The 207,165-nt window shown below is 41.6% G+C and overlaps 6 protein-coding genes across 10 annotated transcripts; 2 read left to right on the top strand and 4 right to left on the bottom strand.

The window, feature by feature from the left end:
- The first annotated feature begins 1,720 nt into the window (after nucleotides 1–1,720).
- Nucleotides 1,721–7,301, top strand: LOC102787082 (ribonucleoside-diphosphate reductase large subunit). Its single transcript, XM_006795347.3, has 4 exons — nucleotides 1,721–1,922; nucleotides 3,986–5,967; nucleotides 6,736–6,924; nucleotides 7,013–7,301. Exons 1-4 carry the CDS (start codon nucleotides 1,904–1,906, stop codon nucleotides 7,202–7,204), a joined length of 2,382 nt encoding a protein of 793 aa, XP_006795410.2. The 5' UTR covers nucleotides 1,721–1,903; the 3' UTR covers nucleotides 7,205–7,301.
- A 247-nt stretch (nucleotides 7,302–7,548) lies between these two features.
- Nucleotides 7,549–90,614, bottom strand: sipa1l3 (signal-induced proliferation-associated 1 like 3). The gene is made up of 24 exons (XM_087851009.1): nucleotides 90,470–90,614; nucleotides 44,048–44,130; nucleotides 34,815–35,478; nucleotides 32,777–33,758; nucleotides 29,586–29,716; nucleotides 26,945–27,133; nucleotides 26,252–26,426; nucleotides 25,756–25,859; nucleotides 23,984–24,141; nucleotides 23,302–23,887; nucleotides 22,325–22,423; nucleotides 22,058–22,233; nucleotides 18,846–19,094; nucleotides 16,605–16,781; nucleotides 15,842–15,966; nucleotides 14,770–14,879; nucleotides 14,245–14,684; nucleotides 13,086–13,313; nucleotides 12,326–12,488; nucleotides 12,063–12,246; nucleotides 11,815–11,964; nucleotides 11,029–11,155; nucleotides 10,574–10,655; nucleotides 7,549–10,323 (listed from the first exon to the last, which is right to left on the bottom strand). The coding sequence occupies exons 3-24, from the start codon at nucleotides 35,274–35,276 to the stop codon at nucleotides 10,138–10,140; spliced, it is 5,283 nt and encodes a 1,760-aa protein (XP_087707135.1). The 5' UTR covers nucleotides 35,277–35,478; nucleotides 44,048–44,130; nucleotides 90,470–90,614; the 3' UTR covers nucleotides 7,549–10,137.
- An 8,127-nt stretch (nucleotides 90,615–98,741) lies between these two features.
- Nucleotides 98,742–143,323, top strand: map3k10 (mitogen-activated protein kinase kinase kinase 10). The gene is made up of 11 exons (XM_006795349.3): nucleotides 98,742–101,516; nucleotides 128,773–128,953; nucleotides 130,140–130,288; nucleotides 134,038–134,213; nucleotides 134,601–134,847; nucleotides 136,445–136,567; nucleotides 136,640–136,778; nucleotides 137,348–137,460; nucleotides 137,544–137,842; nucleotides 139,074–139,599; nucleotides 140,979–143,323. Exons 1-11 carry the CDS (start codon nucleotides 100,520–100,522, stop codon nucleotides 141,371–141,373), a joined length of 3,345 nt encoding a protein of 1,114 aa, XP_006795412.2. The 5' UTR covers nucleotides 98,742–100,519; the 3' UTR covers nucleotides 141,374–143,323.
- A 3,740-nt stretch (nucleotides 143,324–147,063) lies between these two features.
- On the bottom strand, nucleotides 147,064–183,807 carry ttc9b (tetratricopeptide repeat domain 9B). The gene is made up of 3 exons (XM_006795350.3): nucleotides 182,977–183,807; nucleotides 153,541–153,723; nucleotides 147,064–151,644 (listed from the first exon to the last, which is right to left on the bottom strand). Exons 1-3 carry the CDS (start codon nucleotides 183,437–183,439, stop codon nucleotides 151,550–151,552), a joined length of 741 nt encoding a protein of 246 aa, XP_006795413.1. The 5' UTR covers nucleotides 183,440–183,807; the 3' UTR covers nucleotides 147,064–151,549.
- Nucleotides 183,808–187,528: 3,721 nt separating this feature from the next.
- Nucleotides 187,529–193,704, bottom strand: c14h19orf47 (chromosome 14 C19orf47 homolog). Of its 2 annotated transcripts, none has more exons than XM_087851007.1 (8): nucleotides 193,631–193,704; nucleotides 192,568–192,655; nucleotides 192,356–192,470; nucleotides 192,066–192,147; nucleotides 190,070–190,195; nucleotides 189,798–189,947; nucleotides 188,158–188,231; nucleotides 187,529–188,077 (listed from the first exon to the last, which is right to left on the bottom strand). In XM_087851007.1, the coding sequence occupies exons 1-8, from the start codon at nucleotides 193,647–193,649 to the stop codon at nucleotides 187,550–187,552; spliced, it is 1,182 nt and encodes a 393-aa protein (XP_087707133.1). In that variant the 5' UTR covers nucleotides 193,650–193,704; the 3' UTR covers nucleotides 187,529–187,549. The 2 variants fall into 2 exon arrangements, with proteins under 2 accessions (XP_087707133.1, XP_087707134.1); XM_087851008.1 differs by having other exon boundaries at nucleotides 189,873–189,947.
- A 4,364-nt stretch (nucleotides 193,705–198,068) lies between these two features.
- Nucleotides 198,069–206,584, bottom strand: fosb (FosB proto-oncogene, AP-1 transcription factor subunit). 4 transcript variants are annotated; one of them, XM_006795354.3, is made up of 5 exons: nucleotides 206,572–206,584; nucleotides 205,183–205,340; nucleotides 202,649–203,032; nucleotides 202,172–202,279; nucleotides 198,069–201,756 (listed from the first exon to the last, which is right to left on the bottom strand). In XM_006795354.3, the coding sequence occupies exons 2-5, from the start codon at nucleotides 205,306–205,308 to the stop codon at nucleotides 201,157–201,159; spliced, it is 1,218 nt and encodes a 405-aa protein (XP_006795417.1). In that variant the 5' UTR covers nucleotides 205,309–205,340; nucleotides 206,572–206,584; the 3' UTR covers nucleotides 198,069–201,156. The 4 variants fall into 4 exon arrangements, with proteins under 4 accessions (XP_006795417.1, XP_035765675.1, XP_006795415.1 ...); XM_035909782.2 differs by lacking the exon at nucleotides 206,572–206,584 and adding an exon at nucleotides 205,700–205,968 and having other exon boundaries at nucleotides 205,183–205,370; XM_006795352.3 differs by lacking the exon at nucleotides 206,572–206,584 and adding an exon at nucleotides 205,700–205,968 and having other exon boundaries at nucleotides 202,679–203,032; nucleotides 205,183–205,370.
- Between the last annotated feature and the right edge of the window lie 581 nt (nucleotides 206,585–207,165).

Here is a 207,165-nt window from a genome sequence, read left to right as displayed (position 1 = left end):
TTTCTACTGATACAGACATTCCCCGTGGCCATTACCCTGCACGAAAGTAAATAAGTAATAGATTTCTGTCATTTTACACACTCACTACTTACAGTTTAAGCCTAAAGAGTCAGATTTCTTTCATTTGCTACAGCAGCATTTCTTTAACATGTAACGTGTAAAACTGAGACATACAGTTAGGATTGCAGTTCTTTTTCTTATATTAAAATATCTCAGGGATTAAATGTATCACTAAGCTTCAGCTTCCTGTTTTTAGCTGACAGGAGTGGCACCCTCCTTTTGTTGGAGGGTGGCACATTCATCTGCTAGTGTAGACAGACCTACACTCATCTGCTGCTGTAGTTCGTCTTGCACATGCAGAGATGCTCTTCTGCATACCTTGGTTGCAGCAACTGGTTATTTGAGTTACTGTTGCCTTCCTATCATCTCAAAAGAGTTTGGTCATTCTCTTTTTGCCTCACCTTTCTTCCTCATTCTGATGATCAATTTGAATTTCAGCAGGTTGTATTGATCACGACTACATGCCTAAATGCAGTGAGTTGGTGGCATGTGATTGACTAATTAGATATTTGCAATAAGCCGTTGAATAGAATTGAATACAATGCCTTTATTGTCACAATACAGACGTACAATGAGATACAGAGCATCTCCTACTCAGTGCAAACATGTATATAGTGCTGCACAGTTATTGCAACACTATATACATGTGGAAAAAATATATAAAATGTGCAAATATACAATCTGATAAAAATAAATAAATCAGTCAATATGTAAATAAATAGTGTTGTGTATATACAGTTTGGGTTATTGCACAGTGATGGTTTATTTAGGGAAATCCTTGGAATGGGGGGTGAACTGTGTTTATCAGTGCATGTGTGAGTTCAGGGTGGTTATGGCTTTTGGGAAAAAACTGTTCTTGAGTCTGTGGGTCTTTGTGCTATTGCACCTGTAGCGCTTCCCCGAGGAAGCAGGTTGAACAAGTTAAAACCAGGGTGGGAACTGTGTTTGAAGATGTTTGTTGCTCTCTTGAGGCAGTGGGAGGAATAAATGTCCATCAGAGAGGGGAGAAGGCAGCCGATGATCTTCTGTGCTGCCTTGACTACCCTCTGAAGCCTCACTCTATCTGCCTTAGTGCAGGTGTAGGTGTGCCCAATAAAGTGGCTGTTGAGTGTATATTTTTCTACTGCTTCTGCAGCACATTAAACTTCAGTGCTTTGCTGTGACAAAGCAAACATGTTTTATTTATTACTGTTTCTCCGGATTGTTAAGTCTTCTGACTCTTTAAGGATTTAAGTTTAAATCAAACCTTTTAAACTGATGCATCAGAAACGTGTAATTCACAAATATAATACTTTGACATGCAGTTATTATTTATGCATTGGTTCTTTGTAAATTACCACTATAATATGTGTGCTTACGATCCAAAATCCTGCCTCTGAAAACAAAACAGACATATATACAAACTGAAAACGTACAATAAACCCCAAACACACAGTTTTTTCTGTACTAACTCGGGAATTTTTAACCTTTTCAGACAAATACACCTCATGTACACATACATGTGACATTTTCCTGTTAACAGGATAGTTTACTTTGACTGTAAAAGTTTCTTTTTTGTGTGTTTTGACCCACTGTTATGACACACTTCTCTGTCCCGCCAGATTTGAAGTCCCGCGATGTTGATTGGCCGAGATGCCTGTCCATCTCTTCACTTCCGTGGTGACGCATTCCGTACAAATAGGAGGTGAGCGGGTTTTCTGGGAGTCTTTCGCGCGGTTCTACAGCGAGCAGTCCGCGAGTTAGTGCCCAGCGGCTCGCTGTGATCCCGCTAACAGCTTCGACCTGTACCCGGAGAGCTGCTCACACCCCCGCCCCTGAGACAGAGACGCCTGAGCCCGCCAACATGCATGTGATCAAAAGAGGTGAGCGCTGCGACGTTGTAGCAGGCCTCGGTTAGCTTCGTGTGGAGTTACCGGTGATTCTGCCTGCTGTAGGGTTACATCATTTAGCGACAGGCACGTTAACCTGGACTCGTGAGGAGCTGGTTAGTGCTGCACCGTCCCCCTGACGTGGAGGTTAAACGTGTTTAAGTGGTGATGGGGGGTCGGTTGTAGTTTGACAATATGGACTTAGTCTTTGTCTTAAAAGAGGCGCCAAAAGTTTTTATAGCCTCGCAGTGTAACGTCATAAAGACGATCTATAAACCCTTACAACACCTCCTCTTTGAAGGTAGTTTTGACAGTGTGTTCAGAGTTTGATCTGAACTGTAATGTTCAAACCTTACAGTGTGAGAGAGGAAATCCCAATGAGCAGGTCTTGGCGATGATTGGGAGAAAGAACAATCATCAAGAAGAGAAATCGGTTCTTTTCCTGTTAGGAGGGTTCAAGGAGCAGCCATCGACTGGTTGGAGGATGAGGGGAGAAGGAAAAGGAGCAGAGGGAGGAAAAAATAACAACTAAACAAGAGAAGAGTGTAGACAAAGATTAATGACAAAACACAAAGACAAAAGATTAATAGAGATGAAATGCATCGTAGGAAGAAACTTTACTTTTGGGTTGAGCTTCATCTAAAGATATGATTGTCATCTTCATGCCGTTTTGAGCCTCAGTGTAGCCCCTTGTTATCTGAAACAAGCAGGTTTAGTTTGCTGCCTTTTAAATAAACTGTCCTGTGATTGGATGCCCCTCATAAAGGTTTCAACTGCAGGGGGGGTGCTGCACCTAATATTCAGAATCAGAATACTTTATTAATGCCTAAGAAAATGATGTGGGTTACAGTTGCTTCAAGACAGTAACGGACAAGACTATTTAAATAAAACAATATGTTACAGAGTTTACAAATTTAAGAAATACAGCTAATATATACAAGTGGCTCAATTATACATATCAAGAACATTACAGGGGTGGCATATATATGATTGACATTTGACTCTAACCTGTGAACGCTGTCATTTGTTATTGTACTGTAGAGCATGTGCAAAAAGGGTGTAACTATTGCAGTGTTTACAGTGTATTAGATGGAGGAGTTGTACAGGGAGTAGGGCTGTGCGATATGACGAACTATATCGGATGATGATATGAAAACATCTATAGTTTTACATTATACGCTATTATTGCTCTTATTTGTTTCGCAGTGACGCAGAATACACTGTTTATAGCTATTTTTTTCTCTTCTACCACCTATGCAAGAATCACTTGAGAGAGTTTTCAGATGAGAAGCAAAAAAGAGCCATCAGGTGCTCAAAATAAACCTTAGACTTAAACGTTAGAACAGGTTTTCCCTGCAGCACGCCATGTAATAAAGACTCACAAAGAAAGTGGCGGCTGTTACTGTCTGTCTATGCGTGCGATATAACCAAATTCTCATATCCCGATATAAGACACCTACCGTCCGATAATGATATAAATCACAAAAATTTAACATTTCCTGTAAATTCTGTGAATCTCGACTTGCGTAAAGTGTAAAGGGTCAAAACACTCGACTCCAGATACACGACAGCCAGCCGAAAACACTTGACACAGGTTGAGTTGCCTGAGATTCACAGAATTTACAGAAAATACACTATTTTGTGATTATATATTGTTACTGGGATGAGAAGCGTCTTATATTGGGATATGAGTTTTTGGTCATATCTCACAGCCCTGTCAGGGAGATGGCCACGGGCAAGAATCATTTCCTGTGTGGTTCAGTGGTGCTTTTTGGTAATCTCAGTCTCTCACTGAACATGCTCCTGTGACTTGCCAGCACGTCATGGAGTGGGTGGGAGGTATTAGGGATGTAGGTACCTCAGGTACTTTGAGATCACACAAGAGAAGAACGGAAACCTGAGCTCTAAGTATGTTAACGTCATTTTTCACCTTTAAAAACAAACTTGAACCTAAAAATATACGAGCCGTGGTTAATGTTTTAAACTGGATTAAAATCTGTTGCATTCATAAAATCAGTCGCCCTTTTTTTAGAAAAACGCATTTCTCTATTTTTCAGATGGACGCCAAGAGCGCGTCATGTTCGACAAAATCACATCTCGCATCCAGAAGCTTTGCTACGGACTCAACATGGAGTTTGTGGACCCAGCCCAGATCACGATGAAGGTCATCCAGGGTTTGTACAGTGGCGTCACCACTGTGGAGCTCGACACGCTGGCGGCGGAGATCGCTGCCACTCTCACAACCAAGTACCCCGACTACGCCATCCTCGCCGCACGCATCGCCGTCTCTAACCTGCACAAAGAGACGAAGAAGGTGTTCAGCGAAGTCATGGAGGACCTGTACAACTACATCAACCCCCTGAACAAACGCCACTCGTCCATGATTTCGAAAGACACACTCGACATTGTTCTTGCAAACAAAGACCGCCTTAACTCGGCCATAATCTATGACAGAGATTTCTCCTACAACTTCTTTGGCTTCAAGACTCTGGAGCGCTCCTACCTGCTAAAGATCAATGGCAAAGTAGCTGAGCGTCCGCAGCACATGCTCATGAGGGTGGCTGTGGGAATCCATGGGACAGATATCAAAAAAGCCATCGAGACCTACAACCTGCTGTCAGAGAAGTGGTTCACCCACGCCTCCCCGACCCTCTTCAATGCTGGAACCAACAGGCCGCAGCTGTCCAGCTGCTTCCTGCTCGCCATGAAGGATGACAGCATCGAGGGGATCTACGACACGCTGAAGCATTGCGCCCTCATCTCCAAATCAGCCGGAGGGATTGGCGTGGCAGTCAGCTGCATTAGATCCACGGGGAGCTACATCGCCGGCACCAACGGCTGTTCCAACGGGCTCGTCCCAATGTTGAGGGTTTACAACAACACAGCGCGTTATGTTGATCAGGGGGGCAACAAAAGACCCGGCGCCTTCGCCATGTACCTGGAGCCCTGGCACTTCGATGTGTTCGACTTTCTGGAGCTGAAGAAGAACACGGGAAAGGAGGAGCAGCGAGCCAGGGACTTGTTCTACGCCCTGTGGATCCCTGACCTCTTCATGAAGCGGGTGGAGAACAACACAGACTGGTCCCTGATGTGTCCGGCCGACTGCCCCGGGCTGGATGAGTGCTGGGGGGAGGAGTTTGAAGAACTCTACACCAGATATGAGAGGGAGGGGAGGGTGAAGCGTGTGGTGAAGGCTCAGCAGCTATGGTATGCAATCATCGAGTCGCAGACAGAAACCGGGACGCCGTACATGGTCTACAAAGATGCCTGCAACAGGAAGAGCAACCAGCAGAATCTGGGCACCATCAAGTGCAGCAACCTTTGCACGGAAATCGTCGAGTACACTAGCAAGGACGAGGTGGCGGTTTGCAATCTGGCCTCTGTCGCTCTCAACATGTACGTCACCCCTGAGCGGACTTATGACTTTAAAAAATTGGCATCCGTGACCAAAGTAATTGTCAGGAACTTGAACAAGGTTATCGACATCAACTACTACCCGGTGGAAGAAGCCAGGAGGTCGAACATGCGCCACAGGCCGATAGGAATCGGGGTCCAGGGATTGGCTGATGCCTTCATCCTTATGCGTTATCCCTTTGAAAGCCCCGAGGCTCAACTGCTCAACATCCAGATCTTTGAGACAATGTATTATGCCGCTTTGGAAGCGAGCTGCGAGCTGGCCGCCGAGCTCGGCACCTATGAGACGTACGAAGGCTCGCCGGTGAGTAAGGGCATTCTCCAGTACGACATGTGGGAGAAGACGCCAACGGACCTGTGGGACTGGAAGCTGCTGAAGGAGAAGATCGCCAAACATGGCGTGAGGAACAGCCTGCTGCTGTCCCCGATGCCCACGGCCTCCACCGCCCAGATCCTGGGCAACAACGAGTCCATCGAGGCCTACACAAGCAACATCTACACCCGCCGGGTGCTCTCGGGGGAGTTTCAGATCGTCAACCCCCACCTGCTCAAAGACCTGACAGAGAGGGGCATGTGGAATGAGGAGATGAAGAACCAGCTGATCGCTAACAATGGCTCCATCCAGGTAATCATCAGCAGGAAGGAAAACCATTAAAGATGACAGACATCTCTAGGTTCCAGCTTCTTAGGTGTGAACTTCATTCTGTAGACTAAAATACTGATTCCCAAACATTTCCTTTACAGGAAATGATAAAATGCCACTTAACTGCTTTTAAATATATACATTTAAAGCTTCAAGACTCTTGAAAAAAAGCATAATGAAATTAGGCAATACTGCATCTCTTGGCTGTTTTTCATCCTCTTTGATCTTGAATAATTAGTCTTCTAGTTCATCAATTAAAAAATGAATTTCGATTAGGTGCCACAAAGTAAATCAATAAACAGTCAAATATTTAGAGGATCCAAAGCAATCTGTGAAAACACGAAGAAGGAAATCCGTCATCTCAGTCTAACATTCTGAAATGGTCCAATTATTTTAACTATTTCGTTTCCACAGCAAATTGTTTAAAGCTCGGTTCTTCCTGTTAAAGGGGAGTTTTTCCTCCCCACTGTCACGCAGTGCTTGCTAGGTCATCTGTTGGTGTTTTCTCTCATTTGTTGCCGTGACATGAGTGTTGTTGTGATTTGGTGCTACTTAAATAAAATTGAATGGAAAATAGTTTTAAGCATCACATTGGCCCAAAGTTCTGGTCTATGTGTCCCAAATACCATCAGCTGAGAAGTTTAAGATGTTTTAAGCTCAGGTGTTTTTTTTTTTTCTTGTTTTTACTCCTTTGTGTTTGGACCTGAAACTTTAGTTTTAATTATTTATATTTTTTGTAAATTTTGACAGAACATCAGTGAGATCCCAGATGATCTGAAGCAGCTCTACAAAACCGTATGGGAGATCTCACAGAAAACTGTAGTCAAGATGGCCGCCGACCGTGGGGCCTACATCGACCAGAGCCAGTCCCTGAACATCCACATAGCAGAGCCGAACTACGGCAAGCTGACCAGCATGCACTTCTACGGCTGGAAGCAGGTGAGTGTCGAGCTGCACGAGGAGGAGTGAAACCTCACTGTGAAGACATGTTGGGGTTTAAAATAACTCCGTCTTCCTCCCACCGCAGGGTCTGAAGACTGGGATGTACTACCTGAGGACCAAGCCTGCCGCCAACCCCATCCAGTTCACCCTGAACAAGGAGAAGCTGAAGGAGGCACAGCCGGCCACGTCCTCGGAGCAGGAGATCAAAGAGCGCAACACGGCGGCCATGGTGTGCTCTCTGGAGAACAAGGACGAGTGCCTGATGTGTGGCTCGTAAACGTTTCCGGCCTGCTGAAGCCCTGGATCTTCTTCCTTGACTTAAAGCTTCTTCCACTACAGTTCAGAGTTATAAAATAAACTTCCTGTAAAATACATTTGAGACTTTTCTAACAAAACTTAGTTTTGAATAAAGACAGCAAATTATTTTTTTTTCAAATGTACTGTTAATGCAGCAAAAATCTGCTTCAAGTTTAAGTGAAAAACATTTTCTTTACATACACAGAATTAATTTACTAACTTCTCATAACTCCTCCTCACAACCCTGCAGTCGTTTTCTAAAATCTGAAACTAAAAGGTTATTTTTGAACCGCAAGTCAAAAACTCAAAGACCAGAAACCAGCAAATGTTTTGACTTATTTTTAATATATTTTTTTTTATAAAACAATGAAAACATAATTTACACTTTTAAAATGTACACGTTATTACAACCCAAAGAAAACCAAACCCTTGCTTCAGTTATTCCTGCTGAATGCAGGAAACATCGATGGAAAGAGGAACAATGAGGCTTGAGGAGAAAGGAAAGGAAGGAGGAATTGGAGAAAACACAGTACCCTCTCATCTTCACTATTGTCTGCAACAGTGGCCAACATGTCAAAAATAAATTATAAAAATATTAACAACAACAAAAAGGAAATAACTAGTCGCACAATATTACCAGTAATAATGCATTATTGGATTTGTTCAATAGGGGTCCTTGTGTATGCTTTAAATAGCTTAAAATTATACATAACAAGATTTATATATATGTAAAAAACAAACAAACAAAAAACAACCTTGCCCCTTTTACATCAGCAAACTAAAGATTAAGACTTGAAGACACTAAAATCACAGCTACACCTGCAGAGCTGTGTGGATGGAGGACAGGAACAGGAACCCGACTGAAGCTGCTTAAAGACAAAAAATGACAAAGGAAAAACTGGGATGACAACAACCCAGAGAAGGAGGCGGTGGGTTTAAAGCGGGTGCTGCAGAGAGAGAGGTGGGGGGTGGGGTGAAGAAGGCGTTAGTTATCCTCCGGGGTCAGTGACAAAAAAAGGTTTTTTTTTGGCTCTTCCAGCAATTTGAAACATCCTGCTGCCCAAAAACATTTAAAGGGACAACGGTGCAGACAGCAGGGTTACGTCTGTCATCATCAACCCCCCCTCCCCCCAACGGTCGAGTGTCGTTAACAGCATCCTGAGGAACCTGAGTGGAAACTTTAAACAGATCCAGTTAAAGAGTAACCTCCTGTTTTATCAGAGAGATGAGAGTGCAGTACAGTTTTAGAGGGGCGGAGGGGCGAGAGGGTTGGGGTGTGCTGTCTATTCACTGCCAGCATTCCAAAATATGTTTCTGTATGAAAAATACAGTACACAGTATCATTGAGAGCACTGTCGCAGTATAAAACAAGAAAAGTCCTCTTAAACAAGCACATCTGTCCTGATGTGACAGACTTTCAGGTACAGTACATGTTTCCTGTGAGCGCGCTCAGCCAGAGACGGAGCTTCACTGGATCACAAATACATGAAGACTTGAGAACACTTTGAGAAAATACACTTATTTACTTTCTTGGTGAGGCTGTTGCACATGCTTTATGCACTCCAGTTCAGTTTGTGACGTCTTAAAACACAAAAACAACAACCGGGTCGCTCTGCTGCCTGACACACGAAATTATAAACAACACAAGGTTTGTTAAAGGACGTCGGTTAGAGGTTACAGCGACGTGATGGAAGCAATTTGATTTCACAAAAGCAAAAATAACATGATGTGTGTGAGCCATCGAATCACCTCATAACTACCAGCTCTTCTGAGAGCTGCCAGGAGCGAGAAGTTGGCTGATTTTTAAACATTTTTCCAATTTTACAGTAATCCAGCTACAGCAGTTGGTACGTCCAATAAAAAAAGGTAAAAAAGAAAGTTTATTCGCCATATTTTATTCCCCAAAACGTAAACAATAATATGGTCAAAACTGGGCTCATGTGGGGCTACGCCAACCACATTACTTCAGAATAAGCTCTTCACCAGAAAGCAGGTAAGTGTAACTCTCAAAATTCTGCAACTAAAACCAAACAAAGGACCCGCTTAAGGTTAAAGCAACCATCAGTTCATTCAGGTCTGAGATGATCGGGCACTGCTGAGGACGCTGCTCTGTGTGGGAGATATGACGCCGCCGCGCTGGCGAGCTCTGCGACCGTTTGTTCTCGGCACACTGATGGCTTGATTCACATCCGTGGGCCGCCGCGGGTCACCCGTGTAAACGGAGGGCAGGAAAACGAGGCCCACAGGGTTCAGATTACAGTAAACAGGTTTGTTCATCACTCCGCTGTCCACACACACACGAGGAATAAAATACATCCCCAGCACAAACAATGCTGTGCTGCAATGCTTCTCACTTTTGTACCATCAGTCTCACACACACACAAACACACACACACACACCTTTAGTACGTCTCTTATACAATATCAGTACATTGTCGATAATATTGATATATGAGAATTGTACCACACAGGCATCTATCTACAGTACCACGTCTGTAGAGCTTCCTCTCTTCTAGTGCATTCTGGGAGATGCAGTCTTATTTATTTATTTATTTTGGCTGATTGGCTGCAGGAACAGTATTAGGCCTCTCCAGGTGATGTAGTGTTCTCTAAAACAGTCAGGATCTCCACTCCTGCTCGCTTCTCCGGCATAGTAGCAGATGTATTTACACCATGTGACAAATATCCAGACATCAGTTAGAAAAATAAACAGGCTCAGAGCAGGGAGCGTGTAGAAAGTGAGGTTCTCTACTGGAAGGGTTTAAAAAAATCCAGATCTTCTTTTTCTCTCTGGTTTAAGGCAGCCCAGTGGAAGCTGAGTGTGACATCTGCCGCCCCTGTGAGTGCAAGGAATCATGGGAACTGAAAGCCCCTCCCTCTGGCCTGAACCTCACTCTCTTCCTTGGCTGTCGGTCACTCCCTCTGTGAATCGGCTAAGGAGTGAGCCTCGTGGTCGCTGCCCGGCTTGTTGAGATTGGTCAGAAGCACGCTGAACTTGCGCAGCTGCTCGCTGGCGGTCTGGCTCTCCACCTGCAGCCGCTGGTTGTTCTCTCTCAGGTTGGCCATCTCAGCGAGTAAGACGACCTTATCTTGCTTCTCCTGTAATAGAGAGGAGGAGAAATAAAGGCAATGTTCAGTTATCAAAGGCCAAATAACATCTGCATGGAGCCACAAATACATGTGAGCCTCATAATGAAGGTGATGCAGCTTTTAAACATAAATCAACATCAACAACACATGTAAATAAAGTCTTTAAGAAGACATGACTCCACAGTCACTTATTATCGATTATTTGGTACTTTAACCTGAGAGGGTTCCTGCTTTAGAGAGATAAACAAAAGGCTCTCACTTTCTCCAGGTCATTGTTCAGCTGCTTCAGCATCACTTCCAGGTGGTAGAGCCGACCGGACAGATCGTTGGGCACCTCATCGCTGTAACACACACAAACACACCTGGCATTCGTTACCGTGGATCCAGTGATTACACACACAAAACGCTGTGATGTCCACGCCGCAGGTAAACAGACTGGTTTTATTATGAGGATCCGAAAGCTCTTCATCTTCAGTAAAACCCTTTTTTTTTTTTTTTTTAAATAAAAGTGTGCTGCTCACGGGAAGGACAAACAGCCTCCCTGGTGCCACAGAGTTAACAAACTTTTAATTCTGGTGAAAACGCTCAAAAGGAGATGCTGATAAACTACCACCAGGTGGCAGTAGTGACTTATGAAAACCTGAATATTTACAGCACTCTCTGCTTCTTTATAACATGTTCTTCTGGATCTCTGTAACAGAGGGGCTGACCTACCTGCTGAGTGTGGGCGTGGTCCGTGGCGTCTGAGGAGTCTGAAACTGGACTGGACTAGCGGCCGGTCTCGTGTCTGGACCTCCGAGCTGCGGGTCCGTTAGCGAGAACAGGGAACCCGCTCTTTGTGCTGCAAAATAAACACATGATCATGCTTTTAAAAAGCCTTTTCCACATAAAGCATGTCCCCAAAAAGAAAAGGAGTTCTCTAAAAACCTTTCCTAGGGAAAAGGTTTTTAAAGGTAAAAAGCAACCAAATCCCAGCAGCCACATAAAACGATCCTCTGGGTGCAAAAAAATATATATATATACGAGTCTAAGCACCGAGGCACCACTGAATGATTAAGAGTCCAAAATTTTTTCCAGGTCCAATAAAACAATCGGTGTGGCTGCTCTGCCAGATGTTACAATAAAGTTAAACATCTGTGAAAAAACAGGGTTTATGGGGTTTAGTGGAGTGAAGTTAGCAGTAGCTTAGCGAGTGATAAGGAAGTTTTTTTGTTGTTGTTTTTTTAAAGCACTACTTCAGCTTTGCATGTAAAGAAAAGCAGAAAACATAACAGTTAACATAGAAAGCTGTGCTGCTACAAACACATCAGCACTGAGAGGACGTAGACTGCTCAGGGTTCCTAACAGCCAGACGAATGTTCAAAGATCTGACATGACTCCATCCTCAACACGAGTGAGGTCGGGGTCGATATTTCTGGGAGACTCTTGTAGAGATGGTGGTTACCTCATCACTCACAAACCAGGTTATGTTACATTTAATACCGAAATATCCATCCTCACCTTCGTACGCCTTAGCAGCGTTGACCAGGCTGGACCACTCGAGTCCGCTGGCTGTGTCAGGGAGGGGCATCATGCCGGGGTCGAGCCTCCTCAGAGGGGGGAGCTTGTCTCTCACTTCGGTCAGAGAGAGCTCGGATGCAGAGAGCGGCACTGTGGGGCGGCAGAGTCGTGATTAATGATCTGAACACAATCACAGCAGGTTTGCTTTAGTCGCTGCAAGCCACTGGGAGGAGAATCGAGGCACTCACCCTTCTTGCTCTGCATGTGGTTGGAGTGGTTGGAGGAGCCGGCGTGTTTGCGTGTGGGCAGCGTGCAGGTGAACAGCACGTCGCTGGGAGCTGTCTGGTTCTCAGAGCTGGCGAATCCGGCGTCCCTGCGCCCGCTGCACAGCGACTCGTCGGAAAAGGTGCGTTGCAGGGTGCGTCTGGGAGACTGCAGGGAGAAAGGTCAGAGGTCAGAACTGTGTGCTCATGAGAGGAAAACGGATATCATCCACCAGCACGATGCTCACAGGGTCTCTCTGCGGCGTCTCCCCCGGGTTGTCCATGATGATCAGTTTCTTCAGATCGTCCTCGATGCTGCTCTTGTACGTCCGTCGTGGCGAGCGCAGGTCCCTCAGTGACGCTCGCAGGCGAGGTTGTCCAAACACGTTCTTTGAATTTGTGTCCACCTGCCTGGAGACACAAGATATGAGAACAAAACATACAGTCTTCCTTTATTGAAGACTGCTTCCTGCCTCTTTCCACGGTAAGAAACTATGTTCCACTTTATTCTACCTACAGTATCCTCCAGTGTTTGTTGGTCTACTGCCACTCACAGGAGAGTCAGAACTCTTTGGATGGTTTCGAGTAAAAACAAACACATGTTGAAGGATTTCACTTTGTTTAGCGATCACGCGCTCCCCGGGTGGATTGATATACGGACTTGGAAAGCTGTTCCGATAACTTTGTTTTGTGGATGTGATTTTAAGTAACAAAGTGAAAACAAGGCAGATGTTACAAAGGACAAGACCACTGTGCGGGCCCAAGTTTGACTCCACGGATAAAGACACAAAAAGTCAAATGCCTTCTATTTCATTGATCAGCGCTTTAAAAATACGAAATTTTAAAACATAATTTGCACTGTTAATCACACATTTATATCCACCATCCTTTTGAGTACGAGGTCATTTATATGATTATTTTGGTATAAATGGAGGTGCCTAAAAATAATTTCTATCCCGGAAGAAGAACCAAGCATCAGAGCAGATCCACTGAGGCTGTCGCTCTTACTTCTTGCTGTTGCTGCTGTCGGAGCTCGATGCTGTAGTCGAGTTTGAAGGAGAGGCGTTGGAGTCTTCTGCATGCCAACCGCTTGGTGTGCTCTTGCCATATGATGACTTGGGGGCGGAGCTGGACAGAGGGGTGGAGCTTAGCTGAGCTGAAGTGGGTGTTGCGGTAGAAGCTCGGACAGGCCGTGGTTTCTCCACTGGAGTTTTGTAACCCTGCGGTGTGTAGGCCCTGAGGTTACAGAAAATAAAAGAAACAATATACAACTGCTTCACCAGGACAGAAAGACCCCAGAAGAGAAATACATCTGAATCTTCTATTAACACTGAGGATGATCGCCATCTATTAGATCCAATAAAGTGACAGAACATGGATGTCATGTTGTTTTCCGCGCTTCTTTAATATTTTAGTGGAAAAGTTTTTCCGAGGACAGGAAACATGTTTGTTGTTTGAATGAGGACAAACATTTAAAAATCATTTGTATTTTGACTGCATCAATTGAACTGAAACACATCCTGTGCTCAGACAGGGGTGATATTTTTTTATGAAATAGTAAAATGTGTCAGTTTAAATATCAGATGTTTTCTACGCTCTAATGTGAATACAGTATGGGTTTATGAGATTTGCAAATCATTGAATTCTTTTTTTTTATCCACATGTTCTGGCTTTTTAGGACTTGGGGTTACGTGTCTCGATCATCATGTGACACATCGCATGCACAGAGTACAGAATAAGAGCTGCTGGGACTCAGAGTTTCAGCACAGATTGCTTTAATCCAGCACAGAGTGACCGAAGCGGGTGGAGGTTTGTGTGCTGAATCCCTGCGTGGATTTATATCGCTGCCCTGACAGTTATAAAACCACGAGAGCAAGAGATCACATGATGATCTTTATGTTTGACAAGGATTAGACGGCCATAATCCTACTTTTTCTCTACATTTAGTTTAGTATTGAACATTTTCAGTCATGTGATGATGCTACATAAACTAAAGACTGATAAAAACACTCTAAAGTGATTAATAAGCACATGAATCTGAGCCTAAAATTGTAACATTCACTCTATTCACTGTCCATGGGGCCTGGCATTCTTACAGGACAACGTTGCTACGAGTTTCATAATAGGATCAGCAGGCGATGCATCTCATCAGGAGTTTGTCACTTACCTTGGCTTGAAAGCATCCATTTTATCAGCGCTGGAGCCAGGAGGAGGGAACGTCCTCGTCCTGTACCCTTTGTTCTGATTGGCCGCAGCTGGTATAATGGGCGAAGACTCTCGTCTCTTAGCCTCCCCCCCGCTCCTTCCCACCGACAGCTCCGGGATGCCACTGTAGGTCGCAGAGCTGTGCATGGCCTTGTGGGACTGGCTGTTGGACATGTTACTGTGGCGACCGTTTCCGTAGTGGGTCGAGGCGTCGATGCCGCTATCGTTGGACCCGCCCTTGTTAAGGAGGTCGGGGTCAGGATCGGCCGGCTCACCGAGGCAACCCACGCCTCCTCGCTCTCCAGGTGCGCCTCCGTCGAACCAGCGCTCGTCGCTGTGGCTGCTCGAGGCGTTACTGGACAGGGTGTTGCTGCTGGAGTGGCTGGAGTACTGAGTCTCACCCTGCGGAGGACACAGAGTCAGAGGAGCTCAGCGAAAAGGCGAAAGGTGGAAAGAAGAAAGATGCAGTGTTGATGTTGAGTCTGACCTTCGAGTGTCTGTTTGGAGAGTCTTTCCCCGGGACATCCTGTCTGGGCATTCTCCTCTGCCCCCCTCCACCACCTGGTCCTCGAGACGCTGGGACATGCCAGAGAGGCTCTGCATCCAAACACACACATAGACAGACACTCTCAGGATTATAACAAATCACACTGAACGTCCACGGCTGTCAAAGAGGATTAAATACTTATAGCACATTTAAACACTGACCTCCCCCCACACACCAAAACCACACTCAGCAGCCTCTAGTCTGCTGAGCAACAACTGCACTCTTTAAAGCAGCATGAAAACAACACATAAGAAGAGTACATATCTATAGAATAAATGGAAGTGAGAAATTCTGTAAAAACTGTAAAAAACGACATCACATACAAAAAGGAAATGGGATGCTGAATTACGCACAGAAATACCACCGGAAATATGCAGTGAAGCACATTCAGCAACAAGTTCAAATTCATGGAACTGAATAAATAAATTATAACTGAAAGTTATAATGTACACAAGCTAGGACTCATTTGCACATACTCTGGATTTGTCCAAATTCAGACACATAATAATGTCTCTGATTCCCTCAAGAAGATATTTCACCAAAATCTTGCAAAAGAGTCCAAGATCGCATTGCTCAGCATCTAAGGGGTCAGCTAATAGATATCTTGTACGACTACTATTGACAGCAGGAGTTAAAAGCACTATCAGCATATCAACCACATATGATTGGATGTTTGGGAAATCTGATAGAATAACATACTACTTAGGGCTTCAGAAAGGCTTATTTATCAGCAGATAGAGACCTATTTTTTAGGACATTTAAACAATAATGAGAGACTTTTACAAATCTCTGTTTAGACGTCATTTTATTTTCAGTTTCAGTGTTCAGCTGTACTCGGTCACGACGGCTGTGACGACAGCAATGAAAATATGTAGGGTGATGTTTAACTTTTTAAAAACCAAACCAATAAAAAAATCATTTTTTGCTCCTTATGAGATTTTACATTATATGTTAAATAAGAGTAGACACATACAAGTGAGTTCAACATTTACTTCTGAAGGTGGTGCTGTACCTGTTTTGCTGCGCTCCATGGTACTCTCCTGACTGGTAAAGCCTGACGAAGATTCTCCACTGGAGAGGAGGTCCACACCGAGGTGAGGATCATACGGCAGCAGGGGGCGCTGTCCTGTTCCAAATCTATATGAACCACGGGAGAAACATTAGTGAACACATTCGCAGGGATTTTCCTGGTCCCTGGAGCTGCATATGTTTAACGTGATGAGTCTGTTCTACCTTACTAAACAGAAGTCTGTGAATCCTCCTGCTGTTTCTGACCAAAATTGCATTTTGTGTTGCTCTGCTCTTTTAATCAGTCCTGATGTTATTATTGGTGGAAGGTCAAAATCCTTTTTAAATAAAATAAGATGTACAGCTATTCAGACACCATGACCGAAAGGACACACTCTGGAATAAAACTCCCCAGCTGTAAAAGTATAACGTTTCTGACTAACAGAGAACATTTTCAGCTTCTGCTTTGCATCCCTGTGGCGGTTGAATAAAACAAGTTTTTCTGGTTGGGTGAGATGTTATCAACCTCCACAGTGTGAGGAAGAGCCACCCACACAACAGATCCTTCCTCTGGGAGACTGTGTGTTCATACACGTCTAACTGCAGACCTGGTCGTGCCGCGCTATTCAGCCTGCGATTTGAACCAGTATATTCCACCTTCAGCACACAAAGCATTTACGAGTAAAACCAGACATGTTTGATCAAGATCAAACGAGTGACAGTGGAGAGCTTGCAGAGTAAAACACCACACACCCACACCCACACACCTGTCGGGTGAAGGTTTGTAGCGCACAAAGGGGCCCGGTGAGATTCCAGGTGGTCCCATCGTGGTGAGACTGACCAGGCCGGAGGGAGGAGAGGAGAAGCTGGCTGAGGGGTTTCTGTAGGGCCTGTCGCCTCCTGCAGGAGACAGGCTGTAGTGGTTCTCTGGGTAACTGACCGGCCTGAAATACACAAAGGACGGTGGGTAATCGAGAGAAACAAGCGTACTACAGAGAGGTTATTGATACATAACATAAATAAGAGAGATTTAAAATAACTGAGGACTAGTGTGTCTGTGTGTCACTCAAAAGAGCAAAACAGACTAAAAACACAATGAAAACAGCTTAAAATGTGTTGTTTTAGACAAACACCTGGAACCAACTCAAGTTTAAAAAACTACTATTGACAGTTTTGGGGGAAAAAAAACTTTTTTAAGTGGAATAAAACCACACAAAGACTTTATTGTTTTCACTTTTTAGGTGAAACAAAATGCCAGGGTGTCATTTACTATCAATACAAGTTTATGACCGTCTGGCAGGCTTAGACGGTGCAGTAATCACACGAGTTAGCCTGAGGGCTTTTGTTATTCACACATATCTGCCTCGGAAAACCCTGATGTGAAATGTTATATAGAAGGATTTTCAGGAGCCGTGCACAGGAGTTCCATCATATTTATGCTTTTTGTATGAAGAAAACATCCTGATGACAGAACTAAGCAGGTATTTTTGGAGCAGTCACAGTTCATGTTCGGTTTATCCATGATGTCATCCAGCTGACATCATTTTTCCTCAAACATTCATTCAGTGATTTAACATCAAATCTTTCATCAGACTACATAAACAAACTAAGACAAGGAGCTGCAGAACAACTGTTTAGTTAAAATGCAATAAAACATTTCATCTACAGCCACCTGTACAGCTGCAGCAGTTTTCTCCTCATCTCTATAATTAACTGTGTAAGATGATGACAGCTCCGTGATGTAAAACTGAAAATGTGACGGGGATTGAGGAGTTTGGACGAGGATACTATCTACTACAGGAAAGCTTTGTGAAGATGGCTCACTGCAATACATATTACACTTTTACACCCATCATTAAGTCTTAATGAACAAATATCCACATAGTATGCTGAAGAATGGTGACTGGATTCACTAACTTCATACAATACGCAGTTAAAGCTGAAGTAGGTGACAAGATTTTGTCATCACTGGACAAAGACATCCATAACAACCTTTTCGCATTTTTTACTTGAAGGAAATTTGACTCCTGCACCTCCTCCAAGGTCTGTATGAGGCTTTAGAACAGGGGTGTCAAACTCAAATACACAGTGGGCCAAAATTCAAAACTGGAACAAAGTCTCGGGCTAACATTAATATTTATTGAAAAAAAAAATCTTCCTCCAGATATAAGAATGAATCTTTTCTTATGGACTCAAATAAGTTTTGTTGAAAAACTGAATATGGAACAAGCAAAGCTTAATACTAAACAATATATATATTAGCTGTATAATACCAGTAGGCCAGCTCTAATAGTAATTTGGTATGGCTTCGCGGGCCAAATGTAATTAGGCTGGGCCAGAGTTTGACACCTATGCTTTAGAACATCTAGCCTAGAACAAAGACTTTGGCCACTCACTGAGCTTTTCAGGTGAAGAGTAAAATGAGGACAAAAAAGTCAAAGCAGCTGCTGTTGTCCCTTTTCTACATTTCTACACACTGCAGGCTTTAAACACTTTTTATACTTGCTTTTTTTCATTAAAATCTGAATTTTAATGGAATGATGAATAAAGACTTGGTGCAGGTGGGGCAGCAGCACATGTGTAGAAGTCCTTCACGAGTCTTTTGCATATTCACGTGTTTGGTTTGTATGTGCACACTGCAATGACAGCGTTGACTTCACCTGGAGTTAAGAGCTGGGGACTGCATTTTTCTGCTGATTGGACTTTTATTCATGTTTTACTTTAGAATGAGAAAGTTTGTTTGTTTTTGATATTTTTTCTGCTTGGAAATGCTGGGTTGATACTGGTAGAACAGCACAGTGATGATCATGAGCTCACGCGTGTGTTTGGCCTACTACAGCTACTTACAATGAACATGATGCTTTCCTCCATGTCATACATGTAAAACCTTGGGTTGTATTATATTTTAGTGTCCATCACATTTGTCTTGTCACCAGTAAACACATTGCAGTAAGCTACAGTGTCTCAGTCAGGAATGACTACTTGTGGAGAATAACTGTGAGGCTCACCTCTTGGAGCTGAGGTGCTGAGGCTCTCTGTAGGGAACTGGCATCAGGGGCTTGTGTGAGCGTACTAGTGGAGGAGGTGGGGGGCCGATGGGGGCCCAGCGCTGCATGCTAGTGGGGTGGAGCACTTGAGGAACAGGTGAGTTCTCCCATCGCCAGGTCTGGCGGGGAGAGGGTCGGTATCCTGCTGCTAGAGGCTCAGGTTCTGGTTTCTGCTCCATGGTCTTCATCTCGTACTCCTCGGTGCAGCCCCTACAGAGACAGAGGAGGACGGTTTATAACGGTACAGAGACAGCACATCCACTACAAGAGAATTAAAAGCATGACACTTAAAATACTGCTGTTTCCCTCCAAATCTCCAAGGTTATCTCCTTTACACAGCCTTCATGTGTAGTTTTTGATCCTCAGCACAGGTCAGTAAATGCAGCAGCCCTGAACTGTAGCTGAACCAGAACAGCGGTTTCTGTACCGAGTTCAGTGCGTGGAAACTGCTCAATAAATCTCCCCCAAATGCTCCACATTATTGTCCTCTCATAACTTACTTTGTGGATGCTCAAACACACTGCAGACATGTAACAGAGCTCACTAATGAGCTCCCCTGACGCCAATGGAGGGAGAAAGAGAGTAAAGTAAACCGATTATTGGCACATCAGGACTCCATCTCTCCTACTGCGAGACTGAGGTCAAGTGTGTGTGTGTCTGTGTATGAGAGAGAAATATCCAATCTCATCAAACAGCTCCTGAATCAGAGTCTTGGTAGACACAGCAGATATGTTTAGTAAAGGCACGCAAGGTTGCAGTAACTCTTGGTTGTACAATCACGCATCAAATAATTATGAATCTGTTTTTAAACCAAAGATCACACAGACATCCACTCTCTCAGCTCCCTCTGACTAAATAAATAAAAACGGCATGTAAGTAGCCCAGCACATGTCTTTTACACATCATCATCATTACTCCATTCACAAAGCCTCACTGAGGGAGGGAAGGAGGCATCAAATATGCATACTGGATGGCATTTAACATGAGACTAATGAAGAGAGGAGGAAATGAGCAGGGAAATGCTGTGAGGGTGAGGATTTAAAGTGAGGCAGTGGGATAAAGACCATGAGGACAGAGTGTGTGTAGCATAAACTTTCATTATTAAACAATGCGCATGTGGTGTATTAAGGCAATAATGCTGTTACCTTGTCTGACGCAAGTCTATTAATTTTCAGTTATTTACGTTTAATGGATGAATAAAAGTGTCTGTTATGTTGGATAAATTAGACCCCAATGATAAATTCACCACAGCATCAGAGGGGGGAGTGCATTTTTGTTTTGGGGGTGGTTATAAAGTCTTTGGGGGCACCAAAAGTTCCTGTAAGCAGCAGAACAAAAATAAAGTCAGAACAAAGAAGTCCATTATAGTTTCCCCAAACTGCAGAGCAGAGTCTTTAAATATGTTTTTGCTTAAAATTGGCTTCAACGATGAATCAAATGTTTGTTTTTAGCACACATGTTAGCAGAATATCTGTGAGGCTCCTCAAAGTGCTGCTTGGACAAAACATTTCAAGATGTCATCATGTGCTTTGGGAAACTGTGCAGGGGATACATGTTTCTTTTATACAGCGTGATTATTCATTTAACCTTGAAAATAACCAGCTGACTAATCCACAGTGAAAACACGCTGCAGCCATGTCCATGGTAAAACACAAACACAACACAGACGTCCTCAAAAACACCACCAGCTGATTTCAAATGACATGTGCATTAAACCAAAAGACACACAAGTCGATGCACATGTGGTCGGGATATTTTCATCAACAACGGAATGAGTCAAATCCAATCAGTATCAATACGGTTACATAACAGCAGTGCGGGCTAACACAAACGCAGGAAGAGAGCACAAACCTTAGAGAGAGCAGAGCCTAAATCTGTCGGCATTCAGTGTTCCTCCCATCACGCTGGCTGATGTGACACAGCTGGAGCTCGTGCACGCACGCACGCACTCGTGCACGCACACAGTCAAATACACAGTGCCAGAAGTCACACCTTCTCCCCGTCGTATCTGTCCATCTTGCACGTTCGGAGCCGAGAAAGGACGGCAAAGAAAAAGCCCTTCCAACTTTGGTCTCTCTCTCTCTTTTCTTTCTTTTTCTCTTCCACCCACTGCTCTAACTCTCGGCGGTGTTGAGACACGTCCTCCTCACCCAGCGCTTCTCAGCCTCTCCTGCTCATAACACTCAACCCTGCCTCCCTCTCTCTCTCTTTCACTCTCTCCCTCCCTCTTTTCCTGTCCTTTTCATTCGCACAGGGCGTGCATTTTTAATTAATCACTTCCACTCCTTTATTTATTTATTTATATTTTCTGTGGACCTTTTTTCTCCTGCAGATTCCAGGCTTTAATCTCATGCAATCTGCTTGCCTGGCACACAACAGCAAATGAGTCGGATGGGGAGAGAGAGGAAGAATGAAATACAAGACTCTAATTATCAGTTGCTCCAATGCCACAGTACCATGTGTGTGTTTGTGCATGTGTGTGTGTCAAAGGGATTTAAGTTGGTGTAATTAAACTGCCTCCAGCATTAAAGAAATCTAACCACTGTGCGATCACACAGCCTGACACAATTACTGTATTTAGGAGCTCTTGTTCTCGGTCACAAGTGTGTGCGCACACACACACGGTTATTTTTTCACCTCAGTAACACCACATCAGCGTCTCATAAGGTCTCGTTATTCTGTCTCAATCAAGGCCTCGTGTGTGGATGAAAGGATGGAAAAGGGTGACGGCAGGGAAAAGATATAAATGATGTGGAGGAGAGGAAGTGACACAATAGCAGAGATGAGCAGATATGAAGAAGAAAGGAAGGCAGATTGTAGCTAATTCACGTTAAACAAATGCTTCTTTCTTTTTGTCTGTGTGCCTCATTTCGCCCGCTTCCTTTTCAGCCACGCATCTTTCTTTCTCTGTTTGCTCGCTTCCTCTTTTCACACACTCCCACACAGAATCATCAGAACATTGGAGTCTGGCCACTATCTCTGCCAGGCTTTTGTGTGTTGGAGTAATGAGTGTCCTGCGCTCTCTTCTAGCTCGCTCTTGTCCTTCCACTTCTGCCCACTTACACTGAGCACGCTCCTGTGCTGTAACCCACTGTCCAAACATCTGCATTCATGACAGCTGTTTACAAATGAAGCTTGGCTTCAAAGGAAACCACACGCAGACTGCCACGCACCTGCGAGGCCCGCCTTCTTCGTATGGAGGAATGATGACAACTTTGACTGTGACCGATGTCCTCAGCAGGTCAATCATCTGCTCGTGCGTCAGCGTCACTGCGGCCACCTTGCAGATCTCCACTAACCGGCTACCCTGCCTCAGGCCTGCCTGCCAGGCGAAGCCGTACTCCTCCACCTGGATGAAAAACAAAACAAAAGCAGAGCATTTATGCGCGGCCAAGAATCTTCAGAGTGCCTCAAAATTAGATCTGGTCATCTGACGGTACCTCAGCTACGGTGCCATCCAAGCGAACGTGGAAGCCCAGCTGTCCCAGTCCATTTCTTCTTAGTGTCATATCCACAGTTTCACATCCCACCGTCAACAACTACACAAACAGAAGGAAAAAAAAATCATATCAGATTTATAGTATTAGCTTGTTATATATGGACTAACAAACTAAAGATCATCATAGCAAAGTAACAACCAGGTGATGATGACTTCTTACCCAGCACTGGGTCAACGTTTCAGTCTCAAATCTGCATGTATTTGGTGCTTTTAGTAAGATTAACTCATTTTTAAATATTTAATTTTCTGCTGGATTAACTCAAAGCTTGATCGAGTCCAGGAAATCTCCTCTTCCCAGCGTTTAATTCATCACTTTTTTCAGAGATTACCACAATTTGAAAGGCCTCAGATGAGCCAGTGCAGACAGTGGCACAGCCTCATTGAAAAAAGAAGACAACCACAAAAACATAAAGCTAAAAAACAAAACAAAACACAGAATACATTGTGAATGTTGACACAATGACTTGCCTTTGAATTTAGTTTTTCAGTGGAATGAAAACCAACACCCACTGTGGAAATCCCCTGAGCTTAAAGGAGTGTAGAATGAAGGTGTTGCACTGATTTGGTCTGATAAACTTCAATAACCACATGAAACATTTCTGACTACAGGAAGCTCTAAAGAATAATTTTGTGCAAGCAGTATGTCTTGTTTGCACTAGACATACAGGGGCACAAATGCAAACAGATGAGGAAAGTTTCATGTTATTTTGCTCTAAGAGTTGGTGAGAAAGCAACAAAGCAATAAAAAAAACCCACACACACCAAAGGATGTAAAGAAAACTACAGGCTGGAGAACAAGGAAGTAAACAAGACATGACACAACTGTGTTTTCACTGTAGTCTTTCTACAAGATCTGCTTACAGCACAGCCTGCATGACCCCAAATCCCAAAGATCAAGTCTTTGCTCCAAGGTCTCACCTTTAACCTCTGCACCATCTCCCTGATGTCCTGTGCACCTCCCTCTGGCACTCGAACTGCAATGTGATCTCCTCTGCCGTAGAAGATCTTCAGTGCCAGCCGCTCCGGCGTCCAGCCGATCACGTCTGCACAGAAACAGTTGAACACCACCTCTTTGGTGGAGCAGTCTATGAGGACGATGTATTCAGCCGACACACCCAAGGCACAGGGGAGTTCTGCTCCCCCGCCTCCGCTAAAGTCCTGGGCCTGGACTCTCCAGGCGACCGCCCCGGCAGCACCCAGCTCCGCTCCCTCTCTCGCCTTCGTGCGCTCCCGTTTCTTAGATGCGAGGGAGATGAGGTTGTTTAATTTGCCGGCCGAATCCAGCGGCGTGCTGCTGACATAGTTCTCGGCCAGGTCGCGCAGGTACTCCTGCCGTGTTCGCGTCGCCATGGTGTGGAACTTCTCAGACTTATGTGCTGCGTTTTCTGCATTGATGACTTTGGCGAGAAGGAAGTTACGAAACGTCTCTGGGTCCCGGAAGGTGACGCCGCTGGGGATGGGTGGTCCAAAGGGGGGCACATCCTTCATTCGCGTCACGGCAACACTGAGAGGCGGGAACAGAGTATTGGAAGTGAGATCCTAATTAATAATGTGCACCACGTGTATAGAAACATGAGTTTGTGCTGATGTAAACATTTACCTGTAATAGGTGTTTTCAGAGCAGGGGTTGTGAACACGAACAATAACAAAAACGTGCTGGAAGTGTGAACGAATATTTTGCGGGGTGAAGGGCAGTGCTCCAGGCTCTTGAAAGATGATGGTGACAATATCGTTCCCTATGTGCCTCTTTCTCAGGAGCTGAGCAGGAGAGAAGAGATAAAAACGATAAATTAATAAAACGAGCGAGCGTAATTGGCGTTCACACGACTGACTCAGTGAACGACAGAAAGTCCGACAGGGGAAAAGAGAGATTAAGACGCTCGCTGTTAGACACCAAGCAACAGCTCTTTACGTAATTTGTTTTGCGGGTTCTGTGTGGGCTATTTGTGTCTGTGTGTGTGTGCGTTAGCTTGTCTGTCTATCTGCGTTTATGTAGGAGACGCAGCACACAGTGCAGGCTGTGTCTGTGGTGCGGTGCTTGCCAATCTGCTCTTCATCTGCAAAGAGAAGTGTGAAAATACCAATTATGTAATGCAGCCCACTGTTTGGCTCCTGTGCAGTACCACAGGAGCATCCTTCACTCGTACCCAGGCTGCTGTGTGAACATTTGAATTGTACTTGTACAGCATGAAAATCTGGGATATTTGGGGCCTCTTATGTATTAGCATATCATCATTTTCTATTTCAGCGTTTTGAATGTGACCCTTCATATGCATGATTCACATGTTAATTACAGCAAATTTCTTCATTGTTCATTTAACCCAAGAACAGTTGTGCAGGTGAAGTTAGTGTTCTCCTTTATCCTGAATTCAGGAGTCATCACAGCAGCTTATGTTTCAATCTTCTTTTGCTTCTCCAGTCACTGAGGGTTATTTTTGCAGTGAGATGATGCCATCTAGAGGTTCAACTGAGTAAGTAAACCTCCTTGCTGTTGCAGCCCCTAAAGCCTCTGGATGGAGTTATTGTGCTGTTATATTCTGATTAAACACCTGACACCAACACTCAGCTGTTCAAACATTTTAACGATTTCACATTTTCTCATGTTACTAAAAGATGAGGAGATTATCAAAAAGCTTTTTCTATAATAAATAACTGATTGCTGGTATGGATATGGCAACAGTGACGTTTAATTAGCAAGATTAATGTATGACACCTCTTTGGCCTAAACTGCTCTGACATACTGACACATTCAAAAGTGTGCACTAATCCCGAGCACCTGCAGGCTTGTCTGAGCACATGTGCACACTCGAGACAGGCTCTTACGCAAATACTCAGGCAAACTGTAAAAAATACCAACATGCTGAATTTTACACACTCTTGAGCGACACCAGCACATGCTGGAAACGCACAACATCCAGAAGATCATGCAAGAAGAAAAATTTAGTCAATTTAAAAAAAAAAAAAAAAAAGAGAGAGAGCGAGGGAAAGTAAGAGGAAGAAAATATACTAATAACTACACTGCTGAACCCCACCCAACTCTGATCCAGACAAACAATGAGGGCAGAAGAGACAGCCAGAAAGGAAAGAAATAACAAGACACAGAAAACAAAGACTATAAAAACACAAGAGGCTGAATAAAAACAAAAAATTCCAAATGAAGAGGTCGACAAAAGTCACAAGTTTCCACTTCATGAATTCCTGCCGTTGTTTACGAGCCAGAGGAAAAAAAAGCAGAAGAAGCCTCAGCTAACAAACACAGACGTGCTTTCAAAGGTTGTGTGACAACAAAGCATCAAAATCATCGTTTTTTTGTTTCTTTTTTCTTTAGAGACGCACACCAGTGTTGGTGCTTTACTTAGGTGGGGCTGTTACCTGCTGTGGATTGCTGGGCATGTATGGCAGCATGGTGGACACGTGGAACATTATCTCATAGCCCTGGTAGGTGGTGTACAGGGAGTGGGTGCCCGTAGAGTCCGCTGGAGGAAAGATATTTGTTGAAAGTCAGCAGCTGTTGACCACACATTAGTCAAAGTTTCTGATGATGCATTCACTGTGTAACCCCCGGTTTTATGACACATATGCAACATTACTGACTTTATGAGTCTGTTAAATGTAGTGAATTCATGAAAACTAAAGATGCTGCAGGAGTTAGTGTGTAAATATTCTTTATGCCTTTATCGGGACGAGTGTCTTTATGAAGAACATCCTTTAAAACCTAAAATACTCATTTCACAGTTTATTTGCATTTTTCTTTTGAGAATAGGAAACAGTAATGAAATGATACATTAAAACCACTTCTTCAGCAATGAGACCAACATGTAAAAATATGATTTCTAAAAGCAGATGCTATGCTGCAGAGCGTTCTTACTCTTGGTGTCGAGTTGTGCAGCGTATTTGGTGAATCCTTTGAGAAGCACCTGCTCCCCGAGCAGCTCCAGGAAGGCAGAGAAGGCGGGCGATGCCTCCTCGTTGTTGTACATCTCCTCCTCTGTGCTCTGCCCTGCACGGCACAGCAGAACACCCACCTTGTGCTTCTGACTTAACTACAAGGCAGAAGAGACACGATGTTAATATTACTCAAGCAGAATAAGCACGAGCAGCTGAGAGACCACACACACAAACACAGCTGAAACACAGCACTCTGAAGGTTAATGCCAACAAACAAGCTTTTAACCCAAAAGTAACGTATATCTGGACTTGTTTACACACAGCTTTGTTGATCTATAAACCACCTGCACAAACAACCCAACAGGTCGGTTGTTGGCAAAATACCTCCACCCTACACTTCTCCCTCCATTAAATGAAAGGTGAGATAACATGGCCAAACATTACAGCTTGTATGGTTACTCACTCATGCTCAAACGTACCACACCCTGTTTCTTACAGCTTTCCCTGTACAACGCTGCACTTTGCACCAGCACTAAATCAGTTACCCAAGTCTCACACACTACCTGAGAACACCACGTGCCACAGCTTCACCTTATTAGTGTACAATTTTACTCTGCAGTCTTCCAGCCTGCTGGAACAGCTGCTCGGTGCACTCAGTGCACTGTAAACTCACCCCCTGTTCATCCAGTTTAAGGAGCTGCTCTGTGACTTTGGCGGTGCTGAGCGCCAGTCTCAAACAGGACACGTTGAGTTCGGGGACGACCTGTTCCAGGACCTCTTTGAGTGGCAGACCCCGAACGGTGCCATGCTTCCCCGTAGACGCCACTGCATCTTCTAAAATGGAGCCGCGCAGCGTCACCAGCTGTGGGTTCAGAACAACATTAGATAAAAAAAACCAAACTGGAAGCAATTTGAGCTTCCTACATAACAAATATTATTCAAGTGTCATGGTTGAAATGTCAAGAAAATTAATATCCCGCTCCCCAAAGGTGTTACAGTGAATATAACCTCATAATGTGGGAAACAACAGATCAGTGTGATTATAGTAACCAGCCTTGGTAATGATGTGATGATGTGCATTGTTCTTGTTTGTGATAAAACCACTGGATTTATTGCTGTTGTTTTGTTTTATGGTTTTTTTTAACCCATCCATAAATTTAAATAGTTAAGCAGTAAATTTCTTTTTGCATGGTCTTAAAGTTTAATGCTTTCTGCTGTTTAGTGTTTTTCCTTTAAGGGCTCAAGTTTTAGATTTTTGGTTGGACATTTATGAAAAATATTATATAAAAAAATATTTAGATTAAGTAATAATAAGAACAGTATTATTTTATAAATTCTTATTTTTTGGATTTATTTCTTGTTCCTTTTTTTCTTTGTTGACATAAAACTTCTGAAGTGAATTGAACTTTAGTGTATCAGACATATTGGCTTTTGTGGGTTGGGTATTTATGAAATAATAAAGCAGCATTGCCGTAAAAAAGTAACAATAATGTTGATGTTGAACTCTACTGAGAGAGGTCAGAGGTCGCTGTACTACACCTTTGGGAAAAAGGGGTTTGGATGATTCACAGTATGGGAGTCTGAAGCAGGTCGGTCCATCAGATCACATTAATGGCGCCCTGCTGCCCTGAAGCATCTTCCTGTTTGTCAAACACACATGCAGTGACAGGCGTCTGCGTGGAGGCTTTAAGTTCAGCGGTGTTGTGAATCAAGATTCTGCTCAGTATTGTGCTGCTTCCTGATCAGGGGGAACTGACCTGCTTCAAAACAGTTAGACTATAATAACCTCTGGGAGGAGTGGGCTGCTGCTTCTCACTTGCAGACTGATTAAAAATGTATGGCGGTCTCTGGAGCTGGCAGAGGCCGGAGAGACAGCTCAACCTCAGCGACTCGGGTCTGCCGCAAGGAAATGAAGCTCGACCGACCAGCGGCTGAAGTTACACAGATATCGTTTCAACTCGTCAGCCTGTGAGCAAGGCCGAGCGAGTGACTGCGACGTGCTAAGCAGAAATATCAGAGGGGGGGCTGTTTGAATGTGTGACAGAGGGAGAGGAGAAAGAGGAAGTCTCCCCACCTTGCTGTGTCAGCAGTGCTGCACAGAATTAAATGACAGGCTTAGGGGGATGGATATTTGAGAGCGGCTGTGGCTTGAGTGGGAGAGAATAAAGTCCGCAATCAATCTCCTTTTTTCTCTGTGTGGGAACAGTGGGCCTGGACTGTGTCTGTTAGCTTAGCTCTGTGTACTTAGATGGTGGAGAGGCTCCATTGTTATACCAGAGCTACAGTGATGAGGCCAGGCAGCCATGTAATCCTGCTAAAAACAACACAGCACAGCCACAAAGAAGGACACACTCGGGCTAAGACTGCATTAACACAGTGAGGAGAGGCGAGCTTGTTGTTCGAGCGGCCTTTATGATGCTAAACCGGTAAAATATATTGATTGAGATTAAGCCAATTACTTCACAAGACCTCTGACACAAACTGTGCTGTGTTATCATTTTAAATGCCAACCGTGCACAAACAAAATAAAAATTAAAAAAAACCCCACAAGACTGAGCTGAGCAGAAAGTGAGGTCTAAGTGGTGTGAACACTAGCACTAACTATTAATTTCCAGAATTTTCATCCATTTTCCAACAGCTTATCCCACCTGTCATAGGATGAGAGGCAGGATACACCCTGGACACGCTGCAGGGCTAACACAGAGAAAGAACCATTCACACCTTCAGATAATTTAGAATTGGTAGCCCCTCATCGAGATAGTCTCCAGCTATTTCAGTGACAGTAAACTTAATGTCTTTCAGTTTTGGACTGTTAGTCAAACTACAAGAGTCATTCTACTTGACTTCGGTAAACTGAGATGGAAAATTTACATTAATTAGTAGGAAAATAATCATCAGTTGTGTCTCTGAACAAAGATGTCTTTCCAAAATTGTGTCTTGGAAACTGTGGAAGTAAAACCTCTGAAAACAACCAAGAATGGATGCAGAGAATCTGAAAACTAATTCTCTACAATCATCAGCCCATCATTTACCACATCATGAGTGTTTGATCCATCAAAGAGGAGAAGTAGCTGGCTGTGGGAGCAGCCCGTGTTTGGTTTGGCTTTAATGTGCTTGGACTGAGCAGGTGGAATTTTCCACTGACAGAGAGCAGAAGAGGGATGAGCAGAGGGGCGAGGGGACAGAGGGAAGGTTATAATGAGGGCACGTGTCACAGGTAGGCCTGGAGAAACTGAAAGCAGTTGAGTAATTAACAGACTGTGACTGGAAACCCCGTGATCAGCATATAAACACATAAACACACACGCGCATACCTCGCTCGTCCTGACGATGAGTCGGTACTGGTACTGGTCTTTCAGGTCTTTGGTGTCTTCCAGTTTCTCTCTGCGGATGCTCAAGGCCACAGGGCCCAGCTTATCGTCTGTCCCAAAGTAGTTTGAGTGCTCTGGAGGAGGTCAGAGACAACCAAGGTTAAAGTCTGAGAAGCAGAGAAAGTTCTGTGTCTGAACATGTGCCTGTGTTGTGTCTACACCTCAGTGTGCCAGCAGACAGGCGATCAGATGAGTTTTCCAATAATAAAAGACGAAGCAGCAGCCAAAAAAATGCTATCAGTGATGAGTCGAGCATCAGAAATGTAATCTTCATCTACTTCCAAATCGTTTCCAGATTCTCTCTAACTGCTTAATGCTTGAATGAGAGTAAACTGACCAGCTTTATGTTTTGGAGTGTTTTTGGAGCCAAAACAATCAGATAACAACCACCTTTTTGTTTGCTCTGGAAAACTGATGAATTTATTAAAATCACAAAGGTAATCTTGCTTAAGAAAGGACTCTATGAACTGTACGCATTCATTTATTTTTAATTATTTTACCTCGAAGGCAAACTCTAAAGATCAACAATCTGTTTTATGAGAGACTCCTGGGTGCAGATAGTGATCTTTAACCTGCATTATGGCAGAAGAAACCGAAACTCTGAGAGAAAACCCACGCACACACAGTGAGAACAAACTCCAAACGCTAATATGAGGCACAGCACAGTCTACAGACCCACCATGCTGCTTCCCTATTTAAAAATAAATAACACGTTTTAATTACAGCAGCTGCACAGAGAAAAATTATCTAGGCAACATACCTCACAATGATTTAAATCAGTAATATCAACACGACTACATGTATAATGAGCTGTTCGAAGCACAAAGCAGCAGAAGTGGCTACAGAAATGTGTTGAAGTTCACATCATGACTGAGAAGGAGAGTAAGCAGCACATATAACACACTGGTTCTCAAATTATTCTGTCATGTCCCACTTCACAGGATGAAAAAGTTCACAAGCACTGAACTGATACATAGGAAATGAGATGAATGGGAAAGAACTTGACTTACAGAGACTGTCTGGATGTTTGTAATTCATGTGTACTTAGCAGGCCTGACATATGAGGTCAAGGACAGGACTAAGACAACAGCATGTTATCTGGTAATCAATCAATCGATTGATCAATTGCTAACCTGTAGAGAACAATGGGAAATCTTGTTTTTTGTCACGTTGGAACAGCATGACCTTTAGAATGAGACCATTAAAAGGAGAAATATGTCCTCAGCCTTGTAACTCGAGGAAGTGAATAAAATGTAATGTCCACAGCAGTCAATTAGCATTTTATGGCTTGTTACCATTGTCGGCACAACACGTTCATCTATTAAAGGGGCCAAGACAGAGTTATCGCCACACTTTACTAGCATCTTGCCGATATTCCTCTAAAGCTCATAAGCTGAGCCGTGCTAATGCCAGTGCTGCAGGCATTATGGAAAGAAACACAAATTCTCCAGAACTGTGAGGAGGAATCCAGTTTGACAAGTACTCCTCCTCCATCCCACCGCTGGAGTGAACGGGGATGATGGGCACGTTAGGAGACTCGGGCCTGATCAGCTTCTACGCCACGTCCTGTGGTGCAAATGTCAGCTTTTTGATGAGGCTTTCTGACGTGCACACGCACACAATCTCTGCAGCGTTTTGGGGGACAGCTAAGCTGGAAACGAGTCAGCAGATGAACATATTTTTGGAATGATAACCTTTATCTGTGTGGCTGCAGGCCTGCCGCTGTCTCTCTCTCGCTCACACACACACACGTGCGGCTAACAGCATCTGTCACTAATTAGGCTTCAGCCAGATGATGCACGCCAGAGGGAAGTTTCATCAACAGTGTCAGAAGAGGTGATGCTGACAAGAAATGCCCAATGACAAGCTCACACAAACCGCCTCCTCTGAAAATTGGTGTGACATCTGACCTTTAACAACAGATCTAAAACAACTGTTGTTAAGTGTTCCTCCCGACCTGCAGAAAGGCAGGTGGCGTATCATCAGGTCAAAGTTTGTAAGCAGAACAGGCAGGTGCACATGTAAGAAAAACTGTGGGAGGTTGGCCAGCTCAGCGCTGGGGCCCAGCTGGATATAAAGAGCTGCAGGATGAGATGTGAGAAACTCTGAATGGACAAACAAGATCATCACAATCTAACTCCAACGGATGACAGCAAGAGGCACAAATTGGATTATAATGGAAGATCATTACGTCAGCATTGTTGAGCTCTCAGTAGTGATTAACACCAGTGGGTGGACATCATCCGACAAGATGAAGAAATTTGACTACTTTTAAAGACTTATTAGTCACTTAGAAAAGAGGAAAAAAAAAGCAGAGCAAGTGTTTCTTGTTTCAGAAACTACATCTGGACACATATAAGCAGTAATCAAAAACGAACATTGATTTATAAAACAAGAATGAAAAACATTGGGTTTCAATGTGGAAAACATATGTCTGTAAATCTGTTCCACTGTTTAAAAAAAATCTGTCAGCATCTAGCATCTAGTTTTATATTGCTCACTTTCAGGGTACTTAGATTTTAAAACATAAATAAATATTTTAAGTTTGTTTTTTATTATTTTATTTATGTTTAGTTATCATTTCATTATGTTTGTTCTGTTATTCCTCAACATTCGTCCGTAAAGTACCTTGAACTGCACTACACTGCAGTGTGAAAGGTTTTCACTGACTCACAAAACATAAGCATTTTTTTTCTGAAACTGTAAAGATAATTTATACAATTTCATTACTGAGACTGAATGTTTATGAAGTATAACTGTTTGTGTCTTTCAATCAGATTAATGGCTCTCATGAGTGAGAAGTGATTTCCGTTGTCTCGGTTACTAGAAACCCATCCAAGATAGAACATCCTAACATGTCGCATCTTGTTCTTGTTTCATGTTCTTTGTAAGTCAATTTTCATTGCTGTGTTTGCCGGAGGTTGCATTGTAGTAAGCGTACAATGCTAAATGTGTCAGAAACTGAGCCCTACCCATTTCCTATTAACTCAAGAGACTCTTGGAAATGAAAACTTCTGGTGATTATGACATGAACACAGCTGGCAGTTACATCAAAGAGTATTTATAGTATTGACAGTGGAAGTGATGGCTCTGCAGCAGAGTGAGTGTATTAACTGTGTATGACTCAGTGCTACCTTTTCCATGGAAGTAGTCTCTGTAGTACCTAGCTCCCAGGTCTACATGCTCTATGCTGTACAGTTTCAGTCTTTCCAGTCTTGTAGCCTGCTCTTCAGTGGCCACCTCCACCACTGACACGCTGGCGTTACTCTTCCTCAGCCATCCCCTCCCCCCGTCCCCTCCTCCTCCATCTCCTCCTCGTTCTAATGACGAGCTGAGGAAGCTGATGTTGCGCTCTCCGTGGCCTCCGGTTTCATTGAGGAAGTGTGGGCAGGAGAGAAGAAGTGGACTGGAGCTCTGGGCTCCAGCGCAATCTAGAGGGTCCACGCCCAGTGAGGGTGTGGTGGAGCCCTGGTCGAGGCTCAGAGTCAAATCCTCGATGCTGGAGTAAATGGGGTCGTTTACACTCGCTGAGGATCTGGAGACCGAGAGAGATACTGAGGCTGCTGATGCTCCCGTGGCCGTGTTTCTCCTCTGCGTGACAAAGCCGCGCTGAGCCGCTGCCTCGTGGAGGTCAAACAGGATGCTCTGAGCGTCAAAGTGGACAAAGCTTTTTGGACACACCCACGATTTATAGGAGGAATTGATGGCAGCTCGTGTTCCCCTGTCCTCAACAGTCTCTCCTTTCCCTCCATCCAGCTCCCCTCTATTGGAGCTCCGAAGTTTCCGAAACAAAGAGGAGGTGCCCAGCGACGACTCTGTCCCTCCACTTTTCTTTCTCACTCTCTCAGTGCCGTCTTTCCTTCCTGTCTCTCTGTCTTCCACACCTGTGGGACCAGGTGAGGGCGCTGAGGGGAGAGGTCCAGGTGGCGAGTCTGGAGCACGCAGCAGCTCGCCCAGTTGTATGGGTGCAGAGCTGCGCTGGTCAGGCCTCTCCTGGCGGAACTGGCTGATCATATCAAAGAAGCTCTGGTCAGGGATGCCTTGGATGTCAATGGAGGAGGTGCTACCGTATTCCCTGAACCGGTTCCCCAATCCGCCATCTCCTCGAGCCTCCACCTTTATGCAAGCAGAGGAGACAATTTCAGTGTGTGATAACAGCTCAGTGGTTAGAACATCAGCCTTTTATCGAGCCAGGAGCAGATTTTAGACAGATCTGAAAGCTGTCAATCAAACCAGTCACACAGAGAGCTCCTCAAATAAAAAAATAAAAAATGTAAAAAAATATATATATATATCAGTGCTTCAATGAAACAAGAATAAAGGCTGAACAATGTCTAGATTTCTTATACTGCGGATTTTATAATTAAGTTACAATTAACAGTTTGGTATATATTATTAAAAAGCCAAGTGAATCCGTAGTACATTTTGGACTGACAGAGAGTAATTTAAAGACCTCACTCTAACGTGTGGTTTGCTTTTTAGTTTCTGTCAGTTTACTTAAATCCTGGCAACCTGCCAGAACCTACACAGACATATTCTTAAGATGTCTTTATCAGATGTCGGATTTCTTCTGCAAGTGGGCTGAAGGTAAGGGAACAGCCAAAAACATCTGCAACATTCTCATTAGGTTAGCATGTCAACCCATACTAACTACAGCTGAAAATAAATAAACCTGCACAATAACAACATCATGAATTCACAGAGCAAGTGACATGAAAATGTAAAACTTCACTTCATTAATCACATTAAAGTAAAGCAGGACAGGATTTTAAAACCGCAGATGTGTGATTTCAGCATAGCTTGAAAAGTTAATACCATTAAATCTGCCTGTCAAAGCTTGATAAACTATTTGTTTAAATGTTAATGGAAGATCATCTATAACCGCAGACATGTGCCACAGCATCTGTGATAACAGAAAGGAGTTTAGACTAAACACGCAGTAACAACATTAAGTTTTTAAAGTTTTCTTGGACAGTGTAAATATGTCCACAGAGCAGATTGCAGAGCTGTATCACCTGCATTCAGTCGCTGGTGTTTGTGGATGCCAGTCATTGTGAAGTTGGTTTGTTAGAGTCATTTAACTCAATCTGGACTACTGCTAAAAGGAAAACAATTAATCCAGTTAGGACCTACACGTGTAAAAGAGACACTAGAGGGAGATTTCACACTCACCTCATTTTCATCTTGTTCGCTCAGCGTCACTTCACTGTTGGAGCGCTTTCTCAAAGGTGGGAACACTCTGAGGCTGAAAGGAGAACTTCTCTCACCGCCAAACTCTCCTACATCCTTGGACCTCCGCCGGGGCAACCTGGCGACTCCTCCCCGCACCAGCCTGAAGTCAGACAAAACTGATAAAACTGAACCGTCATCGCCGTAGTGATTGCCGCCAATCTGCCCATTCTCAAGCAGCGACTCCCGGGACTGAGCACGGCGTGGAGGCCATTCTGCGATCCGTGCACGGACACCCATTTTGGGCACAGAGATGCGTGGTTGGACGACCGGGTCAGAGGGACTTAGCGCCGGGTGCCCATTAGGGGTGTGACGAAATGGAGTGTGCTGGGGCAACCCTCCTCCGCCTCCATCGAGAAGGTCTGAGGAGGTGCAAGTTACCCCTCTGTCTCTGTAGCTATTCATGACACCCCAAGAGAGCTCAGGGCCGGGGGGCAGGGGGCTGGCATCCCATATTGGGAGGGGTGCTGGGGAAGGTGCTGTTACGACCTCCAGCTCCCAAAAACATTGCTTTTAACAGGGAGGGTGGGAAAGACTTCACTGGTCCATCCAATCTGGAACCAGGCCGTCCTCCTCCTTTTCTTCTTGGATGATGTCTGATGCAGATCTGAGAGGAGAAACAACAACAGGCATACAATCAGGAAAAATATTAAGACAAAGACAAATGTGCCTTAAAAGACACGGAGATTTTTAAATCATAAAGCCTGTGTGACCCATATTTTCTCCACAGAGTCAAAACTCAGAGTCACTAAACTGTAAAACAACGTAGGACTGATAAGCCAGAGTGAGAGAGAAAATAAGGTGAGGGGATATGACAGAGGATTTCTCCCATCCAGGCTAATCTTCAGGAGGCTGACAAGGGATATTATTATCACATATGGCGTGCACACACAGAAAGCCGCACACCCACAGGACACGAAGGCTGCAGCCGCTCTGCTGCAGATTAAAACCTCAGAAACACTAGCTAATTTTATCAGACAAGAAAGTAATACAAATCCAAACAGGGAGAGTGCACAGACAGTTTAAATACACTGAAGCATTTTCCCACTGCATAGATTACAGCAGGGCTCAAAAATGATCTTTGAGGAAGGGGGTGACTGCACACATAAACACAAAAGTCTATGCATTCTTTTCTTATTCTGGGCCATTTGATGATTGTTTTGTATTTTAAGCATGAGTAAATGAAACCCCCCAATTTTTTTATATACCAAAAAACAAAAGCGTGCTATATTTGTGTTCGCTATTATGTGACGGTCACAAAGAAGTTACTCTGTTTCTACTCTTTCCGCAGCGCGACACTAAACAAACAACTTTGTGTGGTTCATAGTTTTTAGAAGAGAGAGAGAGAAAGAGAAAGCAAAAGAACACTTTAGCCAAAAGGGTGAGGTTTGGTAAAGTAGATATCAAAAGTCAAGAAAGTGGGTGGAGGAGACTGGAACACTGCTTGGTGAAACACAACAGTATGTTTTAACATAACACTCACACAGCACCAAGTCTTAAAAATGAACTAGCCTTATAAAGACTTCTGTTTTCGCTCTTCGGAGGTTTTATGGTTACATGTTCATCGAACAGGTACAGGAATACAGTCACGTCCAGCTTACTCTGTCAACCTGAAGACTGGACTATTCTGATCTTCCGTCATTGTGAGTGCAGACAATATACTGAAGTCATGGTTGCGTGTTTTTGGTTTTGATTTCGTTGGTACTTCAGGGTGACCGGCCAGGAATTTATTATTTTTTTCCTTTTTTCATGATGTGGTTATGACTCGACTGCGTGACAGCAAGAAATGATAATGTGCTGGCATGGTGGTCCATATGCAAATGTAAAGAGAGACCCAGTAAGGGATCTTGGCAGTACAGCTCTGCGGTGAAAAATGTTGGGACGCTGCGTAAAAAGTTAATGAAATCAGAATGTCATAATCTTCAAAATCATTTAAAACCTCACATTTAACTGAAAACTGACTTGGAAAATTTACTGAGAATTAAACCAAACCCATAGTCATTTGACTATTGCCCTGGAACCAGGAGGGCAATAGTCAAATGACATGCTTTGGATCTTTCTTTCTAAACAGAGACCCGATAAACCTTCACTGCGGGTGACGAACAGTTAAAAGGTTCACTTTAGTGCTTTGAAGAACATTTACTTACATTTAAGTAACTACAGCATAGCATATAAGTATTGAAGAGACTGATGTGGATTTATGGTGTTGTTTGTGCTCATTTGACCAACTCTCGCTATGCTGTGAGAGGGATTGTGGGAATTCAACCAATGCAGAGGCTACAAACAAAACTTTGCCCTGGGTAGAATACTGATTGGTTGCAAAGAAAGGGAGTGACAGCAGAGTTCAGCATGAAGACAGTGGCTGCAGTGGACAGTTTCAGTCTCATCTCACTACAAGACGTTGACTTCTATCTTCTCTGCAGTATGTACTGTCAGAGCCATGAAAACCAGAAAACCGGCCTGCATTGACACTGGCAGACATATTATCCTTGTGCTGTCAAGACAATCCCACTTTCTTTGTTTTTTTTAGGTGTTTTTTCTGATAACCTGCAGCTATCAGAGCATTTTGTAGCCAAACTACTGCTTACCTGGACAAAGAATGCACATATTTAACAGCTATTTTGGATGAAACAGAAACCACTGGTTACGGAAAAATTTTAAGAGCTGCAGATACCAACAGGGAATTTGGCAAGTGTGAAAATGTGATAAAATGCAGTCTCAGTGGGGGGTTACTTATTATTAATATGATATTCAGCTTAATGTCTGAAATGTAAATGTGCTTAATTCTCTATGCTGCAGACAGACCACTAGAATTTTTCTCTTTCCTTTATCATTCTCAGGTTTCTGTCTAATCTCAGTCTCCATTTAGGTCTCCATTGTGAGGTTAAAGCTCTTATCTATATAAGGCTCCTCACAGTGAATAAGCTCATCATCTGCATATATACATTTATAAAATATGCCCATAAAGTTCCACTGCTCACCATTAAATTTTTTGTACTTCTTTGGAGTTCCATATTACTCTGCTGTTATACTTAACTTTCATAAAATCCTAGGGTTTCATGTCCCCACTTCCATCATATATGCCACTCATCTGTTACCTGTTTCTTGCATCACATTCAACCGTACGTGTCATCACATGGTGCTTTCACCTCACTTTCACCAGTTGCCAAACTCATGGTCATGGTTAATCAGAGAGGAGCAGTACAATTTTACTCGTAAGACAAGCGCTTTAAAAAATGTAATATGATTCAAACAACAGCAGGAACACACACTCAAACACAACGAACCACTGCATAATTACGTCCAGCATTAAAATTTAAGCAGTGACACACTACACTGTTGCGCACAAAGCTGCAATGGAAGCTCCAGAAAGACAGGAGTTAAAACATTTAACTATTTCCAGTGAGAACGAGCAGAAAATGTGCTCTCTCCAGCTACACGTGTCTTTGTGAACTCTACAAATGTCAACTCCTGGGGTGGCTATCGCTTTACAAAGTCCAATTTGCATAACGTTGAGCTTTCCATTGTGTAAAGGCAGCTCACAGTGGTCCCAGTGTCTTTTATGATACACAATGGCTTTTATGAGAGCTAGCTCAAGTCCTTTTTGGCATTAAAACCGCATTACTCATACACAACACACGCACATGGGCAACATCAACAAAACTCATTCACGGCAAACAGAATCTCCCTATCGTCATACAGCCGTGCGGATGTATCATGTCTTTGTTTTTACGGAACCACAGTCACTTCCGGCCCAAAGACGCCTGCTCTGATCATGCTTTCTGACAGAGTCCTTCCTCTTTCAGAGGGCTGTCCTGTGATCCACTGAGGCCCAATCGCAGATTATCCGCCCCAGCTGCCGGAGCGGGAGAATGGCTTCATTATATGTCTGAGGTGCCTGATGAGAGAAGCAATGTAGAGAGTGTGGTCTTCTTTATCAGTGACCTTTGCCAGAACACAGCTCCTTAGTGAGAAACACATCTGATTAAAGCTGTTCTCACACATAAACTCCGGAAAACACCGGGTGAATCAGGTCGGGACATTTTCTGAAGTTGTCCTTTCTCACATTTACAAGGAGATGGTTCAGATCAGCTTCTCATTAACAGGAGCTCCCAGAGTGAGTGAAGCCAACATCATAGTGGCTTAAACCTGCGTTCTTTGTAATGTAGTTAGTTCAAGGTCTGGAGCAGTAAGGACTTCAGCCTTTGAGGTGCCCCTCTGTGAGGTAATGCAGTGCATATGTGATCTACAGCCATGCTACAGGCACTGTGTGGCAATACTTGGTCACAGATGTGCTACTAACATGCTGTTGGTTAGCATGTTTGATGTTTAAATACTGTAAATCTGCGAGAGTACTAACAGCTGCCGATGAGCTGTAAGCAAAAGTAGAGCTGAGGCTGATGGTAATGTTGTTAATTTTCTTAAATGCAAACTCTCAGGACGTCAAATTCTCAACTCAAAGTCCAAGTTTTTCTTAAGTAAATGGTACTGAGACAAAACAAATGCTGTTGCTGTGTGAGGAAGAAACCTCCCCATCACAAAGATTCACTTTCACCTCATGCATAAGTAATTAGCAGTAAGGAGCTAAAATATATTGTATACCTGATGGTGGGAATCTTGAGAACCAGTTGTATTTAAAGAAAGAGAGTATTTTTTAAAGCAAATCAACATATAAAATTGATCATTGACTGCAAACAAACAGGCAAAAAAGGAGACACACATGGGAGGGGAAAAAAAGACTTAATCTCCCTCCTCTTCAGTGAGAGGAGGGCAGACACATCCAGCACAGTCTCTGGCACCGACTTCAGAAGATAAATAGCAGACATTTAATGCTTTTTAATTACTCACATACAGTAATTAGTTAGCTCAGGGATGTACCTCCCCTGTTCTGGCTCTCCCATTCACGCTCTCTCTCGCGCGCGCTCTGCTCACCCACTCCGGCTTGCCCAGCATGATGCAGGCTTGAATCACGCACCGCAAACACACATCGAGGCTGGTAATTACACTGCTTAGATGGTAGTAATGACAGAGCGCGCAGAAGAGTGCAGCTTCCAGCGGAATGAGTGCAATCACTCTGGAGGAGGAGGTGCTGCTCACTGGTATGTCAAAGCAATGCAGGCAGACCTGAGATCAGAGTGAAATGTGACCGATAAGGAGGGATGAACCAGACGTATGCTGGCAACAAGAACAAAGACGAAGGGGCTTCTGATGATATAATAACAGGAGATAACTCGCCAAAACACAAAAACAAACTCTCTGGATATAAAACATCTGCAACACTTACAAACAGTGCAAACAACACTAGAGTGTGAGCTACATCATGGGCTGGTTTGACACACAGATGGTGAAATGTATGACTGGCGGACAGGAGCAGAGTACAACATCTGGCATTCATGCCACCATGACTGCAAGAGAACAGGTCAGGCAAGAAGATGCCAGGTCTCGACTGACCCCAGGTTAGTCATTATTAACCCGATATGATATAGAAGTTAAACAAAACATCTACAGCTGATCTGAGACAGTTTGACAGCCCTCAAATCAAGCACAAAAACATGATACAAACACCTTTGTTAATTACTGGTCCTTCACTATCACATAACCTGCTTTCAGATAAGAAAATAAGGTGCAGTCACATATGGACAAGAGGAATGACTCATCAGTAACTCGTACATATTAAGACAGTGATTGAGGAGATTTCTGCGTAGGAGATTTTTCTCAGAGAACGTAAGCTCTCTGTCACGTATTTATATATCATTTACAAACTTTGTACCCTGGCTGACTAAATGAGGAACTGTCATAGTCTGGGTTTGTTTTTGTCTGTGAATGTGTTTCAGACGGTGTGTTAATGGTGTGTGTTGTTTTGTACACGTTTCGATGATCTGTACATGTGGGTGGAGTTGCACATTGATGTATTGTTGATTGTTGCCACCTTTGCCTGTTAGAGGTTAGGTCCTGGTGGTGTTTTACATGACTATTAGAAACACAGAGGAAAGCCTTGTCAGTTTCTTCTTATTGCCTTGTAATAGCAAATACTTTATATGTGTAAGTATGAGAGCTGAAGTTCTCATTCATAAGCTGACACTTACATGGCTGTGCACCCATTAAATGGATTATTTAGAGTTGAGCATGTTGGTTTTCTTGTTTGAAAAAGTATGAAGTGAAACTAAACTGAATGAATTTTTTGATGTAGGGAAAACAAAAGTGTGTTGATGCTGACCCGAATTTACTGACCTTTACGTCATTAAAAATTCAACTATGATCTTTTTTCTTTAATAATTAATGACTGACAAAAAATTCTAGGGTGTTTGGTGTGAACACGAAGAAGAAGCATGGCCTAAAGGGCAGTCAGAGGATGAATTGAGGGGCTGCACTATAAGATAAACAAGCATTAATTTTGTCATGCAAAGCAACTCTTACAGAGTCCAAGAATAAAAATGGAGCTGGATATAGACATAATACATCCACTTTAAAGGTGGCTTTGGTCAAAAATAACAAGCCAATAGTAAACTCTTCAATAAAAAGAAATCCTCAGTGGATTTCAGAAAGGTCAGTGCCATTAAAAGGGAGTGACTGTGTGTTCAGTGTGTGTTCAGTGGACCGGACGGCGCTCTGCAGTGGAGGAGTCAGGAGGAGGCTACAGGATGTCTGCAGGTGTCTGCCTGCACCTCCCTGATGAGACTGAAGAGGCAACCTTTTTTCCCTCCACAACAACAGATTTGATAACCAAATTTGATGTTGGCATACGTGGCAAATGGAGGCTCTGCTTCTGACAAGGCAGCACTGTCAAAAACCAGCTGTTAAAGATCCACATTTTCCTACAACAGGAAACATCCTCTAAGAAATAATTGCAAATCCAGCCTTGTTGCTCTGATATTATCCCAACAGACTGCACCCCATGACCTATTCCAAATTAGACCTATTCTTTACAGGGAAATCACATTCTTAATGTGAACCAGGAAACACCAAACAACAACAATACTTTCAAGGAAACACTTTAAACAACACTAGCATTGCAGCACACCAGGCTGGAAGGAAGCACACAATGAATACCTCTGACTCCGGTCTCTGTTGGGCTCATAGGTCCATTTGAGTTATCTGTAGGAGACATCTCTATCTAACACTGAACTTTACTAAGCTGCTCTCCACTCACTTTCCTCCCCAGCCTTTTCCTCAAGTCTCTCCTGACCCCACTGTCATTGTCGCCATTGATTTCCATCTACTTTGCTTTTGCTGAAACCCGCTGATGTCGCCAACGTCACTTCCATCTGCCTGTCTGTCCGTCAGGCTGCTGTCCCAGGACACTAAAGCAGCTCGTGAGGCCGAGGAGGAAGAGAAGCAGAAAGACCGGGGGTTGGGGTGAAAAGAGCTAGATTCATTTAGTGCGCACACACACGCACACGTGCACGCGCACACGCACACACACACACACACACACACACACACACACACACACACACACACACACACAGGCACTGACGTAATGAGTCTAATGATTTGCATCGAGTTGGAAGATCACAAATTGCAGTCCACACCGCGATTCATCATTCACTGGTTTATCTGTGGTAGTGGTGAGAAAACGCAGCTGAACAGAAAGCTGAAGGGATTGTTCAAAAATCACAGAAGGGAGGTCAAGATGATTATGAAAGTATTCACATATTGCATCACTTGATGTTTCAATTTCCACTGCCGCAGAAAAATTTCTATAAAACAGCACCGCTCATTTCCGCACAGAACATGTTAGTTCCCCTTTCTCTCAGTAGTCAACTTGCCAGGAGCTGATGATGACAATGATGATGATGATGATGATTCAGTGAACTGTTAAAGGGCATTTCAGGAAAAGTCCCTGCAGGAAAATGGTCATGAACCTCAGATGCTCTTAGCAAAAGCAAAAGCAGCTGACTTAACAGCTGTACTGAAAGATACAAGCACACTGCACCATAGTCTCTGCTTCTACATGTAGTTTCATGCAAAAAAATCTGCCACGTAATCAACATTTCTGAAAAAACACGTCATTTGATTTAGTCAGTTTGGGCTCTAAAACATTTTCTGTTCGCCTTAGGTTGCACACTTGAAGATTAACCGATTAATCAAGAATAAAGACTTAGCTGTAGCCCTGGCACTTATCACTTTTCTGGGAAATGTTAGATTCATTTAATTTATTTAACTAAATGTGTGAAAAATCCAGATTCTTAATCACACTGAAGATAAGATTATATCAGATTTATTCACAGTGAAGTAACACATTCACAGATATTAACAGGATAGCTACAGCGTCCATTAGAGATTGTGAGAATGTCCATCTCCTGTAAGAACAATTATGAGGTGGTTTCATGTGCAACACAGAACCGAGCGCAGGCAAATAGTTGCAGGCACACTCAGCACACACACACACACACACATCCTAACTTATTTACGTTTCTTTCCATCAAAATGTCACTAATAATATTTCTCCATGGTGAATCTACTGCACTTTTCTAACGATTTAATGTTGTCTTATGCTGTGTAAGAAGATCTGATATATGTGTAAATTGCAGCACGATGAAAAGTACATGTCAAGACTCAACTATATATTTTAAGAATAAATTAGCCTGAGCAGTAACAAAATTGAATTTATGTTAGAAAAGGCTTTGTGGGTGAATGCAGACAGCTCGGAGACAAATCAAAATGCTTCCTGAAGCTAACAAAACAAAAGAGCTATAAATCAGATTCACACATTCATGACAACAACCAGAGTGAAACAGAGCAAAGCAGCTGTTACAGAAACCAGAGAGACGGCTATGGGACACTTCAGGGTGTTTTCTGACAGTGGCTGCATGTGTAGCCCCCCTTTATGCAAGCAGAGTACATGTCAAGTGACCTGCTTTCCATTATCAGTACAAAATGCAGATGAGGAAGTGCTTTATCTCCTAGAGAGCAGTGCAGAGCTGACAGCTCCCACCTCCACTGCAGAAAAATATTGAGGTTATCAAGACAATTAACCTCTGATCGAGTCTTTAAATCTCACTTTGCTTATACCCAAGAACTATGTTCAAACTCAACAATGGCTGTACAACCGACACAAACATCCATTGACAGTAAACTGTTTCAGATGGCTCATGAAAGTTTAGCTCAAGAATCAACATTATAAAAAAATAATTACCCATGCAGATACCCATCACCATTCATGCTAATTTTACCTTTTTTGCCCTCAGCTGTGCAGGCGAAGCTTGTGGTGACGTCTGACGTCACTGTGCAGGCAGAGGCGGCCCGGTTTTTCACTCTGTACAGACAAGGCACAAACATCTTATTAAAAAATGATACCAACTTCTGTTTGGTGTTACATAATTGTAAAGTTTCTTTTATAATGCCAAACAGGTGAGCCTAACTTGTGGAATAAAATGTGGCACAATGTTTTCAGCTTTTTGCATGTCATATAATCTGTGTGTGGTATTGATAATGTGTGTATGTGTAGCTGTAATCAGTTCGACGCTCATCAGAGCATTCACACAGACATTGTCTATTGTTTGTGAGGAGTACGAACAAAGAGGCTCAGGGCGGTCTATCTGTATTGTAAACAAGCTGGCAGACTCCACAACCAGTCATATGGTACAATAAAAAAATATTACTTAAAGTGAAACCATTGTTTAATGAACCCATGTTTGTAATTGACTTCTTGGATAGAGGAGGGGAAATTATGTTGGATGATTGTTTTGCAGAAAAGAACAGCGCAGTTTGTGATTTTTTCCCCCACATATAATCAGATTTATACAGCTAAATGGAAAAATGTTCCCAAGTACAGAGCCCTGCATCAGGGATACAACACGGAGGAGTGAGGAAAAAAAAGAAAACTAAGACAATATATCAGCTATATTTGCATGCTAATGAAATACTCGCTTTTATTGGTCATATGCGTCCCATGGAACAGTTTCTTTTTTCTATTTAGTTAAGTTTGCACTTTCAATCTTGAAGGCACTTATTGCTCGGGTTTGTCAAAAGGAAGAGGGGTCAAGTCTCCACTTCTTTTAGTGATTTAATGATTAATTTTGGCTTAAAGCTGAAAAGTATATAATTCAGATTTTTACAGTTATCACTGAACTATAACATTTTGTGATGTATGTCTTAGTCACACAGGCCTGGAGACTGGTCAGTGACATGCTTGCTGAAGGTTGCTGGCTGGAAATATGGTGCTGTTCCCAAACCCTCCTTGTGTCTGCTTTGGTTGATAGTAGACTGCCTCGGTCTCCTGGTGGAAGGCACCAACTTGCCTGCAAACACTCACCACCATCTGCTCCCTCAGCAGTAGTGAAACTGAAAGTGTGTAACATAAACCAGAAGCAAAGATTCTGAAGTAAAAGTGGTGCCTCACCAGTGAAACCAACATGGTTCAAAAGGCACACTTTTAATTTGAAGGTGAACTCTTAAAAGTTTTAAAGCTACTTTATCGTTGAGTGTTTGCAGACAGGTCAGTCTCATTCACTACAGCAATCTGCTAGAGACCAAAGCATAACAATGAGGTTTCAGGTGCAGCACCGACCGATTTCACCTAGTGACTGCCAGCAACCATGATGCAGTCTTCAAAGAAGTTTGTATACACACAAGCAAGCAGGTATGCAAATACATTTAAAAACATCATTTAAAGTAGGCTTTGCAAAATTCTTCCTGGAAAAAGTTCTTGATCTGCACAGAGCCGTAAAGAGAAACAAACACACAACACTGACTTGATTAACTTCACAATCCACCTCCATCCTCAACCTCTGTCTTAAACATAGATGGAAACACAGAAGATAAGTGGAGGCAAAGTGAAGGAGCTTAGTGCTCTGTGATTAGAGGCTAAACAATGAGAAGGAGGGCCCTTGAAGTAGGACATAAAGATAGGGGAGAAGGGGGGCCAGAGAAGCAGCAGACATAATGTCCTGAGGGGCAGGCCCATTACTGTCTGGCAAATACAGTTCTGATCAATAATGATCAATCAGAGTCCACTTATCCTGCCGCACAAAGTGTAATCATACTGTCTTTTGGTAGTGGGGGAGAGCAGGGGTGGAGCAGGGTCAGTGATTGCATGAGCATCTATTTTACTACAACAGTGAGGGTCCTTAAAGCTAGCAGCGTCAGCACAGATTTAAGGCTCAGGCTTCACTCCACTGCACTGAAAATGAAATTAAACTCAAAGTGAAAACTTCCCAACCATGGAAGACTTTGCACCGCAGACCCCTGAAAGTAATTACACCTGCCTGTCAGTGTAAGACACTGTACACACACACACACCCGCGCGTGCACCCTCCCTCTCTCTCTGAAGGACACATTATAGCAGTAAAATCAAGAAAACACTCTCCCTAACATCTATGCAGAAGCATAGAATGAAAACTAGCTCTATGTTTACTGAGTACGCCTACACGTACACAACTATTCACATCAATTTTATTAACAACTGGAAAAACAGCAGATTTATTAACCTTTTAAATTCCCTTTTTAACTTAAAAAATACATCCATGTGAAATAAACAAAGGAGTGAATATTTGGAAAACTTAAAGACAACAAAAGAGCATCATCTTCTTCATCTGACAAAGTTGTACTGTTGTCAGAATGTTTCAGGGAACAGAGTTAACGCTTTATTCGTTTTTCAAAAGTAATCTCACTTTTTACTGCAGTAAATTACATGAAATTTTATGTAAAGTTTGAGGAGAGTTGCAAAACATATGAGCTACACCACATCACATCACAGCAGGGAAACAAATATGATGACATTGCTGCATCAAGACCCAACCACTGTGGGGGCTTTTTAAACTTTCTTTGTTAAAGCAGACTTTCTGCCTCAGGCTCTGTACATGCTCACATGGAAGGGAGCATTTAATGCTTTCTTGTTACACAGTAAATGGACCTATTGAGAGTGGCATAGTACAGTCAGAGACATTATCAGAGGACAAGTAACAGGGACCTACACAAACACAAATTTCGACTGTCACTTATTTCTAACACACTTTAAAAATAGTACATAAAAAAGCCCATTTATGTCTAAAACTTTTCCACAGCTTAATGAAGCAGTCATGGGAATCGCATACGCCCATTCGTAGTGCAGTCCTCTTATAAACCACCTGCATGCCACAAAACACGTTAGTGAAAGGAGATGGCTCTGCTGCATTGTGTGGTCCAGTGGTCCTGATGAATGGCTGTGTCAGAGCAGAGCACGCTGCCGTAGAAGTTCAGAAAATCCAATGAATACCATGGATGAAGACAAATGACCTCGGTGGCCCCCACAAGCACCACATGTTCACACCACTAACCCTTCACATGCAGCAGAGAGCAGAGATGAGCTAAGAGCAGGTGTTCACAGGTCCCTGTTGACCGAGGCTTTAGTTTTGTATATCTGCACGAACAGCAGTGGAGTCACTGTCTGCTTCTGTGATTGCTGCCAGAACAGGCCTGATCCCCCTGTGTGTATGTCTGTGTACATATGTTATGTTTTCAGGACAGTGGGATACAGACTTCAGTGTGAAGCTATAAATAAATAAATTCTGCTTAGGACGTTTCAGAGAAGAACGAGAAATTTTACCTGCAGAAGATGTGCAGCAACCACTGATGGCATTAAAAGAGTGTGTGTGTGTGTGTGTGTGTGTGTGTGTGTGTGTGTGTGTGTGTGTGTGTGTGTGTGTGTGTGTGTGTGTGTGTGTGTGTGTGTGTGTGTGTGTAAGCCTGCACCGTCATTAGTATTATGTCGTGATTAAGATGGGATTAACACTGATGCAATTTTGCTGCGTCAGTGTTCCTTCGGAGTTAAGCCTACTGACGTTTTTACTTGACACTGAAACATCATCAGTGTCTGTGCACATCGCTGCTCTTTTTCCACACCTGTGCATCAGATAATGTACATAAATTTTTCCCCACACTAGCCTCTCACTGCAGAAATTAACAGATTACCTAAAAATACCCAATATATAATAACTTTAATATAAAATAAAATTAATAAGGTGAAAGGTGAAATCAAGTTTTTTGTTAAAGCATAAAGATATTAATTTCTTTTGTATCCTACTGGATTCTTTAATTAATTGATGTGTTTCACATGCATTTTTCCTTATGGCGATAAATATTATTTGAAAATATGTAACTAGATGTAATTCAACATTTCTGGTGGTTTAATGCCACTTTGAGGAAGTTGGAATTGCTTATTTTGTCGGTTAGCAAGCAATTATTTAGCTTAGCTATAGCTAAAAGGAAATACTTTTTAGGCTTTTCCCAGTCAGTGCCATCATCTACATTGCTCATACACTGTAAAATATCTAGATCTAATATCTAGATTCCAGAATATTGTGTGTACGTTTGCATGTTTACATATCAAACAGGAGCCTGAAATGTGTAATGAGCTCACATGTTTCAGGACAGGGAGGCCCCCTACAGAGAGGGTGGACAGCCCCATTCACACTCTAATGCTTGGGAGGGGGAGACATAGCAGCTTCCCTTTTACATCTCTGTTCCCATGCATGACCCCTCTTGTCTTCCTCCGCTTTAATTAATTCACATTAAAATGAAGCCGTGGGTGGAAAAAAAGGCAAAAAAAGAGAGCCAGGTTTGCTTCCTTCTTCTATGTGTCACACAATAATGATGTATGGCTCTGTCCCACTGTCTTAAAAAGATATCACTGCATACGACAAATACATCAGGGTGAGAGCTGGGCTGATCAATCAGCATTTAATCAATACGAATCTGAGACTGATGAGCCTCCCATGCAAATGTACCCATATGTATTTGCAGTGTAAGCGTGCTCAGTTTGCATTATTTGACACAAGCAGGGTATGACTCAGCTCACATCACATCATGGCAATCCATCAATAGATTCAGGCTGTGATCATTTACTCAAAGCATTTTACGTTAAAAACACCCAAACTCTATTAGTCTTTCTTTCCATAATGTTAAATCATGAAATAAACTTAAACACAACCAGGGCAACTCTTATCTGGCATCAATTACCCTAACATCAACAATCAGGCTAAGTGATTACATGCAGGTTTAAAAAAATAAACTCCAAATCAGACATTTCTTAATGTCTAAGAAGTGAATGAAGTCCACAGACTGTGGGCTTAAAGTCTGGGCAACACAGGAGGAAAATAAGCGATGAAGTCATGTGTAATACACAGGGCTCCTTTTTACCAAAACCACTTGGAAATGTTGCTGTAGATGTTTAATCGCTATGCTGGTGCTGGTTGCTATAGGAACGTAAAGGTGCAACAGCGAGAAGATGTACAGTGTAGGCGGTCGGCTGCAGGCAATCAGGACACACAACCCGAGAGCAGAGCAGTAAATAATAAAGGCACAGCACGGTAATGTAGATAACATGTCCATCAGCTGGTTCCACTCTCCAAAGCTGAAGATCTTTAAAGGCACTGGAGTTGATCCTGTTATTTTATTATTTTACTATACTAAGACATGTTTTTTTCCTTCCACTGAGGACTATATAGTCTGTCCATCTCTAACAACAATTTCTACATGAGCACCGAAGCATGACTGCATGGCCGCTAAACTGTTGAAAAAGCTAAGTGGCAGAAAAGTGCACACATCAGCAGACTTCCTGTTACTTGTTTTTGTTCCCATAACATAATTCAGCCTGGCAAATTCCTGGCATTTTATAAGGATGGTCATGAAGGACACAATCTTTGGTGGACTTAAAAGCCATACATCAAACTCTTGAGCTTGGCTTTTATATCTATAGCAGGGGTCTGCTATGATGTTACTGATAGTGAACTTTATTTTATTCATAAGGTTAGTTAGTAGAATTGCCAACCATCCCATAAAAACCGGAATCGTCCCGTATTCAGAGAAAATATTAAGCGTTTCGTATTGAGCTAAAAAGGAACACAGTTTGTCCCGGACTTCAGCTACAATGGAAAAAGACACAAAGCTGGAGTTATTCTGTGTCTTTATGCTGTCAGCTGCCTCTTCTTCTCTCATTCTCTCCCCCTCCCTCTCCTGTTTCTACATCAATCATGAAACTAATCAATGATCAGCTGATCGGCTTTTCTCTCTTGTTTGTTTATCGCCCACTTTGCACCAGAAAGAGGAAACCAGCGGATGTCGTGCTAAACAACAGCAGCACGTTAAAGCTTGATCAGCTGTTGTTAGAATTTATTTAATATTAATTTTTAGTATCAGCTGATGTTTGCTGGAGCCACAGCCGTAAAAGCTGCTGGTCATGATATCGGTTTGGATATGTGGTGAGAGGGAAACATGAAGATGAAACCAGGAGATGTCCTTACTGAATCATCAGGGCTGAACAGGTGATGGAGAAACAGGTTTACCTTTTAGGTGACATGAGTGAGTTGAAATGAAATTATGAACTGTTTCTGAGAGACAAATAACACCAGGATCCTTTTCTAAGTAGCTGACAGCTGGTAACTGCAGGGGCGGATAAGCAAAGTTTTGCCAGGGGGCCAGGTGGGGCATTAACAGGGAAAGGGGGGCACAAAGAAATGTGTTTATTTCTTATTCTCATTTAAAATGTCTAGCTTTTAATAAATAACTATCTGAATCTTACAACCAAAGTTTTTTATCTGACATAAGAGGTATAGAAATCATACATACACCAACAAGACAGTGTACATCACTGTCACAGCAGTGTTTGTTTTTATTCAAAGGCTTTATGGCTTTAATACCTGGTGGGCTGGTCTCTAGTCAAAATGCCCGGGCCGATTTTTTGTCCCAGTCCATCCCTGGGCATGGCACGCAGTCAATTAATCTGAGAAGGTGCATTTAAAAAATTAATGGCCGGGGCAGCGGTGCACATCGCAAATGAGCTTGCACAGACACATTAGTTGTGCCGCTTCTTAATGACGGTATCTTAGCTAACAACCCCAACTACCAGAATCGACTTGTAATTGGCTAAAAATAACTTATCCTACTGGTGAGATGGACGTTGCTAGCTAACAGTTTTTTCAAGCGATGTTGAAATTTCCACATTGCGACACTTCAAATGCTCCAGGAGCTGTCTGCTCAGCGCAGCATTAGCACCAAAAGAAATACACGGATACATCTGTAGACTCGAGATTGATCAAACCAGAAAGCTTTAATGAGCAGCTGGATTTGTCTCGCATTAATTGGCTGAGTTAATGCCAGTTAATGCGACATGGAAATGCAGCTGATTGAACTGAAAACCTCAACTCTGTAGGGGTCAAAGTTTGCAGAACTATGAACGCAGCTGGAATTCATAGCTGTGCGTGTTCATGGAGCTTGCATTTTCACCTGCTGGACATCACTACCTGACAAGTTTAGCTGTCTTCAGAACATTGCAGAGGCCTTATTGACAGTATTTGGCTCTACATATCTGTGTGAGCAGATTTTCTCTCACATGAAGAGTGTCCTCAGGTAGCCATGTGAATGCTGGACACTTGGAGACCTGTGTCTCTGAGTGGGAGACCAGAGATCACATTAACATGTGTATCCCTGTATTAACAAACATGCCATAGGCCCAGTTTATTTTTCTTATCGTTGTTGTGAGGAGACCATAAATAACATTTGCATTTTCTGTTGTACAGTTCATTTGCTGTTATGGAGTTCTTGTTATGGATAAAAAGTGTCTTTTTTTGGTTTCAAAATAGCTGATAACTATTCGCTGATAGCTGCAAACATCTGAGAACAAATATAATTCTAGAAAGTTGTTCTATATAGTGTGTAACTGTTAGTATAGAGTGTTATTAGCTATTAATAGCTGCCCAAGCAAAATTGACTTATTTTATTCATACACAACAGCAGTCGACTTTTGATTTTAAGATGCTACACAGCTTTTATGCGCTTATCGCTCTGTGATGGAAAAATATTGACATGGAAAGTTAAACTGGGGATGTCCCTGTGAACTACTGTGTTATTGTAGTACTTGGTAGGCTATGGGAAAACAGTCAAATAATTGTGCTTAGGAAGGTCGGTAACTAAGTGAAATGACCCTGACGTACCTGTGCTGCAGCCATAATAAGAGCTGGTCAAACCCCTCAAACACTAAGTAAAGATGTTTCGCTTATTTTTTTTAAATGAACTCATTCAGCAGAGGATATACTGGACCATTTTTTATTAAAAATATAATACGTAAATAAAAAATATGGCTGTCCCATAATACATAGTGATAAATCAAGACTTCATAACAAATACACAAAGCCTTGATTATACTTTCTTCTGCCGCTAGGCTCTGCTTTGATCAGAGTGACATAAATTTTGCAGTAAGACAATGAGTACATATAGAGATTTTATATCTATATATATATATATATCTATATCTATCTATCTATCTATCTATCTATCTATCTATCTATATATATCTATATATATATATATATATATATATATATATATATATATATATATATATATATATATATATATATATATATATATATATATATATATATATATATGTATGTATGTATGTATATATATATATATATATATATATATATATATATATATATATATATATATATATATATATATATATACATATACACACACACACACATACATACATACATACATACATACATACATACATATATATATATATATATATATATATATATATATATATATATATATATATATATATATGTATGTATGTATGTATGTATGTGTGTGTGTGTGTATATGTATATATATATATATATATATATATGTATGTATATATATATATATATATATATATATAAATAAATGCAGGCACATTGTGTGCTCTATCTTCTGGAAATTGCTGTTTCAATATGGTAGACATTTACATTCACACCATTAAGGAGCCTAGTGTAAGTGCCACCTGGCTCTCTGCATCGCCTTTCTTTTTTTCTTTATCGATGCTCCTTCACACTTTTCCATGACCTCTTGACATTTTCCATCAAGGTTGAGGTAACATGATCAGGGACAGACGCTAGGGGATAATTTTAAATACTTAACCACAAAAGACAGAACCAAAAACCTCTGTGGGGTAGAGATGGCCTCACATGCTGCTAGTATCAGCCACACTCAGCAAACTAATATGAGATTGTGTTGGTTTACATTTCTACTTTACTTCCAAAGCAACAACAGAAAGTGACCTTTTCTGCCTTCTTTCTTCCTAATCATGTAACTGCAATCTTTAGCCCACTGATCACGGTGTTCCCGCACAGAGAAGAGAGGTTTTAGTTACAGCCACACATTGCAATAATATGACAACTAGTTTTGGTGATTGGGATTTTATTTACCCAAGCATAACAGACATTTCTGTTTAACAGTCAAGACACCTGAGCAAAGAGAAACCCTGTATATGTACTATAATGTTACCTTCACTTTTAGCAATAAAATGAGGATGGCTTCTTAGAGAGACCAGCCTGCATGTTCAGTGCTCATCTCATGAAAAAGGAATTTTTTCACCACACAGACATTTTCTCATCATGCAGTCATTCTTTCAGCTCTTCAAGGCATATCATCTGCGTTGGTGGGAGCATCGATTACCATCTAGATCTTGTCAGCCAGCTACCTTTTTGTATCTGGTGGAGACCTGGGCCCTGTTTTGTCTGACTGTCAAACAAACTGCCTGATGCATCTCTGTGCAGTGACGTGCAGATCAGACACAAGATCACAGATTCTTTCATCCAAACTCAGGCCAGAAGGCAAATTCCTGACAAGACTTACACATGTTTCTCTGCTGTAAAGGGAAGATACAGGCTGAAACTCCACCATGGAACTAAAAATAGCTTCCATTGCGAAACATATTGAAACAGATTAATTTGTGTAAGGATAATATCTATCTTTACCCACTTAGGGTTTTTTTTTCCCTGCATACCCGAACACACACAAACATTCCAATAAAGAGACCACATATCAGGATCTGGTTCTGTTTTTAATTTTAGCCATCGTTCCAGAGCCCCTTTGATCACAGCACATTATGCACAATTCAAACATGGGAAATTCCCACCTGGTAATTTAGATAAAAAAAAGATGCTGAGGAGCACATTAAGCACGTTCATTAGCAAAGATTGGGCTATCTTAGAAAGGATGGCGTATTAAATCAGACACTCCCAATGCAAAAACATACAGAAGACAGACAATAAAGGAGGCCGACTGCAGCCCTTGGCCTTCATGGACGTGCAGTGTGAGACAGCGTGTGTGTGTTGTGGCGCTGCAGCTGTAGCGACAGGTCCTTGGGGTGCCTTACACCTTCACAGCTGTTGCAGCTCCCACAGAGAGGTCTCAGGGGAAAAACTGAGGGTTACTGCAGCTTTTCACTGATTAATTCAAAGGCGCACACAAGGAAAATTCTTTGACTCACACAGACAGAACAGGCTTGAGTGTTCACTGTAGTGTTTATCTTATGTTATATTAAGGTACATCTAAAGTTTAACATTCATTCAGTAAATCAGTGGCATTTTGCTTCAGCAGTTAAATATAACGGTGTAGAGATTAACTGTGTATTTCAACTGCTATTTAAATAAATTATTTATTTTTGTTTCATTATCTCATGATGAGTATTGAATGAGGTTTTAACAGTACTTTGTACTTCCTCCACTGCAGGTTTAACAAAGCCCGGACTTCACTTTATAAATCAGTCACTGTAGACAAATTCACATGTCGCTCAGGAGGTTTGTATGAGGGATGGCTGAGCAGTAGAGGCAGAAATAAAGTGGCTTTAATACAGCCAAAACTGAATATGACTGTCAAAAAACAATTATGCACTACGTTATACCCTTTTTCAACACAACCTTTGGCAGGACATCTTGAGACCTGCTGAAACTCAAGACTGCTGCCTTTATAGTCAGTAGCTCCACCCACTCCAGGAAATTACAATTAACTTACAATAAAGTACTGAACTAATTTTAGCAGTGCTTGGTTTAAGAGAACTGCAATAACTCAATATTGGAAAAAGATATTTACCTCCATTTTAAGAGAATGAACTAACTCTCAAACTGCTTAAAAAGGGTTAACACATCCTCCAAACATCAGGCAAAACTCCCCCTCCCTTGAACCACACTTGGCACATCCCCCCAGAAACCTGACCATAAAAGAAGCCCAAAAGGGGCTTTGATGGACTGGTTTGGCAGTTCCTGGGTCCAAACCGAGGCAGGGCCAAGTGAAATTTGGTGGAGAGGTGAAAAACAGGCAAGTTAATCAAATACAAATCTCCAAACTCCAAAAGCACCCTCTATTAAATCACTGCATTTACATTTCTGCAGTGAGTGATTGAACGTGCAACTACCCAAACTAATGCATGCTGATGAATTACATTACAAGCCACAGATCATCTGAAATAAATAGAATTCTATGTATCTTGAGTTCTGTTTAGTTATCAAAACAACTGAAAAAAGAAGGTACCAGTTTAATTAAACATTTCCGAATAAGACCTGGACCCTGACAAAGACTTCAGTGCTGTAGTTAATAATTTCTGACGGAATACTAAAATAATGATCACGCATTATGGCGTGACCGTTGTCGAGGCACGCCTGACACTGCACACTGTCAGTGACACATGACTTTCTAATTGGGAATAATGTTCATGTTTGTTCACCTGTCAAAAAGACGACAGCTCTGAAGGCAGATCGTGACGGTGTTTCAATTACTGTAAATCCATCTGTCATATTCAATCTGTCTAGCACAATACTGATTAGCATTAGCGTTTCCCCTTCAACAACTTAGGTTAGCAGGAGGAGAAAGACCGTGATGTGCAGCAAATACACATCTGTGATTTGTGCTGCTGTTTCCAAATTTTTGCAGCATCGCTATGTCAGTTCTCTTGACTATTTATGAACCTGTGACACTCCTAAAAATTATCTGCCATCTGATTGGGATTAGGGTGCAATTATTCTACTAACGCCATAATTTTTCTCTCATCCCTTAAACAAACAAAAATGGCTTTAGCTTCATATTTAATATTTATTTGCTACCGGTACTTATTTTCCCATGTGACTCTCACCAAGAAAAACACTATCTCCAGAAAACTGAAATATTCCAGATATCATCATGAGTGGAAGTTTTGGTTGCTGCGTCCGTGGCTCTGCTTGTTTCATAGTGATGCACATTTCAGATGGTGAGTGCGAGACTCCATGCGAATGTCCAATTTAGTGCCACTTTTTTGTAAAACCACAGACTCGTTTATGGAGCAGCTACACAACTATGCACCATCTAAACATCTGCCCTTTATGTCAAGTGGACTTCAAAGAAATACAACAGGAATGACTGCTCATCTACAGCTATTTGCGACTGTGTATAATCCTCCCTTTACCAGGACCTCAACTACAAAAAATTTGAAACAAAAAGTAAAAAAGAAACCAAGCATATGAAAGGTTACCTCTCCGCCTGGTGTATCGACATTACTTTCTTTTAATGGTGGAAAGGTAAATACACTCCTGAGTTTCTCTCTGTGTTAAACCCCCACCTCAGGTTGGCCTGCAGCTGGATATAACACTTATGGCAAAAGAAAACATGATTATTTTTCTCAAACTTGTTCATAAACTTGTCTTAGCTATCTTTCTACAACAGTGCTTTCAAAGAGGAGGCAGGAGCAGGAGAGTGGTGATGCCTCAGTGTGTCTGTGTGTGTTCTGCTGGTTATTTCAAGGTTCTTCCTGTAACCAAATCAGGGCAGTGACAGACTAATGAGGCTAAATGATGACGATGCTTCAGGAAGATAGCCTCCAGCAGGGAGAAGAGAAGATGTGTCAAACTGCTGGGACAGAGTCGTGGTTTTCCTCTGGAAGCTTTGCTTTTATAGAAACACTATATCTGGCAGGAAAGAACTGCTCTCATCGTGTATAAGATTTCCACCAGCAGCAGTCAGCGCAATCAAAAAAAAACCTGATGAGAGTCCTGTATTGATTCTTATCTGATGATTATTGATTGCCAAAGGTAAATTATCTTCTTCAGAGGGCAGTCAGAGTGGCCGGGGCTTGTTCTCGAGTCCCTGAAGTGCACGCAGTCTCACAAACACCATCTCTGAGGTGGATATTGTGGGGCTGATGTAAACAGATGCAAGCCCTCATTCAACAGCCTCCTGACCACAGTGGCCAAGCACTCGAATTAAGGGATCATCACAATATTTCCAGTGACCAGATCAGCAAGGGTCAAGCTCGGGTTAAGCTTCAATCAAAAAATTCCTAAAGCCCACTCCTTCATGCACTTCTCTCAAAAAACAGATTATTTAATCAGTGCAGGCACAAAAATGAGCCAAATCAGGGTTTTAAGGCTAAGAGCTGGATTTGGCAACCCAAGATTTTCTAGAAGAAAAAAAAAATACAGACCAATCCATGTTTCCACAATTTGGCAAAACAAAAAACCCCCCAAAAAACAATGGTGGCTGGTGAATGGCCATGGAAAAAATAAATAAATAAAAATAGACAGACAACCATAAATAGCCAGAAACCTGCTGGAAAGCAGAACAATTTTAATGTTTGCACTAAAGAAGGAAATTGACTCAACGTGAACAAAAGCTCAGCGCTCTGCGGGTAAACACGCCTTGTTTTCAAGATTAAAGAGTACCCTGAGTGCCATCCCTGTCAGTTTTGCTGATTAATGAGAAGTGACACTGGTGTCCTCTTTTCTGCAGCCTGCTCCATATTGACAATAGCAAAAGAGCACAGGGTCAAGGGGTGTGTGTTTGTTTGTGTGTGTGTGTGTGTGTGTGTGTGTGTGTGTGTGTGTGTGTGTGTGTGTGTGTGTGAGAGAGATGGGGTTACAGTGTAGTCAAACAAAGAAGGCCTCTGAGATAAATCCAGCTAGTCTTTCTCTCTCTTTCACTTTTTTTTACACTCAAAAAAGTGTGTAAAGCACCTATAGCACCATTGAAAGAAGAGGCAGTTAGGACATTATTCCACAAAAACTTGGTGAGCTCTCAAAGGAACACATGAGCTCTCAGAAACAAGCCCAACTGATGCAGATCATTTCCCCCCCTCGGTTACCTCTAGTCTCCTCTTACCTAAGGGGAGGGGGTCAGACTTTGTATAAGACTAAAAAAAATGTCACTACACTTGAAAATCAAGACAGTGACAACAATATGATTTACAATAAAGCCGTGCCTCTTGTCTGATCTCTTTGAAAACTTTGACTGCCTCCACCCAGTATTTGTGTAGCTGTATGGCCTAGATAAGCTCAGCTAGTGGAGGGAAAGCATGTCAGGGCTGAAAGATAGCGGTCAGAGATAGAGGTAATAGTGCCTGCCGGTTCCTCTGATGCCTGTGAAATGATGGACTCCTCTGGGATTATCTCTGCAGACAGTTTGTACCACAATTGTGGGTTAGTTCAAGATGAAGTGTGGGAATGGCTTGGTCTATTGTGGGTGTAATACTGTAAGGTCAAATTAATCTCAGAGCAAGAGAAAGCGTTTAAACGCTGCTGGATTTGGAGATTACTGTATGTAACTTTTCATCATTTTATTAGCAATACCTGCGTCTGAGTGTATCAGCCTCACAAATGAAGTCAGTCAAGTATACCAACCTGGATAATACAATCACCGGCTTTAAATTCATCTCACGCCCGGTCAAGTTGCAGCTTCAAGGTGTAGTCACCTCTACTTCAATGACAGATGCAGTCTGCAGTGTCTCTATCACAAGCGCTCACAGAGAATAACAAAGCTTAATAGCACAAACTCCCAAGAAAACAAGAATGCATCAGCTGACTTTAACCTTAAATCACTTTTCCATTTCAGGACAAATTCATGTCAGTCTCACATGTTCCCACAATGTAAACTGAAAGTTCCAGAGAATAGCACAGCGCTTGGTAAATGGCACCAGTGTGTTTTTCCCTGTAGTTAATGGGCCGTGTTAAAGTCAACATTTCATGGTCGTTCTCTTGTCTGACGAAAAGGACAGAAAAAATATGTATGTGAGAACAGGTTCACTGGGAATTCAGCTGTGTTAAAATACAGTAAATGTGAGAACACCAAGTAAGATATAAACAGATAAAAGAAAGACAGTCAAATTTCACACATACAGCTGTGATACAGGAGAACGTGAAAGCATTAGTTTATTTGTAAGCTGTAGGTGAATCTCAGCACTTACAGCCCTAAGAGAGCCCTACCATTCTCTTGTTAAAATCATTACTGTTTTTGTGGTGGAACATATCTTACACTTAAAATGCAGCCTCAAGCAGAACTGATAGATGTCTTTAAGGTTTCTAAAATACATTTTACTAATGACCTCACACAGTAGAATGGTTAAGATCCATGTTAGCACCATCCTGCACCTCTCCTGAGTATGGATGAATTTTAACAACACCTATAGGTTCTCCATTCACCCAAAGAAAGAGGAGAGAGCTCTAACTGGCTGTGAAGCTGAAGCGTGGTCTAGTTTCTTGCGGGGGCGGAGGTAGACTGGGATACTTCAAATTCTCTGGGCTCAAACTTTATATGCGCAAGTTTAGCGAACTTGCTAAACACACTAAAACATATTTTCACAATGAGGAACTTTAAAAGGAGAAGGCAAGACTTGACTACTTTTATAAGACTGAGCCATTGCTTCAAATTGCTTCATTATTTTAATTATATTCAAGTTTTGAGTTGTGAATGGCCTTATGAACAGCTGGGATTAAAACCTTTATTTCTCTGTATATTCCTCATGTGCGTGGGGGCCATAATGGGGTAACTTTCTACAGTCACTGTGGTGTAAAAATAAAAAAAAGATCTCAGGCATATGCAGTCCAATAGAAAAGCTCAAGTCTGCTCTTTAAAAACAGAGTGCACTAAAGTACAGAGAGTGTGAGCTTTTTACAGCACATTTACGTGCTGCACGCATTATACATGGTAGTATATGTACTATCTGACAGCCATAAACAGCCAGAAAGCAGAACAATCTAAAGTTCAGATGTTGGCAGGAAAAGGAAGAAAATGACTAGATATGAATCTTCTGGTGGAAAGAATGAGGTTTATAGACCCTGGTAGGTGACCGCTTGTACACACAGTTGTTGCTATTGCAATGTGAGTACAGCAGTAAGGACTGAGGGTTGACATTTGCTAGCAGAATTAGCTGCTGTCAAGAAAACGTTTCTTTTAAACATCTCTCTCTTGTCCTCACTCAACATCTTTTCGGCTACATTTGGGTGACTGTCAACCCCCGCACCCTGTCCTGACCCAGACGACTTCAATCTGTCACAGGGCTTGCAGACAGAGGCAGCAACAGCAGCAGCAGCATGCTAAAGGAAATTAAAAACACATCTACCACTCCCTTGTTCCTCCCTCTCCTCTAACTCCTTTCTAAAAATTTATAGTTGCCACCCTTGAATACCGGATTGTGAAAACGAACTAGATGTGATTCGTAACCTAAAGAAAACAGAAACATTCTCCGTTAAAATGAAGAACCATTATTTTGCTAAACTTATATATAGCTGTATATATAGCTTGAGTCATGTCTCTTACTCTAGACTGTTTTCACTGTCTGTGGTCAGGCTGGTGAAAAATTGCTAGGATCAGGCACAAAAAGGCGTTCAGAGAAGATGGGGGTAGCAGCAGACTTGGAAATGTTTAACAGGAAAATACATGGAAAATACAAGGAGGAGGAATGTGCAGGGGAACCCCGCAAATATGATCCTCTGTTTTCACACACATTCGGGTACATTTTCAAAGGTTGACTGCAAATTTTCAGACTCTGAAACCTCCAGCCATTATATTAACCTTTTTTTCCCCCTTTTTTTTTTTCTTACAAATTGTTCTGCATTGACTCTGCTGTGAATAGACTTACAGAACTGATAAGGACAAAACCAGCCTTGATATGAGAAGGAGCTGGTGTTACGGTTTTTTAACTCAACACATTTCTTGAAAGTTTTGAATCACTAAGATGTTTGTCTCCCCAATGTGCGGTTGACAAAGTTGCCGGGGATATTATTTAAATTGATTAAGATTAAGTTCTGTTGGCAGACTTCAAATCTTTTCACCCATGTAGCTATTTTTCTATGCATAATCATCAAAGAAATCCAAGAAATGTGTTGTAGCAGGGATCAGGCTGGGACTTGTAGAAGCTATACAGTCCTTCCACATCTATACATTTAAGGGGATAAATTAAAATCAAGGTAGAGGGTACGATTATACGCAGATGACGTTCTCTTGTTTTGTCATTAATCATATTCTACATATATATTTCCTAGTGCACATTAACATGTTTTATTTATTTATTTTAAATCAAAGCACACTTTTACTCACATCAGCAAAAAATGCCATCTGGATTTTTATCAGTTCTTCTGATTGCACCGATCAAGGCACTTGATGATGCATCATCTAGCACAGCGGTCCCCAACCTTTTTTGCGCCACAGACCGGTTTATGCCCGACAATATTTTCACGGACCGGCCTTTAAGGTGTCGCGGATAAATACAACAAAATAAAACTAGTACCGGTACCGAAAAAAAGAAGATTTATTCATAACACACGTGAAAAGACCCAGGAAAACAGAGTTAACGATAAAACCGATAAAAACTCTGAAAACCATACATTTCACACCTGAGCCTCAACTCTCGCGGCCCAGTACCAAACGACTCATGGACCGGTACCGGTCCGAGGCCCGGGGGTTGGGGACCGCTGATCTAGCATGATGCACTATTCCCCATATCACTTATAGCCTTTCCACTAGTACCTACTTAGCTCAGCTTGGCTCAGTTTTTAGGGTTTTCCAATAGATGGTAGTGCTTGGTAACAGGTACTTTTTTAGTATCTGCTCAACCAGGGTTCCAAGTGTGGATCTGAAAATGTAACGTAAACAGACTGCATGCCACTGATTGGCTAGTCAATGGCATCACTCGATGAATCATGAGAGTGACTCCTTCACAAAAATTAAGACCTACATTTTTGAGAATCCGCAACAAGGGAACGTTCCCTGAGTCTGACAAAAAAACTTTACACCAAGCAGCAAGTCCTCCATTGTTATGTTGTGCTTGTGTTGCATACAAATCCCATCACTGGACTTCTGGACGTGTTGCTATAACGACCCCACACACATTAGTTGGTGATACTCAATTGTGATGGAAAACAACCGAAACAGAGTCGAGTCAAATTGAGCACATACTAGTGGAAAAGGGCCATTATTGTGCAACACTTTCACAATATCAAACACATCTTCCTGCTTATTGTTCAGATCCTGTGCCCTTTTACAGCAGGCACAGTTTCTCTCAGAAGGGATATATGGTTTCCAAGTGCCTCTTTAACTTGCTTGGTATCAGGTTAGTATTAGTTAACTCCTCCCATCAAATGATGCCCTTGGGCTGAAGGCACTGAAAGACACACAGCTTTTAAATTAGTTTCTCCTAACCGTCTTTTCATTCTTTAAGCGATTTTCTCATAAAAAGTGATCAGTTTTATTTTCTTACAAATGTCATCTCCTGATATTTACTAACCAAAGACCCTAAAAATTTAAATTGCTTGTCACAAAATCCCAGAGTCACACCTGGCCTTGCATTAAGGCACACCATATGAGGACCACTCCTCTTGTATGTGACCCACTTGGTGAGACTGCTAGTTAATTTTAGACCAAAGTGTTACTTTCAAGTGTTTTGGTACACTCGTGCTGTACTCACAGTGAGTGAGCCAGACGTACACTTGTCTCTGCTGATATAACAGTTGGAGGACTGTTCCATCTATCCGAAACTATAATTACACATTAAGGCCACGTGGATCTGTTATTGGTGTCTTTTTTTGTTCTTGTTTAGATCTTTAGTAAAGCCTTTATGATTTCATTTTCCCTCTTTTAGAAAGTTACTGGTTATTCTACAATCTCAGTAGACTGAAGGTGATCTCACTGCTGTGTTTGTTATACAAAGAGCAGTTTTTTGTTTTTTTTTTGAAATTGCATACTTGCATGTCTATAACTCTTAGGCACACTTTCTTGTAAACATGTTCAAACAGTCCAAACACACCTGGCAAAACAGGAAATACAACTCCATCCATACAGCGTACAAAACAGAGCAAGGGTGAGGGTGAGCAAACTGGGCAGTCGAGTTTCACTATGAAATGAGTCACTGCGCAACTCCACGAACACGGAGTAACACTTCGTTTTGGCATTTATAGAGGCAGCATGCCGGCCTAAATATAACCGCTTGAATGAATACAAAACAGAAACTGGGAGGCTGTTCGTGTAATTCTCAGGTGATTTTTCAAGGTGGTGATAACAATACTTCTGTTTTTGAAATAAGATGCCAAATTACTAGATGAAAAACAAAAATACTGGTAACAAATCAGATTTTAACTCAAGCTGCATAGAGTGAGAAATTTTAAACAACAACCATGGTGCACTCCTTTCAAAGTCTCTGAGTAAGACCTGGCTAATGAGATAAGCTGGTCACAGGGTCACATGTTACTCAATCCACAGATTCTCCTGCATCTAAAAGATGGAAAGGTTTTGGCTTTCCACCAAAGAAAAACCACCAGGATTTTGACTTATAAGAAGTTCTTTGAAAGTGGAGTTTTTAATTTGATCAGACATAAAATCCATTTTTTTTAATCAAATAGCCAAAAAAAGAAGCCAGAAAATCCACATATTTCTGTTTAATCAGGAAGCCAGATTGTATGTTTTAACTGTATACAGACATAATAATGCATACCTTTAAAAGGCCCATCGTGAGCCAGGAATAACCTGGAATCACATTCACACACTTTTACTCTTAGTCCACACCTTTTCTTCTCTATCTTTTCCTCATGTCTTTCTTGTCAGCTTTCTTATCTGTCTTATTCCTGACACATTTTACAAGTCTTCAAACCTCTGTTATACTATTCTTTTTAAAAATCTTTCTCGTTGCCAGATGGACGAAGCAGTGGGCGGAGAAAAAAAGAGAGAGGAGGAGTGATGACAAACACCACAGCACAGTGTCCGGTCCTCGATGAGTGACCTGAGTCCAAGCTGTTTGTCTGACAATGTGTCACAGCAGCAATTCACAATGCAAATGCATCTGACGAAGCTCCTGCTGGAGCCACAAACCAACCACTTAGTTCTGTGGTTTTGCTCCGATGCGTTTGATACACAGACCTGGAGAACAGGTGTTGCACACTCACTGGCAGCTGGAGGAGCTTTAACATGGGAGAGAAAGTTTGTACTTATGCCTAGCCCTTCTTCCACTAAGACTTCATTAGACTGTTTTAGTTTGTTCTCCTGCCAGTGACTACACACTTACAGAGTCAAATGTTAACTGAGGGCTGGCAGCTGTGTTCCCCCACATCACCTTGAACTCAAATTGCTATAATACACATACCAAAACCATACAGCCCTTTTCAGTGCGTTACTGAATAAATGACAGAAAAAAGAGGGAACAATGATTTGTTCCCAGTGAAACTGTCAGTTCCACATTTCTACTTGTAATGTAGGAGGACCGTCAAAGGAGTGATTCACAGAGTGACTGGTTCAAACATGATCATAGTTTCTAATAAGCTACAAACAGCCTGTCTTCAAATTCATACAAAAATCAAATGTGGGATATTTCGCAACTCTCAGACGTGTGGTTTACCAACCATACTCAGCCCAAACTGATGATACAAGCCAACTCTCAGCGCACTGGAGAAGAAAAACATACCCTCAGAGAATTATTTCACCACTCTGGAAAATACTACAGTTGGTTCTCATTGGGAGCTGGACTTGACTCGTAGCTCTACAATTAATACAGTTATATTTAGGAGATAACAAGGATCGGAAATACTGGAAATTCTGTTTAAATGTGATAAAAATCCACCTACCAGCATTTAATGCTCATCTCGTTATGTCTGTGTGTGTAAAGTGAAAAAGAACCTGACTAGTTCCTGGAATCAAGCCATTTGTTGTTCATGGTGTAGGTCTGTGGTAAACACCATTAAAATGATCATTAAGAGGTTAGCAGCAGTGGATGGTTCTTCTCACAGGCTTTTCCTGGAGTGACAATTAATCTATCAAAGACAACAGAGTAACACTGGACAATCCTCTCTGTTTTATTTTGAAAGTTTAGTCACTGCAGACAGCTAGCTCCTCGAGTTTTCTATGGGTAGGTCTATCTTGATACTGTCATTCAGCTGTCTTAAGTCTCCAGTACCCATGGTTGGACAGACTTCTGCTTCAGTTGGACAGACTTCAACTGCTTGAGGACCATTATAACCAGAACCTGCAGCAGGTGGAGAACTCCTGTCACTACACTCATGGAGACTACCGCTGTCAGCTATAGTCCATGACTGTGGAACTCTGCGCACAGGGAGAGAGACGTTTTGGAGAGGCTGCTGTTTATTGTTCTGTACTGAACTGTAATGCCTTCCAATAATTACACAAGAACAACACTGCTCATGTGCAAACACCTCATGGTTACTGCTGTTCGATTATCTCTGCTATTCACTACACAGACAAAACCCTGACACAACTCACTGAGCAATACTAAGATGTTAAGTACTAAGAGGTCAACTACAATGAAATGCTGTGAGTGAGATGGATGTCAGACAGCAAAATGTAATGATATCTAAGGAAAAACAAAGACTTATATCACAGAAAAAGTAGAGTTCAGGCTTTAATCGGTGATTCCCTGGTTCTGGTAGCAGTTATTCGTTTCCACACTGATGACTCTCAGGGAGCCAATATAATATACCAACAGGGATCGTTAACTCGTCAGGAAGCAGGTACCAGTTGAGTGAAGCACAGACAACCGGCGCCAGCATTACTTGGAGCCCAGATGGTTTAAAGCTTGTCTGCACCGTCCCTCCCTCCACTACACTGACCTGCACTGTGCCATCTGTTTAACCAACCATACTGTGCCAGGCCTGGCCAGGCCGTGCCGTGCCTTATAGCCTCAGCCTCCTTAAGGATGGAGATGGCTTTGATTCAATCTGCAGTCCTCTCTCCAACTGTCTTCCTTGATCAAAGCAGCCTATGTCTATGAACTCTGCAAAACCAGAGATGATCCTTTTTAAGAATCTAGCACTGGATGGTATGACCATTTTAAAAAGAATCTGGCAGTTTCACTATACTTCACTATACTATATAAATGCAATAGGAACATGTAATTTATAAGAACAGGGAGTACCAAAGGCTCTATGGTCTGTATGGTACAAGATGGGGCTGTTGTTGTTATACATATCATTTCTGTTATTTGCAAACGTTGTTAACTGCTACTAAAGAAAATTCTGAGCAATGCTTAAAACTACATTTACAGAGTCACTAAAAGAGAAAAAGACATGACTTTCAACATTTTGCCACAGTTGAGACACTTCAACCCTTGTATTAATATCAACAATTACTAGGGCCTTTTGACTGTGAACATAGATATAAATGTGAAAATGCCTGAAAGGACAAGCCAGCATTTTACCTCAAAGGAAACAACGGCCACACCTGCTGTTCGCAGAAACTACCTTTGCCCTTTTATGTTGATCGTGGTTCTTTGGAACCATGCATGCAAATGTCTGGAAAGATTACCCTCTCTCTGCCATCTCTTGTGATTGTGTTTGACCCTAAATTAATGGTGCTGAATGGTGAAGGTGCGCCAGATAATAGACAAAAACTTTACCAATTCTTAAAACTTAGATCTTGTGGTGACCATTAAAAAATAAAGGTAACGTACATATGAACAATCAAACGTTAAGTTGTATTTTGTGTAAAAACAGCATACGGTCATGAATTGGCCTCGATTGCCCAGTTTCTATAAAGACATAAACAGAAACACTACTTTTTATTTAATGTGAATGGTTTAATTAAATACTATATCATTGTTATGAACAGATATACATGTTAGATAATTTAAAGGCTAAGTTTCATCAAGAGTGAACCAGCCGTCTAGGAGGAGATCAACAAACAAACATACAGACATACATGCGCAATGCTCATTATAGTATAATGATTGTTTCCGTATAAGTGAGCCTTTACAGTGGCTCATCTACTGTTAGGAGTGTATAATGTACAAAAGCACTTTAATTTCATAATAATAAAGAAACAAACCTTAACAACACCACATAGCCAAAAGATGAAATAGTCTGCTATTAAGCTCTAACAAACATGTAAACATTAGGCTCAAAGCTGTACAGTCAGCTGCCTGTTACGTCTTGAAAGATAACAATGAGCTGCCCAACATTACATGAAATCTTAGCATTTATGAGACATGCAATAAAAACCTTGTGACAAAAATAAGCTGAATTTATAGCACTTCTTTAAGGAAAAAAAACACTGAACTGTATTGTGGGTGTACAGCAACACAGTAAATCCACCAGCAACAATTTAGTCTTGAGGGTACAAAGATCTCTTATGTGATGGTAACGATTCTTCATGGCTGCCTGAACTTATCACAGTATGCATGAAAGGTTGCATGCAGTAAGTTGTGTGAAAGTAGAGTTCAGCTATGGCTAAGCAGCTTACACTTGACTAAAACTTGCATACAAAAACTGCACAACCTTTTTTAGATCGCATCACTCACTGGGCCTCTGTCCCTCTTTCAGCATCTCTGATCATCTTTTTCAAAAAGGCCAATTTGTTCACCATCCCCACTCTTCCAGACAGCTCTCCCTTTCAGTGCCAGTGCCTTTGTTAATTATAAATCTCACCCTGCCATCTTCTTTTAACAGACACAAGGGGAACTACCCCAAGCAAGAGCATGAGATGAGGCGAGACATTATGAAAAGCAAGAAGGAGAAAGACATGACTGACTGTTCTGAATCAGAAGGTCAGAGAGGGAGAGAGGACAGATATGAGGATACAGAAGATTGTTTGTTTGGGGGGGGAAGGACGACAAAATAAGGACTGAGTTGCCTGGCTGACCTCGATTCTGCCATGACTCCTCTGTGCTACAAGGGCGGGAGGGGTGTGTGTGTGTGTGTGTAGGGAGGAGTCCAGACGTAAACCTACAATGACAAGGCTGCTGTTCTAACAATGCACCCCCTCCGATGAATCAGCCAACCCCCAACTGTTTGTTTCCCCTCTGCTCTTCAGTTTGCATTTGCAGGAAAACAGAAAAGTATTCTAATACTGGCAAACAAAACTCAAACGCAATTTATTGGAATTTAAATTACATTTAATTTACTGGCTTTTGAAAATTCTGAAAATAATATCTGAAAATAATAATCTGGATTAATTTTATGTCTTGTGTTCCAACACATTTCCTTTACAGCAGTGTGCTTTCCTGCCACCAAATCTTAATCTTCAGCTCAAGTCAAGATAATGGAAAGGGAGCCTTTAGTCAACAGACTATCTAGAAGAAAAAAAGGACATAAAATAATTATGTAGCTGAAACTGTGGAAGGATCATAAACGTTACAGCTAGAGCTGTCCCAAACGACAATGATATCTCGGCTCGACGATCATCAAATCATTTTGAGCTTAATATAAATGTGCAATTGCAGAAAAGCTCGTTTATTGTGTCTCCTTAACTTTTTTCCTGCCAGGCATTTCTGTTGGTGAAAAAGTGCTGTGTGTAAAAAACATGATGAAGGGTGGAGGAGAGAAAGGTGACAGAAGGACAGCAGAGCTACAGACTTGTAGTAATAACTTAAAGAGACAGCATATGTAATGATCAAATATCGTTTTAGTTGCTCAGCTGATGTCTGTCCATGTATACTCACTAATTATGGTACATTTATCTCTCTATCAGCAGCAGTTTCTCGCTTACCAGTTACTGAGACAACACTGTTGAGTCTTTTTTTTTGTACCACACATTTCAGAGCTCAGAAAACACTACTTTGGTGATAACACCGACCGGCGATCATCGGATGATCAGACTATGGAGCAGATCACCAAAACAAATTACAGCTGCTTTTATCTGTGAATCACCAGGTCTCTCACCCAGTCCACTTTTGGTAGTGTTTGATAGTGTTATCAGTTGGTCATCAGCTCTTTATTGCTCTCCCTGTTGCTGCTGTTTAGGTCTCATAGTTTGCACAAAACTCCACCCCCATAGACATCAGGGTGGAGGCTGCAGGCCAGCAGGAGCTGGCGGTTGGCTTTTTCCCTCTATTTATTCATTTTTTTTTTTTTCATTTAGATTTAAAGACAATCACACACACACAAACTTTTTAAAGTTCAAAAGTTTGAATAACTGCATTAAATAATCACATTTTAAACATTAGGGTCCAAAATAACCATAATGGAGCAGCCTTACTCATGAGTACTCAGCCACAGTGAAAGCATTGTGCACAATTTCGCTTTGTAAATGATGTGGTGGTCTACATTTCTCAGTGCAACCCATCCATGCATGTGAAAAAACAAGAGAGAATGCTGCACATAAAGAATGCAAGGAACTTGGCCTTATGAGCCTGTTTTATTAAGAGAGGAAGCCCGGCATAGCTGGGAGAGGATGGACAAGACTATAATCAGACCCCTGGGGCAGAGGCTAGCCCAGCACAAACTGTGTGTGAAAAGGGGGGTGCTGGCGTTGAACACTGGGAAGACAAACCAGGAGGCACACTTCAAACAAAATTCTCTATACTACATGGACAGATCCACACTCACATGAATCCACTTATAAGACAAATAAAAACAGCATGCTGATACAAATAAACATAAATTTTCAAGGGAAGATGAAAAGTGTGCAGATACCATTTCTAGGCAGTAAGACAAAGAACAGCCGCAAGCAACAAACTATAAGCTCACTCTGGGAGGAGGATTTAAAGCACTAAGCTCACCGTTTTGGCAGGAGACCCTGAGATGGTGTGCTAAGTGGGTTAAAGCACACCCCTAGTCTCATAATCGCGCCAGCCCGCCCCTCCTCCCCCTCCTTCTCCCCCCTCTGTCTGCCAACACCAGCCAAGGGGAGCAATTTTCAGTCCCACAAAATATTTGGAGGCCGAAGTAAAGAGTTAGATGAAACAGAAAAGACATGCACAAAAATGTGAACATGCAACTTCCTCCAGACACCGCTGGAGACAAATGGAGGGCCATCACCAAGCATTCCCTACCCAGAGGGGGTGCATCTATCTTTCACAAGTGTCTGCTGCTCTTTTTCTCATAACTTCTGCATCACCCTCACTCTATTGCTGTCACCGATCCAGCTCCTTCTATTTCTAAGTTCAGGCATCAATTCAACTCGTTACAAATTAAGCTGTTTTCCTCACTCTAAGGAAGAAACTGGGAGCAATTCTTTTATATTTTATAAGGCATATTAAACAAGTTGACAATAACATGTCGTTGCTGTAAATTTAACAAAAGCTTCTCAGGAATCACTATCCTCCTAACTTCTCCTTACATAAACTCTCTGACCAAGCACAACTAGTGACACTAAACAAGTGTCAGAGAAAAGCCAAAGTATTGTCATTGAGCTTTCCAGTCGTACCCATTCACTCAACCTAAGTTACCAATTAAAATTAAAAGCTTGTAAATATCCTCCATGATGGTAGCTCTTTGCTCTCTGCATGCTATATTAGCTCTCCTGCTAGCTGCACTAACACAGGTCGATTTTAGCTCAGAATACTGAACTGACTTGAATAGATAGGCAAAAAAAAACATGCAAACTGTCAACCTCGAGTCCCTCTCCAGCATTTGTATGCAGACACATGCGCATGCACACACATACGCACACACACACACAATGCCAGTAGCCAGACACTGTGGTAACATGAGCCTACAGTGAAACTGAAGTACTGCATCTCAGCAGGTCCCAGGCCCCACAGAGACCAGGCACTGTTTGCCTGCAGGACTGGTGAGCGCAAACAGAGTACAGTAGGTCCATTGAGACTGAGCTGAAACACAGAGCTGCAGAAAGCACTGTACAAACTGAAGCTGTGAGAAAAGAGAAACAAAGACTGCAGCCAAAAGCAAGAATTTAATCCAGCGCAAACAGCAGCAGAGGTAAATCTCTAAGGTAAATGCATACTCTGTATTTGTTAAGCATTTGTATTAAGTGCTATAAAACAGCTTCCATATCAATGCTTCCTATATTCTCCCCCGCATCTATTCATTTAAATTTTTTAACCACTTCTCCACTTCAGGGTTGTTTCTATGCATTTTCAAAACTCTGGAATAGATGCTGAGGAAATGAACGATATGTTTGTCAGACACAATGACCTAATAACCTAACTATTTTACAGTTGCCTTGCTCTCGGATTCAAAGCTCAGTTGCTACTCAGTCATGGAGGTCAGTCAATTATCTGGGGTGTCTTCTCCTTTTGTCACACAGACTCCAACTCTGCTGTTCTGAACTGAATCTTTAAATCACTGAATCAATCAGAATCAATTAACATCCACACAAACAGAGTTCTCTTTAGGGATGCACCGATACTGATACTGGTATCGGGTATCGGGGCCGATACTGTAAAATGTGTGTGTACTCATACTCGTAAAAGTTAACCGATACCATGAACCGATACTAACTTATTTTATTAATCAGAGGGTGGCTTGTTATTACTGTTGTAGTTTTTTAGATTGGCCACTAGGGGGTCATCCCGCGCTAAACGGGCACAGGGTTAGGCGAGTGAGACTGGCGGCTCCAGATAAAAAAGAGAAACTGGAGGCTGCTGTAGCTAGGCTAAACAAAATGTCTGCAGTGTGGACCGGAAAAGCCAACTTTAACTCGGGTTTTCGAAAAGGGATGAAAAATGTCAAGAGAAAATCCACGGGCAGTTAAAATAACAGAGGCTCTGACTCATTTTATCACTCTGGATGACCAGCCAATGCCAGTCGTGGAAAACATAGGATTGCACCATCTTCTAAGCATACTCGAGCTGTGATATGAAATTCCCAGCCGCCCATACATCAGGGAGATAATGGTGCAAAAACTTTCTGAAGAGGTAAAGAAAAGCAGTGTGTGCATGATATCAGTCCTTGGTTTAACGGCACAGTGGGCTGATGATCCACGGGCAGATGAGGAGTTTGTTCGTCAATGCCAAATACTTTCATTATTTTGTTTGTTTGTTTACAATATGGACACTCTGCAATTATTTAAAAGTTTATTTTATTCTCAAACCTAATTTGTATTTATTTCATTCCAAACAGAAGTGTTTATTTATTATTCTGAAAGCTCGAGACAGTGCCAATAGTTCAGTGATATTTTGTTAAATTACAATGTGGAGACTCTGCAATAATTTAACAGAAGTGCTTATTTTTCACTTGAAATTTTTTTGTGGTCATTTTTATTAAGATTTTATTTTTTATTGGCAGATAATGAAATAAAACCTGTCTTCCAATTCATTGCGTGTGTGTGTGTGTGTGTGTGGTAGAAGTATCGGTTTTTGTACTCTGTATCGGCAAGTACTCAGATCCAAGTATCGGTATCGTATCGTTTTGAAAAAATTGGTATTGTTGCATCCCTAGTTCTCTTATCACTAGTGCACATTTTATGTTCCTGTTACCTAGGTAGCCCTGCTATGAGTTCCCACCCTGTTGTGTCACTCAACTGCGTCCCATTGGTCCTATTGGTCCTGGCTTCACTCACCTCAAAGCTAAGAAACGTTAACGCAGGAGCAGCCAAATCAGTTTCACTAACGATTATTTCACAACACATCGCACTCTGGTATCACATGATAATGATCACATGATGATGACGAGAATGTGAGCTCCCTGTGTAGACACTGTGCAATCAGAGCCTGCAGCAGGTGGAGAACCGGGGCTTTAAGTGGTTGCAACCACTACCCCGAGTTTACCAAAGCTGCAGGGCAGAAACAGCAACCATGATCACTGGTCCAGGACAGTGAAGTTGGACTCCATCCACAGGATGAGACTCACGTGAGGGAGCGCTGTTATTCATTGTCACAAACTGAATGCAGTGTTACTTATTAATTTATTTAAGAAAACATGGGTGTGCCCCCCTTTTGCACACACACATATGCTCTCACTTGTTTTCTGCATCATTAACACCTCAAATACAGTCCAATTCTGCAAGAAACTCTGGATACTCTGAAGATGTTGCTCAAACATGGAGGAAACTGATGGGATAACAAATATTAATTATAAAGTCCTAGGATCCCTTTAATGTTTGTAATCATTTTGGTTATTTCTCTTGTTTTCTTAGTACACTTCTCATTATTATTGTTGAGTTTCTTTGTTTTTGTACCACTTGTTCTTCTTACACTGGACTTAAGTTTGCAGTTGTGTATTAAATATTTACAAGGGCATCCATTCCTGGCAAAGGAGAAGCAGAGAGGCAGGTGGTGAGTACAGTGAACGAAGCCTATTCAGAAGATATTATAAAGAGGGGTTTGTCTTGACTGAAGAGGATTACAGGAGAAGGTGTGGTTCTTCTTAACTCACAGTGGTATTGTGTGCATGTGTGTGGGCTTGTTTTACTATTCATGGGATTCTGAAAAGAGGAAGCCTGCTATACTGGTGTGGACCTAGATCTTTATGGGGGCTAAAAATGCTGGGCCCCATAAGTTTAAATAGCTTTTCACGGTTAAGACTTTAGTTGTGGTGGTAAAGATTAGGGTAAGGGTGAACCCATGTATTAATGTTGCGGCTGGTTGTGTTTTTGACCTACCCAATAGGGTTCAGTGTCAACACAGGAACAGCGCAGATGCTTTGCTTTTAGAATCCAGAGGTCAAAATCTGCACTGCATTAAAACCACTGTGCTAATGCTTAAGGAAATACTGTGATAATTTATGAATGGTTGTTTGTTTCAAGTCAGAGAGGAGGTGAGGAGGAGTTTTACTTGCTGATAGAGGTTTCAGCCTCTCACAGCTATCTCAGGCATCTGGGCTGACAGCAACATCTCTGAAGTGGAATTAGGCCAATAACAACAATCAAACGGAAGGTGTGTCTGCTCCAACCACCCTCAAATGCTTCAAAGCATACGGTACTCACAACACAAGCACTGTACTATCGGATCACCATCATCACTTTCTTTCTCAAACTTGGCTACAGCTGCAGGGAAGGCACTGAGCGCAGCGCCACTGCCATTATTCTCATTCCTTACCCTGCAATCCACAGTCATCATGGTCCCGGCTTGAACTGATGTGGAGCTGTGTCACAACAAGCTAAATTCATGCAGAAGTCATCTCCCTTTCTCTCTGTGTTTGGTTTAAAGCGTGGCGTGAGTCCAGGGTGTGGTCCTACAGCCATGCATGCACTCACACTGAGCTGTACATGTGCTCTCCTAAGGATACAGTGGCCTATTTTTTTTTCGGGGCTAGGAGTTACGGTGTGGAGTGAAAACATTTAACTAATGGCATGAAGTTAAAGATTAAAAATAGGACAAAAGGGAGGGAAGGGTAAAGAGAGTCAAGAAGGAGCATTTGAAGGAATTATTTGACATTTTGGGCAATATTCAAGATCCCAGTTTCAACAACAGCAATCTTCGTTCTTTCTCCATTTATTTTTCAACAATACTTCTCCATCCATCCCTGCTTATCCCTTTCAGGGTTGCGGGGGGGCTGGAGCCTATCCCAGCTGTCTTAGGGCGAGAGGCAGGGTACACCCTGGACAGGTCGCCAGTATGTCACAAGGCTGACAATATTTCTATTAATATAAAATTTTAAAAAAGACAATTATAAAGCAGAAAATGGTCTTCTTACCAACATGTCATAATTTATATTCAAACAACAACTTCATTTCTTTTTATTTTCCAAATATCAGGGGAAAAATTGCTTCTTGTCCCTTCAAAACCAAATAAATAAATTGTCTGTTAGCTCCACATTGTTTATTGTTAATGGCCTTTTGAAGATGAAGCAACCCAAATACAAACAGCCTTGGCTCTTGTTGAACTTCCTTTGATATAGTTTACTCATGGGTCACACTCTTCACTAAATAGGTAAATCTTTTTGCCCAAATGCAATGACACATATTTCTTTAACCTTTATTTCACATGCCTGGTATTTTTTATTAATCATTTTAACCTGAAATGAGATAGATTAATGTCACAATAGTTTGCCATTAACCACTTATTACATATTAATGTGAAGTGTGTGTTCACCATGAAGCGGAGATTTCTGTTGTCTTCATACCTTCATTCATTTAGCTTATAATGGCAACAGGATATAAACTGGTATAAAAACCTGACAGGTTACCGTTTTGTAACTAGCCTTATTTTTATTTCAACACCACTACTCTTCCCGGATTTAACTTTCAACACTGAAATTAAGTCCATTTCCCCAAAAGTCAAACTATTTGTGAATAAATTAGCAGGGTAGGGGGGGAAAACAGCGCCTCGAGGATTAGCACGGGGCTGCCAATATTCAAAACTCAGACACCTGGTGGCTACTGGGTGACCCCTCGTCTGGGGATCCTCAGCCCTTCCCATGAGGGTGGCACGGATGCCCCTCCGGTGGTCCTCCTTGGGCTCTTGCACTCTGGGGCCTGGATCTCCTCCATGCCTGCTTCATGCCCTGGGGGACAGGGCTATGGCTCTCTACATCCTCTTGCAGACCATTACATGGGGAAACCATTTGAATACAAGCGCACCAATCCACACAGGTGTGCACACGGGTGTTCATTGTTCGTAGACTTAAATCACACCTTTCTTGGCTGCTACTTCAAAGCATATTGTGCGCTGTCTGTCCTGCGTGCTGCACAACAACATTCAATATTTAGTATTTACTGCTGTTTACACTTAGCTAGATTAATGCGATGGTGTTGTGTTTAGTATGTTGCTTTGTTTTGTTTTTTTGCTTGTTTTCTATTCTTTTTCTCTCAACAGGTGATCCAGGAGATATTTTTTTTCCCCTTTCTCACTGTCCCTCTCCCCTTCTGTTTTTCTTTTCCTTCCTCTTTCTTTCTCCCTTTCCTATCCCTCACTCATGTCTGTCCCGTCTGTAACAACTGAAAATAAAATAAAATAAAAAATAAAAACAAAGGTCGATCAAATGGACCAACACGGCAATGCCATGATGATCCATTTGGCAAAATAAATCCATTGGGTATCCTTGTTGGTCTTCAGACAACAATTCTGACGGCTAAAGAACCAAATGGGACAGGCAAAACAAAAAAAAACAAAACAAAAACTCAGACGCGGGAACGGCTGAAGAAACGCAGCCATCTGCAGACAAGTGTGCACACGGGGGAAGAGCATCTGGAGTAGTTAATGGGTGCAGGTAAGTCTGTGTTGAGGTGTTTGGGTTGAGATCAGCGACAGTGTGAGAGAAGTCTGAGACACACAAGGACAGAGAGGTGTTGTGAGTGCCTTTAGGGAGCAAATTGGTCAAGCAAGTTTCAGTCAGGTACAGTGAAAACACACAAACAAACAAACACACACACACACACACACACACACACACACACACACACACACAGGTAATGTAGACCGTCTCCTACGTCTACATTGTACTAAACCTTTTGTCTTTGTAATCATACTCATTAGAGAAAGAGGAGATCTCCTCCTTTATCACAATCAGATGTCACTCTATTCTTCTTTGTCTGCCTTTGTTTTAGTCATTACTGTTTCTCAGGTAAAGCCTCTCCTGCCACACTGAACTGAGCAGTTATCTAATCAGAGCTCAGCTGCAGAGGTCACGGGGAAAACACATAGACAAAAGGGAGGATAAATCCAAGGAGTGAAAGAGGAGAAGGAAGCACATGAACTGGGCTTTTTTCTTCTTCCTTGCAACAGACCTCCCTTTCAGCCTCTCCCACAGTCTGTCCCTCATCCCAGGCCTCTGAGTTATCAGCTCACCCGTCTCCTCTCTCACAATGATAACAGCCTCTGCTGGTGTGTGGAGAAACACTAACTTTTGTCACTTCCTTCACCCCTCCACTGCTCTCTGGCCGACTCCTGTGGGACAGTTAACAAGCCTGTCGCTGCTACATGCACTAACGTTTGCTGGAAAAACAACTGCATTGATCACTGCCTTTGGCTACAACAAACAATTAAGCAGAGAGCTGACACTTTTGACATTTTCCCTCCAATGTAAAATAGATTTGACCACATAAATATTTTCCACAGTAGTGCATGATCTAAATGCACTGAATGCCAAGTCTGCAGTGAGAGAAAAAGATTAAAAACAGCCAGGGAGCTACATGTTACAATGAAAGTGTTTTGAGGACTGGCATCAGACTAATTACAATACTGCTAATTTACTCGGGCACTCGAATAAACAGCACTTGAAGGCATACAAGTTTCCACATGTAGTGGCTCAGGAAAACTCTGTTCAGGCTCAGCAAAAAAAGCTAAGACAAAGATGATGTATGCGTGAGGGTAGGGCACAAGCAGGAGCCACACTACTATTTATATTCACCTGAAAAGAGTTTATAAGAGGCTTGTTTAAAGCATGTGACCACAGTTATGCATGATTTATGGTACTGCATTAATTTATGGTACTGCCATAGATTTTATGGTACTGCATTAAATCTATGGCAGGGCTCTATATCCTATGCTGCAACGTAGACCCTGCACTTTTAGGTTGTAATATGCATTGTAAACAAGTATACTGATTAGCATAACGATCATCTTTGTGAATCTCAGTGTAATAGTCTGCTATTGTGTCTAGTTTGCTCATTCTGCCAGTGGAGGCTACATAATTTTGTGTAAATTTAAGAGTCGGGACCAGCTACGTTTCAGTAAAATTAACTGTTGTTCACTGTCCACCATGAACAGGTCAGTTTGACTTATGGTACCAAAGCAACGCACACACATCAGTCTAGATGTCACAAGTACGTGGAGGGGAGTCAAAGAGATTTTTTCCAAAACCTAATTTGAGCATCAACATCATGAGATACATCATTATTTCAATAGCAAAACTGGCGTAGAGAAACAGAAACTAGATTTGTTGCCCTGGATGCTGGATCTGTTTTCTGATTATTCCCTGGAGAGACCTTCAAAAAGCAAATGCTGGGACAACATTCCCAGGGTCATATCACCACGTAGGATCAGTGGCTTATCAAAACAAGTTATTACATATCAATGTCTACTTTTTACCTACATCCTCTAGTCGTAAATATAAAATATTACATGGTTTTATCAAATATGTTACTTACTGTAAAAAAAAAAATCTGCTGGTTTATATTGGAAATAAACTAGATGGAGCTTAATAAGCAGAAATCTAACAAACACATTGGTGTCTAAAAAGATGTAATCCTTTGGAAATGGCAGCCTATCAACATAAGTTGCTTGTTGACTACAAATATATATTTTTAAAGATGCATACACATACACATAATGAATACTCAAGACAACAAATGCACCCGAGAGTTACAGAAATATACTGTATGTTTGCAAGAAATTCCCCCTCACACAGGAGACTAAATATGTCTGCCCTGCTGTAGCAATGACATAAACACATTATCATACCATACACTGTCTGAGCTGTGTAAACCAATGAACTAAATAACCTCCATCACAGCACCAAATCTGATTTTGAAATAAGGAGGGGGAAAAAATGCACATTTTGATACAGTACCATAATAAAGTGGGACAAGAGGCATCCATGGAATGACCGCGCGCTATACTCAATTAGCATTAAAACAATGGCACCACAGTGAGCAGCAACAGCCTGAGACCTGAGCTGTGAAAAAACTGACATGTATGTACAACAGTGTGTATATATATGCATGTTTGTAAATTTATGCAAGTTTCTCGTCACACATGCCACAAAATGCCAGGGGAGTATACCATGTTACTGTTGATGTTTCATGAAATATTTCAAATAAAAAACAAAAAATAAAACAACTTAAACTATCCCCACCTCATCCACCTATTCCTATACATGCGCGAGATCCTGTGGGTGTGGGTGTGTGTGTGATCTGCTGTCTCTGTTTTAAAAGGACATGCTGGTCACTAAAAGAAAAACATCCTGTGCGACAGAGGAATGAGGAAACATTCAAATCTCTCTACATGTTTCCTGATGCTGTTTGGAGAATTTGGAAGCAGCCTTGTTCCTCTCCGGAAACCAGGATGATCCAATCTTAAACTATCCTAACAATGAAAGGGCAGGGAGAGTCTCCAGGATTGCAGCTGCATGCCATAGACAACTCCACGGCCTCTTTCTGAAATGAATGTTTAGACTCACACCCTGTGAACTGGTCATTTATCATGATGACGGATCACAGGGTAAGACCATTTCTCTCCCTGATGCCTAACAGCTGATTCACAGCAACACTCATATTCACCACACACTTGCGTCCTCCTCAGAATACACTCACTTCCTGTCCAGCAGCTCAACTTCCAGCTGGCAGCACAGAAGGAGAAGTAGTAAAAAGGTTGATGAACACCTTCAAAGAAAGTACAGATCGAATTTTCCCACCAGAGGTTCCTGGAGGCTACAAAGAGGCCAAAATGTGGTCATTCACACATCCATGTAACAAAGAAGAACTGACTCATTGTTGGGACATAATTGCCTGGAACACGACAGCCTTTTGATGACTTTGTGATTCAGACAATTTACTGAGATGAAGGGCTTTTATACTTCCTCTTTTGCATTACCATTTTCGATTGCTGATTTCAAACACTCTGTTGTTAGTGTCGAGTTTCAAACTGGAAGACCAAAAAACAGATGGGTGAAAACTGAAGCAAAAATCCAGAGCTGATCTTACGCTAGTCCAGAGTAATGCCACTGTAACAACTTCTGCATCTGTGAGAATGCAGGCGTGGGACTGGGCCACTAACTTATTAAAATAAAATTAAAAGATTGTGACTTATTGAAATGAGATCATCAGGACAGAATAATTACTCTTGCGTTCATTTCACCAAGAAGCTTCTGTTTGGTTACTTGTTATAAATAAAGCACATCCCTTTTATTCATAAAAGGTGCATTAATTTATTTATTTTTTGCTTTGTAAAAGACCAAACTGACACACCATTTTCAGCTTGAGCCAATACGACTAAAACAGAACTTTTAGTAGGCAGGACAGGATGAAGGAAAGGTGAAGTGAAAGTTTGTTTAAAGGCACCCAAACAGGACATGAACAGCATTAGCGTTGCAACGAGAGTCAACGTAAAGTGAAATTCAGTGACTGTACAGTAATGGCAGCAATGATGGTCAGCATCATGACATAGTCTCGCATTTGGTTGATTGACAGCACGGCAAATTGGTTAGAGGGTCATCTAGGCTTGAGCGTGGAATGACCACTAGCAACCAACCAACTGCAGCGACAAGGGGACCCTGGAAAGGATTTTCAGGTGTTTACAGCTGCTTGTGTCTCCAAGGCCCCTCACTCAGCCCGTATTTGGTGGCATCCAATACTTGGCTGTAAATTTCAGCTCTCTGTCACTCGACAGCTGTGTGGTCCTTTCTTAATGTCCGTCTGCACCGTAGACATTATCATTGATATTACTGAAACTTTAAAATGTAACATCTTGTGATAACAGAAGAGGACTATCTGCAGCTATCTTAGCAAAGCTCAAGCTGGTGCCTTTGTGAAATGGGCTTCACAGTCAGGGGGTAAAAGTTCCTTCTGGACAATTCTCCATTGTCACTTCCTCTTCCTTCTTTATTTAAATATATTTGTTTTCCATTTTAATTAAATTTAAAGAAACATTTAAAGCATGAATTTCTATGGGAAAATTAACTGCATGTTTATTAAATTAAGAAATAAAAGAAAAACTTTTCTTAGCAATATTGAACACAGTAGTCATGATTATGATTGTTGCTGTAATCTGCAACCTTACGGAGGGGTATTATCCAAATTGTTTAAACTGTGTGTCACAACAATACAAATCACCAAAGATCTATGCTTTTTCTAGGTTGCCTTAAAAAGTAACAACAACAACAACCACTCGTCCCTAGTGTGTGCAAGTTGGCCACGCATGCATCCAAAAGAGGGTATATCCCCACCCTAAAACAGACAGCAAGTGAACCTATGACCTGACAGGTGTTTGATGGTCAAGCTCGTGTGTATGTCGAGCGCATGGGGTTAATTCACTCTGTCTCACTACATTAATAACAGATGGAGACACAATCAGCTGTTTCTTTATCCCGTCATGCAGGATTTCCTGTTTCCAGCACATTTCTGGCATGCTAAATACAATAGAGCTTTTTGTGGAATCACACACTCGCAGACGCCACCTGTCATCTCCACATGTGATGGCTCAGTTAAGAACAGATAAGAAGCAGGTGTAACAACATACTCGTTGTCTTACCGCTCTAGACATGGCTACCTGGAAATGAAGACATTATAGAGAAAAGTGTCTGCTGTCCCTTTCACCTCCGTGGCATTTCATATTAACGAGCAAGTATTTGAACGCTTTGGAAGTCTCTGGAACAAAGTCTTTTCCCTAGAGATCAATTGAAGGAACTGTGCTTCCAGCATCGTCATCAGCATCACTCACCATCCTCATTCGTGTTTTAAAGAGAGGGCAGAGAGACACTTTACAAAGGAAATGGAGTAACAGCTGAGAGCTCTTAATGTCATAAAGGTGAGGACATTCAGTGCTGTTCAGGGATAAAGCAAGTCTATAGCCAATTGGTGACGCTATTCCTATTTTTCATGCGCTCAGATTTAATGTAAGAATTCAGATAATCCTCAAAAAATTGTATCCAGTTTTCTAACACTCATGAAAATCTTAGTCCTTCTCTGTTTCAAAAAGGACAGATTTAAGTGTTCATATTTAAACTCACTGCCTGTCAGGGCTAAGTACAGACTCTTCTGGAGTAGATATCCATTTATAAATCTGTAGCGTGGCCTTCACTTTAAATTACCGAATGGCTGCATTACACAGTCTTGTGAAAATCACTCTTTATGTACAGCACTTCATCAGGTTGTCTAAATGCCTTTGTAGCCAGTGGATCTGCTTTAACCCTGTCACAAGCTGAGAGTTAAGTCAGTAACACTGTTTAAGTGTTTTGTGGATGGACGATGTGGCTCTCTCTCTCTCTCTTTCATTCTCTCACTCTCCCCTCTGTTACCAACGATGACCACGAAGCGGACGCAGGCCAACCTGTGGCAAGACAGGCCTCCTCAACATCTGGGTTTATCCTCGAGCTAAAACCAACAGGCTATATTTACCCGAGTCAAACACATTCAGAGGAGAAAGATGGAGCCTAGGACATAGCCTGTGCTGCTAAAAAGACCTCTTTTAAAGAAAGAAAGTGGCACATCTTATATATTTACAGCCAGGCCTGTGATTATCTGATTCATTCTCTTCTCTGACAAGAAGACACAGATGGGTAAACAACACCTTAAGAGAATTTGACCACTGAGGGAATGAGAAAAAAAAGAGGAGGCAGTTTTCACAGATCAGCTGCCTACCTAGAAGATGTTTTATCACTGCACAAGAGGCCGTAAAGCAGAGACTCATTTCATGTGCACCTCCCTCTGTAAATCTCTGGCCTCTTGATACCATCATGAATGCTGACTTATGGACAAAACCCTTGAGGGAAAATATATCAAAGAGAGTGGAGGGGGTGGACTGTAATGCTGTCACTCATCTAATGCTATTTGATATTAAACTGTACACCTGAACTCTAACACAGAACAACCATTCAGCATGTGTTTATGCACAGTATCTAAACAACTTTCATTAGGTTTGCAAACAAGAGCTTGTTGCATACACGAAGATGCTGCTGAGTCCAATCTACATGTATATAAAATGAAATAGGTATCCAGATATACACATTCATGTATACAGAGATATATTTTCAGTTAGACAAAAACATGTTCATGCTGACTGCTCATAGAAACTGTGACTTAGCACACTGTAACCACAATATTACATAAAACTACACTACATTACATCATTATCAAATGAAATGCAATTTTCTGTCCTTTCTGTTGCACTCACATTTACTACACCCACACAATACCTCTACATTTCTGTTCTCCTCTCTCTTATTGCCTCTTACTCTTCTACCTTATATGTACACACATCTGTATGTTACAGATTACTGCTCTGCAACTGTATTCTACCTTTAATTAAATCTAACTGTATTTTAATTAACTGCACTTTCATTAATTGTTTTAAATGTTCATACCTGGCATGCTTTGCCTGTGCATCCTTCCACCCCACCACCCACCCCCCATCCACCTGCATCCACAAGGTGCCTGCTACATAAAGACTAAAACAATCTCTGTCCAGACATTTCAGCTTATTTGCATGCAGTGTAAACAAAAATGAAATTGATGGTTGCTTGTTGAAAACACTACAGAGGATAGAGTACTGGCAAAAAGCCTAGAGATTTCTATATATGGATTCACAAAGTAAATACAGGGTGTAAAGGTGCTTTTAGACAAGACGCACTCTGAAACACACTTTTTAATGGCTCGCTCGGTTTGCTGCTGCGCTGAGCAAAAGCGCAACTCAGCTTTTAGACGCTTTACGCCAATACAAATGAGGCATCCAGCCCTCAGCAGCAGCAGCAGGCAGGGAAGGCAAAATGGGAGAAGTGTTGACACCTGTTTCTGAGTTAACCCTGAGCTTTATAGCAGGCCAGACCCCTGTCCAGGTTGAACACTGCCTCTCATCTTATGACAGCTCGATACCACATTAGATTTGTGGTCTAGCTGCACATACTATCCATATGACCCTCACTGCACACTTAACTGCACTTCTTGTGCTTTTTCTCTTTTCTTTCTTCATTGGAGAAAACATGGACTACAACTGAGTAAATATTGGCTTTGTTCAAGTTTTCCTTTGCTTACATTTAAATGTTTCTAGCATTTGTGCTGAGGATATATACACATATATGTGTATTGGCCATTTATTTGTGGGTTGTTTCCCAACAAAGTAAAATATTTTGAATCTATGCAGAAGAAAAGACATTGTATAAAGGAAGTTTTTCTTTAGATTTGTTTGGTATTCTATTACATTATTCATTTTTAAGTAACCAAATAATTTAGCCTTTTATTTTGTTTGCATTGTTCTGTGACACTTAAAACTTTTGACTGATCTGAATTAGGATTTAATTTTATAGCATATACCCATGTTATTTATCTGACATACAACCACATAACGTTTTACAGTACATTCATTGTAATGTTTAACTTCTGCTATAAAATGAATAGTATTTAAATGAAAATTAACTTTAGGAGCAGAAACAAACCTTCAGGCTTGAAAAACACCATGATAAAGTCCAGTAACACTGTTCAAGCGTTTTTACTGAGATGATAAAAATGACCATGACAATGAATGGTAAATGAACTGGTTCTTGTATAATGCTTTTATACTTCAGCACGCAAAGAACTTTTATACAACATGTATTCACATACATGTCTAAGTCCTTTCTATCCAAGAGTCACATACATTCACGCATCAAGAGAAACTCAGAGTTCAGTATCTTGCCCAAGGATACTTTGGCATGCAGACTAGAAGAGCCAGGAATCAGACCACCAACCTTCAGATTAGTAGATGTCCTGAATAAATGGTGAAAGAAATGCACTTTTTTAAATTATGGAAAAAGAGTTGATGTACAAATTGTTTTATCTGGAAGGTTTATTATTTCAACAATAAGAAATCATCACCAAACACACACACACACACACACACAAAACTACACCTTCGATAAAACCACCTGTTGATCACAGTCAATCAATGCCCTCACCGCAAGCTGGGTGGAGGCTGTGATGTCAGGTGTCCTGACGTGCGCAGATCCATTCAGATTAACTGCCAGCACTGGTTTAACCTGTGTCACAGTGTCGGTTTATAAAGGCTATAAAAAGACTATGAGCCAGCAACAAACACAGAAAGAATAGAAGACAGTAGCTAGCCCGAGTTCTAGTTAAAGACCCACTTTAAACACAAACTTATGCACACATGCAGCATCACTGTGGAACCTGACTTAGACCAGATGGCATCCATAGCCTCAAGGTTTGTGCTCCCTCTCTGTGACCTATCAGGATACACCCAGTGATTGTGATGGATGTCATGTACACAGTGAGCACACACAGCTATTCCCTTCTATTAACCTCTATTTAACTAAGACGCCTTGAAGGATTAAAAAGAAACCTGGCAAGAGATTTTGCGTTCTAAAATTACAAACGGCAGGAGGACGGCCAAGGTGTCGCGGCTGGGAAAGAGAACTAGAGAACTACAACCATCGCTGATGCCAAAACGCAGCTTTTACTGGTGTTAAAAAAAAATTTAAAAAAAAATTACGATCTTGGAAAGATTGCTTTGTTCCTCCCACAGATGACCGGCCGTGAGCAAGTTCCTTGAAATCTTTGTCAAGAAAAAAAGGAAAAGGGGAAAATCAACAACTGATGAGTCACCTCTGCCAAGATAGAATGCTGTGATTCAACAAAATGTTTACAGGCGAAATAACTCAGGTGGCCCACATTCACCTCCCTTTGAAGACAGCAGTCTTTGTTCCTGCAGCTGCATGCAATGAAACACCAAAAATATGTAGCAGAAAATATAGGATGTCTTAAAAGATCACAGACTGAAAGCAAGAGTTATCTGCTACAAACTGACTCCTGTAGGCGCTTTGCAACAATCCCACATGGGTCCAGAGTTATGAGGTCAACGCAAATTGACATGATATCATTGCTTTAAGAGAAAAAAAAACATGCTTAGATAGACACAAAAGACCTTACAAGACTTTCCAAGCCCATGTCACACTCAGCGAAACGTATTTTAGATAAAACACGAGGTGCATGCAGGTGAAACACATGAATTCTTACAGCTGTATCAACATATTTTGATAGGAAAGGTGAGTTAGTGCTGTATGCAAAATGCAGCTTATAACCAGCTGTTGTTGTTAAGTTGGCTCGTTGTCAGATTTCTGGTGATGGAGTGCTGCATCTGCTGACAATATTGAGCATATTATGCATGTGGTTGCTCTGTAGCTACATACATATAACGCCGTTAGCCAGAACGACAATGTCTATCTACACCACTGTGTTCAACAAGGCAGCTTCCTCATAAGCATAAGCTTATGAGAATGCTGTTGTTGGAAGACATAATTAATGAATTAATACATGGATATTTCAGAGTATCACTTTTCCCCCCCTATCAAATAACCCCAAAAAACAAATGACTGTAACTTTAAACTACAACAATTTGCAGCTCCAAGACAACAAACCTCAACAGCCTTTTTTCTGAAAAATCTTTTTCCTTATAAAAAAACCCAAACAAAACAACAAACAAAAACAACAACAACACAGCTTTAGCTAAAAGTTGCTAATTCACTTTAGCTTCCTCATCCCCCTCATATTGTAAAGTTATTACTGAGGCATGTTCACGGAACAGAGACATCATTATCAAGTTACTACTCTGGCACATGAAAAAGGTCAGTTCACTCCAGTGGCTGCATCCCCCTGTATACAGGTGCATAAAAGGTCCCTTAAGCAGCTCATCAAGAACATCTTTTGGTGTCACAGTTTTTGCATTTGAAAGTATACACATCTCCCAAACAGACGGAAATACAAATAATTCTAAAATAAGACTGAAGGTCATTAATGCTTGCAATTTTTAACACAACTTCATCCATCTGGAGAAAAATGAAACCAAGTATAAAGAGCTTTAGGTCTGATGAAAGTTCCTTTGGGATCTTTTTTTTTTTACTGTGACCCCACAAACTGTTTTCATCTTTCTGACAAACTCATTAAAAGAGTATTCTTTAATCCTATGTACATTTAGTTCATACACTATAAGAACCAAGGTTTTTGCCCACTCATCTTAATCTTTAAATTCATGTGTTTTCAGTCCCATTACCACAGGTATAACACAGGTATGCAGTCTGTCTTTACACATATTTGAGTCATTCTAAAGAGCTCACTGAATTTAAACATATTGGTACTGTAGTAGGATGGCTCATTGAAACAAGTCAGCTTGTGAAACTTCTTTTCTCCTAAATATTCCATGGCCACCTTTAAGCAGTATTGCAAAGTGGAAGTGATTAGGAACCACAGCAACTCAGCCACAAAGTGGCAACCACAGTTGACAGTTACAGAGTGGGGTCACTGAGTGCTAAGAAGCATAGTGTGTGAAAGTCACCAACTCTCTGCTGACTCAATGAGTTTCACACCTCCTCTGGCATTAAGATCATAACTTCAACGCAAACACTTTGACAGTTGATTTGAATCTTTACAGAGCCTACGATGTAACCTACGTAAGTGGCCAGTGCTGTTGCCAGCATGCTTGCGCATCTGGTCACGTCCCCAGTTTTATACTTGCCACAATAGAAACAAATAACTTTCTGGCTTGTTTTCCCCTCCTGGGTCCCTTCTCTTTATTGTGGGTACTTTTTTTTTCTTCCCAGAGGCAAACATTTATCCCTCAAGTTTTTCCACTTCTTTGTACATCTCCTCAAATCCACTCCCATAGGTTTGCCAATTTCCCTTTAAGAACTTACTGACATGCATGAGTTCTTATATTGAGGCTATGACTGTTATCCTCTCAATGATAAATTCAAAAACTGAGGCTAAAAAGTAGGCAGAAATACATAAGACGAATCAGCTGTAATGAACTGGTAATTTCATGAAATGGGTTTCCATGTAAAGCAGTGGACAAACCCAGGTCCATAAAAATATGCTCAGATGAGTCTGATGTGGAATAGGTTGACTGGCCCACACAGCCCTGACCTCAACTCCGCCGAGTACCGTATTTTTTTAACTATAAGGCACACTTAAAATCCTTTAATTTTCTCAAAAATCATCAGTGCGCCTTATGTATCGATTCTGGTTATGCTTACTGACCTTGAACCAATTTTATGTGGTACATGGCGCTCAAAAATAGAGCTGTTTGATATAACGATATATATTTGATGATGATATAAAAACATCTATCGTTTCATATTACACTATCGTTTGTTTCGTGGTGTCGCAAAATAAACTCTTTACGGCAATATTTTTTCATCATTTTTATGGTAACTGTAGAATTAATTTCTTAAAGTTTTCCCTCTTATATTTAAAACAACCACACTTAATTGCCCCTTGGGGATAAATAAAGCCTCTCTGATTCTGACAATGGACGAACAAGCAACTGCTTTTATGCGTTGTCGTTAGCAACAACGATCACGTGGCTCCGTCTGCTTGTTTATTTTCCACATAAACCTTTCACAATAAAGCTGAAGATCCTGTTGAGATTCTGCAAAATAAAATGAATCACGTGAAATAGTATGCAGAGTGTTTAAGGATGAGCAAAAAAGAGCCGCCAGGTGCTAAAAAATAAACCTGAAAAAAGGCTTTTCCCATCAACACGCCGTGTAATAAATACTGACAAAGAAAATGGTGGCCGTTTCAATTTATGTCTAAAAATGTAACACTGGACTCCAGGTACACGACGCCCAGTTGAAAACACTTCACGCAAGTCGAGTTGCCCAAGTTTCACAGAATTTACAGAAAATGTAAATTTTTGGTGCTATATATCCTTGTAGGGACGATAAATGTCTTATATCGGGATATGAGATTTTGATCATATTGCACAGCCTACTCAAAAATCTGTTAAAAAAATGTTTTAGTAAGCTACGAAGCCGTACTGCTTGATGGATTGTCGGAGCATTATGGCTACTGTAATCAGGAGCCTCACAGGGTCCAAAAAAGTCCGTCCTCTTCAGGTCCCAAAGTCAAACAAGCACTGCGGCATCACTGAGAGTTAAAAACCGTCTAAATTCTTTCATCTTTAATAAAATGATCAGCGTTGCTGCTTTGCCAGGTGTAACAATTAAGTTTAACATCCAGGCATCCATGAAAACAGAATGTATTAAATTTAACGGAGTTAGAAGTTAGAAGCAGGAAGTTAGCTCGCTAGTTTCCACCTAAACATGATATACCATGTTCTGACTGATAGATTTTTGAAACAAATAAAACGTACAGCTCTGCTATCACTTCCAACATGAATGAAGACAGAAAACTAAACAGCAGTGATGTTTGTAGGGTTACTGAAGTTTGGCTAGCTGGTATATAACCATGCGCTACGTGATCGCTAGCGACACAGCTATGTTAGCATAACATAAACACAGTGAAGCTGGAGGATGAATGCTAACTTTTTTTTTTTGCTTGACAGAAGTTAATGTGAGGGTTCCTGAGGGTTGGGGACAAATGCAATCGCATGGCAGGATGCTGTAAACTGACCAAACTTCAGTCAGGAGAACAACTGAGATAATCCATCCACAATATGAGGTTAGTCATTAATATACTGCAACAACATGGGAATAGAGTAGCTGCAAGAGAATTCAACATTAATGAATCAATGGTACGGAAGTGGAGTAAGCAAGAAGAATGAGTTGAGTAAAGTTTGACTTATTGGACTGTTTTGTTCCGCTCAATGCGCCTTATAATCCGGTGCGCTTTATGATTCAAAAAATACGGTACCTTCAGGATGAACTAGAATGGGGGCCTCTGCTCACAGAAGTGTCTAACCTGACAAATTCCCAACAGCATCCTCCAAAATCTTGTAGAAAGATTTAAAAGCTTCTGTACGTATTATGTGTAGGTGGCCCAATACATATCGAGTCCATATATTGTATGTTAGGTATACTTTAATTATACAGTTTCATCAGGTTTGCATTCACCATTCAGTTTCTATTTATCTTATACTGCAAAGAGGGTACATAACCTTTGCTCAGTCGATAATTATAATGCATTTTGGATTCCCAGCTAAAGCAACTGCCTAATATTTTCCTTGACCAAAAATAGCCATTGTGCTTAGTTTGGCTTTTAATATGCAAGCTTTCCAAACACCCATGGAAAGGATGAAAACAACGGAAACACGGATCACTGAATGGCTGACTCCTGCAGCTCGGTGTACATCCACTGATCAAAAACTGTATTTACAATGAGGAAAACCATGTCGTTACTACAGTGAACAGCACAGGCAACATCCAATCCTGATTTCCCCTTAAACTGGACGTGAAATACAGGATTTCCCCCATAGTACAGCAAACAGTGGGCAGTACAGGATAACCGGGTTAAGGCATTTGCACATGATTCTCACATTTTCCTGGTAATCATTATTCCATTAGTTCCAGACGAGAGGCGACCAGAGCAAATGATGCCTTGAATATGTGCAGTGCTGCCATGCTCTGCTGCTCTTGCCCGACAAAATCCATCATCCTCATACTCGACGTGTCGTTTTCTGAGGGCTTTGGGGGGTGTGGGGGTGGAGGGGGTACAGCAGCAACACGGAGGATCTCAATGAAAGGGAGATGACACACACACCGAGGCATTATCATCTCCCATTCTGCGTACACACAATCGACTAAGCACACACACAGAAGCATGCATATCTACAATGCACTTACAAATCCTGCACACAGGTCCTCTGACAGCTGAGCGTCTGCATGCACACACACGCGTAAGCACAATCAATTAAAACGTGTTGCATACCCTTTCATGACAAACCACTTCCATCTACAACTACTGAACTCGTCCCCCCACCCCTCCTCCTTAAATATGCGGTGCAGCCAAAATATTTCCCATGCCGCTCATGCTGGATCCAATATCCAGCCAAGGCAACTTCCGTTTGTAGGAAAAACTACTCGAAATTCAAAGCCCGTCCAGGCTAACTAGCTGGCTCCCAAACAAAGCTCCCATTGTCTGGAACTTGTAGTTTTACCGTTTTTCTCTTGGCCCTCGCAACTGTGATTAACTCAGGTACGAAAAACTACAAATCCGAAGTCTGCAGAGCCCCATGAGCATGCGCAATGGCCCCTTAAGGATCGCGAAGGTTGTGGAATATTTTCTCCTTAATAATTTTTGCGTGCAGCGGCACATTTCAGAGTATGTATGTACTTTGCTGAGAAGCTGGAGGTCAAAGTGGAGCATGGACCCGGTGAAAACGGCTCCTGGCGGAACTGAGACCCGCGGCTGAGCCGTAGTAAAGAGGCTGCTCTCCGCATTGACTGAAGTTGGTCGGCTCGGCTCGGCTGCCTCTCCTCTCAATGTTTGCTTTGGCTCACTAACGTTCACTTCGCTCGCCACTTTTCAGCGCTTTCGAATATCCCCGGCTGCTCACCCAAAACTGCTCAGAGAAAACCAAGAGAGCACACACGGCTTACCTTTCGCTGCTCCAGGGTTTCCGCTCACTTCCAGCTCCGTTAAAATAATCCTCCAGACATTGTGGAAACAGCCGTTGCCCGACGGTCTGCTGCCTGTTCACCAAGCGAGACGTTGCCAAGAATTCTCAACCGAAACCACGGCGAAGCTGCGCCCGCACTCACTGCGCATGCGTAGCTCCGACTGGCGCAAACTACTGATAGTAACACAGGGGGCGGCACGCTGCTGCTCCTGGAGCCGTGGAAACACGTAGTAAATACAAGTGGTAATACTGCAGAGTACAAGTACCTATCAAAGTCCTGCATTCACAGTTTTACTGCAACAACAACAATGCATCAAAATAAAAGCATACTGATTAATTAAATAGTGGGTATTGCAGTTACCTAAAACTTGATAAGACATTTTAAGAACAAAAAATAAATCATAACCATAAATGAACCTAGAGGTTACCCACTTTACTGATGTAAAGTTTTCTATATTTTAAACTTCTTAAATTGTGAGCCAGACAAATATGCCACAAAAGAACAATACACTACACAAAAACACATTTTAACAATACAGATTAGGCTAAAATGAGGAAAACCCTATCTAATAAAGTGGTTAAGCAAAAAACATCACATCACAACTATTTAAAATTAATAAACTAATAAAAATCACTCAGCTATAGTAACTCTGGGGAAGGTGTAGCTTTCACATTTGAAGGATGGGTTTCTGCAATGCATGGCAACTCCCCAACATTGTTATAATCAGAACACCAAGTATTAGTTTAATTTATTGTGCTTTTGTACGATTTATTTATGAATGAAAACTATTCATGCTGTTATTTTGAAGGCAGAGTAGCACAAGTAAATTATTTTATAGTATTGGTTTATACATTAGACCTATTGTTACACATAACGTGGTGCCCTTTTTTCTTTCATTTACAAACTTCCATCTTATCCTAACCCATAATACTTAGTTATAATTTATTTGTTTATAATATGTTGTATGAATAATCTGAGTCTACAAAGTAAAAAATAAAAAACAGAATCTGAACTGGTGGAATAGTATCAAGAAGCAGAATGGAATATCCCCGTATTGTTATGTACTTGAGTAAATGTATTTTGTTTTATTTTGTTTCTTTTAAACTGTGGACAGAGTGTTTTACTGCGCAGCCCAATAAGTTTTTGCTCAGTGTCATGTCAAGTTCACAAATAGGCCAATAGCACACCCTTGTGGTTGCTGATTTGAAATGCTGAGGGATTAACCTGAAATGAATAATAACTAAGTTAAAGATATATAAATATTTGTTTGAAAGAATTTGGATATATTTATTTATTTTTATATTTATACTGTTGATTGATTTTCTTTCTTTTCCAGAGAGATTTTTTTAACAGTAAATCTCACTGTATATTCTACCTTAAAAAATCTTTAAATTTCAACTTCTTAAAATAAAGTTTTGAGATAATAACACAAAAATAACAGACATTAAAAACTACTTTATTTGAGACAGATATGAAGGCATGCCGGCTCGGACGTCGCCCGGTTCAGCAAGATCCGCGTCAGGTGTTGAGGAACCAGGGCACCCTGACGAGAAGTGGGCTACTGGAATAAGAAGGCATCGGTGGGCAAGACATGAAAATAGGGCATTGTTGGAATGCTACTACGCAAGTAACCCTGGTGGAAGGGGTTACATGAATAGGATGATGACCTATGGAATCCTCGATACCCAACATCCACAATGGCGGCGAAACAACTAGTAGCTCAGTATTCCAACATTCGAAAGAAGGGACTGCTCTCACAACTAGAGATTGACGAGGTACAACACAAATGCTATGGCAAGGGGGAGCCAGGACGCCAGGTCAGGAGGGTGATATCATCACCCCCACCCGCGATTGGGTACCAAGCCCCAAGTGCGATAGAAGAAGGATCGTTGAGTGCGAGGGGAACTGACCTGAAAGATAGGATCATGGCCAAGCTTGAAACCTGGACCCCTGTAGCCGGTTACCAAGACTACGTGAAGTACTCTCAGAAGGTCTGCTAGATGACGTTAATGCAGCACTACGGACGATACCTACAGCCACCATTACCGAGACTAACAAGCTGATCTACACTACGACAGCAGTGACCAGTGAGATGCTGGGCTACAAGTTGAACAGCCACAAGGGGCAGTACCCTCCATGGAGAAGGAGGCTAGAAGTTAAGATCAAGGTAGCATGGAGGGAGGTTAGCCAACTATCAGTGCTACAGAAAGGTGCAATGAAGAAGGTGCCTAAGAAGTACAGCAAGCTGTCCATACCCGAGGCCTTGGAAACTGCCAAGCAACGACTCACAGCCTTGGCCAGGTGCTTGAAGAGGTACACTAGAGAGATTGAAGGCAGGAGAATAAACCAGCTGTTCTCCACAGAACCAGCCAAGGTGTCCTCTCAGTGGCAAGGGAAAAATATGAGAACAGCACCACCAAGGCTGGAGATGGAACAATACTGGAAGAGCATATGGGAGAAGGACGCAACCCATAACAGCAATGCTCAGTGGCTAGTGGATCTGAGGCAGACCACAGCAACCTCCATGAACAGGGTCCAGTAACAATCGCAATAGCAGACATCCAAGAAATGGTCTCCAGTATGAAGAGTTGGACAGCACCAGGCCCTGACATGTTCACAGCTACTGGCTAAAGAAGCTGACTGCACTCCACAAGCGCCTGGCAGCACAAATGAACCAGCTGCTAGTTGACGAGAGACAACCAGAATGGCTAACCGAAGGCCGGACAGTCCTGATCCTCAAGGACCCCCAGAAGGGACCGGTCCCCTCCAACTACCAACCAATAACCTGTTGTCAGCCACCTCCTGTACATGGATGACATCAAGCTGTATGCCAAGAGTGAATGAGACATCGATTCACTGATCCACACCACCAGGATATACAGCAACGACATTGGAATGTCATTCGGACTGGTGAAGTGTAGTCGGATGGTAACAAAGAGAGGGAAGGTAGTCAGAACTGAGGGGATTAAACTACCAGAAGGCAACATTGCAGACATAGAGGACAGCTACAAGTACCTGGGGATCCCACAGGCAAATGGGAACCATGAAGAGGTCACTAGAACAGCTGCAACCACCAAGTACCTGCAGAGGGTCAGGCAAGCTCTGAGAAGTCAGATGAACAGTAAGAACAAGATCCGGGCTATCAACACCTACGCCGTGCCCGTGATCAGGTATCCTGCTGGGATGATAAGTTGGCCAAAGGAGGAGATAGAAGCAACTGACATCAAGACAAGGAAGCTCCTGACCATGCATGGAGGGTTTCACTCCAAGTCCAGCACCCTAAGGCTGTACGCTAAGCACAAGGAAGGAGGCCGGGGACTGATGAGTGTCAGCACCACGGTCCAGGATGAGACAACAAACATCCATGAATACATCAGTAAGATGGCCCCAACAGGCCACGTGCTCAGTGAATACCTCAGGCAGCAGAAACCCAAGAATGAGAAGGAAGACGAGGCAGCATCATGGAAGGACAGGCCCCTGCACGGTATGTACCACCAACAGATAGTGGAGGTGGCTGATATCCAGAAATCCTACCAGTGGCTGGACAAAGCCGGACTGAAAGATAGCACGGAGGGACTAATCATGGCAGCACAGGAACAAGCTCTGAGCACAAGATCCATAGAGGCTGGGGTCTATCACACTAGGCAAGACCCCAGGTGCAGGTTGTGTAAAGATGCCCCAGAGACAATCCAGCACATAACAGCAGGGTGTAAGATGCTAGCAGGCAGGGCATACATGGCACGCCATAACCAAGTGGCCGGCATAGTGTACAGGAACATCTGTGCCGAGTATAACCTGGAAGTCCCGAGGTCAAAATGGGAGATGCCCCCAAGGGTGGTGGAGAATGACCGAGCTAATATCCTGTGGGACTTCCAGATACAGACGAACAAAATGGTGGTGGCTAACCAACCGGACATAGTGGTGGTAGACAAACAGAAGAAGACAGCTGTAGTGATAGATGTAGCGGTTCTCGTATATAAGGAACACAAGAAGCTTGAGAAGTACCAAGGGCTCAGAGAAGAGCTCAAAAAAATGTGGAGAGTGAAGGTAACAGTGGTCCCAGTGGTAATCAGAGCCCTAGGTGCGGTGACTCCCAAACTAGGCGAGTGGTTCCAGCAGATCCCAGCAACAACATCAGAGATCTCTGTCCAGAAAAGCGCAGTCCTAGGAACAGCTAAGACATTGTGCAAGACCCTCAAGCTCCCAGGCCTTTGATAGAGGACCTGAGCTTGAAGGATAGACCGCAGGAGCGAGTGGGGAATTATATATATATATATATATATATATATATATATATACATATATATGACATATATAAAGCCCTTTGAGTCGACTGTTGTTGTAATTTGTTGAAATGAATCACCACCTCCTTACCCACCACTAGAGTTGGATGTCTCGAGACCGGTCTCGAGACCAAGACCGGTCTCGGTCTCGACGGACTTTTGTCTTGGTCTCGGTCTTGGTCTCGACGGACTTTTGTCTCGGTCTCGGTCTTGGTCTCGCTGTCTCGGTCTTGCGCTCTCAAATCGACATAGTGTTCGGGAGATTTGGAGTCAACCATCAGCGGAGCGGGGGTGTCTTACTGGGCTTAAGGCCGGGTCATTTTTTCAGAAGCATGGGGTTTTTTGGAGTGTAATTTGTTTGTTAGATGCCTGACTGACAACTGTATAAAACAAAAACAACACACGAAGCACAGAGCGCACCGTCGTAAATTCCCCCTGATTTTGGTATGATCCGAGCTTTGGCACCAGGCGACTGAGCACAGCACCCATGTGAGCGAGGGGGGAGAAGCTGCTGCCTGCGAGTTTGTTGCAGAGGAGAGCTTAAGTTTGACCAGGTACCAACGGAAATCATTCGTACTGAACTAATAATGTAAATATGACGGTGTATCACAAAAGATTGATATCAAACTGATCACTTGGTTGCGTTACTTACTCTTCGAGTGAATCAACAAATGGATAAATAAAAAGCCGAACGACAATGCTGATTTTTTTAGAGTCTTAGCTTACATCTCATATTTTCAGTTGTTACCCTCCACGGCTAAACAAACTCTCTAAATCGGTTTCAGTTGTGTACTGATGAACACAACAATGGACATAAGGAGCTTCTTTCAAAGAAAAAACTCAGGTAGATGTTATTTTATATATTATGCTTTGTATGTTGTTCAGTATATCTATGCAAAACAAGAGGAATTTCAATACACAGCAGTATATTCACAGTTGAAACCAGATATTTACATACATTTTAGGGAGAAAACATAAAACCTTTTTTTTTTACTGTTAAACATCAATTTAGAGTAAACTTTTGTTTTAGATAAATAAATGTTGTAATGTCTTTTGAATTAGTTAAATGTCAGAATAAAAAGAGGGAGCTGTCTATTTTAATCACTTTCATCAAATGTAGGGGTACATATACACTAAGTTTATTGTTAATTAAGATTAATTAAGAAAACTCCAGATGATTCCATTCTGAGCTTAAGAAGCTTCTGATTGGTTAGTAGAGTCCATGTGGGTAAATTGGTGGCACAGCTGTGGATGCATATAAGGCAAAACACAGAGCCTGTTTCTTTGAAATGGGAAAGTTTCTTTGAAAAATCAAGAGATGTCAACCAAAACACCTGGAAAAGAATTCTGGAAAAGAATTGTGGAGCTCCATAAGTGTGGCTCAATTTTGAATACAATTTGGTGCCATTTACAATTAAGAAATACAGACAGTTTCTCTCTTTACTCTTAAAGTTAACAAATATGTTTTTTATATTTATCAATCTAAAAAAAGAAACATTTAGTCTGATTTGATGTTACAATTAAAAAGTGTTTGTGTTTTTATCTGAAGAGTATGTAAATATCTGGTTTCCACTGTATATTTGTGTTTGGCTTGATTGTCAGCACAAAGAGGGAGAGAGACGACGAAAATGACGACAGAACAGAGATGGAACAAGAGCAGGTGAGACACACATGTTAGTCAAATGGTTGTTTGCCAAAAACTCATCAGAACATGTATCTCGTACCTATTGTATCTTTTTAGATAGCGTTTGTTACTTTTAAAATTCTATATTTATTAAGTTATGCAGGCTTGTTTGCTCAACAAGGCTAAATAATTATATAAACTTTTCAGAATCTAAATAGTGTACTTTGGTAGAATTAAAAAATAAGTGTAGTGCAGGTCTAAGATGATTTTTAGTGCTGCTATCATCTAGTTCTGATTCTGGTTCTGTCTTGGTTACTGTTGTAGTCCTGTTTTAATTCTGGATCAGTTCTGGGTCAGAGCCTAATAATCTTTCAGTCATTTCTACCCTCACTTAATTTCCTTTGGCTGCTCAGCTCTCACACAGTGGCTCAGCTACGCTCCAATCCCTCCATATTGTGGCCAATCACATGCGAGGATATAGGATAATATCATTATGTGAAAAACAGAGAGGGTGAGAGACGCAACAGTCAAGTGGAGCATGCGTCTGTCCTCTCAGTGAGTGAGTGAGACAGTAGACAGCGGTGAGGAGGGCTGTGCGAAAGCAAAAACACATAAATATGCCCGAGACCCGTAAACGAAGCAGCATCTGGCTGCAGTTTAAAGACTTTTTTTGTCTCGGTCTTGGTCTTGGTCTCGTCTCGTCTCAACTTGGTCTTGGTCTTGTCTTGGTCTCGATACCCTCTGGTCTTGGTCTTGTCTTGGTCTCGATACCCTCTGGTCTTGGTCTTGTCTTGGTCTCGATACCCTCTGGTCTTGGTCTTGTCTTGGTCTCGGATTAGGCGGTCTTGACTACAAGTCTACCCACCACCTCCTTAATTGAATTGCATTGTTACATGACATGAAGTGTTTGTATTGTAACACTGACTCTGAGCTTTGTAAATCATTGCTAATAATGTCTGTATATCATATGCCATATATTCCATGTGCCTATATTTTGTAAATACAAACAATTGCAGTAAGAAACATAGTTTTAAAAATATCTATATATAGCAAATATTATCACTCCAACCTTCAGATTGGTTTATTGACCTTAAAGGAGAGGTCAAAGGTCAAATGTGACATACCAGACTTTTAGGAGTCATATTTTTGAAGTTATAAAGCTTTTTATCAATTTTTGATGAATAAATCTTTCAGTTGACCTTGAAAACCTTGGTGGATTCAGCTCAAATTTTAATGGATAGTTAACATGACCCAACTCTACACTCTACAAAGTTTTATCAGAATTCGTCCAAAACTTTTTGAGCCATTACCTCGTCAGCGGGGTTGATAATGAAAATATAGGATGTGAATTTTCCAGCAAGTCAAATATATAATGTGAGAAAAAAAACCCTTCTAATAAGATGTAAGAATAAACCACAGCATGCAACCTAAGCACTGATAAAGAGTGGAGTTTGATGCACAGGAGGGCCTTGCTAAAAGGATGGCAAGGACACCACACAAAAGCCTTGAATTCAAAGCGGCAATGAAGGGTGGAGAGTAATAAAAGAAGTGGGGAGAAAGAACTTGAAGAAAGATGGACAAGAGAGTTTGATCCCCTTCTGAAAAAGACACTCCATTCAAGACTTTCTGTTTCACTAACTGCGCACCAGGGGTCAGTATAGCTCAACAATTAATGGGCGTGAACACTATTGTTTAAAAATACATTATTTTATTGCTTTTTGTTTTTGTTTTTTCTTTTTTGCATTGTACTGCTATTCTGGTCTTATTTTTAGATCAAATAAAAAGACCTTCAGCTACTGCTTTCTTAATTTTAATAGGCTAAATAAAATAAGAAATGCTTTATAAGCCGTGATTTTATGGCCTATGAGACAAATACCAGCTGCCACTGGTGCTTAAAAATCACACATTAAAAGCAATGGAGCAGGACAATGGAAATCAGGGGGCTACCAGTTGGGTTAAAAATGCCTCTTTTGTGTCGTGTTATCAACTAGAACCTAAAAACATCCTTCCCTATTTTCAGCTCCAAAATCTTATTATTGCAGTATATTATAATATATAATATTTTACATTATTTGAATTGTAATCTGGTTGTTTTAAGTGGACAGTAGGCCACAGTATATTAAAGGATAATGCCAATAATGTACTGTACAGCCAGCCGTTTCCTGATGATTGTAATAATGTTAATTATTTAGTTATATCAGCCGCCAGAATGATGTAGGTCAGCTGGAGAGCATGCAAATACTACATTACCCAGGGTGCACCTGCACACCAACACAGTCCAGTCCCGTTCCAACAGACTGCGGTGTCTTACACTCTCCGCCCTGCACAGTGAGCTGCATCCTGATCTGCGCACAGGCGATGGGATCGCGGGCGTGGACCTGTTACCTGCTGCAGCCATCCCTATGATTAGAGAATCGGCGACGGGGGAAGCGCTCGCTTCAGCGTACGTGAACGGCACTCCGGCATATTTGAATGCAAAGTCAGCCCACAGACTGACAGCTCGGAGCACGAAATATTTTGTCTGTTTGGTGTGTGTGTGTGGAGGGGGGAGATAGAAAAGCCTTTTTGAATACAGTGGAGCTCCAGACAGCTGGCTGAACGCAGACTCCCTGAGCGCTTTGTCAATCTGACGCCAAATTGTGAGGACCTCGATGGGCCCCTTTACTTGGATGTAAACCGTACGCCCATGCGACGATGTCAGTGGATGTTGCTGGCTTCACTTTCCAGGTTAGGTTACAGTAATTGTTTACGTATTAAAATTAAGCCATTTTAAGGCGGAACACGCGAGAGGCACCTGGATACGCTGCACCATTTTACACACAGGATTTTATTATCGTTATTATTATGATCATTAATATTAGTGGGATACAGATGTGTCTTGATAGAGGAAAAATGGAGACAGTGGATTTGTTCATCTCGTCCTCGGATAGCCTGTAGAGCTGTTATACCGCAATGCCTCCATGCAAACCTCCGCTGACAGCGTTTTCCACCTTATGTGACGGTTTCCGTCTCCGCTGAAGAAGTGGCGGACATTTAAAGCTCACACCTTCCTTACGCCGCTGTAGATTCGGCGATCGTGCGCGCTAACGGGGCAACGGGATAATGATAAACGCTGGCATCTCTTTCCCGTCACCAGTGAGGAAGAATTTCTTGTCCAAACCGACGCTCGTCACCATCACCAATGCAGCCCAGCAGAGGCGATTAAACCAGGCCGCTGCACAGAGACGGAGGCGGGTTTGTTATGCCCAGACTTGGCTGGATGCTGAACATGGTGCCACTTTCTCAGCTCTGTATTGACTACCTGTCGCCCAGCCGTCGGCTCATTTCACTAATTGCCCAGCTGTCTTAAAATGGACGAGGCTTTTCTGATGAAGGCTATTCAGGGACACTGAACCGGCTCTTGAGTGGCCATGCGTGTAGGATTTAGCTTGGACCAGCTTGTCTGGATGTAGGGCGCATATCCGCGGATATTCCCAAACACAGAAGAGAAAACAGCCTATATTCATGGAGATGGCAGGCGGTGGAGGTGCATCTATACGGGGCTGGATGAGAAATAATGAGGACCTCTGCTCAGAGGATTTCACTCAGCTCGTACACCCACAGCAGTTTGCCTAAGAGTCTATACAAGGAACATGTCTGGCAACCATCAGAGGTCATTCGGGCAAATAAATCAAAATTCTAACAAAATTATGAGCTCAGATTGTAAATGCTGGATTTTTACTGGATGGATTTAATTCACAGTTTATTAGCTGATCAGGACCTCTGAAGGCATCTCTCTGATTATGCTCCTTCACAGATAAATACACTCTCCTGAGTCAGCTTCTTTTTCTTCAGTTTTGAAAACAATCAGTTTTTTGGGGGGCAAGTGGCATGGGGTTAGGATCCATTCTGTTTGACCTAATGTACGTTATCCCTGAATAAACTTGCCTTTGGGAATTCATGTTACTTCCACACTTTGTGCCAACAGCACAGCAGCAGCCGGTGACAGGATTTAGGATTTGGCACAGTTTCAGCAGCGATATGTGGTGATGGGGGAGAGCAGTCGCTGCTCTCTGACCCACTGATTCCCCTCACCCCTCCTCCGGTGGTCGAGGGCAGCTCATCTCAGTCAATGGGCCCTGTATGGATTTTGTGCCTGAGTTGTTCGAGGGCAGGCCAACAGTGTCAAACAGCAGTCAGGCTGCCATGAACCCATACGGCAGAGCGAGCAGCACAGCGGCCCCCCTGTCCTGCACCAGCTGTGGGGGCTGTTGCTCACCACCTCCCCCTTGCCTCATTCCCCCTGGGCCCCCTTCCTCTACTACCTCTTCCTCTTCCATGCCTCCAAACATGACCCCTGCGCCACCAATGTTTCCTGCCCCAGTCGTGCAGGTGGAGAATGGTAGCAGCTGGAACTCCTCCACCATCTCCTCCTCTGGCTCCCCAGACTCCCACTCTGGTCATCGAGGTGGGGCAAACAACCCTTACTGGACGGCGGTGTTTGACTATGAGGCCACAGCTGATGAAGAGTTAACCCTGCGGCGTGGGGACCTTCTTGAGGTTCTCTCCAAGGACTCTAAGGTGTCTGGAGACGAGGGCTGGTGGACGGGCAAAATCCAGGACAAGGTGGGTATCTTTCCAAGCAACTATGTCACAAGGGGAGACACTCCCAATTACCAGCAGCTGACTTCAGGAGGACTGGTGGCAGGTGGGGTGGGTGATTGTCCGTTGGAGATTGACTTTTCAGAACTGCTCCTGGAGGAGGTGATAGGAGCTGGTGGATTTGGAAAAGTGTACAAAGGAGTGTGGCGGGGAGAGGAAGTAGCCGTTAAGGCTGCCAGGCAGGACCCAGATGAGGATATCAGTGTCACAGCAGAGAGCGTGCGGCAGGAGGCCAGGCTGTTCTGGATGCTCCGGCACGCCAACATTATCGCGCTCCGTGGAGTCTGCCTGAAGGAGCCCAACTTGTGCTTGGTGATGGAGTATGCTCGAGGGGGGGCTCTAAACCGAGCCTTGGCTGGGAAGAAGGTCCCCCCGAGAGTTTTGGTGAACTGGGCGGTCCAGATTGCAACGGGGATGGACTATCTGCACAACCAGGCGTTCGTACCCATCATCCACAGAGACCTCAAGTCGAGTAATAGTGAGTACTTCAAAGTCTTTTATCTTCTCTGTAATCAAACAAAGACACTAAAACACATTTCAAATGTGTAGTTGTTGGAAAAAAAGTTTTGATGTAATGTACATGTACTGAGACAGAAGAATAGAGCAGAACTCAATGGTGGATAAACACTTTAAATTGTTATGATGTGAGATCAGCAGGAGGAGTTTGCTCAGCTGTTGTGTTATCATGCAGCTCAAGGTGACTGGTTATTTAGATTATGTTGACATTATGATGAGATATTGTTTGCAGTACTGCAACCTTCATGCTGACCTTTGTGTATGCTGGATGTCACTGAACTTGCAACTAAGAGCTCAGTGAGGATACACACAACCTTACATAGTTCTTCTGTTTAGCTCCTCCGTTTAATATACACACACTTGAGTTATAGGTCAAATCTACTTTAATCTAACACAAAGTCACACAGAATTGCTCATTTATTATTATTATTATTATTATTATTATTATTATTATTATTATTCGAGATGTTTGAAACAGGTGTTCCACTTCATTCAGTTGTAAGTAGTGGCAATAGAGGATTTTAAACAAAAAGCTGACTATATTATCATCAATTTGCCTAAGGTTTTGTTTCCTCCCTAAATTTGTATGCACGGCATTTTGGTAGATTCAATTTAGTGAACTAATTACAACTTTACTTTGATAATGACTGACTCAAGGCAAGAATAATGTGATTGATGCAGTCACAATCTATTGATCGCCGTATCAGGGGCATATTATAATACGAACAGCATATGCAGGACTCATCCAGTGTACATCACAGTGTTTTACTAGAGAGGAGAACACATGGCACTTTTTTCTTTTTAAGAGCAAAGATGGGTGAACTAGTCTCTAATCTGAGCAAGCTGTCCATCTCTGCACATGAATATGCAAAAAGTCAAGATTTTTGTTGCTGAAAGCTTTCAGGTTTCTATTTGTTTATATTGACCAGTGGTGTTTGATCATCAGGTCATATAAAGAGCAAAAAAAAAAAGAAAAAGAAAGAAAAGCAAGATGGGATTTTCAGAAATACACTGGTTAATAATTAACTACTGTCTGAAGATGATTATCTGTATGTGCAGGCGATGACCAGAAAGCAGAATTCATGGTCTGAATTAATATATTTTATACATTTTTATTTGGTAGGGATGCTTCCTTTAACATATTTCCAATACAGAGCATGAGTGTTTATAGCTAGTTCTAATTTCTATTCATTGTCTCTGGATGGAGTTTTGCATCTGCAGTACACAACTATAGTTTTACTGTCATCAATTGTATAAAACCACAATTGGAAAAACCTAACAGATTATCTGAGTTCCTAGACTGAAGAACAATAGACGGGAAGGACTTAGCTTAACATGATGGCTGAAATCAGGTGGAAATGGCTAGCTGGTCCAAGCTAAATCAGCCTATCAGGACCTCCAAGTACACACCAAATAATCATAACATTAAAACCATCTACCTAGTAGTGCTGTGCTATACTGCAGATTTCAATATGGATCAGATAATAAGTAAATACAGTTCAGTATTGCTGATATCAATACTGATACTTTTACAGCATAAAGGTAACTTATGTTGGAGATCACAGTGTGTGATATTTGAATCGATCTGCCTTGTATCTACTACCTTGTATTGTGTACATTCACCGTTATACAACGGACCTCAGGGGTGTCCTCAGGTGTCTGGCACTGTGACACTGGCAGCAGATTCTTTGGGTCCTGTGGGTTGCACTGTGGCACCAAAATCGACCTGTAGCATCTTCCAGATTCTCAGTGGGATTGAAATTGTAAGACTCAGTGACAGAGATGGTTCCTGAGCACTTTTGTTTTGTGTATGTAGGCTGATGTTGTGGCAGTGTCTAGGTACATGTGTGCTAATGAGAAGATCAATGTTATTCACTTAAATTGTCTTGCGTTTTGTAGCTGCGGCTCATCATCCTACGAAAGCTTGTTTCAGACTCTAACAGATTGTAAAGATGGCAAAAATTTGCCATCTTTACAATAAAATGTCAGGTTTGAGTTATTTTTCTCAGACATTTAAGTAACTAAGTCATAACTTGACTTATGTAGGGCAAAAATGTTTCTTTTAGTAGATGAAACAAGCTTCCACATTGTTATCATCAGCAGAAACCAGTAATTTACAGTATTTCAGAAGAGAAGAGAAAGAAACACTTTAGACTGGTGAGAAATAAACACTTGCAGCACAGCACACGGTGCTGTGCTGCTGTGTTAAATGGTTGTCCCACATTGAATATTGACATGTTTACAGTCTATATGTCAGATTTGTGGTCACAGCTATTTCAGTCCGGGCTGCCCTGTGTGCAATCCTCCGGGGCAAATGAGCCCTCTCCCAGTCACTGCAGAAATGTGATCATAAAGGTGTCATCACTGGATTCTAGTATTTGATGTGAGGTTTTGGGAATGATGACACTAGCGGAGAAACTTAAATTGATCCCAGCAGGGAGACTTTAGTCCTGGTCTCACTTTACCATGTTTTCCCTGCCATCTTTCGCTACACCTCCTACTGCTCCTCATCCTCTTCCTCCTCCTCTATCCTCCCCTCCTCAAGGAGAGCAGTTTTGCTCTGCAACTCGCTGAGCTATTTTTGGTCCTTTGTGCTACTTGCTCTTTAAAGACGCAGTTGCAGTTGTTGGTGCATCAAAGAAATAATACGCAGCAAGCATCTAAGTGTGTCTGTGTGCAGGTCAGGTATGGAGAGTGTTTATTTATCCCAAGTGACATGAGTTATGGGGGAGGGACAGTACAAATAAGGGTGGAGTATGTAGGATGCTGACTGTAGGCCTTTTAAACAGGAGAGGTATGAGTGGCAAACACACTCGTTGCTCATGTGCTGCTAATCTTCAGTCCCTGTCTCGGTCTTCATGAGTCTCGTACTTTTCTGCCATACGTCCTCAGTTCCCTCTCTGCCGTCTCCCACCTCCTCTCTGGCAGCAATGATGCGGGAGCTGATGCGTATTGGACAGCAGAGCCCTGGCAACAACGCCATAACGCTGCCTTTCCATGGTGACATGGGCACTGCTTCTGTGCTACTGAGTCATACAGCTGCTAGCCGCTGTCAGCTGCTGGGTAAAATGTCAGTCCCTTAATTTAGTCGATTGTGTGTGCGTGTGTGAAAATAGCAGCTGAAGAAATGCAGGAAAATCTCAGGGAGGGAATGTTGGACTCTCTTTTCCCTCCGGAATAATGAATCTTGCCGTAAATGCAGGGTGCTAATCGTTAAGCATGTGATTATATGAGTCATACCCGGACTGGTGGGATGTTTGCATTAGCCTTGTGATGCCCAGAAGGGAAAATCTTGGGAAGAAAGTGAGACAGAGGGGAGAGGTAGCAGGTCAAAAGATTGGGAGGATAAGAGGGTGGAAAAGATCAGGTGGTGAAGAGAAAATAAGCTGGAGTGTGGAGACTGATGGGAAAAAACAAGAGAAGCAGAGCATGGGCGGGGAAGGGGGGGGGGGGGGGAAGATAAACAGTGGTTCATCTCAGTTTAGGGTTACACCTCAGCTCATTGTCCAGGTGCGCTGGTCTCAGGTGTCCTCTTCAAACCGCCGACCACTTGGCAGCGCCGCGGTTACAGTGCAGCACAGGCCCCCGAGCCTCTCCACCACCTCCCGTTTCCATACTCCCAAAGAGAAAAAAGAAATCATCAAGGGAAAACGTGACACTTGTGATAGATCAAATCAGTGTTGGAAGCTTTGCAAGTTTTCTTTTCTTTTTTCTTTTTTTTTTTACAGCAATTTTATTTTTGGCTCAGATGCTTTCTTCTAAATTTATCCTGAGTGTTTGCAGCGGGTGGTTTTAACCTGCTGAGTGTCGTTGTGGGCCCACAGCGAGCGGGTGAGTCTGTATAACCGGGATAATCTGATTACAGTGACCTCCTTAGAGTGATGTCACAGCATGTTTGTGGGTTGGCAGGTCATCGCCCCCGCGGCCATGCCTTACCTGTTTCTCTGATCCTGGATCAGCCTCTAAGTTGCTCAAAGCATAGGGCACCAGTCGCCCTCGCTTGACTCAAATGTAGAATTAAAGGAAGCAGAAAAGATTTAGAGTATCGATATCTGGGCAGGGGTTAGCACTGTCGCTCCACAGCATGAAGGTCCTGGGTTTGAATCCACCATCTGGGCGGGGCCTTTCTGTGTGGAGTCTCTTCTGGTACTCCGGCTTCCTCCCACAGTTTAAGGCAAGCAGGTAGTGGGGTTAGGTTAACTGGTGATATTAAATTGACTACGAATGGTTGTCTGTCTCTCCCGTGCTACGCCTGGCGACCTCACCCTAATGCAGCTGGGACAGGCCTTTGGACAAATGGGGAATACAAACAGTCTCAAGATGACCTGGGAAAAAAAGTTTATGACGACATTATTTCTGACACAGAAAATTAGTCGGGGAAATCGAGGCACATTGATCTAATGCAAAAGAATGACCTGCAATTTTAAGGAAACTTTATGCTGGAATGTAAGAAAGAAAGAGGAGCCACTCTAGAAATGTTTGAAAATGTCCAATTTTTGGAGAGCTGTTTTGTTTTTGGCTTGTATGGGGCAATGGTTGAAGGGATTTTGCCCCCGTCACCCCGCCTGTGTCTCCTTAGTGACCGGGGGAGTCCTACCACAGCTTAATAAGTATGTAACTGGAGTATTAATGTTTGGTATATAAGCACCAATCCAGTTGTTAATCAGCGTAATTTTTTCCCCTTTACTTAAAATAAATGTTAATGGTTGGAGATGGAGTTGAACCACAGTGATACGATATGTACAGAGTGTCAGTGATGTACATAAACCATTACTCATGTAGTGGCAGTGAAACAGAAAGCAGCATTAACCCAGCCTCCACTTACTCAGTTAAACTGTAACTTTCAATGAGTCCTCGTAAGTGGATTGTATTAAAAATGTATATTTTAATAAATTGATTTAAAAAGACTTAAATTAGCTGGGCCTTCAATATCGTTTGATGAGATGCTCAAATGATCTGTTAAATTGTGTTTTACTTTGCTTCAGAGCAACCAGTAGTCCAAAACCTTCACAGTGAGTGCAGCTCCACACGTGTTCAGGGAATCGATTCATAAAGGTTTCAGGACGGACATCATTAGGTGATAACCACAATTATCACAAACATCACATTGGTGTTGTTAGTGGTTAACCGTGAACCACTGGGGTGACATCATATCTGATCTTGGACTACTGATTGCACTGAAGCAAGGTAAAAACACAATTTAACAGATAAATTGACAGATACTTTGAGCTGAGAGTTTTGTAATCAGCAGTTCGTCCAGCTATATTGAAGGTCCAGTTACTTTTCCACCTTTAAACCATCTAATTTCAGTCTATTTTTTTAAATCAATGTCCAAAAGACACATTTTTAATATAGTCCACTTACAAAGACTGCTTGAAAGTTATAGTTAACTGAGTAAGTGGACATGTCAATGCTTCTGTTTCATTCCCGCTCCCACTACACAAGTCTGAGTCATGGCTCATGTACATCACTGACACTCTGTGCATACACAGAAGCAGTGAGTCAGCTGGAGGTAAGACAATACAGGTGAGCAGATCACCTTTCTTTGCACAGCACATATCTGTGCCTGTATCCTGCTCTTACGTACCGTAAATGCTTTGTAGCTTGACTGTGTTACACTGTGGACATTTACAATATTTGTCCTTTGCTTTGAACTCCTGTTTGATAACATTATTAAAAGTCTGTAACATATAGGTAGCTGGTGGTTTTCTGGCCTCAGATGAAGCTCCTGTAATGTTTAACAATGAATGCAAAGGCTAATACTATAGACACACACATACACAATAAAGACAGAGCACGGTTGACAGTACCTGCTGTTATGACTGCAGCAGCTTCAAATGGAAGCTATGTTTACACAGTCAACAATCACGTGAATAGCGGGAGACCCTTGTCCCAAAGCTGGCTTGTCGAGTATTCTGCCTGAACTCTGAATATTAAAATTATAAAGCAACATAACAATAATTCATTCAACAGATTTGTTTTTTTGCCTTTTCTTTTCTTTAATTTGATGTGTTACACTATAGCGGCCATGACATCAATAACAATGCTTGCGCGCAAGTGCTGTAATCGCTACTTAAGATTAGCAAGCTGAGATATGGCATATAGCTGCCGTCATTGAAAAGCCTGTCTGGCTGTGTGTGAGAACCAAAGAGCGAGTCTGTTGAGGAAAGGATTAGAGCGGTGGCCAGTGTGGGCTGCTAATCCCCCAGAGAGACAGAGCAGAGGCCGAGGCTGTGACTAACTGGGCTAGTGCGAGCCAGCGATGCTAGGAACTGGGCACAAAACTGTTATCATGCCACAGCCTTCGAGACTGATGTGTGGAAGTGCACCCACAGCCACTTCGTTAGGTTCAACTGTTCAACTGCACAATAGTAGTATCCGACCGGTCAATCATATGGTGGCAACTCGGTGTATTGAGGCATAGAGAGGTTACAGGAGAATAGCTCGCCGGCATTGAGCTGAGAGGAAAACAACACTAGCCTAAATAATAATTCATTATAACAAAAGTATGCAGAAGATACTCTCTGTGTTGAACCTTGAAGCAGATGGACTACAGGAGCAGAAGACCACACCGGGTGTCACTCTTGTTAGCTAAGAGCTGGAAACTGAGGCTACAATTCACATGGACAGCAGAAGATTGGAAAGACTGTCTTTTCCTAAAGTCTTTATTTTTGCTGTAACATTTGGAGGGCACAGTGACAATTTGGCATAAACTACATTAAAGCATGGATCCATCCTGCCTCATATCAGCGATTCAGGCTGCTGCTGGTGATGTAACGGTGTGGAGCATACTTTCTAGACACGTTATGGGCACCTTTGTATCTACTGCAACAATACTCAGATTACCTGAGTACCAAAATCTCTGAGGACTGTTTCCAGCACCTTGATGAGTCCATGCCGTGAAGCCAAAAGCTTCAGCTTAACTTTCAGTTATTAAGAGATTAGTTGATATTTGCACACTAACTGCCCGGTGAAGCTCGCAGACAGTGTGGACAATTGTTTTTTTAAATTTTTTAAATTTTTTTTTTTTTTTTTTTTATGTGTTTGTTTGACTGTCGGAGTATTGCATTTGGTCTTCTTACTGTATCATTAGGGTGGTTACCACCTATGAAAAGTAAAGTCCATATCAGAGGTTTTCAAACTATCAGGGAGGTTCAGAGTGAGGTAAAGATACTGTGTTAGGTACATGCAAAGCAACGGGGAGTTAGTTTACATGTTTTAACTTCTGTGTATAATTATGATGTTAAATACTGTGTAAATAGATAACATGAGATGTGCTTACCTTTCAAATTAGGTCACACAATAATTTTATGTGTCACATATGAAAATATTAAACCAATAACACCAACAGCAGCTTTCAGTGTATGACTTTATAAAGAAGACAGCTAGTACAGATGATTTGTTTGTATTATTAATATTTTATTAATTGAAATATTTCAATACTGAATTAAAATGCAAACAGCCGGAGGACACCTTCTACCTGATGACTTGTGTTATGATAACATGGCATTAACCAAGTTTTAGATTTTAAAGACCAGTTCCAATTTTACAGCTATAGTTTAGGTCAAGGATAATATTCATGATACAGGTATAATGGCTTCATGACAGCTAATGTAAAAAAAAAAAAAGTCTTTAAAGAGAATCCACTATGTTCCTTTATGAAACAATGAGATCTGTGTATTTGCACCTAATTCCTGTGACTGCTCTAGACAAACAGTTTAAGTCATTTGTTTTCCTGTTTGCTCTCTGTGATGTCATGTAGAACTGTTATCCTTAATGTGGTCATCTTGTTCACACAACTCTGGCAGCGAGCACAGAAGCCCCACCCACTGGCAGCCAATCAGAAAATAGTGAAGAAACATTAAAAAGCTAAACAGGTTTATTATGAACTGGAAATCATTCAAAACTACTCTAATGGAGTCGGAACCATCAGAATATATCCTCTTAAAGTTGGAAAATTAGGTCTGCTATGTCAAGTTTATGACAGATTAAGGATCCTGGGCCTCATCTTAGGGTTTAACAGCAAATCAGAATATTAAGATTTTTTTTTCTTGGAAAATCATGCAACCCTTCGAGCAACAGCTTTGGTAGCCCTGATCGGTGTCAGCTGATCTTAATCTTAGGCTACTCAAAGTTTGGGTTTGACAGCCTACCTGAGAGGCGAAAGTCAGGGCAAAATAAGTCAATAATTTGGTTTGTGTGAGGCAACTATTTAGTCTGAATTTTTGTGTTACGTTTAAGATGTTGGAATAAATTATGCGACTAGATTAGGCTGTGTTTTAAATTCAGCATGTCTCCAAGCTCGGTGCATGTACAGGGAGTATGTAGGCCTGCGTGTGTATGGAGGTCGGGCTGCAGGACAAAAACTCACACTTGTGCTATCACACATGTACACACACACTTATGTACATGCTACAGCACAGCAACAATGACCCCATTCTCACACAGCAGTCCAAGACAGAGCAAGAGCAGAGCTCACAAAGGCAGGAGTCACTGCAGCGGGAACGGGGGGCGAAGGATGGGCGATGCTGGCAGTGAGGGTCGACTGTAGGCTGTGAATAGAGAGATGGATGGAAGCAAGGCAGGATGGGTAGGAGAACAGAGCAGGAATGCAGTGATTGTAGAGAAACCCCTGCAGGCTCGGCAGGGAATGGGAATAGATAGATGGATGGGGGAGGAAGGGACAGGCCAGTTTGAGAGGAGGTCAGACCAGTTTTCTTTCCCTCAGTAAGGGAGATACAGATTAAGGCTTACATCGCTGCTGCACTGAAGGCTGCAGTTCTTTACGATCTGTGTCCATATATATGTAGGCCTCATTATACTGATAGACTTGGAGTCAAATGAGCAAATTGTATAACACATGCAGGTTTGTTAAAAAGTGAAATCATAATAATGGCGCTTACATTTTCCCTAATTTTGCTGTGTAACACAGCAGCCACCTAGCAGCTGAAAATCGGTTGTTCAGCAATGTCTCCGGACTGAAATGCAGACATAAATCAGAGCCTGATCGCTGTGTGCCCCTGACAGCTTTATCTTTAGTTCTCCCAGCTGTGAGAAATTTGGATGTTGCTTTAGATTAGCTGTTTAGTTTTGATAACCATGTTGGCTGTTTTGTACAAACCTGTTTTTATCATCTGCAGAATATTACCCGTCTTAAATTTACTGTTTCTCATTGTCAAATGGAAATAATTAAATATGCTTTTTATAATTCATTATTCCTCTGGCAGAGCAAATCATCTCTGGATTGCTTAGAAATCATCCAGGAGTTAGCAGCTTCTCCCCAGAAAGATCTTCCTCTGAAAGATCTTTTGTGATAACGATTTTGTCCTCCTTACATAGGTCTGTTTCACTCCCTATATTGGTGAACTACTAGATCCAGGTCAGCTGAAGGCAGATGATCAGTGCTTTTAGATCCAGGTCGAGGATAAAAGGAGACTATGCTTTTGAGGTTGTCTCCCCAAGTTGTGGAACTAGGCTTAAAATCAGACACTGTTGCTACCTTTATAAAAGAAACATACCTGTGCAAGTTTGCTTTTAAAAAACTCTAGCAATGAAATGCTCGAATTAAATACAGCTTTTAAGTTGCATAATCTGAAACAGTGTGTTTACTTCATTGTTAATTTTGGCATCAAATTAGTTAAAAACCCTCATATGTTTTGGGGGCTGCTTTGTCCGACGATGTCTCATTGATATCATACCTACAATAGATCATTTTTGCAGCTTTGGTGAGCCTAAACGGCATTACTGCAGGCTTTACTGTTTTGCTTGTAACCTAGCAACCTCTATCAACACGTCACATGAAGAGATGAACACACTACCTAGAGGCATCATTATAAATTCAGTATTTCATTGCCACATCCAGTCCTTTTTACGTACTACTTTACAAACAGCAGGGTGGAAGGAGGATCCACGAATGTGCTCGTTGTTTGTAATCATGGTCCCTCCGTGGATCCTTCCTCTTTTCTGTGTTAACCTTATGGTCATAGTAGTTATATTTTTCTGACAGATTAGTGTGTGTGGTTGTTTCTGGTTTATTTTTAGATCACAAATCATTTTTGTGCTGTTTTGTACTGTAAAATACTACGCAAAATCCTGACATTACCACTTTAAACTCCAACGGCACAGTTGAGTAGTAGGCTAAGGTCATAAGAAAAAAGTAAGGTGGATAACAGGCCTCCAGGTTTTGTTGCTTACTGATCAGTAGAAATAATTAAGTCCCTTCAATCCTGAAGCTCTCTCCATCGTGTGAATGCTTGTCCCAGGCTAACGCCTGTTTTGTCTTCTCTCACTCTCTCTGTTAGGACAAATCCAAAAGAAGCTCTTTCTTCTTTTGGATGGATACGTTTACAAAGTTGTTTGTATATCTTTCATGTCAGCCAATTTAAAGATATCTACCAGTAACTCTGAAGATAAATCTCTAGAATTGTTTGCAAATTGCTGACATACTTCCTCTTTGTTGCAAATAAAATATTATTTAGTGAGGGAAAATTTCAGCCTGGTGACACCAATTAAAGATTTATTGAGCTTTTACAAACACGTGACCCCTAGCTATGTGATGTTAACTTTTTAACATGTAAAAATCGAATTAGGACCTAGTCATGCAGACCTAGAGACCAGTCTGCAACCATTTGGCAACCACCTGTTGCTAAGGAAAAATGTGTATTCCCCGAGCGATTGGCAAAAACCTCCTTATGATTGCTTTAGTTGCTAGCATGTAGCTGTGGTTGTAGTTTAAGTGGAAGTGATGAACTTGTCTACAAACACTGTTCAGCTTCTCTCTAAGCTGCAGTGAAACTTTGAAAAGGGAGACATAAATCAGAAATCGAGACTGTTTGCCAATTGAACAGTTCTCCCTTTTGAAACATGTTGGTTGCAACGCTGAGGCACAAGTTCTACTCTGAACGTAATTAATCTAGTAACTAGCGAATATTTGCAGACAAACAAGAACAACGGGCAACAATGGCAAGTTTTCGGTCTTTATGACTTTTACCCAGTGACCTCCAGGAACCACTACCAAACAGTCAGCAGGTGGTTGTATCACATCCGACGTGACAGACAACTTTCAAGCAATATGAGCATTAGATCATGTGAGAGCGCAATCGGCAACCCGAAATGCGGATGTGGTGTCATTTTTGCTCACAAAAAATGTGAATAAAAAAAGAGGTTTTTGTGTGAGCTTTCTCAGCATCAGGGAGCTGTAAACTTATTTTATACTCTCAGAGGTTTCCTGACAGCTACAGCAGCGATATTGATTTCTCCACTCACAGAAGCCTCAGTGGACTCTCCAGACATGATGTAAAGTGAAGAGGCTGATTTAAGTTGTTCTTCTAACCTCCTTTTCGTTCTCTGATATTGCCTACAAGCTTCTTCAGATAAGTCTCCTCCAGCATTATTGTGTCTTTAAAGTAAATTCTTTAGTTTTTTAGGGAGACCGCTTCATTGAGCATTTAACCACTCATATTTTAAAAAATGCTTATTTGGATACAAATGATTTTATAACCTGCAGTTTATTAACTTGGCAGTTTACCTTTGCTAAAGACTCACTGGAAATTGAGAAACCCAAGAGTTATAGTGCCAACCGTATATTTGTATATATATCACTGTGAAATTTTTAATTGTAAAGATGTTTACTATCATGGTTTTTAAGAGGAACTGCTCTTCTGGTGTGACCTAAATAATGGAAGGCTTTGGTTATATTGTAACTATATTGTAATTTTTCACTTCTAATCACTACATTCTGATGTTTGTCAGTAAATTACGGCTAATTCATAAACTCCAGTTTGTTCATGTAAATGGTGACTCTTCGTCACAAACTTACGGATAATTATGGAGTTCAGCAGGGTTCTGTGCCGGCACCAATTCTACTAGCATTATAGACGCTTCCCTTAGACAGGAATATTAGAAAACATAACATACATTTTCACTGCTATGCAGATGACAACTAGCTTTATCTATCCATGAAGCCAGAGGAGAAATGAGTTAAACTGCAGGAACGTCTTAAAGACATAAAGACCCAGATGACCTCTAATTTCCTGATTCTAAATTTAGCCCTAAAAACCTTGATGTCTAACCAGATACTTGGTATTACCATGGCTTTGAATAACAGTGTGAGGGATCTGGGAGTCATTTGATCAGAATATTGTGAAGTCACAACTTCTTTACATTTTGGTGTTAAAATGTACTGAAATACATACTTAAGACTTAAAAATGTTACTGGTCTTATTTGGGGAAAAAATGTTACAAGTGACAACTAATGATTATAATATTTGTCCTATATAACAGAATCGGTATGGTTATAATTGTAATGAGCATTCCTGTATAAAATATATTGAGGTAATGAATAACTCCATTTGGTTATTTTAGCTGCTGAACTAGCTTGGCTGCTTGAGAGTTAAATTGCTAAATTATTTAAATTGCTGAATTCAGGGTCAGAGGTCAGGTTTCTGAAAATCTTTTTAGTGGGATGTGGTGACGTATGATTTACGAGCTAATACCAAAGGTGTGTCTACTAGGAGGCTGAGGGGTAGCACTGACAGTCGCCAGTATTTTTAATGACTTACATTTACGTCCCACATAACCATTGTACTAACAAAGCACTAACAACAATAAGGTGTTTAGTGATATGTATGTGTTGTGATCGCCCAGAAAAGTACAATTAAACGTAGTTCCCTTCATTAGCAATTTAAATCTGTTAGTCATAAACACAAAGCTGTTTGATTACCAGAACATTTTATTCAAACAGAATGGGAACATCCTGACTTTTAAACAAAATCAGCTTTTATCTAGTGTTATTGTATTTTTCTTACATTTAATTCACACCATCAAGAATTCTGGATATACTGTTACTGGATATTTATCATACATGTTAATAAGTACTCAGTCTAATGGTTAATTATTCTGATGAATGGCTTACAAAGTTTTCAGAATAGTTTGGTGAGAGGTAGGAGATCTGTAGTTGCAGTAGTAAAAGCGTGCCACACTGTGGATTATTGGAAGGACTTTGGACTTGTTCACATCTTGCCGACACTGTGTGAACTCAACCACGCTGCTAAAACACGTTTATATCACTTCGCTGTCAGAAGGACATGGCGCTGAGCCTCAGTCTGTCTCTATGAGTGAGAGACAAAGGGAGAGCTGCAGTGAAACTGCTAAATCGAATCCATCAGTGCCTGCACGATTACAAATGATGCACCCGCTCGTCACGATTGCTTTCTCCACTGATCAATAAAACTCTGATTTCAAGCCGGTTAACAGTTATGACTCCCTCCTTCACTGACACACATTTACACGTCCCCAAGCTGTATGACGGTGTACATAATGCACTGCATAATGTAGGTGAGTAACGGGTTCATTCAAATTCAGAGATTCTGCTGAATTTGAGTTTAAAAATGATAAATAATGCAACTTCTACAAACAAATGTACACAGTGGATTGCTCCACCATACGTTAAAGACACATGGATTTCAGCGGACAAAGTCATAAAGATTTACACTGGCACGTCCTGGGCTGTTTAGTGGTTGTTGAGTTGGCTGTTAGAGAGTCATTGTTGTTTGCCAGCAGCCTGGCACGGAGAGTGGGGAGTCGGGCTAAGCAGAGAAGGCGCTGGGTGTCCCTTCCGAGCTGAAGGTCCTTCACCCACTTTCATAGCAGAGTCATGTGAAGGACACTTCAGTGAGACGGCAGACAACACGCTGCGTGTTTGGAGCGAAGAGCTGAGACTCAGTGCGAGCATGTAATGTTTTATTCAACGTTTACATTCACTACTGGAGAGATTCAATGTTTTTCTGTGTGATACATGTTGGATGATTCCAAAGCAAACCACTGAGTACTCAGGCCCATCCATAACTCATGAAACTAAACATAAATGTAACAGATGATGTGCACAGTCAGCAGCTTTTCAATATTTAAAGGTGATCCATGTGAGACAACTTTAACTTCAGTTTTCCGTTGTCAGCTATCTGTTCGTACACAAAAAAAAGATGTTTAACTTGAGGAATAGTTGATAGGATTTTAACTGCTTTGAATAAAACGCATTTGGATTGGATTGAGGTTAATTTCAGTTAATCATATACTTTACTAATTTTTGTTTAGTTTAACACTAATCACTTCCCAGAGTTGGTCAACTGTCTCGATTCTTTATCTATAACCATTTGTTTACTGTGTCAGCCATTAATTCATTCATTTTTTTTAGTGATTATTCTTTTTATGACCTGCTTATTATGTTGAAGGACCAGTTTCAATTGTTTCTCTATTAAGTTCAGTTAACAGTTAACAATTAACAATTAACAATTTTAATTGTTTATCCATACTGTTAGCTATCAGCTTTAGCTATATCTTTTATGTCATTAGCTAACAATTTGAACCATTTTTAGCAATTCTTTTTCTTTTCTTTTCAACAGTTTTTATATATTGTCAGCTAGCGATTTCCCCTTTTACCTTTAGCTATTATTTTTGCTGTATAATTTAGACTTTCTATTTTAACTGTTGAGCCACTTTATTAAGCTGTTTAGCTGTTCAGTGTTTTTTTTATAGCACTTTTAAGTATAGATCCATATACTTGAATTAGCAGTTTTTAACTGTTTATCTATATTGTTAGCTAGTTAACAATGCTACCTTTAGCTTACGGTTTTCAATTGGCATCCATATCTTAAGCTAACATTTTCTAGGTATTTATTAATACTTTTTGCTTAAAATTTACAGTGTTATTCCTTTTTTCAGTTGATTTATTTTATACTTTAAACAGTTAACGGTTATTATTTTCCAATGTTTCTAACTTCCCGCTAATTTTTTTTAGCTAGCTATAGGGTTGCCAACTTTCCAATTTTAGTTGGGACTTGCCATTATAAAGAGCAAAATTTGCTTGTTCCTTATCACTGTTCCTTTATCATTATTTGCAATGTCACATACAGAACATATTTACACTATGTCCAGCTGGTTGTGCATTATGCTTCTGGCACACCAGAGTGTCCCTTATTTGATAGTTAAAAGTTGGCAACCCTAGCTAGCTATATCCACAATGTTTTGTTTTTGTCTTCTTAGTTTTGATCCTTATTTTCTGCTTATCTGTTACTTTAAGTTAACTGCTATCAAACCTTTTCAGGTCCAGTTAATTCTTTGTCACTGCAGAATGGCTATGACTTGTTTGTAATAACTGTGTTAGGGGAAAGAAATGCTAATTGTTTGCATCTAATGTCAGTAAAATGTTGCTTTTTAACTAAACAACTGTGAAAGCTAAAACTTGTCATGAGTTAGAAAAGCTCAAATCTCTCAGTGTATATTCCTGTGCTGCAAGTACGACCATTTTCATATCATACACACTCAAAGATGCAAACACACACATACATAGACTCCATGCACAAAAAAGCCACCTCATTTAATACCTATATCTCTTCTGAGAGAGAGGCTGCCTGGTCACACAAATCTGGCAGCTACGTTTGTGTGCAGACAAAGTGAATAGCTGCAGGGTGAAACTGTGCCACTGTGTGGCTCAGGATTGGAGCCTCGATGGCCTGTGGTGGTACAAGTGGAGCCAAGCTGGGGTATCGATGACATGGGAGCATACTCACTACAACTTCCGTATCAAAGCACTGGGGAATGGAAAGAGACCCAGGGATTCGATGCGCATCTGCTGTGCTGTTGCAACAGTTTTTAGTTAGACTAACAGGCAGAAATCATTTCTACACTGTCTCATGAAGCTTTTTTTCCCTTATTAAGATAACTAATCTGGGGTTTTATTTACGTATATATTGTAGGGCATGCTGGGAAAGATGTGCATCTTCTTATGGTTCAAATCTCTTGAGAGGTGAGAGATGTGAGAAGCCAAAAAAAAAAAACCCTTAAAAAAATGGAGAGACCTATCGAGGTACAAAGGCATGTGGTATGTGCTGCCAGGATAATGACAAAAGCATTCCCTCCAGTCATCTCTCTTTACCTTTAGTAGCCCTCATCTTTTCATCCACTCCTTTCCCTCTCTGTCATAGTGCTTGTGCCTTTTCTCCCCTCCATCTCTCCTTCACTCTCCTCCTTTGCCCTCATTTCTGCAGCTTTGTTCCACCCTACCCCCCTGCCCCATTCCTCATCTTAAACCATAACCCCCCCCCCCCATCCACCCATTACTCTGCACGCACACAGTCTATTTCTCTCTGTTTTTGACTCCCTCTCCACCCTCTTCTTCCATTTCTTCTCCCCGGCGTGCTGCGATCGTAGCCAGGCTGGCGACAGCTGCAAAAGCAGAGAGTAGAGTGGTAGGCACCAGCAGTAGGGGAGGGAAGAGGGCTGGAGCTGTGGGGAAAAGAAGTGATGTGAAGATGAAGACGAGGGGGCGGTTACTTCTTCGTTGGTGAGGTTTTGATCTTGTAGAAATGAAGATGAAACAGGGTGGGTCTGCAGGCGGGGGCGGGGAAGTGGCTTCTCAGTAATCCCATGGGCACGTACTTCGTCTGCGTTGATGCACATCAGCCTGCTGCTGAGTTGGTGTATTATTTATTTATTTATTTATTTATTTTTTTTAATTTTTTTTGTCATGCCGATGTGCTGAGGCAGGCGGCGGGGAGGGTGCTCAGGTGTTACCGGAGTGACAACAAAAACTGCACTTGCAGGAGGATGAGGAGGTAGATGAAGGTGGTTGGAGATGTGCATCGGGGTGCTGACTAGGCGACACAGAAGCAGCTGTTATCAAGTGCAGGCTACACCTGGTCTGCAGGGGAGAGGGAGAAGGGGCTGTAAAATGAGGCTGATAAGGGAAAAGGAAAAAAGAAATAACTCGATGAAGGATGGTCTTTGTTATTTGGCTGTACCTAAATGGATCTCATATAATAAAATTCAACAATGGGTGGCTGAATTGGGTGGCGAGATGTGTGATATTAACTGGGATGCTAATTTTGGCTTAAAACAAAATATAAATTTTGGAAAAGCTCATCCGCTGACTACTTAGTGTGTTTGACTCCAGCCAGTGCTGTCACTATCACTGTGTCTGTTGTTTTAACATCACATCTTAATGCAGTGAACAGGTTAACTAAACTTTGTTCCCACTTTGTCCCATTTAATTTGTCGGGATTTGGTTATCTTACAATTTTTATTTGAGTAAAGAGGTTTAATTAGTACTTTAGCTTTTACCGGAGTACTTTCTAAGCAAATATCTGTATTTCTACTTCAGTGACAAATGCTGTAAGTTGGGGATGTAAGATGAGCGTATATGAAGACTAACTTGCGTTTGTATCCTGCCTCTTGTGGCAGCTTTTGAAACTGCACCATCCATGTTAGCATCTGTTCGTGGCTTGATTTAGACTCATTGCTTTGAAGTAAATGCAGTCATCAGACTGAAAACAAATTAGGTTTGTGTTAGATTAGACATTTTTTAAACAAGTGTCTGGGAATTAAAGAAAATGCAATGAAACCGCCTTAAGAAAACCTAACCAATATATACAAAAAATGATTAAAATAAAAAACTAAATGAAATAAAATTATTAATTAAATAAAATTCCACGTGCTGCTTGGCTGAAACAAAAATTAGAGATCAGGGCTTGAGAGAGATAAAATGGTATCTTTGAGGAAAATGTGCCCAGTATCTCCTTTTGAATCCACCCTGAGTATCTGGTTTACACATACATAAGTTTTCTGTTTGTATAATAAATAACATCTACAGATACTGAATGTTTAATACAAAAAAAACAGACAGGATTGGTGGCGTTTAACTTTTAGTTTTGCACTTGATGATGGTGCTCCAAGGCCACAGTCAGTAGGCATTTATAGTTTGGGGTAATCCATAATAAACATGAAGATTAAATTAAAATTTTAACCATTTATCACCGTTTTACAGTCAAAATGATTTACCTGGCGGCTAGAAATGTCACACTATAATGGCTACGCACCTTCATGAATATGATGCTGCCCAGATTAGGAGATAATGTGCTGAATTTAAATGAGCATCGTACTAATCACTACTTGGCTTCCAGGGAGGGGGTCGTAGTTTCCTGATGGTTTTCCTCATGGTTGATTTTCATGTGGTGTAGTTTCCTTTAAACAGACGAGGACGACGTTAAATAAGGATCTTCATAGGAGTGTCAGGGTGTTCATACCCCAGTCACCTTTTCTTTCCCAACGTCACTACTCTGGTTTGTGACCTTTCCCACTTGTTACCACAACATCAAATTAATGACACAGCAGTGTGGACTGAATCCAGAAATTATACATGTGATGCAAGAGATCGAGCCTAACGCCCCCACTGTTGATGTTAAAGCTGAATCATTCAGGGCACATTTGCATTTGTGAATTTCCTCATCGCTCCGATATCAGCTGGATGTGTCCAGGCTGCTCTCTGGAGGTCAGCTTAGGATGCAGTTGATTTTTAATTTTTTTTAAACTTTATTCAGCCACATTTCATATTTATATTTTTGAACAATAAAGTGTAATTTTCTTATGTTAGTGTAACAAAAAGAAAAACAAGTCTAGATTTTCTCTTGGAGTAAAAGCTGTTCATTTGGATTGAATGTATTTATATTTGTGCTTCAGAAAGAGTCAAATATTGAAATATATCTGAAGTGTTCCCAGTAGGCATACGCTTGCTATAAGCTACTGCGCTTTCCTCTAATGTGCCTGCAGTGTTACTTTAAAGAACAGAGGAAGGAAAATGAAAGTGGTGTCGAGCTCTGTCAGGCTGTTCCACCTGCAGTAACCAGATCAGCTGATCAGCAGAAGATAAATCTCTCAGCTGACTGCTCAGAGGACCACGCCCAAAACGCTGCTCCAGCTGATTGCTCGCTCTCCAGCTGATTGCTCGTTTATTTAAGGCGAGGCAGCACAGAGACGATGGCACTTTGCTCAGGGCTTGTAAAAATCCCACTGAATAGTCATCAAAAGGAGTTGTAAATTGTTTTGTTTTGTTTTTTTCATTTGCCAGTAGTCGTGCTGTAGTGTTTTAAAATACATTTCATCAGTATTTCTCTCAATATTGGGCTGAAAATATGTGAAAAGTGGAATTTAGACCTGATAGTTAAGAATAAAATGTGGGACCTAACCGGAGTCTCCAAAAGTTGATTCTGTTCATCTGGACGTAGCGTTTTGTGGGAGAAACGTTTCATGGATGGTAAATGGCCTGTATTTATATAGCGCTTTACTAGTCCCTATTGACCCCAAAGCGCTTTACATATCCAGTCATCCACCCATTCACACACACATTCACACACTGGTGATGGCAAGCTACATTGTAGCCACAGCCACCCTGGGGCGCACTGACAGAGGCGAGGCTGCCAGACACTGGCGCCACCGGGCTCTCTGACCACCACCAGTAGGCAACGGGTGAAGTGTCTTGCCCAAGGACACAACGACCGAGACTGTCCAAGCCGGGGCTCAAACCAGCAACCTTCCGATTACAAAGCGAACTCCCAACTCTTGAGCCACGATCGCCCTCGTTTCATCACTCATCCAAGTGACTTCTTCAGTCTCAGCTGGCTGCAGGTTTCCCCAAATCTTATAAACAGTACATTTGCATAATGACTGAAACCAGCACAGTGAAGGAACAATGGGCTGGGAGGTCAGTTCCTTAATCTTAATTATGCAACTTTTGTGACTGACATGTCCAAAAAAAAAAGCATAAAAGATTATTATTATTAGATCACTTATGTATATATTTTGTAATGAATTTTTAAAACAGGCCTTTGGACAGTGGATGCCTCTGGCTGTTACTCTGACTATTCTTGTTAGTTCTAGCTTTTTTATTTATTTATTTTTTTAGCTTAAGTAGTGAAAGAGGTGAGGTGAGCCCTGAGCACCTGGTGCAAGCAACATGAGTAGCAGGCAGGGAGTCTTACTGTCAAACTATAACGCAGGCATCCTGAGGTGAGATCAGGGAGGACAGAAAGCTCCGGGGGGGAAGAAAGCCAGAAGCTTGCTTGGATAAGTTTAAATCAGGTCACCAAGCGGTGGAGTCGTTATCACAGTCACCTCACAGCAAGAAGGTGAGATGTATGTTGGGGACCTTCAAAGTAAAAGTTGTTAACTGTGTAACAAACAGTTCTTTTGAAAAAAATGCAACTTTTACTTTGAAGGTGATCCCTCTCTGTTTCGGCGATTTCTGTTGCACTTTTTATGTTGAGTGTTTGCACACAAGCGTGCATCTGCCATGCAAACTACGGCCGTCCGCGACCGTCTGTTACAGACCAATCACAAGCAGGTTTTTAGTGCAGCACCCTCTTCGTGACTTATTTCACCTAGCAACAGCCAGCAACCATTTGCCAACCAGTGGGGGAATAAACATTTTTCCATAGAAACCAGTTGTTGGCAGGGATTGGCTCAATGGTCTTTAGGATTATGTGTTTTAAGACTGTCAGTAGTACACACTGAATATGCCCAACCAAAAACCTGGTTTTCATCACAGTCATTATACAAAAGATACTAAGTCTGTGACCTGTATTATCATGGATGCTTTACTTTTAGTGGATGAAGCAAACTTCCTGCTGCATTTAGTTGTGCTTACATTGCAAATGCTCTCGTCCTGCTTCAAGTCAGCGATTATTTTCGCCGTGCTGCTTTTACTGTTGTGAAATAATTCTCCTCTGTTGCTGACTAATAGTTACACAAACCTGCATGAAGTACAACATTCTCTGTTCAACATACTGGGCAGCAGGGTTTTCCAGATCACAACTAGCATGTGCTAAACACTCTTTGCTTATGTGTTTTGTTTTTAAATAAAAGCTTTCCAGAAATGCCTTCACTAAGAAGACCTTTTCACATTCCATTGTGGTGAAGCATCCGTGTGGGCTGTAGGCTAATGTGTCACCTGTTCTTAATGCCCTGACTAACTAGTCTGAAGGATCATTAGTAAGCTCAAAGCCTCTCTGTCAGTGTTTAAACAACGACTGGGGTCAAAGTCCGGCAATGGATGTCTGGTGCGAGTAAATAAATAATCAGAGGGGCAGAAAACTGCTGCCGCACTGCTCTCTGTGGAAAAAACTCGACTCCCAGCAGGTGTCTCTGACAGCTGATCAATACTCGGCTGTGATAGTAGCTTTGAGAGTGCGGCCTAAGTCACACTGTGTGTCCTGTCCAAAAACTAAACCCTGCAGTCCTCTTCCAGAGATCACAAACTGGTGCACACCTGTGTCAAAGACTGATGTAGCCACTATGACGTCATGCAGTGCTTTTTGGGTTTCTGGATTTTAAAGAAATAATCTTATGACATGAATAAGAGGTGGATCTGACATGCCAGTCACAAGACAGCATCTCACAGAATCCTATCCAGTCAATTCAGTTTTATTTGTATATGCTAATACCACATATATGGGTTTCACATGCCTAAAAACCACATCAGAAATAAGGTCACTTGCATATTAAAGCAGATATTTAAATAAATATCAGAAATTAATACATATACTGGCTCACACAGATGCACAAAGCCTACAAAAGTAAAAATAAAATAAAAATCCTGTGAAACACACAGTAAAAACTTTGTCTGTTTGTACTCTAAATGTGAACGCATATACAAAATATACATTTTTATTCAGTAACATTTGAGGCCGAAAACTCTTCACTGACTCATTATTTTGATTGAAAGGCAGTCTTTAATTTCCCCATAGACTTCTGCACAATTGCATGAGTAAAGTGCTCGTCATTTAAAAAAAAAAAAAGTGGAGAAAATGCAGATATAAGACACTTAGAGTTAACGGTACAGTCCCAGAAGCTATGCTAAATGAGCAGAAGTGTTGGGCCTCACCTCCTAACCCTTAACTCCCTCATTTGATGACCTCACCTGTACCTTTAATGTATAACTAAAACTTGGTTTGATGACATTAGAATAGGTTCCAGGATTTTCCAAAAGCAGACCACCCTCACTAATGTCTAATGTTCTATAAGTAGACCTGAAACATGACAGAAGCCACAGTACAGAAAAGATTTTTAAGGATTCTCCTATTGGGTTTATAACTGAGGTGTTTTCAGTGCCACAGGTGTGTAAAATCAAACACATAAGCCTTCTGCCTTTTAAAATAATTTGTGAATGAATGGGTCGTTCTAAAAAGCTTACTGAATTAAATCACACTCTAATAGGATGCAACAAGTCAGAATGTGAAGTTTATTGCCTCCTAGATGTTCAATTATTGCAATTAGGGACCACAGGCACTGAAGTTACACAGCACTGAGGTGCGTGGTACCCAAAAGACTTAATAACTGCAGAGCTCCTGTTTATGAAGCTCAGTTTTTATCTTCATTGCTTTATTTTTCCTCAAGGAGCTATTTGCTTGATCTGCTTGTTTATAATTTGGATGCTCTCTGTAGGTTGCAGGCACAGCACTCTGAGGTCATTGATAAGAGAGTGTAAATGATATTGACTTTTTGCTTTCAAAGAGCAGAGAAAGCACCAGTGTTTCTTGATGAAATACTGTCAAAGTATGATGACTGTAATCAAGATGTGCGATTAATCAGTGGCTGTGATATTTACCACAATTCATGTTTGTATAGAAGCCCTTTGGGAGAATGTAAGCAGTGCTTCTTGCTTTCTTCTCATTCCCCTATTGAGATAACATTTCCAACAGCGCTGGCATCGCATTGTGTAAAAGCCACACTATCCTTGAGGACTTTTTTTTCCCTCCTTCACTGCGATAAAAATATGCTTCCCACGCCCTTGCGAGTCTTATTCGTGTGTCGCTGCACTTCAGGTTTCTGTGCTGCCAGCTTAACACAAACATGTTGATTTGTGTGTTTGATGTGTGGATGAAATGATGGATGGAAGAACTTGTGGCAGGGTGAATATGAAGGCCTCTCTACCAGTGTGTGAACCTAAGCTGATGATATATTCATATGAAGATGAGAAGCGGAGAGGAAGACGGTGGAAGTGCTGCTTCAGTCACACATCCAGATTGTGTTTGTGCGTTTCTGTCAGCCTCCCTGTCTTTTTCTTTCTATTTCCACCCGACCTTCCACCCACATGCCTGATGTCCTCTCCCAGAGTGTCAGGGCTCTGTATATGTACACACGAAACTAACTGGGAAAAGTGGACTGTGAGGACACACCCATCCGAGCATGCAAACACATCCCAATCTCTCTCTGTCCTTTTTTTTCTTTCTTTTTGGAGTCTGTCCGGGTCCATTTTTGCTTCTCAGAAACAGCAAACCCCGAGGAGACAGTCGTCCCTCACACAGACGGCAGTATCAGAATAGAACGGATGAAGGAGGAGGAGGATGAGGGCAGCTTATTATCACTGTCAGCAACCCTCACTTTACTCCTCGACACAGTCACATTACCTTAGAGAGGTGGAAAATAACATGTACTCAAGGACTCGCCTATATTTTTCACGTTTTTATTTTCAGCGTTATACATTTTAAAGCGTTGGTAAAACATGTAGTATTTTTTTGTTTTAGATGTTTCATCTGTGATGTGTTATATAATAACAAAGCTGAAATCTAAAACCTTAACTGACTTTTCCAGAAAACTGAAGAAAACAGCAAATATTCAAATGTGAGCAGTATTTGGCATTTTTGCTCAAAACTGTTGCTGAATATTTTTTCTCATTATCCACAAAGATATAGAATATTTTATTCCTTTTTTGCTAATACGCATGCCCGAGGTGACATACTCCACCTGTTTATTAAAGTAAAAGCACCAAGGGCACGATATAAAAATACTTAGTTACAGGTAAAAGTCTTAAATTAAAAAAACAAAACAAAACTGCTCAAGTAGACGTCCAGTCCACTGTAACAGTAATATATAGTAGTATATATTGTTTACATTATAGTGTTTTTTTTTTTCTTTAGTTTTTTGTACCGGTGCATTGATTAATGCATTGGTTCAAATTATAAGCAAATAAAAAGAAATTAGCCAACAGAAGTCAACTTATAGGACAAAACCCACACAGTGAACATAGCAGGAGAAAGCAAACACAATAAGCACACACTGACCCCAACAATGCAGCGAATACACATTTAATACCCGCCTTTTAGTTCTTTAACAGCTGTTTATGTTATTCGTTAATTAGACAACTCTATGCAATGTGCAGAATATCACAGAAACATATGGGGTTAGTCTGTGATTTCCACCAGTTACCATTAGAGTCAAACTTCTTGTATCACTTCAATAACTTTATTATAATTTAACCTAGGCTATACATATTTGTTATTAGTACAAATAATATGCATACAGTATAGTTTAATTGAGTATGGATTCCATACAAATAGGTTGACTTCATCGATAGTTCTGGAGAAAATTATAACAACGATAGAAAATACCAGCTATACAACTGGAGTGTTTATATTTAATGCAGGGTTCAATTTTGGGTCCTGAATTATTTTATTTGGGTTATTAATAATATATATAACCCCCCAAAAATTTGTAAATGTGGTTTGACAGAAATATGCTGTCACTGGATTTACATAAAATACCTTTTTGGTGTTTGGAACCAGCAATTAAAAAAAAATGGGGGGATCAAGTAAAAGATACCTGGTTTGATCCAAGGAGGAGACACAAATCCCTTTTTGGGTTGTTTCAAGACAGCTGTGGTGGTCCTTTGTGAATAAGGAAACAACCAAAAGTAAAGTTTTCTACTCATTTAACAATCGAGTGAATTGAATAAAATATATTGTTCTTTTAAAAGATTATATTGTACATAAAGTCTAATAAGAAAAGACCCCAAAACAGTGTGCACTTCTAATGCCATACATTCACATTTTATGAAATATGAAGAAATACACGAGACCGTTAAGATTTAACAGAAGAAAACAGAATAGTAAACAATGCTGATTTAAAGGTGCAGGGCCACAGATATTTTTTTATTAAATCTAGACGTAGCTGAGCTGAAGACTTTGATAGTCTCATATATTGAGCTGCCAATAAGCAATAAATAAACTCTAAGATACCTTTTAAGGTCACTATAACATTTTTCTTAACTGGCTTTGCAATCTGTAAACCACCACATGTCATTTGAACCTCAATAGGATAAGAAAAAACACCCTTCAAAGAACAAGTGAGAAACTTCAGGAAGAGCAGCACTCACTGATGTGTGGGAGATGCTGCGTGTACAGCGACACAAAAACAGAATTACATTATGAAGGATCTGATCTGGGCGGATGTAAAGCAAGTTACAGGCAGAGTCGTGTGACCTCTTCGTCGCTATTAAGATCTGACCCAGCAGACAAACACAAACACGATTTAATTGTCGTCTCACCGCTACAGCCTCTCTGTAATGGAGTGCTGTGACGGCGTTCCTCACGCAAAACATGACTCGGCTATGGAAGTATCAGCTGATAGGCCTGAGAGCACGTCCGTATCACTGAAACTCGTCTCCTAGCGAGCTTGTGGACAGAGCACAGAGAGCGAAAGAGACACACCTTTATCATGTGAAAGGTTATTGTGCATGTGTGTGTGCGCGCGCACAGGAGTGCACGTGTGTGTAAACAAAGACGCTGTTGTGTGTGTGTATAGCCTTGTTTCACCACCTTTTGCATACGGCTGTAGATAATTGTGAGCGAGTCAGAGAGAGAGAGAGCAACCCCCACCTGGCTCCCAGTGAACTGTGTACACTCCAAATATTTCCATAGCCAGTCCTCTCACGGAAATGAAGGAGGAAGTCGGAGAGCGGCACAAAGACGAAGGTATCTAATGTTAGCAAGGAGACTGCATACATTAAAATACCGTCACTGTAGGAAACTGCAGACTGACCAGGTAGTTTCACTGAATGGACGAAAGAGGCACAGAGGTCCAACTACACCTGCTCTGCGAACATGGCTGTGCTGCTGAACTCTTATTCTTAATGAAAAATAGATCCATGGTTTGATTTTCAGCATTTATATATGCAGTGGTCCTGGGAGGTGAAGCGCACTCAAAGTTTTGAATTATCAGCAAATAGAAATACACTGCACACAAAACACAGCAGAGGGAGAAAAAACACAATGGAAATGGAATAAAACACAAAGCATGTAGGAAAGAAAATCTCACAAATCAAAAAAAGGTGTTTTAGGGGAGACAATAATGTGACCGAACAGGTGAGGAAGTGATAGAAACCAAAACATGCAGGTAATGTGTGCGATGATGTGTATGATTCTTATAACTCTTTACATGCTTATTAGCTGTTAGTCATACTTGTTATTAATCTCTGGCTCTCTTCCACATGTCTTTTATCCTGTCTTCCGTCTTTCACCCCAACCGGTCGTGGCAGATGACCGAGACTGGTTCTGCCGGAGGTTTCTTCCTGTTAAAAGGGAGTTTTTCCTTCCCACTGTCACCAAAAGTGCTTGCTCATAGGGGGTCGTATGATTGTTGGGATTTTCTCTGTATGTATTTTTGTAGGGTCTACCTTCCAATATAAAGCGACTGTTGTTAAAATTGAATTGAACTGAATAGCCGTTTACTGTTAGCTCGTCACCTCTGCAGCTGGTCCGTCACATTATTGTCTCCACAAAAACACTTGCGTTGTGTTCTGTGATGTTTTTGTTTTTGTTTTGTTGTGCGCTTTTGTAGCATTTCTATATTTGCTGCTGTTTTCTTAAGTTGCAATGCATTTGACGTCTCAGGCCCATCGTAATTTTCACAGATTCTGCTGAATATCATAAGAAGTGAAAGAAGACTCTTTAATCTCCTGCCTTCATTGCACTGCCCCCTGCGTCTTGTTTGTGGTCTCTGATTGCAGGAGTGGGGAGTTCTTCCTCCCCACAGTCTGCATGTCTTGTTTGACTATCTGATTTTTGGTGTTTTGGTGTTTGGTTTTTTTGGTAATATAGTAGGTCTTTACTTCTCAATATAAAGCATTTTGGGACAACTGTTGTGAACAAACACTTAAAGTAAAGCAGAAGTTAACTGAATCACACTGACACTTCTGTTAAGGCTGTAAGCAGTGATTATTTTGACTTATTTGTTGGTTAATTTCATTATAATTTGATCTTTTAATTTAGAACATCCACCCCCTCACCCTAAATAAATAAATCAATTCAATCTGTATCATAAAGGAACTATAAAGAAAGAGATATTTGCATTTAAGAATCATAAAAACGGTTGGTTTGTGTAATGTGAGTTCATTTTTTACTGCTGGATTGCAGTAATTATTCATGACTTAGCTTTGTTTGCTGTCTGTGTTTCTACTTTTTTCCTTTCAGTAGTTTGATATCTTGTCAGAGAGCATTTGCATATTTAAAAGTCACAAAAGCAGTTTCTAAGTGTATTTGTGTGCGTTTTTGTCATCCACACTGTGTGTATGAGAATGTCACCTCTCTTCTGTTTTCTTTCCTCCTCATCCTCAGTCCTCATTCTGCAGCCGGTGGAGCGGGATGACCTGAATGGCAAAACCCTGAAGATCACAGACTTTGGTCTGGCCAGAGAGTGGCACCAGACCACCAAGATGAGTGCAGCAGGGACCTACGCCTGGATGGCCCCGGAGGTCATCAAGCACTCCCTCTTCTCCAAGAGCAGCGACGTGTGGAGGTACTGCCCTTGCCTCTTTGTGTGTCACTGCACTTCCCTGGTTTACACATCGACAGATGTCTCCATGCAGCCTGTCAGGGCAGACGAATGGGGAACAGGGTGAATAACCAAAACACTATAAAAGCTGTCAGTGGACTTTCCAGCAAAGTGGCATCAGCACAGCGTCTGCAGCAGGACAGTGATCCCAAACACACAGCTAGAGTCATAAAAACCTCTGACGACCTACAACAGAGAGTGTAGCCTCCTCGGGCCTTGATCTCCACATAATGCAGTCAGTCTGGGGTTACATGTAGAAAGAGAAGATGGTGAGAAAGTCTAAACACACAGGAGCAATACAGGTAGATGCTCTTCTGCGCTACAGAAATGAAAGCTTTTAGGATGAATAGTGAGGTGGAGCTGGAGGTGGAGTTGAGGATGCTGAGATTTTCAATGGGAGTGACCAAGAGAGACAGGATTAGAAATGTGAGGAGCAAAAGAGGAAGACTTCAGAGAAGATGTAAGGATGTAGTGAAGAAGGTCATGCAGTGGGTTGGTGTGATTAGAGGAGAGGGCTGGTGAGATGGAGGCAGATGATCTACTGTGTTGGACCTCTAAAGGGAACGGTAAGAAGAAGAAGAGCAGGGAAGTATTTAGCAATTCCAAGTGTTCAGGTTGTTTATTTAATAACATGGCCTGTATATAAAAGATAGGCATCATCTGCAGGAAGTGATGCGTGATTGCAGAAGGAAGTCAGATTGACTGGAAATTATGACAACAGCAGATATTCTTCTGATGGTTTCAGTCACTAGTTTCATATTTTATTTGATATCACGTTCACGTGGTTTATACTGGGCCACTTTAATTTTATATTGTGACTGTTGTTTGCACTATATTTAGTGAATAACATTCTCCTTTATATTGCTGCATTATTGAACACAGAGCTATTTTACTTTCTAGAGGTATTTTCTGTATTGCACAACAGAAAGCTGTTTATTCTACGTTGTACTTATTGACACACATCCCACCCAGCCTGCTTTATCTTTTCTTTTTGACTAAACTTTTTTCTTTTGAGTAAATGACTAATTTGCTATGAATGTTAGATCCACAGCATGTTCTACACTTAAAAAAAAATTTAAACAGTCACCTTCATTTTTTTTAAGTTAGAATAGATTTAATGTTGATTTCTCATTTTTATCTCTCCTCATAGTTTTGGTGTGTTGCTCTGGGAGTTGCTAACTGGCGAGGTTCCGTACCGGGAGATAGATGCACTGGCGGTAGCTTACGGAGTCGCAATGAACAAGCTGACGCTTCCCGTCCCTTCAACCTGCCCTGAACCTTTTGCTCAACTACTGGGAGGTAAGAAGGCTGTTACCTGAACACAGCCTCAGTCAAGAATGTAATCAAAGTGATTTTTTTTTGTGTGTGTGTTTGTCACATATGTAATCACGGTTAGCTGAAGATGAAGGTATAGCTGCTCCAGCAGCCGCACTGAAAGCTGTTTGAAAATATGATTGGTTTGTTTCCGGCATGTTTTTGCATATGATCTGGATATTGTGTTTTGTAATGTGTCGCAGCGGTATTTCTGTTGGAGTTTGTGGTTAGATTAATAATATATTCATTTCCTGTCTTAAAAATTAGATTTTAAAACATGAAAAACACCCCCACAAATGGCAACGAAGGAGGTGGTAAGAGAGAAAAACTCAAAAAGTTTACAGGAAGTGGTTTCTGAAACTAAAAAAGTCCAAAATGATGATTATTATTATTGTATCGTCATCATCAAAAACCCATCCAGTTGGCAGTTTTTCCCCAAGCTTGTGGCAGTTTTTCCACTTCGCTCATGTACACGAACATATATGTTAATTTATCAGCTTACATTTTTTTAATCTTTATGATATCACTTTATATAGTGAGATGGCAAGAATCATAATCTTTATTAACACAGTAGCAATGAAAAATTGAACAATTGAGTTGCAATTCTCTCAGTGTAGAACGAAGAATAACATGAAAATAGAGTTGACAAAAAAAGAATAGAGATACAGATAAAGATAATATATATGTGTATGCCCGATCTAAATTGTATACAAAACAATGCCTGAACACAAGGTGACTCCTCAAGCTACTTTAATTTTCCGAGCTCCCTCAGAAATCTTTAAATTTCGGTCCTGCACATTAAATTTACCTGCGTTTACTTTGCTTTACTATTTCGACCTCACCTTGGAAAATGTTTAAGCTTTACTTTCACTTGCTGCTTTAGTTAGATTAGCAGATTAACAGCTGCACTTCAGAAACATACCTCCTAAAAAAAAGCAGATTTCACATAGGTGGGGGAAAATGTTTTTCTCAGACATTTCTGACTATATTAAGGAATATCTGAGTTTTCTGTCTTTAATAATCTCAGCGATTACTCGAGTTGTTTTTATTCATTGAATGACTTTAATATGTCTTCCTTTCTCCCTTGTCTCTCCTTATGACCTAGTAAAGCCCTAAAATGTTGCTGTGAATATGACCTTAAACTGTCACTGAAAATGCTGAAAAATTTTAAATAAGCCCACAGGCTGTTCACTATCCACTGACTTCAAGATCCTGTAACTTTTGAGGTTACTGTTGTTCATTTTAAAACAGTTTCTATCCCACATTTGGGAGATGAGAAGCAAACGCAGAGATAAAATAGACGACGCGTGTCTGGACGGTTTCATTAACTTACTTTTTATACATGCCTGAGCTCCCCCCGGGCCACATTTCTCCTTTTCACCTTGCAAATAATCGCTGTTAACAGTGGTGGAGTATTAACCGGCTCCTGTTTCAGAGTTCAGATCATCCGTGTTTAAACACACACTTGCTTTATATCTAAGCTGCCCTAATGTGCTTATTCCCAGGTTATGTGGATGGTTAAAGCTACAGGGCAGGTTAATGTAAAAGACAAAAAAAGAGAGAGAGATGTGTCTCAAACTGTCAGCACCACAGCACCAAACTTCCCTCCCACTCTGCTGCTTAAAGCTCCTTTCCCCCACTTCATCTTATCCAACTTCATCCGTTAATCTCCCCTTTGTCATCCCTCGCTACTCTCTACACTCTGTTTACTCCTGTCATCGGCTCACTTTCATCTCCTCTCCCGCCACATGGATTTTATGGTAATTTAGATCCATTAAAAAAATGAACGTCACCTGCTGCAGGCTGTATTTTTAGCCCCTATTTTTTTTCCATGTTTTCAATTTTCCACTGTTAGTGCTGCTCTTACGTTAATCTGTTGGACTTTTAGGAGACGGGTTGTGTGTTTGTAGTTAGACGTCGGAGAGGCAGTTATGTTATGTGGCAGATTATTGTAGGTGTGCGGCATGTTTCGGCAACACTGTCAGTCGGGGTTTGGCTCATGATGGTCGCCATATGCCGTCTCATCTCGCTTCCTTCCACGTCTCCTGTTGCTGCTTTGAGTGCCAGAAAGGGAAGAATTGTCCGAGCCAGCAATTCATGGCTAAGTCCTTTTTGTGCTGTACAAATAACCTGACCGCTGTATGATAGGCTAATAAACATTAACTGTCGATGGGGTAGAGGGCGAGTCTACTGAAATTATCTATGTGTCATTTTGTTAGACCTAAAAATCCATTTTTAGGTTTTATTGTGTGCTTGTTCATCCATCCAAACATCCCCAGGGCCATGGCGTGCTGGAGCTTATCCCAGCTGTCATAGGGTAGAAGGTGGTGTACACCCTGCACAGTCCGTCGCACAGCCACTGTCTGTCTTTCTAAAACTTGAAGGAAAAATTCAGACAAAATGAATATATAAATCTGATATGTAAACATATCTATCTATATCTAACTATCTGTATTATTTTTTATAGATTTTGCTGCATGCATTTATTCTGTACTGTCCACTTCCCAGTATAGGACAAAGCTAATTAGATAACAATCCATGTTTCCACGTTACAGAGACGCCAAATACCAACATTTTATTAAATAAATTAAAATAATAGGAAAAAAAACAGAAAACAGACTTAGTCTGAATTAGGACGTAGCTTTGTCAGAGCAAGATAGTGGCTCAGACACCTGAGAAAAAAAACAACAGGATCCTCTTTGCATCTACTAAAACTGGTGATTGTAATGAATTTCTTCGCATTCTGCGACTCTTCACGACCACTTTTGATCACAAGGCGATTGCACAGGTCTCCTGATAGGAGACGACCTTTCTGCAAACTGTCACAGTCCGAGTTGGACTAACTGCATTTACTCTCAAAGAGATTGTTGAAGGTCTGTAAATGTAAAGGGTTTTAAGCTATGGTGACATCTTCTCCAAGTATAACAGTGAGTCTTTGTCCATGAGCACAACTTGGGGGACTCGACTGAGCTGACTGCCAGGCTGGAAATGTAATAGTTAAATATGTAGACGGCTACAGATATGTGATTCTTGCTGACCTATCACAGTTAATTGCTGCATTATTAGAAACAGATTACATGTAATTGCCATAAAAAACTAAAGTGTGATAATATTATCTTGCTGGATAAAATAGATACTGACAGATTTGACTTTGAGGACATAATTTGCAGTTTAAAAAAGGTGATCATAATAAATGTTATTTGTGCTGTTGGGTGTCTCTAGCCCTTCCTGACTCAATCACTTCTTTTAACTTGCAAACAGCAGTATTTAAAATGCTTGGGATGTCTTTAAGCTTCTCCAAGTATAGGATTGATTTTAATTTGTAAGACTTCTACTACCATAATTCAGCATTTTAAAAATACATAGTTACGATTAGCTCAGTCCCTCCTTTAAAGTCTTTATTTTGGTAAACGTGGTAGAGAGGTTTTTCCAAGGACATTGTGTGAAAATATGTTTTGACATTAGATGCCTGATTACGTAAGACCACATTTGTTATGCCTTTAAAAAAATGTGTTTATGTATTTTTAAATGTTTCATATTTGAAATCTTTGAAATTTCTGTGACAATTTTACACTTAATTAAGAAAAAGTAGCGTCTGTTCAATTATTGCAAACACAACTTAAATGGCACTTTATTTCACGTGTGTCTGTAATTTTACGTTATAGTTATAACTCATGATTACAGCTGTGAAATCCATAATAAACAACAGATTCTTACTGTCTGCTGCTCCTCAGAGTGCTGGAGCCCGAACCCTCACGGCAGGCCGTCGTTCACCAGCATCCTGAGGCGACTGCTGGCCATCGAGCAGTCGGCCATGTTTCAGATGCCTCTGGAGTCCTTTCACTCCTTACAAGAAGACTGGAGGCTGGAGATCCAGCAGATGTTCGACGAGCTCAGGGCCAAAGAGAAGGTGAGAAATGGTCGATTTTTATAAAACATGTCTGCATATAAAAATACTTTAAAGCGCTCGTATGTGGGGCAGATCCTCTCTGTACTATAATGCTCAGTGTTGTGGTTAGAAGTCACATTGTACAAAGACAGAATGAGTAAATCAGAACTTTAGTTTCCAGCTAAAAGAAGAGCAAATGTCTCTTTTCTCCTGTTCTGAGCTGATTTATTCCGACAGAAGTGCTTTTATAAAAGTCACATTTCATACGGAGGTGAGAGGAATCTCACCCTGTCACATCTGTGCTGCTTCTGCAAATGAGAATTAAGTTAGCAGAGAACAAAATGCCAGAAAAGAGGTGTCAAAAGAGGTGCTGCGGTAAGCTCTTCATCTTCCCCTGCCTCTCTGCAGGAGCTGAGATCATGGGAGGAGGCGCTGGCCCGAGCAGCCGAGGAGCAGAAGGAGCAGGAGGAGCAGCTGAGGAAGAGGGAGCAGGAGCTGGCAGAGAGGGAGATCGACATTGTTGAGCGAGAGCTGAACATCATCATCCACCAGATGTACCAGGAAAAGCCCAGCGTCAAGAAGAGGAAGGGCCACTTCAAGAAGAGCCGATTACTGAAGCTGGGCAGAGACAGCAACTGTATCAGTCTGCCCTCTGGTGGGTGCACACAGGAATCACACCCGGACAGTTTTAATCTGGTGAATCAGGTGCACAAAGGTGGTATGATGTCACTTCCTGTGAGATGGGGTATTTTTAGGTGGAAAATTTAGGACACTGGCTGCATTTGAATATTCCTAAAAGAATGACCTCATATGTCCTTTCCCTAATCTTTGGGAGCTCGTTTCCGTCAGTGAAAACAAAGCGTTTCTGTCATCCATAAGTAAATACGTTTGGGTTATCTCCTCAAAATTTATACTCAGGTACTCAAAGTTATTGTCTCATCATCAAGTTATTTTTTCAGACGTTTAAGTATGTAAGTTGAAATTTTGACTCACGAATATAAAAGATAGTAATCACTTTTCCTTGATTTTGCTGGAAAACATCACAAAGGCAAAGAAAAAATTCATTTTTGATACTTTCCTTTGTGTTTGTTTTACCAAATCGTTTCATGTAGGCTAACAAGGACGTCCCAGTAAAAAATATCACTTCATTACTAAAGGTGGAAAGAAAAACCCGTCATATTACTTTGCTAATCCTAACGGCTGCATTTGGGACACAGTTAATGCGAAGTAACACTTTAGAAAGAAGCAGGTTTTATGAGAGCAGCCTTTCAGTTCAGATGTGTGTTTAACAAAGAGTGGTACATGGCATCCATCAAGTCATTGTCTTTACTGCTGGTCCTGGAGCTTACTGAGATATTACCAGTCTATCACCGGGCTAACACAAAGAGAAACAGCCATTCACTCTTACATTCACACGGCCAGTTTACAGTCAGCAGCTATCCTGACATGCATGTCTTTGTGTTTTTTCATTAGTTAACTCATCTTTGTCTTGAATCGCTTTTTATTTAACAAGTTTTAAGAAGGAAAACCAAACAGGTGGGATACTCCAAACATCACTCACAGCTATTTTTTTTTGTTAACCAGTGATGATCAATATTTTGAATAAATAACAGTCCTCTGATTACTTTGATTACAAGGTAAAGTGCCGGGACAGCTACAAGGATTTGATAGCCTAGCATCTTTCTCAGCATTAAACATATACTGTAACAAAATACTTGAATTTTACTGCACGATGGTCACAACGCAAACTCCTCCTCAGCTATTTCTGCGTTTATGTTTGGCTCTTTTTTCCCAATTGTGTTTCACTGTACTTTGTGTTATTATCTTTCTGTTTCCTGAGGCCTTGATATAATTTAGAGATATTTCCCCATGAATCTGTTTATATGCTTTAAAATTTCCGTCACTGCATTTCCTAGAATGACACTCTTCCAATATGGTGTTGCTGTTGAGCGAGTTGTAACCCAATAATAAGTAAAGTTAACTTAACTCTGCTTTTCAGTCAATTTATTATCCCTAAAGTGAGAGTAGGATGTAGGAAATCCAAAATATGTTCTCATGGCGTATTAAATCTCTAATACAATAGATGGGGAGGTGCCTCCTGCGTGCCTCCTTTTGATGTAATTTCTGTTTATCCTCAAAATCTGCGCCTTGTTTTGTGTGTGTTTCCAAATCCCCAGTTTGTTTGTGACTTCTTTGTCTATCAATCTCTCCTTTTGTCATGTAAATGATTCTCATATTCACTGTCTTTGCAGGCTTCGAGCATAAGATCACGGTGCAGGCATCGCCCAGCGTGGACAAGAGGAAGACCCAGGGGAGCGAGAGCACGACCCCGCCTGCCAGCCCTGGGGTCATACCCCGGCTGAGAGCTATCAGATGTGAGTGTTAACGTCAATAAGTCTAGTGAGGATATGGAACGGAGTTTATTGAATGTTTGCTGTGTTTTTCAGTGACGCCGAGTGATGGCAGTAAGACGTGGGGTCGCAGCGCTGTGTGTAAAAAGGAAGACCTGACGACCAATAAGAAGAAAGGACGCACCTGGGGCCCAAGCTCCACCCATCAGAAAGAGAGAGTGGGTGGCGAGGAAAAGTATGTCAACAGTTTTGCTCAAAGTTAAAGATTTAATTTGGCTTTGATAGTTTAGTATTTTCTCAGGTTTGTTTGAAGGGGGAGAAGTTTTTGACAGCACTGTGGAGTGACAGGCCGCTCTTACACAGTTTGATAAACTATGGATTTTGTGGTTAATAATTTCCAGCAACAGGCACAGAAAGTCACAGCTCTTTAATTTTGAACAGAAAGCTTTGTTTTCTGTAAAAACCTGATGAAACTGCAGTGTCAACACCTGCAGGATTATAAGGCCCACTGTCTGTTCACCTGCAGGCAAGAAAAAGGGGCTTCTTCAGATACTCGTCTGGATAACACACAGAAACAAAACCTTTAGATCAATATCTCATTACAGTGAGCGGAGAAGCCAGAAGCAGAGTAATCATCTTCGTTTTGTATGAATCGTGTCCTCAAGTGGCATCGACCCGACCGGTTTATGTCCCTTTTTCGTTTAAAAAATGTTATTTTTCACAGCATCTGTTGCCTCTGATAATATATTTAAAAAATTGGAGTCTTGATGTCCTGCCAGTGTAATTCAAATTCCCTGTTTGCAGGTTGAAGTCTCTCGCAGAGGGAAGCAAAGTTTGGTCATCCAGCGCGCCAAATCTGGGCAAGTCTCCCAAACATGCCCCGATGACTGCTGGCTTCTCCAGCCTGAATGAAATGGGTGAGTCTTTTCATTTCACTGTGCGTTCTGCCTCATTCACACAATCACAAGTGTGAGTTTAATCAATTCTCTGTCTTTTACAGAGGAATGCAGTGAGTTTGAGGAATCGCCAGGCTCCTTGCTGCCCTCGGAGTCGAGCAGTAACGGGGCCATGGAGGACTCGGGTTCCCTGTGGAGCAGCCTGGGGCCCAACATGGTGCCCGCTGTTGGGAATATGGGCTCCTGTCAGGCGGTTGGAGGCCTGGGAACGGGCGTGAGCTACCAGGACTCGCTTCGTCGCTGCAGTCAGAGGAAGAAGAGCGATATATTCCTGCTGGGTTGCGCCTCTCTGCTCGCCTCGGTGGGTCTCGGACAAGACTTGCTACAGCTGGGAAAACAGCAGGTAGGAAACCCTGAAACTGGGAGAGATACGGTTGAACTCTGGAGCAAGATTAAAGCCATGTTGCACGAGGAAGGAGATTTTTCTTCATTTGACATTTGGATTTTTTTTTTTTTTTGCTGCATTTAGAGAATAAAATCGAAAGGTCAAGGGTGGCTTTGATCTTGAAATGTCGAGTTTGGTCTCGACATTTAGTTTTTATTCCTCAAACCCCCACAATGAATTTTTTTTTTACTTAATACATCTTCATAAGATATGATTCATGGTTTTATATTCAGAAGATTTTATTATGCTTTTTTGCTATTCAAGGCAGTTCGATTGTGAGCGTGTGAAATGTTATTGTGCTAATCCTGTTTATTTGTGTATATCTTTGTGTTTTAATGTCCTGCTTGGAGACACAATCTCTCTTACACAATAACAGACGTGTTCATTCATACACGCATGATTCCACTTTATTAAATACATGGCCTCTCCACATAAACAGCCTCCTCCTGCAGACGGTTTATTACCTATTAATATAAAATCAGTGCCTGGCAGAGATCATGTCTCAGAATCTATGATACCAGGACTCCTCAGACTCATTTGAATCATTTATGAAGGATAAACCAGCATGAACAAGCCCTCATATTATCAGTGAGAAATGTGGGATGCTGCTGAGTCAGACCTGATCTTTTGTATTGAGTCAAACATGTTTCCTATTAAAGTACAGGTCGACAATATTATTACTTTATGGTCCTGTGAAAAAGACTCTTTGCAGTCCCGAAAGTTGAGAATACTTTTACTACTTCCAGAGGAATTAAGAGGGTCAGTAGGAACCAGGTGCTGATAATCAAATTCACTTGATTAAATAATCATCGGCAAGTTTGAGCACCTCTATAAAAGAAGATGCTTTGGCATTCTGCATATCTGGAGCATTTAGCTGTGTGTTAAAATAATGGCACAAACTTCCTAGGAGTGATAATCTTAGAAAGTTCAAGTTGCGGTTGAACAAACCACAAGAACCTTGGACAAAATGCTGCATTGATCCACCCAAAGGTGGCCAGACATCAACCTGACTGAAATGCTGTCAGAGGAACTTAAGAGAGCTTATGAGAAGCAAAGACAGTGGGCCAAAATGTTGTTCTTTGCAGGTCACATTGTAGCAGCTGAATTGTTAAACTTATGTGAATGGTGTGTGTTTTCTCAGAATGAGAGTAAAGCTCAGCACGTTTTCGTGATCTAATGTTCTCTTCAGGTGCTTCAGGATGAGCAGGACCTCCGAGAGGAGCAGCGTAAGAAGAAGGATGGTCTCTTCCAGCGGACGGGACGTTTCCGTCGCAGCACCTCTCCACCCAGCCGAAACCTCTCTCTGTCTCTCTCCAGACACCACGACTCCACGCTTCCCTGCTTGGACCCTTCTCCCTCTGTAACTCTGCTCTCTTTGTCCTCTCTGTCGGACTGCAACTCCACCAAGTCCCTCCTCCCCTCTGACCCAGACGATTATCCCCTCACCCCGATGACTGGGGTCAGAACACCGGCGGCGCCCCCAGCGCCTGCCCTCAACCCACTGTTGGACCTGCGGGCCGAGAGCTTCAAGAAGGAGCCCAACCAGTCGCTCACGCCCACCCATGTATCTGCAGCCATGGCCATGAACCGAGGACACAGACGCACCCCTTCAGATGGGGCGATACGACCCAGAGCCCAAACTCTGGGACACCACAGGACGCCGTCAGACGGGAGCATGCCCATGCCTCCTCCACCGCACATCACAACAAACAAAGGTACGGGACTCAAATCTAGTCTAACTTGTCATGAGAATCAGAGTATTTTATTAATCCCAGGGATTAAAGTGCTTAAAAGTAAATGTTAAAAATCAGGCACTCCATTCATCGTGCAGTATGTTAAAATAACACTCCAAAGTTAAATAAATCCAAAGATAATACAAACAGGTTATTATACGTGTATACAGTCCACGTGTCACAGGTAGGAATGACCTCCTGTGGTGTTCTGTGGTGTGTCATGGTCGAATGAGTCTTTTTCTAAAAGTGCTCTTGTGGCTGTTCAGCACATCATGGAGACCCTGTGAAGGATTTTCCAGAATAGCTGTACAGAACAACTTCCTCAGCTCCTTCTTCCTCCATCTCACCCTACCCACCATTAAAATCTACTTTTCCTCATGGTGTTGCCTCTCTTAATCAGATTATCGGTAATGTTTATTATATCACAGTGCATTTAAGGTTTTTCAGTGCTTCGTTTTGCATTAGTATTGTCCATGATTATTTGCCAGCCTTCAGGATTATCGTTCATTAAGTTTTTACTTCAGGTCAGCTGGAATAGGCCCCCAACACAAAATCCATCCATCCAGCCTAACCCAGCTGTCCAATGGCAAGAGGTGGGGTAAACTCAATCTGCCAATCTGCTGCTGAGGATGACAACATGCTGTCATGATGTTAAATTTGCATTTTGAAGTCCAGCTTCTGGACATTGTAGTTTCAGCGGCGCAGATGTCTGCTGTACCATTGTCAGTTCTCCTTCACGCCTTTGCTGCAATTAGGAAAAGGAGGTTTGACTTACACTTCAGGTAGTTTCTGCACTTCCTGTGCCACGCCTGTGTTCACTTATTATGTGGTCTTCTCAGTATTTATACCTGCAGCTCTTCCACTTGCCAGCTCTCTAGCCGTACTCTTATGTTTCCTAGTTTTCCCTCTTTATTGTTTTATTATTTCTTTGTGTACTCTTACTTTATGTTGGACTTTTCGCTGCAGTATGCATACTAAGATGACCCCCGGTGTTGAATGTAATTGTAATATTTGCTTATACCTTGCAGTACTTACATCTTACAAACTTTCCTAAAGTAAAAGATGTGAGGCAACATAAATTATACACAAATTTACAGTTAGTGGGCTAACATATGCAAAACATTGCCTCATTATCTGATCTACAGCTGCAGCTGCTGAATATTTTCTAGTGAGTTAGTCCGCAGATGATTTTTCTCACTTAATTGCTTAGTGCATAAAATGTGAGACGGAGATTTGATGCAAAACATCCGTTTTGAGCTTCAGCCCACAGGCATTTATTTTACTACACACTTGCGTATCTGAGCAGCTTAAACCACGAAGTGTTTGCTTGAAACATGACACACCTCTGTTATTATTCTTAGGTATGCAGGACAAGCTGGATATCCCCCGGCTACCTGAACCTGCCATTATCTACCCTCACCGGCGTAAAGCTCCCGCTCCACCCATCCCCGACCCGGATCCTCACAGCCTCATCAGCCCCCTGGAGAGGCCCAAGACGCTGGAGTTTGCCCCCCGACCGAGGCCAACGCCATCCCGGGTAAGACCTGATCCCTGGAAGCTGGGCTCTCTCTCCCGGACCCTGAGCTCATCGCCGGGCAGCAGCTGCGACAGCCCCCTTGGCTCAGGGGACAGCAGCGCTAGTGCGGCGCGACCCAACCTGATGGACATGGACATGGAGGGCCAGAATCTGGACCACACTGTTCCTCTGTGCGGGCAGCTACAGCCTGCCACCCTATGTGGGCAGCAGTACTCGTAGTAAAAATCAAAGAATAAACGAACATTTTAAGGTTTGTTTTTTTTTCTTTTGCATTCAGACCTGTTCCAGGACATGACAGCTTGGGCCAAACAAGGAACGCCTACTGATGTCTGATCCGAGCAAAGTGCACTCTCACCGAAGTTTGCAAAAACATCCCACTTCTTGTCTTGTTGTTTTAAGGACCCTCATGCAACTCACCTCACTTGTGTGCCCTAATAAGGTGTTAAACCCTTACAGAAAGCCATTCGCTGATAGTGCTCACTAATCCGCACGACACTGAGGGTCCAAGAGGCCTTTTTAACAGCCTTGTAGTGTGTCCAGTCCCACTTTACCTTTCTTTTCCTGCCCAGAAAGGCCATCTCTACCTGCTTCCTGGTGCCCTACGACCAGGCTACAATTCCTCAAAAGCCATTCGAGTACTCAAACAGCCGTTCTGTGACTTCACTAACTGCTCATTTCAATCCATCTGCTTGTGCTTTTGCCCGTCTGCATAGCTTTCCACTTTCTGCTTGCATGTTTCTTCTCTGAAGGCGGAGCATTTTCATTATTTAAAAAAAAAAAAGAGGCGCTGATATTGTGAAAATCGTGTGTCCTTGTTCCTTTTTTGCACACTGTTTGTCATGCCAGTGCACAAACAAGCCCTATAAAATCAGCTCCACCTTCTTCATCCTCACACGTGTCATCTGTCGTCCTCTTCTCTCCCAGACTCGAGATTGGAAAAAGCCTTTTTCTCACTGGTGGTGTATATCCTCAGCCTTGTAAGGTAAAAATTTAAAAAAAATCAGAGTTTATTTTCTCAGTGCTTGCACCATCCCTGCTGCAGCCTGTTAGCAAAAATGTTTTTCTATTGGTCCAGCAGCCCCGGTGTGCATCTCTGTGTGTGAATGTGTACATATACATATATATATGTATATGTATGTATTACTGTACACGTGTGGATTAAGGAGATACGCCTGTTTCTGTGTGCTGGTGCTTTTTCAGTGCATGTCATTTCACATGTGAACGGTTTTTCACTTCTTTAAAATGAGACCACTGGTTGCCACACATCTGTTCCTCTCTTCCGTCTTTTTAAAAAACTTTTTATGGAGACATTCCTTACATACCGACAGTCTGGTCCCATCCTGCTCACGCCACTGAAACGGACACAAAGTAGAAAGCGCTGACAGAAGCCCGCCACTCGATTCCAAACTTCACCTTCTCTCTTTTTCATCTGCTGTGTTCGATGTCACCTGCACTTTAAGTTGGGCAACTGGTGGACCAGCTCGGCACAAAGTGCTCCCGTCATGGCTGACAAATCAACTTTTATCTCCGGAGTAGTTTTTGAACAGAGGACGGTTCATCCTGGCTACAGATGTTATTACTTGACTGTGCAGATTTCTTTGTGTGTGTGTGTGTGTGTGTGTGTGTGTGTGTGAGTACGTGTGTGTGTGTGTGCGCGCATGTTTATTATTTGTATGGGATGATGACAATCCCACTGGTTGAAGGGTGAGCCCAAACTCCCGTTGTGTGGTTAAGAACACTGAGTATTTATTAAATGTATTGTTATTATGGAAAAGGGTTAATTATGATTGCGATGCTCTTCCTGGGATATCTGTATATATTTGTTTAGTATAAAATGAAAAACCAAGGAAAACCTGGGAAGCTGAAACATCCATGTTATCTTCGGTCTCAACCTGTGACGTTTCTACGGTTCAATGATGAGTAAATGTGAAACGAATGAGAGACAATAAAATAAAAACAAACAAAGATGCTTCAGTGTCACGACTGCATCTGGTTTTGTTATTGTCACGAAGTCACAGACTTTCAGATGAAGAAGTAGAACTGAAAGCATCGGGCTCAGTTCACCCCAAAATAAAACATGCATGTTATTGTTCCCGCGGTTCTGTTTATCCTTCTCAATGGTTCTGGTGTGAAATATAAGCTAATGAGCTTCAGAGATGCCTGTTGCAGTGCTGTGAAAAGGCATTTGCCACCTTCCTGGTTTCATAGGTTTCACTTTTTGCATATTTGTCACACTTAAATGTTTCAGATCATCAAACACATGTTCATTCTAATCAAAGATAACCTGAGTGAATACAAAATGCAGTTTATAAATGAAAACTTCATTTATTAATGGGGGAAAAAAGTTATCCAGACCTTTTTACTTTTTCACTTTCTGTGAGTGCTGTAGATGTGCACTCACCATGAGACGCTCAAAAAGCCCCAAACTGTTAGATATAGTGTTGGAGGCTGGTTTTCAATGTAACCTGTGTTTCAGTCTTTTCAGTGAAAAGTCAGCAGTCTTCTATCGACAAGACAAATAGACAAGTTAGACGTGCCGTTTTCCTTCTTAAAATGTAGCAGAGGTGACGGAGGGCATCATTAAAGGACCTCTAAAGTTGGTCTTGGTTATGTCACACTGCTGCTGTCTCACGTTTCACACTGGTGGGAGCTTCCACTCCTGACAGCAGCAGAGACAAAGGCGCCTGTAGCAGCAGGCAAACTCCTCTAGGTGTCACCACTGTGCCCTATGATGTCATTTCTTTCCCATGCCTGCTGTTTTTCTCCCGTTGTTCCTTCCTGACACTGCAGCTGCGCTGGATGATGGCACGTGAATGTGTTAGCGTGCATTTTAGCACAGTTAACAAAAACTTACAGGTGTAATAAATAAATTATCAACATGTGAACAAAATGTGAGATTTGAGCCGCAACCTTGCAATGTAAAGATGGTTCAAACGCGGTGCATACAGATGTTACACACACACACACACACACACACACGTACGTCCTCTCCTGCTGTGTCTGTCAGTATGACCGCCTATCAAACACCCTTTCAGACGCCAGCCAGTTACCTAGCAACCCCTCTTCACTTCCATGGTGATGCTATTAAAAGCAACAACACACATTCACACGCACACGAAAAAAATGGACGATGAGCCTGAAAATGAAGTGAAGAGCAGAGAGAGTGGCGATAAAGTGACAGCAGAGAGGGTTCAACACGCTGAACATCACGTCTGGTTCACACACACACACACACACACAAACACACACACACACACACACACGTCATCTGTCTTTTGTCTTGTTGTGATGAGACTCTCATGTTTGCCACCTTCTTTGTTTTTCCCCTCAACACATATTTTCACCATATTTCTTATTTTTTATGCCACAGTCCGCCCCTTCTCGTGTCCCTGCAGACATATTTCACGGGCAGTAGGTTGGGTCAGGTGGTGACAGTGTTGAGGGGAGGACAGAGAGCAAAAAGAGGCAGGCATGGAGTGTGTGTGAGTGTGTTTTCTGTTCACTTTCAAAGTGAACAACTAACCAGATTGCCTGCCAGTTGGTGTGTCGTCAGATCTGCAGAAGGACTCACTTTATTATTTTTATTTTTTTAAAACTGAATCTTCATCAGAACATTAAACCACTAATGAAGATGAAGATTCAGATGATGTAGTCTGATTCAAAGGTGGAAAATTCTGCAGAAATATTACCGTCCTCTACTGAAAAGCACCCCCCCCCCCCCCCAAAAAAAAAAAAAGAAAAAGAAAAAGAAAGAAACTAATAAAAGAACCTATCGATATCAGAGAACTGAGTAATATCTAATAACCACAACATACCAGCCTTGTCACATTAGCTTAATTTTCCCGTGGACCTCGATGTGTTGTGTTGGTTGACAAAGCTTTAAAAGAAATCGAGCTAAGTTTACTTCTTATGTAGTGTGTGAAGCATTCCTGTGTCTGACTGGAGGGGCTGATCCAGTGGTTTGTTTTGTTTTGGGGTTTGAATATTTAGAGAATATACTTGATTTTGGGTTTCTGTTTAGGGTTCCTTGTTGCTCTAGTGTCTCGAAGGTCATGTTTTTTAATTTTAATTTTGAGCATTAGTTTTAGTTCTTATTGTACAGTTTAAATTCTGGTCCTTGAATTGTGTGCACATGGTTTAGTTGCCTCAGTGTTTCCCTCTCTGTTACTCCCTCCGTCTCATCCTTCAGTGTTTATGTCCTCCAATATTGTCCGTGTCTTCAGTTTTGATCCTCTCCTCATCCTTCCCATCACCCTCGGGGTAACCTTTATTTTCCTCTCTCTCTTTGCTTCCATCATGCTCTGTCACATCTTCTTACCATCTGCCACACAGACAGACCTCTACAAGAATGAAGCATGCCAGAGTGATATTAGCCTCTTCACAGCCTCGTGTTTTCAACACATCAGAGGTCAAAGCAGAGCCTAGGTGCACTCCATAATAATTTTAATTAAGGTAATTATTGTGATAATTATGAAAGCCTAAATAAATCGTCCATGCTTATTTATTTATTTATTTTTAACCAAACTGTAACACTACAATTACAGCACCTCGGCTAAAGTAAGTAGGCCTCATGCATTAGATTAAATTAAGTTTGAGATATGTATAATGTTAGATTTAACAAGCATTTATGGTAAATATGACTCTTTGCATCATGAGTCGGGTGAGTAGAATAAGTTATTTGTGCAGGTGAGTCAGAGTGTGGGGTGAAGTAAACTATGGCATCAGAGAGTCTCAGCAGCTTTTTTGAATAAGGGCTCTTCTTCTTCTTCTTCTTCTAGCTGGTCCCATTAGGGCCTGCTCTGGTGGATCAGTTGCCTCCAATCTCACCTTATCCCCAGCATCCTCCTCTGTCACACCACCCTCCTTCACTGCATCCACAAATCTCTCAGTTTTCCTCCTGGCTGGCAGCTCCATCTTCAACATCCCTCCTCTGCACATGTCCAAACCATGTCAGCCTTGCCTCTTTTACTTCATCTCCACACTGTTTGACCTGAGCTGTCCCACTGATGCACTCATTTCTAATCCTGTCCATTCTGGTCACCCTCACTGAAAGTCTTAATGTCTTCAGTTCTGTCTTTTTTGTTACTGCCACCACCTTCAAACGTACATCCGTCCTTCTATCCTATCCAGCATGCTGCTATCCTTCTGTCACAATCACCTTGATTACCTCTTTCATAGACTGTCCTTTGGCTTGGATGATTGACTCCAGGTATTTAAACTCATTTACCTTTACTACCACTACTCCTTGCAGCTTCATTGTTTCACCTGTCTCCCTCTCATTCTCACATGTTTTCTGTTTTGCTTCTACTGACTTTCACGCCTCTTTTCTCCAGTGCATACCTACACCTCTCCAGACTCTCCTCCACCTGGTCCTTACTCTCACCCCAGATCACAATGTCATCTGTAAACATAATAGTCCATGGAGACTCCTGCCTGACTTCATCTGTCACCCTGTCCATCACTACTGTGAACAAGAAGGGGCTCAGAGCTGATCCCTAATGGAAAACCACCTCCACCTTGAACCCATCTGTCACTCCTACCGCACACCTCACCACTGTCTTGTTGTCCTCATACATGTCCTACGCCACCCTAATATATGTCTCTTCCATGTCTGACTGCCTCTATTACTCTCTTGGCACACTATCATGTTTTTCTTTAGCTCCAGAAAGGCACAAAGCATCTCCTTCTGATCTTCTTTATACTTTTAAATGCTTTTCTTCAACCTTACTAGACCTTATTTGTCATGAACTTCTCTTCAGCTCAGCTTCACGGTCTGTTTGTCTTCTGCGTCCACATGTTACTACACATGGCTACATTTCATTTACAAATTATTACCTTTCCAGATTCCTACCTGTGTAGTTTTATCTGAAATTAGATGAAGTCATGACCACACAACAGCAACATTCCTCTTTGTTTGAAACTTTATTCATAATCTTCATTTACCAATCAATAGTGCATTCCCAGGCTAGCAGTTCAGTAAAACCAGTGATGGAGGCCTGTTGGATGTCTGAAAGTTGAAAGGGGAAAAAGAGAAAGGCCTCTTGGCAGCGAGGAGAGACAAAAACACAGTTTTAGCCTGGACACCCCAGCTTTGTGTCCCTTCAGGTAGGATGGAGGCCTGCAGCTTTGAGAAGCAGCTCTGGTCCAAGTTCCTCAGAGTGTCATCCACGCCTGTGTTTACTGCTTGTCTCGCTGTTCAGAAACAGAATAGTATCTGTATCCCTCGACTTGAAGGACATCAACAGAAATACCAACAAATACAGACACAGTCACAAAGCAGCTCTGTGAAGGAGCTGTAGTTAAATGCTCTTTTCTATCTCTTGCTTTTCTTTTCCGCTGATAAAGTAATTTAGTGAAGTAAAGCTTTTCACAACCATAAAACTTTCCATTTTTCTGTTTTTTTTGTACATTTGTATCATATATTCACAAAAACTACTTTGACATTTGACAAACATTTACCTTAAATGACATCAAAGTAAAAATAGCCAAAATAAAGTAACACAGCCAGTATTTTTTTTTTAAACTTTCCCGTCTCTCTTTTTTGTTGTGCTTTTTGTTTGTTTTCAAAGCTACACAGACACAGAGATCCGGCGTCTCCGTCTCCATTTGCACAGACAGCATGTTGTCAGGTTATGCTTACGATAACAGCCTCCGAGTCAGCTTGGTCATTAATCAAGGAAACCAATCAGCTAGAAACAATCCTGTTTTATGTGCAGCTAGGAATCCCTAGACGGTCGTAGTACAGTAGTACAAGTTGAGCAAGAATGACTTAGCACTGCAAGACAAAAACAAGATGGAAGGGGGAGGGGGGGCTGGTGCCGTGGAGAGCGGACCGCGGGAAGAGACCGATCCTCGAGGGGACACCTGGGTGAGGGGACTCGGCCAAGGTAGTTATGGAGATGGCGCTTGCAGGTGCCGTTCCTTTCTTGTTGTGGTGATTTATCTCCAAGAGAGAACATAAAGGAGGAGCAAGGAAAGCTTCTGCATTCAGTGTTTTCATCCTAATTAACCCCAGAGCTGCACAACACCAATACAAATCAAATGTTTCACTCAGGCTTTGCAGCAGCATTGCTGATCGTGGCACTAATTCATAGATGGAGACTTAAACAGAACCTTAAACTTAATCAGACAATTTCCCACAACATGTGGACAAAAATATGTGGACAGCCTTGCATGTAAATGTTTATATTTTTGTATAATTATGACATAAATCCTGCACCTATGTCGAAGTAGTGCTGTGCTCTGCTGCAAATTCTGGTATCGATCCGATACCAAGTAAATACAGGGCCAGTATTGCAGATACCAATACTGATATCGATAGTTTTAGCCTATAAAGGCAGCTTATTTGGGCTAAAGCGGTGTGTTGTGATTTATGAGATGGATCATTGTCAATTTGCAAATTCCAAACACATTTTAATGACCACTAAATCACCTTTCAGCCTTTCAGGTATTTTGAAACTGTGTTTGTTGGAGAGCTGGAATGTAAATGTGGTTGTCTCTAAAGCACTTTGGTTCAACTTCTGTTGTTTAAATGTGCTTCAGGCTGTAAATAAAAAAGATGTGATAGTCAGCACGAAAAGGTTCAGACATTTTTTATAGTGCACGTTTAAGGTGTATGTTTTAATCTCCCAAAAAATAATTATTTTAACACAATTTGTTAGGCTATTTACTGAAAAGGAGAGAAACAAAGTATTGATCCTATACCAATAACAGCACTGGTATCAATACTTGGATTCATCCGCTCATCTTTGTGTCTATGTGCTTTCTATCTAACATTCACACTCTGATGTGCACACTAGAGAGCAACCTGGGATTTGGCATGCTGACTAGAGTAGGCAGGGATTGAACCACTAATTTTTCAATTAGTGAATGACCTGTTCTACCTCTTGAGCCACAGCCATGTTTATGCTTATGTGATCACTTTTGCCTGCGTTCCTCAGAGAGGTTTATATTGTGCACGTCTGATTTGCTTTTTCAGGATCTGGTGCACGCTGCTGCTACATTTCTTATTCTACAGCTTGCACAACAACGCAGACCGAGACCTCGCTTTCATCCAACGCCTCGTCGGCTGTGAGCCAGGCCTCGTCGTCGCCCAACATCATTAATGATCTCGTGGCTGAATGGGAGCAAACTCAGGCTGCAGATTAATGCTCAGGTGTCCACACACTTTTTCTAAGTGCAGTGTATGATGATAAATAAGCTCAAAACTTGCTTTTTGCTGCCAATTTAGAGATGCAGCTGCTTTAGTGGGGCTGATGATGGCCTACTTCTCCCTCCACCAGAGCCTCTCGGTTTCATGCCGGTCTCTCCAGCGCGTGGTGCCGTCTCTCCAGAGTCCCATTGACACACTTAGGTCCCTATTTACCTCATAGCAGGTCAATGAAATAAACGGGGAAGGGGGTGGGGGGGGAACCTCACCCAATGCCGTTATTTGACTTGATTTCCTCCTCAGCCTCTTAAGCAGTGGACTAATCAGTTGTTTTAGTCGAGGCGGAAGGTGACCTTAATTTTTAAGAAGTATTTCATACCTATTCTACTGCTGTGATCACAGTCTGTCGCCACCTTCTGTGTTTATAAAGGGCAGAATGGATAAAACAGAGGTATAAGCAAACCGTTGAGTGGCAGCATGCCATGACAGAAAGCAATAGAGCAGATATAATCCCAATCCCAAAACATCTGAAGCAACGCTCTGGAGCCGCATGTTACATGCAGGAGGTGGGCTTGCACATGATAAGGAGGAAACTGGGTTTTCACGGGATATTTTAGGTCATGCTCTCACAAATGATCAATCCAGCCTTCTGCAGAACAGAGTAGGCAGATTTAAGCCTGTGGTAAAGCTATTATAAAAAGCCACATATCAATGATTCAGCTTCACACGTCACAAGATAAGTTTGACAGCTTGTAATGGATATCCACAAACCAGATCGTCTGCAATGCTAATGTTGTGTGTTATCTGCCCGGCACAGGTGTTTTAATCTATCAACATACAGTAAACTGTAAGCAGGAGAAATCTCAAATGACTCACTCTAGGTGAAGTGCTCCAAGACGGCAGTCTGCACCATCAGGCCAGATGTGTGTATGTGTGTGTGTGTGTGTGTGCGTTTTCCCTGCACTAACGCTGCCCAGAGTCTCCGTGGTGGTTTATGGATGTCTGGGAAGCCTCAGCATTAGTGATAAAAGGATAAAAGTGTCTCTCTCTCTCTCTCTCTCTCTGAAAAAATTTCTCGCGGATCTCCATCTAGCCAGCGGCAGCTGATGGAAGTCAGATCTCACTGGCTATTTTCCGTTGTGACATCATTAACAGGAGAACAGAGGATGGTGGAATTGATGAGAAGGAGCGAGGGAGGGGCTTCGACAGTCTCAACAACAGTAACACGACACACGACCCAGGAGATTCAACAGATTCAAGACACACCAGTTTGCACGAAAGTACATCAGGCAACGGAATGAACCGCTTGGAGAATTTAGGCTCTTTGCTGCACACACAGATGCTATTAACCACCGATTGTTCACTACTGAGTATGACAGCAAATTAAAAAAAAGCCTAATACGGGGTTATAAACACTTGAATTAGCCCTTAAATTCAAAAAACAGTCAAGAAACTGAGATAGATGGGATCTAGGAAAGAAAAATCCAGACAGAAAAGTGATAGATTAAGCACGGAGGCAGGCTTTTTTTTTCTACTTGTTATATTAGTCCATCTCATAGTCTGGGTAAGTGGCCTGAGTGAGACCTGGTGGGTTAGGATGTACAATCAAATTGGGATGTGGTCTTGGCATGTGTCTCATACACATATACACCTCCTCACCGCACCCATTTTTATTCTCCAAACCTGTTTCACACACTTCCACACGCATCCCTGCCCCTCCTCCCGGTGTGGTCGAGCTTCCCGAGATCCCCCAAATTCTCCTCGAGAGTTCAGAATAAAACGGAGAGAAAAAGAGAGCGCGAGAGAGCAGAAACAAAATGCTTTCCATGTTTTTTAAACATCTGCTGAATCACACAGATGTCTGTCTGTCATGTGTATGGGCTGAAGCTTCGTTTTGACTCCACCACAATGATGGGTTTGTATGAGTATATATTACAGCTTCTTCCATGTATTTTCATGATTTTTCTTCTTTTTTTTTTAAAGTTTCCTTGCTGACTGCGTCGAGGGAGAGGAACCACAGCACCTGAGGGAGAAAGAGGGAGAAGAAGAGGGAGAGGAAGAAGGAAGAGGGTGGGTCGCAGACAGCGCTTGATATGTGTTTGTCTGTAACAGGCAGGCGATTGCGTCTCTTCTGTCAGGGTTGCCGTCAGGAGGAGTCAACAGGGGAGGAAGAGAAAGTGGAGAGTGGGAGGTACAACTTGTAGGATGAAAGGTCAGAGGGTTCAGGAGGGGGGAAAGGTGAAAGGTTAGCCCTGGGTCTCCTTGCCGCTGTCTCGTTCCCGTTGTCCACTCTTGCTCATCTTCATCTCTGTCAGCTGGATGTATCGGAGCACGTTGGTGTCTGCAGAGAGAAAATGAATGGGTCATCGGTGGATGATCTGAGCATTGGCAGCAGAGCAGTCGGTTGCCCCTTTAAAAGACGTGCTACAGCAGAAAGGTAAACAATGTAGAGAAAAGAGCCACAGGCTTTTACTTTAGTTAGCTGTAACTGCTCATCGATGACGAGAAAGAACCCTGACCTCTCACCTTTTGACACTTTCCGATTGGATAAAGTTCTCCAAACAATTCAAGTTTATCCAGATTTGACCTTCAACCTTTTGTCATTTTGTCATATGAGACATTTGGCTCAAACTTGGTCATGATTATCATTTTAGGTCAGAGTTCTCAAATTACTGGTAATCCCAGATTTATAAGGTGAATTGAAAACTTTCGTGTTCCTGGAATATATCGATTGAGCAAAGGCATTAAAAAGGTTGTTTCCCAAAGTGAAAACAATCTATTTCCTCCTATTTTAGAAAAATATCCTTCCAAATGTATCCACAGCAAAAATTCATACAAAAATCTACTAGAGCTCCTAATGCCATGTGCCCTACAGCTGGCACGTAATGAACACAGAGGTGCACACCTGCATGTGCATACTCACTCTTTGATATTAAAAAAAGGAGCTGCATTTGCTGCCAAGCATGTTGCCTCTGTTGCATGTGCTTCTCATACTACGATTTAGTCAAGAAAGTGGCCCCTTTAGCATTTTACTGAGACGGCATATTTACTTAATTCTTCTTGGTTACATTTTTTGGGTTTTTATTCTTGGTTAATATGTTTTCTGGTATCTGAAGATCAGAGTCTTGTGTTGGCTTTTATCATCATCATAACACATGCTAGTTTTGGTTTGTAGCTTCCCCCCCCCCCCCTGTTTTATTTTGATAGTGGTCTCTTGTGTTTCCATCCTCCTTCTGAAGTACTGTGGATTTAGTTTGAGTCTCCTTTTCATGGTCCTTGTTATTTTGAACACTACCATCATCAGCAGCCTAAAAAAAAAGCTGTAAGTCTCCATTTGGGTTTGCTGTGCTGTCCACATGTACATGAGTATTTCTGGAAAACCTATAGAGTCAGGGGAGTGGAAGATTTTCTAATGTGGACAAAGAAAAAGATTTCTTTTAATGTCAAAGGTGTGAGACTTCATCTATTCATGTGAAGAACGATATTTTTCAAAATGAAATATGTACGTGTGGACAAAGCCTGTGAACATCTGCGCACGTGTCTTTGCTGTTTAGACTGGTTTCCTGTGGCTTCCTTCAATTTCTTTTGCATCTGGATCCTAAACATTAAACATAAAATGTATTCATAAAACAAATCTGCCAGTCTTGCCTTTCAAATAAACAGACTATAAAACACAATGTGCTGCTTACACACATCACTTATGTACTTTACTTAATTCATTTCCACTAAAGTAATTTAATACTGGTCGTCTGCAGTGTAATTTATCATGAAAGCATACTGATGTAAAATATGGAGCAGTTTTAATTATTACAAGTGTAGCTGTGCTTTTGACCTTTTTGGAAATGTGCATAGTCAAAGCAAACATGCAAAACAGGAAGTCTGTACAGTAATACAGGTTGTAGAAATACAGAGAGCATCTTCTTAGTTTCTGCTCAGCACTCTCGGGACAAAAGGCTTCAGTTATCACTCAGTTTGTCACATAACAAATAAAATATAGCAGGAGAAATGTACCAATTATGCTTTTTGATTTTTTCCTGTCATAAATGTTGATGCTCATATTAAACATGCCTCAAGTTTCAGATCATGAGACAACTGGATGACGTGATAGGCTGCACTAAGGTCAGAGTACATAAATTTAAATATGGAGCTACAGGTGAGCACATTGGTTCACCATCAAAGAAGATCTTGTACCTCAAGGCTGCTTTGTAAATGTATAAATACACTGGGTCATTCTCACCTGTGGGTTCGCGGTTTTTGGCGTCACGCAGGTAGCGTAGGGCACATTCGTAATCACCCAGGTGATAGAAGGCGATGCCGGCTCGGTACATGGCCTTGAAGTGGTCTCTCTGGTGGCTCAGGACCTTCAGACAGTACTCCTTCACTCTCTCATAGTTTACCAGCTCGGACTGCAACAGACAAGCTGTGGGGAGGAAGACAGGAACTAGTTAGTGGTTCATATACATTTTCTGCCTTAGTTTGTCCAACCAAACACATTTTGTCTCGTTTAGAGAAGATTAAACCACATGTGTGTCCCCCGAGTGAAAAAGAAAGACGGGGAGATTTTGCTGACATCTAACTCTGTTCCTTTTAATAGAGCCACAATGAAATTTATCCTGCACACTGCTTCCTCGGGGTGAACTATAAATAGCCGGTTCTAATGTCTCACAGTGTAGAGAAGACACAAAAAGTCGTCCAAGCAGTTTGAGCCCTGGGGCAGGAGAGCAGCATCGCTGAGCTCGACATGCAAAATACAAGAACATCGCTACGAGGAAGCTTTTGACTTGTTCCTTTAACTTTTTAGGTGGTTTCTAAATCTTGAGGGCTGCAGGAAAACAAACGAAGGGCAGAAAGTGAGTGCATTAAAGTCAGCAAGCTGAAAACAGCAGTAAAGTGGAACGCTTGAGACTATAGTAATCTATCCCACAGATTGCAACAGCAATTCTCTGCAGCTCTGAGATCAGAATAACATCATTAGCAAAGACACACGGACAAAAATCACACACATATACACACACAGCTTTTAGTCCACCAAAGCTTTTAAATGCCTGCTGATTGCTCAGATATCTGATCACTCAAACAATTCCTCTGGTGGTCACAACCACTCACGGTTTCACTTCCTCCCTCCCCCCCCACCCCATCACTCCTTCCCTCTCTGCCAGTGTCTTAATCTATCTGATGATAGATCAAAAGTGATTTCCTTCTGTCTCTCGTTGTCCTTCCACAGTCATATCTGCCTCAGCACTCCCTCCCTGATCCAGCTCCTTTTTAACCTCCCCATCCTGCCCCTTTCCTCCGAGCCCTTGACACGCAGACAGCTCTGTGAATAACATGAGTCATGGACTGTTAGCCGGGAGGCAGGGTGAGTCAGGAGTAAGTGATGGAGAGAGAGGGGAGGAAGAGATGATGCATGAGTAGGAAAGGTGAGGCCTATGGGAGCAATAGGGCGAGGATTAGGAGGGGGAGCGTGTTAAAAGCAGCCAGTGGCCCTTAAACTACTATTTGTGTGTGAGACAAAAAGCTGAAGCCGCTTGAGAGACATTCAGGGTCTGAGGGTTTTGTGAAATGTGCAGCACTAATGGAAATCTGTCATTTACACACACACACACACACACACACACACACACACACACACACACACACACACACACACACACACACACACACACACACACACACACACCACCCATCACCAACACAAATTGCAAAACACTAAATAATTCATTGTGGATATCAGGGACGAACAAATTCAATAACAATCGATTTGTTTTTGGTATTTAGTGGTTGAATTTGCACGTGTCTGGTAGGTGCTTTGCAGGCTTATCTAACCTTAAAGGAAATCCATTTTAACCCCAACGCAAAAACTGAAAAGAAAAATAGCAATTCGAATAGGTTCATCAACTGCTACTACAAGTAGTTCAAACTTAAATGACATCCAAGCATTTTGCTTCCTTTTATCCCTGTCCAATGGCATCCTGTTATTTGGAGTTTTATTTAATCAAGGCTCAAGAAAGTCACTTGGATGCAGCATGGTGGCTGCATCCAAGTGACTTTCTTGAGTCTTCAGACTGTCTGAAGACTGAAGAAGTCACTTGGATGAGTGACGAAACGTTTCTCCCACTGAAAACGTTACATCCAGATGAACAGAATCAACTTTTGGAGAACAGGAAAATGTATTTCTGTATGAAAAATGGTAGTGCAGGCTCACTGACCATGATTACCTTCACATGTAGTCACAACCCCAGGTCCAGTGTAACACACAGATCCTTGTCATTCAGATGTTTAAAATCAATCCAAGTATATTCTTTCTTTCTTCAACACAGCAAATAGCAGATGTTCTAACTTGTCGTAAGAACACTTGAAATATTAATCTCCCAGGACCTGCCGTCCACATATGTGGACATCACATTTTGGGTTGTCTAGACCAAACTACTAAATTTTGCCCTACAAGGGCCTGATATCCACTTACAAAGACATTACACTGCCACTGTTCTATGAAAATTTAAAGCGAATGTCCTCATAGGGGGATCTGATTTTTCTCAGAAACAAAAATTAGGTTAAAAAAATCTGATAATTCTTTGTTTTTATACATCGTCATCAGCCCAAATAGCAAAGAGAAATTAAAATGCATGCAATGAACGAGTTTGGGTCTTAGGAGGTTAAGGAATTTAATAGAGGATACACTAGAGCTTCCTTTAAAATGAGATATTTTTAATGGAGCAAACTATAACACACAGTTTTAGTTTAATCTTTCTTTATCAAATTTTGTGTTTGTTCAGTAATTGTGTTGGGATTTTTATTTGGGTTTAGCTTATTGTTGTGGAAGTTTTCCATTTAAATAAAGCCTGCAGACGAGCGGTGAGCGGTAGCTAACATTCTTTAATCAAAGCACACAAAGACAACGTACAACCAAGCTTGATGAAGTCCCTGCATGACCGCGGGACAGACGGTCAGCAGAGTCTCACTGAGCCTAGCATAATACCTTCTCCAGGAACAAAGGCAGTACACAGCTATTTCACACCTTAAGGTTCACACTCCCTTGCTACTTCCCAGAGTCCTTGAAGAGACAAAAGACTGGTCCTCTGGAGTTCCTGTTTTCCCCAACATCCTTACTACACCCCCTACCATTTGTCTTAAGTATGAGTGTCAGACATGTTAAAATCCACCAAGGCATTATGACTACACATGAGTGAAAGAAATTCCTATACACTTATGCTTACCTCCCTTACACCATCTTGTTTAATCTTGTCTTCATCAGTGTTAATCATTTCTTGTGCAGTTACTTCCTGTTTTATTTTGACAGTAATAAAGGTCTCCTGAAGGTTGTATTTCATTTTACGTCCTTTGTATCACTTGTCATGATTAGTTTCAGCTTTCTTGTTCCCCATCTGTTTTCGATTCCCTTGATTACCCTCAGTGTGTCAGTGTGTCCGTGCATCGTCCGAAACCCCGTCTTTGTCAGAGAGTTTGTTCAACTTTTTTTTCTTTTGGCAAGTTTTGGATTCTGATCGATATCTTCGTTCCGTGAAATAACATTTTTATTCACCAAGTCCTTCATTTCTTTCTTACGTTCCAGCTTTATGATAATTTACTTTACAGTTACAACCTCTGTTAAAGGGATTTTTTCCCTGGTGGTTCTCATTTTTGCATGAAACTCATTACAATTACATCTGGAGCAACATGCACATTGTGTGGGTCCATTTTCTGGACATTATGCCCCTGATTTAATCCTGGTTCTCTGTTTAGTTCATTGTTTTGTAGTTTAGGTTTTTGTTTATTACAAACTATTATGAGCCTTTAGTTCTTGTTATACTTTTGTTTATGTTCGCATTTGTAGAGTTATTAGTCTCCTCTTCTGTTAAATCTTTTATTCGCTTATGCTTATTTTTGTTCTGTCTTTGTCTTTCTTTCCTGTGTCACTGTCTCCAACTACATCATTACACTCTCCTGTATCTATTTTTTCCCTCTCTCCTGATTAACCAATAAATAGTATTTTGTTTTTATTTCTTTGGTTCTGTGCTTTCTTTGGTTGCAGTTTGCCTTTTGAATGATTCAGCTTGACCCCCTCCCACCCTCTTCTGTGTGATTCCCCTTCCTACATTTAAGTCCTCATTTCATGCACCACAACACATCACATCACATTTTCAAGACAGACACCTTTCTTTCACCTCATGACCACCATTTGCCAATTTTATTTGCTTTCATGTAACCAGGAAGTGAAACCCTTGGACCCACACAAGCACATTAACCTAGCTTGTCTTTCAGCGATGGGAACACTTAGGCAAGCAATGGGGAGAACATGCAACCACCACAGGGCAGAGCTCAGGAGCCTCTTACTGTGAGGCAACAGTGCTAACCAGTGAGCCACCATGCTGCGTTGATGAGCTCACGTATCACACATGTATCCTGGCATTTTTTACAAGAATTCAAGCTTTGTTATGCACAGCTGCTGCAGAAACCTGAAGATACTCCAGCTGGAAGAGTGTCAAAATCTTGCACATTAGAAATGAATGGTGATGATAGACAAGGGTTCATATTAATGCCACATATAAATATTTTACTGAGCTGAAAATTCAGGAATCGTTTTTTTAGTCCCACCGGCACTAAGACTTTTTTTGAGGATGGGGTTCTTTTACAGCGTGAATGTGATCTTATGTCGATTTGACCCGACTACCATGTGTACGTTGCAAGTTTGAGATGAACACTTTCCCCTAGGCACATATGCGTTTCATTCTTGCATACAGTAGATGTGCAAATGTCTGTACGGGCTAGCAACTAGCCATGAAATGAATGGAAAATCTCCAATAGCTCATCTTCCTGTTTTTACTGTTGGTCCTGCCCCAAACACATCTGGCCAATAAGTGGACTGAATACTCTAATGGGGCTTATAGTGATGCATTTTGGTCAACACGGATCTACAAGCTTACAAACTCATTAGCAAACTCATTTGGACCAGCATAAACAAACTATAGGTGTAAAAACAAAACCCACCCTCAGACAACCTGGTGGCACATGTGGATCCTGGGTGGGTTTTGCAGTTTTCCAGCTGTCAGCCAGCTGCTTGAGTTGTATTTCCTGAATAAAAGCCGCCATATAAATGAGATAAACTGTAATAATTATCCATAATTAGACACACTCGCGTTTACACACACCTTAATAAGAAGAAAAACAGAAGAACAACCCTCTTCTTCTCACTAAGACTCATGACTCAGCTTAGAGCAAGGCAGTGAGGTCGAAGCCGCTGATCATAAGTCAGCTCAGCTTGTTACGGTGACGGTCACCTTAGACGCCCTCCACCTCTCCTGCACACCTTTCCAGATGCTCCACCCCTCTGTTTGTTTTTACAACTGTTCGGCTACAGCAAGACTACTCTCATCCCTCCACCATCCATCCATCACTGCCCTGCAGCTGTGGGCATGAGCTGAGCTTTCAGGGGGATTCAGTTACAATCCATAATGGCTTAATGGGCGACGCAGTTAGAGTTCACAGGCACTGACACCCTCAGATACACAATCTACACACTTCCAGTGCATGGAGCATTTACAAATGGCACAAGCACACAATGAAGAGAGTGCAGAAGTGGGTGTTAACAGGAGGGTGATTTAAACTTGAAGACACAGCCAACACAAAAACAGACTCATCAGCACAAAATTTCAAATGACACAGGTCAAGAGAAAGATACATGACTGTACAAATACACACAGACACACAAAAGCAGCGTGCATAAGTGATGACTGGCCGGCCGCACCCTACTGGCCCATTAGACAGATGGATAGCATGCCAAAGGAAATGTAGAGTGTGGTGAGATGCATTAAGGGTGCGATAATGACGGGATCATTGGAGAAGGCTGGGCAGAGGCACAGACAGACATGAAGCCCGATAAACACGGCCGAGTGATATCACTGGAGCCAAGGTGTCCCCATCTCTAAAAGGGTGCAATAGCCTACGCGGCGATTACACAGCACTTCCCACAAATACATGAAACAGGTAGTGAAGTGAATAACAGTTTTACCTCTTCATAAGACCAGCCCAGAATATGTCTTCAGACTGGATTTTTCTGCATGACTGAAAGGCCGATGTGCTCAGGCAGGTGATGTAGGTAGGAGTAGTACAAAAACTGAAATACCCGATGCTCCACTTAAAAACCTGGGATCAACAGGAAAGTCCGGCGATATCAGGTAGGTGACAAGTTAGAGGAAAAACCCAAAGCCTTGACTCTGACAGGAAAATGGGCCTAATGGCTCGATCAGTCAAAACTGCTCTGAGTGATTGCATTTACGCTGTGATGAGACATTTCTACCCTGATGGGAGCGGCCTCTTCTGAGAGGGTTAAGGGCAAAAGGGTTTGATGACAATGATGCTGTGACCTTTGCAGTCAACAGATCTCAACCCATCTGAAGATCTGTGAGAGATTTTGAACCAGTTTCTCCCCTTCCATCATTCAAACAACTTTAATTAGAGTACATCCCTCCAGTAGAGCAAATATCACTGAAATGCTTCTGAACCCGTTTGTCCACAGCGAATGATTTTGCACTCACAGTTTCTGTTATAATTTCCTGTTTTTTCCTGGAGTTCTTGGGCTCATTGACTCCAAATTCTCACTCGACCAACTGAATTAGACCAGGAAATGTTTCCCAATCTTAATCAAATGTCCAATTTTGTCTAGTTCCTTTGTCTTAGCTGACAGGTGTAGTCCTCTGCTGGTGTAGTCCATCTCCTTTGAGATGATTAGAATATGCACAAATGTCAATAAGGAGGATACTGCACGGCTTACGGCTGAACTTTGACCTCTATAATCCTCTCTGGACATTTGAGACCAGATAAAAATGAATATCAGTGGTACAAAGAAGCCAGACAAATAGGTCTTAATGAGAGACCACGCGAGGACAAGGACAAAAGAAGGAGCCATGGCTGCTTCAGTGTTGTGAGTATAATATCTTTTTCCTTCTCAAGAAATCTTTTAGATATTAAAGTGACAGAAATAGACAAAAAAGAAAAAATTTAAAAATTGGGTGGCGGGAAAAAAAAAATTGTGCTTGATTTGAATTTCTAAAGAGCAACAGGTGCAAGGCAGCTGTCAAGTGCGAGAGTGTGAAAGCGTGTGCGTGTGTCTTGATGCGACCGTGCGAGTGCGTTTCTGTCACTTGAATGTGGAATCAGAGGTGTGGTGAGTGGGAGTGGTTAACACATGCTCAGGAACCCCGCTGGTTTGCCTGAAGCATCTTGTCAGAAAAAAAACAGCGCCTGCACAGAGACGCGCTTTCATTTAGCAGACAGAGCGTCGAAGCCTGGGAGGAATAAAAGGAAAAAACAGAGAGAGAAAGGGAGACAAAAGACATGCAGATGAAATAAGATAAAAGGGAGACGGAGGGGCGAGGGAGGACAGAGATGGAGACGGCACAGACGAAACAAAATCCAGAAGCAGCCCAGGGAAAACGATGATCCTGTGTGAGAGGTACAGAGGACAAGAGGAGGGTGTGAAAGTCCCTTTTTCCTCTTTTGTCAATACATTTTGTTAAATTCTGCTCTCCTGTGAAGATGCTTTCCTTTCCTTCTTGCTGTTGCTTCATTTTCCCTCTGGACCCACGTCCCTCTCCTCTCCTGTCCCTCTCCATCACTCCAGGCACGACTCCACGGTTCAGCTAATTTAAAGCCACGAGTGGCCCTGGTGATTAGTCTGCTGTCCATCACCTTGTAATTAGTTCTGCGGGAAGATAATGGCAGATGGAGAGACGCATCACTCAGACACACACACACAGACTCTCGTTTCCTCAGATAGCTCCACAACAGCCTCCATCTTTGACCCTCCTCCCATTTGTTCCTCACCTCAAAGCAAAACCCTGCTCTCACCTTTCACTGCACCGTGCTCTCTCCCCTCCACAAATGCCACACTGCTGCTGCACATTTATTCAGAGAGACAAATGAACCGTGCACAGTCATTACCCTGAAATTACCTCACGGTTACATTGTGGAGCAAAATCCGATCCTACGCGTCTGACGTCACGGCTCTCGGACAGAGTAGCCGGCCGGTCTCTCCGGGCTCCCGCTAAGAATAGCTCCACCCAGAGCGCTTCTGCGAATGGCTTTTTGCTGTTATCGAGAGGGACAGGAGTAGCGTTCTTCGCTCTGTTTACCACAAGGGCACGTTTGCACTGACATGACACAGCATTGACTCCACTCCGCCACCACCTGCGTTATCGTCTCTTTTTGGCCCCGTTTTGACCTCTTCTCATATCCTGAAACTCCCTCTCTCTCTCTCTCTCTTTTTTTTTTTCTTAAATCAGATGTTTCACTTTTGCAGTGGTTGTAATTTTATGGATTATCGGGAAGATACACAATTAACTCTTCCTTTGTTATGCAAAATCGTATTGTACTTTTCTTTTTATTCAACTTTTATCCAACTTTCTGCCCTGCTTGTTTTGTTGTAATAGGAAATATCTCAGATAAATGAAGTAGAAAATGATGCTTTTCCTATATTCATCAAATACCTCCCACCTGACCATTTCAGGTTTTAAGTGGGAAAAGACACACTTCTTCTAATAATTGTCCACAATTTCAGGTCCCTGTTGCATTAGTTTTCCCAAAAGAAGGAACCATTGACTGTAGAAAACATTACACAAAGCCAAGGTCTCATCACAGTGTTCATGAAATGCTGGGTTTATCCATCTCCTGGGGCTGGCCTACAGAGGAGTGCTGAAGATTTCCCTGTGAGGGAGCTGCTGGTGAAGATCATGAGTCCTGCTTGATCAATGACATGAGCTTCAGTCTTCCTGGTGTTTCTTAAATGATGCCTCTTACAGCGGGTCAACAGAACTTATGGCACAGCACAGCTGTGATGAAAGAAAGGGAAGAAGTTTCTCCAAACCTCTGGACCCAGGAAACCCAGCTTGGTCCTGATGGTCTCCCTCACTAGTTTCTCTCCAGGGTGAATGTAGCTGTTGATATAATATGGACTATTATTCAATTAGACTACACTACTGAAACCTTCTGCTGCTGTTTTTAAAGTCTCCATGTTACCAGGCTGTAGAGGGCTCTGAAGATTTAAACAGTTTTAGATCCATTACACTCACAGTCTTATGTTAAAATCTCAAAGGACAGCATTATATTTTTGATAGTAACTCTGGGCCTCTGTAGAGTGTGCAGCTGATCTCATCGCTGTCTAAAAATGGATAAAAAAAAACAAAACACAAGTGTTGAAGACTATTAAGAGTAGCAGGTGTGTAGCATCGCTAACTAGCTAGCAACAAGCCTCCAACACAGTGCGTATGCTAGCGGCTAATCTAACTAACGAATTAACAACAGAGTGATTTTAGAACTATAAGATGATAAACCGTGTGTCTTTTTTATAACAGTGACATGGTTGTATTTACCTTAATTAAACGAGTCGTCAGTCGCGGTAAACCAGCAAAAAAACTCGAGCAGTCGGGCTACGTAAAAAGTGTAGGGGGGCGTGTTTGCGGTCACGTCCAGTGGGTGTGTGGGCGGGAGCGTTACACAGTCGCTCCACCTCAAGTCACTACTGTGCAGACTCTGGCTCCAAATTTGCAAGATGGCAGCCTCCACAAGCGGGGTATTTTGGCTTCATTTTTGCACAATGGTAGGAGGCGGGGTCGCGTCGTCCATGTTTTCTACAGTCAATGGAAGGAACACTTTAAAATTCCATTATCTAAAAAAACATTTGAGCTAGAGCCTTCAGATTTTTAGTGTAAGTATCTGGTACTATGGATCAAATATCAGGAGTATAGCTCACATTAAATGATGAAACAATGGATGCCTGAAGACCCTGAAATATTTGGATATCTGATCATTGAATCAGATGTGGAAATCAGAGTTTTGCAGGTAGGGAATGGATATTTTGTTTACAGCCTCTCATATAAAAGTCACATAATAAAGTCATCAGTGAGATAGAGTATCTTTAATTTAGCCACCTCAGGCACACAGCCCTGTCTGGGAGCACAGAAGCTCCACCCACCTGCTGTTCAAACCTTCTGTTTGTGAGTGGCAGCCAATCAGAGGAAGGTTTGGTTGAAGGGAGAGGAGCTTAAGCAGTTTGTTGTAAGATACACCAGGGTCTTGGTTTTTAGAAATGTTTCCTGCATTTTGTTTGGATAGTGTGCCTTTTGTCCCATCTTCCTTGCCTCACTCCCAACACGCCGCAGCACTCCCTGAGCCTGGTTCTGCCAGAGGTTTCTTCCTGTTATAGCTGAGTTTTTTCCCCCCACCTTCGACAAGCTCATGAGGCGTCGTCCAATTGTTTTGGTTTTCTCTCTATTATTTATAGGCCCTTTGTTTTGCAATGTAAAGAACCTCGAGGTAACTGTTATTGTGATTTGACACCATCTAAATAAAACAGAACTAAACTAAATACTGCCACTCTAAACAAAACTGCCTCTTTTTCTCCCTTATGGGCCACTCTGAATGTGACATCAGGAACATCTGCTGTGATTTAGTATCACACAGAGACAATAAAAGCTCATCTTGTCCTCAAATGGCATTTTATTTCAAATAAGCAGAGCAGATGATTTCTTTCATTCTGTGTCACTGTAGCGGAAGACTAATGAAGCTCCATATGGTGTCCAAAAAAACCCCAAAACAACAATCATAATTGCTTACTCTTATTTTTGCTGTTTGACTGGATGTGTCTCGCCTGTCCTTAGAAATAAGTCAGGGATTCAGTGCAAGCTTCGGCAAAAGGGCCGTGAAGCTTTTATCGATTTTGGTAGATTGGTGAAAAGATTCAAATTGGCTGGTAAATTTCCCACATGCATCACAGATTAAATGACATTGTGCGGTCATCAATATGTGGCTCATCAATAGATTAACTAAACAAGGAAGCTTCTAGTACATAAAATCGTTTTTGCTGCCTGAAGGCTGCACACACATACACGCAGGTATCTGTTAGTAGAGGTCAGCCTGTTGTTAACCTCAGAATCTGTGGCGCCCAGCTCTGCAGAGCCCTGTCATATCGGTTACCTTATAACATCAACACAGAGCCTGTAATGCCATGTCTGGAAACTGAGGTACATCAAACATATTTGCATGAATTACCCACAGTGCAACACTGATCCTGGGAGTGAAGAGCGATCAAATAACCAGATTATTCTGTTAGATCTGTCAGAGTGTGGGCGGCACAGGGAGGCTTTAGTGGCGTCTCCCTCTTAAAAAACATAAATCCAGTCCCTTTATTGCTCTTTGGTCAAGGTCTGACATTTCTCCAGAGAGAGCGGTGATTTCTAACTTCAGCAGATGACCTTAGTTGTCTACTTGCCACACTTAATGCCTCATGTCCTTCGTCCCAAACCCTGACTCATGCACCACAAATCTCCTGGCTATTCTTGTCTTCTACCTTACGTTGTCAATTCGCAGCCTCCTCCATTGTCCTGCTCTCCTAAAATAGTCGCTGACTCAGGATTAATACTCATCTACTTAAATATTTATACAATTGAGGAAGCTATTTTCTGGACAAAGTTGGGATCATTTAATGCCCCACGCTGCACATTTCCCCGATTTCTTCTCGTCTGTAATGTAAGCTCTGTGTGGGGAACCAGCTTTGTTTGGTGATTTGATTTTTGTTCAGCTCATTTTAGCAAAAGCAACATTTATTTTATTCTTTAAGGATCATCCAGGAAGTTTCTGTTCTTTTGACAATCGTGAGGCAAAACAGGCTTTCAAATAACAGACGAGTGCATTTTAATAAAGAATTAAAGAGACTTTTATTGAGGTTTTATCTGAAGTTAAACTTCCTGACAGGGATATAATTTTGTTGGGGCCCGTGTCCAGGGCATTATCAGATTGGTGATGTCATTTACGGACACAGGGCAGACGCTTGTCTCTGGCTCAGCAGATCTTTGGCTACAGTCTTCTGCTGTCAAACACATTACTTCCATAATCTCTGACCAAACACTCTCAAGTTTAAAGATGTCAAGTGACATCAAGGATGTGCTCGCTAGTATTCACCCACTTCCTGCTTCTTTCTCCTCTTGTTTTGCTAATCTGTGTACGCGAGATATGAGACATACGCTCTATGCATTATACTCGTTACAAGAGACAGATGAGAGCGATGGAAGGTGAACAGAGAAAACTGCCAAACGGTTTGGCTCAGGATCTCATAATAGCTTTTTTTCGCCAAGTACCTGAAGTAAAACGCATGCTTCTCTAATTTCCCAAAAAATAATATACTGACATGTTCTGGCAGCACCTTTAGAAACCTTCTTGTAGGATGAAGGCTACAGAAAACACAGCACGCAGATAAATCAGCTTTAAAGAGTATGGATCAGGGCATAACTCGAGCACACAGTCACACTAAACAGCCACCTTCTTCTTCTTCCAGCTGCTCTGTTCAGGGGTTGCCACAGCGGATCATCTCCCTCCATCTCCCCCTATCCCCAGCATCCACCTCCTGTCACACCAATCCTCTGCATGTCCTCCTCCACTACATGAATCTCCTTTTCCTCCTTTATCCAAAATATCCTCCTCTGCACATGCCTGAACCACCTCAGCCTCGCCTCTCCAAGGTCTCCTCCAGTTGTTGATCTAAAAGTGAATCCCAATTTGTTTTTCACTCTTAGCCATTCTTCTTGTTGTGTGGTTACACTTGTTTCACATGTTCAGCAATATTTACTATGAAATTAGCCATTTTGAGCAACGTCTCACCAAAGAAAATCTTTATTGAGCTGCAAAACACCTTAAAGCCTTAATATGAAGGTGATGCGGCCAATTAAGTATACACGAGTCTTTACAATACTACGCTGTTTACTATTTGAAATTGTAATTGAAAACAGAACAATGTGAAAAAAAGGGAAAATATCTGTCAGCCTGTATACGCCAGCTCTGAAACAATAGATGTAAGCTGTGACGGCCAGGCCATGGGAATTAATCAAAATAACCGTAGCTTATGTTGATAAGAAATATGATATATCAGCTTTAAAATTTGTAAAAGTTAAGAGTCCAGATCATGCACACAGGAGCCCAGCAATATCGCGGCAACATCTGTCCACACACTCTTCAAATCTGTTTTTCTTGTTTGGTCTTTTAGTCTGGAATCCAATGGTAGCGCGTTATAAGCTCTTTATGTGTGTACATCCATGCAAGCCAGCGTGTCTGAGTTCAGTGAAATTAAGGGGACAAAGCACCAGGAGACAGATGCAGCTGCACACGTTTGCAGCTGGAGACTGTAAAGAATCACTTACATCAATATTAATCTGGGTCAAACCCACAGGGAGCTACTCGAGACGGACAAAAGAGCTGCATGTGGCCCTGGAGCTGCAGGTTCAAGACTCCTGAATAAGTCATCCACACTCCTGTATGTACTCCACCTGTGCAGCTTTTCTCATTTCCCCGATTGTCTTTCTGTTCCCTGTAGTTAAACCTTGCAGCATTTTCTTGTTACTTGTCGAAAATGTTATCTTTTCTGTGACGTTCTCCTCATGTATGGCTTTATGCCCGATTTTGGAAGTCAGATGTTTTTCCTGAAACTGAATTTCTGGATTGTGTTTTGGTCTTTAACTGTGTCAGATTTTTACTTCTGGGTGATGTGGGACGTTTATGTATGAATACAAACAAAATGTGACTGTTTCATTGTCACAAACATGCAGCGTGTGACCTAAAATGTCACTCATCACTGAAAATTAGAGCAGAAGAAAACTCAGATTTCAAAGGGCCAAATTAATTCATGAAATAAACAGAAAAGCCATGTTTCCACGAGCCTTTCCAGCCTGTTTTGTATTGTTAGAAATGTGAATAGTGCTCTTTGTGATTCTGTCGTCTTGCACCACTAACTTTCCAGCTCCTAATAATCTACAGGATGAAAGCAAACAGAATATCTTCAGTGTTGCATTTCTGATTCATTATTTGTATGTAGACTTAATGGGCTGGGCAATGCTTTAACCCCAAATGCATGATGTGTTTTTCATACCTCAGTTCATTAGTGACTGGGCACTTACATAAGTTAGACTGACCTGCTTATTAAATATCATTATGCTGGTAAGAGCACAACATTTGCATTAACTATCGCTTGTTTTAAAGCACAAATGTGTATGTGAAGTTATCATGTTATTCTTAATATCTTCATTAAATCAATTTATATAGTCATATATATGTTCTTTATCTATTATGTATTTATGTTATAGTTAAAGTACAAGTTTGATAATCATTTTACTCATTATAAGTTCAATAATGACTAAACTGAAAAGCCGGTTCAGTCATTTCTCACTTACATAGTCTGACAGCTCAGTCCTTTAGTGTCACACTTTAGGTTTAGCTTTAAACGACTCATGAATGGCAATAAATTAAAATTCCTTATCATTAGCAGCCTCAGCTGCGGCACTGTCGACATCAAAACCCTCAAATATCAACGAAAGACGCCGCTCTGAACTAAACCTGTAAACTGCTGCAGCGCCGTCACGTTTCTGGGACAATAAGATACTGTGTTTAGGTATTTAAGGAGCGATGAGATCATGAAGTAACACTGGAAACCTGCTTGAACAGTATTACAGACAAATAGTTTGAGGACTGCTGCAGAGCCGAGTGCTTCATCTCCAGTGTTCTACCAGCAACCAGAGCTACGCATTTAAAGGTTAACGCTGCTTACAGCAGAGAGGGACTGCAGAGTTGTTGTCTTATTGTTACATTTACAGAATACAGCAACTTTAAATTCAACGTTTCAACAGTCATTTCTTTCTTTTCCTTTTAATTAAAACAATCAAAAGACCACCCTCAGAGATGCATCAACATAACCAGGGCTCGCCCAGGCTCAGCATTTCACCTCCGTCACAAATGGGGTTTAACAAGGACACATTTTCAATGTCATCCCCCGGCAAGGCACGCTATAAAGCATTCTGTGTCCGGCCAAGGAGAGGGGAGGCTCAGATAGCGACCAGCATGGCTTTAAAAAAAAAGTATTTATTTATATTATCAGCGTTGGAGCTCCGCGGATAAATATAAACAGCGAATGAGTTTACTCTGCACTGTCCGCTGGAGCACGGGGTGTTAGATATGCGCAAATAGCTTCAGCAAATTCTCATTACTGGTGGCTTACAGAGGATGAATATTCTGCATTTCTCAATCTGCCTCCCTCTCACGCTCACCCTCTATCTCAGGAAAGGGTTTGTGTTTGTGACTTTCAACTAGCTTTGACAGACAAGTTCAGTTTATTCATTATTTCACACAACTGTCAGTTCATGTCAGGAGGAGGAGGTCTCGTGTCAAGAATACGCATATTCAGCATTACACGCACACACATGGACAAGAAGAGCTGGTAAAACACATCCTTTCTCCCACTGTGTTAATAAAGCTTAACCGGATTAGCTTTTTTTTAATGTGGTGGAATCACCTCATTTTGAATGCACAAATAGCGCTGATATAGTGTCAGGGTTACATTTCGTTTTTGGTTTCTATTTTGGGCTCTGTTGTTTTGTTCTAGCCTCCCTAGTGTTTCCCTGTCTGTGTTTCGCTACCTCTGTGTCGTGTTTCGTGTGAGGCTGCTTGTTTGTGGTTTCAGCGTGTCTCTCTTTATAGTTTTCCCCTGTTGTCTTGTTTTGGTTTTCACTTCCTGTCTCATCCCTTACCTGTTTCCCGTCAGCTGCCTTAAGTTACAGTAGAGAATCTGCAGCATCAAAGCAGAGCGTAAGGTCAATGAAATGTCAGAGGGGTGCACGTCCAAAGACGGGCTGTCAAAAGCCATGGACTACACTGTTTAGTAGTTTACACAGAGCGCTACACTAAAACTTTGCACACAGAAGTATCTGAAGCAAACGTGCTCTGTTTTTCTTCCTCTTTGTTTCTTGTGGACTCATGTCGCAGCTTTGCTTATTCTTCTAACTATATTTAGCCAGTTTTCTTTATTCATTTCTATTTTACTTTTGTCGGTATGTTTTTAAAAAAATTGTGTTATCTGTGTAATAATGTAGTTATTCTCCACTCGGACCATTGTGTTGGACACCCCTTAAACACTTTATCCTGTGATCGCTTAAAACAAAATGAAATATAATGCACTTCTGTGGTAATTTTGTTTGCTTTATAGGGGTTTTTTGTTGTTTTTTGAGCACACTATGCTAAAGGTGGCTTTTACCTCTGAGCTGCTGCCTCCATTACATTGTACTTGTATAACGGCACTAAAGTTTAATCTATTCTTCTTCTATTCTTGGGGTTTTACTGCATTTACTGTGTTTTGGACCCTGTGATATTTTTTGTGGGTACTGTTAACTCACAGGTCAAACACAGGTAAACCCAGCTTTTGGCATAACAAAGTATTATTTTCTGGTAAATGTATGAATTGACATTGATGATATGAAGCTGGACCTGGTGATGAAGTCCACACAGGTTTTGGTGGTAATCATCGAATATAAATTGTTGTTTATTTGCTATATGATGCAAAAACCCTCCAAATTATACACATTTGCACTTCCTTTATTTCCACTTTTAAAAGTTACATGTTTAATTCTTAATCATTTTTATCTTCTATTCCACAATCATGATAATAAGAATGATGTTACAGGTGTGTGGGACGAGTTTTGTGCAGCATGGCCCAAGTTGTAATGTAACAGCACTGACATACATCGCAGGGCTCATATGCAACACATTAATATTCATAAATAGAAAACATTTAGGTATTTTTCATTCATTTGTGAGATTTAAAAATAGATTTAAAAAAAAGAAATAAACATGCATCTTTTCCAGTGATAAACTGCAACAGCTGGTAATTGTAACAACCATCCTGTAGTGTGCTAATGTGCTAAAGTCACACAAACAATGATAAAAAGTAGCATTTAACAGACTTTTTCTTTTTTCTGAATAAGATGGTTGCATTAGGTGTAAAATCTGTGCCAAATCAAATATGGTGACCGATGGTGAAATAAGGGAGCAGATGGGAGTACTCCTGTTGTGGGTCTAATTTCTCCTGCCTCTGTTATCATGTTCAGAGTTAGCTCCTTTCCTGCCATTTGTAGTTTTTGATTAGGTTTGGTTAGTAACTATCTCCACCGGTGCCTTCTTTGGTTTCTTGGCCACTAAAGGCTTGCCTATTTTTTAATTTTTTAATTTTAAACCCATATCTGTGTCTTGCATCATGCCATCTGCCATTTGTAGCTTCGTAAGAAGCGTCTGCTAAACGAGCTGCTAAAGTTACAGTTAACTGAATTATGCCGTTCTCTGATAACAGCAATTCTGGGAGTGTATTAGCACAAGGCTGGCTGCGACATACTCGGTATAATTCGGTTATTATCATCATAAATGGCAGGTTTGAGCCAGAACAGCGCAGCTGCGATTGATTCATCACACAGAGAGTTTAGAGCCACTACACTTGCGTTGTTTTCTATTCTGATTTTAATCTATATGGATTTAAGAACGCAGCCGTGCCAACTATACTTCTAACAGCAAAAAGACTTCAATCCAAAAGCAATCCTGACAAAAAGCATCGAAATAAAAACTTCGTCTCCTCTTTCCTCCCCTCTCCGCCTCTCCGCCTGCTGCCTCCTCCTTTTATTCCTGACAAATGACTGAATCTTATTTGCTCCTTTGACACGAGTCATCTGGGCCTGTCAGAGCTGTGGCATAAATCAGTTTTGGTCTGAAATGGATTTCTCAGTAAGAATTGAAAGAAAAACATAATAAAATGCAGTTCTGTAAACTCTCCCTCTACTGCTTGGAGGTCAAACCTTTCCTGGCTCCCCTCCTCCTTTACAGCCGTGCCCTGCCTCCACTCTCCGATAATCCCATCACATTTAAGAGCTCCGTCCAGCCTCTTGCACTCCTTTTGTTTTACACCTCCCTCCATTTGAGCCTGTCCATCACCTTCTGCTGATTCACCCCTTCCCCCTTCTTTTAAATGCCCTATCTATAAGGTAGGAGGTAATTCAGAGGAGACGGTACAGTGTAAGAGGTACAGTAGAGGGAGTGCCAGCCATACACCCAACAGCAATGCCACGCCATCTGCAGCTCTGGCACGTTCTCACATTTCTGCTGTGGCCGTCCCTTTAATGGCAGACGTAACCACACAGAGGGAGGAAAAAAACAAACAAAAAAAACCTCACCCCATCCCTCCCATTTCTCCTCTTACTCCTCATCATCATCCCCCCTCTATATAGTACAAGCGCACTGTCTGAATATCACATTTCTCCTGACCAAAGCTCCGAGCAAGTCTTCTTCCATTCCCAGCTTCGTATTAACCCCTCTATCCTCTCGTTTCCTCCTGGCTTCATCTCATGCACTCCATCAAGTCCCCTGGTGACGGAGCTGGCAGTAGATGAAAGGGAGGAGTTTTCTCTTCTATTCCACTTTTGTAAGCAGGCACTGGTTCTTCTCTGGCAGCGTGTTAGAGTGGACTGGAAAAATCACTCCGTCTGTGGTGTTACACATCACTGACGTTATGCGAGTGCGGCCCCAAACAGCCCCCATCTGAAGCATGACTGGGCTCAGAGGCTGAGATGTGTTGAGGAAGTGGAGAAAGAACAATCTGTCTTATGACTGCAGCGAAACACAGGCAGCGATTTTTATTTTTGGTCCAGTGGTAACAGATGTTGATGTCACCAGCAGGCTCATTAAAGGCTCGTTAAATTTAATATGAGGTCTGTAATTGCATGTCATGGTTCAAAAGTTCATTTATGGCCACAGTCGGATGTCCCCGAGGCTCTGGGTGCAGGACACATGCTAATACATTTTTATCAAGCACATTGTAACAAAAAACAACAGTGTAACTGTGTAACGTAGTAACCGCCTTTTTCCCCTTCAAGTGTTTGCGAATACTTCAGCTTGGTGTTTTACTTTTTTTTGGTTTCTATTGGTTCATCATAAATAGGCAGGCAGAAAAATGAGCTAATAAAAAACATCTACCTACTCAAATGGGAGAAAATAAAGCAGGCGGCTGAAAGGCTGAAAGGCCATCTGGACTCTCAACGAATGCTCATGTTTCTGCCTGTTTTCTGAATAATATCTGACGCCTTCACTATTTTAACACTGTTGTTCCAAGTTTGCTGCTACCAGGCTGGACCCCACTTATCTTCCAGAAATGTCTCAATTCTTCATGGCACAGATTCAACAAGGTGCTGAAAACATTCCTGAGATTTTTGGTCAATATTTATGTGACACATCCCAAAGTTGCTCTATTGGATTGAGATCTGGTGACTCACTGTCATGATCAAGAAGCCAGTTTGAGATGATTTGACATTTGTGACACGGTGTGTTTTCCTGCTGTCAGAAGACGACTGCACGGTGGTTATAGAGAGATGAACAAGGTAAGCAACAACACTCGGGTAACCTGTGGTGTTCAAATGATGCTTAAGAGATATTAAAGGCCATAAATCATTCCCAGAATATACCGAGACGCAGACCAGGAAAGGTTTTCCAATTTTCTGTTGTCTAATTTGAGCCTGTGCAAACTGTAGCTTCAGTTGGTGTGGTCTTCTGGCACCAGGTGTGGTCTTCTGCTGCTGTGGCATTTCTGCTTCAAGGTTCATTTGGTTGTATGTTCAGAAATGTTGTTGACTTCCTATCAGCTTAAAGCAGTCTGTTCATTGTCTTCTGACCTCTGACATTAAAGAGGGGTTTTTACCCTTAGAGCTGCCACTCACTGGATAATTTCTCCTTTTTTCAGGCCAATCTCTGTAAACTCATGACTCATGACTATGTGGGATCACTAGTTTCTGAAATACTCTGATCAGCCCACCTCACAGCAATAACCAATAACCACATTCAAAGTTACTCTAATGTCTAAATGCCTAAATGCACTGAGATGCTGCTGTTTTATTGGCTGATTGGATATTTGTATTACCAAGCGGTTGAACCAGTGACTGTATGGCTGTTATACTGATGCCAAAAGCATCCAAACAGTGCACTTACCAGCTTATGGTCAACTGCATCACATTAAAGTAAAGTACTTTACAGTCCAGTGGTGGTCCACAGGTAGCCACATGCTAGACATTAAACAGCTGGTTAGTCACAGCTGAAAAGCAGAGCAACCACAGTGATAGAGAGGAAGTCAGCAACACCAGCAAGGACCTAAGAAGCAACCGAGCAAGACTTGGATTACTGCCAGTGTGACTTTTCCCTGTCAATCCGCAGTTATACATTATATCTTGCGAACTGTGACATGAACACAGCACGGTGGTATTTCATCCTCACACTCGAGGCATGACTGAACCGCTGGAGACCTCCCCTGAATGATAGATGCTAGTGCTGAATGTGTGCACAGTCTCCACCCTTTCCTCTGGAAATTCACAATTTTAGCTTCAACTGCTGCAGCAAGTTCAATCTGTAAATCCTATGCTTGTTGATGTGAAGGTGCCTGTAGAGAATAACAGTCGAAACCTGAACTCTGATGTGCACCAGTGTGTGCAAAAGCAATGATGGAGAGCAAGTCTTTGCGAAACTACTCTCACCACCAGGAGGGTTTAAAAAGTGCTTGTAGTGTTGATGCAACCAAGTAGTAAAGAAAAAACAATCAATTACTGCACAGATTAAATCTCAGTTTTAATGAACACAGATTAGTTTTCCACTTCACAAGAACGTTGTTTAGATCCTCAGGAGGACTTTAATCCTCACAGACAGACACGCCCCATCCAGGTCTTTGCAGGTATGTCGATTCGTGTCTTTTAATTTTCTGTAAAATGCTCGGCAACATTTACACTGAAACCGAAATTAACGTGTTTTACAAGCCAAAAAAGTTGGTATCCAGGAGGGAGTTCAGGTTTGTTTTTAGTAACAAATCTCCTTCATTGCTAAATGATAAATAACGCAATCAAAATGACGCTGGACTCAAGTTATTTTCCTTGGCATCAAATGAGAAATGTGTTATTATGTTTGCTCTTCTCTTCCCAAGCGTTGACATTTTGTCACATTTTCACAAGGAATGGGGAGTGTGGGAGTTAGCTGAACCCTCCCTTCCCGCCTGTTTTTCGAGGACAAATCAAATGTGTGCGTCTAACCTTACTGCACAAGGAGCTTACTTCTGATTGGATGAGTTTCAATACGGTTAATCATAGTTTTTCTCCTCGTGCGTTACTTTTATTTAGTTATCGTCAGAAAAAAAATCTGTGAACAGATTATTGGTCCTCCCTCCCTCTGTGTCATTTCATGTGTGTTCTTATTTTCATGTTGTGCTGCTCTTCTTGTGGCTCCGTATGTATTTTCTTTCTCCTGTGATTATTTATGCTGTCTGTGGCTGCGCTGAGCTATTCTGTATATTTTTTAATTTCGCTGGCAAATCAAGTAGTTTACAAAGTATTATTATTTCTTTTTACTGAAATGAATCAGCTTTACAGTGTTAGCTGGTAGATAGACCAGTTTGTAGCACTTTTATACTCCGGGTGAGCACTCAAAGTGCTCTGTACTACAAACCTCACTCATAAAAGCAATTTTCTATGTCTAAGTGCTTTCTACCTGCATTCACACTCCAAAGAAAGCATCAGGAGCAAATCGAGGTTTAGTGTCTTGTCCAAGGATACTTTGGCATGCAGACTTGGAGCAGCCAGATATTGAACCACCAACTTTCCAATTAGCTGGCGACCTCAGCCACAGCCACCCCATCACTAACTTTGCACTTATATCCTCTTAAAGTTATATTAAATATGAGTTATTTCCTTCTATAAAGGAAATTATAAATTAACCACATTTATTTGGTTTGGCTGGCCAGCAAAGCAGGCCTTCACAAAAATACTTGTGCGCTTGCTGTCCTATCAGCAAATATCTTCTGAGGAATAAAGTTTCCAGTACAACAACAACAACAACAACAACAACAACAACAATAATAATAATAATAATAATAATACCAATTTCTTGCCTGTTCTGTTAAAAAAAACAGTTTGTTTTCCTTCCTTTAACATTTTTTTAATGTGACGAGTGGGTGGAAATTGCTGGATTTTCAACACGGCAAGCGAAGTGGCTGTGAGCCGCAGCAGTTGAATAAAAAGGTGGCCGGTGTTATGAAACAAACAATTTCACTCGTCCCCTCCTGCTGCGTTCCTCCCAAGGCTGTGACTTATGACTCACTCTCAGATCGAGCCAGTCAGGAGGAACAAAGGGAGATTTCAGGCAGAGATCTGAGAGCGAGCAGGAGTTAATGAAAAGTCAGACCGAGCTCTCTCACAACAGGATCAGACCATAACGCTCCCTGTTTTGTTCTCTGTGCACTTCCATGTGGACATTTGGACTGATTTAAAAATGACTAAAGCTTCTAAACTGCAGCCGCTTTTAGAAAACTGCTATTCCTGTTGTCAGAAGTGCTCCTACGTGATCGATATCAGGACAAAAAGAAAAAAGAGCAAACAAACTGCAGTCACAGCTGTTATTTCTGTATGTGCCTCACAGTGTTTGTGGTGGGTGGATAGATGGATGGATGGATGGATGGCTGAGGCGGGCTGGCAGGCAGTCTGCCTCTGGCCAGCATGCTGCACCACTGTAAACTGTGACAGACACAGACGTTGGTGGAGGAAGTAGTGTAACCAATTTAGATATGGCCCTACAGGGATACACAGACTTTGGGTCTCCTTAACAAGGCCAGCAAATAGGACATTTGTCATCAGAATCAGGTGATCTTACTCTTGGCGCAAATATTTCTCTAAAGCACATTCATCATCCCCCCCCCTTTCCCCTGGTTGTGTCTACTTAAATCTTTAAACCAGGTAGAGTTTTTTTTCCTGCAATTTTAAGCCTGATTAATTGTATTACAGCAGAGTTTGGCCATATTATTAGATAATGTGTTAGATCCTAGATAATTATTAGGTAATTATTATTGGATAATCTTTTTACACATGTAAACACGTTTTATACCTTTTAAAATAAAAAATCTCTACAAATACACAACATTTCATCTAAATTTATAATAACTGTTTTTTTTTTATCATCCGGTAAAAATACAGAAAAAATCTATGTTTTTACTGAATGGTATAAATTCTGTATTTTAAAAATAGAAATGTATTGTCCTTTAAAAATACTGATTTTTTTGTGTTTTAATTCCAGAACTACAATTAATAATTACAGTTTTTACTGCATTTTTGTGAATCCTCACAAATGAGGTGCTTAAAACCAGAGAATATTTAAGTTGAGTCGGGCAGCTCTGATCTTTCCTGCTCCGTCTTCATCCCTCTTGGTGATATGGGTTTTTCTATTTTTCATCACTTCTGTTTTTCCACACTTTGAAAACCACTTTGAAAAAGGCAGGAAGAGTTGCAGCAGGGCCCCTGCAGAGCACGGCAGAAACGATTTTGTCAGATATGAAGGCATGAAAGGAGTAAATGGGGTGAAGGTGGTTTGCAAAGTGGCTTGCAGATAGACAGCAACTTGGGGAATGCTAAAACAGCAGGATTAAATAGTGCATCCTGTGTGAGATTTACTAGCTGAATACTTATTAAGTATCAGCTGATGTGCAGGGACTGCAGGCGAGAGTGACTTCTAACACTGTGACGGGCTTCATGGTCGGTGTGAAGTTCATTTTAACTGTTATAAACAGCTGGGTAGTTTAATCCATGAGAATATGTCACGTTTCATTAAGGATCAACCACAATCATGTTTCCTTTGGAATATATTCATTTTAAAGTATCTTTAGATGTCGAATGAAGGCAGTGGAATAACATTTCCCCGTGAAATATACTTTAATTCAGAGCTTGAGTAAATGTATTTATTCCCTTTCCTTTCATGGATAAAATATCATGGCAACAGGAAATGTTTACCCTCATCACATCAAAGCTAAGGACTTAAAAAAGACACACATATCAATTCATGAATGTACACACGCACACACAAATACACCAACGCATTCAGCGCAGTAAGATTCAGCAATGTCAGCAACGGCTACAGCAAGAACAGCAGGACAAGCAGCACACACACACACACACACACACACACACACACACACACACACACACACACACACACACACACACACACACACACCTTACCAGCTGCAGTTCTTCAGGCCTGTGCAGCAGAGACAAACCCACACACGCTTGTGTACATGCACGAACACCCGGTACATACACTCACACACAAATGCTGACACGCAATCACTCGCACACGTGTGACTGGCTCCACTTGCTTGTTGCTCTCCTGTCATACGTCAGAACCAAAGACAGCCGGCCAATCAAATGACAGCTCCTCACTTATAACCACGGCGACCACTGTCTGCCCAGCAAAACTCTGGGTAACCAGGTAGAAGTGCCTTTTTTTCACTCAATAAGTGAGTCTTAATTTAAGTCATGTTTAGGTGCTTTTGTCTTTTTAAAGCTGAGAACTGACTTTCACATTTTCTGAAGGCTTTAACACGAACAACAAGGAGGCCGGAATAAGAATAATTACACAGAGATTACTACTGACCACTGCTATTGGATCTGTATTGCTGTTTTATCTCATTTTCAGTTTTTCAGAACACGAATAACAAATTAGTCTCATTAACGACCTGCGTAACCAAAGATTGATGTCACGCAAATACTACTACACATCACTGAGTCATGATGCTGCATTCTTCTTCAACATCATCTCCCTCGTTAAACCTGGGCACAGAGCGAAGATAAAAACTGAACCGCAGATGGACCTGTTTATGTTGTTTCTACAAAGAATAGAGGTTGGGTCACTTACAAAGTGAGAAATATAAAGTGTATTATTGTAGAGAAGACATCGAATGCCCTGCGACAGACTGGCAACCAGCTAACAGCCCGCAATCCTGAATTGGATAAGCAGAAGGGAATGGATGGATTACATTAAATACGTCTTATTACTCTGTTAAGCATTGGTGATACTAAATAGGCTGTAGGTGTGAACGCTTGTTGACCTATCCAGAATATACCCCACCTTTTGACCTATGACAGCTGGAATAGGCTTTCCCAGAACCCTGAATTAGATAACCTGAAAAACCAGATGGCTGGATGTATTGACATTCTTTCTACCAAGAAACTTTTGTAAATTTGTGTTTTGTTGTACTCTAATCAATAAAGATATTGTAGAAAATAATTCTTGAACTAAAAAGTTCTCTTAATAGATTCTAAGAGGATGTCTAGGCGATGTTGAGGTGTATCTTGAAACTGAGTCATGGTTCAGTATGGAACTATTTTTCCAAACAGGACCAGACTTAAAGAAAAGACCGCGAGCCCACACATATTAAACAGATTCCTTGCCATAAATACCTGCACTACAGATACACTTCCACATACAGCCTTTCTCTGCTGTAAATAGATTTTCGAAGGGAGATTAATCCACATCTTAAAATTTAATTTTATGCCCAGGTTATTGCTCATCTTCAGGACGCAGAAGCAAAAACAAGTAACAGACGAAAGGCAGGAAGTATTCTAGAGATTTCTTCTTTCCAGCATTACTGAGGTTTTGTGTTAAATTCTGGGTTGGTGAATGTGGCGTGGCATAATATAGAGCATATATATCTTCAGTTATATCATCACGACTGCAGATATCAGCAGGAAAATGAAAGTAAATGTATTTTATAGCCTAATCGATCCATACGCACATCATGATGCACCTTATTGGAATAAGTGGCTTACTACAGAGTGTACACTGTTGTCAGCACTTTAAACTGATTAAACCATGGCATGCTCCCCTTTTTTTCATAGGCACTCTTTTTTTCTTTTTCTTTTTTTAAATAAACATGCACAGTAAGCAATGAGTGTCTGAGATCTCAGTTTATCGATTCATCCTATAGGAGGCCGTGAAAGAGTGAACAAGGGGTGATTACAGGCAGTGATGGCACAGCGAGGTTGTGGTGGCATGTCTTTGTGGTACAAGCCTGCGAGTGCGCATGTGCACGCACACACACACACACATAGCAGTAACGGGAATGGGAGTAGTGTTATTACAACAACAACAGGGAAAAGACCCAGTGATGGTTGCCATGGTAAATATGGCCTCCTGTCACCTGCTACCACTCTTCCTCCTCATCCTCCTCCCTCATTTTTGTTCTCTCTGCTATTTGTACCGTTTTCCTTTTTCTCACCACATCTCCTGTTTCCTCTTAATTCTCATTTTGCCCTTCCTTCCTCCCTTCCTCCCTTCCTTCCTTCCTTCCTTCGTTTCTTCCTTTATTCGTTTGTTCTCCCTCCCCCTCTTCTCAGTCGCACCCCCATCCTTCCCTGCACGCCACAGTGGCCTTCCTACAGGCTCCAGACAGGCCCTGAACGATAGGCAGAACAAGCGACCTTCAGTGCATCATGGCATGTGTAGCGGGCAGCGCCTGGGACAGCAGCGAGACACACCACCACAGCAGTCCAGAATTATAGGTGAACGGTGTGTTATAGGTGATTTGATACAACTGCTGTAGTGCCTTTGTGCAACATTAATCCCTATCGTCATAAATCCCTCTAAATGTGACCATTTATCACAATCTTCTGTTCACACTGAATACCAGAGTCACAGTTTTTCCAACAAAAGCCTGGCTATAAGCTGATAATTCATGTGTTCATTCAGTTTCCATTGTTGTAACGCACTGCTTTGCTTTTATTCACATCCAAGTACCCACGATAATCAGTAACAGTTATCACTGAGGTTCACTGGTAATCTTATAGCATATAACTGTGACTATGTCTGTCTCACTATATAAGACAATAACTGCGTAAAAGAACAAACAAGTAAGTTTGTCACAGTGTCCATGTACTGACAATAGCCATAATATTTAAACATGAAGCACCAATAATAAACATGCTATACAGCACAAAGCAATGTGTTATTTTTTATGTGTGTAATGCGTTTAATTCAGTAGATAATGAACTGCTGCTGAACAAGATTATTGGTTATGGACCTTAGAATGTTAACAGAATTATAATCCACCTTGTAAGTCAAACTATGTCTATGCAGATGATCAGAAATCTGATTTTTTTTTAGCTAACAAAGGGATCCCACAGGATTTTGGGATAAATTTTGTTTTTTATTTTATTAGTTTTATTCTACTTTTTATAAATGACTTCGGTAGAGACAATACTGCAAAACCACATCTTTATGCTGATGATACTGTCATTTACACACATGCTCCCTCTGTAAGACAGACAGTGCAACCTCAGACTTCAACTTCACCCATTTAAATCTGTATATGTAAACTATAAAGTTTTTGTCTTCTGAAAAACTCACCAACAAGGGTTTGATGGTTTATAGTACCGTTACATCAAAGAGTTCATGCAAACACGTGCTTGGATATATGTACAGATGACAAGTTCAATGTAGCTGAGAGTGAAGATTGGTTTTACTTTGTTTATATGAAAAATCTTGTGAAAGATACTTTTCTGCTTGAGATTGACAATGGTGATACAATGCATATACTCATACACACCTTTTCAGCTTTGAGTCTTGATTCAGTGCAACTTAGGGATGCACCGATACCGATACTGGTATCGTGTATCGGGCCGATACTGTAAAATGTGCGTGTACTCATGCTCGTAAAAGTTAACCGATACCATGAACCGATACTAGCTTATTTCATAAATCAGAGGGTGGCTTGTCATTTTTGTTGTAGTTTTTTAGATTGGCCACTAGGGGGACATCCCCTAGAGACAGTGCCAATAGTTCAGTGATATTCTGTTAAATTACAATGTGGAGACTCTGCAATAATTTAACAGAAGTGCTTATTTTTCACTTGAAATTTTTTTGTGGTCATTTTAATTAAGATATTATTTATTATCGGCAGAGAATAAAATAAAACCTGTCTTCCAATTCATTGCATTTGTGTGTGTGTGTGTGTGTGTGTGTGGTAGAAGTATCGGTTTTTGTACTCTGTATCGGCAAGTACTCAGATCCAAGTATCCGTATCGTATCGGTTTGAAAAAATTGGTATCGTTGCATCCCTAGTGCAACTCTACACTTTATTACAGGCACAAAGTCTGACTCACAGCTGCTTTCTTTGTGATTTGATGTGCTAGCCATCACTAATCACTGTTGGATAACAGCACTGGTATTTTCAGTCTATTTTCAGTTAACCTTTGCACCTCTCTCTGTCCCAGAACTAGCTGCACACCTCTAAGTGCTTGCTTTGGGGAATTCTAAGAAATCTGATAAACAGAATTTTCACACCATTAAGCTTGGAAATGGAATCTAAAATTAAACATGCTTATGGGGTCATGTGAAAAACTAAGGACATCCTTGACTGAGTAACTTGTATTCATATTCAGAATCACCCTTAGCAGCAAAGTCATAGAGAAAACTATTTCATCACTCTTACACAATTGTGGGTTACAGTTTCTCTGAACATTACACGGTCTTACTTTGGAGAGAATTTTTTGGGATGTCTGCTTGTCGGAAGATTTTGGCATTGCATTAACACACAAATGAGTGCTCCAGACCAGCAAACTGCCCAAACTTCTGCTTTTGTAGTGATGCTCACACTTACTGACGATCAGTTAATCAAATGCAGAAAAACTGTGGATTTTCTTGTGAATTTTTTATTTTTTTTTCAAAGGACTGTATCTATTATTGAATTTAAAAGCATCATAAAGAATGCAGGATAGGAAATGTGGATTATTTTCTTGAGAGGCCACTAGCATATTTTGTTGTGGGTAATTGTATACTGTATACATAATAATGCTGTGGCTCCTGTATTTTATGTTGTAGTTGTTAAGTTTTTTAATATGTTTTGAGTTTATGACTGCTACCTTGTTCAAGTCTCCCTTGAAAACGTCAGTCTCAGTGGGGCTTTCTGATTAAAGGTAAATACATAACTAATATTTTAAGTAATTGTGCAAATGTGTGTCTTGTTTTTTTGGGGGTTTTTTGGACAGTTATAATTACACTCTTACCACCTCTGTGTACTTGTTTTTTTCAGTACAATTAATTTGCCGAAACAATATAACAAAACAACGACAATAATTAAAATTATGTGTGAACTTCATTATTATTCATTATTTTTTCCATCGCTTTCAATTTTATTCTGAATTATTTTGATCACTAAAACCTTGAAGTGAAACTCTCACATTGTTGAAGCTCCGATGTCTACTTTTATTCATGATTGTGCATAATTGCACAACTAGAAACAATGATGTAACAGTCTATGTCGAGATACGGGGACTATAACAATGAACAATGAGCTTCTTCTCAGTTGTTCTTTTCTGGTATATTATAAATGAAATTACTGAGCATTAACATTGAAAGCAGCTGTTATGTGAAGCTCTGTTAACCCTGTTGTAACTCCCTCCACACTTGGAGCCATTAAACGTGCAGCCTTACATCACCCCTTTTGCCAGATCCCATGTGGATGTCGTTACAACACAACAATGTGGTGAACTTGCCTCATACATAAATAATGGTAACATGTCCTAAAACATGAAGCCTGATTGTATTTATGGCCCAGATGTTTTTCTTTTTTCTTACAGGTACACATGTAAAAATAAACAACCCACGTGAAAGGCTGTTTGAGAGCAAGTAACTGGCAGAGAGGTGAACTATTTCAGCCCACACGGTGAAATTTCTCTTTAATGGCTGGCAAATGACCTCACCGGAATAAATAAACGCACCAATGGTCAAACAGTGTGCCGCCACTTTTGTATGTGCAATTAAAAAACATACAAACAAACACCATCCATGCTCCATTTCAGCACCAGTGTTGTTTCGCCCGCCTTTGCTGATCCCAGCACCTGGAGACATAACTGCACCCCGGAGCTTGTGTGAACCCGATGAACCGGAACCAATAATGGTGTCAGCACTACTTGGAGAATAGTAGGGGTCTGGGTGTTTCTGAGTTTTAGTGTGTTTGTGGTCGTGTCACCTGTCAGGCTGTCGTAGCACTCGATCTCGGTGCTCTCCACGGCTCTCCTCTGCTCCTCGGTCAGCTTGGCCGCGGCTTGGCTGAGCAGGTTGACCTCGGAGCCCGTAGTGCCGTCCACGACATGAACCCCTTTGAGCTGCAGCAGCGCCCGGTGGTACTTGCCTATCGCTTCCCGGAACTTCTTCTCCTTGTAGCAGCGATGGCCCTCCGCCTTGAACTCGATGGCTTTCTGGATCTTCGAGTCCATCTCCATTTCAGCTGAGCCGGCTCGATACCCCCCTCCTCCGTCTCCTCCGGCGGCCGCTGCCAGGCTCCGACCGCCGGTCTCCGGGTAGCTTTTCAGGCTCTTTATCTGGTGCTGTTTGGCTTCCATGTCTCTCAGTGAAAGCGGCTGGAGCGGGCCATGGTGCTCGGACACGAAGGTGTGCTTTGTTGGGGAGGACCGGAGCAGCGTGCTGTGCATAAAGGATGCAGGACGGAGCGGCGAAGGAGGCAGGGCAGGCGGCGGCACCGGAGACACGACGAGCCGAGGGAAAAAAATGGGCTTTCAGGCGCGTCTCCCGTGTGCAGCACTTACAGAAAAAAACGAGAAATAACCCAGGAGAACTTCAGCTGATTCAGAAAAAAGACGCATTACATCACCAGAGCTGGCAGAAACATCCTGAATCTCTCCTAGCGTCGACCACAAACCATCCCTCGCTGCTGGAGCTCTCGCGGAAGGATGCTCGGGTGGATTTGTATGGTAGCAACCTCAGAGGCACGCGCAGCTTCAGCACCACAGATAGCGCACACACGACAGCCCCTACCGCGCAGCATTGTGGGAAAAAAAGAGAAGTCGTGAGGCGTTGCTGCAGTCCGGATTTTACATGGAGAAAAAAGGAGAAGAAAGAAAAAAAGAGAAAATGTGGAAATATTCAGACATAATCGATTATTTCTTAGTGTGATGTGGCACATTAAAATCAACCATAACAACTGCATAAACCGCAAAGTAGATGCTTTTATCAGTCAGTAATAAACAACAACTTCTTTATTATTGCATGTTTATCTATTTTAAACACTATTCGGCAAAAGATTTAAAAAGATAGCCTTATAAACTATCTACTCTTAGGCCCGAGGCTCGTTCTTCAAGGGTCAATTAATAATAACGATTGGAAGTGATCAGTCCTCACAATAAAATCCAGCTTTTACTATAACTATTGTTCCTGTAATCGTTTCAGGACCAAGCGGAGCGCCTGATGACTTCAGCTGATAAGGTTTTCAAGGAGATGAAGACGAACGGCAGGAGGCTGAGGGAGAAGGAGGAGGGAGAGAGCGACCTCAAGGGGACAAAGTGTAGTTTGATGTGACGTGTGGTTAACCTAGAAGTCAGCAGTCAGCCTCAGAGGCATGTCACCTCATTTTCTTTATATTGAGCAGCTACCTTACATCCCTGAGGGGTGATTATTATGTCAGTTTGATGGTGATCCGCATCACGTGAGACTGAAGCATCAAGCTGAAGCAGTCCCTCCACTTAAAGTCAAGAAAAATCCCACAAAACCTCCTCAGAATCAGCTGTTTTTCCCTGCAACAGTACAAGCAAGTCAAAGATCATGATATCAAAATGTAAATGATAAAAAGGAGATCTTTTAGAGCATGGTTGGAGATGGTTTCATCTTCTGATTTCTGATTTTCTGTGTGAGGAAAAACTATCCTGCTTCAGTCTCTCTCTCTTACTTTCTCCTAAAAACGGCAGTTGAAAAATGAGACAAACATTATCAGAGCAAAGGTTTTATTAATAATTAAACTAAAGGAGACTGAAAACAAAGCCCATAAATTGGTCACCATGCAAGAGTAAGTTAAAAAAAAAAACCCACACACACCATCTTCTCCACAAAGCAGGAGTAAGCATCCACAGCACACCCTGTAGCGCTTCTCGAACTCCTGCTTATTGGAAAGATGGGCAGCACCTGAGGCACGACAGCTCTCACAGTTGCCAAACAATCAAGTTTATTACAGTTAACTAAAGATAAAATAAGTGTTCTGTTTGTGTTGTAATAACTGACAAACAATTCAGACTTCACTTTTATTAAACCAAGACCCAGAAAATCCCTTTAAACCATTGCAGGGCTCACTTTTATGTAGTTTCACTTCACAAGGTACATCTATTCAATGACTCATTAGTACAAATATCTAATCAGCGAATCAGGTAGCAGCAACTCATAGCACTTAGGCATGTAGACATGGTCCAGATGACCTGCTGAAGTTCAAGCTGAGCATCAGAATGAGGAAAAAAGGTCTGACAACAACAACCACGCCACATTCAACTGACTTTGAACGTGGCGTGGTTGCTATCAGAAGTCAGAGGAAAATAGCCAGGCTACTTTTTAGACCAGGAAACATTTCCTAGTCTAAGGAGTTGTGATTTTTGCTGCGATATTCCGACGGTAGAGTGAGAATTTTGATCCTTCCTGCCAGGTATCGATGGTTCAGGCTGCTGCCGGTGTAATGGTGTGGGGGATATTTGTTTTGGCACATTTTGATCCCCTTAGTACCAACTGAGCATAATTTAATGCTGCAACCTACTTGAGTATTCTAGCTGACCATGTCCATCCCTTTATAACCACAGCGTACCATCTTCTGATGGCTGCTTGTCACATACTGACAGCTCCAGTTAAAGGCAATTTTATTTCAAACATTTTTAACAAGACACGGTGTGCAGTATCCTCCCTGTATCAGTGTCTAAAACATTCATCTGTGTTTTTTCCACAGTGTCACAGCAGATCACACTTTCATAGGCTGCCTGTAAATTTTTACAAGTGGTTAGAAGTTTTTTGATTGATAGTCTAAACTACCAGAACGAACAACAATGAAGTAAATAAAATCAGGAGAGAAAATTGCTGCTAAAGATTTAAAATGAAGAAGTCTAATATTTATCTTGCTCTAATTTTAAATATTATATGATCAACTTCGTCATTTTTAATATGTAAAATATGTATGTATGGATCAGTGGAAACATCATTGGTTTCCCAAACAGACCAACAGCTGGCTAATCAGCTTATATTCAGTGAAGTTGAACCCTTTTCTTGCTGTATGTCACTTTGAGGAGGGGATGCTTACTTTGACGAAAACACCTTCAATAACTGGGACCACATCCTCGGAAACGATGAGCGAAGAGGGATGAGGATGTATGAAATGGTGCTGCGGTAGATCCCCATGTACTAACGAGAAGTGAAGGAAGGAAGGGAGGAGGAGAGAAGAGGAGAAGAGAGGGAAAAAGGGGGGGAAGGGTGGGGCATGGAAACAAGAACAGCGGGTATTGGAGAAGAGGGCATTTATAGTCTGAGGTTGGAAGGGGCGTTCAGATGATATCTCCACTAAAACAGTAAAGTACTGTCTCAATGTCCTCTTGTAGTAAGAAAAAGAGAAACCCAGACATCTGACACCTTTTCAACATTTAATTTTTTTTTTCAAGCACACTTTTCCTTCATACCTTGAAAAAGAAAACGTGACATTTCCTGGTGTGTTTTCCAGATATTAATTCTTTAAACACAGGGGAAAAAATCCTTAGCATTTTAAAATATTTACAATGTAACGAAGCTCTGGCATGAAGTCTGACAGACAAAAACTGCACATCAGGAGTAATGAGCAACACTGGTTTGAGTGGACTACATCGAGCTGGGCCCGATGGCATCGCTGAATTCCTTTTGTAAGGATACGTCATGATAGAAGAACGTCCACATAGAAAAATATGTGTGTGTGAAGTCTAACAAATCTATACATTGCATAAAAACAAAAGAAATATTCTAGTGAGTCGGCTTTCAAGTAGGTGGTTATAGAAAACGTTCAGTACTACGATAGAAAAGGTGCCTTTAGTTCGAAGGTGTCAACTTCTACTCCACAAAGCACAGAAGAGGAGGAGGAGGTGCATTGCTTTCCAAAGATTCAAGTGTTCATCGAGGTTGTTCTGTTTAATAGTTTGAATTTTTTCCTTTCCCCTCTCACAAGTTCGGGGTCTGAGTTCAGAAGCTTGTTATCGACACTTTTCATACTTTGAAAAGGAGGTAATTCTTATGTGAAGGTTAGAAGATTAACTTTAACTTATCATCTCCTTACTAGTCTGACTGCTGTCCTGTGTATTTAACTTAAAAATAAAAAATAAAATAAAACAAAACAAAAATCTGTACATTTTACATGTTCAGGCAAATATCAATAAAACACTTACATAATTATTCTTGGAGATGCAACATTTTCTACAGCCTCACTATTCATTCAGGGGCATTCAGGGAGTGGAGGCAGCAGCAGCATCCTCGTGTGGGGTGTGGTGGGGGTAGCGTATGTCAAGCTCATGCTTTAAGCTAACAAATGCAGACCATAAGTCCTTAAATAATAGGTTTGGACACTAAACGGTAAACATTTTTCCAATGGCAGCATGAATAATGAGTGTAATGTAAATGATAATCTTTGTCATTTATCCAAACACAAAAACAAAACAAAAAATATTGCAGCAAGATAAATCCTAAAAGTTGGCGATACAAACTTTAAAAAGAGTGTAAAGAAAGAGTATTTTTTGGGTGGTGGTGGTGGGGTGAGTGTGTTAGGTTCTCTTGCTGCCCAGTCTCTTGAAAACACTGATAGCTTTAACGTCCATCTGGGCTCCCGCGGACTCTCCTCCCATTCCAGCTCCTCCGGTGCTGCTGCTCACCTTGGAGCTTGCTACAGTCGTCCTCTCCTGGGCTCGGGATCTGGTGCTGGTCACTCTGTTGTCCTGTGTGTCAGCGGGTGTCTGCGACACACTGGTTTTTGAGTGTGTTGCGGGGGGCTTGCCCAGTCTCTGAAGAACACTAATCTTAGCAGGGGGGAGACCATTCAGGGAAGGTGAGGAGGAGGTGGGTGTATCAGAGGGAGGTAGTTTGAATTTGCCGCCGAGGCGCCGCAGGGTGATGGGGGGCGCTTTTATCGCAGACTCTTTTTTCTGGAGGGAAGGGGGTTTCTTGAGGACGCCAGCATACTGGAGGACAGAGCCTTCTCCATCGCTGTCGTCCTCGTTTTCACCTGCGTTTCCAGCTGTCGGCTCGTCTGCAGCTTCTTCCCCTCTGTCGAGGCGGCTGAACACGCCGGTCGGCTGCAAAAATATGAGCGCTATGAGCTCAGAACTCATCTTTAACATGCAGAACGCTGTTAATGTACATCGACAGGGCTCACCTTGTTACCGCCCGTTGTCGTGTCTGCCTTCGATTCAGCTCCAAGTCTCGCAAACACAGACGTGCGTTTCAAACCTTCATGAAGAGAAGAGCAAATAAGCAAAATAAAATATTTTTTTTCCAGCAAAACTAATCAGCAAAAAAGAAACTCTGCGACATACAGATTACAGTGGAAGAGAGAAGGTGAAGAAATATTTGTCAGTACCACCGCTCTGTAGTTGTTCTTTAAAGTCTGTTAGTTTACCTTTGCTCAGTTTCTGTTATTCTGCCATGAATTTGTATTGAGCGTTGTTATAGTCGGTGTGTGACTTATTTGATTGTGCACAAAAACGAGTCTCAGGAGATCGCGGTGACCTTTGACCACCAGAATGTAGCCTATATGCTTCTCGATGTTTACACAAAATATTAAAAAAATAAAAAATCACTCCAGTCGTTTCTATTTTGTGGTTTATAATTACATGTTGGAAATTTTGACAGTATTCTCCATACATGTAATATGTTGAGAATTTTTGCTTTTATTTTGAAAACTAAAACTAAAGTCACACTGATTAGAATTAAACAAACATTTGATTTGTTTTTTTTCTTGCCTACAACAATGTAAATGTAAATTTTAACAGTGTGTCACTGGGTTTTATATTATTTTGTTTCATTTTGCTTTCCCATGCTTGTATTCTAGTGTTTGTGAGTTTTGTGTTTTTGTATATGGGTTTTTGGAGAGTCGAGTGTAAATGCATCTGCCTAGAAAAATATTTTGATCAACTCCTGTTGTTTTAAGTCAGCTAAAGAAAACCTCTTTTACTTTAATTGCTAACATGACAAACCAGTTAAAGCTGGGATAGGCAGTAAACAAACATCCCAAGTTAACTTAAGTGGTGTAAAAGGAAACAATAGACTTCTTCTGTTTTCAGACTCTGAAGTCTTTCTTTGAAAGGGCGTTCCTGTTGGCTGTGTGGTCATATCACTTCAGATGGTGGAAAGCTTGATTCAGTGGTGGTAAATCCCACAGGAAGCATTTGCAACAACTGTAAACGGCGCAAAGTAACTGAACCAGACAAAAAAGCTGCCTCAAAAAAGGCATTGAAACGTGTGTCAACACTGACCTGGTCTTTTCACAGAAAGGAGTTACACCCAGTTGCTAATAATTACTCTATCCGGAGTACACCATTCTTCTAAGTTGCAAACTTGATTTTCCGGTGAGTTCAATGGGCTGCGGTGGTTTGTTAGATAGTGTCGGTACATTTATCATGAAAGCATGATTTTCACTGCAGCTTTTACAGCTATAAAAGTGATGTTTCCTTCATAAATTTAGAGAAAATGTGTTGACGCTGAATGACAACACAATCCAAATGCAAGCTCATGCCAGGGAGGAAAAATCAGAAGAGCAAAAAGAAGTAAAATTTAGTTAATGTGAGACAAACGGGGGAAAAAAATAAGTGTGAGGGGGAATTTTATTGGCAGAATGAGCTGGATTAGTAAAAACAAGGGCAGACGGTGAGGGTCAAACAGACTCTGATCATCAGCACCTGATCAATAGTTGTACTTTTTAGGAGGGAGACTCATTAGAGCTTCAAGTTTGATTAGTTGTTGTGAGTAGCGCGTTAGTTAGGCGAGCTGTTGGTGAGGCCACCTCATCAGGCCTACCTTTCTTGGCCTGCTGGGCCAGGATTCGGCGTGTGCGAGGAGTGGTGCCCTTGGGCATGTTGATGATGTACTTGCCTTCCATCTCAGCTGTTACGCGGCGACGCTTCACTACAGGCAGACCGTTCCCCTCGTCAGCTGGTTGGCGTATAACTGACAAATTGTGGAGCACATAAGGAACAAACATGAGTAAAAAGAGGGCTTTCCTGGCTTCAGGGAAACAGGAAACAGGGGACGGATGGGGTGAAACACAAACATACGTTTATTTAATCTACCTGCTTTGTTACTCTTGTTTGCTTGCGTGTTGGACACTGTGACGGAGAGGCGGTTGTCAGGCCGGCGGGCTGGCGTGGCTGGTGGAGAGTCATGGCTCAAAGCATTGGCTATCATGCGTGTCGCAGCTGAGGAACAAAATAAAAGATTGTAACAATCTTACTTCTTAAGTCTATACGCTTTATTTTGTACCAAAGAGGTAAAGACGGATGGGATTCACAAAACATTAAAAGAGTAACCCGAAAAATGTGCAGTTCAGAGGGAGATAAATACTAATTTAAAAGAATTAAGAATTAAGGAAAAGACAAGACTTTTGGCCCTGGACCAAAAGCTAAAGTTAAAGCAACCCTAAGATAAGGCTGGCTATCTATCTGTCTCTCCCTCTCTCTCTTTCTCTCTGGGATATTTTTTCCTTGTTGTTATTTTGGGGACTTTTTGGGCCAGTAGAAGTCTTTTCTCCTCTCTTGGTGAATCCAAATATAACATGTTGAACACTACAAAGCCACTTTTGGCTGTTCCCTTTTTCACAAGGGGTCGCCACAGCAGGCAGCTCCACATGTTTGATTTGGCAGTGTTTTTAAACTGGTTGCCATTCTGATGCAACCCCAAAGAAATGTGCGTCTCCTCCTGAGGTCGAACTCCAGATCTTTCACTCATTAGATCATCTTTTCCTTAACGTAAACAGCTTCAACCGCCTGATTACATCTGCTTCTTCAGTTCTGAATCATGGCAGGTGAAATGATTACGCACATAGATGTGTGCATAATTCCCACTGACATACCACATTACAGTGGAATAGATGATTCATAATGCTTCTGGCTTGGCTCATTAATGGGTCAAACAGCTGGGTCACTGTCTGACCTCCGTAGTGACTTGAGTGATTTAGATACAACCAGAACTTACTGCTGGAAAATGTTGCTCACCGCTGAACAAATGTCGGCCAGTTAACTTCAGTTAGAACAGAAACTCAAAGAAAATCTGAACACTCATCTCATCCGAGAAGCTTCTTCAGTTCTAAGGTCAAATGGTGGAGAGTCCCAGATTTAAACCTAGTGGAAGTATCCCCCCACAGAGGGACAAAAGGACCCCCTGATGATCGTCTAATCGCCTGAGCCAAGGTGTGAAACTGGGTGTGGGTCCCAATCAGCCAGAGTTTCGGGTGAGCTCATTGTGAAACCTGGCCCCACCTTGTCATGTGAATTCCTGAGGTCAGATGGCCCAGGATGTGAGTAGGCGTTAAGACGTCTGGGGAGGGAACTCAAAACTGGATTATAGATGGCAGACAGTTGGTGTCGTAAACCACCGCCTCTGTTCAAAGATGGTCGCTCATAGTGGACATAGATGGCTTCTTTCACTCCTCTTTCAAACCATCTGTCCTCTCTGTCCAAAATGTGAACGTTAGCATCCTTGAAAGAGTAACCTTTGTCCTTTAGATGCAGATGAACTGCTGAGTCTTGTCCTGTGGAGGTCGCTCTTCTGTGTTGTGCCATGCACTTGTGAAGTGGCTGTTTGGTCTCTCCATTGTAGAGGTCTGGGCATTCCTCGCTGCACTGTACAGCATACACCACATTGTCAAGTCTGTGTTTTGGAGTTTTGTCTTTTGGATGAACCAGTTTTTGTCTGAGTGTGTTGCTGGGTCTGAAATGCACCAGGATGTCATGCTTGGAGAAAACCCTCCTGAGTTTTTCTGATACACCGGCTACATAGGGGATGACAATGTTGTTGCGTCTGTCCTTCTTATCCTCCCTCGCTGGTGTCTGATCTTCTTTTCTGTGCCTCTTTGCTGACTTTATGAACGCCCAATTAGGATAGCCGCATGTTTTGAGTGCTTCCTTTATCTTCTCCCACCATTTGACCTTAGAACTGAAGAAGCTTCTCGGATGAGAGGTGAAACGTCTTCAAGCAACTTAAAGAAGTCCAGACGCTTTTCTTTGAAGCTCCTTTGACTTCTAATAAAGGCTCATACTTTACAAAATAAATTAACATGTCATTACTTACGGGTGTTGGCAGTTCTTCTGAGCTCAGCTTGAACACTGGTCTGTCCTGATGAGATGGCCTCAGTTGCCATTTTGCACATGTCCTTAAAAAACAGAGCAGGAAAACAAAGTGTTGAGTAAAATCTGCACCTAATGCTGCAATTTTAAAATAAACCCTAGCGCTACCATATAGGGGTGGCTATTTTAAATCAATACACGATTATATTGTCTGTAGACTTCTGGACAAACACAATTGTTAACAGTGAATAATTTTCAGCTTTTCATAACATTAAAAGATCAAGTCTGGCTCACCTGCCTGTAGACCTGTTTGGCATGTTTAAGAATGGCAATGATGTCCCCAATTACAGTAATGCCGAGGTCCATCATGATGTCTTTACTGAGGTCCATTAACATGTTCTTCTGAATTCTGCCGAGGATTAAACAATCAGGACAAACAATGAGAGCATTAATAAAGTGCACATGATCACAGCATGAATGTGTTCACGAGGCCAAAATGTCTTTACCTGTTGTCTACGAAGGAAACAGCATATGTGACAGCCAGACCAGCTGGGATCCCTGCATCCTTAAAAAACTGAATCCATTCTGAGGTGGCTTAAAAGAAAAATGGAAAGGTTGAAACATTAACCACCAAAGAACTTAAGCAGAATCAAACACGGGTCTTTATAAATAAACAATGCCACAACTACAGTTGCAAGTAATGAGTTCTTTACTTGTTGATTTTTTAACGTCTACAGTGTCACTGCTCCAGTTTGCTTTTGTTAAGAACAGAAAAATTGGAAATCAAAACACAACAGCAAGAACCAAAACTCCTGGCCAAGTTGCCCACGAATTCCACAGGCTGTGATCACACTATGTGTAATGTGGGACTGTTCAAAGTAATACTACAGTGTAACAAGACGCCAGTGGGAGACATAAACCATCAGAGACAGCAGCATACTGATGTCTAATACATGCTGATCGTGACCAGCTGGAGGCTATTTATAACCCCACATATGAACCGTCCTGTGGCTGCAGGAGCAGATAAACTGTGAAGGAAACACAACAGCTGCCACAACAATGGCTATGCCCGACGTGAAACTCGGCCACGCGGAGACACGGACGGCGATTAAACTGTCATAGCACTTAGAAGCAAATCAGAGATAGACTATTTAAAAATCATTTCGTTTTAAGATTGAAGACAAAGCGGAGTGGTAGATGTTCCGGAGCTGGTAGGCTAACGTTAGCATTAGCGGCGAGACAAGTTGGACGATTCAGAGGTTAAACTGGCCACTAATCTAGGACACAGTTCCCCCTTACGATTGTTTTCCCACTAAAGATTAAATCCCACATTTCAGAGAGCGACACAAAACTCAGTAACACGGTTGTTTGTCCTAGCACTCTGTGTTAGCATTGTGTGAGCGGCTCCAGTAGCCGCGAATAAAAGCTGTTCTGCGGGGATCGCTGTGAACCCAAACGCTCGTAAACATTCAAGACGAGGTGCCAGTGTTAATATCTGGCGAAGTACTGCTGAAATAATTTAAATCAACCATTTGTTAACACCGGCTAGCCGGGCCTTTGTGCTCTCACCTGTTGTCACGGACGCCATGTTCACGACTGTGTGGTGACGTCACCCGCATGCAGAAAGGTCCCCAACTTCCGGCGGATCCGGAAACATTTCGGTCGGAAAGTTTTCAGTCTGGGACGCTAGAGAGCGACGAAGACCGGAAAATCACACAAATCAATGCCAGCATCAGGTGATGTTCACTTTAATTATTTATAGGAAAATCAGAAATGCATGAATTAAAAAATAAACAAATCAAACCTAGAGTTTTATACTACAGGACATTGCTGTTTTTATGTTGCATTGCTCTGAAAAACTATGTGCCCCCTTCCTGAGTTATTTTTTATTTGTATATTTTTCTGACTTACATATTTTAGATCATCAAACAAATTCTAACATTAGTCAAAGACGTAAATAGTTGTCTTTCTCTCTGTTAGCCTGTGTCATTTCCCATAAACCACATTTCTGGAAAGCTGAGTCTATTCTCATAGCCACACCCAGCCCTGATTTCTTCCAGACTGATTGAATCAAGAAATCACTTAAAAGAACCTTTTTCACTGTCTGACAAAGTGAAGAAGGATAAATGATCTCAGAAAGCAACACGCCATGCCACACTCAAAAAAACCTTTGACATCTATCTGTCTGGAAAAAGTTACCAAGTGGTGAAACTTCACAGAACTGCCCAGCCTACTAAAACCACTGCATGAGTGCATCAACACATCCAGGTGATCACAAAAGACCCAGAATAACATCTAAAGTACTGCAGGCACCACTTGAATCAGTTAATGTCAGAGTTCATGATTCAAAAATGAGAAAGAGACTGCGTAACAAAAGGGCATCCACGGGAGAGTTATAAGGAGAAAACCACTGCTGAATAAGGCTCATTGCGCCTTTGACAAAAAATATCTGGATGATCTCCAAGACAAAATATTTTGTAGCGTGATGAGACAAAGGGAGAACTACTTGGAAGGTTTGAGTTCCATTACATATAGATATACATACTTGGGTTATTTAGCAAAACACCAGCAAATCCAATGGCTCAAAAAAATGAAATGAAGGTTTTGGAATAGCCTTGTCAAAGTCTGGGCTTAAATCCTATTGAGAAGCTTTTGCATGACCTTGAACAAGGCTGTGTATGCTTGAAAACCCTCAATTTTGGCTGATTTAAAACACTTCTCCAAAGAAGGGTGAGACAAAACTCCTCCACAGTGATGTGAACGACTCATTGCAGTTATCACAAATGCTCCATTGCAGTTCTTGCTGTCAAGGGGTGGCACAACACAATAAAGGTTTAGGGTGTAGTTATTTTTTCACACAGGTTCAGGTAGGTTTGAATAGTTTTTCCCTTGATGAATTTAATAATTTAGTCATAAATAATGTAAACTGCATTTTGTATTTAACCGGGTTATTTTTTTTCTTTTTTTGAATGATGTGGGGAAAAAAACACACATCATTGTTTGAACTGCTCCAGGCCACTGCTGATTGTCCATATGCAATAATGACACTCATATAACCTAACCTTTGCTGATTGGTTTGGATAAATCCATGCCTTTCTACAGCCTCACAGTGGAGGCCAGTTTTGATGTCCATTTAGGTAACCAAAAACTTGATTCTTTGTTCAGTGAATGACTATAAATGACAGCCAGTGACAGTCACTTTAAGTTTGAGGGCTGTCACTATTTGAATTTTACTGCTTACGTACGTTTGAAAATAAGCTTTTTTCTTTTAAGCAGATATGGAGCAACAGGCCTCACCTGCAGCAGCAAAAGCAAAAATACATCCGGAGTGAAGTCTCTGACCACTTGATGGAGGTAAGTATTCACTTTCTGTTTATCAGTGCTTTGTGTTCATCCTTCTAATTTCAAAAATGAAACATGAAGTGCCCTCACCCAAACAAAAAAATAATTAAAGGCACTATAAAGCTCTGCACAGCTCTGATAAGTAACATAGACATTTTACACACAGTTAATATACAGATTAATGAAAAACATTAATAAATAAGCATTTTTATAAGTCTTCTTTTTATAATCAATTTATTATACTCTTACAAGTCACTGGGTATGAGGAAAACCACAAGTTAAAAGTCGTGGGGTTGTTTTAAATTCTGATTTGAGCTTTAAACCTCACATTAATTCCATCAGTAAGACATCTCAAGAATATATCCAAGATAAAACCCTTCCTGATATACTCTGACTCTAAAAACCTTGTTCTTGCATTCATGTCCAGTGGAACTGCTGTGCTCTTTTTTTCTGGACATCCCAAAAAGATTATCCAAAGCTCTCCTGCAAGGTTATTAACTAAAGAAAAAAAAAATAACTGGGAGTAGATCAGTCCAGTTTTAGCAGAGCTACACTGGCTTCCAGTATCTCACAGCACATCTCATTGACTTTTGACTGACTCTTACATATATGTATATAAAATCCTAAATGATCTTGGACCTTCTTATATGTCTGAAAGTTGGCTACTCTGTCCCTACTCACTTTACAATCCTTTAGTCCCAAATTGCTGGTAATTTAATCCTCCTCACAGAGAAGAACCCCTTTGAACCTCTATATTTGAGACTGGGATGTACAAATAAACTGAATTTTGAGACTTGCCAGTGAACCTTTTGCATATTGCGTTTCATAAATACATTGTACTCGTCTATCTGCATCTTTCTGTAAATTACAGGAATTTAAACACAGAGTAAACCAAGCGTTACAACATGTTATTTCATTAATGTAAGCAAAATGTTATCTGGTTGGAGCTTGTTAAATGTAAGGATTTGTTGTGACAGTAGACATCAGATTGATTTAACATAACAAGATAGTACAGCATATAATACTTAATGTCCAAAGAACTGTGATGGATATTTTTTTTATTAATATTATTATTATTATTTTTACATTTTGTGGAATGTATGAAAATAATCATCAGGATAAAATATAAAGAAAAGAAACTGCAGTTCAGAAAAATGATACATACATGCACTTTTCAGGCTCTTGCTCAACTTCTGCAGTCTCGACTCAAGTAAATCTTTTAAGGAGCTCAAAAAGAGCAAAACAAGTGTAAAAAACACACAAGAGAAGTGCACCTCAAGATATGTTATTTATGCAATTCTTCATAAACTGGAAAAATGTAAGGCATTTAGCCAAACCATCATTAAAGGAGACAGCTCACCCAGCTCTCATAGTCTAGAAAATGAGGGAAAAAAAAAAAACGTAATGTAAACTTCTTTTAAGATGGCAAAGCCAGAGGTGGAATAACGGACACAGGAGCTCACAGAGCAGAGACCGCAAAAGTGACACGGAAAATATGTCATACACTTTTGTACTCTTCCAAGATAAAAAAAAATGAAAATAAGGCTGTAAAAATAAGTAAACATTACATTTTTGTGACGTACAGAATAAATTAGGGCGATGTAAATGGACTACAAAATAGATCAGTTGATAATTTGATATCAGAGCACCTTCATGAGCACGTTATGTAATAATCCATGTATGTTTAATTACATCTTTCATAGAATTTCTTCACGCCCTTCACTTCTGTACCCATATTTATTATGTATTCCAAAACTGTAACTTTCACTCACAGAAAATAATATGAGGGTTTATTTAAAAAACAAGAAAAGATGTTGATAAAAGCAGTGGCTTTCTATAACTTTAATCTTTATGTATCATCAATATATAAATAAAAAATTATAAATTTTTTTGATACATTCTCTATGACGTTTGTCTCACACTAGATGTTATTTTAAACAATAAGGATAACGTTTAATACTGTAAGAAAACGTGTTAATTAAAGCAATACATCATCACACTTGACATATAGTAGCAGTCAGTTTGATCACTGTGTAATTTGCTACATTATGTTCATCCAAGAGGATAATAATATTGCATTTCATAACAGATGATATGAAACTGGAGCTCATATGGGAATTGTGGAAAAATAGAAATACATAGAAACATTCACCTCATCATAGAAAAATAAGAAAACTCTTTTTTTGTTTTCAGTTAATGCTAACATAGCCATCGCACAGCTGGATATTTCTTCTCGTCCTTTTGTGTCACCTTTTCCAATTTATGAGCAACCCATTTGTTATTGTAACCTCACAATTATCAAAGGAAAAATAAAAACGATTTCAATTAAATCCAAAGCAAACAAATTTCATTAAAGAATGAGTCTAATATGTTGTGTGATGATCAGAGATGTAAGTGTGGAATGCAGGTACAGTACAAGGGCCTTCTGAGATCTATTTTTTCCACACTTGGAGATGGAACAGGCAGTTGATATTAAACTATTACTGAGTATTCAGAGCTTCAGCTGCATCGAATTCACTGTTGTCAGCTTTCGTTCAGAATACAAAATTCTGATGAGACAACCAGCGTTTTCATTTGTCTGGACCTTCGGTGACTTTTCCACCGCTCAACGGTCTCATCGATGTAGTCTAGTACAAGTAGCACCACAAAAATCTATTTACATGAGAACTATTGAATATGTTTTATGCTCATTCTGACACCAGAACATATTCTCATCACATTTGCATTTGGATAGAGATCAAAAAGGCATCTCCAACATCTGTACAAACACAGTCCTTATACAACATTTAAAAAACAAAACAAAAAAAACATGAGGTCTGCCCATTTTCTGACCACCCAGAGCCACTATTTAGCAAAGATTTATACCATTAATCCAGCAATTTATTTTCTTTTTGGAATAAACATGTTTATTAGTTGAAAAATAAAGCTTCTCATCCAGCAAATGCAATACAACATTTGATTTTTGGTTGTTTTTTTTTTTTTTTTAATCTCAGACAGGCAACATGTATTGTCGAGTATACCAGTGGATCAGCTTTAACATGATGACGCCCATCAATCAAGGCTGCAGTTATGCTTCAAACACTTTTTATCGGAAATGCGAACGCCACTGAGTGGCATGTTTACACTGGGTGTGAAATACTTTGTCCTTACAAATCAAACAGTTTAATCGTCATGTTTTCATCTGAACACTTACACTTTTAATATGCGCATTGACATTCAATCACTTTTTTTGCCCCTCGTTTTCTGCTAAGGAGCAAGTGGCATTAAGGTGTCAGTAGCTTTGGGACAGACCTCACAGAGGAAAACACAAACAAAACAAAGGCATTACCACAACCTTCTAACATCATCATCATTAGAAACATACATTTAATGTAACTCGGATAGTGCTTTATATCGTTTATAAAACATAAATACACATTGACAGAGGCAGTGACATCGTGCTTCATGTTGAGGGACAGGGCAGTACTTTATAATATATATATATATATATATATGTTTGTTCATTTAGAAAAATATTGATTTTACTATTTTATCTTGTTCTTCATTGACAAAAATATCCCATTTAGATCTACAGACATTCATACATCATGGTATATATACTTTTATATATATACATGTTACCTTTAACTATGTAGATGGGTATGGACTTAAATTTTTTTTCCTCGTAGTGCACAGCATGCCTCCAAAGTTGCCAAATGAAAAAAAAATACAATAAGATAATGAAACAATAAGTATGCAGATATAATAGGAACATTTGTGAAGAAATCTCCCACTTAAAACGACAAAACATACAAAAATAATAATAAACGGTAACAGTACAGGAGAAAGCGGAGGTCAATGCAAAACAATTAAACACACAAACAAATATAAACATTAAAATATATAACGGTTCTTACTTAAACATACAGGGAAAAAAAAATTACAAATTCACAGGCAAAGGAAAGGACGCTCTACTCCAAAACAACAGCCCACACGTTCTCCCCTTTCGTTTCCAGGTCTTGCTTTTGTGCTCACTGGCCCCGTCAACCTCAATAAAGAAAGAAATAAACGGGCCAGGTGCCTCAGAGTGGACGCACTCACAATAAACGCACCTCCGCCTCATCCCCGTTAGAGAACAGAGGAGGTACAGAGACCACTGAGCCCAATGTTTAGAGGTTGTCTGAATCACTATCCCCAGAAAAGGAAAAAAAAAAGAAAAAGTCTCTCCTCTAAATAAAGGCATCGGTTCACATCTGAATGAGTGTGAGCAAAACTCTGAGCTGGTGCGCTGCAGCAAACATCTTCAGTTGTTGAAAGCGATGGCGTGAATATACGCATGTCGGCCCAGGGCGATGAGGCTCTGTGGTATGGAGGTGTTTTTACTGAGGTCACCCTTCCACACAGTTGGCAAGAGAAGATTTTTTTTCTGTGTGTTTTGTTTGTTTTTTTATTCTTTTTTTCTGTTGTTGTTTTGTTTTGTTTCCTTTTTTTTAAACTTTTGGTCACAAAAATCCGTCGTTAAAATGAGAGCCATCCTCTATCCGGACTCCCTCAGAGCCTTTCCTGCTTGCTTCCTTAATTCCTTAAGTCTCTCTATATCCTCACAACTGGTGTGTCTAATCTTCATTGTGTGAACAACATGAAAAATGGCTCAGCAGAAGACAGTGGCATCCATCTTGCATTTTTTTTTTTTTTTTGCATGTGTGTGTTCATCAATTATGCGTCTGTGTGCGTGTTCAGATTATTTAGCTGCTGTTCACTGTAAGGATTTGAGCAACGTGCTCCAAGAAAAGACTCTTCCGTTTGGTTGGGCTTGCGTCCATGTCCTTGTATGACAGGGTTCAAAGGGGGGCATGTTAGTTGAGCCGGCTTTCACTCAAGGTCCCAAGGGCTGGAGGGTGTCTTCGGGCTCTCGGGGGTCGAAGACTTCAGAGAGAAGGAGAAAGAGACAGAAGAGGAGAAAACAGAGATGGGTAGAGATGGGTCGCACAGCAGGTAGGCAGACGTCAGAAGATTTTTTTTTTTTGTGGTTTTTTTGTTAAAAAAAAAAAGAAGAAAAAGAAAAAACGAGAGAAGGAAAAAGCACAAGATTTAGTGGCGAGCTGTGACACTCAGATCCTTAACTTGCCAAGTCCAAACAGCAAATGAAGAAGCAGAGGGAAGTCGAGCAGATGAACAGTTAGAGGTGAGCGAGAGATCAGCAGCCTGTCTCCCACGAGAAGAGAACCTGAACAGAGCGTCCTTCGTCCCTATTTCAGATTTGCACAAATACATTCAGCGAGAGGAAGAGAAGCATGGAAAAGGATGGGAGCACTGGAAGAGGGGCAACCGACAGAGGGAACAAGTTAGGGGCGCTTGTGCTTGTCGGAGTGATCGTGTTGTTTCTTACTCAATCAGAGTACAAGCTTAGGAGAATTCACTGTGAATTAATCTGTTAAGCCACAGAACTTAAGATTGGCAACATGGACTCGGTTTTCGTAACCCAGTTTTATTCACCCATAATGTCCAGTTGCGAGTGTAATAGAAAACTAAAATATAGTGAATGTTAAAGGTTAGACCTAATGTGCAACTATTTGTATGGCTCTTAATTAGGATACATTTCAGAATGTGTAAACTTATAATCCAATCAGATGTAAACCATTGGTTGTTTTTGTTGTTATTTTTTTTCTCAATCGGTGAGGCTGATCGGTACTGTGCGTGTACTTCAGCCTCTACTTCCAGCGAGAATAATGTGCGTGCGTGTTAACATGTGTATGCGTGTGTCTGTCGGTCAGTCAGAGCGCCAGCAGAGAAGGCGAGTTCAGAGAATCGGATGACTGCTCGCTACTGCTGTTCCGCTGGTTGGCACTGACCCCGCAGGCTCCCTCTGGGTAGGTGAACACAAATGAAGATGTGTATGAGGTGTTGTAGCTGCCAATGGCCGCATCGTCATGGTTAACACCACCACCACCACTGTCGCTGACCATAAGGCATGGCCCACCAGGTGCTGGCTCACTTGAGCCATAAAAAGAACTAGAGAACTCTACCTCCTGCATTATTCCAGGCTGAGGCTGCTGCTGGACTTGCTGCTGCTGTTGAACCGGAGGCTGGGACTGTGTGGAGGCCGGGTGAGCTGTGTAGGCAGGAGGCAGATAGAAAGAGTCTTCCTTCACAGTCAAGCCCACAATGGAGACAGGCGGTTGTAAGGCCTGGGGAGGCAGCTGGGACTGCACTGGAGGCAGCTGTGCTGAGCCCTGCTGAGGCTGGTCCTGGTATGGGATCTTACAGTTTGCCTGGTGAGCCACCAGCACAAACTCCAAGCGCTCTTTCTCCTTCTGTAGCTCTGAGATCTCTGCCTCCAGTTCTGCCTTTGCTTCCTCCAGTACGTCTGTCTCCTGTGGGTTGGTACAGAGGATGAAAGAAAAAATGGGGAAGAAGGAGACGGGAACAAGGCAAAGGTGGGTGAAATGGGAAGAAGATGTGGAGCAGATAGAAGAAAGGAGTGTTAGGTATGCCAATCTTCTTTGTGTTTATTCCAGTAGAAATACCTCCCTGCTTCCCCTACAGCCGTATATGCAAGGTGGCTTATAGAAGAGTATGTTAATTAGGCCTTAACTACCAAAAGTACAATAGTCTCTTTTGAGGACTGTAATTGTCTTCGCTGCAGCTAAACACCCATTACCATAATCCTCTCTCTTGTACACACATGCAAGCATTTATTACCCCACCACACGATGCTATGGGAGGTAACATAAAATATGCAATTATCATCATCATTCGCTCTGAAAGCAAGAACAGGGCCAGGCTCACCGACTGCAGTCTGTCTGTAAGTTCTCGTCTGCGATTTCGGCATTTGGCAGCAGCCAGCTTGTTCCTCTCTCGACGAACACGTCTCTTTTCTTCTTCCTCGGGTGTTAGCTAAGATAAGGAAGAATACAGATTAGCTTAAAAAAAAAACCACTGGCTATTTTAATTGACTAATTTAGCTTTAAAACACCAAATAAAAAGCTAAATTTAATCACAGCTGACAGATAAAAGTTGCTTGTGCCTGAACAGTGAACTAGCCTTCTGCCGTTTAGTAGGTTTGTGCAAATGAGAAAATACCAAAGCAAACACCAAATACACCAATTAATTACCCACCCACCCATTAGTGTTAGCACACACCACTGCTTAACATTACAGACACAGCGTTATTACCTTTACTGGCTTCCTCGTAAACAATATACCTGCAGTGCATGTGTAACATGCGAGGGTCAACAGACAAACCATTCAAGCACGCAAACTTACTAACACACCAACATCTCCATCTTCACTCACAGACTCTTCTCGTGTACGGCGAGTTCGGGCTCTGGACTGACGGACAGGGCCGGCTGCTGGCCCTGGAGTGTCTGAACTCGGTGGGGTGAATCCAGACCCCGAGGAATAACTCGGGCCTGGCATGTCAAATGGATCAACCAGTGAAGCTGGTTGGGTCATGGTCGTGGTCCCGGTGGAGCCACTCTGTCCAGAAGCCTGGGATGAGATGAGGGTTGGCTGTACCATCCACTGCAGGTCCTGACTGGTGGTGATGGCAGTGACGGTTGGCACGAATGAACCGGGCATCTCACCTCCACCACTTGTCCCTGGCCCGCTGTCCACAATGCTCAAGCCAGCACTTGCTGACACACACTCCTGAGGAGGAGATGTCGACAATTATGTTTTATGGACCAGAGCTCAGATCAGGTAGAGCAGCAAAAAAATACAGACAAATATAGAAAAACCAGTAAAAACAAGCTGGGATCTGTGCATCAGTCCGATCACTGTAGCAAACCGGATACATTTAGTACAAACATGCACTGAAATTCTCATCAGCTGCAATAAAGATCTGCTTTAAAGTGTAAAATGCTTTAAATTCAGATTTCACCTAAAACTATTTGCATCTGTTTGCTATTCTCATCTGACTGTAGATAAACTACAACAAGGTGTGAAAAACCCTCTGCTCTGAATGTGGCTGAATGTATAAAACAACAGCTGAAGCGATACTATTATTTATCATATACTAGGAAAGTCATGCTAGGCTGCCACAAACAGTAAGAAGAATATTAACATTAATAATTTAATATGCCTGGACCCATTATGTTAACAATTACATAAAGAAAGGTTTAGGCTACCGGATGTGATACAGTGTTAAGACTGCTTAGTGATCAGACATTATACGCTAGGGATATCAAACTCATTTCACATTGTGGGCCACGTGCAGCCCACAGACATTTAATCATACATTAAACCCCTGAAATATTTTAATATAAGAAAAACAAGTGCAGTTTTAGGTGATATGACTCAGTTTTTCTAGATGATAGAGAAATTCCACTTGGGGCTTAAATTGTAAGAAATAAAATAAAATTAAGGAAGAAGTTCTGTTAGCTCATTGCGCAGACTGTCCTGCAATTATAAAGCTGGAAATGTTTGTTAGTTGACAGAATGTCCTCTTTTTATTTATTTATTTTTTCTATAGTAAACTTACTTTATAAATCGTGCATTTCTATAGTAGACAGTGAAAAAACAGGAACATTCTGCCATTTAGCTGTTTATCTGTTACTACTTTGGTGAAGTATAAATAGCCGTGGGAGAAGTACAAAAGCCATAAAACCTATGAAAAAAATACAGCAAAAAATCTAAAATTTATGCACTCCTTCACATTTTCCAAAGCTGTCAAGTGGGCCAGATTAAAAACTTTTGTGGCCACTTCTGGCACTTGGGTCTTCTGTTTTACACCCCTGTTGTAGGCCTATATTACCTAGACCCAGTTTCTGACTTGTTTGCATTTCTTGATATTCATTTAACCACCATTTCCGTGGGATTTACCAAAGAGTGGGGAAATGCTATTTGTTGTAAAGGTAGGAGCCAAAACGTGTTAAGGTAACAGCCTTGGATTTCTCATTATATAGAGAATTTGAATTAAAAGGGTGTTCAAGAATGTTTTGTTTAACTTTAAGCAAAACAAAAAACAAAAAAACAACTTGAAATTTACGACTGTAGGTGTTTTTATTGTTCAAATAAAAAAGACAGACTATTAAGTTTTCCTCTGCGCCCATGTCTAAAAATAGTCGTGGAAAGCTCAAATCTGTCGCTGGTATTTTATATTTCATACTCGGGGGAGTATCGCCGTTCATTAATATTCACTTGAAAGCGCGTTCAGACGTTTGGACGGGCGGCTCTGAGAGCGACCGCCTCCACCAATCGTTTTTCTCTAAACGGCGTCTCTCCCGCCTCCTTCCTCCTCCCCCGTCACACCCCCGGTGTTCCCCTTGGCAACGCGACGTAGCACTCCAAAATAGAACGGACATTTACGTCACGGCGAGAGGAGAGCGGAGCGAGTGGAAGGAGAGAAGCGGGGCAAAGGGGCGGGGCTGCGGCACTTACGTCGGAGAGTTCCAGAGCGCTGTCAACCGCGCTGAGCACGTTGTCAACGCCGCCACCGGGGCTACAGTCAACACACAGACGTTGAATTTACATCCAGTCATCCCGGTCATTTAAGTTCTGACTGCAGAAAGACCGGATACACCAAATGTGCTGACTTGGTGTAGTCGGTCTTCTGTTAGCGGTGACAGAGCCCACTGCTTCATAAGCCATAAATACGTTTATATTCTGTATATTTACACAACTGACACACCATGCAGAGTGTGTTTAAGCAAAAGCACATGTCATAATTAAATGACAGGTTCATACCCAGTGATCGCGTGTCAGTCATATTGCATTTTTAAACGAATAAACAATCCGAGGTAAAAACGCTCTCCGACTTTTGTTTTCACTACATTTCCAGTCTGCTGACTGGAACTTACCTGTGGAGCACTGGTGGTCGGCGGGCTCCCGAAGGAGTCCACGGAGGAAAGGTACTGGGACTCTATAGATGGAGACGAGCTTCCACGGGAACCGCTGTCTGGGTCGCCGGGAAATCCTTGGTACATCTCCCCGGGGGGGCCGAAAGAGAACGCGACACCTGCAGGTACCGGAGAGAGAGCGATGTCACCTGCAGCGGCAGGGCAGCGGCACACACAAGAAGATTACTAAAAGAGGAGAGGTACTGTAGGGAGAGAATGACTGATGTTAAACTCTGTGCACTTAACCAAAGCCAGCTGGCGCTTGCTTTAAATTAGGCTGTTCTCTCATAAATGATAGCCTGCAGTAGCTTGTTTTATGCGTTTAAACCGGTGTCAGCAGGGAAAACTGTCTTTAAGCATCTCCTATGAAGCCGTCTGAAGCGGACAGATGCTCCCGACCTACTTTAACGCTTTCAAAAAGCGACTTTTGCTCTCAAACCGTTTGCGCTTACAGCCACAAAAAGTAAGCGTTTCTTACCTATGTAAGTCTTCTTGTTATTCCCCGGTGAAACGCTCTTGGTCTCTTTCCAAAAAAGTTGCATGAAGACTCTTAATCCAGTTCCCCGCTTTTAGACGGGGGAGGGAGGTCTACCAGTTCAATCTGCGAAAAAAGTCCTCCCCGGTTCAGCGGTAAATCCTCTCAGTGCTCTCCGTTATCCGACCTTATCAAGCGTGCAAATATACATCCATAAAGTCCGCTCACGGAACGCCGGAGGACGCTTGCTATATTACGGTGCACAGTAGCAGATCTTGTCTTATGAATGAAGCCCAGAGTAGAAGCAAGACATTTCAACGGTCTAGTCCCGCCTCGGAGTTCCGCTGACGTACATGCCCATATTTGTGCCTGATGTTGTGTTTGGTATCCTTGGTGACGTTGAGGGATTCCCTCTGCCACTGAAATGGACCAGAAGCTTACCTCGTCGACGGATAATAATAGACTTTCTTCTTTCTTCTTTTTTTTTTGGGTAATATCACGGGCACGAGATATTTCTCACCGTCTGACAATTTCTGAGAGGAAATTTTAAGAAGCTCGGGGGTGATAAATATGGAAAGTATCTATTTAGGACTCTGTTTGCGTGTGTTTTTGATTGGGACATTTATTTAGTCATAGCAATACATAATATTCCTATAATGTGGAGGTTTGTTACGTTGAAATCAGTGGCACATTTACCCAATTGTAATTGTTATTAGTCTGCTATATATTGGATAAACCTATAATATGTATTCTGTAGATATTGTAACTGGGATAGATAAGAAACCTTTATTTATTTATTTCATTTATTTATAATATAATACGTAACCTGGAAAACACCAGAAGAAAAACAATGGATTAAGTTATGCAATACTCACAGCTCAGGACGGAATCCCGTCAACATGCGAGGGAAATCCTGCTGAAAAGTTTCTCAGGACACGCCCTCGGGAGTCCTCTGTGTTTGTGAGCCTAATGTTTTAATGAAAGGAAAGCCTCCTTTTCTTCTGTGCCTGAATACTCCTTAAACCCGAGGGCAGGTACGACGCCAAGCGAGGTTTTACTGCACGCCGAAAAACGACTTTTAAAAATGTATACACCTAATCTGTTATGGATTTGAGTGTGGGCAGGACAGTCAGAGAGCACTCAGAGAGTGTCAGAGCATCGGTCTTATTCACACCCCTCTCCTCCTCCTCCTCCTGAAGAAAAAAAAAAGGAAAAATAAACATTAGTTGGTAAACAGCAGTGTTATTCTGACATGTACAGTGGGCAGCAGTGACGGAAATCTGCGCCTGTCATTGCAAACATCACCGGGACGAGCACAAAAGTGATTCATTATTAAAGCCTACATGCGGACAGCAGTGGGAATGTGGCAGGTGGGAGTTTGGCATTGGCTTGGGGGGAGGAGGGTCGCTCCAAGGGCCAAATGCGGGAACATGGGGTGTCAAATCATGAATGAAAATGTGAAATACAAG

This window comes from Neolamprologus brichardi, chromosome 14 (assembly GCF_056152115.1).
Source record: "Neolamprologus brichardi isolate AB-2024 chromosome 14, ASM5615211v1, whole genome shotgun sequence".
Lineage (NCBI taxonomy): Eukaryota > Metazoa > Chordata > Actinopteri > Cichliformes > Cichlidae > Neolamprologus > Neolamprologus brichardi.
Note: the sequence above shows the minus strand (reverse complement) of the source record. Positions and strands in the feature narration are given on the sequence as shown.

Coding starts and splice junctions, on each gene's coding strand:
- sipa1l3 (XM_087851009.1), bottom strand. CDS start 35,276: ATGAATAGCTACAGAGACAGAGGGGTAACTTGCACCTCCTCAGACCTT. Junction 27,134..29,585: donor TCATCGTCAGGACGAGCGAG/GTATGCGCGTGT, acceptor CTGAACCCACAG/CTGGTGACGCTGCGCGGCTC. Junction 25,860..26,251: donor TGCACAACTCGACACCAAGA/GTAAGAACGCTC, acceptor TCTTTCCTCCAG/CGGACTCTACGGGCACCCAC.
- fosb (XM_035909782.2), bottom strand. CDS start 205,763: ATGCAACTTTTTTGGAAAGAGACCAAGAGCGTTTCACCGGGGAATAAC. Junction 203,033..205,182: donor CGACCACCAGTGCTCCACAG/GTAAGTTCCAGT, acceptor TCTCCTCCTCAG/GAGTGTGTGTCAGCAAGTGC. Junction 201,757..202,171: donor TTACAGACAGACTGCAGTCG/GTGAGCCTGGCC, acceptor ACCAACCCACAG/GAGACAGACGTACTGGAGGA.
- map3k10 (XM_006795349.3), top strand. CDS start 100,520: ATGGATTTTGTGCCTGAGTTGTTCGAGGGCAGGCCAACAGTGTCAAAC. Junction 136,779..137,347: donor AGAGTGGGTGGCGAGGAAAA/GTATGTCAACAG, acceptor CCCTGTTTGCAG/GTTGAAGTCTCTCGCAGAGG. Junction 137,843..139,073: donor TACAGCTGGGAAAACAGCAG/GTAGGAAACCCT, acceptor TGTTCTCTTCAG/GTGCTTCAGGATGAGCAGGA.
- ttc9b (XM_006795350.3), bottom strand. CDS start 183,439: ATGCACAGCACGCTGCTCCGGTCCTCCCCAACAAAGCACACCTTCGTG. Junction 153,724..182,976: donor GTGCTACGACAGCCTGACAG/GTGACACGACCA, acceptor TCCTCCCCACAG/CTTGTCTGTTGCAGTCCGAG. Junction 151,645..153,540: donor CAAAAACCGCGAACCCACAG/GTGAGAATGACC, acceptor TTCTCTCTGCAG/ACACCAACGTGCTCCGATAC.
- c14h19orf47 (XM_087851007.1), bottom strand. Junction 192,471..192,567: donor GTTTCCTTCGTAGACAACAG/GTAAAGACATTT, acceptor AATCCTCGGCAG/AATTCAGAAGAACATGTTAA. Junction 189,948..190,069: donor AAACAAGAGTAACAAAGCAG/GTAGATTAAATA, acceptor ACAATTTGTCAG/TTATACGCCAACCAGCTGAC.
- LOC102787082 (XM_006795347.3), top strand. Junction 5,968..6,735: donor CTAACAATGGCTCCATCCAG/GTAATCATCAGC, acceptor AAATTTTGACAG/AACATCAGTGAGATCCCAGA. Junction 6,925..7,012: donor ACTTCTACGGCTGGAAGCAG/GTGAGTGTCGAG, acceptor CTCCCACCGCAG/GGTCTGAAGACTGGGATGTA.